Source organism: Cupressus sempervirens, chromosome 9 (assembly GCF_028749045.1).
Source record: "Cupressus sempervirens isolate cs-2001-9-10 chromosome 9, ASM2874904v1, whole genome shotgun sequence".
Lineage (NCBI taxonomy): Eukaryota > Viridiplantae > Streptophyta > Pinopsida > Cupressales > Cupressaceae > Cupressus > Cupressus sempervirens.
Window position 1 is genome coordinate 303,177,915 of NC_143126.1, and position 288,358 is coordinate 303,466,272.

Consider the following 288,358-nt stretch of genomic DNA (forward strand, 5'->3'; position numbering starts at 1 on the left):
TGACACTCCTTAACAAACAATCTGTCTATAGATTCCAGTGGCCAAGGATACAACCCTTGCACTATGAGCTTACACCCACGTACCTGTTCATCAAACAATGAAACAACAACATAAGTCTTGTATCATAAATGATTATTTTACATCAATCAACTATCAATTATCTGACTAGTCAACTACTGGTTCTATCTTGGACCTATTATTTGTCCTACTCTATCTCTAGAGATGGACATGTTAGTTACCCTACTCTGTATCCTGAGGGGGGCACTATTTTTCACCCATCTGACATCAACTGATTGATCCTACACATCACCCTATGAACAAAGGATCCCTATTATTTGACCTATTAGGCACACTCACGATCAGACAGGCTCATGAATAGGCTTTCTGCGCTCAATCAATACTACCTAGTTTATTTGCATTATTTGTATCTTCATAAATGCTATTATAGAGCTCAAATGTGTTGTAAACTTTGTTTAAGTTATTTTATGTATCATATGTGTTATTTCCTTACATATATGTGCTACAACACACGTATGCATTGCAAAAATCACCAAAATCACTATGGGAGACCGCAGATGCACCACAAAACTCAAAACACCATTTCATTATTCATTCACGTTATTTGATTGTGCAAAAGTGCTCTCTAATGCATATGCACTATAATACAAGTCATATGTGCTATTATATGCTATTTTCACACACCAATTTCCTAAGAAAACCCTACAAAATTGAGTGCACTATTTTACACTTGTATGCATTGTAGGATACATTAAAAGTGCTAAAACATTCGAAAGCACTAGAAAAATCTATGGATCCACTATTTTATCAAGGGATGTGCTACTCAATTACTAACCTAAGGTTCCAAATGTACCATTTTGGCTTGCAGATGCACTACATGATCATTTGAATGTGCTAAAAGAAAGTAAAAGCACTATATAACACAACATATGCACTAGAACAATTAAAATGCAATATTCACCAAGAAATTCTGCATAAAACTTGTAAAAATGCATGTAAAAATCTAAAAACCTTAAAAATAGAGGATCTCAACGACTTATCGGAGGTCCATAGTCAGCTGGCTATTTGTATCGACGAGCTTTCTTGAACCTATGCTCATCCAACAATACAACCATCTTCGCAGGGTCAGAGCTCCAAGTCACGAATAGCAAAAGGGGAATGTGAGAATGAAAGGTGAAAATGGTCTTTTGACCTATTTATCACCCTATAGGGCATTTTAATAATATTTTTACCCCTTATGAGCCCTTCATATGATCTTTTGACCCAAAATCTTCTCGAACACAATTTTAATCAAACATACCCTATGTGACATTCCTATCCATTATTTCAGAAATACAATTATACCCTCAATATTTTTAACATCAAATTTTCCAATTTCATTTTTGAGGGGAAAACATATCCATATCAAACTAGCGAATCCAAATATTTGAAATATAAAAAATGTCCTACCCTAACCAAAATTTCAAACATCAAATCAAACAAAACCAAGGCATCCAAGCAAACACTGCAATATCAAACTCTAAATTAGTAAAATCAACGATGATCAGACATCAAGTATCGACAATCAGACATCATACCAACCTTGAAACATCAAACCATCATTGATCATCAGAATTTGACCTAAAATTAGAGAATCAAGATAGTTTTTGAACTAATATGCTTTGCATATTAGCGCAAAGAGGGGCATTTGTAGACACCCAAAAATTGGCAAAGACATAAACAATATAATTTTGATCAAAGGATGTGAATTAAGGATTAAATCTAAGGGAAATCAACAAACTTTCAAATTAATCATTACATCAGGTCATTAATCAATCAAATCATCCATCAAATAAAAAAGGACCTAAATCAACTTTTAAAAGAGGAAAAACAATTCACAAAATCATAAAAGGGAAAAGAAAAGACAAAAGTTAAAAATAAATGGAGCATTTATTAAATCAATAAATCCATTTATCCTCGCAAAAGTGAAAATCCTCCTTTTTTACATTTAAAAGAATTGAAAAATCCTCTTTTATCCTCACAAACTAAGTCTGTTGGATTTTTCCTCTTGGTGTCTTATGAGATATTTACAGTTTCACCATTACCCTCCAGTCAAAAGTGAAATCCTAATATTTACCCCAACCCTTTTTTGAAATCCTATAAATAGGAGGGAAATTCTAGAGGTAAAGGACCCAAGTTTCAGGCATCTGCACTATAGGAACATTTAGAGTTATTATTCTAGCATTGTCATTATAGCAATTTCATGTCATTTTGATAGCATTTTAGCATTCTTTCCATGTTATTTAGTATCATTTAGCATATATTTAGTATATTTCATGCTCATATCATATCATTTGATGATTATCATACCCATATAATCAGCACTACCACATAGATCTTGCATACATCTTTGTAGATCTGCATTCATGGCATACTCCCATTCTAGAACTGTCACTAAGTTGTTGCCCTAAGAGAAATCTTAGCGGTTGTAGTTAGGGAAACATGGGATGTTCATAGAGTCTCTATTTCGAAATGATTTCTTGGGTTTAGATTAGTTTGTTATCATTCTATTTGCACTCTGTTCTAAAGTCTCACGAATATGCAAATCCATAGTGTAGACTAGTGTTTGACCTTTCAAATTCAAGGTCTTTTGGATTCAAGTGTGTTTGTGACCTCAGTAGCATTGTCATTTTTGGTTTTAGTGTCGCTTGGAGATTTGTTGGTTGCCTGGATTGGTTGGTTGAGTCTTTCATTGTGATCTTATGATCGATTGCATGTTGATGTTGTGTACACTCCATGCTTAAAACAAAAATTATGGCTTTTATTATCCTTGTTCCAAGGATCTCTAGGCGAGGCATTACATCTGGTATCAGAGCCCATGTTAAAACATTGGGATCTCCGTGTTATGCTCCCATTATGATATTTTTTTTTTGTATACATTGTTATCTTATTTTAGCTTATGCTTGTGATTATTATGATCGTTATATATGATCCTCTGACCCTTATCTTGTTGCTTCCTTAGTGATGCCTCCTGCATGTAGACTTGGTGGTTGGGGAAATAATCGACAAAATATCAACGAAGAAGAAAACCATGAGGAGGAACATAAGGATGGGGTAGAGTAGGGTAACAACAATCATGGTGGCATTGGCACATTAATGCCTTTGCTACAAGAAATTATTGCTTGGTTGGGACCTCATGTAGAGGAAAATCAACATGATTGTGGTCAGGAGGAGGGATCTCACCACAGAGATTCCTATATGTCAGATCATAGAGAGGAAGAGGAACATAAGTATGAATGTTCACGTACTCCACCTGGTGGCAGAGGGCACCATCAAAGGGGTCAAGATCATGATGGTAGGATTCCATCTGCATGGACATGATGGAATCCCTTCATTAGTCTAAACCACCATACTATGATGGTAAGAGAGGTGGCCTTAGGGCTAAGACTTGGTTACTTGATATAGAATGTTGCTTTTCCATGGATCTATATGCAACCAACTTAGAGCTCATTGTGTTATCATGCAGTTGAGAGACAATACATCTATTTAGTGAAAGATTGAGGGGGAAAAGCTCTAGATTAATATAGTAGATCTCACCTGGGAGATCTTTGAGGAGAGATTCAGAGAGAGGTTCCTATCCCCTCAGTTTAGGGAGGTTTGATTTGATGAGCTCCATGAGATTAAACAAGAGAACATGTCAATGGATCATTACAAGATTAGATTCTTTGAGCTTAGGTAGTACTCATGCTATAGCCATGATGAGATACTCCTTACTCAACATTTTGTCCAAGGTCTAAAAGACTCCATCATTAGAGGGGTTCAGATGCATCAATATAGGACACTTATCCTTGTTGTAGAAAAGGTAAGGATTGTGGAGAGCAATGTGGCTAAGGGGTTCAATGGAAAATAAGGTTCTCAAAGCCATAGTGCATGAACTATAGGGTAGGATGCACAATTCCCTCAGTCACAGTCCTTAGGAAAGGGCCAAACCCAATCAGTACCCTCGCAAGACGATCATGGTAGCCAGAAGCAACAGAACCATCAATAGTGATATAAGGGTGGACAAAATCTAGGTGCCTTAGGAAAGAAAGGGGATTACCGAATCCAAGGCCAACAATCTCAACAAAATCACCCATCTCAAAGTAGTTTCTGTGAACAGGGCTTTGGTATGAGAGGAGCATGTTTCTCATGCGATCAGCTTGGCCATAGAGCAATGGAATGTCCTTCAAATACTTCTTCAAGACCTACTAGAGATGTAGCCAAGTCAGAGCCTACCACGGGATATGCAAGTAGAACATATTGTGTTTTTGTGGTAGTTGATAATTGTCAAGCTGAGCACCAGGGTACCATAGTCAAGGCTACAAGTATGTTGCATGGTATTTCATATTTAGTATTATCTGCCTCAGGTGTTTTAGATTCTTTAATTTCACCATCTCTTGTTCAACGATATGGATAGTGGTAGCACGTCAGGTTGATAGGTGGCAAGTTGAGTTAGCCACGAGATGCAAAGTGGTTGTGGAATCCTTGGTTGGTAGATGTGAATTGGACTTGGGTACCATCACCACCACAGTGGACCTTTTTATCCTACCTCTAGGATCATATGATATTGTGTTGGGCATGGATTGGTTAGCTGCCCAATAGGCAAATATAGATTATTGGTGTAAGTCAGTACAATGTGTTAATGACACAGGTGGGCAAGTAAAGCTTTTAGGGGTCTAGAGACCAATCTCACTTTAGATGATCTCAGGTAACCAACTAAAGTAGAGTGTGTAGAAGAGATGTCAGATATTTGTAGTCTTTATCTAGTGACCTTGGGAAGGCCAAGAGCTATACGTTGATACTTGATGATCACTTACTCCTTTATGAGTATGCAAATGTGTTTCTTGATGAGATACTAGGTATGCCAGCACAACATGACATTGATTTTTGGATCAATCTCATTCCACGAGCGGAATTGATATCACAAGCTCCTTACCACATGAATACTCAAGAGATGAGTGAGCTCAAATTATTGTTGAAGGAATTTTCGGACAAGGGCCATATTCATCCTAGTGTATTCCTGTGGGGTGCACCAATCATCTTTGTGAAGAAGAAAGATGAATCATTGTGTTTATGCATTGACTACCGATAATTGAATAAGGTGACGATGAAGAACTGACATCCTTTGCCAAAGATAGATGACTTGTTTCATCGGATGAAAGGAGCGTAAGTGTTCTTGAAGATTAATCTTAAGTTGGGATACCATCAGCTTCATATTCATGAGGCCCACATTCATTGGACAACTTTTCGTACACATTATGGGCATTATGAGTTCACAGTTGTACCCTTTGGGTTAACCAATGCGCTATCGATGTTCATGAGTTTGATAAATGGAATATTTTGCATGTATCTTGATCTGTGTGTCATTGTATTCTTGGAAGACATATTGATCTATTCTAAGACTGTAGAGGAACATGAGATCCATTTACGCCAAGTGTTGTAGTGCTTGCGAGATCATCAGTTCTATGGAAACTTGGGTAAATGTGGATTCTTCTAGTCAAAGGTGAAGTATTTGGGGCATATCATCATTGGTGATGGTAGTACAGTGGAATAAGAGAAAATCTGAGCTATCATGGATTGGCTGGTACCCACTAATGTTTTCAAGGTTCATAGTTTCATGGGATTGGCGGGTTACTATCGTTAATTCATGAAGGATTTTTCATGTGTGGCTTATCCCATCACTTCTCTTCAGCTGAAAGGGAAGAAGTATGTTTGCTTAGACTAGTGTGAGGCATCATTTGATTCTCTTAAGGAGCATTTAAATAGTGCACTAGTCCTTGGAGTGCCTAATCCTATAGGTGATTTTTAGGTTTGCACAGATGCTTCATTGGAAGGTGTGGGTGTAATGTTGATGCAAGATGGTCATGTGATTGCATATGAGTCTAGGAAACTAATGCAATTATCATTATAAAATCCACTAATAAATAGCATCCATGTTGATCCCTTCAACATCCACTCAATAAATTTATGATTTAGAGTCATCTCATGAAGTAAAACAAAATATGCTTCAACAAGTTTATCAATATATCTCCATTCACACAGTCTGATTTCTATATCAGACTATTTTATTCAAATTGACTCAAATTAATTTAATACATCATGAATGAAAAAAATCAAATTAAATTTATCATATTATTAAATTTTTCCTCTTGGTATTCTTGTCTTCTTAGATGCTCTTGCACCATACTCCCGAGTTTGAAAAATTTCCATGTCCCATGGAAATGCTCTAGTGAGAATCTGTAAACAAATATGTTACCTCTTTGTCCTCATCACTGGATTGATGCCTTCGCTACTTCCTCTTTATCCTTTCAACTATGACTCCTATCTATCAATTTTATGTTGGCTACTTCTAAGGTGCATCTCTCATCTGAAGTTCACTCCTCCATGCTGCTACAAACACCAACTTTTGTCCCTCTCCTAGGAGTCCTCTCTTGCCTCTCTCCCCAACCTCTTGGAAATACACAATAGACCATATCATATGGCCCTAGAACATCTCCTATGGTCCTTTTGGTAGACCTTCATGTCCACCTATCTGCAACGAGTGAACCTGCACCTACAACCAAGTAACTTCACAACAAGAATCAAAATACCCAACACTACTTGGTGTAGATTGTCTTCTATCTACATGCTTAGAATCTTCTAAGATCTTATACCAATTTGATGCAAGTATCATTATAAAACCCACTAATAAATAAAATCCATTTTGATCCCTTCAATATCCATTAAATAAATTTATGATTTAGAGGCATCTCATAAAGTAAAACAAAATATGCTTCAACAAATTTATCAATATATCTCCATTCACACAGTCTGATTTCTATATCAGACTATTTTATTCATAACACTTGTTCTCAACATCTTCCTAAAAAATCCTTTAGAGGAGTTATTAAAAATTAGTCCTTATAAAACATATCCAAATCTGAGCCCAATACAACTATTCATTTACATGTTATAGTCTCTTTATCGAGACCCATTTTTACTATCATAAATTAGAAAGGATACATGTAACCTTGCATAACAAATCCAATATCTTACACAAACCAAAACCAAATGATCTCAAACAATTTCATATTAATCCTTCGTGAGTCTAATTTCCAAATATGTAAGCCATTCATTATTCTAATCCATAAATCATTACATTCATTCAAATTTGTGCCCACAACTCCATTGAAGATATTAAAAAAATAGTTTCTACTAAAAGATTCATAAATTTCACAAATCTACATAAAAATGATCCAAACCAAAAAGAAAAGAAATATAATTCATATATATATATATATATGGAGGTCATAACTAATTCATATGTTTCTGTACCAAACACTACAACATGATTGTTGTCAGAGAATCTTAAATCTGCAAACAAACACTTTCACTGAAATATGCATAACTTCCTCAAAAAGGAATGAAATTAATCCAAACAAAAAGGAGAAAAAAAGAAGTCATCCTAATATCCAAATATATAACTTCTATAGGGTTTTTGTGCCATAACTATCTATATAAGTCATGGAAACAACATAAAAATAGTGAACACCAATCAAAATAGCTAGGAATGAGTGCACACACTAATACCAAAACGTTCAATTTCTTCTCATTCTCATTTGAAATGACCAATACAAGTTATTTATAATATTTTAAGAATTTAGAAACCATTCAACTTCCCTTATGACCTTCCATCTTCCTTTTGCATCATATTTTTCATATTGTCACATTTTATGAAAATATTTACTTACATATTTGACAACTTTCACAATTTTGTCTTTCAACCTTACATTATTATTCAAATTGACTCAAATTAATTTAATACATCATAAATGAACAAAATCAAAATAAATTTATCATATTATTAACTTCGACCTCCTAGTATTCTTGTCTTCTTAGGTGTTTCTGTACCATAAACTCAAGGACCAGGAGCTTAACTACCTCACCCATGATTTGGAACTTACAGTCGTGGTGCATGCTCTTATGCATTGGAGGCATTTCCTTTTAGGAAACAAGTTTGAGCTATATAGCGATCATCATAGCTTGCAGTATATCTTTACTCAACCAAATTTTAATGTACAACAACGCCATTGGATGGAGTTGCTGTGTGAGTATGACTTTGATGTTCGCTACATTAAGGGAAAAGAAAATGTCATCATGGATGCCTTGAGTAGGAGGTGACATGTAATATTAGTTTTGTGACTGGGACCAGATTTGTGAGGCACGTATCTTGGGGGCTTTTCCTAGTGACATATGGTATTGGGAGGTGAGGGCGGAGATTGAGTATGGATGTACCCTTGAGGGGAGGTTTTCAAGTTATTTGCTAGAGTCTGATGGACTACTGCGACACTTGGGGTGTATTTATGTACCAGTGTCTGGTGATCTTTGTACCTTGATTTTGTCAAAAGCACATCATACACCATATTCCACACATCCTAATGTCAAGAAGATGCATGTCAATCTTAGATAGTTGTACTTTTGGGTAGGGATGAGGCACAATATTGTTGATTTTATTGCTCAATGTCTCGAGTGCTAGAGAGTGAAAGAAAAGCATCAACATTTGGCAGGTCTTTTACAACCACATACCATTATAGAGTGGAAATGGGATACTATATCTATTGATTTCATCATAGGGTTGCCTATATCATCACAATGACATGATTATATCATGGTCACAATGGACAAGTTGTCCAAGGTAGCACATTTTTCACCCATGAGAACATCCTACACAACTTCTTCTATAGCGCATGTTTTCTTGGAAGACATTGTTTGATTGCTTGGGATCCCTTGTTGGATTATATCAAATAGAGATCCAGTGTTTACTTCAGAACTATGGACATCTCTCTAGCATGCTTTGGGAATGCAACTCAATTTTCATTTAGCTGACCACCCAAAGACCAATGATCAAATAAAGAGAGTGAATTAGGTTTTGGAAGACATGCTTCACATGTATGTGATGGATAGGAAGGTGAAGTGGGAGAATTATTGTTGAGTTTGCATATAACAATGGGTATCATAGTTCTCTTGGCATGTCACCTTTTCAGGCCTTGTACAATAGATCGTGTTGTACCCCTTTGAGTTGGGATCATTTGGAGGACCGAGTACTTCTAGGTCCATAGATGCTTTAGGATATGGAGTAGTAGGTTTTTTTTATTAAAGAGCAGTTGGTTACTGCTCAGGAAAGGCAAAAGAAGTATGCAAATGCCCATATATTGGATCATCACTTTTCTGTTGGTGATATGGTGTTTTTGAGAGTGTGTTCGAGGAAGAGCCCCATCTGTTATGGGAAAGGCTCCAAGTTGGTGCCATGTTTTTTTGAACTATTTGAGATCCTTAAGAGGATCAGTCTCATTGCTTATCGACTAGCGTTACCACCTAGTCTATTGCGCATCCACAATGTTTTTCATGTTTATGTTTTGAGGTAGTATATTCTTGATGTGACCCATGTTCTTGATTGGGATGCTTTGCAAGTGGAGGATGAGAAAATTTCTTTGGAGCTCATTCGTATCCTTCAGCATCAGAGGCTGACTTTGAGAGGTCAGGACATAGAGTAGGTAAGGGTCTAGTGGGACTTGAGCGATGAGCCTTCTGCTACTTGGTAGGATGCTACATGATCGAGAGATTTGTACTCCTATCTTTTTGTAGGCTTTTAGGAGTAAGCATGTGCCTAGTGGGGGAGGATGTAGTGGCTCTCATGTTTGCAGTATGTACCTTGTTATATTTTGATCCAAGATATACTTATTACTCGTGTTATTTTTACACATGAGATGACATGATGGTCAAGTGTTATACTTTGATTTATAGTATCATAGATGTTAGGTTCTATGTTGTTTAGTTGATCATATCTGCATGATGATGCCTTTTTGAGATGACAATATGTTTTATGATGATATCTAGTTATCCGACATTTGGACATATCCTCTGATTATGTTTATATATGGATTTGATGTTATGCTTATTTACTTCATTCTTACTTTGTGATGCTTTATCCAAAAGTGAGTGATGTAAATGGATTATTTTAGTATAGTTAAATAAATGGTTTAATTAGGTCATTTAATGCATTTATTGCTTCAGCTATGTTACTATATGCAATTGCACTTGATTGTGTGCTTTAGTGTGCATGATTTATGTCCCTGGCAGTGGCACATGGAGTTAGTGATTCAATTGTTCATATTTAACCAATGTCATCCTTGTATGGTCGTTGTATCCTATTTAATTGTTTAAATTAAACCCTCAGGTGATTTAATAAATTTGGACTCATTTGCATTATGTGATTAGAACCATGAGCATGTCTGTGCATTTAGAGGTTCGCATTTGTCACGAAAGTTATTAAGGAATTCCATGACTTTGGTTTAAGGGAAATTTTGGGCTTTATCTTATTTAATTTAATTCCCAATAACTTTGTGGTAGATGAATTCCAATTACTTGGAATAGCCTATTTTCATTTGGGTTGATTTAGGGTTTAACTAGGTGACCTGATTATTTACTCTGATCCTTTATTCACTTAAAAAGTGAATAAGTATCCAAAAATGAATTTTATTCCTCACTTCTCACTTTTGGAAAAAAAAATTTGAGAGCAAATTTCCAAATCCTCTTTTGTAGGATTGTGTTTCTGTTCATTGTAGGAGCTACGAGCATGGGATTGTTGCGAGATTGGTCTCGTTAGATCTAGCTTGGGGAGATCTTGGATTGCCATGATTTTCAACAGCTTTTGCAGGACTTTAATTTTTTGTTCAGATTCTCAGTTTTGCCCTTTTGGCTATTAGGTAGGGTTCTCCTATTTTCTTGTTTCAGCTCCATTTCTACTTCCATTTTTGGTATCTATTTATTAGGAGGTTGAGAACTAGTGTTCCCCTCCATTTTTGATTGCTAGCTCTACTCGGTTGGTTGAGTATGAGCATTTCCTTGATTTTTGGGATGGGGGTTGGGGGTTTCACACCATTATGCTAGCCATTTTTGCGTACTGTGTTTGAACCTAATTTTTATTAAATTTATGTGGCTCATTCACCCATGGGTTAAATGGGCTTTATTTTCATTGATTTTCATCAATGTTGGTTTTTTGGGGTTTTCGCCTCAATTTGTGTGTCACCTAGTTTTCTTAGGTTTTCTTGACATGATGTTGGTCATAGATTTGGATTATCCTTAGGATATCAATCCAACCATTGTTGCACTTTTATGTTGCATTGGGATGCGTGTCACATCCATACTCCTTAGCTTGTATTTGGTTGAGTATTATTTTTCTTGTGTTCTCATCTAACCCTTATTTTTATGATCTTTGTGTCATTGGTGCACCCACACACGAGAATGCGTGCGTGCATTTTTTGGGTGCTTATGAGGCTTGATCTCCCAATTGTTATCAATGGAGTTATGTTCATTGGGGTTGGGTTGGGAATATGCATTGTCTATAGGAACTCATCCTATGATGAGGATGGGTATGTAGGGTAGGACCATGGGGGCTTCTCTCGCAACCTTGGTGACTATTTCCCAGAGGGTTGGCATGATGAAGTTCTAATCAAGTGATAACTAAAAAAATTACTCAGTAATAAATCTAAGATAATAAAAATGTGAGCACCTGGAGTTGATCTGAGGACACTTAAAATGTGAGTACCCATAGTTGACACGAGGACATGGTGTGATGCACTTTCTGGGGGAGTTTGATTCCATACCATATTTAGCTTGGGCTACATGATGATAGGCAACTTACCCTCCATCAAGTCCCTACATAGTTGACCCACATAGTGTCTGACCATGACCTATTGTACTTGCATTGTCTCATGATATTGGTTTCAGTCCTCTTTATTATCTAGCATGAGTGTTAGCCATGGGCGGTTGTCTTGTGTGTATTTGTGGTTGGATCACTATCTCCATTAGCATGACAGGAGTGGGCCTACAGGTTCTACGCGGTTGGGAGACGTAGCTACCTATACCACTGCTAGGGACCGATGTATAGAGACACTCCATTTCCAACTGAGACCGATGCTTGATGTTTCACTTGGTATATTCAGATTTCTAGAGTATGTTTCCTTGTGATTTATGCTTTAATTGGAATGCTTGTATATCATGTTTAGATGATGTTAGTTTTATGATACATTCCTTTATTATGATGTTAGCATATGGTTAGACAATGTGATTCACTATTAGGAGTATCTGTGATTTGTTGGTTTAGCATGTTAGATCTTCATGCTTTTATGTTGTTATTACATTGTAGTAGTAACGCCCTCATAAGACAACTCCGACCATGTAGTTGGTATTTTGGGATGTTATGCTCAGGGGATGGCTAGGGGCTTTGAGGTCTCATGATGCTATTACGGTTGGGAGAAACTGAGTATAAGTTTAGTTGTTTATGTTTTCTTCATATGATGTTGGTTTATGAACCATGTGTGTACATTGTGATGTTATTCTTTGCATGTCCCTTCATATGCTGTTATGAATCAAATAGTTAGATGGTTTCTACTTCCTGTTGTTTAGTGTTGTGTTATTCTTGCATTCGAGTGTCTAAGCCTCAGTTTTGTGGATCTGGTACTCCTTGGTGTGGAGGTTCTAACTCTTTTATTTACCTTTGAATGTTCATTGGAATGTTTCCTTGCATTCCTGGGTGATAGTGTTTCAACATTGGGCAAAATTGATAAAGTATCACACGCCTTAGGGAGTTATGTCGTATGATGCTGGAAAGTATCGCATGACAGTTATAAGTTCCATCATACAATATTGGAAGAGTATCGCACGAGTATAGAAAACTCTATCATGCGGTCTATGAAAGTATCACACGATAGTTATGAGAAATGTCATACGATACTGGACAAGTATCACCTAATTGTATTAAAGTATAAGCTGGCTATAGTGAGAAATATTACCTGGCTATAGTAAAAAGTGTCACATGGGTTTGTGAGAAAACCTGCTCGAGTGACCAACAAGCACTTTTTGACTTGACTGAATCTTTTTGAGAGGTTACTTGGCTACCCTTTACAAATTTCTTGAACTCTAGGGTTTGACCTTTCAAATATGAGGTTTTTCAGATTCAAATGAGTTTGTGAGCTTGGTAGCATTGTCATTTTTGGTTTTAGTGTCGCTTGGAGATTTGTTGGTTGCTTGGATTCGTTGGTTAAGTCTTCCATTGCAATCTTATGATCAATTGTATATTGATGTTGTATAAACTCCATGCCTAAAGAAAAAATATTTAAGGCTTTTTATTTATCCTTGTTCCAAGGATCTCCAAGTGGGGCATTATAGAAAAACCCAGATTCAAAAGCTCATTTGGGAGAGAATCCAAAAAAATCCCTAAATCATTGCCAAAATAAAATTAGTACATTAAATTTATCTGCATGAGCATTCCCACATGGATGTGAATTAAAAGTTTCCCTCTACTCTGAGATCTAATAAGAATTCACCTTCTCAAACACCATGTTTGGTAAACTGTAATCTCAACAAAACCAACATATATTTCAATTAAAAGTGTTGGGTGTTTTGTAATACCCATCAATGATCTAAGGAAACCCCATAGATATTATCTCCTAGAACCTGAGTAATAGAGCCCCTATGTTCAACTTCCATCAAGACATTGTTAAAAGCTAGCAAAATGAACATTCTCCTTGCACCCTGGGCAAGTACAATTGAGTCAGCATCTACAAAAACTTTGTAATAAATAACATGATAATGAACTGTGTTGTGATCTTTGGACAATAGGTCGATATGAATGACATTTAAAGAGGACTCAAAATGGAAGGAGAAGTGATTTATTTTCCTCTCTTTGTCTATACAAACTCCACAACATGAGATTCCTCCATTGCATATGTCACACATTTATTAATACCATTATGAAATTTTCCAGCAACAAGGCAAATTGTTCCTACAAAAATTAGAGTTCAAACCAAAAAGATCTCAATATTGCGTGAATTCCTGATTCAAGGATGTATAAAGACATGTAAGGAATTCGTTCCTTAACACCTATCCTTATTCAAAAAGCCCAGGAAAGAGTCTTTTGCCTCAAAAGACATAATGGGCCAGAAGGTTTCCTCAAACTTTCTATCAACTTTCAAATTAGAGCGAAAACTACCAGATTCAATTCGAGCCAAGATAGGTCAGCCTTATGGAAGGAAATATGTGATAGCATCACTACTCAAACCTTTTCTTCTATTCTAAAAAAACCATGAAGACCTTTTCGTGCAACATAGAATGCTCTACCAATAAAAACATTAAAATTCCATAGCCCTCATGGAAAAATCTATAGAGTCTGGTGAATAGTAATTAGTTTGGGTTTAGATCCCAATGTATCACACTTTGGATATGGCAAAATGCTACAACATTCGAAAGAAAAACATCAGTATTTGCATCATCTTTAGAGCACTTTCCGCCTCTTGAAAGAATACTATTTAGGAGTTCCCCACCTGCACACAATCTTATATATCAACAAAATTCCACAACAAGTTCTCTTACCCATTAATATATTTATACAATTAATCTGTTAGTGTAGAAAAATATTTTAGATCATTCTTCCAACCATTAGCTACATTTATAAATGTAGGTCATTATTCCCATATAGTAGATCATACAAAAATTATGGTTTACAAATGATCATGAAATGTTTAAATCTAGTTTTCTTGGTTTCCTAAATTACAATTAAAGCTACATTATTTATTTAAATTATTTATTTAATTGTGAACCTGATCTGCAGTATTAGGGTTTGATGCTATTTGCACAAATGTAAAGAATATTATTCGAGTTTGCTAGAGTAGACAAGAAATCATTTAGGGTTTGTTTTATTACAATAAAATATTAATGTCTATGCTATAATATTGATTCATGAGTTCTAAATATCAATTTAATTTACAGGGTTTCTACACTTTCTAGTTATATATTCAAGCCAAAAACTGAAGTAGACAAAATATTTATCTTAAAAATTAGCTTGAGACATTACACTATCATTAAGACATGTCACTCAAAGTACATATCTATAATGGGGTTCAAGTAATATTTATGCCAAAAAAAAACTTATAGAGGACATTGCAGTACAAATTAGACTCACTGATTCTACACTGCACAAAAACTTATGGGTTCTTGATTGATAAGATTTTGCTTTCTAATCATTGACTATATAATTAAGCTATCCAAAGAGTAAGAAATTTATGAAATTAAGAAAAATGGAAGTTGTGGCCATATCATCTTTAAACTAAAATAGGTTTTAGTTCTAGTTAGAGATTGCATTAATAAAATATGCAATCAAATTTACTCAATTTGAAATTTGAATGTTACAAGTAACTTGATCTCAAATATTTCAATCAAGTATAAAGACTTACCTCAGAAAGGAGATTCTTGAAAAGAATCATGTAATGCCTCTCGTAGTGACAGAAAGCTTCCTATAATGCATAAAAGGAATCATTTCACAATTTCTGCATTTCTACAATCTACAATTTGATATTATTCTTTGAAAGATAAATGACTATTGTTATATGACATACAAAAAATGTTCTCGCTAAATCCCTTTTACTGAAGCACACTCCATACCTTATTGTGTGAATCATTTTGATAGATAAGTAGAGCCAATAGGAGAGCTAAGCCTGAGAATAATTGTATGAAATATCAAAGGAAGGAAAGAGGAATGACAGTAGAGTTTTTGTCACAACACAATGCTTTAATGTGAATAATTGAAAATATCTTTCTAGTTTAAAAAGCATTGGCACATGAATTAATGCGCAAAACTCTTCAATCTACTTCCACATAGATGCATGCAAATAAACCCTAATAAACCAATTGTCCCCATGCCATGCATTCCTGCCACGTTCTTTTGGTAAAAAATGCGTGTTGCAACTCTTCAGTTTTTTTGTAAAATTATCATATAAAAAGGAAAAGACTATCGGGAAAATAACCTTAGCCAATAAGAAAAAAAACAATTTCAATTAATGCCATCAGTAAAATCCCAAATTCTTGTAGAACCATAGATTTAAGCGAATATTTTTTCATATTACACGTCTTCCAAAAGCCAAGTATTGTTGAAAAAGCCATAAAACACTATAGGACTAACAAACAATACTAACATAAGGTACTATTTGTTAGTCAATCTTCATCGAGCATAGGAATGGAGAATAGGAAGATGTCACTGTTGTCTTGAAATCTTTGAGTATTAAGTCTAACTTGGTGTTCTTGTAGGTGCCAATGATGCACAACTCAATCTATCTCGCCTATCTAATGGCAATTCCCTTGCCATTGAATCCTCTGCAATTCTAAGACGAAATGAACCAAATGCTTTGTCTGTATTAGATGATGATCCAAGCAGATGGCGAAAAACATAGGAATCTATAAAAGTATTTAACGTGTTTATCAACCACAAAGGGTCATATGTAAAGAAACTCTGGCTCATCAGCTTTACGAGTCTCTTGAGAAGTTAGGAATACCTGTGTTTCTTGATTATAAAGAGAAAGAACTTGGAAATTCTTTTCCCTCTATCATTAAGAATGCTATCTCATTTGCTAGAGTTCACATAACGGAGTTGGTTCTCATGATGCGCACTGAAGCCAACATTATCTTTGTGTTTTATGAAGTCAAGCCATGGGAGTTACGCTACACAGAAAAGGGCATTCAAGCAACACAGATCAAGATAGTGGGAGAAGCTTGAGGAGTGGAAGAATGCTCTCCCCAAAATTTCATACATTGCCAGCCATGAAATAATAAAATCAAAGTAAGATTTGTATGCTTAACAATTCAGTATTTGTGATATGAATATCAGGATTTAACTGTGTGATTTTGAGTCAAACTCGATGACCCATATTTCATGAGTAGTGATTCAACATGAATCCATCTCTCATGAGAATAAATGGAACACTTAGCACTCATTGGATCTAGGTGATGCTCACAGGGGTGAAGCACCGGGACTTCCCGGGAGGTCACCCATCCCAGTACTACTCCAGCCTGAGCGCGCTTAACTACAGAGTTTCCTCCATAGTTAAACCCAAAGCTTGCAACCCCATTTGCAAAACCTTCACCAAGTGTTGCGCCTTATGAACCATTCATTAGAAAGCCCCTTAAGCTCATCAATTGATAAGTAGGAGATGGACCTCCCGGGAAGTCCCGATGCTTCACCCCTGTGAGCATCACCTAGATCCAATGAGTGCTAAGTGTTCCATTTATTCTCATGAGAGATGGATTCATGTTGAATCACTACTCATGAAATATGGGTCATCGAGTTTGACTCAAAATCACACAGTTAAATCCTGATATTCATATCACAATTTGACTAGCTGTGGAAATTATCTCCTACTTATCAATTCAGTATTTGGTTTTATACATAAACATTGCTATATTTTACTGAGCAAAATGAATTTCTTTAACTGTGCAATATAAATACAAAAGGTAAAAGGAAAACTATATGTCATCTAGAATTTTTTAAAGTGAACCAAATAGAAATGAGATATACCATTTTCCATTCACATTCCCTATTCTTATTTTCCATTCTAATTTCCTATTCTTATTTTCCATTCTAATTTCCTATTCCTATTCTGATAACCAAACGGTTACTTTTGCATGCTCTAGAAACAAAAATAGAATATAATGCATCCCCTGTTTTGCATTATGAAGTATAGACCTTCGGGAATGAAGTCTAATGCCGAATTCTGCCGTTCTCCACGCAATCTCGGTTGACACCAGCAAAACCGTGAATTTGTTGCCGCCAGTGAAATTATATGAAATCGCCGTCGGTTTCTAGTATTCGTGGGCGCCGCCCGTTCTTTTTGCGTTTTTTCCTGCAACGAAACGAACAGAACATTATTAAAAGAATTTCTCATGTTTTTCAATCTTCACCGAGCATAAGTCGCTCTGTTAAGCATTCAACTCAATTCAGTGTAAACAGATATTTAATCCACGTCTGGTGAAATTTCTTCATCTCAGGATAATAGTTGTATTTCTTTCGATAGGTACTGCGATACGTGAAATGATTTGAGGGCGTGGGAAAATCAAATATTTTATCTGTGGTCGGAGGTTAGTGACGCAATACGAATTGGCTTTTATTCAATTTGGGGATTAACGATCAGAGGGATGGGCAAAATAGAATTGGAAAAACACAGGAAGAGGGAGGTGGGATGGGGATGGACCAAATGGATACTGGTAGCATTGATTGGCATAATTGCTGCATCTGCATTACGCATAGGCCCTACATTTTCCTTATTTACCTTCTCTAACAAGGTTTGCACTTGTCAGGTAGGTTGGATTACTGTTCTACTATTTTTCCTTTGATAATTGAATTTGTTCAACTGTTTTAATGAGTATCTACAGTAGGCTCCAGCGACTTCATGCCCTAGGTAGTAGTTTGGGTTGCTTTTTGTAGTCAAATTTGTGAATTTTATCATGTTAAATGATATACGTTTGCTTCTTACAATGCAAACAGTGTTTAGGATGGGCGGTCATGACTTCAGTTCTTGTCTCTAGTGCAGAATCAAAATAAGCTAAGCGGTATGGTGGAAGATTGTTGTTGCGACTATGAAACTGTGGACACCCTTAACAAGGAGGTGTTGCATCCCGTACTACAAGAACTTACGAAAACTCCTTTCTTTCGTTATTTCAAGGTGTGTACATCATTTTTTATTCACCTCAACTTCATTTCTGGTTGCTATCACATTTTCAATTTTTTAATTTTGTGATCAAGGGATTGTGCTGTATTGTCAATTGATAATTGAGACTTTCACAAGATTGTGACCCAATAATAAATTTCCGCGTAAGGCAGATTATGATCCAAGTGGGTGCAGGATGGAAATATGGTGCAGGGATTAAGGGTTATACTTAAGAATGACTCAGGTCTGTAAATCTGAATAATATGTTTTAAGAATACTTTACACTAAGACTTTGGCCAACGATCTTGGGGTATATTTGAGTTTGATGTGTTAATGGGCCTTTTGAGACACTTAGCACACACTAAGTGTTTCCACCTGACTTCTCCTGAAAGAGGAAAGGACAAGGGATTTTGGACCTCTTAAGGCCTTTATGGTTGGGTCACGCAGTGTTGGAATGGCAAAGTGGACATTAGGCTGTTTTACTAATGGGTATGCTTGTTACAAGCTGAGAACCTATATTTTCGTAACTCTTAAGACTTCTTGAAGCAAAACGGCTAAAGATAGTTCAGGTTGACAAAAAAAATGAATGATCATACTAATCTACTTCACATCATCAACTGAATTTGAGAAAGCATTAAGAATATTTATCCATTAATACAACACATTATCAATCAAAATGCGTTTTTCCACACTTCCCATTTTAATCCTCAAACACCATTGAAACTTACATTACATAGAATGATTCATAAACAAAAATGCTTTGGAACTGATATTGATCAATGTCAGATAAAGGAAGATGTGAATAAGAAAAATACCGTTCAAGCATAAGAGCAAATCCATGAGACAATGAACTGGAAAGTTGTTCTTGCTTTAATCCTTCAACATATACTAGCAAATCACTAGTATGTAGTTCACAATCTTCACAAAACTGACCTAAAACTAAGAATGCTTGAGAATCAGAAATTAAATAACTATATGTACCTGGGATCTCAAATCATCAGTTCACAGACCATAAAAATGGCCTCAAAGTTTACATTTATAGGAGCGAACTCCACAAAACAAGGAACTAGTTCCCATCTAAAATCTTCTATATTCTAGGTGGCTCAGTTAACATACAAGTTACTGGCCGAAAAGATTAGTGTTAACTACCCTAAAAGAAGGAAAGTAGCTTGCCACTGGGAAAGCATGCTGTGTTATGTGCTGTTACTGGTAGTTAATGCTGTACCTCGTTGGAAGAAACTCCACTGAACTGAAGTTGACACTTATAACGCAGGAAGAACAAAACTAAACTTGTGTTGTATTGAGGAAACTTCTCTTTATAATTGCAGCTAGCTGGGGAAATGGTGGTATCCCTAGGGAAGCGGATGTGTAGTGCCATATTATAACTGGGAGTTAACTAGCTATCTCCCCTTTTCCCTCATTTCGAGATGAAAGAATGAATTGAATGAGAATGCAAAAATAAAGATCTTACTGGGGTGGTGGTTGCGCAGAGTTTTTGTACTCGTTGAAGTTATCCAGACATGTGTCCAGAACTCCTCCATCTGGTCCACCCACCGATTCTATATTGCACTGTCTTTAGTTCACTCCTCAACTTATCAAGCGATTTTTTAAGGCCTCCATTACTTTGGTAGTTTTGTTGGCTACAAAAATCAAATCCATGCAGTCATTAAGCAACTGTAGATCAAATTTCTGGCTTGGGCTAGATTTATCTTCACCAATATATCCTACTGCGAGAGCTCGACGTCAATGCTTTCCAATCTGCCTACTTGGGAAAGAGAAACACCTATACTGGAGAGTGTGAAATGTTCATAGGCTTGGAGTCCCTTCAATATTGGGTAGTGATACTTTATTACCTCAGCCCTGTACTATTCTATAATGGTCACTTTGAAATCCAATTTCTCCAAGCTTGCAGTTATGAAGTCATACCTTTCATCTCCCATTATGTCAGCATTTGTGACTTCTCTCCTTAACGCTTCTATTTCTTTAAACAAACCAATTCCCTTTTGAAACTTCTTAGATGCTCTATTCCATTGGTTTGTGTCAAGAAACATTACCCCTGTCATTATTGCATCTTTATGCACCTTGAAAGGATTTCTCAAAAATAATCTGAAATTACCCATTTGTTGGGTGATTTAAGAATCGGTAATTGTTGCCTTATCTTTTATAGTATTCCTGTTAATCTGATTTTGGGAAATTATTGCAAGTGCTGATATACCTATGTCCCGACAAGCGAGAGGAATAGCTAGCTCTTTGATGAATTGCCCATATTGGGTCAGATGTGATTTGAGCTTTTGCTTGGAGTTGTGCTCCTCTTGAATCCTTTGCTTTATTGTATTGGTAACTTCATCCAATGTGGACATCTCTCTCCATTTGTTTGTTTGTTTCCCCAGCTTTACTTGGGGCACCTGATAACTAGCAGGGGTCATATCTGCCTCATCTCTATCTGCTACTGGAACAGCAATGTCTGCAAACACCTCTCCTTCTTCATTTCTTGAGGTAGAGTATAGAGTCCTGGCCCTTTTTGATTTCTTGGGGGCCTCTTCCTTTGCTATCTTTTCTCCAGGATTGATTTTCTTCAACATAGTCTTCTTCCGCTCAAAAATGGTTTGGAGCCATTCTGAAGCAGCAGGTGTATTATCACCTTCTGTAAAGGGGACCCCTGTTGTTATTGCAGGTATCCCAGTTCCTGATTGGTTTATGTTCTCTACCCCAATCCTTGGGGGTGTACTCCTCAGAGGTGGTCTGAACCTGCCATCTTCTTTTTCAGCTTCTTTTTCGACTTCCCCTAAGGCTTGTCCAACTCTTCTTTCCTTATCTTCTCTTCTTCCTGCTGTCTCTCCGTCTTATCCCTTTCCTTTCTTTCTGCAATTTATTTGACTCTTCAACTGTGCTTTCCAGCTCTTCAAGTTGCAATTAGTCTACTTCCTCCTTTTTCCTCTTCTACTACTCCAATTCCTTGATAAGTTAGCTTGATCCTTCGGGGTTAAATTCATGTTGGGATTTATATATCCATATCTGCTCTTCTTAAGTTAAAAATTTGTTCTTCTCGAGGGAGAATAGAAACTTGGGTATCCCTTCTTCCAGAGCTGAGGCAGCAGGAACATCTTGGGTCTATACTTGTTCCTCCATCATGGGAGCCTCGGACAGGGAGGACCTTGTTGTACTACAGGACCCAAATCTAATGATTTTGATAGCTTGAGCCCAAAAGTCCTCTTCAATAATCATTGGCTGAGGTGTCTCTGGTGGTGACTGAGAAAATGAGGCTGTTGTTGCTGCAGAAGGGGCTCCTGGTTCTTGCTCTTGTGCTCCTAACCTAGGAGCCAAACCTATTGCAACCCTTTGTAGTGCCACTGTAGATCATTTTATGGTGACCCCTTGTTCAACTATTGTCTTGATAATCTTACATTCCACCATCTTTTTGTCTAACATTTTCATAAAGATAGCTGTTTCCACTGGTTACTTAGGACCCCTTCTTGCACTTGTTTCTCCTTTCTTACCACCCTCTATTGGCATGATGATGATGATGTGCGACAATAGTAGATATGAGTTTTGGCTGAATCATCATTCCTATGTTGTCATTGGTGACAACTAGATGATCTACAAGTGACAGATTAGTTAGACTGCTGATAGGATTGACCATAGAGCTGAAATGATTAAGTGTTGGATGAACTGGGGAAAGACATATAGCTAGAGTAAATTGGATGCGCGATGATTATTCTGGTGAAATATGATGAATGGCTTGCAGGATATATCTATCAGAGGTATTTGAAGTTGATTGTGAAATAATATCTATGGGGTATTTATAGGAAGAAAAGATGTCATAAGGTTTAGAGGTAACAAAATGAAGAATGATAAACTGGCAGACTTTACTTGTAAAGATTTGGTGAACTGGTACAGTTGTGATGGCAACCAGTAAAGTAAGAGGTTATATGTGAAGAGGCCTACATGAAGGCACAAAGTTCAAGGAATTAATTCTCTCTCATAAGATTTGAATTAGTTTTGAGGCCAAATTATGGGAACATGTTTAGGGTTTCTCCACAGCCTTAAGAACAGTATAAAGGCGATGTTAAGACAGTGTGCGATGAGATTTGATGATATGAAATTTGAAGGATACTCACAGTATAGTGTGATTATATTGGTCTAGAGCAGAGAATTGATCAGGAGCATAAATGATCTGTTATGCAATAAGTACAACTTTTAGATCAAGCCATACTTGTTGATTCTAACAGGTTGACAAGGAAGATCCTATAACAAGGTCAGTGTGTGTAGGATTCTAACAGGTTTGAAGAAGAAATCCTTTAACCAGGTGACACTTAGGAGGAGTTCTAAATCCCTTAATAGGGTAGATCCTAACTGATCTTATTTGTAAAGCTTCTAACAAGGCTTAACACACTTAACCGGGTAAAATCCTAATCAGGTGGATGTAAAGGCTTCTAACAAGGCAAATGTATTACTTCAGTAATGAAGATTTGTGGATGACAATTTCCACTGTGGGTTTTCCTTATAACCAAGGGTGTCCACATGAAAAATACTTGTTTCAAATGTTTCATGTGTGAATGGTTGAATTACTTTGCTATTACTTGGTTATTTCATTTGCATGTTTCATATTAAGCAAGTTGGTGGTGAAAATTGTTAGATTTGTAACAACACTGATTCACCCTCCTCTCAGTATTTCGTAGTATTAGCACCCTCATTCTTCTTTGATACTCCTTGGTGGCTTTGGGTTGGGGGTTATAGGGGCCATTCTTCTTATTTCCTCAACACCCCATGGATTTTGTCATTCTTAGATTCATTCATTGATGACTTCTGTGGATCACCTTGATTGTGACTGTCAATCTCAGTCTCTTCCTTTTCAAACCATACTATTCGTGAGAGAGGCCTTTGAGAAACCTTATGCCCTTCATATAACAGGTCCAAAACTTCCCCATCATTAGAAAAACTGGGTGGTATATCATCCATGAGTTTAAAGGCCCTTATCTGAAAAGATGTTAACAAGTGATATCTGCTCTCCTTGGCTTAAAAATATCTTGCATTCCTGCCAAAAATCTCCCAAGATCGGCTTATGATTGGGATAAGAATTAGGCATTATGGCTTTGATTTTACCTTTTGGATTATATGCTTGCCTTTTAGATTAATATTGTTTGATGTTGTGGGACCCTAAATCATAAGTGGTCTTGTTGGCTGCATGCAGGTTCATGCATTTGTAGTATCCAGTGTGAAGGGAAAACCAACCTCATGTCTTGTGCTTTTGGTTTATAAGAGCCTACAACTCTATAATTTGCTCTGAGAACTTCAACATGATGAGTTATCACTGTAATGTCTAAGGAGGAGCAAGGGTTATTGTGGACATCATTGTGTTTGATGTATGTTGACTTGGGATTTTGGATAAACCAAGTTGTCCATCTGTCAATCAATTGTAGTGCATCCTTAGAGATATGGAAACCTACATTACTTGTTAATCTGATGATTACTGCTTATTTGAATGCATCATGTCCTCTTCTCAAATGAATGTTCGCATGCTTGATATGTAATTGAGCGAAGCATTCCCAAGATCTTGCCATTTCAAGGGTTCCCCCATTCTTCCTTTTATATTGAGTCTTCCTTTTATAGTGAGGGTTATCACTTTTACAGTGATAACCAACTATATGACATACATAGTCATGAAGAACTTCTTGGAAGCCCTTATTTGGCTATCTTCTCATGAAGTTTGTTGGAGATTCGTTGCGCCTTGTCAAAATAATGTCCTCCTTTGATAGTAGTACATCCATGGGATGTAGTATTTGGGTTCATCTTTCCCAAAGGCACTACTTAACATGATGATGATAATATCAACCACAACATCTTGGGACTCACTCCTTTGTATTCTATTTGTTATCTTATTACGAAAGTGTTAGTCCAAGTTTTTGAGTCGCCCTTTAATTCTCTGTTCACCGCCTTAAACCCAGTTTGCCCCTTTGAGCATTTCCTTCTCACTTGCCATAGTCCGCTTTCCAGAAAATAAGTTGATCTCCCCAAGGTTTTGCATTGTCTTAGATGTATAGAGTTGAACCCTGTTGTGAAGTGCTTATGGTCAAGTCTTTTGAACCATTTTGAACCTCTTTGAACCAAGGTTCAAAGTAGTTCAAACCGGTTTCAGCAAAGTTTTTGGATTAATTTTTGTTTTGCAGGCAAGACATACCAAATATGTTGCCAGATTACCTCCAAACCACTTCGAACCACTTTGTACTAAGGTTCAAAGAGGTTCACAGAAGTTCTAACACTGAAAATTGGTGCCGAAAAGTAAAATCATATTTGATAGGACAACTGTCTCAAAGGCGTGAAGCATGACATCCTAATGATGATGTAAAGACCTCCTCCGAATTAGTACTGTCGAGTACGGATGATGTGCTAGCGGCATAAGTGGGAAAGCTAACTCTTTTATCGAAGGCTAAATCTAGATTGTCAGAAGTATATTAAAGATGATTAAGACACTTTTCTCAAATGAGCTTTTAATAAAAGGACATCATGACCTCTTGAAGTGTGTGTACTAGCCCACAATAATCTTGTTATTAAAGCCTAATTATTCAATGGTACTTTCCCCTAGTATGCAAGTCTTTCTTAAACCCAGTTTGAGCTTATTTTCATTCTATGCTATGAAAAATCGAGAGCAAAGCAATAGTCGAAGAAAGAGAAGTATTTTGGGTTTCAGATGGTTACAGGTGAGGGTTGCAAAATTTTCCTTTCTACTTCTTTAATACCATTTTTCTTCAAAAGGGAAAGATTTTATAAGCTCGTATATTTGTTGAGAAAATGAAGTCTGTTATGCGCATTTTTGGAAATACCTCTAGTCTTGAATGCTGACGGCCTATAATTTTTGATATGAATTTAATGGGAGTCGAGGTTGAAAAGTTACAGGAGAGGTTTTTAGAACAAGTGGAGGTTAAAGGATGTCTTGAGGTTTTAATGAGCGGGTTCCTTGAAGCAATTGCCTTCCCCCCTGCATTGCAGAGTTCAGAATTACTCCAATACTGTCTTGATCATTATGATGTCAAAATTAAGAGCATACTGAATAAAAATGGTGAACCCTTGCTATCTATTACCAAGGAGACCATTTCATCTGTTCTGAAGTTACTAGAGTCTTCCTTCGCTAGTTTTAGCCCCACTCAGTCCTTCGTCCAATTCCAAGAAGACCCTTCAAAATATCATAATTAGATGGCTAGGAAGTGGACAAAGACCATTTACAGGGGAGTTTCAAGACTACCTAAAGTGCTCACCAAGGATTACATGAAGTCTTATATACATGACTTGATAGTTTTTTTGCATAGGGCTAGAGGGTCAACTGATGTTCTTGTTTTCGAAGAATGGATGTTTCACTATATAGACATTGTTTTGACTGGTAAACAATTCCTTGATTGGGCCGAGTTGATAGCCAACTCATTAAGGAACCAACTCAAGTATTCACAGGCCTCCATGCAAGAATTTTACATGTCTTCCTATTTAACTTACTGTCTTGCATGTGTGCGTAATTTCACTACAATTCCTCATGAACCTTGGAGTGAAGACATAACGGTATATCAATACTACCCTTTGTTGAGAAAAGACATAGTATTGGAGGATTTCAGGAAAGTGCATGATGTCTTTCTGGGAAATTTGCATCTCAACCTCACAAAAACCCCAATGTAGAGAATGTCCCTAGAAGCCCAAGTGTTAGTTCAAAGTCTACATTCAATTTCCTAGGTTCACCTACTTGAGAGCAGGAGGTTTTGAGGAAGAGCCAATCAAATTACCAAGGGATGCTCTATATTGTTTTGTTCTTGCCGAAATATGTAGGCAAATGTTTTCTGTGGTTAAAGACAACCTTCTTGAGAAAAAATGGGAATTTGTATTCCCCATTAAGCTTGGTTCCTTGGCTTGCAATACAATGATCAATGCTTCAACAATTGGGAGCAATTTATTGAACTTCAATTTAGGATTCTATCATGAAAGAAGGGATTTTGATAATAAGAACTTTGCAAGACTAGTGCTCGACCTAGGAGACCAGATTCAATCAGTGCTTCACCTTGAAGACTTGTGGGAGGATTCTAGCAACGAACAAGAGGTCACCAAAAGAGATCACTCGAGGTTGACAGTTTCTCAAATCACCTTGTTGAAGTTGAAAACAGAAGGGCTTGTTGAGGATGGTTCAGAAGTCATGGAACCAAGTTGCAAAGAAGTGATTGAACAAGTCCTTCCTGAGATCCATTGGGATAGAGATGAAGAAGATGAAATAAGCCTCAGCTCTAGGTCCATACTGGAATGCACAGACAATTGGTTGCAGGAGAAAAGAACCAAATCACCCAGTGTGATGCAAATTGAAAAAGCTACAAAGGGTGCTTCTTTCTCTAAATCTTTGCCTTCTGACATTCCCCTTTCATCCGATGATGCAAATTGTGTTTCCACAGTTAAGAAGAAGAAAGGAGTGGAACATCAAATCGTTCGACAACTCCCAGAATGAGGTCTAAAACTAGGTCTACAGTGCCAATCCAGAGAATAGTTCAAGAGCCCGATCTTATGGATTTAGAGATGGATAAGGAAGACGACCTTACACTATCAAACAATCAAGAGACGGACATAGAATCGGTGGGCACTACAAAGGTGATTCAACTAGGCTTCATGACTCCCACTAAACCAAATGAAGGGGTGACAATTGCAAGCACTATACCTTCCTTGTTATCCAATTCAGTGAACAAGAGACGCAACCTCAAGCTTGTTTCCATGCCGGTTAAAGACATAGTCACTAGATACGCCACTCGCACTTCTAAGAACAAGAAGGTGAAAAACAATGCTCGCCTAACTAAAGATCCTATCACAGGGAAAGTAACTGCAGAGATAGCTACCTATATACAAAAAGAAGGCATGCATGAAGTGGTAGCCAAAGATTTCGAGGTCACAACTATGGAGTTGGGGATCCTCAGTAGGGATACTGGTAATCATCTTTTTAAATTCTCAGTTGACCACATGCTGAATTAGTCAGAAAAGGATAGCCAGGAGATGAGGGAACTAAAGTGGCTGGTTGTTGTTATGGCCAAATACATCGACTCCTTGATGAACGTTGGTGCACTCCCCTTAATTCAGGTTCCCCAATTGTTTGACCCCAATTCTTTTGACAACCAACAATAGGTCAAACAAATGCAGAAAGGAAAGCTCTTTTTAGAAGCAATGAACAACTGAATCGGGTCTGTTGTAGAGGAAGGAGGTAAATATATTCTGGATTTTATTGCTAGAAATGCCGAAGGGGAAGTATTACTTGGAGAAATCCAAACCCTTATGCCTGTGTGGGAAGCAGATGAAGGTTGATGCCAGGCAGTAGTCTTTCAAGTTCAAGAGGTTGAGAAGTATAGAGTAATGAAATTCCTCTCTAAAAACCCCATGAAAACTGTGGACCCTTGAATGCTTTTCATATTGATAAGCACCATGAATTGGAAGGTTTACTTGTATAAATTTGCCTCAGAAGAAGTAATTGAGAACGAAGTTAAGGGAATGCATAAGGAGGTCTTGAAAGACATGCAAATAATCAATCCTATTGGTATTCTACAGTTCGAGGACGAAAATGCGGATTCAGAAACTTTAATAAAAAGTTTCTGAGATGCCATGTTTAAGATTAGAGTCAATGATGCCCCTACTCCTCAAGGTTTTACTATGGTGGCAATGTGGAATCTATGTTGTACTTGAACAGAGAACTTTTGCCTAGGAAGAGCAAAAGGATTAAAGAACTTAAGTGGCAAAAAGATGCCTGCAGATCAAAATTACTAAGCCTGAAGAATCCGCCTTCTCATGCCACCCAGGAGTTCGCAAGCACCTTTCGGAGCTGGAAGTTGGTTAAACAGGCCACGTTGGTGGACGATAAGCTTGATAAGGAGAATTAGTTGCATGGCAGTTAGCTGTTTGAAGCTTTCTTTTCGAAAACTATTTTAACTAGTTAAGTTTGATAACTGTTTTGTAACCGAGACGGTTGGGTTTTGACGGAGGCCTCTCGGAATTTTAAACTATATATGCTAGAGCATAAAACTGATTAAGGGTTAGCTTTTAGATAGAAAAAGATAGTCTTAATAGAAGTGTGGAATTTTATCTTTTTGATGGTAATCAGTGAAAAGTAAGAGGGATAATTTGAATGTTCGTTTTGAGACTTTGAGCTTGAAGACTTCCATTTATAGATCTTTCAATACATATTACAGTTCAAGACTTTGTGTTTGAACTTGGATATGATGGTTACTTTGTGGATCGTTGTGTCAATTGTTCAATGATATTGATTATTGTCTTAAATTATCATTCTTTTGCTATCATGTTATTTGACATAAGTTTTCATTTGTTAAAAGATGCAGTAGCTGATCTAGCTGCTGCTCAGAGATAGGCAATTCAATTGGAAGATGCTTTAATTACAACAGGTAAGTGGAAAAGAGAAGTGCAGACATCTGGACCTTCTTCTACCTCTGCTCCTACAGATCCTTTAATGCAGAGGTTAATGAATGACATGGCCATCCTTAAGAGACAACAAAACAAAGCCAACACACTATATCAGTCACCATACCAAGACATTAATCGGAGATAGCACAACCCGACTCATGGAAAGACTCCTTTTTTGACTGTACCTCAACAAAGGCTACAAATTGAAAAAGTTCCTAAAGAAACTATGTGTTCTTTTCATCTAACCACGGATCATGATGATTGGACATGTCTTGATTGGTTGAGATGCATTCAACTTAATGCAATGAGGGATGCCATCACCGAAGAACACCCAGTGGAAAATAAGGAACAGAAGTTGAAGGCTCTGGATCTAATTTATTGGAGTCTGAATCCGACTTGGACAAAGGAGACATTTTAGTAACATTACAAGACCCTACATGTGCCATTCTCATGCGAAATCAGAGAGGTCATAAATTTAACACGTCATAAATTTAACACGTGTACTAACGTTGCTGGGGTAAATTCTAAAGGGAAAGATTAGATACACAATGATTTTAGGATTTTGTCTAGAACAAAATCAACCACCAATCCTTCTACCTTTGGCATTGTTGAATTCTGCAAATCCTCCACCATTTCTATTTCCTCGGTTGATATCTAAGGATGAATCCCAAAGAACTGGACAAATTGGTTCAATATGTGAAAAAGGAATCCAGTTCAAATGCCCAATTCAATGAATCCAATACAGCTGAAGTTCCAACAGCCCTTGAAAATCCTACTTTTGTATCAGAAGACGCATCACAAAAATCTAATAATGGATCTTGTACCCATGCAGTGGAAAGTGAAGTAGAAGAAAAGAAACCTAATCTTTTTTACATCTCTTTGTTATTAAATGGTCAGAAACTTAGCAACTGTATTATAGACTCAGGAGCCTCTCATAACATCATGCCTTCCCCTGTTGCTAAAGCTCTTGGTCTCCCCCTTACCAAAACCTTTGGACGATGCTATTCCATGGACAAGAAACAAGTGCCACCCATGGGACAAGTTAAAGATGTGCAAGCTGTTTTTGCTGCATGTCCAGACAAAAGGCTAAAATTGACAATATTGGTGGCTGATATTCCTGCAAGCTATGGCATGCTGCATAGCAGGACTTTTTTCAAAGATATGGGAGGAGAAATTAAAATGGATTGGTTGGAAGCACTGATCCCAGTGGGCAAGAGGAAGATAAAATGGGATCATAAGGGTGCCCCAACAACTTACATTATGGTTTAAAATAATGTTCTTTAAAACATAAGTGCTGAGAAAGTATAAATCTCTGATTCCAAATGGACAACCACAATTGTACAAGCTTCCTAATAACTTGTTTATCATATTCTCTGACTAGTAATCCATTTGTCCACAGTCCAATCTCTTGTACAACATACAAAAACATATGTATTAGGAAAGAATAGTATTTGAAGTATAAATGATTTGGATAAGTTTCCATTTTATCTAACCCGTGGTTAAGTTGCTCAGCCAGATAAGTGGCATAATCAAACTAGCATGCATCTTGAGATTGAATGTCTAGAGCCATAACCATTGCAGGGATGTTTATCAGGGGAGAAGCCTTAGTTTCGAGCACTTGCCCTATGGAGTAATATGTATATTTATATAATGATGAAACAAATTTACATCAAATGTGGGTTTGCCATTATCTTCAAATACAAAGAGCTTTCTCATTTTCTGGCCTAGGGTCATACCCCTCAACAATTGACTGCATCAATTCTATGTTCACACAAACTTTTAGAGCAACTAACTTCCCCAAATTTAACTTCCAAGGATTATTGATAGGCTCAGGCTCACACCTTTTATAGTAAAACATGAATAAATTATATTACATGGTCTTTGTCCAAATGTCACCCAACTCTTTGTACTTCCTCTAACCCATCTTCCTTGGGTTTGATTTTTTTCGACCCTTGCCCAAAAATAGGAAATTGATTTAGTAGGTCCTGGTTTAATGGTCTACCCTCTTGTTTGTGTCTTTTAGGTTTAACTTCTTCACTATTGCCGACCTATGGTGAGTGCCTTTGTGCCCTGTGTTTCTTAGAAGAAAATGCCTTGATAGTGTCTAGTATAAAAACAAACTAGGTAAGTGTTGTGATCTAATCACACATTGCCATTGAAGATGGGACCCCTAGTCTTTTCCCTTGCTTGGCCCTTTTTGGTGGCTCTAGTGGTGGTGTCCTTAGTTCCTTTTATTTTAATGAGAAGTGGCGGTCTTGATTTGGTTTAGATTGAAGATTGGTTTCCCTACCTCACTCATGGAGAGTATCTGGAAAGGAGGCAAGAAAATTTGAGAATCCATCAAAACATATGAGTATTGATCTAAAGAACTTGAAAGCATTGAAATGACAGCATCCTAAAAGTAGTAGAAGCCAAATTTTCTCTATTTCCACCATGAACTGGTTAATTGTGATTTACAACAAACTATAAAATAACAAAAACATGTTCCGCTGATCAAATCCTTGCTTATGCTTGATTGATGTCCATGTAAAGGATTATGAATATGGATAAATATTGCGATGGAAAGCATTCAAAGGAAAATCTCTCTCTACTATATGCGACCAAGGATGAGAAACCCCAAATTCCCAAGTCAGAGTCCTGAAATGTGCTCAATAATGTCATATCATGGAAGCTAAGTATTTTAGAAAATTGAATGTTCTCTTGTATGCTCCAAGCATGAATCCACATGCACTAAGGAATCCCACTCGTAACTATTGCAACTTATGAATGCTAGATTCACAGAGCCAAACAATCTGTTCAAAATGGATGTGACTAGCGGACACCAAAAGATGGTCTTAATACACGTGCTCTCTACAAAGCCTAAGGTGTGATCATAGCAAGGAATGGAAATATGTTTCAAGAAATAGCCCGTGGGGAAATAAGAGTGTGATCTAGTGCACACTGTAGTTGGTCATGAAGCATTTCGAAAAAAAAACAAGTCTAATGGAACATGCATAAGAAACACCCAGCGTGAAGTGGACTCAGTCACAAGATGTTTTGAAAGAGGCCTCCTCGACAAAATTCCATGCATGTCTAACACAATCTATTTGCATATAAGGGAATCTCATTCAATAATAAGATTCACGACAAAGACAAATACATGCCATCTAATCCTGTCCAAGCATATTCATTCACAATGGAAGCTAAATGCTAGAGAGTGAATTTTTTTAAAGCATAAGAATCACAAGTAAAAAGAACATTGTTCACCACATGACCCTCTTAATGCTCGTCCAACACTGTTATTGAGCCCAACATTATTATATCCCAATGGTCCTTAGACACGAGTGCAACTTAGACAAGAAATGTTGAAAAGGAAACAATCTGCAACGAAGGAATTGTCTTGAGTATTAGCTTCTTGCAAACACTAGAATCCATGGTTAGAGAACTTATTGCACCAAGGAGATAGAATAGGATCAAAGTCCCATTTTGATAGCATCACATCCTTGATCAAGTCAAAGCGTAGAAAATGAGAGGACATGTTCATCCCATGGCAGAATATGTGCAACACCAAATAACAAATTCATCAATTCCCTAGCTCCATAGCGACACTCGAACTTCAAATGCAATAGATGGATGTCAAGGGAAAAAAAAGAAAGCACTCACGACACGTTTTAATAATGATGAAAGAATAGTAAGTGGAAGAGGAATTTCGTAGAAGACTCATGCGCCATGGACATTGAAATGGGAAATATGACAGTCCAAAATGTTCTGAAATGACTTGCCGTCATTCAAACCCAACACAGTTTTAACGTGGAAAAAGAGAAATCCCCAATTTAGAAAATCTGTGTATACCCCAAAAATAGCAGAGCACATTTCAACACCAGTGGATGAAATGTCAAAACCAAAAAAAAGTCCATTTGATGCTCATAAATGCGCTTAGGTGCAAAAGGCATAAGGTCATGGAAAGTTCCAAAATTAAAAATCCTTCACTGGTCCAAGCATGTGCTTGAGCACATTTTTTACGAAGTCACACAACTTCCAAAACTAAAAAAAACGTGGACCCCTCCAAAATGTGCTCAAGCACAGAGTTCCCATGTCAAGGAATTGTGCAAATAAGTGAAGTCTGACACTTGGGTGGATGTGCACTCAACAATAATAGGAAGGTGAAGTTGTTTTGTTATTTTTCCAAACTCAGCGAGGTATTGAAATTTGGGGAGTGTACTTGGGATAGTTTCACCAGACATGTGATCATAGCAGCAAGAAACATTGGAATAGATTGGAATCAATTAATTAAATATTGAATGCTAAATTTAATAATTAACTTTTTTTAAAACCAAGAAAAGCAACGAGTACAAATAAATCAACTTTTTGGATTTAAATGAATGATCAATTGGATATTAAATTATATATTAAATATTTGATTATCAAATTTTGAGAAAATTGATGAACTTTGAAAAATTGCAAATTTGAAAAAAATCAATCAGTTTAGAACTTAAGAATCAACTAAATATTGAATTTTAATTAATTCAAAATAAACAATTTTCTTGGATTTAAAATAAGATTAATTAAATATTAATTTTATTAATACTTATTTAATATTTTTTGGGGAAAATCGACAAAATACAAAACAATGACCGAAATTGAGAATCACTTTTTTGAAAAATGAAAAACTGATTTTTGGGCTATAAAATTAAAAAGAGTTAAATATTAATTTTTTGATATTTAATTAATTAATTTCCAAAGAAAATTTCTTTTGGAAAAAACCCAAAAGTCTATTTCAAAGTGGATTCTTCACCAAACAAAAGAGCTCAAATGGGAAATTTCGAAAAAGTGCTAGAAAATGGCAAGTGGCAAATTGATGTGGTACTTTGTTGAATAGGTAGTTGAGGAGCACAACCATATAGATTGGGCTGGACTGACTAGTGATTGCTTGGACGAGCAGTTGATGAATTTGGAGCAATCAAAGAAGTTTTATATGAGCTCCAATGACATCTACATGTTGGCATGACACACAAGATATGATGGATTGAGGTGTAAAGGGACAATCAAGAGTGACAATTCACATCTGAGAATACATGAATGCTATCCTCCATTGCACTTGTAGGCCATGGATGATTATGTCAGAGTCAGCGATGCATTTTCCATGTGCATTGTTAGGAGTTTGCAAAAGAGGATTCACATGAGACTATTCGTTGCAAGAATGAAGCTAGTAGAGTAATATGAAGCATGGCTTATTTAGTTTCCTACCTTCTCCTAAATTCCAACCATACAAAGTCCCAAGATATCCAACAGATAAAATGATCATGTTAGAACTCACTCGATATCCGACATTTTATGACAAAATTCAAAATGGAAAGAAGTTGGGGTTGGATTTATTGATTTCCATAGGAGAAGACAATGCTGAAATGTGCTTGTGTTTAAAAGGGGCCAATAAATTGTTTGATTAGATGAATTTCTTCTATTTGTCACTTCATCAACAAAGGACCAGTTCTGATCCTAAAACAAAAATGAAGCGGTGGTAGGAGCAAGATATTAACATAGAATGTACCTTGAAGATTTGTGGGCTAATGACACAAATAAGAGCGAGATTAGAAAGAGGATGCATTCTAGGTTGCCGCTAAACATGATTAGAATATTCAAGATTTTTTAAGTAGCTGATCAAATGGAGGAAGATCTAAACATAGTCTCGAGGATACAATCAAAAAAAAGAGAAGGTTATTCATTCCTATGATTGGCAAAAAGAGGACATTACAAACATTGATACATTGTCAAAACCAGTCTTGAATTTCACAAAGTGGTGGATTGAATGACAAATGGACAAGATGACCATACCAAAACAAGGATTGACATACAAGTTGATGGGTCATCAACCATTGTGGGATGAGAGGCCAAAGCAATCGAGATAACCACAGTGGGATGAGAGGCCAAAATAATCATTTGGAGGAAGGATAGAAGGGGAAATCCCATCAAGAAGTGTAGAGCAAAGAAAAGAGAAATGTGACGCTCAATAAACCATCCCAAAGAGGAGATCTGACTCTCTTATTGAAGACCCACAATAGAAGTGGCAAAGGTTCGAAAATATTCCATCCTCACCTAGTCAAATTCCTAGTGTGCAAGAGATAGACACCTTTGCTAGGAAAGAAGCAAAAACAATTAGCAAAAAGAATTGGGCAAGAGGAGCACCTGATAGGCCAATGTAGGACAAATTGGGCATTAATGCTTATTAGAGGCTTGCACAGGGAAGAAGTAGGGAACATGATGTGACTACTAAAGAAAGTATGATATTGCTATCAGGATTTAACTGTGTGATTTTTGAGTCAAACTCATTGACCCATATTTCATGAGTAGTGATTCAACATGAATCCATCTCCCATGAGAATAAATGAAACACTTAGCACTCATTGGATCTAGGTGATGCTCACAGGGGTGAAGCATTGAGACTTCCTGGGAGGTCACCCATCCTAGTACTACTCTAGCCTGAGCGCGCTTAACTACAGAGTTTCCTCCATAGTTAAACCCAAAGCTTGCAACCCCATTTGCAAAACCTTCACCAAGTGTTGTACCTTATGAACCATTCATAGCACGCTTAACTACAAAGTTTCCTCCATAGTTAAACCCAAAGCTTGCAACCCCATTTGTAAAACCTTCACCAAGTGTTGTACCTTATGAACCATTCATTAGAAAGCCCCTTAAGTTGGAGTAGTACTGGGATGGGTAACCTCCCGGGAAGTCCCGGTGCTTCACCCCTGTAAGCATCACCTAGATCCAATGAGTGCTAAGTGTTCCATTTATTCTCATGAGAGATGGATTCATGTTGAATCACTACTCATAAAATATGGGTCAATGAGTTTGACTCAAAAATCACATAGTTAAATCCTGATAGCAATATCATAATTTTACTTGCTGTGGAAATTATCTCCTACTTATCAATTGATGAGCTTAAGGGGCTTTCTAATGAATGGTTGATAAGGTACAACACTTGCTGAAGGTTTTGCAAGCTTTGGGTTTAACTATGGAGGAAACTCTGTAGTTAAGCGCGCTCAGGCTGGAGTAGTATTGGGATGGGTGACCTCCCGAGAAGTCCCGGTGCTTCACCCCTATGAGCATCACCTAGATCCAATGAGTGCTAAGTGTTCCATTTATTCTCATGAGAGATGAATTCATGTTGAATCACTAATCATGAAATATGGGTCAATGAGTTTGACTCAAAAATCACACAATTAAATCCTGATAGCAATATCATAATTTGACTTGCTATGGAAATTATCTCCTACTTATCTACTAAAGAAAGTTTTGGTGCCTTGCTAGAAAAGGAGATGATGGAAGAGGAAGATCTGAAGGAAGAAACATGAATTTGTGTAGTCTAGGCAGAGATTCCTACTGAAGAGGCGGCAACTCCTGAGGCAATAGTAGAGAGTCTCGGAGCTAAGGGAAAAAATGATACAAGAGAAATGCAGGGACAAGAGCAATTGACAATACAGAGGGATCAAAGTGCTGGTGTTCCTGAATGGGTAAGGAAAATGATGCAAAGTAGTCAAGAGAAGGAAGTTGACCCTGCAATTGAACTGCAAGAAATCTTGGACCTACTCAATCGATCAGAGGAAAAGAGAAAAGCTAAGTAGTTTACAAAGGTCATAAGGAGAGAATCTGAATCCTGAATTCTACCTTTTGCAACACCAATAGTTGATAAAACAAAGGATCAACTTACTCTAGAAGAGCATAATATCATAGAAACTAATCTAGGATGTGCTTGTAGAGCAGAAGTCATGGAAGAGTTTGACGATTCAACACGAGTTGTGAAGGATAAGATGAAGAAGCTTGAAGAGAAATATTAGAGGACGAATGGTGATATCAAGACTTTGTGCGAGTTCATAAACAACCTACGTTGTCTTGTGAGAGAAGAAGGTCCATTCTTTGTTCCTTCGTTTATTCTAGTCGAATTAGTAGAGGGTATAGACAAGTTCAGAAGAGTTTCTCAGAGTCCAAAAGTTTGGATTGAAGGCATCTAGAATGAGGGGTATAAGCATGTTGAGGACTTTGTACAAGTTCATGACAGGGCATTGACCATCCTTTCTAGGGTTTGTTGCATGAAGGGATAATGGGAAGATGAGCACATTTATCAAGATGAGGTGATCTCAAGTGTAATAAACGGATTTTCATAACAAAATATGGGCAAACTTAGAAAGAGTTTTCCTCAACTAATTATTGAGCAAATATATTGAATTCCTTTTCATGAGACAATAATTGCTTTTAACTACCAATGATTAACTGAAATAACAAAGCTTAACTGAAAATAACTTTAACAATGATCAACTGAAATAACTGTAACAATGATCAACTGTAATAACTATAATAATGATTAACTGAAATAATCATAATAATGTTCATATGAAATAACTATAACAGTGATCAACTATAATAACTGAAATAATGATTTACGTATCTTTCCATACATGTAAGTAAAGTAAATGCATAACAGAAAAAGAAAGAACATACAAGAAATATCCGGTGAGTTTTTAATTGGTTGTGCAAGTCTGGGCTTTCGGTAAGAGGAGAAGCATTGACTTAGGCTTAACCTCCCAACGTTGGACCATATTTATCCTCACACAATTTATTGAATAAAAAGGCACTTCCTACCCCGGGATCAGGCTTGTGATACTTTTAGTCTAGCCACCTGAGCATTCCGGTGTTTAGAATGTCCGCACAGTTACGGATGGGCATGTCTGAATAACTGGCTCTACTAACATCAAGTGATCATAGATGGAAAACATGCCTTATAACAACCTTGGCCAAGGTTTTTTGATGGGTTCAATGACTCGTTCACCACTGTTCAACTTGACAACAGGGGAACAATAGTATGAATGAGCATGAGCTATTAAATGAAATTAATTTAGATTTCTTGTGTCATGTCTGAGACTTTTAATTCCATGTCATTGCAGATTCCATCTCACCTCTTCACCTTTTCCATGGCCATACATCTGGTGAGTCCTAGGTGCTTGAATCTCAGAGCAATCAGCTCTGTCCGTTGATCCTCAACTGATACATGGATATTATATGTTTCCAGCTTATCACAATTTGTGATTTGAAAAATGTGTTCTTAAAGACTTGCAAAAAAATATCATTTGATTCTGACTTTCAGTGCCATAAATAAACTATGATATCATGTCATGGATACTTGGCTTTTATTTGTCATAAACGACTCTTTTCTAGAGAGGGTCTAACTGATGATACTTAGGCAAGATGATTTGCATCTTAATATAAAACTGTAGCATACTGCTGTAGAAATCAGAATTCAATAATAACTGATAATGAAACATATTGTAATGCTTGGAATATGGATAGCCACATAACCTGGTATAATTTAGAAAAAGAATGGAATCTTGCTAGATGCTAATAATTCAGCTCTTCCGTGGAATAAATCTCCAGGTGCAAACTCAGTGTGATTGATAATCACCTCTTCAGCAAAATATTCATAAAAAGGCAGAATGTGGAAGAGAATTGCAATGTTTATCAAATGGTATAATGCAGAGATATCGTGTGATATCTGCAGGGTATCGAGTGATAAGAAAAACAGAGATCGGGTGATAAGAAAATAGAGGGAACAAGGAAGTTGGGTGATGAGTTAATGCCTTCCATCTCTCTTGACTTCATAATATAAGAAGGTTCTAAGTCTCTTTGGCTTCCAAGAAGCCGTAACTCTTAAAAAAAAAGAATTGGCTCTTGGTCGCCAAATGAATATGCCAAATGTTCATTCGATTTTTAGCAAGAAAAATGAATAAATATGAAAAAAGATTTGAAGGTTATAAATCGAGGATAATTATAATTTATATCCATCTATTTGGACATAAATATACTTATGAGGTGGCAACATATTATTTATAAAAAATAATATTATGGTGTCACTTTATTCCAAGGTTGCATGGGTACTCGTACCCACACCCCTGGTACTCGTACCCACGTACCCAAGTACCGGGTACACGTATCCCACGTACCGGGTACTCGGTGGAGAGCATCATAGCTAAGGACCTTGATTAAGATTCTGATTTTTTTTTTTGGTTTTTTGTTTTTGTATTAGCTTGTTGTTTATCAAACTTAATTCAAAACAAAATCAGTTTGAAACTTTGATACTCACTAACAATAAACTTTATCACTGTTCAAGTTAAAAGTTTATCATTTGCAATATGTCATTGTCATATGGTTTAGGATCTTCTTGTTCATGTTTAAAGTCTGCCTTCTTTGTTATGCATCTAAGCATTTATCATGTATTATTATTTCAAACATATAGCAAATCTGAAACTGAAAACAGTACATTACATTTGCAAACTTTATCACTGTTCTTGTTTTGAAAAACCATTGTCATGACTCATAAAATCAGATTTTTTATAAATATAAAAGTGTAATTTTTAAGTAAGTTTGACATACCCAAGTACCTCCGTCCCCAAGTATGAAAAATACTTTAAACATTCAGCAATAGCATATATATATATATATATTTGACTTATGGCTTATATTTTCAAATTTCTTGTTTTGAATGCTCAATGTCATGACTCATGACAGATATTTTGATTTTTATATTTTCTATAAAATATTAATTATATAGAAAAAATTAGGCTTACACACGTACCCCCGTCCCCTATTTTGAAAAATATGCGTACCCGTACCCGCTCCCGTACCCGTTCCCGTTCCCGTACCCACGTACCCATGCAACCTTGCTTTATTCCTATATCTATGTGCACGTACATAGGTATACATTATAATGATGAGTTGGAAAATCAATCAAAAACCATTTGAGGTATGTATTATTTTTGATTAAATAAATTTATCTTTTAAATGTTTATTTAATGGCTCATGCGGGTCTATCGATTATGTCTTGATGTTCAAGTCGTTAGGTCCTTACCAAGGCAATTAAAGGTCATACCTGTCAACCTGATAATGGGACTAAGTAGTATCCCATTCGTTGATCCTGTTTAGCAATGCTTCCACCCTTCATCTTCTCCTGCAATCACCCGTGCAATATTTCTACGATAATAACAAGTTCCATAATAATTTCATAATAACATTTAATATAGATAAAGAATTTAATTATTAACCTTAATTCCAAGACCAAGCAACTGCAAATCATCACATGACAAATAATGGATAACGACCATTTTCATTAAACAGTTAACTTAATGAATACAATAGATATATTTAACTACCTTCTTCACATGATTATGAAAGGAAATCCGTTCAATCTAATGACTATAAATAAATTTAAAATTAGGTCAAATTTGGGATGTAACATACCCTCCCCCTTAAGTTTTTCATCGTCCTCGATGAATATCACAACAAAACTCAAAACAATATCTACTCAGATCATTTTAAGAAACTAAAAGTTCAGGCTCTAGCCCTGGAGAAAAGATGAGGGTATTTTTGAAAAATTTCGTGATAATCTTCTTAGGTAGCATTATCCTCTACATACTGATCCCATTGGACCTTGCATTGAGTCACCTCTTGATTTCGTAAGCATAGCTTATGTACCTCGAGTATTCTGAGTGGTTCTATTTCCACCACCCCTGGTTCTCGCAACTGTAACAGGTTCCAATCAATTATATGATCATGATGAGTGATGTATTTCTTAAGGTATGACACATGGAAGACGTCATGCATCCTTACAAGAGCTGGTGGTAAGGCAATTCTGTAGGCTATTGGGTTCATAATTTCCAATATTTCAAAGGTTCTCACATACCTTGGGGCTAACTTGGCATTTTTACCAAACTTGATGGTACTCTTCTAAGGTTTTACTCTTAATAGCACCTTTTCTCCCACTGAGAATTCTGTAGGTGTTCTTTTTGCATCTACATAACTTTTCTTTCTATCATTGACTTCTTTCAATCTTTGACAAATTTGGATTATCTATTCTTCCATTTCCTTAAGCATTTCGGGTCCAACAATAATTCTATCCTCCAAGTGATTCCAGCTCATAGGAGTTCTACATTTGTAGCCATATAGAGCCTCAAAGGGGGCCATTGTAATGGTGGATTGATAGGAATTGTTATAAGTAAATTCTACCAAGGGTAAATACGTTTCCCATTGATATTGTCTATCCATACAGTAAACTCTTAAAAGATCTTCTAATACTTGGTTTACTCTTTCTGTTTGGCCATCAATCTCGAGATGATAAGCTAAACTGATGTTTAGTTTTGTCCCTAATGCTGAAAATAATGTTTGCCAAAATCTGGAAGTTATCCCAGCATCCCTATTTGAGATAATTTTCTCTAGAACTCCATGTAATCTAAAAATCTCCTTTATAAATTTATGAGCAATTTCTGGTGCACAATCGGTTAGATTTCCTGGTATAAAGTGAGCAACTTTTGTCAATCTATTTACTACTACTAGAATGGTGTTGTGTCTATTCCGTATCATAGGTAACCCTTGTACAAAATCCATGGAGATTATTTGCCATTTCGATTCTGGTACCTCATTTGGGTGCAAAAGGCCAGCTGGGTAATGATGTTCTGCTTTTACTCTTTGGCATTCTAGGCATCCTGCCACAAATTCTGTTATTTCCCTTTTCATTCCTCTGCAAAAATATATAGGTTCTATATTTGACAACATTTTAGTTACTCCAGAGTGTCCTGAATATGGAGCAGAATGAGATTCCTCCATAATGATTCTTCGAAGTTTAGTTTTGTTGGGTATATAAATCTTGTCATGATATTTTAACAATCCATCCTTTTCTATCCTAAATTTTGAATACCTGTGATCTTATGGGTCTCTGAGGAGAGCTTGGCTGATCTTTGCATAAAATTCTTCATGCTCTAGATGTTGTAGAATCTGATCTTTCAATTTGAAATTTATAATAGCCATTGCGGAAATGTGTCTCCTGCTTAAGGCATCTGCCACTTTGTTTTCCTTGTCGTTGATGTAATTTATGTCAAACTCATAATCTGCTAGAAATTTTAGCCATCTCCTTTGCCTGGCATTAATATTGGGTTGGGTAAAAATGTATTTTAGGCCGTGGTGGTCGGATCGAAGATCAAAAGGTTTTCCAATCAAGTAATGTCTCCACATTTGAAGAGCATGTACAATAACTGCTAATTCTAGATAATGAGGAGCATAATTCTACTCGTAATTCTTTAATTTCCTAAACTCGTATGCAATTACCTACTCATCCTACATTAGCGCACTTCGTACTCCTCTTGATACATCAGTTATGACGACGAATTTCTTTTGTGGGTCATGTACTCTTAGTATGGGTGTTGTAGTTTTCTTTCAAACATTCAAAAGCTGATTGACATTTTTTAGTCCATACAAACTTCCTTCCCTTTCTTTGAAGTGAAGTGATTGGATAAGCTATCTTGGAATTTTTTTTGACAAACTTCCTATAGAACCGTGCCAATCCCATGAAACTTCTAACTTCTGTTACATTTTTAGGTATAGGCCATTCCTTAATTGCTTTGATTTTTGACGAATCTACAGCTATTCCTTGAGCTGATATAATGTGTCCTAAATACTGAATTTCCTTTTGATAGAAGGTGCACTTAGACAATTTTCCGTATAATTTATGTTCTCTCAGCCTTTGTAAGACTTTTTCCAGATGTTCTTGATGTTCTTTCTCACTCTTTGAATAGATTAGGACATCATCTATAAAGACTAGTACAAACTTATCTAGACAATCTTGGAATATGCTATTCATTAAGTTCATAAAAGCTGCTGGAGCATTTTTTAACCCAAAAGGTAACACTGAATTCATAATGCCCATACCTAGTTGTGAATGCAGTTTTGTGAATATCTTCATCCTTAATATGAAGCTGGTGATATCCTGACCTCAAATCAATCTTTGAAAATATTGTAGCACCTTTCATTTGATAAAAAAGGTCATCAATTCTAGGAAGTGGGTACCGGTTCTTGATAGTAACCTTATTGAGCATTTTGTAATCTATGCATAATCTCATAGTTCCGTCCTTCTTCCTAACAAACAATACTAGGGCTCCCCATGGTGAAACACTGGGCTGAATCAGTTTCTTATTTAACATATCCTACAATTGTATTTGTAACTCCATTAATTCTTTGGTGGTCATTCTATAAGGTGCTCGAGAGATGGGTTTTGCTCCCGGTAACAAATCTATGGTAAAATCAAAGATTCAAGATGGAGGTAAATCGGGGAGTTCTTCGGGAAACACATCCTGATAATTCTTTAGATAGGGATACTTTTCTTTGAAGGATTCCTTTAATTTTTCTTTGATTTCTCCATCTTCAAAAATATTGTCATCTCCATATGTGGTGTTTATAGGATCTCTCATATCTTCAACTCTTACTGCAAAAATCTCGTAGCCTTTTCTTCCACATTTCTTAGTTTGCATGGCAGATATTTGTTTTGATTTAATTTCATGTTTAATCCCTTTAATGCTTGCAGGTTTGCCTTGGTCATCCAAACAGTCCATAGTTTTAGCAAGACAATCAACCTTGGCCTTATGCTCATTGAGCCAATTAATGCTTATAATAATATCGTAAGACCCAAGAGGTGCTACATACAGATTCAATTTAGTGGAGAAATTTGGAAAATCAACCCGAGCCTCAAACAGACATTGCTCTACCTTAGCTCTTGACTGGTTTACATACTCAACGGTCCATGGTTTTGCCATAAAACTAGATCTCTTTGGAAATGTACTTAATAGTTTAGGTGATATAAAACATTCAGAAGCTCCAGTATCAATTAAAATAGAAACGGGGTTCCCATAGATCTTACCCGGAGTTTTGATCGGGCATATCTATTGTTCTGCTTGTCTATTGTCAAGGGCTGCGTGGATCCTTTGCTGATAAACATGCTGCTGTTGTGGAAGGGGTGGTCGGTGCGGCTGATTAGTGTTGGTCTTGACAGGGCATTTATTAGCATAATGATCTCCTCCACAATTGAAACATCACGAAGGTGGCCCCTTCTTTTCACTGCACTTATTATTCTTTCTTGTACTGAAATTGCTTTTAAAATCCTTGATTCCATTCCCTTTTGATTCTAGTTTGCTAAATTTATAATCCTTAAATTGTTTCTTTTGAGATCCAATATCTGTACCTTCTGTAATCCAGTTCGTTTTTCTTTTATTATCTCGGATGGAGTCATCTCTCTTGATTTTATATTCTTGTCGGACAACCTTCTTTAGAGCTTCCTCCATGGTTCGAGGAGTGGGAACATCAATTGCTCCTTCTATTCTATTATTCAGAGCCATGATGAATTTCCTCACTTTCAGATTCCTATCTTGTTGGTATGGTGGTACATACTTTAGTAATCGGGTAAATTTCTCCCAGTACTTGTGTACAGTCATATCTCCTTGCTTAAGGTTTTGAAAACCCAACAACTTCTAGTCATAAAAAGTTTGAGGTAACCAACAATTCCTAAAAATAGTTACAAATTTTTCCTAGGTAATCTCAGTGGTTTTAATGTTTAGCTCAGCCTTGGTGTTTCCCCACCATATAATAGCTTCTCTAGTAAAGTGGTATATTCTCCAAACTGCTTTTGAGGTTTCTGAAAAGTTTCTAATTTCAAAGTATTGTTCTATTTCGGTTATCCAGGCCTCTGCATTCTTTGCGGATTCAGAACAAACAAATTTAGCTTGTTTGATCTTCTTAATATCTGCAGAGAGATCACTCACTATTTCTTGTTTCTTTTCGGTTTGAGTGGGTGAAGCTTGTGAGATTTTCTTGTTGTGTTGAGAGACTTCTATCTCTGTCCTGGGAGGAGGCGACGATTGCATTTCCTCTTGGTTCTGCCCCATTTGGGCTGCCATCTCATTCATTCTTTTTTCCATATTATCCAACTTCAGTTGCATTTCTTTGCAAAATCTGAAGTAATAAATCAGTGGATGATTGTGCGTTATTTTCATGGACCATGTCATAACCTGCAACATTCTCATTGCTGCTCATTTTGTTTGTTTACTGTTTTAACGTGGAAGTTACAAATTTTTTGTGTCAATTTCTTGTATATGTATAATTTTAAAAAAAAAAGTATGTCTATAACAAATTAAAAGAGTTTGCGAGTGGATATAACACATGAATAAACCAATTTATTTAATCAACTTTTAATACTTTTGTTGCTGCATTTATAGCATCCTTTATTTACAAAAAATTTCTCTTTTGAGGATGTGGAATCTGAATTTTTCTTCTCAGCATTTAGTTCTGATTCAGATTTGTACATATCCCATACCATCCAAGATCTATGGAAGTGCATAAGAGAATTGCCCTGATGAGCGTTCCAGTTTTGAATTAGTTTGTTTCTATATGCAACTTTACTAGCAGGAGTCCACCTGATTTTTTCCTTCTTCATTTGTTGCAAAGCTTGTTTTAGAGTTTCATTGTCTTGAGGCATGGAACAACAAGTGTAATTGAAGTTTGGCATGTTCTTAATTAAGTACAAGAAGATAGGATGTCGTGCCTTTTTACGAGTTGTTTTACGTACTTGCATCCTGTACAATTATTTTAGGAATTTTCAGGTTTACTAGAAGTAGTGTGCCCTAGGTTCAGTGTCGAACCCAGTGCTCTGATACCATATGTAACAAACGGATTTTCATAACAAAATAAGGGCGAACTTAGAAAGAGTTTTCCTCAACTAATTATTGAACAAATATATTGAATTCCTTTTCATAAGACAATAACTGCTTTTAACTACCAACGATTAACTGAAATAACAAAGCTCAACTGAAAATAACTTTAACAATGATCAAGTGAAATAACTGTAACAATGATCAACTGTAATAACTATAATAACGGTTAACTGAAATAATCATGATAACGTTCATTTGAAATAACCATAACAATGCTCAACTATAATAACTGAAATAACGATTTACTATCTTTCCATACATATAAGTAAAGTAAATGCATAACATGAAAAAGAAAGAAGAACATACAAGAAATATCCGGTGAGTCTTTAATTGGTTGTGCAAGCCTTGGCTTTCGGATAGAGGATAAGCATTGGCTTAGGCTTAACCTCCCAACCTCAGACCATATTTATAATCAGGCTTGGGATACTTTTAGTCCAGCCACCTGAGCATTTCGGTGTTTAGAATGTCCGCATAGTTATGGACGGACATGTCTAAATAATTGACTCTACTGACATCAAGTGATTATAGATGACAAACATGCCTTATAATGACGTTGGCCAAGGTTTTCTGATGGGTTCAGTGACCCAATCACCACCGCTCGACTTGACAGCAGGGGAACAATAGTATGAACAAACATAAGCTATTAAATGAAATTAATTTAGATTTATTGTGTCATGTCTGACTTTTATTTCCATGTCATTGCAGATTCCATCTCACCTCTTCACCATACAGCCAGTGAGTCCTAGGTGCTCGAATTTCAGAGCAATCGACTCGGTCCGTTGATCGTCAACTGATACATGAATATTATATGTTTCCAGCTTATCACAATTTGTGATTTGAAAAATGTGTTCTTAAAGACTTGCAGAAAAATATCATTTGATTTTGACTTTCAGTGGCATAAATAAATTATGATATCATGTCATGGATACTTGGCTTTTATTTGTCATAAACAACTATTTTCTAGCGAGGGTCTAATAGATGATACTTAGGCAAGATGATTTGCAGCTTAATATAAAACTGAAGCTTATTGCTATAGAAATCGGAATGCAGTAATAATTGATAATGAAACATATTGTAATGCTTGGAATATGGATAGCCACATAACCTAGCATAATTTGGAAAAGAATGGAATCTTGCTAGACGCTAATGGTTTAGCTCTTCCATAGAATAGATCTCCAGGCACAAACTTAGTGTGATTGATAATCACATCTTTAGCAAAATATTAATAAAAAGGCAGAACGTGGAAGAGAGTTGCAATGTTTATCAAATGGTATAATGCAGAGATATCGTGTGATATCTATAGGGTATCGAGTGATAAGAAAAATAGAGGTCGGGTGATAAGAAAACAGAGGTTGGGGGATGAACAAGGAAGTAGGGTGATGAGCAAGGAACTCGGGTGATGAGTTAATGTCTTCCGTCTTTCTCAACTCCATAATATAAGAAGGTTCTAAGTCTCTTTGGCTTCCAAGAAGCCATAACTCTTAAAAAAAAGAATTGGCTCTTGGTCGCTAGATAAATATGCCAAATGTTCATTCGGTTTTTAGCAAGAAAAATGAATAAATATGGAAAAAGATTTGAAGGTTATAAATTGAGGATAATTGTAATTTATATCCATCTATTTGCACGTAAATATACTTATGAGGTCGCATCATATTATTTATAAAAATAATATTATGGTGTCACTTTATTCCTATATCTATGTGCACATACATAGGTATACATTATAATGACGAGTTGGAAAATCAATCAAAAACTATTTGAGGTATGTATTATTTTTAATTAAATTAATTTATATTTTAAATGTTTATTTAATAGCTCATGCGGGTCTATCGATTGTATCCTGATGTTCAAGTCGCTAGATCCTTACCAAGGCAATCAAAGATCATACCTGTCAACCTGATAATTGGACTAAGCTAGTATCCTGTTTCGTTGATCCCGTTTAATGACTTGCAAAGTTAGCCTGAACCCGAGATCTGTGTATGCTTAACTTTTTCATTCACGTGCATTGTTCATTCTAATGGTGTTGATAGTAGTATGTAAATCATTTGCATAAACCCTTGAAGATTGTGAAGCTGAGCTTAGTTATTGAGGAATTTGACCACCAAAAAACAATCTATTGCTGTCATCACCCTTAGGACTAGATTAAAATTTCTGAACCCTTATCTCCATTTATTTTTGCGTATAATGTAAAAGTAAAAAAATAAGTCCTCTATTGTCACATCTTTCAATAGCTTCCATCGGGTATGATTTGAAATCAATCTGAGTGAAGTAAACGTAAGGCCCTTATGATATTCAAAAAATTACATCAACCATTGAGCTTAACCACGGCCAAGACTTGATACGAAAGGAACCTTGAAGTTTGTTGTGTGATCTTTCGCAATCTTAGCACACAAAAGATTTTGATAAAGAGCTTTTGTTCTACTGTTTGGTGAGTCATAAAACACACACCGATAGTAAGTTCATAAACCTACTTGACTTTTTGTTGATTTGAGATATGGCTTTCTTGTTAACTCTTTTACGATAATAGATAAGCTTCTATTATTAGTTAGTGGTTATCTATTTGTAAGCTATTGTAAATATTTGAATATTTCTAATATTAGTTAGTTTGTAATTATCTGCTAGCTTTCTTTAGCTTTCTTTTAGCTGGAATATAATGTGTTTGTTCTTTATGATTGTTTCCTAAGGAAACATCGTTTTATTCTTTTGTATATATTGACCTCTCATTGTCTATTAATATTAAGCAAATATTTACCAATTACTTCGTAATATGGTATCAGAGCCAATTCTTTGAATTTTTTTGATTTTTTTCTTTATTTGTTGTTTGAAATTATTAGAGCAATATTTTTCAAAATTATTTTCTGTGATATCTACTTCTTAGGACCATTTTTCTACACATTTCTGCCATTTTTTGTGGTTTTTGAAAAAAGAAGGGTCCTTTTTTTCAAAACCATAAATCTTTTTTTTGGGTACCGGATCAAATTTTATTTTGAAGAATTTTGGTGGGGTTTTCGAGATCTCAATTGGGTTGTCGTTAGTTTTGTTCGGGTGCCTCGATTTTTGTGCCTCAATTTTTGAGCTAGCAGATCTAGAAACATGCAACATATTCTTTTTTGGGTTTTTGACCTCTCTTTTGGGTACCACTTCAAATTTTTTGGGTTTTCCATTTTTTGCTTCGAAGTACGTGCCCTCATAGATTTTCACGCTTTTTCATTGAAAAACATGCTATGGCATCTTTGACTAATTTTATGCTCGAGAGCAATTCAAAATTCAATGGTCGGAATTATGGCACTTGTAAACAGTAGATAATAGAATTTTTTGAATATCAGAATACTAATTAGATTGTTTTGGGTGTTACACAACATCTGATTCCCCTTTGCACTGATTAGGATACATGGGATTTGAATAATCGGGAGGCAGTGATGCTTCTCAAATTATCTGTAGCTGATGATCAACTCTCTCAGATTCCATCTGACAAGATAGCTATCGAGATATGAGCACATCTCAAGAATCTTCATGAGACTTCTGACAAAATCAAAGATTTTTTTTAAAGAACACTCTGTTTTCTATTATCATGGATGAGCTAAACATTGCTCTAGGCTCACTTGAATAGGATTTAGGAAATTCGTGATTTGTTGCTTTCCATTGGTCGCACGATGGAGGAAGAGGACATTGTGGTTATCACTCTTCAAAGTTGACCCAAATCCTATGAGCATTTTATCGAGACTCCCAACATCACGTCTTTTGGTGTTGATCTGAAGTTCACAGATCTTTGCACACTTTTGCTTCAGCAAGATCAGTGGGAACAACAATTTGGTAGTAGCTCCAGCTCCAACTCCACAGAGAAAGCCTTTGCTGCTAAATCCTTTCAAAAGGATAAAGGCAAGTCTCAGCAGAAGTCCTCTGCTCTAGCTTTAGAAGGCTCTCAGAAGAAGAACATTCAATGCAACTATTGACACAAGTTTGGTCACATGAAAGTTGGATGTTGGAAATGCTTAGGTGCCCAATCTAAGCAATCAGGTTCACAACCCAAAGCGAACAATGTAGAGTACACTAAGCAGACAGAATCTGCCTTTTACGCCTTCATGGCTAAAAGACCTGCAGATTATGTGAAGTCGTCTGCTTGCTACATTGATTCAGGTGCTTCTTGTCATTTCACCCACCGCAGAGACTGGTTCACTGACTACCAAACTCAATTAGATTCTGTTATTTTTGGTGGTGGAGAAGAGTACACCGTTGTTGGCAAAGACAACATTCAGATTCAGTATGCTGGTAGGAATCTCATTTTCCTCAATGTGTACTGTGTTCCTGGGATCGAACTAAATCTACTCTTAGTTAGTCAATTATTGCCACATTTTCCATACTTGGATGTCACCTACAATTCACATCAGTATACCATTACTGATAGGGCAACTCAATCTATTGTTGCAGTGGGTCTTGAGGATGATGGTCTTTTCCAACCTACTGATTCTGGTGATTCTTTGGCTGCTCGAGGGTCTTCTGTTAGCACACTTTGACATTAGCAGTATGGGCACTTAAATGTGCATCATCTCTCTTAGCTTGCTTGGGAAGAGCTTGTCCTCGGTTTGCTAGAGTTTTAGACTCAGCAGCTTGGAGTTTGTGATGCATGCCAGGCTAGGAATCAACATCGCACACCTTTCACTAGTGGTAATTAATGACGAGCTTCTCAGGTACTTCAACTTGTTCATGGCGACATCTACAGCCCTATGGCCACTTCTTTTGTTCTTGGGTCTAGGTATTTTTTGTTGTTCGTTGATGATTTAAGTAGAAAAGTGTGGGTGTATTTTCTTAAAAAGAAATTAGATGCATTCCTTGTCTTTTAGAAGTTTAAACCTTTAGTTGAAAAAGAGTTTGAGAAATCTATTATTACTCTTAGGTCAAACAATGGAGAAAATTTTGTTCTAATGAATTCTCTATCTTCTTGGATGCTCATAGCGTCAAACACCAGTTAATCACACTCTACACACCACAAAAGAAGAGAGTAGTTGAACATCAAAACAAAACAATCACTGAGATGACTCGCTCCATGCTCAAACACAGACATGTTGCGAAGAAGTTTTGGGTAGAAGCAGTTAACATTGTAGTTTATCTTTTGAATAGGTCAAATATAGTGGCAACCAAAGGTAAGATTTAAGAAGAGGCCTGGTCAAGTCGCAAGCCCAGAATCAGTCCCCTGAAAGGTTTGGCTCCCTTGCTTTTGTTTGGATCCCTAACGCGTCATGCACCAAGTTGGATGCCAAGAGTCAGAAACTCATGCTTGCCAAATACAATAGTCTTCACAAAACCTATTGCTTGATCGACTTTGAGACATCGTGTCTCTTGTACAATCGTGATGTAGTCTTTGATGAGCAACGAGAACCATTCATGCCCGTTTCTCCTGTTCTTGATCCAGCAAACCAGCCTATGAAATCTCATGATAGGAGGGTTCCAATAGCTTCTACGGGTCCAGTTATACCAATGATCCTTGTACAAGCACCTCTAGCTTCTCCTGCAGGATCACTCAGATTTGTAGATGCTTCACTTGAGTTTGATCTGGATTCCTATGACGAGGAACCTAATCATAGCGCATCTCCTGATACTCATGTTGTTCATTCTCCTCTCTGGCCTAAGTGGTGGGCTAAGACACTTGCTGCTCTTCGTGATGATGATCTCATTGATGGGAGAACTATTCGGAAAAAGAGCAAACCTATAGAGTCTGTTAACTTTTCTCTCATGGCCAACATTCACAGTGTGTTTGAACCTCAAACATATTCTGAGGCTAAAGGAATTCCAGAGTGAGAACATGTCATGACATCTGAACACTAGAGCCTGTTGAAGAATAACACCTTTGTCCTTTTTGATCTTCCACCAGAGAAGAAACCCATTGACTACAAATGGGTTTACGAAATCATTCATAGTATGTTTGAACTTCAAACATATTTTGAGGCTAAAGGAATTCTAGAGTGGGAACATTCCATGACATTTGAACACGAGCCGGCTGAAGAATAACACTTGTGTTCTTTTCAATCTTCCACCAGAGAAGAAACCTATTGGCTACAAATGGGTTTACAAAATCAAATACAAATTTGATAGTACTTTGGATAAGTACAAAGATTGTTTAGATGCAAAGGGCTTTTCTCAATGTCAGGGCATTGATTATGAGGAGACCTTTGCTTCTACTGCAAAGATGAGCACAATTAGATTAGTTCTAGCCATGGCAGTACAGTTTGGTTGGAAGGTCCATCAGATGGACATCAAGAGTGCTTTCTTGAATGGTGACCTACAAGAAGAGGTCTACATGATGCAACCTCTTGGTTTCAAGGTTGTCGGTAAAGAACATTAGGTTCTCAAATTAGTGAAAGCTCTGTATGGCTAAGTAGGCCCCTAAGGCATGGTACATGAAAATTGATAAGTACCTCAGTGATCAAGGTTTCCAGAGGAGTTCTTCAAACTCAAATTTGTACATCAAGACTATTGATAGTGACATCATCCTTCTGGTTATTTATGTGGATGATTTGATTATCATTGATAGTTCGACATCTTTGATTCAGGGAATCAAACATAATTTATGCCATTCTTTTGATATGTCTATGATCAAGGCTTTTAGAGGAGTTCTTCAGACTCAAATTTGTACATCAAGACTACTAATAGTAACATCATCCTTTTGGTTATTTATGTAGATGATTTGATCATCACTGGCAGTTTGGCATCTTCGATTTAGGGAATCAACCATAATTTATGCCAGTCTTTTGATATGTCTGACCTTGGGCTCATGCACTATTGCCTAGGTGTTGAGGTTTGGTAATAGTCTTCTGGTATATTCATCTCTTATTCCAAATATGCTAGGGCTCTGTTAGTCAAATTCCGTATGCAAGATTGCAAGCCTGCATCTACAACCATGGAGAAAGGTCTCAAGTTATCAGCCAAGTCTGATGCTTCTCCCGTTGATGATACTACATACATGCAACTACTAGGCAACCTCATCTACCTATTTGCTACTAGGCTTGATATCATCTTTGTAGTCGACTACATCTCATGTTTTATGATAGCTTCTACGGCTGATCATTGGATGGCAACAAAGCGTGTGCTTTGTTATGTGAAGGGCACTTTAGATTATGGACTTCTTTACTCTCGAGTTCTAATCCTAGACTCAGTGGGTTCACAGATTCACATTGGGTAGGCTTTGTTGATGATAAAAAGTCAACTTTAGGATGTGTTCAGTTTGGGATCCGGTGCCGTCACATGAACCGGTAAGAAGTAGCAGGCAGTTTCTCTCTCCTTTATAGACCCTGAATACAAAGGTACAATCAAGGTAGGTTGTGAAGCTGTTTGGGTTTGTTGGATGCTTGGGGACATGCATATGTCACCAGTAGGACCGACCACTTTGTTGATAAGGAGGGCATTATCAAGTTAGCATGAAATCTAGTCTTCCATGAACGAACCAGACATGTGGATGTTTACTATCACTACATACGACAACTGGTTGAAAACGGGATAATAGACTTGCAGTATGTTCTTACCATGGATGAGACTGCAGACATTCTCACCAAGCCTCTTGGTACTGATAAGTTTGTTAAATTCAAAGGACAACTTGGTGTTGTGGATAGATTAACCATTGAGGGAGGGTATTACGATAATAGATAAGCTTCTATTATTAGTTAATGGTTATCTTTTTGTAATCTATTATAAATATTATAATGTTTCTAATATTAGTTAGTCTGTAGTTATCTGTTAGCTTTCTTTTAGCTAGAATAGAATGATTCTATTCTTTATGATTGTTTCCTAAGGAAATGTCGTTTTATTCTTTTGTATATATTGACCTCTCAGTCTATGTTAATATTAAGCAAATATTTACCAATTAATTCATAATAAACTCTTCTTGAATCCACGCTTGACCCCTTAGAATTTTGCTCTTGGATGTTCAATGCAAGGTAATTTATCTTATTACCTTGAAATTTTGCTCTGAGATGTTCAAAGCAAGACAATTTATCTTATTATACAATTCGATATGCAGAGGTTGCATTTGTGTAATCTTGCAATGGTCATTAAATGTTCGCTTTGAAATCTCCATGTCATTGTGACACTCATCGATGTACATTGTCCTGTGTGCCATGTCTCGTTTATTGTTCTTAACCAACATTGATGAGTTTCTTATTTGTCCCTTTAATACACTATTTCTTGTTTCCAATAGCTAATCCAAGAACCAATTCAAACTTATACAAATATTATTCTTACTTTTTAATAAATAATATTATTGAGCAAACATTCAACAATTCCTTTGATGACTTCTTTTTAATCTAATATCCAACTTTGTGTTATCTCTTTTTACTTTCCTAGATCCTTCGTGTTTCATCAATAATCGTTTTCAATGAAGCAACACCAACTTGTACCGATATTGTCATTTTGATATAACCTTTCTTTTTCTTGATCCTTGGACTGATCTATCGAAGCTTACATCTACTCGATAAATCCTTTTCTATGGATTAATATATAAACTTACTTTGTACTTTTCAATATAAAATCTCATGTCAAACAACCTTTCCAATGTTAGTAGATGTAAATATTTCATTGATATCTTTTTCTATTGATGGAACTTTCGTAGATATTACATAGAAATATGACTTCGATGTATCACTTTGATTGTTGTTAGATATCTTCACTCCTATTGTAATGCTCTGACCGGAGATCCTTGGAAACAAGGATAAACAAAAACGAATATATATATATATTTTAAAGCATAAACACATGCAACTAAAACATATAAGAGATCAAAACGGAAGAAAACTAACCAAACCACCAAAGATCCCCAAGCGTCCATCGCTTACAAAATCAGCCATATCCATCTACAAGAATTAATTAAACAAGGTTTATCTCAAGATATAATCTAACATTATGATCAAGATTCATTTTAAAGTTCAAATCCAAAGTTCCTAAGTGATTAATCCATACAAGTCAATTTACCATTAACAACATTAAGAGGATATCCAAAACTGACATCTGAATCCTACGCTTTCCATAGGTGAATTGTCAAGGTCTAGGGAGTAAGAACTCCCAAAAGGGTATCCAAATCACCTACCAACATTCACCAAACAACTAGGGAACAACCTTTGTTTGGACTTCTAGGTTTCACAAGAAATTCCAGGCGACATTTCTTAGTACCTTTAGGATACACTTCTCAACCAAGCGATATTTCATAATATTGCTAGGCGATATTTCTCAGTACTTCGAGGCAATATTTCGCAGTGCTGTGGGGCGATACTTTACTAGTATCGTCCATTTTTTCTATCTTAAGTTTGCTCAGGCTAAAAACCAGAATTGGAAAGCTAACTAGGAGATGAAAATGGTTAGAACCTCCAGATGGGGGAGTACTGGAACCGCCAAAGTCGAGGAATGAACACTCAAGAGCATTGATAGGCATAAAGAGGATCAACACACCTCACATAACATCATACTACTCTAATCCTTGATAATCAACATCCTCATAAAAAACATGTACATAAGCAACATCGCAATGAAGGGAAAGCACAAGATGCAACTGAACCAAATCAACCTTGCTCGTTTCCTTCCAACCGTAATGACATCATGAGACCTCAAGGATCCTTAACCATACCCCTGAGCATGAATCTCAATTCACCAACAAGATCACTAGTGTCACCATATGAGTTCTACCTTACCAATAACCATCATACATGCCATCAATGAAACATGAAACATCCAACATGCTAATCTATCAATCATATCGCTAATCCACAGCAGTGGTTAGTAATATTAATTTAGCAATAATATCTAACATTATGAAAAAGGAATGCAAGAAGTAAATCTACTAAGCATCATCTAAAACATGATATCAATGCATTCAAGGTAAAACATAAATCACAAGAAAACATACTCTAGATACACCAAAGCACCAAGTAAACATCAGCTCTGGCCTCAAGACTAGAAGCATATTGTTTTCATACATCAATCCCCGGTAGTGGTATAGGTAGCTACGCCTCCCAACTACGTGGTATCCGTAGGCACACTCTCGTTGTGCTGATGGAAATAATGACCTGACCAACAAAATATGATACCAACATCTATATGATCATGAAGACAATGCAGTACATTAGGTCATTGGCCAGACCCAATATAAGATAACTATGTAGCAACTCTAGTGAAGCGTAATTCACTTGGCATCAGTAAGCCCAAGCTATATGTGGTACAAAATCAACTACCTCGGGAGGCCCTTCATACCGCACCCTCACATCGGCTCTCTCAGGATATTGGTATTCACTTATCTTATTAAGTTTTAGTACCCATTAGTTAATTTGGTTATTACTTATTAGAACCTCTTCACGTTACCTTGTCGACCACATATAGACCAGAGTACACGCTACCTTGTCGGCCACAACTAGACCGAGGTATATGAGAGAAACCACTCCACACATCTACCCTAGATATTTATGCTCATCACACGATGAGTGCCTATAGGCAATGCAAATTCCCAATGCAACCCCCAAACGAACAATCCTTCTATCAACCTATATCCGAGAGTTTGGGTCTCGCAAGATCCTGTCATACACACACACATGCTCATGTGTGGGCACAACCAACTTCACAAATATAATCACATACTACTAATGGAAGTGTTGGATATGAGAAATGCAAGAAAAGAAACAAGTATAACAATCTCACTCAACTGGCCTAAAATCGGGAGTATGGATTCGACACGAATCTGAATAAGGCAACATATCACCAAGAATCACAAACTTACTCAACTGGCCTAAATCCAGCAGCACGGATTCGACATGAATCCCAATGTCCATGAAATAGAAGCATAACATGAAAGTGAACATGAAATACAATCCATTTCCACAATCCAAGAAGACACAACAAAAAACAACTAAATATGGGTGGCACGTCAAACAAAGCAAGAATAAAAAGCTCAAAATACAAACTTATCAAATAACAATGAAATTGAAACCCTGATTCTAGGATATGGTCACAAGACCAAGGTTCTAATACAATTCACAAAACAGGCTCAGATTCACAACCCGACAAATCCAACAAAAGACACTTTACAAAAATTAATATGAAGACATGACTTCGGCTTGAGAAAGAAAATACCTTGGAATGTCCTATAAACATTCTGATTTCACAATCCTAATCGTTGAGGACAGGGCTACAAGATCCAACCCCTAATTAAGCCAAACAAAAAAGAGGGCAAAAGCCAGATGGCACGCAAAATGACACAATGCCAAAACACCAAAATCAAACGTCAAATAAATCAACGTAATTAAAACCCATTGGACTAAATCCACCTGACATCACACTTTTTTAAGAAAAATCTTGGGTCTCGATACTTCTGTTAGCTAAATTTTTTGGTTTGCCTTGGTCATCCAGACAGTCTATAGTCTTAGCAAGACAATCAACCTTGGCCTTATGCGTCCAATTAATGCCTATAATAATATCATAAGACCCAAGAGGTGCTACATACAAGTTCAATTTAGTGGAGAAATTTGGAAAATCAACCTGAGCCTCAAACAGACACTGCTCTACCTTAGCCCTTGACTGGTTTGCATACTCGACTAGCCATGGTTTGCCATAAAACTAGATCTCTTTGGAAATCTACTTAATAATTTAGGTGATATAAAGTATTTGGAAGCTTCAATATCAATTAATATAGAAACAAGGTTCCCGTAGATCTTACTTGGAGTTTTGATCGTGCCTATCTATTGTTCTGCTTGCTGATTGTCAAGTGTCACGTGAATCCTTTGTTGATAAACATGCTGTTGTGGTGGTCGGGGTGGCTGATTGGTGTTGGTCTTAACAGAGCATTTATTAGCATAATGATCTCCTCTGCAAGTGTAGCATCCTGAAGATGGCCCCTTCTTTTCATTGCCCTTGCTATTCTTATTTGTATTGGGATTACTTTTAAAATCCTTGATACCATCCTCATTATAATCTCATTAATTCTTAATATTCTTAATTAGAACAATATAATATATACATAAGGAAATAAACACTGTCATAATATATTTACACATACTTACCTTGTGACATGGCTCTAATGTCATTGTTGGCTATTCGATGAAAAACATATATCAAGAATGATCACCACATTGCAATCTTTATAATCTCATGATTCATCAAATGCCTATGAACTGACGCAACATTCTATAGGTTATAGAACCATGACAGAAGCCTTCCCTCAAACATAGCAAGATTGGAAATCCTAATTCCATTGTAGACCAAACACATGCCGAAGATCCCAAATGTTGCTGCTCAAGTTGGAGCACAATTTTTTGACCACATAGGCTTGGAGTTTTAAGGAAATCATGCAACACTTCACCGGATTCCATCAATCTTCCTCTCACTACACTTTGACAACGATTTTGTCAAGTTCACGATCTGTGACATCCACCTATCTGACTTGGAGAATCAGTTGCAGCAATTTGTTTCCACATGCAGAGCCTCCGCAAGACATCACCTGGGAACTCTCACAAATGAGGAACATTATTAAGGAAAATAAGTTGAAGTAAACCTATGGTATCCAGTCATTGTGTCGATCCAATCAGAGTTATCCTAATATTTCTCATGCCCAGATGTACGATGTCAATAACAACTTTAATCATATGAAGTTTCCTATGTCTTGTCTAATGTGCTTGAAGGTTTTTCCAGGCTCTCTATCAAGCACAAGCTCAAGTCTTTAGCATTTCTAGCTTCCGTATTACACAGTTTCTGCATAGGTCTATGAGGAGGAGCTCACAAGATGTCTTAATTTAGGAGCACTTGACATGATGCATATTGAGGATTTGCGTGCATCCCCAGTCATTTGTGTAGGCTTTGGAAAGCTTGAGCAACATGTTTGATTTATCTCTGGTCTGCATAGAACATCCCATCTGCATTATCAACATCAACTTGTCAAATGCACCCACTTGCAATTCCTTCAGCACAGCCTCCCCATCACACAAATATTGGCATACATTCCACCATACAAACATTGCTAATGTGGTCTGAATTTGACCCTTTCTATTGTAGTATATCTGCATTTTTATTTTCTTTTGATGCCCACAAAGTTTTAACTGGCCATCCACCAGTGGACTTGCTCAAGACCCTTGCGTCGTTTCGGGCACATACAAACCGTGCATTTGTATTTCAATCATTCCCAGTAAAAGACCTACTCTGATACCATGTTGAATTTCTCAAATCGCTGCAAATGTATTTGCACTTCCTTATTAGGTATGCATTTTCCAGTTGTAGCCTCTCCTTATCTTTACAAGAGAGTGGGAGAATAGATACGTCCTTTCACGAAACATGTCTATTCATTATCCTAATTAAACTCTTATAATGATATGTTATGTCTCCTTGTATGTATTTATATATTTGATGTGATTTATCCGAGTAAAGCTAAAAAAAATCAACAACAGATCTAGACATATGCATAATGAATCTGGTTTTACCAATTATCGGAGGGTTAAAATAACAATATAAATATACATCGCCCATACAGGGACGATATTGGCTCAACATGAAGGGCCAGATCACTAACTCTATGTGCCACTCCCGAGGATAAAGTCTTGCACAGTAAACAAACACAATTAGGTGTAGATGCACACTATTTAATAGCCAAAGCAACAATTATGCAAAATTACATAATAAAGCATCTAATTAATCTGATTTAAATAATCATTTAACTAACCTATTTAGATAAGTCTACTGAAAGGAACAAAATAGAAAGTCATAGCACAACAATCCATGAATCCAATATGGATAAATCATTTCCAATTATTCTAAGCATTTAATAATGGGAATAATAACTTAATACTTAGTAGTATAAAAGGAACGACATACATGAATCTCAAATAGTCATCCCGAAGCAACATCATAAAAACACCATGATATAGAAATGACCAAAATATCATAAGTCAACACGGTCAAATACATGAGTAAACGCTATTGCAGAAGCCAAGTCAACTGCAACAGACCAAATAATACACAATGTAGCCATTGTTCACATCTCAAAGGGTACTTAGATAACAACATTGTGATACCATATAAATCCTGGTCTCCACTGGCACAAACCTCAATGAAACCATCTAATACATCAAAATCTTATAAACTAGACACAAGCATAATTAACCCTACTAATACAATAACATAAACAAATCACCCCAAGGGTGTAGACCGCTCAAGGGTCCTAACAAGATCACTCACAAAGCATGAGCATCACAGTTGCATCCTTCCAGATGACTTACAAAAGTCAAATGGGAGAGGCACTACACTCATCGATAAACTTTTCTATTGATAAAGTTTATGCATTATTTATTTTGAAAATTGACCTTACAACAACCCTAGCTTGGCTTTGTTCGAAATATTGGGTTTTGGATAAGACTTATATCTAACTTTATTTTTGATGCAACTTTCCACTTCGACAAAATATATTAGGCTTTGTTAGATCCTCCAACTTCATTGATGATCCTGATTTCAATGGATCTTATATAAGTCATAATGAAAAAGTTTCTTTTCAATGTAATCACTTTTCGATATAACTTTCATTGTGCTCCATCAAAATTTTGAGTTTCAATATAATATATTATTTCAATGTAGTATCTTCTGGCATAGTAGATACCAAGCTTTCATTGAACTTAATTTTTCCACCTACCTTGATATCCCCTTTTTCTTCGATGAAGCTGCATGTGTTTTCTTGATGTTGCCACTTTTGATATACTGCTTTTGTGTTTCATTGACCGTCAAAGTTCCATTGATTCACATTATTTCGATAAAATGTAAACTCTGCCTTGTTGAAATACTGACAACTTCAGTATTTCCTTTGTCACTTTATTGATTTCGATGGGGATATAGAGGTGACTAGAAGAAATGTTTCTTGAATTGAAAACCTTGCCACCAAGTATGAGCCTATCATGTTTTACAAAACAAAATGTCTTGAGGGATATATTGAGATTGAGAAGGCAAATTATATTTATATATACAATAATTGTGGAGGGTGAAATGCTATTATCATGGGTGCCAACACTAGTATCTTGAAGTAGACTTCATTTGTAACATTACCTAAAGTTCAAGGTTTGAGTCCATTGGCAATTTCATGCTTGCAAAGGATCGGTTGGACTGATTCCCCAAAGTTTGAAGCTTCAAAATTATCTTATTTGATAATAGTTTACTTTGGAATTTGGGGTTAGAGATCATGACAAACTAATGTCCTTTTGGCATAGGCTAGTCAAGGTCTGAAAGATCCCTGATGGATGCCCTTGCTGATCTACTGTAGTTTTTAAATTAATAAACTATATTTTCCTGTGATTTCTTTGATGGTCTTTGAGAATAGACAGAAGTTGCAGAAGGTTTTGTTTTTGTTTTGTGTTTTTTGATAGTTTTCACGATAGTAATGAATAATGAACAATAAACATGAAATGAGACTGAAAATAAATAAGAGCATAGAGCCAAATCAGAATTGCTATAAATCGTACCAGGCAGATTTTTGATTTATAAAGCCAAATAATAAATCCAATGCAGTTCCAAGGAGCTTACATCCAACAATTGCCAAACTGGATGGTGAATAATGAACATGAATCAAGGATACATCTGAGGTTGAATACAAACATTTCCTATATTCCACGTGGGATGTACCTGCTGCAAATGGCGGCCCTAAGACTGCAAGGATCACATCCCAGCTGAAAGAATCAATCTGCAACGCTGAAACCATAAATTTGCAACCTGAATCCACGATAAAGAATGGTGTACTCTATCCCTAATAGCAACGCACATTGTCTGAAGAATCTAATACCAATAACTGCTGAGGGCTACGTCCCAACCAATCCAGAACCTGGGGTTTGCGTCCCAAATGAAGAATTGCTCTCTCAGAGCCAATTCACAAAAACAAGTTTTTCAATATGCAAAAGATAATAAGAAATTAGGTCTCCATCTCCTTATATCCCCTTCCAACTATAAATCGAACCCTAAAGGGAAATTACACTTTGCCCTTTAAATAAAATATAATAAAATAACATTTTCCCAATTAAAGTCGTCCATGCTATAGGAAAAACATTACTTTATTAATATTCCATAGCTGAAGGCACCAAAAAGTCTAGAGATAGTAAAAATCATGTATAATAATTCGAGACCTTTCCAACGAGCTATAACACATAGGTGTACCTGATCAACTGAAGCCAAAATCCCCTTATTACTCCAAAATGGTTATATTATTAACCTTATTTTAATTTATTTAATCACCAACTTAAGAAATATTTAAATATATTAAAATATTTCTCAAATGGTCCCAAAAGGCCCAAAATGATCAATCAAACATGAATCTGACCTTGTCACCTATATATGACTGATGCCAAACAAGATGGGTCAACTGGCAATCCATTCCTAAAATCTAGGGATGCTCCTAAAAAGTAGGAGACAGCCCCAATCAACCAAAATTGAGTTCCAATGACTCTCCCCTACTATGTGCACCTCTGAGAGAACTGTCACTAAACTGGGAGTTCCTCATAAAAAATAGGAATGCCTCCTAAAAAATAGGAGATGCACTCTAAGTCTCCAAAATGTTCGCCGAGGTCTCCAAATGCCTCCTAGACCACTCCTAGTCAATCCCTACAAATTAGGAATCCCTCATAAATTGTAGGAAGCTGTTGTCTATTGCTCCAAACTACTTGGGAAGCTCATGCATGACTCTCAAAGCCCCTGGGTTGGTTCCCTCTACGCTCTGCTGGCCTATGGGAACCAGATAATAGACCAACCCTACTAGAAATGTTGTCACTAAGGAAGGGCAGAAATTGGGGACATGGCAGTCCTCCCTTCCCAAAGATTGCTTGTCCTCAAGCAATGTCAATTCAACTCCACAAACATTAGGCAAGTCCATAGCATAACCAAGAATGATCCCAGGGTCCCAAGCCATCCTGGAAGGTTTGTAGTTCCATCTTCTAGAAACACTATCCTGCACTGCACCCAAACAAGTAACCTCCTAAAAACCCCCTGAAGGAAGAGCAATCAAATACTGTGCCAACTCTGTCAACTCCTCAATGAACTGCTCTTTGAAAGAACCAAACTGGAACACTAAAGGCGAAAACTCTAGTAAGCCTACATTGGCTTCCACATCCTCAACTATTGAACTGCAAATCCAAGTGATTCCAGGATTCCAAATCCGCCTCAAAAGGGAACCACCATGCTGACGCTTCCTCACTCTGATATAAATATTAGTGAACCACAAGTTGTGAAGCAATTCATTAGGACCCTGAAGCACCAATGTATCAATGAGACCAGGGCTCGGATCCCAAACCAAAATACCAAATGTGCTGAATGAGATGAAGAAGTATCTCAACCGCACTCCATGAAACATACATACAATGAAGCAGACCAGCAAGGTGTGAAAGTGAACTCCCATAAACCAGTATTCCAACCCACATGACCACCTAACAATGCTGCTATAATTCTAACCAGCAACTCGAATGATATCATAGACGTCATCATACCAATGCCAAACAACAAATGTCCCAAAGAAACACTCCTCAATGCCCTCATACTGAATCATGGATGTAGTCAATGCCAAGTCAAGTAGTAAATGATTCCAGCTTGGACAGTCACTAGTCCATAAGGAATCGAAGACTATGGAGTCACCAATCAACAAGGATACCACTGCCATATCAATGGATGTAGATGACAAACTCGAAGATGAAGTATGTATGTCATCATGAGAAAAACCAAAGCATGTGTCATTTGTACCCAACATTGTAGGATTATCAATTCCTGAATCCCATATTGATCTGAGAAATGTTGCTCTGCCCAACCACTACGCTACTCTGATGTAAACATCTGTATACCAAAAGTGAAGCAACTCAACATGAATCCACTGAATACCAAGATCCCAAATCTTTGCACTAACACATCCCTCCGGCATGTTGATACTCATTATGTTGCTGTTGTGAAATGGTACCTCATCTAACCAACTAAGAACTTCACTCCAAATGAAGCCACAATTACTACCAACAACCAATGTTGTTAGGAATTCACAAATGAGCCAATCATCGGCAAGGAAAGTTTGTTGAATACTTTTCCAAGTCCTCCAAACAGCTGCTGCAACTTTACCTATATTTCCACAAATTAGTGTGCCTTCATTAAAGGTTGTTAAGTAAATGTTTTGTTTAACCATGTAACCATCGAAGTCCCTTATATTTTGATCTTGAAAGCCCAATGTAATATTTAAAAAGTCCAAATCTTCAATCAAAAGGTACATCGCTGCCCTATCATATGGAAGAGGTGATAAACCCATTGATGAATGAGAGATGTTTCTAATTCTCAACAAAGACAGGCTCTTTGTGGCTGGTCCACTAGGTATGCAACTTAATATATCATCAACTCTTGGTAGGGAAGGATCAATTTCACACTTGAACACCCCAACTTGAATGTAACCAACCCAAGGTTCAAAGTTTGACTCATGAGATGAAAGAGAATTGCTGTTCAAAGTCAGAAAATCAGAAGTATGTTCATACCTTTCCACAATGTTTTTGCGGTCTTCTCTTGCCTCTCCTTCCAAGGTAGGTGACTCCTCTAAAGGTGCTGGTCCATGGGTGTGTTCAAACGAATATAACATGTCCCATTAACTGCCTTAGCTGCCCAAAATCTGATCCATACCTCTATCTCCATAATTGATATGTTTTCCATTACTAACAAACTCCAAGGTGTAGTATGCCAAACAAACCAAACATTATCAAAATGCAATATCTTCTTAGTAAGCAGCCTCTTAGTCTCCCTAATCATCTCTTTAAGACAAGATGCTTCATATGATCTTAACAATTGTCCTTCCATTGTAAATGATGCATGACTAACCAAATTAGAATCAATAATGTTCCATTTCACACAAATGAAAATAACACTTGTGGCTGGTCCATCAAGTGTGAAACTAATATCATCATTGTTTGGAGCCTTTAAGGGGCTCTTTAAAAGAGGAACCTCATAAACTTCATGATGCAAACTAGACCAAATTGAGTTTTCTAAATCATAACTCTTTTCCTCTTCACACATCTCAACATGCTCTTCTTGTGGACTTACCTCAAGAAGCTCTTCCCTTGTATGCTCAACATCCTCACTTTCTTCCCTTGGAAGAAATAAGGATCTAATGTATGACTCTCTTTGTCTTCTTGCATTATCAAGCTGATTGCATCTTTCCTTGACCTCTTGTAAGTGTTGTCTTGCTTGGGCAGCAAGCATCTTGGCCTTCTTAGCTCTATGTGACCATCCATTGCACGTCTCTTGACCCTTTTTCACATCTTCCAAGGTGGGGTAAACACAATCAGAACCTTTGTGGTTTGAATCCAAAATATAAATCTCATGTGCAACACACTTAACCTGAGTACCATCATAGGAAGACTCAACAACCTCATTACCTTCATGTGAAATGGATGATACCACATGACTAGAGCTACTGTTGCAAAAATTAGAATAGGTATCAGACCTTGGAGACATGCTTTCAGCATCCCTAATGGACTGATCCATGATTGTAATCTCTTTCATTTTGTGATCAACTTGATGAATCAATGGTGTGCTATGTGTCTCCTCCTGATCTAGAGTTATTTTTTCTTTAGGAATCCCACATGATGACTGATTTTTGTTTTTCATAGGCTACAACTCAAATGATAACACATCTTCATGCCTTTCTTCTGCATACCCTGCAAGTGACTGATCCATTATGGTGTTTTTATCATGAACATGGATAGGTTGACACAAATCTTCTTTCTCACATGAAAACATATCATCAACTATGACATGGTATTCTTTTTTTGCAAGCTTAACCTTATAACAAATTTTTGGATGCATGTCAATCTAATCTTTGAAATGAAAGTTCTCCCTAACATATTGAGGAAGAGTATTATACTTCTCAAGTATGCTAATTACTTCCGTTTTCCTGTTTAGTGGCAATGGATCCTTTCTAGAAGAAGATAATGATCCACTAGCATGTCCAAATTTCCTTGACATAGAATCATTGAACTGCTGCAATTGAAGGTTGAATTTTTGTTGTGATTGTTCCCATTCTTTTCACAGGGTTATATCTCTTAACAATTTTTCCATAATGAACTACCACGCTGACCAACTGAAACTAACATGCCAGAGCAAAAATCGACCCTGTATTGCTAAAAACTAACATGCAAAGCAAAATCCCAACAGGCTGGCAGAATCAAGGCTCTGATACCACTGAAAGATCCCTGATGGATGCCCTTGCTGATCTACTGTAGTTTTTAAATTAATAAACTATATTTTCCTGTGATTTCTTTGATGGTCTTTGAGAATAGACAGAAGTTGCAGAAGGTTTTGTTTTTGTTTTGTGTTTTTTGATAGTTTTCACAATAGTAATGAATAATGAACAATAAACATGAAAGGAGACTGAAAATAAATAAGAGCATAGAGCCAAATCAGAATTGCTATAAATCGTACCAGGCAGATTTTTGATTTATAAAGCCAAATAATAAATCCAATGCAGTTCCAAGGAGCTTACATCCAACAATTGCCAAACTGGATGGTGAATAATGAACATGAATCAAGGATACATCTGAGGTTGAATACAAGCATTCCCTATATTCCACGTGGGGTGTACCTGTTGCAAATGGTGGCCCTAAGACTGCAAGGATCACATCCCAGCTGAAAGAATCAATCTGCAACGCTGAAACCATAAATCTGCAACCTGAATCCACAATAAAGAATGCCGTACTCTATCCCTAATAGCAACGCACACTATCTGAAGAATCTAATGCCAATAATTGCTGAGGGCTACGTCCCAACCAATCCAGAACCTGGGGTTTGCATCCCAGATGAAGAATTGCTCTCTCAGAGCCAATTCACAAAAACAAGTTTTCCAATATGCAAAAGATAATAAGAAATTAGGTCTCCATCTCCTTATATCCCCTTCCAACTATAAATCGAACCCTAAAGGGAAATTACACTTTGCCCTTTAAATAAAATATAATAAAATAACATTTTCCCAATTAAAGTCATCCATGCTATAGGAAAAACATTACTTTATTAAAATTTCATAGCTGAAGGCACCAAAAAGTCTATAGATAGTAAAAATCATGTATAATAATTCGAAACCTTTCCGACGAGCTTTAACACATAGGTGTACCTGATCAACTGAAGCTAGAATCCCCTTATTACTCCAAAATGGTTATATTATTAACCTTATTTTAATTTATTTAATCAGCAACTTAGGAAATATTTAAATATATTAAAATATTTCTCAAATGGTCCCAAAAGGCCCAAAAGGCCCAAAATGACCAATCAAACATGAATCTGACCTTGTCACCTATCTATGATTGATGCCGGACAAGATGGGTCAACTGGCAGTCCATCCCTAAAATCTAGGGATGCTCCTAAAAAGTAGGAGACAACCCCAATCAACCAAAATTGAGTCCCAATGACTCTCCCCTACTATGTGCACCTTTGAGAGAACTGTCACTAAACTGGGAGTTCCTCCTAAAAAATAGGAGATGCACTCTAAGTCTCCAAAACGTTCGCCGAGGTCTCCAAATGCCTCCTAGACCACTCCTAGTCAATCCCTACAAATTAGGAATCCCTCCTAAATTGTAGGAAGCTGTTGTCTACTGCTCCAAACTACTTGGGAAGCTCATGCATGACTCTCAAAGCCCCTGGGTTGGTTCCCTCTACGCTCTGCTGGCCTATGGGAACCAGATAATAGACCAACCCTGCTAGAAATGTTGTCACTAAGGAAGGGCAGAAATTGGGGACATGACAAGGTCTCCGAAGTCGAAACTTTTGAAAACTCTTTACACTTTGCATTAAGGCATTAGACCTTAGGGTTTGGAGCTACAAGTAATCACTAGTCACTTTTGTAGAGGGTACATACAAACCTTGAAGTTCAAAATCATGAGATGATTGTCTATTTGTGTTACAATTGTGGATTCCGTGGTTCAGGTCTATAGTATATTGTTTGTTTAAACACATTTTTGTTTAAGGACTGGATGAAAACACTGGGGTCCGGAATTTTGAAAGACATCTTCCTTTTTTTTGCATTGATTGACTCTGCATGTTGGGGTTCGTGGGTACAATCCATCCAAGGTGTATTTTGCAAAGGATCGATTGAAACATTGAAACTTAATAGAAATTTAGCCTTTGATAGGTTTTAACAAGGAAATCTTGGGAACCTAAGAGACTGGAGGTTTTTTCTTGTTGTTAGATGGAATTGAACCTCAATGCTAGAGACTCCAAAGTGAATTTGGGATTTAAACAATTTTAAAGATTTGGCAAGGTTTAACATAGGGTTTTTGGTTTTTTAGAATTCGAGACTCTAGAATAGTGGACTTTGGGGCTTAAACACTATTGTTGTATGGACTAAGGCACATAGACGAAGCATGGAAAAACCTTGAGACATCATTAAAAGCTAGACTTTGGTGGCATAGGATTGTAGAATTAGTAAACTTGGGTTATGGGATTTGTTCGAGGTACTACTACTATCAAACCTCACGGGTAGTGTCAATTTGTTGTTATTCTAGAAAAGTGGGAAACCTAAACTACAAAAGAAAGAACCAAAGCAAAAACTAAAAACAAAGAAAAACATGAAGGAAGAAGAAACCCTACCTCTAACGTGCAATACAAGGAAAGAGCATGCACAAGTGTGGAAATGTACAAACAACAAAGTCATATAGCACAAGCAACTGCTTCGCAAAGGGGACATGAAAACTCGGCTGCTTGGCCTCGTGAAATGGCTCTTTGAATGCAAGGTAGGCACAAAACAATCTCTTTTAAGCTTTTATAAATCACATAGGGACATAATATTTCTTGACCTCTCAAGATCTTGAAGTACGAAAAGAAATACAAGAACAAAGAAAACCCTAGAGTCTATGATTCTGAAAGAAACAAGTTAACCAATGATTACTTCAAAGTCCATGATTTTGAGGGGAAAACCAAACAAAAGAAATAAGGGAAAAAGCAAGGAAATAAGGGGATACTGAAAAGAGGGGACCCAAATTTCATCAAACAAAACATAGGGATGAGTATCCAGGGAATAACATGACCCAATTGAAGAATATTCACTGAGGTTGCAATGTAAAAATTGCTGGATACATGTCTAAGTTTACTCCTCCGAAGTATGTATTCTGTAAAGTTAGTCTGTAATCTTACTTCAGATTTACTTAGTGCAAATGTGCTTTAATAAACAAAATGCCAACTTTAATATACGAGGTAAATTTTAGTATGACCTAGTCTTAAGAATACTCACTGTGACTGCATTGGAACAAAGTGACAATTATGGAATACATTAAATCGTTGCCCAATTTTACACACTCTAGAGCATAATTCATCTATTGGGATTCAAAGAGTACTTGATAAGCCCCAAATTTTTGACTTGGCAAAAATGTAACAACTACTTGGGAAAGGAAGCGTTGGCAGATTTTAAAAATTTGGAACCATAAGGAAGGACTTGCAGATTTTGAAGAACCTTGATGATGCGGGATGGAAGGATGGGTCGGAATGTGGGTTGCAAGCATGCGAAGTATGGTTTTATAGCATAACAAAAAGTGTAGAAAAAACAAGTCAACCAATATTTTACCCGCATTGCCATTCTTCTTCTATTTTTCCCACACTTGTAAAAGCTAGTTGGCAACTTGGCAAGTTTTCACAAAATTTGCAAACTATGCCTCGAAGTATGTGTTTTATGATCACCTTACATTGCATGAAATGCAGCCTATAATGTTTTGAGGATATAATAATAAAAGGTTATATTCTTCTATGTTTGATAGACAAGTATTCTAATCGTTTTACATATTTATTGAGAGAGGATTAAAGAATTTTCTTAGTTACCTTTAAATCATTCATGGTCTCCTTTTTTTGGAATTGAATACAAAGATGGGTGGAGACTTGAATAGGAGACATGGCCCTCATACTCATGGCAATTTATGCCACTACAGAAAAAGTCCGAAGACTTGAAAGACAATGATTAAGTCATCCATTTATTTGATAATTTTATCATAGAATTTTTCCTCTAGAGACTATATGTTAAGTATCATCCATAATTCATTTAAGTCCATACATTGTTACCAAAGTGCACATTTTTGAAGGATAGGCTTGTTTTTCAAACTTGTTGCTATAGAAAGAGTTCCAATAGAGTTTGGGATTCACTTGGTCTTAATGTTCCCGCCATTGTCCTTGCCACTCTCGTGTCATATTAGTGTTTGGAACTTTGGAGCAAGAGATTTCCACATTTTTTTGCAGATTTCTTAGTTTCATCACCTTTGGGAGGTTTTTAATTTTTCCTTTTCTTTAAATGGTCATTAGCCATATTTACCTCGCATTTGATGTTGAGATGTTGGCTTAGCGCTTAATAAAATGGCTCCCAGATGCCCAAACATGTTAACAAGGTAATTTTGCTTGTTTTTCATCATTTTGAGAATGTTTGAAAATGGCTTGAAAACTATACACTTGTTGGTTATTTTGTTTTAAGAGTTTTCTTTGAAAACATTCTATGAAGTTCGGCTAACTCTATTTGAGTCCTACATGGGCTCTACATAGAAGCCATGCAAAATATTAGTAGGTTTTTTTGTTTCCTTTTTCATCTCGCTGATGTGAATTTTGTGATGGTCATCTTTTAGGATGGTCCTCGGTGCATTTATCCCTCTGTTCTTTCTTCCCCATGGTGTTGAGAATATGTTGTCATTGAGAAGCACTATATTTGAGCCCCCTTTTGGGCTGAACTCCCTAGTTTTCCTTTGCCACTTTGGCCCTTCTCAGATTGCATTAGGATATCTCTCAGGCAAGTGGTTAATGTGGAGCATGAATGTTTTTTTTTCTGCTCATTTAAAATTTTTTATGCATCTAAGTTGACTTACCCAAGGACCTTAACCAATCCATTGAAGTACAAGTTGGCACTCCCACCTTTATTCAACAAGTCATGTATCTCAATTTACCAAATCCTTGTTATCATTATGAGCCATTGGACCACAAGATTCAAGATTGTCCTTTAGTTGTTCAATGACCCAAGCCTTCATTTTAGAAAATGAGGATGAATGTACCAAAGTGCAAAGCTGAATAAGGTGATTAAGGCTGGTGTTTTTTTAACTTTGAATGGGACTTGTCACATGTGGTCAACATGCCTTGCTTTAATAGAACATTATTTGCAGCTCGGGCTATTTCTTTCCAACTAGATACTTGACCACCGTTGCCATCTACTTCTCATTGATCTTGTAGTCTAGTTCTTGAGATAGAGGAGGGTGAGTTTGTGTTTAAGGCAAAGTAACAAGAATCGGAATCGGATCGAAATCGGCAAGGCCAAATCAAATCGTGAATCGGCCATGAATCGGAATCGAATCGGCCATGAATCGGAAAATTTAAAAAACCCTTGAAATTTAGTAACTTATTTCATAAACCCTTTATCGCTGATTCGATTCACCGATTCACAAAAAATCGTTTGGCTTGAATCGAATCGCCGAATCACGTGAATCGCATGAATCGCCGTGATTCTTGGAACTATGGTTTAAGGAGAAAAGGGTTTTTGGGGGTTTCAACCTCCTAGTTTGGCTCTACTTTCATAGGAAGAGTTTTTGAAGAATCATATCGAGCTCTTGAAGAGATTGTCTATGAGGACATATGACCATTGATTCTCATTTTCCATGGATTGTATATCATGGTATGCAAGGGCAGGTTTCACGTTAATACATTGTGCAGGATGTTCTTTAAAAATTTGCCAACCTTAATATTTTTGTTTATAGTAGTTGAAAATTGCAAGTTTCACGCTTTCTGTAATTTCTCACTTGACACTTTCACTTTGCTTAGGGTTGTCACATATGGTGGATCACGAATGTAACTTCACTAGCTATAATTAATGGGTCTTTTTAAATATTAATAACCACTCCTTGGAGTTAATATTTTTGCTTTTAATAGTGTTTTTGAAATCTTTGGTTGTAGATATTAGATTCCTTATTGGTAACCTCTTGGATTCTTAATATGGTTAAGTTGGGATTTGAGAAATACGATCACTTGGCTATGCATTGGATGGTTGGCAAGCAAAACATTTGGTATTATGTGGGCAATAAATTGGCTCTTTTTATCCTCATAACAGCAGGTTTGTGGCACATGGGATAAAATTTGTTGGAGAGAATTTTGCAATTCCCTAACAACTTATCTTTTCCTTTGATAGCTATTATCAATTATTAGTGGAGCCTATCTTGGATGTTGTCCCTGGCATTTTTTGATCATATTTCCCTTTAAAATGGTAAATGGTTAGGCCAAGGCACCAAAGACATTGTTCTACTTGAATATGTCTTTGTTGAGTCATCAGTCCACGTTGGCTCACATTCTTTGCATTTGGAATATTGAGTCTCAGACAATTTTTGGGTTTGGTTGGATTCTATGGTGGAATGATGCCTTTAAGCATATGGACTGCCTTTTGTAGTTCTATGGCCACCAATTGGTATTTTATGCTGCTATTTGGCTATGGAGGTAGCCACCCAAGATCTAGAGGCCTAATGGAAAGCAAAATAACATGAGATGATCAATACGACAAAAGTAAACTGTAATCCTATGAAGAAAACAATATAATGAATTGAGATTAAGTGTGCAACAGCAAATGCCGAAAAATAAGCTACTTCTCTTGAAAGTATTTCTTGCCAGTTTGATCTAAGTAAATAGGATGCACACATTTTGCAAAGTAAGCGACTATAAGGATTATCACAGTCATCCATCAGAATCTATACAAATAGAATTTATGAATGTGGTGCCTCCTAGAATTCTCCTTCTAGTTGACATGCATGCATTAATTTTTTCATTCACAAGTAATAGTGCAATTAAAATTTTAGCAAGAAGATTAACATTCCTAATTTGTCTTAAAGCATGAAGCATTCATAAAATGAGCTAGTTTCTTCAACGTGTTTGCTGCCTAAAATTCTGCAAAAACATTAATGGCCAATTTCTTAAAACAAGATCCAATGGAATATTAGAAGAGTTTTAAAAAAAGAAATTTGTAACCAAGAGAAGAAAATTTATTTGTAAGCAAGTTTATCTATTACACTACATCTACTGTGAATTCTTGACTTTGTTAAAGGTCACCTGCCACCATAATTTGGCGCTGTCCCATATTCTAATATAAAAGTTTACTAAAGAAGACATGGGTTAACCATTGAAACAGTTGTACTGAGAACAAAGTGGATTACTTTATATGCCTATAGCCCATATGCAGAGAGTTAATTAACTGGAGATTTAATCATTCAAAGACAGGAACTAGATCCTTTCTTGGAGTTCTAGTCTTGTATAATTTTGTATGTACATTTAAAAATTTTCTTCAACTTTTTGTTCATTAAAATATTTTTTGATTGCCTGCTTCATATAGGTAAGGCTTTGGTGTGATTGCCCTTTCTGGCCTGATGATGGGATGTGCCACCTTCGAGATTGCAGTGTATGTGAGTGTCCAGACCATGAGTTTCCTGAAGCATTTAAAAGACCAAGTGGTTATCTCTCCAGTGATGATTTAATGTGTCAAGAAGGCAAGCCACAGGCTACTGTTGATCGGACTTTTGATAGTAAAGCATTTGTGGGCTGGACAGAAACAGACAACCCCTGGACTTATGATGATGAGACAGACAATGGTAAGATTAATTATCCTTGACATATTCTTTTAAAGTGAGTATATTCGTCTATCAAATGGTTGTTATAAATTACAAATAGTGATCGGCAACTTTTATGGAAAGTTCTCTGCATCTGGTAAAATCTGGCAAAGTTGCATATCTTGTTATGCAATATTCAAATTTTCAGTAGAGTTAAATTGTGAACTCTTTTGCAGCTGAAATGACCTATGTAAATCTTCAGTTAAATCCTGAACGTTACACTGGATACACTGGCCCTTCTGCTCGAAGAATATGGGACTCAATATACAAAGAAAATTGTCTTGAAGGTAATTACTTAGATGATTATCATCTTATATTTCATTTTAGTCTCTACTTTATCATCGTCACGATGGGTTGCCAAATGTGTTTTATACATAACATCTTATTTAACACCTAGTGTTTTTAGTTTATAACTACTACTATTAAGAAGCACCAGCAGTTTCACCCACCTATAGGTGGCAATGAGAAAGGAGAAATCTTTACAAAAAACATAGATCTTTCTAATGTAAGACATCACTTATTTTCCTGTGATTATCTGAATTTGTCATTCTCCTTGAGTAAGTCGTGTTCCTGGTAGAAACCCCTGAAATCTGTTCAATATCTGTCATCCTGTACACATCACTCAGTAACCAGGCATTATTTTATGACTTGTCGGTCTGGCAATTTCTTGGAGGTTTCTATGCTACTCGTCATATTGGATCCTATTCAAAATTATGAGTTTTTTGAGATTAGTCTGATAGAAACGGATATATACAGGGTCCACACATGACACTGTGGCTTATTTTAAAATACAGGATATGCAGTAGATTTGTCATTCTTGCTGATCTGTTCATAATACACCACCCTGTAACGGGCCTATGTTATTATAACAAGGAATGAGAAATAAAATGGAAACTGTAACGAGGTGGAAAACAGTGGTGAACGAGATCATGTATAAGAAATGAATTAGAAACAGCTTTGTATATACATTCGTATGTCTTTCATATATTCAACCATTACATCAAAGAGATACACCAACATCTTCATGACAGGCATCATAGAATGTCTTAGATTAACTATTCTCAATGTAACAACATTTCATAATGTCTGATAACTGAGTGACATACCTATCGAGAATGAATAAATCACCTTTCATTTGAATTTGATAGTCTTAAAGAAGTTAAAATCTTCCTTGTCACACTTTTAAATGGTATCACATTTGTAATCCTGCCAATTTTTGGCAACTGGTGATTGCTCAGGCCACATTGGTTTTTTCTAATATATCTTTATAAAAATAAATGCATTTATTTTTATGTAGTTGTGGAAGGGTCTTATCCAATGTGCATTTGGAAGAACTTTCAAACCCTTGCAAGTGGAGCTAAGTTAAACTACATTCTAAAATATTATCATCAATAAGTTAATTTATTGAATTTCTAGCAGTGTTAGTTTTTGTTGCAGGCCTTCAAAATGCAAAATGGTGTTAATTTATTGTATTTCTAGCAACACGTACACACAAATCACTTTATATGAATGTCTCAGTTTTTGAGCTCATCAGTCTAGTTCTTTTATCAAGGTTTTTTGTTCTGCTGACAATAATTTTATCATGTTCAAAAGTATGAGTTTTTGAGGTTACGCTGATAAAAAAAAAAAAAAAAAAAAACAAATACACAGTCAAATACATGGCAGGGCATGCTAAGAGCAATGTGAAACTATGAATCGGAGATAGCATCACAACCCAAAGGACTCCTACATTAATATCTTTGGTCAATGTTAATAACATATATTTATATTGTGAAAGGCATTTTATTTATGCAAGAGACATATGAAGGTATATATGCAGTAAAACACATCCCTGAACATCTTTAATAACGATTCCCTTATATTAAACAAGGGTATATAACATTCGACTCTTCCTTAAAAAGCTTCACATTGAAATTATCAATGAAATCTTTTAAATTGATCACAAATATCCTTTGAATTTTCCAGGCGAATTTCATTGTCATACTTATTTTAAAGTTTTGACATTGATTTAGTAGCAAGATCTGTTTTGTAATTCACATCATAGTTAAAAAATGTGGACTCAGAAAAAAAATCAGCAAGCCTTAATTTTGACTTGGAAATGGGGCATGAAAAATAATTAGACTCAAGACAAAATTTGACAAGCCTCAATCATAACCCAGACTTGGGAGAAAATATTCTGCAAAATATTTAATAAACTTTAAAAACATTCCAAAAACTAAATTTAGAGATTTGATGACTAGTTTTTCGTCATCTACATACCCAAAAAAGAGGTACAATGCTCATATAACATCCCAGCCATGGATATTCTACCCAATATTTTCTCACAATAATTTTCAGAATATAAACAGATAATTATTCAGTGAAGACTAGCAATATTAACCAGAAAATGTTCATATAAATTACCCAGAAAATAGCTATTGCATTATAAAGCAGCAATACAATAACTGCATTAATTTTCCAATCTTAGTTACAAAATGTTACAGCCAGATTTGGTAATGAGAAAGACCTGTATGTGCAGTGCGAACTCCGTTTCAAATCCATCACAAAGCTGAACTGGGATTGCATCCGATTCACAAGAGGCCCGAAGGTTTCTGTCCTCAGGATCCCCAATAGAAGCTGAAGCTTCCTTAGTTGCTCCAAGAGAAATTTCAAACCAAATCAATATTCGAGCATGAAGAGAATGAGCCTCTAAAGGTCCTTTTGTAGCCATCTTTGTGTCTCTTCTTCTTTCTTCTGCTTGACTCTTCATATTTCTTTCTGTGTCTTTTACTAATTCACTTTAAATATATATATTGAATTTGATAAGTGGCATAACATTAGATTAATAAATTGTCAGGCATTAAAATAAATGACCAAACGAACTTGGAAGACCATGTGTAATAGCTTTCCAGAAAGCTCTCGGCGACACGCTCCAAGCCCAATACTGAAACTGGCCATAACATTAGATTAATAAATCGTCAAGCATCAAAATAAATGATCAAACGAACTTCGAAGACCATGGGTAATAGCTTGCTGGAAAGCTCTTGGCGACATGCTCCAACCCCAATACTAAAAATGACCAAAAAACTGAACCCTGTTGACTTACTATAAATAGTAAGTATGGAGGAAATCCTGTGAAAACTACTATTGGCTTGCAACTGAAAGTGCCTAATCCAAAGCTCGTACAGATCATCTGTAAAGACTAGGTGAGCCCGCAAAACCATGGTGGAAAGGGCTAATGATGGATCAAAGAATAAACACCTAGAAAAGGGGACATTATAGTCCTCCCTTCAATCAACATCTGCATGCTATGACCAGAATATCTGGATCCCATATCAACCTCGAGAAAACTATTCCATCAATCAGCTATGCTACTCTGATATAAACAATTTATCCAGAATTATGAAGCCACTCATCAATACGTCGCTGAAGTAAAGCATCAATCATACAAATACCAAGATCCCACACTATTATATTGTATGAACTGTCAGCTATGAGAAGATATAAATGTCTTAATCATCTATTAATACTGGAAAACTCCCCATTTGTGAATGATCTACGTAATTGCATGCGGCGTATTTTGACTGTCCATCCCAAACTGGTGATGAAAAACCCAAATTGTTCAATAGCTGAAATCAATACCAAAGGTGTAGAGAGGTCATTACTACTGTCATCAATTTGAAGTACACTTGGGTACATAGGTGTCATGAGTAAAGAAATGACTGAGAATCCATCCGCTATGATTAAATAATAACTCCCATCAGTCCTTGACCAAGATCTATTCAGCTGCTGAACCAAGATCTATTCAGCTGCTGACGCAAATAGTTTATCCAACTCATGTGTAAGTCAGAAACTGAAACCACGTGTAAGCTGATCGGGGATTGAGCAATAGTGTTAACTCTGAAAATTGGGTCACCACACCAATCTGTTGAACCAAACTCACCACTAGGAATTGCAACTGGGTCTCACATCCCACAATCAAGATTATCCTAATCGTGGAAATCAGAAAGATCTTCTCTATTCAACTCAAAAAGTGGATTATCAAATGTCCAATCAGCATCCACCTCAAACAAAGAATTGTCTTCTAGCTGAATGTGATTGAAAATTCCGTTACTTTATCTCTTGAGGCAACTATCCAAGTCATAAGTATGCTGAATGCCATAAAGCTCCTTAAGCACTTCTTGGAAAAACTCATGACTTCCTGACTTCTTGACTTCCTTTATCTTCCGGTTTCCTAGATTGATTAGTGACAACAATCTGATTTTCTGCTTCATGTAGAGCAGCTCATTTATTATTTAATGCCTCATGAGCATCCTTAAACTACTTGTTGAGCTTATTAACTTCATCATCTTTTTCCCTTAATTTACCAACATACAATGGAACAACCTTTGAAGTGCAATCTCTGTCTTAAAGCAAATACAAATAATCTGATTTTGTAGATTCTAAGACTACTTTGAGTACCTGCAAATCATCAATAAGAGAATCAACTTCCTTTCCTTCTTTCTCCTTTTCCATTTGAGCCTTCTTGTATAGATCCTCAATAACCCCATGAGTGTCATCACATTGTATTAGAGCTGCAACAACGATCTCTTCTGTATCTCTCAGCTGATTCTTCAAAGCATGCTTCTCATCATTGTCATATTGATATGCATTTTGCGATTGGTCATCCAAATCCCCATCGCCTTGGAATGTCATATTTGTTTGGTCCTCTAAATCACTTCCATGCCTTAAAGAGTTGCTGCTATAAAGAACGCATGATTCATTGCTCCTCACAAGAGTGTCATTAACATCATTGTAGGCCTCAAACTCCTTGTTTGATTGATTTGTATGGAAGGACAAGGTTGCTGTCATGTCATCATTTTCAAGCATATTCTCATCATGTGAAGACTCCAACATGCTCTCTCATTGAGAAAGATCACCCTCTTCAAGATGCTTGATTATAACCACCTCTAAGTCACCAATGTAGAGAGTTGTATAACCAATACCTGTGTAGTTTTGTAGGGTTAAAGCTGTAAGATTTTTATCTTCTTCATTGCTGGTCTAAATTTCTTCTTTTGCCCTAATTTCATTATAATCATAACAAACATGAGTAGATGTCCATGTTTTCTGGCATGTAAAAGAAAAATATGCTCTCTTCTCATCTGGTTCTTTCTTTTCTTGGGTGTTTCTACAACCTGTAAGCGCATTGAGATTAATTTATTTTCGGATGTGCTCCTTAAACTTTTGAATTTTGTGCTTGTTATCATTTTTTGCGCCTAGCTCAAATTGATGAGCTAGGTAGCTGAGCTAAGCTAAGATATATCAGTACAATTCCAAACTTTTAAGATTCAGGTATTTTGGTAAGTTCATTTAAAAAAAAAACCAAGAAAGATAGATAACATATGCAGAAATGAAAAAATAAGATTCCATTCCATCCATGAAAGAATTTAGTACATTGGTATACAAAGTGCTTTAGTAGAGTATCTACAAATACACTTTCAATACAAATCTTTCAGTTTTTTATACAAATGATAACGATGCAGAATGGAGCCCACTCAAGCTGAGGGAAAGCTCTGAATGATGCTAACAAAGTACAAGAATGGAGGTCAATTTTTAGAATTGTATTGATAACATATTAAATGGTACATTAAACTGTAATCATAAATGTGTTCTTCTTGGGTGAAAACATATTGCTCTTATTTCAGACCAAAATACCCGAATCTTAAAAGTTTGGAATTGTACCGATATATCTTGGCTTAGCTCAGCTACCTAGCTCATCAACTTGAGCTAGGTACAAAAAATGATAACATTTCTGGCAACTCTCAGGGCTGTTTTCCTGCTAAACAAATTTAGACCAACTGCCTATGATATACATTGGGCATGGAGTCTTTCAACCTTAGAAAACTGAACCTTCTCAAACTGAAATGAAACTGAAACACAATTTGCTAAAAGGAAACATGCCACACCAAATTGAAATTGAAAACTTGAAAACTTGTAACTGAAACAACTGAAATCTGCAATCCGTGGTAGTAAACACACCACACCAAATTGAAACTGGAAACTTGTAAACTTGTAACTGAAACAACTGAAATCTGCAATCCGTGCTGTGTGAATTCCATCTCGAATCCACCACAAAGCTGAATCAAGTTTGTGTCTGATTCACAAGAAGAGCCCCGAAGGTTTCTGTCCTCAGGATCCCCAATAGAAGCCGAAGCTTCCTTAGTTTCTCCAAGAGAAATCTCAAGCCAAATCAATATCCAAGAATGAAAAGAATGAGCCTCTAAAGGTCCTTTTGTAGCCATCTTTGTGTCTTTTCATTTTTCGTCTGCTTGACTTTTATATTTCTCTCTGTGTCTTTTACTAATCTACTTTAAATTATATATCAAATTTGATAATAAAGTGGCTTAATATTAAATTAATAAATCTTCAGGCATTAAAATAAATGATCAAACAAACTCGGAAGACCATGTGTAATAGCTTGCCAGAAAGCTCTCGGCAATGCTCTAGGCCCAATACTGAAAATGGCCAAAAGACTAACCTTGTTGACTTACCATAAATAGTACCAGGAAAACCCTGTGAAAACTAACCTGATTGGCCTGTAACTGAAAGTGCCTAAGCCAAAGCTCATATAAATCATCTGTAAAGACAAGGTTAGCCCGCAAAACCATGGTGGAAAGGGCTAACGATGGATCAAAGAATAAAGGCCTGGAAAAGGGGACATTATAGTGTCATATGATAATGTTGGTAAACAGATTTGTAGCTGCATATTTAGTTTTTAAATTGACCATATTGTCCAAAGAGTAGTGTTAACCATGCCAACATTTGGAGAGATTGTAGTAAACCACAATTGTCCTTTGTGTTTGACAAGGGTAGTTCCATCGTATCGCAATGTTATTTGTATTTCTTGTGCACGATTCACTTGAAAATACCAAAAGGAGGCAAATGGAACTAAAGAAAGTGTATAACTGAAACCCCAATAGTAGACATATCAATACTATTTGAGATTTATAACAGTCAAAAATTACAAAGGGGGTTTAAGAAAATGATGCAATGACGATGAAAGAAGGATAACAAACCTTGGCATACGACAAGACATTCTATGCCAAGACATTCAAATCAAGGTACCAAGAAATGAGTGCACTTCACATCAATTATGTAGATTAGAAACCACCAATACATAAAGATATTATCAACCTAACATATGAAAAATTAGTATAATAACTCATAAATACTTTTAAGACATGTGACTCAATGCATTCTTCATTATCTCTTAGAAATTATATAAGTTCAAAGACCCTTTTCTATAAAGTGCAAAGCCGAATTTTTCTTTGAAATTTTTTCAGTGGTTTCCCCTCTGTGAGAGTCTCCCTTTTTACAATTTGCCTTGAATTTTAAGGCTTCTTTGGATAAGCATCTCCTAACTACTGAATAATTACTTTTTAATAACTTTTCTGAAATACATTTTTTTTTGTATTATAACTTTCTGAAATACATTCTTTTTGAAAGAATAAACCTTATTTGGTTAGGATTTTTATACCTCGCCAACCTCTAGTTGCAATAAGTGACGTTAGTCACTTTTTCAAAAAGGATAACTAGATTTCAGAAGTCATCAATTTAGTCGAAATGAGCAACATTTCTTCTTGTCATAACAAACAACTTGATCTTCAAGGAAATCCACTCCAACTCCCTTGAAATGTTGTTTGTGCAATCAAATCCATCTTTTGTACCTAAACACATATCACCTCAAGAATACTGAAATATGTAATGAAATACATTAAAATTCCTCACACTGTTAAAGTTAATATTTTAGAAGGATCAATAAAGGTTGCATTTTTAATAGGAACCAATGGGAACAATAATAACTTCCGGGATTGACCAATTGCCAAACCCCAAGTAACATATATATTATTTACTCTTGAGAGCGTCTTTGTGCCTATTGATTTTGCAACTTTGGACTTATTTTTTCATTACTTAATAAAATGCACCACAAAATGCAAGATGAGATTCCAATTCATCACAGTTTGCATAATGATATGATTCACCTTCTTTTCAGTTATGAAATGCAGACTGTATATATCATGTACCAATTCATTATTATACCATTCTTTTTTTTAACATCCTTTGAAATAAAGAGATCTATCAAATTGCATAAACCATGCAACTTTCAGGCCCCTTGGAAAACATTTTATGTTCCAATGTGAACATGATTAATGGACATCTATGTGCTTGCAATCAAGGCATCATTTGTGACCATTGCAATCCATGAGATGACACCTTTTTGAGGTTTTCCTTGGGATGGCATCTCTTTGAGGTAGGCTTGACACATAACTCAAGCATGTAGTCTATGATTCCACACTTTGCATGCGGGCATTTTGACAGTTTCTATAGCCTTTTCAATAAATCCATTTTGTGCATATATCTCATAGTGCATTCTAAGAAGTCTTATTTATTAAGGCATTCTTGTCTAGCTGTTCATGTGACTTGTATATGCTTCTATAGTGGTTCATGTATGTCTATATAGGTTTCTAACCACAACATCTGTATATCTATACAGGTTTCTAACCTCAACATTTGGCAAAATTTCCTATTTCTCATCAATCTTCTACTGTTAGAACATCATTGTGCCTATACAAAATATAAGTTACAGTGTTTTTAAGATTGAACATTCAACTTATATTCATATACGATAAAGTTGTTAGGAATACCAAGGTGACTCACACGACTGGGGGGAGGGGGAATTAGTTGTGCAATAAAACTTTATCCATAAAACCCTTCATCACCATAACATCTTAGATCTGAAACATCAGCATTAAAGAAAAGAAAGCAACACCACCATAACACATAACACTAATTTTTCCATAGGGAAACCCCATAAGGGGATAAATCGCGGTGGCGATCAAACCCACTAGACAATGTACTTGCATATAAACCATGTTAAAGGTACAATGAGAATACAAATGCATCCGAATTCATTGTTTAGAGCTCACTGCTCAAAGAAACACAAGACGGCAACAAGCTTGAGAGAACAACAAGGACAATAATGCTGAGATGGAAAACAATCCACTAAATTATGAATTGACTAATAGCATCTCTAATAGACCAATATAACTTAAATTAAGTACATGAATATTTCGTCTCATCCGATTCCACTCACACCTCTTCTCTTAACGACAGATACAACAAACTCGCTTATCTTTGCGTTTCATATGCTCATCGCATCTTGCATCGCTTCCAAATACAAAATGTCTTCATCCTTTTATACAATACATCGACATAAAATTGAGTCGGTCAAGATTAAGGCCATAATTACAATAATATGTCACATTAATCAATGCTATACAAGATATGTTGATTAGGACTTATTGAGGACCCAAATAAATACTCTTCAATATGCTACAATCCTTAGATTATGCTTGCAATCCAAATCAACACGTTGACCAACCAAGTCGGCCAAGAGTACATCAACACTCTTCACGCTATTTTCCAAATCCAATCACATAAGCCAATGCAATCCTGCAACAAGAATAGGACACCATCAAGAAACAATAACAAACATCATTGAATACCACAACAACAACATCCTTGTCTTTGACTACACAAACAACTCTACATTGTTTATGACGAACATCACTAGGCAATTTATGTCATTAAAAAAAGAGATTGTATGCCTCAAAATCATGAACTACTCTAGCTGAGGACACATATCCAAGTCTTGAGCGTACCACTAGGTTAGGAACATGAAATATTGCATAAATGACCCATACTGATCAAACTACGGTAATTCTGTCATAACAAGAATAAGCAGGATAGGCTATTCACCAAAAGTCTGATCAAATTATTGATACTCACACAAATCATAACATCAACATCTATGACCCAAAAATGATCATATATAAACATCCATAAATCTATCTACAACTCCGCACCATCATTAATAAAATAGAAATCATACCGATCCAATCTCTCCACATGATAAATTGTTAGCACTATTAGAAAAATAAATATTTGACATTAATGACAAAACATAGATGCCAAAACATATAATGCAATCTCCTTAGGAATAGTCCCAATTTCCAACATCATCTAACAATCTTCGCCTTTAACGTTGATATCAACATAAGATGTGAAAAATCAAATCAATGTACAAAGATCAAATTCATCATCAATGAAGAATATATAATTCACATCCCTCCTAAAACATATCTATCCTTATGTAGCGTCATGCTTTTCACATAGATATCTCTCCCTCTTTAACATCAATGGAAAAGGCATATGAATGCACTAAATCAAAGACATCAGATCATCTAAAAAACATACTCTTAGAATCAACTTCTTTCATAACCACCTACTCCCCTTAAGGAGTAGCTCCCAAAAATATCAACTCAGATGCATTATATGTTTGTTAGGTCTATTGGACTGATGCAATCCATGCATCATCTAACTTTGAATAGGAGGGCCCATCACCCCAAGCATACCTTTGAGATATTCAAAAGCATCTTTCGGGAAAGGCTTCGTGAAAATGTCTGCAATCTGCTCTTTAGCAGCCATATACATCAGTCTAACTTTTTTCTCATTAACATTGTCTCTCAAGAAATGATACTTGATAGGTATATGCTTTGTTTTTGAATGTAACACAAGATTCTTTGAAATGTTAATGGCACTTGAGTTATCACAATGAATAACAATAGGTTCATTAGTATATACTCTGATATCTTTCACCATTTTCTTCATCCAGACAACTTGTGTACAATAAATATTAGTAGCAATACATTCAACTTAATCAGTAGTTTGAGATATACAATCTTGCTTCTTACTCAACCATTAAACAATTTTTGTCAAAAAGAATGCACCACCACTAGTACCTTTTCAGTCACCCACATTACTTGCCCAATTAGCATCATATAAGCTTTCAAAGTAAAATTGACCATACCATAATTCATAGTCAATTGTAACCTTCAAATATCTGAAAATTCTCTTAAGAACGTGTGTTTCCTTAGGTACAACTTGAAAACTAGCAACAATTCCAACAACATTAGATATATCAGGTCTAGCATGTGTGAAATATTGCGATCCTTTGATCATAGATCTGTATCTAATTTGATTAGCATTAGGTGAGTCATCGTCCTTTGTTAATTTGTAACCAGTCACAATAAGAGCTCCAATAGGCCTTATTATCAATGCCATTCTTGAAGTATAAATTACTATCTGCAGTTCCTTTACTAAAACCAAGCTGTAGCAAATACTTATCTAACCTTGCATACTAGGCTCTTGGGGCTTGTTTCAATCCATACAAGGCTTTCTTCAATCAGCAAACTATATCATATTCAATATAAATCTCCTGTTCCAAATCTCCATTCAGGACTTGACAATCATCTAATATACTCGAAACTCTATAAAAGTAGTGTGTGGAAGAAACATTCTAACTGCTTCAATTCGAGTAACTAGAGCAAATGTCATCTCAAAATCTATACCTTCCATTTTGTGAACATCCTTTGCAGACCAATCTGGCTTTCTTGCTTATAACCATACCATACCATCTTCATTCAATTTGTTCTGAGAAACCCATTTAGTTTCAATTACATTATTGTATTTAGGTCTAGGACCTATAATCCATGTCTTGTTCTTTTCAATTTGTTCTAATTTTTCCTTCATAGCTTTGATTTACCTTTCATCTTTGCATTCTTCACTAACATTAATATGTTCAACTTGAGAATTTTAGCACATTTCATTCCTAGCAATTCTTCGTCTAGTCATAACTATGATTCTTATCATCAATACTTTGACTTTTTGTATGATTTAGCTTTACATACTTTGGGGTCTTCTGAATTGTAGATTCTTGTGTAGCAATCTCACTGTTACAACTTTCTTCAACGTGCTCAACTGATCCACTCTGATTATGATTTTGATATGTGGAATCACAATATGATTCTCTTCCTCATCATATGACTCATAACTGCAAGATCTTCCTTGTATTTGATAGCTTTTTTCCACTTTTACATTTGCACTTTTGACAAGTTTCTTTAACCGATTGTTATAACATCTGTATGCTTTTCTTTTAATTGAATAACCAAGAAATACTCCTTCATCACTTCTAGGATCAAATTTTCCGATATCATCATCTCTTTTAATGTAACATTTTTTTCCAAAGATTCTAAAATATTTAACAATATGGACATGACCATGCCATAGCTCATAAGGTGTATTACCGGTTCCATGCTTAATTTGAACTCTTCTTAATGTGTTGGCTGCAGTACTAATTGCTTCTCATAAGGTGTATTACCATATGGACATGACCATGCCATAGCTCTTAAGGTGTATTACCGGTTCCATGCTTAATCTGAACTGTGCTTAATGTGTTGGCTGCAGTACTAGTTGCTTCTCTCCATTATATCTGCAGTATTTTTCCTTCCAATATCATAAACCTTGTCATGTCAAGGATAGTTATGTTCCTTTTTCCCATTCTACTGAGCGGTTTGAGGGGCTAGTTGCTGCAGGCATGGACTTTCTATGTACTAGAGGCACTGGAAGTAGGTGTTGGTCGGGAGGCTGTCTTGGTGGATGCATAGAGAGCTCGGGAGGAGTTAATCACCCAGTTGGAGGCAGTGCAACGACACTTAGCTCAGTGGACCCAGTGTTGGAAGCAGAGAAAGCAGCACAGGTGGTTATCAAGGTCAGCTTGAGGAGACAGTATTGTGTTAGCAGAGGCTATAGGCACGGGACGAAGTGAAGTGATGTGACAGAAGCAGATTTTTCTTGTTGTAGTCACTCTGATGATATATTTTGTTTGTTAATTTGTCTCAGATATTTTGTAATTGTCGTCCGGAGACGACTTTTCTTTTTGGGGGGGATGGTGTCAGCCGACTGGATGGTTCCGGCGGTGTTTTTGTAGTCGACGGAATGATGGTCATCGGTGTTCTGTATTCTGTAGCCGACGGGGTGATGTCCGGCGGTGTTTCTGTATTCTGTAGCCGGCGTCTTCGGTAAATAGTTTGTAGCGGATAGAATATTTGTGGCCGACAGACTCCTTCGGGAAGGTTCGGCGGTAGTATTTATATCCCGTCTGGGATCATTGTAATGCATCATGTGATATGATATGCTTTGTATGTAATGTTTGGCATATGCAAATATTATTCTGCTATTATTGTCTGTATGCGTTCATTTACTTTACCTGTGAACGCATACAGACAATAATAGCAGAATAATATTCGCATATGCCAGACATTACATACAGAGCATATCATATCACATCATGCATTACAATGATCCTAGACGGGATATAAATACTACCGCCGAACCTTCCCGAAGGAGTCCGTTGGCCACAAATATTCTATCCGCTACAAACAGGTAAAGTAAATGAACGCATACAGACAATAATAGCAGAATAATATTCGCATATGCTAGACATTACATACAGAGCATATCATATCACATGATGCATTACAATGATCCCAGACGAGATATAAATACTACCGCCGAACCTGCTCGAAGGAGTCCGTTGGCCACAAATATTCTATCCGCTACAAACTATTTACCGACGACGTCGGCTACAGAATACAGAAACACCGCCGAACATCACCCCGTCGGCTACAGAATACAGAATACCGACGACCATCATTCCGTTGACTACAAAAACACCGCTGGAACCATCCAGTCGGCTAACAGGGCTGACATCTGTCTCTTTATCCCGTGCTTTTCATAGTAAGCAGTAAACTCGCTAGAAGTGAATTTTCCACCTCTATTTTATTTTTAGGCACTTCTCTCTACTATAGTTGAAAATATTTTGAAATTGTCAAAAGCTTATGATTTCTCTTTCAAAAATGTAACCCACACCATTCTAGAATAATCATCAATAAAAATAATGAAATACTTATCTCTGCATTAGCTCTAAGTTCTTGTAGGATCACTTAAATATGTTTGCACCAAATCAAATTTTCCATTTGAAAAATGTGTCTTGCTCTTAGATGTAGATCTTGTTAGCTTTCCCAATTGATATTCTTTACATTTTGCATTATTAAACTTAAACAATCTAGGCATGTCTCTCACAACATCTATATAACTTATCTTCACAATGTTATCAAAGTTTACATGACAAAATCTCTTGTGGCATAACCAGCTTCCATCAATCTTAGGAATCAAACATCTATTCTTTGCACTATTCAAATGGAAAACATTACCTTTGGCCTTTGTTCTTGATGCAATCTATTATCAGTAATAAACCATATTCCATACTTGAATTGTAAATTGTAACTTTTGTCAACAAGCTGTACCAACACCAAAAGATTATGCTTCAATCCTTCAACAGATAGAACATCATCAATGCTATTCTTACCATCAAGAGTAATAAAACCTCTTCCTTTGATCAAACAAGGAGTGTTATCACCAAATTTGATAAAAACACCTAGCTGTCCAACTTTACAAATTTATTCTTATGCCCTGTCATGTGATGTGAACATTTGTTCTTAATCACCCATTCATCCTTCTTTTTAATGTGTGTAATCAAAGATTTCTCTTCATTCACAAAAGTAGGGCTCTCATCTCTAATAGAATCAAATACAATGTTTGTTAGAGGTTTGGTTGAGCATGTTAGAGATTGTTGAGGAGTGCTGACATTAGTGTTTTGTCATTGATATTAAAATACTCTTTGCTATTGCTGATAGTGTATTGATAGTGTTTAGTTTGGTGATTTGAATGGTTTAGTTAATTTATTGAAGATCTATTGTTGTGATTTATACTTGATGTTCTGAAATTTTTGTAGTTGATGCTTGCCAATCTATATAGGTTTGCATGATGGTTTGAGTGAGTTTTGGTGAAGTTGCTGGTTACTGGTATTACAGTGTTACAATGTACATAGGTTGAGTATTTGGTTTGGTATGAGTTGGATTTGATGATTCAAAGTTTGCAAAGCTGTTATTATCATTGTGCCTTATCATTGGGTCCATAGTTGCTATTGTTTATTGTTACATCCCAATTTTTGGCTCCATTTGAAATGTTCATATAATCGTTGAGGTATCATATGTAATGTCCCCATTTTAGCAATTGACCAAGTGTGTGTGCGTTAGCCTTGTTCTACATGGTCCCGAGGGCTAACGAAGGGTTTAATGGGATCTTGGAGTGTTTGGCCTAGTCATTTCCAGTTTGGGCCAAAACGAAGTTGATTTACTCAGTTTCAGGCATACTTACTATTTTTAGTAAGTCGACAGGACACAGTGCAGGTCAATTTTGGTGATTCGATTTGATACTCCTCGGTGAGAGCTTTCCGATGAGCTATCACTCGCATTATTCGGAGTCCGATTGCTAATACATTTTAATGCCTGAAGTTTTATTAAAGTAACGTCTAATTTAGTTGTAAAATATTAAAGTTTTACTTTAATATTTATTTTATGGGGATGTGTACCCAAGGGAGACATAAGGGGTATTTTAATATATGTTTTATATACTACACATCTTTTATCCCACATTGCCCATATGAGTTGAGTGGACCCTTGGAAATAGAATAAAAGGAAGCATTTGTGGCTTCATTAAGCAGGTTGAATATGAGAAGAAATTGGTGTGTGAGTTGCAGCTCCGTTCTTGGCATTTGAGGACATCTATCCTCTCTTGTAACATTCTAGACGTCATTCCCTTGGGGTTTGGCCTTTGGAATTCTTTGTTATTGGCTTCATTATCAGACAATTTAGTTGCATTTCCGGCTACAGGCAGATTTGTTATTTTGCTCATATCTTCTTCACTACTTTTCTGACGCTTATGCCGCTTTGAGGGAATGATATTACGAAGGTAGTGGACTGATTGAAGGACAAAGCATTGTAGCAACAAGTTTGAAAGCATGGGCTGGAGTATTATGTCAATACTGCTGAAGTAATTAGTGAGTTGATAAATTTGCCATGTATTTGGTTTTATGAATTCTAAAAATAACATTTTATTAGCAGCAGTTCATTTCCACTTTGCATATTATTGTAGTTTCTTTCTTGTTTATGTTGTATGATACCAATTCCATGCACAAAACACAACAAACAAATAAATGTTTGATTTCCGGAGTTATAAGGGGTTTAAAACATTAAACGGAGAAATAAGAGGTTGAATGCAAATTGTTTGACAAAATTCCTTTCAGCAAATTGGTTTAGTTTTTTGGGACATCCAGGGGTGCCCATTACATCATATGAAGTTTATTGATAGGTAAAATTAGTTACAATCATGTGAAATGGTAAGTTGGTTAATTGTTATAATCTCATATGAAGTTGGCATGCTAGGTAACCGTTATGATGATATTTTAATGCTATTTTGGAAAGTTGGTCATTTATCATAAATTCATGGGAATTGAAAGGGCGGTTAGCCGTTATGATTGTTTATGATTAATAACTTGTTATGGTAGTATGATTTAATTGTGGAGAATTTCCTTGTAGGGAGCATGTCAAAGGGGTGGAAACATTGTCAAAAAAGAATTGGGCACAGAGGCACCACCATCATTGGGCAAATGTGTTTGAATATTGAATCACCATGGCTTAGGGTAAACGACTAGGCAAGCAAAAGTGTATGTTGGGCAATACCATGAGTTACTCGGAAACATATAAAACACTTATATATATATTTTTCATAATCAAAATTCATGTTCAGAACCATTACCTTTGTTGTTCTATGATGACATCTCCATTTTTCTTCTTTATATATATATCTATATATATGTATGATGCTACCATGATATTAATTCACTAGTTCATCTCTATTAACATATGTATAAATATATACATGCATATATATCGAGAGGATATTAGGTTAGAATAAATCATAATCCTCTGAATTACACACGTATACAGATATATGTATTTTAATAGATACAACCTTGGACATAATAATAACATGATGGCATCATTTTGTAAATTATATATATATATGAATACATACATATATAAAGATATTTTGTTTTTAATAAACTTCTCAAAGGAGCTCTTAAAATATTTCAAACTTATAACTCTCTATGTGAGGGTTCGAGTACACTTGGCACCCCTTTTCATCTTTTGTAATCGGTGAACCAAGAAATCGATGATCTTGGTTTTTTTGAAACCGCCACCTTGGGCCGTGGCTTAAGTTCAAGACTTCTCTCATTGCCAAGGACGACATTCGGCTCCTTTTATTTATTGGGCTCCTTTTTCATTCAGCTCCCATTTTTGTATGTGAAACCAAGCATCATTGTCACATGGATTCTATGTATCAGATTTTAGCTTTGGCCTTCTATAGTTCAAACCATTGTGAGCCAATCGGTCGGGACTTCCCGAGTCACATTATTATCATTTAGGTTATGTTGATACCTTTGCGTCTTATCTTTATATGGGAAAATCGATGCAAGTATATATGATAGTGGATTTAAATATGCCATTGTTCTTTCATCAAACGTGTATCCACGTTACAAATTAAATTATAAATGTTCGGCTCATGTTTGCCAATTTTTATTGTTTTCTTCAATATCTACGTCAAACTGTCATGCATTAGATTTAAATCGAAAGATACAATGTGTGTCTCTTATAATGAACAATTTTCCTTTACTTTTATGATGCAAAATTCCTGATTAAACAAGTGCAAACTTTTGATTCACAAAGAATGGCTTAACATGAGGATTGATTTATCATCTTTGCATCAGGTGAGTGTCAGCGATGAATTGTTAATGGAAGAATTTTATTAATGATTGAATACCAAGGACTCACCCTGGCTGGATGGCTAATGAAAGATGGTGAAGAGGTAAAGGAGATTCCTGTAAAAAGGAAGAACAAAAAATCATAACTATCATACATGATAAATTTTACAATTAAACTCTAAGAACTTTCAAGAAAGCTCATGTTTCACTAATACATTTGGCATCGATTTGCGACGGCTAAGTGTCGCAATTGCGACGGCAATGTGTTGCCACTGCGACGGTAGTAGACGTCGTTGTTTTTTAGTCGCAAATTGTGATGTCTATCCTTAGACGTCGCAATTTCATCACTCTAACCCGGCACGGCTCTCGTCGCAATACAAGCGGATCTCGTCGCAATTCCGACGTCTTCCCCACGCATTGCGACGGGGTGGTGTCGACATTTGCCCACGGGTTCGTTGAGGCGAGAGCCTTTCCAGTTCTTCCCTGGGCGTCGCACTTGCGTCGGCCTTGGAAAATTAAGACGGGGACGCGACGGTGCTAGCGGCGCGGTAGCGCTGGTGTCGACGCCGCTGGCCGTCGCAATGTTTCCAAATGTGTCGCAATTGCGACGCAAAGTCAGGAATTGCGATGGCATCGCTAAACATGCGACGCACAATTCATCGCAATGCATGGGTGGACGTCGCAATTGCGACGTCCGCGCTTAGCAATATGGTAGGGCCACTGTGGCAGCGACGCCAATTGCCGTCGCCGCCATAGCGGCCCCGCCACAAGCATGATGCATCATGGGGCATATGAATTCATATGCCCCCCAAGTGACAGAAAACATGCATTCTTTCCAAACGACAACAATCTCTTTTAGTGTTGCAGGTGTAAACAAGATATCCCAACAAGTAGAAAATTTGTCAAATGTCAATTTCATTTCAGAAAGTCTGGAAAAGAACACAAGTTCTGGCCAGTCATGCAGTAAATCCAGATCATCAGTAGATCATGGTGCATCATGCTTGCGACGAGGCCGCTCGCGTTGCCGCCACAGCGGCCCCGCCGCAAGCATGATGCATCATGATCTGCTGATGATCTGGATTTACTGCATGACTGGCCAGAACTTGTGTTCTTTTCTAGACTTTTTGAAATGAAATTGACATTTGACAAATTTTCTACCTGTTGGGATATCTTGTTTACACTTGCAACACTAAAAGAGATTGCTGTCGTTTGGAAAGAATGCATGTTTTCTGTCACCTAGGGGGCATATGAATCTTGTAAGTGGTTTTCCTTTGGATGTCCAATGTTCAACACCCTCTTCTTTAGTTTAGAGCCATTATACTGAGATTCAGAGCCACCTGCTGTTTGAATGTTAGTTTTTTTATCTCGTATATAGAATAGCATGCAAGCTTTCTAGGAAAGCACACTTTTCTCATTGACTGAATAGACCTAAAGTACAAAATGTCATAAGAATAACTTCAATCAGTCTAAGCAACTTCAGTATAATTAGTGTTGCCATATAAAGAAAAGGTTCTACATAAAATTGTAGTTCTTTTGTGTATCCTGTTATACACAAATTATAATGAACTTGCTCCACAAAATTAAACATGTCTTCACAACTGTAGCAAATGTATACCCGATTATCATCTAAAGCATGCCAGATGCCTGTGGATGAACGAATAAAGCAGAAATAATGACCAGAATGTGTGCTCCAGCCATCATGAACAAGAACACCATAAAGAGTGTTCTTAAAATTGCCCTCCTGTGATTGATCAATAGATAGAGAAACTAGAATATCATTCAAATGTGCAATATTTATTAAAAAACCAGTAGATATTACAAAAACTATATTATTAGATTCCACAGAAAATGTGATCCACTGGCAAATAATATTGTAAGGGCTACTTACATGTGAACTGCTAACAAATGGTTTGAGATCCAACGTACAACCAAAGTCTACTTTTTTGTCAATTTTTCCTCTAGATCCAACTACACTGAAGCGCTTGAGATGAATTGCAAGAACATTTGGTGCTTTATCAATTTTGAGTTGTTCTAGAGCCTTCACTTTTACTTTGCATCGTTCACATTGATCTCTTTTCACACCCCCATCTAACTGCTCCACTGCCGTGTAATGGGATAATGCTTTCAACAAGGAATCTGCTCGAATGATCTCTAGGCTCAAATCTAAGAAAGGATCAAATTTATTTGAGCAATAAGAACATTGTGTGCACTTCACCTACAAGTCAGATTAAAGCAATTGTTAATGAATAAAATACTTTTCTAAGACTATAACCTAGAGTTCCCAGCATAAAAATAATTTTGAAAGGTTTAAGTGACTCAAAAAAGTAGAAATAATGACCAGAATGTGTGCTCCTGCCATCATGAACAAGAACACCATAATCAATCATTTTCTAACATCTTTTTACCCATTGTGTACCCATTGCACATCAATGTAGTATTGCTAGTTTTTTATTCATGTTATGCATGGCAAAAGCATACAGTAAGGGTCACATCACAGTTTTCATTGGTAAGGAGAAACCCAACAAATTACCCACCATATTACATGGGCCTAAGGAAAGCTTTATGCTTGACCAAAGGCAAGGCACCTGCAGCTAAAAGTCAGGATGATCCAACTGGAGTGAACAATGACTTTACAGAAAACACTTTGAAAACTTGTTAAGAAAATCTATCAACCTGCAATAAGATTGTATTAAAACTAGAATTATATAGATCCATATTATTAAAACTTAAAATACTTGTCAGTATTAGGTGTTCAAAAAAGCACACGCCGGATACCTCTTGGAATGTTTAGGGCCTCCATAACCTTTGCTACAATAAGAAAGAAATCCAAATAATATTAAATCTTTGCTGAAACTCCAGTTCACAAGGATGTATAGTTATGTTCTAATAATCAAATACTAACAGTAAAAAACACAAAGCTGAAATGGATATGTCGCTAGTTTTTCTCCATTCATTCATAAAACAAGCTTGATACTAAAATGTAAGTGTTTTCTCTTTAAATTATATCATGCTGATCACAAATACTAATCACAGATTAGTTATCCAAAAGGGTGCAATAATGACAGAGGAGCCAAATACTAAAAGATGCAATGAAGAGTTGCAATTCTTCAAATGATATTAAAAAGGCATCAATAACCAGTCCAAGGACATTATTCAGACAAAAGATTACTTTATATTCTATACAGACATAAGTGGTAGTAATCCACTAGACATCAGAAAGCTAGATCCCATGAGTACAATGATTAAGATCAGGAATAGTGACATATATATCACATAAGTAACAAGAGTTACATCAGAAATTGCAACAATACAGATCACCCATCATTGGGTCATCACCATTACAAAGATATTATATCAGACAGAGATCAAATAAATATCCAACGTCTTTACAAACCAAACAGAATCAATCATATCGCATTTCAATAAGGCAGATATCAGATACAGTGAATAACTTCAGACCAGTATGGTACATATCACTTTTACATTATGATAAATCTGTAACAGTGATTACTTGGTCTTGCAAATTGCTCTACAGAAATTCTAATGATACTTATTGCAGATTAGTAATCAACATTATAATCGTCAGGATCTATGACATTAGGTCATTTAGTTGACTATCACTATACTTCCAACTTCAATATATATAATCCTTGTTTAGTCTTTGATATTGATTGGATTGGGAATTTTCACAAAGCCATTTCCATCATTATTGGAAGTGTTTTTGGTTATCAAAGTTTGGTTGAAGATATCAGAACTACTTAAAAAGACATTTGCATATTGTTCGTCTATATTCTTTACCAAAGATCAGTTGCATCTCTCTAGCAGTGAATTAAAGAATATATCAGAAGCATGGGTGATATTACTTGTACATAACATCAAGATACATGCACAATCGCATTGATATATCTACCCCGAAAAAATATTGTTATTAATACCTAACATTTATTTGTGGCAAAATAAAGAATTGAGTATAAGTAATAATAGAAAGAAGTTTATTGTGATTTAAAATATAAGGATTTAGTCACAGACCCTTAGGAGTCATATAAGGGAACATCAAACATTAGCTCTAACCTCAAATAAGGGATTATTAACAAGCTGAAAGTTATCCTTGTTTCTGAAGTCAAATCTCTCTTCTTCCAAACTTTCCTTGTCTGATTTCTCTGGACAACGTTTCAGGTCATAGGTCTCAGCTAGGTTGTCCACTTTATCATTTCTTCCTTTGTCTTTTGGTTCCTTGAAGTGTTTTGTTCCTACACCTTGATTTTCTGTTTTTTATGTTTTCATGAACATCTGTCAACTTATCATTTTTTCGCTATATCAATCCAAGGTCCTACGATATATAGCTGTTGATCTATTCTTTCTTACTGTCTTGTTACCTCATCCTTAAAGGACTTCAATGCTATATGTTGAGATTTTTGACAAGGTAAATGTGAGTGAAGTTCTTGAAGAAATATTTGAATTACAATACTTAGTCTGAACAATCTCTCCTATTTAATTTTCTGCAACTTCTTTCTTGTGAAGCTATCGTCTTGGCATGCCTAGATATCATAGAGCTCTTTCAACATCTTCAGCACAATCCCTTAATTTCCCTAGTTCTTCGCTTGCCATAGTTTCATCAAAACATTTTCTCACCTACTTATTCCTATCCTTCACTATCACATCTCTTTGTCTATCTTCCTCGAGGTGATTAGATTTGAGTCATTTGACACACAATGTATTTTTTGATTGACTGACATTAGAAATATTACTCTTCTCATGCACAAACACTGACATGCTAGTCAATGTCATGTACTTTTTAAAAGGTGAAGGATAATTTTGATCAACATCCTTATCTCCAAGCAGCTTCACATAATCTGAATGATGACCCCTAGATTCAATCCCTACTATGTCATCCTCAATGTATGACGTTGAGATGCAGTAAGAACAATCTCATAATCATCATCAATCCATGTACTCATTTCATTTGTGACAGAAGGAGGACTCAAAAAATTAACTGCTTCTATTCCTTCCAAGTGTCAAAAACTATTTTCTCTCCTTGTATCTTGTTACCACTATTTTTGGTGGTCTATTAAGGTTAGATTCTGAAAATCTTCCTCCCATTCACTTCCTAACTTGGTTTTTTCTCGTTCTTCCTTTTTCAAGTGAGGCTTCAGTTTTTCCTCTTTCTCGGTTTAAATGTTGTGGTTGTTGTATGGAGACAAGTAGCTTTAGGATTTAAATTCTCCACCTCTAGCTCATGGAAACCCTTTGCTTCTACATATGCACGAATCGGTCTTTTGTACATAGCACTATGCATTGGAGTGGCAGTTAGATTTGTACTTTTTACACCACTTACCAATATTTGGCATGAGTAAATTGAAAAATAGAAATAAACATAATTTGAAAGTTAACATCATGGATGGCCCCAACACATGAATATAGAGGATGGTCCCTCACAATGACCTTAAGGACAAAATTTTGAAGAAGTTTACAAGGACACAGACATAAGGCTGTTATCTTCACCTTTATACATTAGAAAAGTAACAACTTAGTACAAATAAATAAATAAATCAATCATTTACTAAAAATTTCAATTTATTTTCCAACTTTTCAATCTCTAAATTTTGTCTTTGTAGATTTGTAGTGAGAAGATTGTGGTGCAGAATCTTCGAAGTTTGCCAGCCCTGTAGCAGTTCTAGTTGTGAGTGGAATTTGAGCACATTTGAAGCCCTCCACACCAAGAAGTGCAAAATACTGACTCAATAGTACTTAAATAACCTTGTTCTTGTGCAATACATTTAGCATCTACCTCTCATTGACCTTCATGACATACTTTCATATTTGAATTCAACTGTCAATGATATGGACGAGCCTAAGAGACACTCTTTTTTAAGGAAGGTAAAACTAAAATTAATAAAGAAGTAGCAGAATGGGCAGAAGGTATAACCGCATAAGAAGGCAGAAGGTATGTGAATGGATGCAGCTGCCTACAATATGCCTATTAAAGAGATAATTTTTCTCAAGTTGAATCAATATCATCAACTTCAAGAGCACCCACACAGCCACTAAGAAGTTCTACTCATAGAAGAAATTTGTAAAATATTAATTGTAATTGCAATTTTTTATCATATAACACCGTGATTGTATTGAGCTTCTTTATTGTTTGTGAATGAATGACAAACCACTTATTTGCTCTCTGATATCAGTTTTATAAATGTTGTTAAATGTGCTTTTTTTATGTTTGGAAATTTTGTTGAGTTGAGTCCAAGTCAAATTTGGGTTTGTCAAGTTTTATAAAGTTACAAGTTTCTTAATTAGTAACTAAGGAATAAATAATGAATTCATTAGTGATGTCACAGTCACCTTACTGCTCATGAAAAGTAACTCTTCTCCATTTTCACTCTTCCATGAGGTCACTTGTCCACCATACAGCAATACCTACACAAATATAACATTAATAATTTATACATATGACCTAAAAGAGAATTGATAAATTGAAAATGACATCAGAACCACAACACAGATTAATCCATTAATTTCTGTTGACACAATGTTAAAATCAAGGGATAGAGAAAATAAAAAGGAAATAGGAAGTAGATCTAATGAGCCATATCAAATATAAGATCAAGGTTACATTAAACCATCCTATGCTCTTAAACTAGTATCAGCAACCAGCAACAAATGACACAAGACCTGCTTGGACTTGTTACAATCCTAAAAACTAGAACCAATTATTTTTTCCTTTACTCACAAGGTTATAAAAACTACCATAACCAAAGTCCAAAAAATCCAAAATCCAAAAAGGCATGAATTGGAGAGAAAACTCAAAAGCTTGATAGAAAGAACTTAAAACAATAGATCATTTCAAATCTCAGTACAACCTCAACGATGAACACAATTCAAGAACAAAACTTATTTATTGACCAAAAGAATACCTTAGAGCTTCTCTTAGATTGAGATTCCTATGTAGATTTACTATTATTTGAACTAGACATTTATGTCCAGGCATGGTTCAGCATAACTTGAGTTTCTAAGCCTAACTTTCTAACCTCTGAAAATGGAAGTTCAAATGTCGATCCCAAAAAATTAGTTGAATAATTGACCTGCAATAAAAGAAAGTGAGCAAAATTCATATACATATTCTATTAAACGTTTGAAGACATGAGATTTCTACATTCCATCAGGTGAAAATTGAAAGAGCTTCTAGCAGTAACTGTGTAGACATTTTTCAATCTAACTAAATCAAATTAAAACAAAAATTATGTTAAAACACCATACAATTAGAAGTTACAGACTGCACAACATTTTTGTAGTAATAGAATCTCAACAAAAACGTAAACCATATCTAATACAATGCAATTACATACTTGGGTCTTCCCAAACAACTAAGTGGTTGGTCATGACTAAAAATCTGAAGTACAGGATCAAACATTGTTGGATAGAAAGGCTTCCCAGCTTCAAGCCATCCAATCTCATGTTCCAATCTGTGAAATTTTAAAAGGTTATTGTTTCAAGTGGTTCATTTACAAATCTTGTTTCATTTGAGATGGTTAACAAATTGAATCTACCAAGAATAGCACATGTTAGGCCTTATAAAGCACAAGGATTGGATGTTGGATGTTGTGTTGATGTCAAGGAGCAAGCTTATGTTCCCTTCACCATTGGATTGTATAATGATGTTGTGCTGTGTGACATTGTACCTTTGAGTGGTTGTCATATAATTTTAGGAAGGGCTTGGCAGGTTGAGAAGAGATCCCTACATGATGTCAGAAAGAACACCTACACTTTCACAAATAATGGAGAGAAGATGGTATTAACACCATTGGAGGAGCACAAGACAACTTCGAAGGTGTCAGCGAGCATTGGCATCTTTGAGAGGGAAAGGTTCCTAAAAAAAGAGGAACATGGTGAAGCAATGGAAGATGTTTTGATCAAAAAGGATGATGCTTTGAAGCAAACAGCTAATGAGAATGAGGTTGAGGAAAAGAACCTAGAAAAGGATGATATGAAGACAAGTTGTCCATTTGAAGGACAAATAACAAATGAGCTGCAATCAAGTGTTGAAGAGCAAGGAGAACCTAACACCAAAAAGGTTCAAAAGGTTGTAGCAGAGGTAAAGAGAAAGGATGCTAATGAAGACAGAAAAAGATCAGGTCTTGAAGGGCTTGAGGGAAAGGAGATGATTGGAACAAAGATGAAAAGTACAAATGCTGATGTAAATAGCAAAGAAACAAGGCTTGGAGAAGCAGATACGATATTGATTGGTTCTATATGGTGTCCATTGAAAGTTGGACAAAGAAAATTCACAAAGACAATGATGACTGAATTGGATAGAACAGCCACCAACCAGGAGTTGGTATACCAAGGCAAATGGAAATGGTGTGAAGACATGTTGCAGACAGCAGTAGAGGTCTCAAGGTGCAAAGAGAAGGATGAGAGGACAATGGAGATGAAGAGCCAAGGGAAGGCTAAACAAGGTGATTATATTCCAAGCATGGAGAAGTATGAAAATATGAGTTATTTTTGGTTAGTTATTCTAATTTTGTTGCAGGCATATGAGAATATGATGGAGATTCCTAGTGTGGGGAAGATAGCAATAATTGGTAAGAGTTATGTTCTAGAAGGAGCTTGTTATTGCTTCTTGTTTCTACCTATTGTTAGTATCTTATTGAGCTTCACTTTGTTTCGAGAATAGTTTAATATTCTCTACTAAACAAGGCCAACCACGTGAAGGTGGAAGCTCATTTGGCCCCACCCCCCTCCCCCTAACATCACTCTACATTCCCCGTTAACATCTAACATTCATTCATTCTTTCAACCATTAATAAAATGTAACATTCGATCAATATCACATGATAACATTCAATCAATATCACATGATAACATTCATTAACACATTAGATTCGTTAACATGCAACATTCATCAATATTCTGCATTAACACATAATTTATGAACATTCATTAGCACATAATTAAATTCATTGAGACATAAAATTCATTCATTATCAATTAAGGTATGTAGATGACAATCATTTCTTTTTTTTCTTTCTATTTCTTTTTTCTATGTAAGCTCTAAGAGGAGCATCAGTGTCATCATCAATTCCCCCCTCATCAGTTGTTCTGTTCTTTGTTCTTGATGATCTCAAATTCCTATGCTGTTGCAAAGGGGGGTCCTCTGCAATAACAAATAAAAGAGTTAAATTAAAAATAATTTATTATAATTGTTACAAGTATTTAATTATTTTAAATAACATAACTGTGGCGCTCTTTACCTGATTTGACCACATCATTTTGTCTGGACTAACGTCAACACGGTCATGAACATCGACCCCTCGATCCTCTACAGCTGCTATACAAAATGTTACTTTAATCCAAACACCAATTGCAATTACATATAAAAAATTTAATAGCAAATGTATACCTCCACCATTGGGATGCACATCATATCATGCGAACCTTCGGCATCCACAGATTGTGTAGAAGGATTGTCAGGCTGCATTCCAACATCCTACGCATTGTTATCATTGCTTGCTTAAAACAGATATACTCACTTTATATTGGAACTTAACATCAAATAGACTAATTGGTAGAGTATTCAATTTGAAATAAATTTCATTTAGCTTATTTACCTGTGGCTCAGATGCATCATTATTAGAACCTTCCACATTGATTTCAGCTCGTAGCCGTTCAGCCACGGCTCTATAGCCTTGTTGGAAGCCAATTCTCTTATCCTCTTCTGTGAGGCATCTCTTGAACTCTGAGCCCTGCATTTTTGCGTGGTATGGTGAATTTTACTTGCATTGTTTCATCAACCAATGGAGGGTAGTTAAAATATCAACAGAAAATCATCTATATCCATCACAATATAATAGGAGAAAAATTGAGCAGTTTTGATGGAGCAATCTACTATATAAATGTTGCGTGTTTGTATGCTTTGCTTGTACCAACATATTTTCTCCAAATTCTTAAGTTGGGTAAGAGTTAGTTCAGCTCTTTGGAAATAAAAATGGCTGCAAGTGCTGCTGCATTCCCTCATTCTTTCAATCACTGCCTTTATTCTCAACTATTGGAGGAAAATTCAGTCTCAACCATGGCCTCCATTTGTGAGATTTCTTCATATGAGGATTTTGTGAACGAAGAGAAAAGTAAAATATTAGTGATTGGAGCCATTGGTTATATTGGTCGCTTTGTTGCTCTTGCAGCTGTAAATGCAGGCCATTCTACCTATGCTCTCATTAGACCCATCAATGCCCATGATTCTGCCAAAGAAAAGTGCCTCCATGAATTGAAAGATTCTGGTGTTAACATTGTCTATGTATGTCACTAGCTCTGTTCATAACTAAGATTTTGTGGTAGATATGTATGACACAGTTGTAAAGTGTGTGTACTTGTTTAAAATATTGATTTTATAGACTGTAGATTGTTTTGATTGGTCGTATAGGTTTAGAATATATGATTAAGCTTTGCTTGTTTGTTCATGGTAACTACTATTGCAGCTGTTTGCTAAATTGTTAGATAGCAGTCATCTCACAAATAATCATGTTTGACTGTCTTGTTGTGAAGTTGGGTGTTTAGAAATTATGTTAAGAAGGGGTGTTTGGTCAGTGATCTCCTTATCAATGAGTCTAATTTGGTTGGGATCATGAGCTATATTATAGTTGTAAAAATTTGTGTTGTAATGGGTTTTATTAATGTCTACATGTTCTATAATGGGTCTTATTAATGTGCATGCATATTATAATGGGTGTTCTGCAGGGAGATTTAAGTGATCATAATTCAATGGTAAAGGCCATGCAAGGTATTGATATTGTTATTTCAATTGTGGGCGGTGGTCAACTTATAGATCAGCTTAAGATTGTAGACGCCATTAAAGAAATTGGCACTATTAAGGTCAGAACATAGGACCCTAACATTATTACCATGAATGCTTGTTAACTGTAATAGACTTAAGAATTGTTGAACTTTGATGCAGAGGTTTCTTCCTTCGGAATTTGGGCATGATATAGACAGAGCCAATCCAGTAGAACCAGGGCTAAGCTTTTTTACAAAGAAAAGAGAGTTGTTAGGAGGGCAATTGAGGCATCCAACATTCCATACACTTACATCTGCTGCAATTCTATTGCTGGGTGGCCTTACTTTTATCATACCCATCCCTCTGAGCTTGCTCCTCCCCAAGATCAGTTTGAAATCTATGGAGATGGAAACATCAAGGGTGAGATTTTAAATAATGTCATATTATAAATGAAGGAATCTTCACTAATCTAGATTGCAGACTCTGACTTCAATTGTTGAATTGTTTATATTGAATATGAAAATCCACTACTGTTATTATATTCTATTGACCTATTTATAATTGATGAGCTAAATAAGGGAGTCCTAGCATTTCCCATCACATTATATAAAAAATTTGATACAATTTTTCATTTACTAATACTTACAACTCTTGCTTGAAGTTTCGAAAAACCACCAGAGCCGAGCTTGTGTGTCCCGTGCTTTTCTAGTCTTGCCTTTGTTGCCTTTGATGTGTTAGGCAATCTATGAAAAGTTTGAAATATGTTAGATAGTATAAATATAGAGGTTAATTAGTACATAATTAGATTCTCAACAGTATCACATACCTTGCTGTACTCTCCACTGGTGTAATATTATTTTTCTTGTCAGCTTTATACTTTCCATCCAAAATCAGAGCCTACCACTCAGCCTCAGGAACATAGGGCGGACGCTCGTACCTGGGGTTATCCCGTAAATTTTTTCTGTACTGGTCCCTAATATACTTCAAACATAAACCAGCTTTTTCAAGGAGCTTGTTTCTCTCGAATGCACGAGGTCCAAAGAGTTGGGTCATGCTCTCTATAAGATCATCCTTCAACGGTTTGCGTTGGTTATTCCACCTTTTAAGTAAAAAAAAACATGTTAGACTCATAAATGAAGTGAAGCTACCTTTAATATAGTTCAAGAAATGGATGAAAAGGAAAACTATTATAGCAATGATATGAAATCAAAATAGTGGTTTGGGGTTTTAGTTAGGATATGATGTTCCACCAGGTACGCATGGTGGGCCCGAATATTCGCAAACACTCATCACCAAGTTTTCTCCAAAAAAGATCATTCCCTACAAAACAATCATGGGATCATTAGTCGATGAAGAGTGATCAAAAACTAAATTACTATTAAATCACTATAGAATAATAATAACTTTAAAGTACCTGGAACTTTGGCTACTTTTAATGGAATGCCTTCATCGTCGCTGACGATCAATGTGACATCCTTCACCGTTCCCGTACTAAGAACATAGGAACATCCAGGAAATGATGCTGCAGCTCCTATTGCAAAAAGTTTCATAAGTTTCATAAGTCTTTGTCACGAAGTATAAAAGAACAAATGATAATTGATGTTAAAAAGTTGTAAAAAAAAAAACTGTTTGTTGTTGTCATAAGAGAGAAAAAGAGGGATTTGTGTACCAACAGATGGTGCAACAGTCGATGCCTGTAAGTTGCGTGTTGCTGACTCAGCAGTCGGAAAGAGATTTGTGGTTGTCCTGGATGGAGGCGGCGTCATCATAGGATTCAATTGATGTGAAGCTGAAGAATAAAATTGTTAGAGCATGCATAAATATAGAACACGTGGACTAGCATGGACAAGATTGTTAGAGCATTAAAAAAAGGATTGTTCGAGCATGTATTGTCAATGATTATGATCATTCCTATATATATTCAGTGGAAAACAGAAGTGGGGAATGGAACATGCGATCTACCTGAACCACCTGCAGCACCCTCATACTGGGAATGGGGCTCGAAATCACGCAAAAAACTCTGTAAAGACAACACATCCATATTTTAATTAATGCCATAAAAGAGCATAACATAAAAACCATTATTGAACTCTTGTTATAATTAAAAATTTCATTAATACTTACATTTAAGTTTTCAGAGGTGTGCATCAATTCAGCTCCCCTTTCTCTTATTTCCTGAGTAGTAGGCTTTATGGTTGCCAAACGTAAAAGTTCTCTGCCAATTTTCTTTAGCAACTTTTTAGTCGAGCCGATCGGGTCATCGGTGTCTGCTAAATCAATATAAAAAGGGTCCTCCTTAGGGGGGGGGCTGCTGATCAGGGATTGCAGGTTCCTTTCCCTCCCTCCGACCACTGGCCCTCTGTGACAACAATAGTATTAGTATTATCAAAATTACTCCAAAACAATGAAGAAAACAACATTAAAAAAATAACATTTTGCTTCTATCTAGTTTGCACAATTACAATGAGTTTTACCTGCTCATGTGTAGATGAGTCGGGAACATCACCAGCATCCCCTCCGGGTGGTTGCTCCATATTGTGCCCCTGTGTCAAAGATCAAGTATAAAAATGTTAGCGAAAAATTTATTGACTAAATGGTATGTTGGAGTCATTGATTAGAAGTTGGTTTAATAGTATGTACCACCCCCATGATAGTAGCCTCGTTTGTATCTATGCGGTTCAAATTGTAATCAATAAGAAGCTCTTCCCCTGCACGTATTGATTTTATCGCACAGATGAATACACGATTTCCCTCGCGCGCCTCAAATATGCAATTGTGTTGCTTTATAGTTGACCCAGGTCGTGTACTATTTATAAAACCCGCAATATTCCCTGTTGCTCTTGACCTTCCATCAATGTATATAGCCACACTTTTACTTTGATTATTGTCTTGCTGTTGTATATAATTTGCCAAGAGGGCATACCTACGCATACTTTTTTTATATTTAACAATATGCATCCAACTTTTGTAATCGTAACATGGTCCAACATACTCCATCAATTCAGAAACTTTGTTGTAAGACACCTTTATGCCGTCCATAGAAAATAGGCCCAAACCATGTAGTGATGATGGTGCTATGCGATATATCCTCTCGTTAACACAAAAATCAGTGTTTATTGGAGGAAGTTCCTTGGGTACCCAATGTTTCTGTAGATGTTGGTACCTCAAGGGCACCTCGATGTCGCCTTCCGTCTCATCATCATAAGAACATGACCCCCCTTGAGCAAGGAAAAATTTCATGCGTTTATTGAATTTCCTTCTAGTCCTTTGACCTCTAGTTAATCTCCCTGTTCTAGATAAACTGCATGTCTCACTTTCCTCTTCTATTCCTATATTTCCCTCACTCGAGGAAGACACTTCTGACAAATACCTATTCGCTGGTACCTGCAAATGGGAGAGATCTTAGAAGACATCAATCTTACTATTGATAAGTGTATTAAATAGATTGTCTATAAGGAGTATTGACTTATACCTGTCGATCCATGAGACTGTGCGGGATGCTCCTGAAAGGGGTTCAGTTTCCTGCAAATGTAATTCAATTATCGTGAGCATAATCACATCATAATCATAATCACATCCATCATTAGCATCACATAAAAATTAAAAACATTAAAAGGTACACAATAAAACACTTAAATCAGGCTCACATTATAAGCGTACTAGGGAAGTAGGCCTAGTGAAGGGCTAAAACTGGGTTTTTGTATCAGCTAATGAGTTGAGGGCTTAGTCACCTCGGGGACATGCTATTTGAAGTTGTTTGATGTGTGTGGAGGTGGAGGAAACACCTAGTTAAGGTGAAGTCAAGTTTGGCGCCTATCGAGGCATTGTGAGCATTTGATAGTTTGTTGATTAGATTGCTTGGATGAATCTATTCGATGGATTGAGGGACATTCATGGGATTATTCCAAAGATGTAGAACTTAAGGTGGCATAAGGATTTGGTGTGCACTCTGATAGGTTATGGAGTTGGCTTGGATCAAGGAGAGGGATCTTATGAAGATGCTTGGTTGGTGTTGTGAGAACACTATGGAAGTCCCTCTTGTTATGAATGACTGCAAGACCACCTAGGGTCTCTGCATCACCTACGGAGGCAGAATTATTAACCAACAAATTGGGTAAGCACTTATATTACGTTTTCCCTATGATATTCTAGGTACAACTCCCTTTTATAGATATTTAATGAATTCCCTTTTCTAAACTAAACACTTACAAATGCTTTTGACCTGAAAGAAAATAAGACTCAATACATTCACGCATCAATATGTGTTTTAAATAGTTTTATTTAATTAATTTAGATTAATAGTTAATTTAGATTAGCAGTATTCTATTTGTAGTTGAAACTTGTAGCTTTTAAATAGATAATGAATAAACTATGTAACCATATATATAAGACAAATATATTTCTATCAAGAAATGAATATTAAATAGATTAAGGATTGATGGCATACCTCTAAATTCCATCATCATCATCCTCGTCGTCGTCATCATCATCATCATCATCATCATCATCATCATCATCATCGTCGTCCTCGTCATCATCATCGTCGTCATCATCATCATCCTCGCCATCATCGTCGTCGTCGTCGTTGTCATCATCAACATCATCATCAACATCATCATCAGTAGCAGCATCATCGTCATCATCATCTTCTTCTTCTTCATGAAAATTTGTGTCAGGAACATCATCCAATAACTGTCGATCGTGATCACCATCTACATCATCTTCTACTTCTTCGGTATCTTCTTCTTCCATCGCATTATACTTTATTGGCCTTCCTCTCGGTTCATGTCTAACAACAAATGACTAACACAGTTTATGTGGAACCTTTGAGTAAAATACCTGCTCACATTGGCTTGGAAGAACATAAGGCTCATCCCCAACTGGCTCAAACGACCTTGTATTAACCATTGTAAATCCATTATCATGTTCAATAACAGTTCTATCAGGATCATTTGGATTAAGTCGTAGCCTGTACCATTTGACAACGAAGAGTACTAATTTGAAAGAACTAAAGTCACACTCAAGTATCTCATCCAAAATGCCATAGTATCGATTTTCAGACTCTTGAGGATGTAAGTCATTTCTAGATGAAATATTAGTCACTTGAAAGACTGCAGTTATTCCTGAATCACAAGTTTTCTTCGTGTCATCCAACACTTTGACGCGAAATTTCTGACCATTACAGAACATAGCCTTGTGGTGTTTAACCTGCAATAATATGTGAAACATATCAAGATTATTGTATCGTGAGTTGATAAACATACGGGTGATTAATAAATTTGTACGTACTTGGAAATCTCTTGAACCACGTGCTAAATCTATTTCCCTTTGCGTAACATTGGAATCTCCATTACGATGAGCTTCTTTAACCAATGAAGATACACCTTCCCATGTTAATGTGCGACCAGAATGTTGACATCGTTCAATCCATACCGTCATCCAATCAAGATTGTTTGCAATATACAAATGTAGTGCATCCCACTCTCGAGCACTTGTACAAAAAAAAAATAGACAACTTACAACTGATTTATTTTGAAGATTAAGAAATAATTTATTACAATAACATCTTATAATTTATTACCTCTGACTTTCCTCAATGTACCTTTCCCCATCAAGTACTCCCCTTCTAATTTTTTAAAAGGCTCGAGATTCCAAATGCGATCTACATGGATATTTGATGCAAACTTAGGAAGATATTCAGTAATGTACACCATAGTCTGGTATACCATATATCCCTCTATCATAGAACCCTCAGGATGTGCTCTTTGTCGAACCAAAGCCTTCAAAGTTTTCAGATGCCTCTCAACCATCCACATTGACCTAGTGTGTACAGGTCCACACAATTCAATCTCCTCAACTAGGTGTATGAGGTAGTGTTCCTGTGCATTGAAAAAAGTTGGAGGTAGATACTTTTGCATTTCACACAGTAAATGAGGAATTCTTCTCTTCCAATAGTTTATATCTTCTTTATGGATTTCTTTAGATGACAACCACCTACATTAAGAGATTCAAGTCACAAAAAATATATAGATATGAGACTTTACAAAATAATATACAATAGATTACATAGCAAGAAAAACAAATCGCGAATATAATAAATATATACAACAAATTGAACAGATATTATTGCTTACCTCATATATTTTCCAAGATCGTATATCACTTGTTTGATGTTATTGTTGAAGTGCTCTGGGAGAGATAGAGGAAGCACGTACTGCAGTAATTATAAACTAATCATTTCATTGTTTTCTAACATAACATAACGAACAGTACACGTAGTTTATGAATATATTGTAAATACAGAAGAACATAAGTTACCTTGACGAAAGTATGCCAATCATGCGTTTTGAGCCCTGGCCCAAATTCACTTTTTTTTGATATGAGATTGTTTATGTTCGCAGCAAATCCTGTGGGAAATCGAATTTTTCGTATGACTTCTTTTATGGCATCACTTTGCTACTCCATTAATAACCATGGAAGGGCACTTATATTAATCTGATCTCTGTTGCTATTTGAGTGAATGAAATTTTTCAATGCATGATTGGATTCATGTATGTCATTACAAATTTTGACCATTTTTTCTTTGTCACGCTTTCCATCCAATATTTTCCACAATGTCTCTTTTATAGTCTTTCCAATATGCATAGTATCAAACAAATGCACAATTTGTAAGTGCTCGTAGTAGGGCAACCTACTAAATTGTCTGGGATAGCTTTTTAGTCCCTTTGGAAGGTTGTCAGTATTGCCTTGACGACCTTCACGATCATCAATTATACAATTAGTCAACAAAAATCACAATAGAAATATATAAATTACAAACATAAACCATTAGGTGGAACGGCATTACCTCGACGATTAATTCTATTATATTCCAACTTCCATAGGCGAGGTGTCATTCTTTGTGGCTTTGATGTAGTCTCTTCTTTCCCATTGAAAAGAGGTTTTTCCGTACTTCGATACTTATGATTCCTATGGAGGAAGTGTCTACACTCATCAAACACCTGCTTTCCTAAACTTTTTGAATGACGAGATTTCATCTTTGGACCACAAACTGGACATGCAAATTTTCCCTTTGTTTGAAGACCTACAAGATAATGATGTAATTGGATTATTAAATATGTTGATTTTTATAATTAGAATTATTGTGCGCAACTTGAATTCACTATAACATACCACAAAAATGTGTTAGCCCTGGGGCATCATGTATTGTCCATGCAAGTATTGCATGGAATTGAAATTGTCTTTGTCCTATTGGTCTAGACATGTCATACATAGTGACACCGTTCCATAACTCCACCAACTCGTCGATAAGAGGCTCAATATATACATTCATATCTTTTACTTGATATTTACCTACTTGAATGAACAGTAACATTACATAATTATTGTGACCATTTTACTGCAAGATTTGTAAGTACATGTAAATTAATAACTATCAAATGATAAGATACCTGGAACAATCATTGCCAACATAATGTGCTCCCTCTTTATTGACATCCACGGAAGAATGTTATTGTTGATAACAAAAACAAGCCACACCGAGTAAACAGATCTCATCTCTCCAAATGGATTGACACCGTCCGCTGCCAATGGAAGCCTGAGATTACGAGGTTCTTCTTTGAAGTGTTGCCACTTTTCCTCTATGTGCATAAATGCCGAACCATCCGCAGGGATTCGAATAATGTCATCTCGACTTCTATTGTGTGCATGATAATCCATAAATTGAGCCAAGCTACTACATCTGAATAATTGTCGCATCCATGAAATAATGGGGATGTAATGAAGAACCTTTTGAGGCACCTTTTTTGTTAGTCGATCTGTTCGATATCTACTCGTATGACATACAGGGCATTGTGTTGCAAATTCATGTTCTTCATAATATATAATATGATCATTGGGACAAGCATGTATTGCTTCATACTCCATTCCAATATCTTTCATAACAACAGTTAATTCTCGATATGAGCGAGGTAGAATATTTGATGATGGTAACAGAAACTCGGCTATCAATCTACAGCAAAAAAATAAGTTGTTAATATAAACAATATTAGTGGTACATTATTCACCCTTTGTTAACTATAAAGACATATATGACATACCTTAACATACGTGACATTGTTATGTTGGATAAACCATTCATAACCTTCAAGTTCAACAACAACAATATAGCAGAGAGAAGAGTTGTTTGGGAGTCTTTGTATAGGGGCTTGTATGCCTTCTGAAGTAGAGGTACATTGAGGCTATCATCATCATCATGATCAGATACGCTTGGACTAGATGTGTCATGGATCAATGTATTTATACCATCCTCTTCAATTGTGTTTTCTGGCGCATGATCGTCATCTTCCATGGGATCATTATCTTCACCTTGGATATTTGCACCTCCATGTTCCTCCACTTCGAAAACCATATTCTTCGGATTGTTGTGGTTCATATCATGTACTTCCCTGGGAAGATCAACCTATATAAAATTGATTAACATAAATAAACCATGATCATCAACTCATCATCAAGTGATTTCATATGTATATAAATTGTTAAAATGATATAATGAACGACTTACCAGTGGATGATAGTCATGCCCCCCTTCAATGTGACCATTCTCCCTACAATGTCTCTTAACTGTTTTGATTAGCAGCCTTCTACGGTTTAAGCCCTTACAAATATTGCAAGGACAATAACATTTTCCGTCACCTTTTCTTTTCAAGTTAGACCACAATCTAGCGATTGTCTCCCTGTTTTGTTCTTCACTTATATTATCTGACATGATCGTTCTTTGCAGGAAGCAAAAATCGAGCTATGAAAACTTCGGTCTACAACTTTCCAAACTAAGCAAAACTGTCGAAAGTACACAAATCTTCTTAGACCTAGCTAAATACTTTAATATTTTAAAAATACTTTCTTTGACTTTATTCCTAAGATTATTTGTAAAACATTGACCAACCGCCTGAAGGTCTTATTTCAAGAGACCTTACAACATTAAGCCACTAAAAGCAATTTCAAAACATATAAGCTAAAAGTCTAGTTAAAATATACATTAGAATAAAAAAAAAACAATTTTCATACCTGAGCGCGCGGCTATAACTCGTGCAACGGCCTTCTTGCTTAGCTGTAGAAGCTCTCCAGCAATCAAATTATACAAACTACAAGGCCTAACAAAAATTTCAAAACATATAAGCTACAAGTCTAGTTAAAATATACATTAGATTAGATTCAACAATAGAAAGCAATGCTATTTAGAATTAGATTCAACAAACCTTAGCAGTGTAAATAGCCATCTCCTCTAAACTGGACTCCAGACACGAGGGGGCATTCACATACTCTTCCCCTAAAGGTATCCTGAAGGACAAAAGCCACTATTCTTGAGTTTGTGAATTGCACCTTGAGATGAATGAAGCTTAAAAGGAATGAAAATTGTTTTCATACATTTAAATCAGGATGTAATATTTATTCATAAGTATATACCTTGCAAGCACTTAAAATTGTTGTTATATGTGTTGCGGGAAAAGAAGAAGTTTATACTTATGTGTATAGACGCACGTCCTGTATGCGATCCAAAGTTCGAATGTTATCAAGTGTGTCCAATGATGGGGAGAGACCTCTGTGCAAGTAGAAGATCTGCAATGAAACAAAAGAAAAGAAAAATTTCTTATAGTAAGAACAAGTTTGTTGTGCTGCACAGGGTACCAACAAAATAGTGTATAATATCTTTTTCTTTACCTAGCTTTCAATCCAGCATGAGAGCCTTTAATAGAAAAGTCAAATTGATAACATATTTAACAAGAGTTGCAGGGCAGCATAGTTCTTGCGTAAGTCCAAGAAAATGTGTGAGGATTGACATAGATTTGCATAAGTCCAAGAAGATGTGTGAGCATTGACATAGATTTTGTGAACATTTTCTATGTAATGAAGATTTTACTGCAAATGGAATGAACCTAGGGGTCGATTGGTAAACTGATTATTTGTATCAACTGGTGTAAAATTGAAACTAAAACCATTTCAACTGGCCACGCCACTCATGGACTGTTCCTCCATATGTTATAATACTTTCATCATATATCACAAATATGAAATAGAATATGTAGCACACTGAAATAAAGCATTAAAAGATAGTGTCTAAATGTAATTAAATATATGAAACTGGTTATAAGAATTTGTACAAATCAATCAGAATGGGTCGAAATCAGTGCATCTTACTTCAGCATTTCATGTAACACAGCCAAATCCAAAAGAAATCTCGCAGACAAACTACCTGAGATTTATAACCTTTATCTTCCAATATCCAATGGCTCCTTATAGGCATTAATACAAAGAAGCCAACTGTCAAAAACTGTGGCAGTGATAAACATTTTGAAAAATAAAATTGTATTAGGTATAAATAAAAAACAATGAAGAATGGTGTAGACTTGTAGCCAGAAGATAACACAGTGAAAATTGATGAGCTCTTTGTTATCACCCACCTCAAAGAAACGTGCATATCAACTCCAAGTGTCAAATGTCAGCTGTAAGTGCAACAATGCAAGTGCAACAATACGTGTGTTGAAAATATGATTTTTTCTTGATTGATTCATGATAGTTCGATAATTTCTGAATCTTTTGGTTTGCCTTTTTTTTACTAAGAAGATTTTTACTACTATAGTAGATAGTAGGAAACCACTGCAAACTTTCGTTTATATAAAATATAATGCCATGATCAATAATGTTACAGGCTCTTTTAAAAAGAGAGAATTACAATTAACTCTTGAAATGAGCTGGCCTATTACAATTAACTTTATCAATGTGCTGGACTATTAAAATTTTGATTGGAATTACACGATATAACAATGCACTTGCAGTCTGGTCTATTGCAAATTGACCACTGTTTCCAAAAGAATATGTTGCATTTTATTCCATTACACAGAATATGATACTGCGAGCCTGCATTCCCTTCCAAAAACCGCACTGTATTATGGTTATGGCACACAACTCAGGAATTTGACTTCAATTCTTTTGGCATCTTTGCTGCTCTTGTAGAAAAAAATGATATTGCAAATATATAACCATGCAGCTCAAGACAAAATTGTAAACCTGCTATATTATAAAACCCGTTGCAAGTGACTAGGTTACCCCCAAATTTTCTCAACAATTGGGTTGCTGCCATCAAGCAAACCCATAGTTAAAGAAAGCGGTCAGACGAACCATCGACCGGAAAGACTTGAAGGAGCTCAAACATTTGGACACTGAAATGAATGGGCATGCTTTTGATCCTGAAAAACATGGAGAACAAAGGAGTAATGGGTTTATTTGTCTTACACCTTGCCGATGCGCATCTCTGCTCGACCCTCTGAATGCCTCGAGTTCGCCTCAATGCCCCTCTCAATGCTGCTGAAGTGATCTCCCGCGCGCGCGCCTTTCCTTTCAGAAGAACCCTGTGTCGCGCGATTTCATTCAAATGAGGGTTTTTGGCTTTTTTTTCCTCTTATATCCCGCTGGCGTCGCAATTGCGACGCCTGCTGTCGCAATTGCGACGTCATCGGGCTAAAATTGAAAAAAAAAAGCCAAAACCACATTACCTTTTCTTGCCGTCGCAAATTGACCCCTAATGTATTAGTGTTTGTCCAATATGTACTCTGTTGTCGAGTTGAGTGGTGAAATTAAGTACCAGGATGCTCATTGGCTAGACAAGGTGTTCCATGTCTATTCTGGGTAGGGAGGGCCTTTCTCAAATAAGATTATGTGGGGATATTTTAAGGGTCCGTGGTTGGGAGGTTAAGCTCTTGACAATGTTTCCCCTCTCCACAAGATGTTAGGACATGCACCAGACAAAGATAAGTTATGCATTCAAATATTTGTTGGTAATAGGTATTTTACTTTTATGATTTTTATATGAGTAGAAGATATGATGGATTGATTTATATCATTGATTCAATTATTCCTTTAATGAAAGCAACTTTTCTCGTCAATGTAATTGGTAACTAGTTAGATCGATTGATCTTTCAACTAAACATGAAATATATCTGTATGCAAGAGATAGGTTTATCTGACGGATTGTTATTTCTGTCTTTCATTTATGTTAATAATGAATATGAGCGTACATTCTAATTGTATGTTATTGCCATTGTAACAAACGAATCTTCTAGTCTAGAAAAGAACTATATTTTGAAATAAAGCAGATATAAAAGCAATACTTGGAACCAAAGTACCAAAGTGAACATCTTTATTCCATTTCATGTGAATTTAACTGAAATAACAACCAACTAAATAACTAATTTCTATAGTAATTACAAAAGAACTTAAATCATTGCCTTCAATTCTATGCTACTTAATAATTACAAGAAAAGTAAATGCAAAGTAAAGAATTGAAGAGGAACATACATAATCTAACTGAGGGATCTCATAATGTTGTGCAAGCCTTGGCTTTCAGATAAGAGGAGAAGCATTAGCTTAGGCTTAACCTCCCAACCACGAACATTATCAATCCTCACACAATCTTTTAACAAGAAAGGCCCTCCCTACCTTGAGGCTAGGCTTGGGGCACTATTAGTCCAGCCATCCGAGCAATACTAGTGTTTAAAATGTCTGTTTAGTAATAGATGGGCATGCTTGATTAACTGGCGCCACCGACATCATGTGATCTATAGAAGGCAAGCATGCCTTTAACAACCCTGGCCAAGGTTTTAAATGGGTTTATGATACCCGATCACCATTGCTCGACTTGACAACAGAGTAGGTAAATTGGACATACATGAGCTTACTGGAAAGCTCTTTAAGTTTATGTAAATAAGTTATCATGATAAATCTGATTTTTGTTCCTTGTTTTTGCAGGTTTTCTTTTTACCTCTTCACCCTTTTTCATTGGCCATCCAGCTAGGGTGAGTTCTTGGTATTTGATCATTAATGAAATCCTTCTATTAACAGTTCATCGCTGACACTCAATTGATGCAAAGATGATAATTTGTTTTTGGCATTAAGCCATCTTTGTGACTCAAAGACCTCTCTCTTGTAAAGTCACTGGTTTGCATTATCAAAAGTAAGGACAAGCTACTCAAAAATAAGAATACACACATTGCATATCCGATCTGTTTCTGATTCGAAATAGTTCAATATAAATGATAAAGCTTGGTCGCATTGAACTGAACATTATTCATCTTTTTGTATCATAGACATGCCTTGAGGAATAACATTGGTATACTTAAACCAAACTTGCATCGAGTTTTCGGATATATAAATATATCTGATAAGAAATAGAGATATCTACGTAACCTGATCAATGATCGTATGAGTTCGGGTAGTCTTGACTAACCAACTCTCAATTATTCTGAATAGACAAGGTGGATGTCTGATACGGAGTTCTCGTTTTAACAAGGCTCGGTTTCACATCCAATATTAGAAGCTGAATGAAAAGAAAAACACGAAAAGAAAGAGGGAGCCATATGGAAGATAAAACTAAAAAGAAGAATGCAGTCGAATATATGTCTAGGCAAGAGAGAAAGCTTAAATTGAAGTCGCGGCTCAAGATGATAGTTAAAAACAAGATGATCGGCTTCTTGGTTCACCAATTCAAAATAAGAAAAAGAATAGCGCCAAGTATACTCATTGTCTCTCATAGAGACTTATAAGTAAAAAAACACAAAATCGAAGGGCTCCTAAAAAAGAAGAAATCCTATATGTATATATATATGTATATGTATATATATATGTGTATATGTATATATATATATGTGTGTGTGTGTGTTTGTATATATATATATATATATATAATTTTAAAACTGATGTCATCATACTATTATTATGTCCTAGGTCATACCTATTAGGATACGCACATCTATATACGTGCATAATTCGGAAAATTTATTTTAACTTCATATCCTTTTGATGTATATATATGCATGTATATATTTATACTTATGTTAATAGAGATGAGCTTGGATGTTTTAATATCATGGTGGCATCATACCTTTATACATATGTGCATATATATATATATATATATATATATATATATATATATATATATGTATAATACAAATGATTTGATTATGTTTAAATATATAAATGTTTTATATGTTGTCCAAGTAGCTCATGCGTGTCCAATGTATGTACCCTATTATGCAGTCGCTAGGTCCTTACTAAGGTAGTTAGACGCCATATCTGTTGATCGGATCAATAGACTAAAGTAGTGCCCCATTCTATAGATCTCGTTTAGCAATGCTTTCTCTCCTTCGTTTGCTCCTACAACCACCCGTGCAACATTTCCACAATAATAAGTTCTCTCATAATAAATCAATATCAACATATAACATAGTTAGTTGTAAAAATAGCTAACTACCATCATCCAGTAAACAAGCAATGACTAACTACCATCATCAAACATATGACAAGTAACAACTAACAACCATCATCAAACATATGACAAGTAACGGCTAACTTCCATCATCATTAAACAATTATACATAATAATTTTTAACAACCAAGTTCATATGAAGTAACGGTTAATTATAACTACCCTTTTCACATGATCAAGGAAAACAATAGTTTTAACTAATCATCTCAATGGCTACAATTTATTTTTAATTAGGTCAAATTTTGGGATGTAACAACCATAGTTAGCAATAGAAAGAAAAGTGATGATACAATAGTAATTGATGCCCTAAATGAACAATGGTATTTGATGCCCTAAATGATACAGTGGTATTTGATGCCCTAAATGATACAATTGTATTTGATACCCTAGATGATATAGTGGTATTTGTCATTACGATAAAGTTGTATAGCTATTTGTTCCCTAAGCAATATGTATGGATTAACTTGGGTTTTGTAGATGTTGCTCTTGGTGGATTCTAGTTTCAGAATTTAGGGTATGTAAAGCTCAAAATCTTCATTTAGATTTATTGATGATGCTATCAATTGCTAGTTATGAAATTTTCGATTAACTGATTGTAACCGTTAATCTCATTCACATGAACATAACTGTTATAACTGCCTTCCCATGAAATTGAAGTAGTAACTGTATTTCTATGATATGCTAGTTGTTAGTTAAGACCTGGAAAAAGTGGTTACATTTATAAATATGAGTACAATAAGCTATCTTTTGATATGATAAAGTTTGGTAGTACAATATTCTTGATGATCAGTGCTGAAGATGAGTTTGGATTGATGCGAAGGTTTTGGATGGTGTTCAATTTTCTTGTTGGTGTTCTTGGATTGTACAATGATCATGCTGTTGGCCCGCATTGATTGAGGAGATAAGAATTGGTGTTTTCATAGAGTATGGGCATTTCTTTAGTATGGTCCTAATTAACTTGGTGGAGTAACATGTTGGGATTCTTGGTGTTGCATTGGTGATGGTGTAACATGTTCATGGTTGAAGATTTGGGACCTATCTAAGTCTTAGCCGACTTGATTTTGGATTACATTGATGCTTGAGTATATTGTTGTACTAGGTGGGCTCTTGTACTTAGTAGATTTATATTCCTTGTAATTAGTATAAACGAGAGATCATTTTGTAATAATGAGAAATGAGTGTGTAAAGAATGTGAGAGGATAATGTAGGCGAGGTGATGCAAACTGTAATTCATTGGAATTGTATAGGCATAGGAGATGTTATTTGTTAGTTCGGTTGTAATGGATTGTTTGTTCGTCTAGTTGTAATTGAGATGAGATCAGTGAACTTGACCGAGGGCCAAATCTGAGATTGTATTGTGAGCAATGTGCTTGCAGTTTGGTCTGTAAGCCTATGGGTGTAAGTACATGTTTTGTTCTCCATTTTATGCTCTTAACTAAGTAGTATTTTTAGCAAAGTGCATCATCTTGTGGCTTAGACTCCCCCTAGGGTTTTCCCTAATGAGTTTCCGTGAGAAAAAATCTTGTGTTAAAGTGTTATGTGTTGTGGATTTGTATTTATCATGTATCTTTGAGATTTGCATTATGTATTGAGCTAATATTGGCATAACTGATTTACCCCCCACCCCAATTAAGCTTTCCTTCTTTGGGCCTAATAATCTCATCTTTACTCTTCTTAGATTCATCATCAGTAACATTTTCACTTGCATAGTAACAATTCTTATGAAATTTAGGCTGAAACCTTCTAGGCTTGTTCTTCATTGTTCTTTTCTGACATCTAGAGGCAAAATGACCACTCTTATTACATGAAAAGCATTTTATAGGCGATTTCCCTTCATACTTACCTGCACCCTTAGATTCTCTTTTTGCAATCAAGGCTTCCAACTCTTCCATCTTCCTTTCTTCTTCCTCAATCTCTTCTAAGTCCTTAGCATATCTTGATCCAAACTAGAAAGAAGAACAACTTGTAGAACTCTCACCAGTTTCATACTTTGTCTTATCCTTAGAAATAGTAGCTTTAAATGCATAATTTATTTAAGGGAAATTGTCACAAGATCTAGTCATCTCAAAAGAAGATAACTTACCACCCAATGAGTCCCTTTTCACCTTGGATATTGTTCTGATGCAAGGATCTTAGCATCTTTGAATTGATTTCATCTTCATCCATGGTTCCACTAGCATATCTAATTCCACAGACAAGCCCTGTCACTTTTTGTAAATAAGAACTAATATTCTCATCTTCGCTCATCCTCAAAGATTTAAGTTTTCCTTTTAGACTTGGCATCTTTGCTTGCTTCATATATGGGTCTCCTTCATCCAATGATTCCAACTTCATCAATATGTCATGAGTAGTTTGCAATTGCATGACATTTGTATTGTCCAGATCTGATAAGGCATTGTATAATTCTTCAATGGCTCTCATGATATTTGCAAATTCCTTTTTCTCATCAACACTGTTAGTAGCTAGATTAGTAGGAGGCTTGTAATCCTTCTTTGTAACTTCTCAATATTCCATTCCCATGCAAACTAAATGAGTAGTCATTCTTCCTTTCCATAAAGCATAACTGGTTTCATCAAACTTCAGAATGTCCTTAAAGGCTTCCACTTCAAATCTCCTCAAACGATCAAGCCCTCAAAAGAAGACCAAGCTTTGATACTAATTGTTAGGAATACCAAGGCAACTCACACAACTTAGAGGTGGTGGGGGTGGGGTGAATCAATTGTGCAAATAACTTGACCCATAAACCCATTCATCTCTATAGCATCTTAGATCTGAAACATAAGCATTAAAGAAAAGAAAGCAACACCACCATAACACAAAACACCATTTTTTTGTGTGGAAGCCCTATTAAGGGAAAAACTATGGTGGCGGTCAAACCTAGTAGATAATGTACTAGGACATAAACCTTGTTAAAGGTACAATGATAATGCATATGCATTCAAACTTACTGTATAGAGCTCACTCCTCAAAACAACACAAGAGGGCAACAACCTTGAGAATATTTTAAGGGCAACAATCCTGAGATGGACAACAATCCACTCATACCTCTGCTCTCAATCACAGATACAACAGGCTCACTTACCTTCGTATCTATACTCATAGCATCTTGCATTGCTTCCAAACACAAAATATTATCCTTTTATATAATACATCAACATAAAATTGAGTTGGCCAAGATTAAGGCCATAACTACAATAGTAAATATGTTGCAATAAACAATCCAAGATATGTCAATAAGGACATATCTAGGACCCAAATAACTAATTTTCAACATGCTATATTATGTAAATCACGCTTGCAATCCAAATCAACATGCTAACCAACCGAGTCAGCTAGGAATACATCAACACTCTTTATGAAATCTTCCAAATCCTATCACATAAGGGATTGTGTTCCAACAACAAGAATAGGACACCATCAAGAAATAATAACAAGCGTCATTGAATACCACAACAACATCAACATCTGTCTTCAAATCCACAAAGAACTCTGCAATATTCATCATGAATATCTCCGAGCAATCTTTGTTATTAAAGAAAAACAACTCGTACATTTTAAAGTCATGAACTACTCCAGTTAAAGACACATATCCAAGTCTTGAGCAAACCACAAGGTTAGCAGCATAAAATATATGCATAACCAATCCGTACCCATCCAAATACTGTAGCTCTCTCATAATCACAAAAGGATATTCACAAGAACCCTATCAACGTGTTGTAACTCACACAAATCATGACATCAACATTTGTGGTCAAAGAATGAAGAAAGGCTGAAACTACCAGCCAAATTGGATTCATATGTTATTAATGAATCTGCATTCATGCAACTACTTGAAAGCCTTATCTATCTTTCAATTGTTAGAATGTGAAGTTGTCATAGATAACCTTTAGTTGCGTTGAATAATCATAGATGCTCATGTAGTAAGTGGTTTGTAATCAGGACTCTGCAACTCGGTTGTTATATGCAACTCGAAGTCATGATTGTTCATAAGCTTTGAACATTTTTGTAACAATGAAAATCCCTGAGGAATAATTTTGAGAGATATTTGCCTGTACCTTTTAACTGGTATAATTTTACCTAGTTTTTCCATGTAAATTCTTTGTTATGCTTGTTTTCGCTCCTCTGCAATTTTCTGCACTTTTAATTTCATTACAATTGGTATGACTGAGGTTATTTGTGTAGAATATCTCTGTGTAGAGTGGTGAGCAATAGCAAAAGGTTTAATTAGTAGATTTGAGGTGTAAATGTTTGATGGCTCAAATTTTTCCTTTTGGAAGTTGAAGATTCAAGCTTTTCTACTGAAGGATGGATGTGATATAGCTCTTGAGGGTCTATGGAACAAAGTGTTTGGAAAATAAAATTTGTTACAAAGACAACTGTATAATTTGATGATCTGTGCCAGTACATCGGTCACAAATCACCTGAATGATTTTAATACACTGACAAACAAGTTGGCTTCAGTGGTAGTTAAGATTGATGAAGAAGATAAGATACCAATTTTACCTTGATCCTTGCTTGATAGTTGGGATTAGTTGGTTATGGCTCTCAGTAATTCTGCAGCAAGTGAGAAGCTGGTCTTTGAAGATGTGGTATCTTCTTTAATCTCTAAGGATTCAAGGCAAAAGACATGTCAAGCTTCTTCTTCTAATGAAGCCTTAGTTGATAGAGACAAAACTCAGGAGAGAATGAATACTAATTGTGGACAAAATAGGTCCAAATCCAAGGGGTGGAAAAAGGTGAAGTGCTGGAACTGTGGCAAAAATGGACATGTCAAAAAGGATTGCAGGTTGCCTAAAGCCATAGATGGAAAACTCGCAGATTACTCGGCGAGTTTTAAACACTCGCCGAGTATTTAAGCTGGGCGAGTAAATCCCAGAAAAACTTGCAGGAATAAAAACTCAGCTGTTGGGAAAAAACTCGCCGATTACTCGGCGATTTTTTTTTAAAAACTCGGCTGCATTGTTTGATGCCAAGAACTATTACTATTTTGCTTCCTGCCATGAGCATTCCGCATGAGAATGCAATTTTGTACGCACTGTGCATTTATATATATCTAAATTCTGCTTGTTTCTTTTGTATTATCTTTAATTAACTTATTAGATGCATCTTCTCATTAAATTTTGCAAAATAAATGTATTTTTAATTAAATTTCAGCGGTTTTTTTAAGTTCCCGAGTTTTCCCGAGTTTTTTTTAAAAATCGCCGAGTTTTTCCCGATTAAACTTTTGGGGGGCTCGGCGAGTTTTTGCTTTTGGCGAGTTTTCCAACTATGCCTAAAGCAATCAAGGAGAATCCTGCTACAACTGCATTTGAAGCAAATAGCGTAGAAGTCCAGACACCATTGGAAGATGGAGAGATATCAACTGCTAATCTAAGAAGCTCTTTACTTCATGTTTGCATTCTTGATTCTGTTGCTTATTTTCATATGACTCCTCATAGAGACTTGTTTTCATCTTACTGGGCTTGTGATGGAGGTTGATTTATATGGGAAATGAAAACCCATGTGAAGTCTTTAGTGGAGAGGTTAGAATTAAGATGTTCGATGGAGTAGTTAGAACTTAGAACTATTCAACATATTAGGCATGTGCCTGGTTTAAAGAAAAATCTTTCACTTGGAGTGTTTGATGAACAAGGTTTTTGGTTTAGTGGTGAAAATTGTTGTCTAAGGGTAACAAAGGGACTCTTTGTACTAAAGGGAGAAAAAGATGACAATGTCTATAGGTTAGTTGGTAAGACTGACAATGGAGAGGCTACTGTGGTAACTGATGCAAAGATGGACTCATTAACAACATGGCATGAAATGCTAGTTCATATGAGACTTGAGTGAACAAGGTCCTAAGGTATTGTTAGATAGAAATCTTCTCCTAGGTGCTAAATTTAAAGATTTGAACTTTTGTGAACATTGCTTGTTTGGGAAGCAAAATAGACCAAGTTTTTCTAGAAGTACTACCAGAAGCAAAAATGTTATTGATTTAATTCATTCAGATACTTGGGAAGCTCCTGTAACATCTTTTGGAGGTTCAACATATTTTGTTTCATTTAGGGCCCGTTTGGTTGTTGGCATAGGAATTGAAACTTAGAATTGAAAATGGAAATGGGAATTGAAAATGACAAATTCCAGTCCCATTTGGTTCACCTGGAATTTGATTGGGAATATGTTAATCCCTTGTTTGGTTATACTGGAATAAGGTTAAGTTTATGGAGATCAATAAAAACAAAAATGAAATGAGATTTGTATTTGCAGTTTTGATCCCTCTTATAGTAACAGACAGAGAATGTGAGAGCACAGATAAAGCACTCGAATTGTTTGACAAATACCTCAATAGAAAGTGTTTTCATGGGCTGCAATCATAGCTGGATGTGCACAAAATAGATTTGCTGAAAAACAGTTTAGACTTCTGAGTGAATTCTATTATAAATCCTCAAATCAAACTCAACAAATTTTGTTGTCATTCTCTTCACATGTGTAAGTTTTGGACCAGTGTATAGAGATAGATTGCAAATTTATTTAGAAGAATTATTCATTAGATCCTGTAACTGTTACTACCTGATAGATGTTTATGCAATCTGGAAGCATATAGAATAGATTCATTTTTTTGACAAAATACTTCAACAAAATGTGGTATCAGGACTGCATTTGTTGCTGGATATGTAAAAGATCGGCTTGTTGAAAACCAGACACAATATTTGGCAGCATTGTTCTGACCTTTGTAACACTTAGAACTTTGGAACCACTGCATATCTTTCGAGCATTGCTTAAAGTGAATGAGAACGGGAATGAGTCATAACAAATTTATAGGGAAAGACATATCTGTTTAGAAGAGGAATGACAGAAAAGTCTAGGTGTAATAGTAATGTGGAATTGAGTGATATGACGTTTTAGGTATTGAAAAGCAAAAATTAAATCACAAATCTCAAGTTCATAGCATAGGGATTCTGTCAAACATTTGTATTAGCAAAGCATTCTGAGGTAATCAGTTATCTCAGAGTCATAACATCAAACATCTTGCTTACTGAATTACCAAAGAACAAAAACTTCATTAAATAGTATCATGCAAGAGTCATCCAGATAATTCTCCCAAAAAGTTTTCTAACAACCTCTGTATATAAGAAAATCTGTTCTTATTCTGTATATTATAGCCCACTACATAATCTAGAACATGAGGTGAAGATAATTGCAATACTTATTTTATTTACATTCAGAGAGCCTAGCTCAGAGTGCTTTAGGTTTGCAAGCATATAAAACCAGAGAACTGAAACTATACAGAGTCATTTAAACTTTTCAGTTTACTAAAACAAGGATACAAATACAATACAAATATTGTCATATTTCAGTGATATCTTCCTAAAATAAGAACATTGACTATAGCATGCTTTCATTAAAGTCCACACCTTAGAAAGTATGATGTGGTATATACTTCTAGGAATCATAACTGATCATGTGGCACCTGGAACTCATATCTACCTACAACTTAGAGTTGAATTGCTTAATATTGTTCTGCAATATTTTCATGCTTACTACTGGGAAGCTCATGCCCAGCTACAGAAGTACAGGCCATTGTGCAGAGGCAAGAAAAGAGAAGACCTCTGGTTCGTTAGATCATGATAAAAACAGCATACAAAGAAAATAGCATCAACAGGCATGTGAACAGGAGAATTTCTAGAAGCATTCTCATATTGCTTTGCCCATAACACAGTCTTCTCAAAGTGCACAGACCACTGGCAGAGAAAAGACTCCCTGTGTAACTTGTTCAATGGAGTTAGATGTGACAGATAATTTGTTGAAAATGATAACACAGACATTTAATAGAACAAATTTCTGAAAACACTGCCCTAAAATGCTGAACAATATGAGTGGGAGTTATTCTTCCAACTCAAAACATACCCGTGGGTAACCACAGACCCAACAAAATTATTAATTTTGGAAAAGTCATATTGAGAATAGGAATAGCCTTTTCTGATAACAGGTATTTTTAGGAATGGATAAATGATAATTTTGGGGTTAAAATGGGAATACGTATTCCTATTCCCCATTCCAATTCCATGCACCAAATGAAGAATAAAAATCATATTCTAATTTTCAATGACTATTCCAATTGTATTCCAGTAACCAAATGGGCCCTTACAGATGACTATTCTCATAAGGTGTGGATTTATCTTCTCAAGAAGAAACCTGAAGTGTTATCTTGTTTCAAGAAGTTTAGGGTTTCGGTAGAGAATACGAAAGGTAAGACAATTAAATGTCTAAGAACAGATAATGAGGTGAGTTTTGTTTAACAAAATTTAACCAGTTTTGTAGGGAACATGGAATTGTAAGACAATTGACGTTTGCCTGGATACCACAACAAAATCGTGTTTTTGAACACATGAACCGTACAATTATGGACTGAGCTACATGTATGCTAAGCACTTCTGCTTTGGAGCAGAAATTTTGGGGTGATGCTGTTAATACAGCTTGTATCTTGATCAATAGATTTCCCACTACTGCTCTTGATAATAAAATTTCCGAAGAAATATGGAAAGGTAAGCCAATTGACTACTCATTTCTTCATATTTTTGGCTTTGATGTTATGCACACATTCGTAAAGTGAGCAGAAATAAGTTGGACAAGAAGTCCAGAAAATGTATTTTTTCTGGTTATGTAGAAAGGTGTATAGGTTGTGGGAGACTTCTACCCACAAGATTATAGTTAGCTGAGATGTGTGTGTTAGCTGAGATGTGTTCTTTAATGAAAAGGCACCAAAAGTAGGTGAAGAACAACAAGGTGCTGAAGTTATTCCAATTGAGGTGGAAAAACATATGGTTGATCGAGATGCTCTAGATTAAGAACAATTAGAAAAAGCTCATCTTGTTGAACAATCACTAGATGAGCCATAGGGTGAAATATCATCCCTTGTAAGAAGATCTAATAGAGGGGAAATGTCTAATGTGCTCAATTTTCAACTGGGCTAGAGAGAGATGAATATGGCCCATTTGGTTTGACTATGTTCTCCCATTCAATGTTCACAATGACAATTTTTTTAATAAAGAAAATGCACTCCCAGCGCTAAAGAGACAGCAGGTGAAAATAAACTCAATACACTCCAGGCACATTCAAACATTTATAGGGTGTGGTAATTGATTGACAAAAATCCTTAAAACAACAGAAACAAAATAGACTAGGTTCAGAGCACTTAACATTGTGTAATTGACATAATGTTTACCAAAGCGTCTAGAAACCATCATGGACATGGACCTATCTCCAACACACTTTCAAATGTGTAAGGGAATGCGATGTGAAGGAAAGTTTAAAAAAGCACTTCCTAAATGATGATTCTGGCTACGAGCTTCAAAATGCAAAATGAACATAGTATTGGAAGAGAAATGGCAAACAAGTGGATTCAAAGATCTAACATCTTTTGAACATAACAACCACGAAAGTTTGTCAACACAGAGGTATGGTCGATGAAAAAAGTTTAGAAAGGCTTTTGGAAGTCGAGATCCATCATAAAGCCTTTTGCATGTGCCTAGTGCAATGCTAGAATATCTATTAGCATGCCCTTCATAGTTCGATCAAGCAAAGTCCAAAATCTAATATAGATGATAAATCTCTACGTGAGCTTCAAAATGAAAAATGAACAAAATATTGCAAGAGAAATAGCAAACAAGTGGATTCAAAGATTCAACATCATTTGAACATAATAGCCATGAAAGTTAGTCAACACAGAGGTATGGTTGACAAGAAAAGTTTAGAAAGGCTTTTAGAAGTCAAGATCCATCATAAAGCCTTTTGCATGTGCCTAGTGCATTGCTAGGATGTCTATCAACATGCCCTTCATAATTTAATCAAGCAAAGTTCAAAATCCAAGATAGATGATAAATCTCTATGTGAGCTTCAACAAGTATGGTCTATATGCAAATTATTTGACATTGTGCTTGGTGCTCAAATTTCACTAAACCCCCACTACAAAGAATATAGGAGATCATCGAGTGTATAAGTCCATGGAGCATGCTGAAGAAACACCCCACAAAGTGGATGCAAGAGACTAGTAAGTACAAAAAACATTCGAGTATCCATATGTCTACGAGTGCTCCCACACGTTGCAAGGATTTGACTAGAGAGAGAGAGAGAGAGAGAGAGAGAGAGAGAGAGAGAGAGATTCCTCGTTGGTTTCCCTAGAAGAGGTCTTAGACACATGCACATTGTTTAAGTCGTTCTTGTGAATGTTGATATCATATGTGAGCAACACGAGAACTCCCAACATATTAGTCATCCACAACAATGTATTACTTGGTAGGAAATGAATTGTGTGAAGTGTTGAATGCGAAAGACAGTAAAATTTTTAAGTTGATGTTTGCAGGGAAGTTATATTGTGCCAATCAGCAGTTCACTATGGTTTGGTAAACAAATTCTGTGTAACAAAGAAATCTCACACATCACAAATATTTGCAAAGGAACATTGCCCGTGAGCTCAATTCCATGAGGAGTAAAGGAAAAACTGTGGTTTACAGAAGAAACAATATCCTCCAACGATTAGAAATCATGACCAACAAGCTGAACAGGGGATAGGATTTATTCATAACCTATTGCAAATAGTGAAAGAAATAAAGATGCCAAGTTAGAGCATCCACCGTAGAGCCCGAAATAGTTGGAGTGGGTTTCAATGCTAGTGAAGGAAAAATCAACAAGAAAAAAATTCCTTCACCAAACTGAATTCTTGCCTCATCGTTCTTTCGGATGCATTTTGCACCCAGTCACAATTATTGTCCAAAATGATTCTGTGACTCACTTAAAATCTCGCTCCAGCTTCCTTCATAAGCACAATTTTTGGTTGGGTGATGGATTTGCTAAAAAAAAGTGCTGCATGTTGCCTATAGTCATAGAGAGTGCTAAAGGAGAAAGTCTGTGAGATGGGTTAAAATGTGCTCAAGCTCACTCTAAGTCATGGAAACTTCAGAAAAAAAAATCCATCTTATTACCCAAAGTGCGCCCAAGTGTGAAGAGACTAAAAGTTATGTATAAATTCCAGAAATAATACTTTAGAAGTGAAAAATTGAAATTTTGGGAAAACTAGAAACCTCGAGAATTAAAAAATTTCAATGGTCGAAAATTCCAAAAATTGAAAATATGGTAAAAATTGGAAAACCTAGGCTTGATTTTAGACCCATAGCCTTATGTAATACAATCTACAAAATACTTTCAAGAACACTAGCTAATAAACTTAAAAAATTACTACCATAGATCATTTCAAAGGAATAGATAGGTTTTGTTCCTACTAGGTCATTTTTCGACAGTATTATCATAATCCAAGAATTAACTCATTTTGTTCAAATTAATAAGGAATCTTGTATGCTAATGAAGCTAGATATCCAAAAAGCCTATGATACAGTGGATTGGAGATTCTTATGTAAAACACTTGAAGCTTTTGTATTCTTTCGGCAATGGGTCAATTTAATATGTAACTGCATTTCGACACCAAAAATTTCCCTTCTCATAAATGGTACCCCTGAAGGCTTTTTTAGCATTTCTAGAGGTATTAGACAAGGTGATCCTATATCACCTTTTCTCTTTATTATTATGGCAGAAACTTTTGTTAGAGCTATAATAAATGCTCAAACTGAAAGGAAAATTAGAGGAAACACAATAATTGAAGGAAGTACCTAAAATAACACATCAACAATTTGCAGATTAGACAATTCTACTAGGAGAAAGCACTTTGGAAGAAGCTCAAAATTTTAAGCAAGTAATGAATAATTACATGAAAGCATCTAGTCAAAAAGTAAATATTAACAAATCAGAATTTTTCTTTATTAATGCCAAAGAGGAGGTGGAGAGAGAAATTTGTAGAATATTGGAATTCAGAAAATGAACCTTTTCATTCAAATACTTTGGTATTCAACTTGAAAAAGACATTAGAGAAAGAAAAACTTGGGATACGATTTTAGAAAAAATGGGAAGTTGGAAAGGGAAATGGTTAACTAATGGTTAGAATGACTATGATTAAAATAGTACTGTAGGCCATCCCCACATATCAAATGTCATGTCTTCCCCTACCCAAAGGTGTGAAATGAAATTAGATTCTTACATTAAAAAGTTCTTTTGGCAAGGAACTGAATATAAGAAAAACAAGCTTTGATAAAATGGGATAATATTTGTAGACCTAAAGATTTTGGAGGCCGAGGCATAAAAAATTTGAGTTGGCAAAATGAGGCGCTACGGGAAAAACTTATTTGGAGAATGTTTAAAGAACATAATAGTAAATGGGCCAACATTTTGTATCATAAATATTTAAACAATAATAATCCTTTGTCTTTGTTCAAAACTATAAATCCTCGAAAAGGTTCAAGAATTTGGAAATTTATGTTGAATTGTTGTCCAATAATAGCTAATAACTTAACTTGGGATATCGGTTTAGGGCGTGATGCTTTATTTTCGGAAGATTCTTGGGATAGGCTCCCATCTCTAGATAGTGCAAATCTACCTATAAAATTAAATATAACGATAATCAGTATGGAGGATGACAATGGAAAACCTTAGATGAAACTCCACTTTCATCATAGGAAAAGTACATTTTTAATCAATTTTTAAAAAGTAGGCAGGCAAATCATAAAGAAAGGAAAGATAAATTAATTTGGGGAGCCTCAAAAGACAATTTATAAAGTTAGACTAGGGTATGAAAAGATAATTAATTCTCAACAATGGGATAAGATTGACATCCCTCTAAATCTATGTCGGGATCTGGTGTGTCTTCTGAAAGCAGGTATCTTCCTTTGGGTTGCTCTTTAGAAGAGAATTCTAACAACAAATAGGTTCACCAAGATAGGTTTTGAAGGACCATCTGGATGTCCACTTTGTGAAAAAGAATCTGAAACATCTGAACACTTGCTTTATGATTATCCCTTTGATAAAAATTGTTGGTATCGGTGATGTAAGAAATGAAATTGGCAAACAACTTTCCCTGATAACCTATTAAACTTTTTGAGCAAGTTGGCCAAAATGTCGTTGTTTCAAGGTTTATAGTAATTTATGAAAAATATCCCCTTCCATACTTCTATGGGAATTATGGAAAGAAAGGAATGGAAGAATTATTTGTAATAAAAAGATGGATCTAAAATGTTCTTTTAATATTCTAATATCCCTTGCAATTCTGATTTTAATTTTCTGATCTCTAAACTTAAGAATTTCGTCAAACACTTTGCACGCAAGGAATATATTGCTGACCTAAATTTTGTTTTTTGTCTAAATGCCAAACTTGAACTGATACACTTGCAAAACTCCAAATAACCAACAATAAAGATGCAAGTTTTTTTTTTTTTTTTTTGGAAATATTTAGGCATTGACTACAAATGAAAAAATATTCATCTATAGCAATAAGACATTAGGGCAACACCTTCTATGATTTTCAATGATATCCTGATCCCTTATATCAAATTCTTATATAAAACTCTAATATAAATCAGATTACAATATCTCAGAATTGATTTCTAAATTCTTACACATGCCCTAAGATATTCAAATCTATCATCCATGCAATGCAAAATGAAATGGATAGGAACTTGGAAACCACTCAAGAAATCTGGATTTTACTATAGCGAGTTATTGTAGCAACGACAACACTGGAGCAGCGATACTGTAGCAATGTTACTATAGGAGCATTACTGTAGCAAGTTACTATAGCAATATCTGACTTATTCCTTCAATCTTACTCCACAAATTTGGCCCTAGGCCACAAATTCAACACAATGAAAAGACTGATTTATCTTCTCCAATAGTTGCAACCCTTCGGAGGATCTTTCATCACCTCAGTTATGCAAATCAATGGAAGTGTTCGTTCCCAATGACCAATGTAGCAACTGTTGAAACCCTTGGCTCCACTAGTTATTAGGTAAAGCAGACAACAACACATTCGATATTCAACAATGAGGCTTCCCTTTATATTTTTTCTTTTCCTCCTAGAGGTGGACCTCCTTCTAGAAGAAATAAAATAATATTTAATTCCTCCTTTTAGAAGACTCTTTTAATTTATTTATTTAGCTTTAGTCACCTTTAATTAAATTAATTTAATATAAAGTCAGCTTTTAATTTTAATTCATTTAATGACTTTATAAGAAATTAATTTAATTTATTTCTCCTTATTTCTCCACTTACCCTTCAGAGAATGTAAAGGCTAAGAACTCCACTGAGAGGCTAAAAAGATGGGGACATTACAAATAAAGTGGAGGCTTGTATTATTGTGGTAGCTAACAATAATCTCAATAACTCATATAAGGAGGAAGGTTCATTTTTAGACCAGGATGTAGATATGCATAAAAATTGGTTTAAACTAATTAACCCTAATGAGATACACAAAATCTAACAATATAGCTAGAAAAGAATGTAAATAGGATCTTCCTCCTATAGGACGATCAAAGTTAAATTTTGATGGGGCCTCTAGAGGTAATTCAGGTCCAACAGGCTTAGGATGTATTATTTGTTCAGATAATGGATCTTGCCTAATTAAATGTGCCAAACCTTTAGGATTAATGTCCAATAACTTAGCCAAATTAGAGGCCCTGATATAAGGATTGACTCTAAGTAGAGAGTTAGGTATTAACAAATTAGTTATTGAAGGAGACTCACGAATTATCCTAAATGCATTGAGATAAAGAAAGACACCAAACTAGATCCTTAATTCGAAACTTGAGTTTTCTTTAGCCATCATTGATCAACGCAAAGAAACAAAAATAAAACATATCTATAGAGAAGGTAATAGAGAAGCTGATAATCTCACTAACAAAGGAGCAGACGGAGAAGAAATTCTAATAAGACAAGCTAATATGATAAGTATAAGTTAGACACTTGTTCTTGAAGTGAAATTGGTTTAGAACTCTTATAGTCAAAATAAACATGTTAATTTTTTTTGATAGGCTCTATATGTCTTTGCATTAGCTTTATGATTTATCAATTTAGTTGATATCATGAAAGTTTAATAAGTGATCTATTTTTGGTAATTCTAAATTTTTCCTTATATATTATTTGATTTTAAAATTAATTTAAGAAGAGATAAGTTCTATTTTTTCGTTCTAACAACTTGATCGTAGCCAAGTTTAGTTTTCAAATTATATTCGCAAGGAATTATCAAGAGTAAAGCTATAAAGTTGGAAATAAAAAACGGGTGCTAATTGGTTAAATTTATCTAAGATATTTATGTCAAGGATACACCAAGGATACTTACCCATCTCTAATCTTTGGTACCCAATTGAGATGGTTTTCTTAATCCAAACATGATCTGGGGCTTCATGGCCTTTTACCCAAAAAAAAATACAAAAACAAAAAGAATAAAAATTTGGAAAGCCCAAAATTTCAAAATTTCAAAACTTTGGAAAAGTCAAAGAAATTTGAAAAAGAGGTAAATCCCCAAATTTTGGAAAAAATGATTTTTTTTGGAAAGGCTGAATATTCCAAAAGTTTGGGAATGCTGAACAATCCAAAATTTCAAAATTTTGGAAAAGGTTTTAGAGATTCCAAAACCCCCAAAAAGTGAAATTAAAATTTGAAATTGAAGCCTTAAGAGATTGGAAATATCTAAAAAAAATGGGAATTTTGAGAAAAAGATGAAAAAAGGAATTTTGGAAAGTCTATAAAAAAACTCAAATTCAGACCTAAGTTTAGCCTGCAGTCATTATGGCAACTTTTCATGGGCAGACTCTATATAAGTAACACTTTCTTATTTTATTTTTCACAAGAGAAATCAAGAAGCAAGCTAAGTGGAAGGGTTGAGATTCTGAGGAATTTGTGAGTCTTTTGAAGAGATGAAGTAATATTTTTTTATGGAAAGTGTATATTTTCTCAAGAAATGGAGTAATTTTCTTGTAGAGTGTGAAAATTGTTTTCAGTTGGAAGAGGCTACATAATTCAAATAATTTTTTTTTTAGTAAGTTGGAGAAATTTGTGAAAAGCATAGATTTTTGGGGATTAAGACAAAACACTTTTTGGAGAGGAGAAATTATGATAAATTTCCAAATTTTCTCCCTTTTCGAGAAATTGTTTGATTTTTTTTTTCTTTTTCTTTTCGTAGGAAGGAGAAATGGCATAACCCAAGGTAAGAAGTGAAATCAGAGGGTAACTGATAAACAATGAGAAAAGAGGCATCTACCTTGAATCCAAAGTAATTTCAAAGTGGGAGAAATTGGAGATACTAACCTCGGTGGCCTTGATATGAGCGAGTTCAACTGAAAAATGTTTGGGTACTAAGACCATCAATGAATGCATTTGGCTGCTCAAATTGTGAACAATGGGATCGTTGCTGTAGCCGGCCTCCCTACAACCTTTTAACATCCTAAATTGATTGTAGAATGTGCAAAGCGTGATAGCTCCAGAGATAGGACAATTAAAGACTTAGATGGAAGCAATCTTGTAGATTTCTCTCCATTAGCCATATTGGAAGCATTTAGAATACCCTTGCCCTTGAGAATGGTGAGAACAAGAACTTAGGGTCTATATTTCTATGACTTAGTTCTATGAAGAGATCATTAACAATAAGTGATTAAAGAGGAACAAATCTTGCCATTCCAAGTCGCCCAGGGAGTTGGGATGGCTCGATTTGCAGCAAGAGTATAGTGACTTGGTCATGATGCTCAATAGGATTTTCAGGATACCTTAGAAATATCGGTTTGAAGCATGGATGTGGTACTTCATCGAGAAAGTGATTGGAGAACTTAACAAGGAAGATTGGGATGGGCTTATCAATGACAACCTAAATAAATAGTTTAGAAATCTAGAGCAATCAAGAAAAATATATATGAGCTCCTATGTCATCTACATGTTAGCTCGAATGATGAAATATGATGGGCTAAGATGCAAAGGACCAATTGGGGGTGGAACTTAGTAGTTGAAATTTAATGAATGCTACCCACAATTGCATTTGCATGCCAATGACAATTATTTTAGAGTTAATAATGTGTTTGCAATGCACATTGTCAGGACCTCGCATAAGAGATTGCACATGAGATTGTCAGTTGGGGCAATGAAGTTGGTGGAGGTGTATGGAGCTTGGTTCATTCAGTTCCCTAATTTTTCAACATATGAGTTCAAGGATTTCCTTTGCAACCATACAAGTTTCCAAGGTATCCAACAGATAAGATAGTCGTATTGGAACTCACTCTACAAGGTACTGTTTATGAAAAAATGCAGGAAGGAAAGAAATTGGGATTGGATTTCCCAATTTCCATAGGAGAGGACAAAGCTATGGTGTGCTTGTGTTTGAAGGCAACAAAGACATAATCATGAACTGCACTTCTTCCATTTACAACTTTACCTAGTAAGCCCGATTTTGATCCCTACAACAAAATCAAAACCGTGGTAGGTGAAAAATATCAAACATAGAATGCATATAATTGATTATTGTCATTATATCATATATGAGATCATTATATAATTGCAATAGATGCTGGTTTGGGTATCTATTGCAAGTTTTAAATTCCTTGTATAATTTTGGTTTCATTTTCCAATGGTTTTTCTTTCTAGCTTCCAATTGGTCATTATCATTATATCATATAATTGCATATCTTTGTAATGATCTTGGAACTATTAAAATAATAGTATGATAATAGTTATAATGGCCAATTTTTTAAAGTTGTTTAGTTAGTTTATTTAGCAACTTTCCTTTTTGTCTAAGATATTGGTTTGGGTTTGGGTACGAGAATCTAGTTCATGTGCTCGAGGAATTTTTTTTTCATTATGGTTCCTGGGGGTTTGTGTGTGTGTATATATATTTGCATTATATATACAAAAAAAAGAGTGAAATATACAAAAATGTAAAACTAGATCATTTCATAGTATGATGCTTGATCATTGATCAATGCCAAATGCCTAAGATAAATATTACAACACAATTATATCATTCTAATGAAAATATTTGGATTGAGTTATTGAATTAAAATATAGTTCATGAAAGTTTGAAAGTTCAAACATGATTCAAATTTTAATGTTCATCAATAATCAAAGTTTTGATCAATCATCAAATGGATTATCTAAAAAGCTATTGTCTATAGGATTCTATTTTCCGTAGATGCTAGTAGATCCTCATTATCACCCAAACCGGTTCCACTAGCACTAGATCCACCAAGTTCTATGTCCTCATCATCATCCATATCAAGCAAAGTGGCTCTTGCAAGATCTTGAATGGTCATATCCAAGTCAGTGGACTCGGGTGCTATGTCCCACAATTTTTCTGCCCCCTTCTTATATTTTGGATCCTTACATGCCATGAGACACAAATTGGTGTGAGCAAACACAAAGTCCTCATCTTTGTTGGCAGTCAACTGGTTATGCTTGACTTAGTGGATAAAGGAGTAAGTACTCCAATTCTAATCAGCGGCGGAAGAGCTAGTAAGATGGAGAAAAAATAAACAAAATAAAAAAGAAAAAATCCATGACAAATTCAAGAACGTAAAGTGTTAAATTCTATAATGCAAGTGACCAAAAAAGAAAAAAAGAAAAAAATTAAACAATTAAAAAATATCTTGCAAGAGAATCTTAATGGCAAGAGGTTGTAGGTACACATAATCCTGACCATGAAGGTACTCTATTAGGAATAGTGAGTACCTCTACACTATAATATTTGGGGGAGAGAGCATAAGAGAGGGGGTGAATAGGTGTGGTCATTTTGTTCTAGTGATGGAGAAAAAGTGTCCTTAGGATCATTCTCTTCATTGTATCACCTGGGCTATCAAATGATGTTCATGTAAGTTTTCTTTATGTAAGTTATGTCAATTAAAAATATAGACATGTCCGAGTAAACAATGGTAGAGGAATGTATTAAAAATTAAAAATTATAACTTACCACTTTTATCCTCTCCAACATGGTGTCCATGTCATCATAGACATCTCCGGGGCATGGTTCATCAGTGTCAACATAGTGAAGCATGGACACAATTGGCTTGGTAAATTCCAATGAATACCTCTTTTACGTTCACAAGTTTTCTCAAGATGATTGCGAGAGGCAAAACGAGTTTCAACCACCTAAGAACATATTAGTAGTACTAGTAACACATTTAAAATATATAACAAAACACAAAAACTGTTTTATTCAGTTATGCGAAACTTGACATAAAATGATAATTGAAACTAATTAAAGTAAATTTTTGAACTTTACCTTCAATAGTTCCAATTTAGAGAAAGTTCTGAGAATTGCTTTGACATATGGTGACTTGTCACAAACATTTGAATCTCCTCACCTTCCTCATTAATTTGTTTGACTTAGTGTACCTGGGTGTCAATTGCTTAAGTGAATGTATGATGCATGGTGTTCAAAAGATGTGATCATATCTAGCCTCTACCAAACCACCTGCAACCCTACAAACTTTTGCATTATCCATAATTACTTGGACAACATTGTCACTACCCAACATCTCTATGGAATCAACGAGAATCTGGGAAATAAACTCTGCATCTGTTACTTCTCCCACATAGTCAACTGCCTTAAAAACATTCTCTCCTTGGGAAACACAAAAATAACATTGATCAAAGGATGGTTTGTGCAATCTTTTCATCCATTAGAGGCAATAGATACACCTATTTGAACCCAAGAATCTCGATTTGGGTTTAATTTGGCCTCTACATTTTTCCTCTCTTTTTGCAATAAGGTAGTGCACACCTTTACAAATCCATGGCCTTGGTAATCAAAAGGTGCATAATTTATTGTTGTCATCGTCTCCCTCCAATAAGGTGACCTCACTAAGTTGAATGGAAGAGCATTCGCATAGAGGCTACATGTAATTTCTTCATCAACAATATCTTTTGCATCATTTTGAAATATTTGATCTAGTGGGCCTGTCTTATGGGTGTTGACTTGTGGTTCATCTACATCTTCATCCTCCCTAGAAGGCATAGGCAAGAAGGACGTCTAGAGGCTAATAGAGAGGGTGGAAGTGGTGTTGGTTTTTTTTTCCAGAACTATAACCACTTTGTTTTCCTTTTCCAACTAATTTATCTACATCTTCTTGTTCTTTAATGGATGCTGCTATTTATCTAGTTGGGAACTCCTTATCCCCCCCCGGTGGATCCTTACACATATTAATCCCTTTAACCTCAGGTTCCATCAAATAATGATTTTCTCAGTAGTAGGAGTTTCCCTATTTTGAGTTGCAAAAATTACATTTCTGTACAAACACCCCACCTCCAAGATGTAATTTCCCTAAAATAAATAAATATAATATTAAATCATAATTGATAATTCTAGAATATATGTATAAAAACTAATAATTAAATAAATATCTATATAAATGTACACTAATAACAGAAATGATTATTAGTATGCATTATACTTTACAAATCAACATAGATGAATTAATGCTCTTAGTAAACATTAATTAAATATTTAAATAAGTAATATCAATTAAGAATGATCAAATAAATAAATATAAACTAATTACTTTTAACCAAACTTTGTCTAATTTCTATGACACCCTAATGATAAATAATCCCAATATCTAATATAAATAATAAGAAATATAGATCAATCCCATAAAAGTTATTACGTAACAAACAAATTCCCATTCTCATGAGGCGGGCGAGTCCCACATGAAATAACACGTTGATTCCACTTTTGACTTTTCAACACATATTTATATCCTAAAACTCATTAACAGTAAGGAAGGGAGAGATATAGGAGTAAAAAGGTGACTGAAAGGAGAAAATCAAATTGAAGAGCAAATAGTACATACAACCCTCAAGGAAATTGCCACGTGGAGGGGTAATTTGAAAGAAAGATTATAACAAATAAAGGTGCCAATTAACATTTCTTTGACCAAGCCAATAAAAGCATGAAAAAAGAATGTGATAAGGGAAGTGAAACCACCACACTAGATTATTTAAATATGATCTTGAAAAAGCCGAAAATGTAGGGAGGGTGCCAAAGACAAGGGTTTTAAGAGTATAAGATTTTAGTTTTCAATAAAATAAAAGGAAGACATAGATAATTAAAATTATATTGATCATTTATTTATATATAAATGTTTAACTATCTATGGTCATAATAAAGTTTGGTATGAAGTAGTAATTGAAATTCTAATTAGAGATTTTTTTAGGAAAATAAACAAGATCTCTTAAATGGACATTACACAAGACATTGAGAAATTCTTGCAGTGTATTACCACAGAGAAGACACACTAAGCTTTAACCAGTTATAAAGACAAGACACATGCTCATAACCAGTTATAATGAAGGGATCATAGAAAATTGCAAATTGTCGCTGGAAAAATACAACTGCAAAAAGAAAGAGTAAAAACAAAGTTTTATATAGCCTCTTATTGCATGATCATACTGAAATTCAAAGATCCCAGCCCCTCTATACAACAGAGTATGCTTTAAAAAAGAGAAAAGAAAAGAAATAAACCTTGCTTATCTTCCCCCTTTTTACAGAACTGAAAACTAAATCCCTCCTCCGAACTGATTCTCACTCTTGCACCAAAGTGAAATGGGGATTTAAAGACACATGCTGATAACCAGTTATAATGGAGTGATCATAGAAAATTGCAAGTTCTTGCTGGAAAAACACAACTGCAAAAAGAAAGAATTAAAACAAAGTTTAATATAGCCTCTTATTGCATGATCATACTGAAATTCAAAGATCCCAGCCCCTCTATACAACAGAGTATGCTTTAAAAAAGAGAAAAGAAAAGAAATAAACCTACTTATCTTCCCCCTCTTTACAGAACTGAAAACTAAATTCTTCCTCCGAACTGATTCTCACTCTTGCACCAAAGTGAAATGAGGATTTAAAGACGCATGCTCATAACCAGTTATAATGGAGTGATCATAGAAAATTGCAAGTTCTTGCTGGAAAAATAGAACTGCAAAAAGAAAGAATAAAAACAAAGTTTAATATAGCCTCTTATTGCATGATCATATTGAAATTCAAAGATCCCAGCCCCTCTATACAACAGGGTATGCTAATAAAAAGAAAAAATAAAAAAAAACCTGCTCATCTTTCCCCTTTTTACAGAACTGAAAACCAAATCCTTCCTCCTAACTGATTCTCACTCTTGCACCAAAGTGAAATGAGGATTTAAAGACGCATGCTCATAACCAGTTATAATGGAGTGATCATAGAAAATTGCAAGTTCTAGCTGGAAAAATAGAACTGCAAAAAGAAAGAATAAAAAAAAAGTTTAATATAGCCTCTTATTGCATGATCATATTGAAATTCAAAGATCCCAGCCTCTCTATACAACAGAGTATGCTAAAAAAATGAAAAAAGAAAAAACAAACCTGCTTATCTTCCCCCTTTTTACAGAACTGAAAACCAAATCCTTCCTCCCAACTGATTCTCACTCTTGCACCAAAGTGAAATGGGGTTTTTGGAAAAATCTCTTTTCTTACAAACTCTGGTTGTATGTTTGTATGATTCCCCAGTGGACCTTTCAGTTTTTCCAACTGAATCTTAATCTTGTTACAAAAAGAACATATGGAAAAGTTTCCTCTTCCCATGAATTCAATGCTTAATTTGTAAGGACCGATAAAATTGATGATAGTCCATCATTTTAGAATATCATAAGTATAACATTGAATTCTACATTCTTTCTCATCTGTGGTTGAATTGGTGATATCATTGAAAACTGTGCCCTCTGGTTTGAATCTTTGCACCTTGACTTTTTAAACTAGAATTGCTAGGCCACCTTTTTTACTAGTACCTTGGGAGGCTCAATTTTCCCAGTTACTCTATTTGGAAAAATAACCCATTGTTCATCTTTATCAGTTACTCCAATAGTACCAATGATCTAAAGCATTTTTATTTCAACTTCTCAAATGGCCTGAATCCATAGTCTTCAAAATCGAAGATGTCACAGATAACATCTTTAGGACCTATTTCCTTAACCTTTGGTTTTCTAATTTAGGGGTAAAGAACTTGATGAGAGTTTTGTTCTAATGCCTTTTTCATAGTGAGCCCACTCAAAAATGCTATCGCATGTGTAATTGAAGAAATGGAGGATCTTGTACTAATTTGCTAAAGAAATGTAAATGACTTAGTCCTCCTTTCATTTGAAATAGATGAAGAGTTCCATTCAACCATTTAAAAATATAATTAAAATTGAATCTTAAAGCTCCCTAATCGTAGTAGATATCCCAATAGACATTTTTTTAGATGCCCTTTTATGATATGGTAAATCGATGTTGTTATCTTGTGTTAATCGCAGAATCTCCTTATATAGATTTACAAAGACAATGTTTCTAAAAAAAATGATTGTCAACTAAAGACGAAAATAGAAACTACCTAATAAACTAAAGTCTAAGTAAGATGACCATTAAAGAAACAATACAATATTCTAATACCCTTCCTTAATGGTCATTGTCTATCTATCTTATAGAAGATTGCACATGTCTTGTGGTCATAAAATCTGCAGAACAACATGTTGCTGCTAAGACCCTCCATGGATTTGTAGAGTGTCAATGATCAAGTGTAGCCAAAATATTCAGAATGCTCTACAACTGCAATAGGAGACAAGAGCTTACACTGAGATGGGCCAATTTGCAAAACTTCTGACGATAAATCATCAGAAAAGATCCAACCTGATGTCGGATAACAAAACTGCCCTTCCCTGTAGATAGAGACACATTGAGAACAATTGCCACAATTTCAAGGAAAAATCAGAATACCCTCCAAACTGTTGCAATGTTGTAGATGAGTAGGATGCCCCAAAACAGAATGCAAGTAAATGACACCCTAAAAAATCAGAGGCTTTTGTTCAACAGGAAATCACACGATTAAAAGCCTCGACCAATCTTGCGATTTTGAGCAAAAATCTTCGAAGAGGAACCACAAAATTTTTGAAAAAAAAAATCTGGATGAAAAGAAGGTCAAAATTTTCTTAAAAAAATTGCCAAATTTTATGAAATCCCATTAATCCGCTTTGATACCATGTTATGATAAATCAATATTATCTTGTTGTATTAAATTGAGAAAATGAATGCCCCTTGTATAGATTTACAAAGATGACGTTTCTAAAAGAAACTATCGTGAGCTAAAGACAAAAATATAAACTATTTAATAAACTAAAGACTAACTAAAATGACCACTAAGGAAACATTACAATATTCTAATATTCTCCTTCTTGAATATCGAATTCGCAATTCCACTTCCTTCTCATTGGAAATCCCTCACAGTATGCCAATACTCATCCTTATTGACTTCCATCCATTTTAGGCTCTACAAACCCTAATCTTACGTTTACCTAGTCACACACCTCATACATCTCTTCCTTCCCTAGATTAGGTGGATGAACTCACCTAGGCACAAAAGACCTGAAAATGTTACCCACGCTTCCCATCAGCATGCACACCAATTATTACACCATGAAAGTTGGCATAAGCACCTCTCCATCCCCATCTAGGCTTAGTTGATATTGGCCTGAAACGAAAATGCTCACCAATCTTAAGGTTAAGAACTTTTTTGAACCCGAGGTAATGAACTCTAGGTAACCTGTATCAGATAGACTGTAGTAACCTGTATCAGATAGACTGTAGATCACTGCAAAACTGTTTTTACCAATTCCATCCCAATGATGGGTTTGCCTGATTCCAAGAGTTAGTTTAACCCTGACCTAATCACAATCTTCAAATCTTGATAGTCTCCTCCATGTTTGATGGATATGCTTGCCATGAAATCGGAAGACCAAGAATATAAACGAGAATGCCATCATAGCTGATTTCACTTATTCTCCCTACACCGTGGCATGCCTTCCCACCCTATGCATACCTTGGTACAGCTACAAACCTCTTGACACAAACCCTATCTCCTACCTTAAATGGCTCAACAGGTTCCACGTCCTCACATTCACAATGTCATGCTGGAATTGTAATGCCTCATTGTCACATTTACAGTCATGAACAAAATTTTGTAACATAAATGAATACAGCCATATCGGGCCATGTTGATATCCTCATGATAAGACCAATTATTGATTTATTTAGAGGTGATGGTTAAAGAAATTGAAGTTATGAAGCCTTGGTGATAATATATTGGGACGAGTGCTAAATCATTTTCTAATTCTCCCATTGTCACAAGAATTATATCATATATGAATGTTTTGGAAATCTGTTACCTATTCGAACTTAGAACATTTATAACAAGTTGCTTCAATTTTCTGACAATAGGAGAGTTTCTTCTTTTAAAAATGTTTCAGGTCCTTTTTTACTAAGCACAACGACCAAATAATGCTTGCTAGTGGGATCCATAAGGCCTTCAAAGATCAAGCTCGTGATTTTATCTTGGAGAATGGGGAGTTTTGAAATTTCAACCATTGTCTAAAATCAATTCTAAAACTCTGATCTATGACTAATATCCTTTTTGTTCTGGTTGGACGGTTGGGCTCCGATGCTTCTTCTAGATCTAATAGGCTTCCCTCGAATCCATTTATTTCAAGGTTACATATAGCCTTTCAGATCTCGATATCTCCATTGGAACCAACAAAGTATGGTGGTGTCCTTCAATGTGATCATATCAGCTCTAAGAGGGGGTTCCAGAATTTCCATTGGGTTTCAATGGGGTTCCAAGAACTTTGTCGGGTTCCAACAGGATATAGGAACTTTATAAATTTCAGATAATAGTCATGCTTACTTTCTGCTGATGCGAGCTCATACATTTTGCATCATTCTATCATCCTCATTGGAGTTTTGTGTGCTTCCTAGAATACTTTGCAGGGCACCGTGAGTTTGGGAGCTAACACTTGACCCTTGAAGACGTCTTTTAAAATACATTCATTTTATTGTAATATGTGAGAGTGATCAATCTCTTAATGCTGATAAGATCTGTGGAGTTTGTATTTGAATGTTCTTGCAATACATTTGACAGAAACATCGATTCTCCCAATCATTGTAATGAGCCTCTTTGAAAGTCACACCTTCAACATGCTATGATTCTAGGAAAACCATGAACCAAAATCCTGGTAATAAAATCCCAACTAAGTATTATAATGGTTTTACAAGTCTTCAAGGATATTTTTCCAAGCTTTTCTTCTCGCAATCTTGGCCTACAACACATTATAAACCCATTGTGGTTTTTTATTTCAATAATTGTCTATGTGCCAATGACCTTCCATACCTCATAATTAGATTCAAAATTTCTATGGATTGAATCGATTGATTGATTTTACTGTGACTCTGATCCCTCTTCCACCTATTGCACTTTCCTAGAAATCCCAAATTTTGAGCACGGACAAAATTTTGGGTAGCAATCACAAGATGGAAGAAGAGGTTATAGTGGTTATCATGTTGAAAAGATTATCATCAACCTATGAGCACTACTGGAACTCTCAACTATACTTCCCCTAATGTTTACTTGAAGTTTGATGATTTGTGCAATAAGCTCCTGCAACAATCCATGTGGAAACAACAATTTGGTAGCAGCAGTGAGATTGCCAGTGTGGAAAAGGCATTTGCTGCCAAGCACAAAGACAAGTCTATTAGCTGAAAGGACATAAGAGAGATTCTTCAAAGATTCTATAACCTATTGCACATTGTTATAGTGGTAAATTAGGTCATGCATAATTCTGTAGAAAGCATTTTCTGATCATAAGTCTAACTAGGGAGGATCTCAGTTGCAAAGCTTATGTTATAGAGTATTTAAAAGAGGAGTCTGCCTTGTATGCTTTCTTGGCCAAATGACCAGCAGATTATGTCAAATCTTCAATAGGGAGTTAGTAGAACGATCATTAAGGGAGGATATCATAGTAATATTCTAATGTTTAGCTTATAGTGGTCATTTAAGTCATTTAGTCTAGTTAGCAACTTTATATTTTGTAAGCTAGTTAGTTAATTTATTAATTTTCTATTTTGTCTTTAGTTCTCAGTCATTTCCATTACGGAAATATCTTCTTGCAATTAAATTTGAATAACTATAGACAAAATATTTTCTACCTTTTTAAAAATCTTTTATTGTTCAAATGTTCAGGAGTTTGTCTTCATAGAGGGCATGAATATAAGAGCATTGTGATGTTGAATCATTTCTATTTTTAAATGATTCATCCTTAAAGTTGACACAAGATAGTATAGGAAAAACATGTCCTATAAACAATGAAAAAGCTTGACTTTTGATTTCTTGACAATTTTTTCCTCAAGCTAGCTGTACCTATAAAGTTGTATTAACACAATATATACCTGAGGGACAGGAGCTGTTATAAAGAAGCGTACTAGAAATTAAAATGTACAGATGAATTTCTTATGGAATTAGTTAATTGATTATCATTGATATGAAGCTATGGTCATTTGAACATAAGATTGGTATTTGTTTGTCAATATAATTCTCATTTTGATTTCTTTTCTTTGACATATCATGGATTGTTGCTTTATGACAAATGTTTGCAGATGTGCTGGAAGATTCCTCTCCAGAGAGGCGAGTTTTCTACAAGCTTATTTCAGGGCTGCATTCATCTATTTCAGCTCATATTGCATCAAATTATCTACTTGACGAAGCAAAGAATCTGGTGGGTTCTCTTAAGTCTAAACTACCTCTAGACATTGCTTGATGGGTTACCTTCAATGCTGTCCGAGACTGCATGCTTACCTTCATGAGGCTAAGTTTGTTATAACATGCTTTAAACCTATAGACTAGAGAAACTACAAATATTTTCGTGCAGAATCTAACATTTTAGTTTTATCACTCTTTGTTTCTTTCAGTGGGGACCGAATCCATCTTTACTATATAACCGTGTTCTGAAATATCCAGAGCGTGTGCGAAATTTGTATTTCACATTTCTCTTTGTGCTTCGAGCAGTAACAAAGGTATGACAAGTAAGCATATCCACTAATGTGAGGCATATACCTGCTAATTGGTTATCACATTTAGCCTCAATGCTTAATAATAATTTGCGGATATTGTTGTGTTCTTAGTAATTCTCCCTTTGGATATATTAAATAAGATTCGTGTATTGAATTTATCACTAGACAATGACTGGGGTAAATAAATGTTTTCATGGGACATTTAACTATTCAATATGTTCCTAGATTAAAGACATTGAATTTCTCAGAAGGAGAAAATCCATTTCTGTTGTATCTTTGCACCTTGTTATGGTAGAAGACATGTAATGTGCATAACATGGTAGGGAGTGCAATGTTTTTTTGGTAAAAGCATGTTGCATATGTAAGAGAAGCATAACAAAATAATTAACTAAAAAGTGAATTTTTTTGAACTTTCTTGTTTTCTCTTACATTATTACATTATACTTGTCAAATTTAGAATGCCATTATCTAGTGATTAAATTGTCAATTGAGAATATCCATGTGAGTAAATTTTAGGACTTTCAAGGAAAATTGATTTGTTGGAAAAGTCATTAGAGGCTTTTAAGTGACTAGAATCGGCAAAAGAAAGCTTCAAAATTAAATACAACAAAATTAAGAATTAGTCTAATTAAAACTAATCTAAAGGGCAAAAAAAAAAGCTAACAACCAAAGTAATGAGACTCGGACCTGGCTCTGACTCGGCAAGGGCAATTCGACTCGTGACCCCGACTCGGACTTGGTGAGCCAGGGTATATTAATAGTGTAAAGTTTCTGCAAATTCTGTTCTAAAAAACTCTGACTTTTATAATACCTTCTTTGTTGCTGAAGATGATCTTAATGTTCTGAAAGTAGGAGGAGTTGTCACCTTTAACTCTGATCTGAATTTGTTTTATATCTGCAATAAATTTGTATAGGTAGTATTGCTTAAGGGAGAAGACTTATGTTTATTGTCTGTCCTCAAACTACAATAACACCTACCCTCTATATCAAGACCAAAGGGCATGTCCCTTAAAGGGACATGACCCTCTCTAGGTTGGCCCAAACACCACTTGTAGAAATCAGTGCCTTAAGGAAATAATAAAATGTTTAACTACCATAAAAATTTGTTATAGTTAGTACAAGATAGAATTTCTGCCAAGGATCACTGTCCATCCTATTGCCAAGTCTAGTGTATATATATGCTTTCGTATGATATAAAGAGAGAAGATTAAGGTGCGGTCTACACTTCTCAGACCAGTATGAATATCATGGTTAATATTTAACACTCCCTCTTAACTTGATAATTATACTGAGAGATAACATATCGAGCATCATCAATTACGATGAATAAACATAGAGTGATACTCTATATCTATCTGAATCTTCTGAGAAAATGGTATCATGTAACATATGATACTGAGTCATATAACCATCTTGTGATATGACTTATACTTTATACTAGTGATGTCAGTATTGCATGTAATGCAATGCACAGGATAAAATTTGAAGAACGATTAAGTTCTTCATTTATCTAGGTTGTGATTCATAGGAACTAACAATCCTATATCACAACTTGATCTTGACTTAAGATCTACCAGAACATAAGATAAAGTCTGAAGAATAAATTCTTCCTTTATCAAAGTTGTAATTCATTGACATGGAAATGCTTATGTCACAAATGATCTTGAATTCACTTAGATCTAACAATAGTTCTATATTGTTCAATACATTATCTGAGGGATTGTTATCTCTCATTATGTCTTTTATACAAGTATTCATTACCTCAGAGATTGTCACCTCTTAAATAATGAATACAGATGGTGGAGCCCATAACAGTCAATAGGTTGACAAATAAAATTATTTTATTAATAATTTAAAGAATACAAATGAATTACAATTCAACCATACCAAGTCTTTTCCTGAAGTGACCTACCTTCACTCTAGAGAGAGGTTTGGTGAGAATGTTTGCTGTCTGATCTACAGTGCAAATGTATTCTAATTTTACATGTCTACCATATCTCTTACATAATAGTAAGGAATTTCGATATGTTTGGACGTGTCATGAAAAGATGGATTCACTGAAAGCTTGATGAAACTCTGATTATCACAATGAATAATTGTAGGATTCTTGGCTTGTCCAAATAATCCCACAAGTAACTTCTTCAGCCAAACTTCTTCTCAAGAGGCTATTGCTGCTGCAATGTATTTGGCTTTTATGGAGCTTTGTGCTACTGAAGACTGTTTTTTGCATGTCCAAGATATCATTGCTGATGCTAAATTGAAACAACATCCTGAAGTACTTTTTTTGTCTTTAACACTTCCACCCCAATCTGAGTTAGTGAATCCATATAAATCTAAGTCAACTTTCTCATTTTTGAGCCCAAGATTAAGAGTGCCTTGTAAGTATCTCATAATGTGTTTTACTACAACTAGGTGAATCTCTTTTGGCTCACACATAAACTAACTTAAGGCATTAATAGCATAGCAAATATCAAGTCTTGTATTTACCAAGTACATAAGGGACCCAATCATCTGTTTGTAGAGAGTAGAATCTATGGAAGGTGATTCTGTTGTTGCTTCTTTAAGTTTATGTAGATTAGTCTCCATTGGAGAAGACGTAGACTTGCAATTCCACATTCCAAATCTCTTCAAAATATCTAATGTATACTCCCTTGATTAAGTATAATGCTGTCAGAATTCTACCGTACTTCCAGTCCTAGGAAGTAAGGAAGGAGTCCCAAGTCTTTCATCTCGAATTCTCTAATTAGATCTTTCTTGCATTGATCTATAAGATGATCATCACCTGTTATTAGTAAATCAACAACATATAGTATCAGAATTAGTATATCATCTTTATCCCCTTTATAATATAAATTTGGATCGGCTTCATTTTTGGAGAATCCTAAGCCGGTGAGATACTTATCAATTCTTTCATACCAAGCCCTTGGAGCCTACTTAAGCCCATACAGAGCTTTCTTGAGCCTGCAAACAAAAATGTTAGGATCATGAGTTTCAAATCCTTTAGGTTACTCCAAATATACTTCTTCTGTAATCTTTCCATTTAGGAATGTTGTTTTTTACATCCATCTGATGTGCTTTCCATCCCTTCGATGTTGCAATGGCTAGGACTACTCTTACAGAGGTGTATCTGGCAACAGGAGCAAAAGTTTCTTCATAATCAATCCCTTCTTTCTGAGAGAATCCTTTGGCTACAAATCTGGCTTTATATTTTTCAATGCTACCATTAGCAACACACTTTATTTTAAATATCCAATTGGAAGAAACAACAGATTTTCCTTTAGGTCTTGGAACAATTTCCCAAACATCATTTTTCATAAAAGATTGGTATTCTTCTATCATAGTTTCTTTCCAAGCTATATGTTTAATAGCATCTGAAGTATTGGTTGGTTCTGATTTAGGCAAATCATTCATGTTTGTTGTATGAAAATCTTTTGGGTCTTTTGCTTTCTCTAATTGTTCCAGAAGGTGCAGCAAAGTTTTGTGCTTCCTCGACTGTTTTAATGGCCCAAAGTGGTCTTTTCTTTGAATTTTGAGTTTCTCCAAGATTAAGATTTTGAATTTCATCTTCAATTTCTTCCATGTTCTCCCTCTGAGACTCAGACTTAGTATTTCTTTCAGAACTAGGTAAAGGAGAGGGTTCTTCAAAATTTAGGGCTCTTTTGAATGCTAGATCTTCAAAAATTACATCTCTACTAAGTTCAATATTTTTCTGTCCAGGTATGAAAATCCTATATGCTTTAGATGTTTCACTATACCTTACAAAAATACCTTTCTTTCCAGAGGGTTCTAACTTAGTTCTCTTTTCTTTTGGAACAGGGATATATACAGGGCACCCAAAAATCCTAAGATGACTTATATTGGGTTTAACCTTAGTAAAGACTTCTTTAGGAGTTTTATTTCTAAGGTAGGAGTTAGGGCTTCTGTTTTGAATATAGACAACAATGCAAGAGGCTTTTGCCCAAATATAATATTCTAGATTTTGATCAAATATCATAGCTCTAGCAGCTTCTATAATTGTTCTATTATTAATTTATTTCTTTCTGCTACCCTATTTTTTTCTGGGTTATAAGGAACGATATACTCCCTCTTAATTCCTATTTCTTTACAAAACTTTTAAAACAAATCTGAGGTGTATTCCCCTCCATTATTAGTTCTAAGAGTTTTAATTTTATGTCTTGATAAGTCTTCAGTTAATGTGTTAAATTCTTTAAATCTCTTTAGGATTTCTTCTGATTCTTTGCATTTTAAGAAGCAAATCCAAGTTTTCCTAGAGAAGTCATCTATGAATAGAATAGAGTACCAAAATCCGTTAAGAGAAGGAATAGACATAGGTCCACATAAATTTGAATGGATTAATTTCAAAACGTTGTTGGTTTTTCTGTGCTATCATGAAATGGACTTTTGGTGTTCTTACCTAGAGCGGACCCTTTGCATATGCTTGAGTGGTCCTTATTTAGTTTAGGTAAACCAATTCCATCTTTTCCTTAGTTGATAAGGTTTTGAAATTTAGATGCCCTAACCTTCTATGCCATATTTCATTTATGTCCGCAACTTCATAAATTAAGGCTTGAATAGGTCAACATACAAATACCCTTTTCTCTGACCAATCAATTTTGTTTTCTTAATTGAGGAGTTCTTAGTCCAGGTTATTACTTTACCATCCATGAATGCAACATTATGTCCATCATCTTCAAGTGCTATAACCGAGATTAGATTTTTTTAAATTTTTGGTACATAGAGTACTCCTTTGAGAAGAAGATAATTTCTTGATTTTAGTTTCAAGGTGCAATTTCCAATTCCTTTGACGGAATGTGTTGAATTATTACCGATGGTGACTTCGCCATTAACTTTTTCTGATATAGAGTCTATTGCTTCTTTGTATCCTGTAATATGTCTAGATGATCCACTATCAATCACCCATGCTTTACTTGAGACACTTCATTTGATAGTGACGAATACAATATGCGATTCTCAGGATCGTAGTTATCTTCTTCCCTAGTAACATTTGTACAGTTCACTTGTTGTTTAGAATTTTCAAGGCAATTAGATTTGTAGGTGTCCAAACTTTTCACATCTGAAGCACTATATTTTGGATAGATCTTTCTTAGATTTTTCATTCTTTTGATTTCCCCTTTTCTTCTTGAAATGTTGCTTCTTGCCTTTATAGGAGTTTGTATTAAAAACATAAAGTTCTTCATCTTCCATTTTCAATTTCCTTCCTTTCTTTAGTTTTCTGAATTCTTCCTGAAGACAATCTCCCTTAAGTCTATTGAAGTCAAGAAGTTTATCTTTGGCACTTACTCCTTGTGCGAAAGTTTCCCATGAATTTGGTAATCCATCTATAGTCATCAGTGTTAGTTCCATGTCACTAACTTGCAAGTTCATCTCTTAGGCTGACAACCTTAGGAAGTAAGAATTCATCAATTCTCCCTTCTTTATTTGTATATGATTTAGTTGCCTTTTTAGTGTGAGAACTCTAGTTGCATTGTTAACCTCATGCATTTAGTAGTGTATTCATCATGGTAAATGTTGTTTGATATTTTTTAAGCATAGTTACGATATCATTTTTCACTCCATCTAGTATGATCTGAACAACTTTCCTATTTCCTTTAATCTAGAAGGATTTATGAGGTTCAACTGTAGGTTGTTTGGATGCTAATTCAACAAATTGTTTTACATCATTTTCTTCAAGAATCATCATGATTTTGAATTTCTAGGCATCAAAGTGTTCTTTCCAATCAACCTTGTCCTCGGATTTGATTGTGTATGTCATTGAAGATAGGAGAATGATGCTAGATATATATAAAGTCTGATTACTTAATTTGCAGAGCCTAGGTTTGACTACCAGAGCTCTGATACCATGTAAAGTTTTTGCAAATTCCATTTAAAAAAACTCTTTTATAATATGTTCTTTATTACTGAAGATGATCTTCTTAATGTTCTGAAAGTAGGAGTTATCACCTTTAACTCTGATCTGAATTTGTTTTAGATCTACAATAAATTCGTATAGGTAGTATTGATTGAGGGAGCAGACTTATGTTTATTGTGTGTCCTCAAACTACAATAACACCTACCCTTTATATCAAGACCAAAGGGCATGTCCCTTAAAGGGACATGACCCTCTCTAGGTTGACCCAAACACCACTTGTAGAAATCAGCGACTTAAGGAAATAATAAAATGTTTAACTAACATAACAATTTGTTATAGTTAGTACAAGATACAATTTCTGCCAAGGATCGCTGCACATCCTATTGCCAAGTCTAGTGTATATATATGCTTTCGTATGATATAAAGAGAGAAGATTAAGGTGCGGTCTGCACTTCTCACACTAGTATGAATATCATGGTTAATATTTAACAAATAGAAATACCTTATAGAAATATAAAATATTTGATGACTTGGCAGGTCAGTTTCATGGGTCATTTTGACACGGCAAGGGTAACTAGATTCGCCGACCTTGGTGACTCGTGACCCGGGTGACTTGTGACGAGTCTCATTATTTTAACAACTAACACAAATTAAACCCAATCTAATTAATAAAATATCTCGTTTGTCATGTCCCTTTTTTAGCTCTGTCTAGCAGTGACATGAGAGTTAACCTATTATGGAGTCTCATAGGCTGGTAGTGGTGATTAGGGACTCAGTTAGGGTTTTCAACATCCGGATTTGGTATTATAGGCAGTAGTAGATCAGTTGAGAGCAGTTCCTTGATTTTAGGAGGCAGTGCCTTGATTTTGGGAGGAGATTTCTACCTTTTAGGAGGTAATGACATTTCCAGAGTTGAGGTTCTATGAGATCACCCCCTGGTCTCAATTTCATAAGATTTGGTTGTGTTCCCTATATTTTAGGAGTATCCCTAGATTTGAGTGTGTGATTACCAGTTGGCCTAGGTTGTCTGGCATCAGTCACAGGCAAGTGACAAACTCAATTTCATGTTTTAGAGGTGTTTGGGTTGTTCCTTGGCTACTTGGGAAATATTTTAATATATTTAAATATTCTTCTAAGTTAGCATTCTAATAATTTAAATAAGGCTAAGTGTTTAGCCATTTTGGAGTAATAAGGAGTTTTCTGGCTCCATTTGGATCCATTTGCTTATGTGTGATAGCTCATTGGAAAGAGCTCAGTCTCTAGTATTTGATTAGCACTTTCCAAGACTTATTCGATGCTTGGAGCTATTTGTCATTAATAAAGCAATGATTTCCTTCTATTTGGATGCCTTTATTAAGAAAATAATGTTATATTATAAAAGTTCAAATGCAATCCACTTTAGGGTTCTTTTACGGTTCAAATTGCCTTGGAGAGGGGATATAAGGAGAAGGCAATCTAAAGAGGAGTATCTTTTATCATTTTAACATCCTATTTTGGATGCCATTGCTCTGGAAGAGCATTCCTCACTTGGGACGCAAACCCTAGTGCTGAGAGCAGATTTGTTGGGACATAGCCCTCAACAAGATCAGATTTGAAGCTTCCTATGCATACAGTTTGATCAAGGCAGTGGATCGGTTTCTAGTATTGTAGTTACACTTTGCAGGCAGTGGATTTTTAGAGAAGACAACCACTTTGGTTCAGCCTGGCGTTTATTACAGTAGCTCACCTGGATCCCATTTTCAGCTGGCATCCCTCTTGTTTGAAGCATATCTGTATTGGTACTATTCTAGAATAAATCAGACTCTGTTGGTATGGTTTTAGAATCATTTCCGGATTAGTATGTATTGCTGCATATTATTTCTATCACTTCTATTTATTAGTTGTTATTTATTCATTGTAATACCTATATTTTGAAAAATACAAAAGAAACAACATTCTTCTGCAACTTTTGTCTAGCTCTATAAGATCAAAGAAAAATCTACAAGAAAATGTAATTTATATAATTAAGTATTAGAGCAGCAGTAGAGAAAATATTCATTTGAGACATTTTAGTGGTATTAGAGCTTAATCTTGTCAGCTTGTGAATTTGATTACAAATCTATGCATCCAAGAGCTGAGATACACATATTTTATATGCGCAGGAGAGCTCAACTTGAGCAAGGTTTTGGAATTGAACAGGGAGTTCCTGCCAGCCTGTTCGGTTAGTTGCAGGTCAATACCATGGCTAGAGTGAGAAATGGGTGCTCTAAGGTTTCATCTCTGTCAACAGGTACAAGTAAGAGGCCTCCTGCTAAGGCTTTCAATGATGCAATAATGAGTAGCTACCATCAGTATTGTTCCCTTCCTAAGGAGATACAAGACATGCTTCATTCACACAATTTATGTGTATACCAAATGCCGAGGATGATTTGGTATCCAAAAGTTCATATCAGCAGCAAGGAAGGAAAAAAGAATCAAAGGATAGAAAAGAAAGTATTGGGAGAAAAGATAAGTTAACAAAGGAAACATGGACCAACAATAACCAGCAAGAGGAATTACCAGATAAAGATCTTGAGGGGGTATCAAAAGAGGATATTGAAGAGAGCCCTACTCTTCAACGGTGGTCCACATCTTTTGCTTATGAAATTTACACATGCCCATAAGCTTATTTTGGAGAGCCAATTGAAGGTTGGTGAAGAAAAGGTCATTGCAGCCTTGTCACATTTTGACAGTTCCCACAAGTTAATAGAGAGCTACATTTGGAAGGTCCAACTTGAGGGAAGACATAAATGTAAAGAAGAGGCTTCATCAATCTTTGATTTGCATGTGCTTAAGACAGCCATGGAGGCAATGAAGAATAATTACTTAAACCTCCTTTCAAATAGAGATCATCTTCTTGACCTTGGTGTTATTTACTTTATTGCTTTGAGGGAGAAAGAAGAGGAGATTGATCAATTTATTTCAGAACTTTTAAAGGTTAGAGAAATTTTGGAAAATTCTCAAGTAGCTCTCCTCATGGCAGAAAATTAGATTGAAGAATTGAGTAGAGAGTTGAGTTTAATCCATTCTTTACCTACAAAATCAAAAAATCAGTAGGAGGAACATTGTGTGGAGCCGAGTCTACTACATTCTACTTTAGCTCAATTAGAAAAGTTGCCTTTTGCAATGACCCGTTCAGATACACAACATATTCATGAGGTGAATGAGGAAGAGGAACCACTTGATACATTATCCACTGACACCAGTAGTTCCATTAATACTGAGGATATACAAGATGATTCCAAAGAAGGTATAGATGAGGATTCCAAAATTCTAAGTTTGGATAGCAGCAATTTTACTTCCCATTCTCATGAGTTTGCTGCCTATAGTCTTGAAGAAGTTGATGACATACATTCAGTCATTGTTGATAACCCCTTTTCCGAGATGAGTATTGATTTGATTTTAGATAACCCACTCTTTGAATTGGATGATGAGAAAGCTCTTGATCTTGATGACACAAATGATATGAAGAGCTCAATCTTGGAGTATGATTGTGAAGTTGAGCATACACTTGGTGGGCTGGCCAATCAAGAGTTGTCCCTTACGGGCATGGATGATGCATATACTTTTGTTAAGAGGTGGCCTCATGGTTTCCTTGACTGGGCAGAAATAACCTTGTTGATTGGTGACTTTGTAGTCTTCAATCCATTGAGGATTAGTGACTATCCTAGCGGGGATCTTATAACTCATTCGAGTTTTTCACTGTCTACATTAGGTTTTCAATAGTATGGGAGTGTTGGGAGGTGCCCCTATAGGTTAGTGATGGAGTGGGGAGTGTTTTTTGTTGATTGGAATTGGTTTGATAGTATGTTTCTTATCACTTGTGCTGCTGGTCAGAGTTATGATAGTGAGATAGAGTGGCCATTATTGATAGCTTTTGAGCATGCAAGATATTACTCACCCATAGTTATGGTGTCTTGCATAAACAAAAGGTTACTTGATAGTGATGGTGATAATATGAAATTCTTCTACATCACACACAGTACGACATGTGTTTTGTTATGGGACCCAAGTATTGATTTGCGAGATACATCACTTTACACAAACTTCCATATATTGCTTCATGGTTTGGAGTGTTTGGGCATTTTTGTCAGAATGAAATAGCTAGTTGTATGTTTGAGAGATATGGTCACATGCTATGGTTGAGCATGTTATTTTGTTAGTTTACTCGGATTGCATCAGGTTCAAGGATTGTTAGTAGGGACCTCATGGAGAGGCATTGGCAATATGGGTTTGCACATCTATTCAGATAGGTGCAATATGAATATGTTGCATTTTTTTTGAATTTGGTTTGGAATCTAGGAATCGACATGTATAATATATTCCTCCAGTGGATTCATGGTGAGATGCTACACTTTGAAGATCTTGATGTTTATATCAGAGTAGCACAACAGAGGACATGGGTGCGTTGGTTGCACTTGGGCAAGTATTGTTATAATACTGTGTATCATATGTCGATTGCTATGAGTCCATTTAGAGCCCTCTATGGTTCCTTTGGCACAAGATTGGGTACAGGAGAACCAAGACATCATGAGATTTTTTAGAGAGAATCTTCAGCAGGCACATAATCAGCAGAAGATCTATGCTGATCGACACAAGATTGAGAGGATATTTGAGGTGGGGGATATGGTGTACCTATGACTGCAGCCTTACCGACAGAGCACCTTAAAAAGGGGTGGAGCTAAGAAGCTTAAACCTTGTTTTTATGGACCATACAGGATTATCAGGCATGTTAGAGAGGTTGCGTATGAGATTGAGTTACCAGCTGGCAGCAGGATTCATAATGTGTTCCATGTGTCATGTCTAAAAAAGGCACTGGGACAACATATTATACCATCTCCAGATCTTGGAAGAGAGGGAATGCCAACTGAGAAGCATTCCCTCTCTAATTTGCTGGAGAGGTCTCCCTATAGAGGACACCACTTGGGAGGGCAAGACTATTTTACAGCATCCAGCTTTGCAGTTGCTTGTGAGCAAGCATCTCCAAGAGGGGAGGATTTGTCATGTCTCCTTTTTAGCTCTGTCTAGCAGTGACATGAGAGTTAGCCTATTATAGAGTCTCGTAGGTTGGTAGTGGTGATCAGGGACTCAATCAAGGTTTTCAGCTTCCGGATTTGGTATTACAGGAAGTAGTAGATTAGTTGAGAGTAGTTCCTTGATTTTAGGAGGAGATTCCTACCTTTTAAGAGGTGGTGATGTTTCCAGAGTTGAGGTTCTATGAGATCACCTCCTGGTCTCAATTTGAGGAGATTTGGTTGTGTTTCCCATATTTTAGGAGTATTCCTAGATTTGAGGGTGTGACTGCCAATTGGCCCGGGTTGTCTGGCGTTAGTCATAGGCAAGTGACAAACTCAATTTCATGTTTTAGAGGTGTTTGGGTTGTTCCTTGGCTACTTGGAAAATATTTTAATATATTTAAATATTCTCCTAAGTTAGCATTTTAATAATTTAAATAAGGCTCAAGTGTTTAGCCATTTTGGAGTAATAAGGAGTTTTCTAGCTCCATTTGGATCCATTTGCCTATGTGTGATAGCTTGTTGGAAAGAGCTGTCTCTAGTATTTGATTATCACTTGCTAGGACTTATTTGATGCTTGGAGCTGTTTGTCATTAATAAAGCAATGATTTCCTTCTATTTGGATGCCTTTATTAGGAAAGTAATGTTATATTATAAAGTTCAAATGCAATCCACTTTAAGGTTCTTTTACGGTTCGAATTGCCTTGGAGAGGGGATATAAGGAGAAGGCAACCTAAAGAGCATTATCTTTTATCATTTTATTATCCTATTTTGGAGGCCATTGCTTTGAAAGAACATTCCTCACCTGGGATGCAAACCCTAGTTCTGAGAGTAGATTTGTTGGGATGTAGCCCTCAACAAGATTAGATTCAAAGGTTCCTATGCATACAGTTTGATCAAGGCAGTGGATTGGTTTCTACTATTGGAGTTACACATTGCAGGCAGTGGATTTTTAGGGAAGGCGACCACTTTGGTTCAGCCTAGCGTTTATTACAGCAGCTCACCTAGATCTCATTTTCAGTTGGCATCTCTCTTGTTTGAAACACATCTGTATTGGTACTATTCTGGAATAAATCAGACTCTGCTGGTATGGTTTTAGAATCATTTCCAGATTAGTATGTACTATGTATTGTTGCATATTATTTCTATCACTTCTATTTATCAGTTGTTATTTATTCATTGTAATACTTGTATTCTGGAAAATGCAAAAAAAACAACATTCTTCTGCAACTTCTGTCTAGTTCTATAAGATCAAAGAAAAATCTACAAGAAAATATAATTTATATAATTAAATATTATAGCAGCAGCAGCAGAGCAAATATCCATTTGAAATATTTCATCGTTACCATGTTAACAACTAAGACACATTAAACCCAATCTAATTAACAAAATATAAATTTAATTTAAAAAATCTAAAAAACTAAAATATAAATCTAATTTTTTTTTGAAAATGTAAACTAATTTAAATTAATAATTAAAATAAAATCTAATTACTAATTTAAAACTACAAATCTATTTAAAACTAAAACTTAAGCTAATCTTTAACAAAAATTGAAATTACTAAACTACCCTAATGAAACTAAAAGTTACGTACAAAAACTAACATTTAAAAAAGAACCTTGCCCATTGATTCTTGCAAAACAAATAATTTACAAATATTTGCATCCATTTTACTGATGAAACATAACTTCTATTTCACATCCTTTTACTTCTGCCTTTGCTAAACTGTCATAGGGTTACGATTTGCGCAGCTGTCAAATGGCGGTCATCCCCAAACCAAGGGAAAATTGGTAATCCACATAGCGATCGGTCGTTTAACTGTGTCTGCGTTGCCGACGGTTATCCTTTTTTACCCAAGGGATGTTGCCGGTTGCGTGAGGCGAATCCGGTATGCAGTGCCCACGCAAGGAAAGCCGTAACGGAAACTAATCTTTGTTTTCGACTGTCTACATCATAATACATTGCCATATTTTGATTATGTAGTTGGTTTATTAATGGTTTTGAGTAGCCTCTATTTATCAAGTTTCCTCAGTTGTACATTAAGAATTGACACTATATATAGATTCAGACTGATCTCGTACTTGTAACAAGCTAAAATGTGTTTATATGATGCCAATGAGAACTTGCAAGTAGACTTAAGCCATGGGGTCACTTTCAATTTAATTGGTTTTCTGAATTAGTGCTGTGAACTTTAGTTTTTTATTGCCATGCAGACAAATTGCATTATTGAAATCATGATGTGGTTCATCTAAGTTCTGTAATTTTTTAAATTTATTTTTTCATCTTTTTCTATGCTATTATAAACTCCAATTAATATAATGATATTAGATATGCTTCAATATTGCACTGAACATAATGTAGATTTAGATAGACAATGTAGCATTTATTTTGATTCATGAATGTTGCTGTGAATGTAATAAGTGTTTAGATATTCTCCTAAAATACACAAAGGTAATATAGGGTCTCTCTCTATATTAAATTAGGATCATCGTTTATATAATCACAACAATAATCGTTCATTAACAATAATTATCAATAACAATCTCTAAATAACATATCATAAGAGGTCATCGACTAACACTGATCATTTGAAAGTAATAGCACTAATGATCGTAACCTCACCTAAACTAGTACACTAAGCATCCTCCATCATAAATGGCATCATGAAATCTCATAAAGAATCATTAATTAACATTAGCATCATTATCAAATGATATCATAAATCTTTAAAAATCATTAACTAATATCAACATCATTTAATTAACATCAATGAGAAAATGATAGATCCTCATAATAGGTTACTAGCAATACGTGATCAACCATAACATGTCATTGGCACCAAATCAATACTCAGTTTGAAATGAACAACAATGCCATAAGACCATCACACCATCTATGCAACTAAATATAATTAGACATTGTTGCAAATTTATTTCACATACAAGGCCATTGCTGGGATCACAAATGCAATTTACAATCTACCTCAATATTATCATCCTAAGAACAAAATAATATAACAATAGTTGAATGCACCACTAGCATGCCAATATCAGGGAAATTATAAATGAATAATCATATAGTAACCAGCCACAAGGTTTGTCTTGAATCATAACAAGCAACATGTCAATACCACCAAATAATCCAATCATCAAAACTGCACCACAACATCATGGTCCAACATAGGCAAACATCATATACCCATTCAGTGGATCACAATGTAGAAATCAAATAGGAGGGGCACTACATGATCTTTGTATTGGCAGGTCTTTTGTCAATTTGTGCAACAGTTCTATCAAATAAAGGTCAGAAGATTATCAATCTTTCAATCAGCAATCCGTTCTATTTTGTTAGTTCATGTCAATGTAAAGTTTGCATTTTATGGTAAAAGATTAGCTATCTCTGTCATGTCTTTTCATCCATTGGATGCAAACAATATTTGAGGGTGATCACCACATGCTACTCCTGTCAGGTTCTGTCATTGTCCTCGAGCCACCTGCTGGATTATAGTAGCACTCCACCCGTTCTTTGACAACCTTAAATGCATGGTGGGCACGTAGGGAAATGTGCGGGTACGAAGACCTTTATCTCTATGTCTTCATTATTGCATACGAATCAGTACATTTGACATTTTACTTTTGTGACGATTGACGTTCGGCTCCAAAAAGGCTACAACACGCTTGACCATTAAAGAATTAAAGAATAAAGAATATAGCTTTGGGCCTGGAGTTTTTGATGCCAGTTACCGCGAAACAAAGAATTTAAAAATGGGCCAAGGGGAATAGAATCTTGTCACCCAGAACTATCTCTCTTTTCTAATGCTTCAAGGATCTTGGAGATCACATCCTTGTTGAGGTCCTTGATGCAATTCAGCCAGATCTCCACAGCTGGAAGTCTGCATCATCCATTGCCTTTTCCAATAACTCATGTTCTTTTTCTGCTTCATGAGATTCAGGCACCAGCTGGGTAAAACTGTCCATGCTGGCCTCGCAAGAAGCAGGTTCAAGCATGAGGAATGGAGTAAATGGTTAGTATTTTGACATAAGACTTACTGGGGCAGAGTATGAGAGGATGGAATTCTACCCTCCATGGGCCTTTGGAGCCCAAGCAAAGTTGGAACTCCAACCTTGGTTGGGCTCCATACGCAGCTGCCTCTCTAACTTTACACAGCACTTGCACAAGCCAGAAGGTTTGAAATCAATTGAAAGCATTTGAAATGTTATTGGTGAATGAGGAGACAAGAAATCAGTTTTGCAAAATAATTTGTCAAAACCGTGCGTTGATGAGGATTTATACTTAGTTTGTTTTTGGGGACGCTTCACTTAGAAAGATTCCAAGGGAGGATGGAATTCTGCTCTCATTGGGGCTCTTGAGCCCAAGGGAAGGTGGAATTTCACTCTTCTTTGGGCTCCCTGCCTATGTTCTTCCCATCAAGTGTCACCACAATATGCATTTTAATCAAAATCAAAGGTATGGAGGATTGAAATTTGCAGCCCATTTGATTTGCATAAGGAGATTTTAAGTTCGAAATTTGAGTAAAGTTGGCTTGAATCTGATTGTTCTCTTGAAATAAAAAGAAGTGTTTCAAGTCAAAATCTAGAAAATTAATGCTAAAGACATGATAATTTGTGGAAAATGACAGAATATTTAGTGTGTGAAGGAACTCATCTTAGGCAAGAGCCCAAGGGAGGGTGGGATTTCGCCCTCTTGGGCTTTATTATTGGTGAAGTATCCCGACTGGATATACAGTTGAAAATGGAGGATTTGTTTTCAAATCTGTATCTTTGGCCACCGTGATGTCAGGCTTGAATTTTTTTTTGCATATTCTGATTTTTTTGGATTTCTGCTGTTTAAAAAAAATTAAAAAATCCTCCAATTCTAATGCAAACGATCACGAGACCTACTATGCTACTGAACAGTGTTGAACAAATACTTAATTAAATAATAAAATGCTCTTTTATGAAATTAACACTAATGTGACAAGACAGTAGATTTATTATATTTCCTTTGCTCTGGATTAAACAGAAACAGTAATGACGATCGTACCAGGCCTAAACATGTGGTATAGGTACCGAGGGATGTAAATATCATTACAACTGAGTTGGAAGGGTGGGAACACTGAATTTCTGGACAAGAAATCAGGCCTGATCTGCTTTATTTGACCACTCTGATTGATGCCTGCAAGTATTGAAATAGAGGATGAGTGCTGATGGGATAAAGCTGTTGGAAATGGACTCTTGGATTGATAGTGCAGAATTTTGGGAAACTTTTAATGAATCGCCTTCGTAGAAAGAATTGGGTGCGAGTGCTGATGGGATAAAGCCACTGGAAATGGACCCTTGGATTGATAGTGCAGAATTTTAGGAAACTTTTAATGACTGGCCTTGCTAGAAAGAATGTGGTGGCCTTCAAATTTTCACTTCTTAGTAGCAGAATTCAAATTTCTAATAATATTTCAAGTCTAAATGCCTGACCAAGTAATGTGTTTGGCGGAGCAAAACATGGCAGAAGTCATTGGTGATGAAGGCTCAAAGAGGAAAGAAAAATGAGTTAAGGATGGAGCAGGTACCAGTGTTGGGGCTGAGGCCAAGGATGGGCTGAATTCAAGACAAAGGAGGCAGGAAAGGATCAAATATGACATCCAGAGCTTGACTCCTTCAATCAGTTTCACATCCTATTTGAGGAGAGTGATGCTGCCAACCTTGGTCTGTACATCATGGCTTTAGTAAGAAGTTGGATGTTTTCAAGCAATCCTTTGACATGCTCTAAGAAGATATTGCAATGAACCTAGTTAGTGGTTGAAAGTGCCAAGAGGTGCAATTCAAAAACAAGGGAAGTGGTTAATTTGAAAGGAAGCATTGCAATAGCAATAATGGCTAAGGATGTATGGGCAGTGTTCAGTATCCCTCATTACAAAGATAACATTTGCAAGACGAATGAACAAGCCATGGAAGAATTCGAGAACCGCTCTAGAACATATCATTCTAGTCAATATTGAATGGCTAGTGGGACCAAAGAAACATCATTATAAGCTCCCAAAATTGGCAAATTCTGATTTCAAGGAAGGCATCAAAGACCTCATCCTTATGCTAAATAGAGCTATGGGGAGGTAACATGTGATGCCTTTCGAACCATGGCTGTGTTACTTTATTGAGTAAATCACCACTACAAATGACATGTTTGATTGGGTGACTACAAGGTTACCCAAGGGCGTGTCCCCGGCCTAAAAACTGCTGTCCCCATACCTGAAATGTTTCGGGGACTTGGGGAAGGCCCCACCTCCCTTTTCTAAAAATTCCGAAGTAACATTCTAGAAACTTGGGGACTCCGGGAATTTTTTTGGGGGACATCCATACGTCCCGGAGATGGTTGGGGACACCTTGGAAATCCCCGAGACAAATGGGCATCCCCAATTTTATAGGCAACATCACCACTTATAAAAAAATTCCTTTTATTAAATTTTTAATTTTTTTTAAGGTGGTCCCCTTCTTCCAAGTTCACCTTAACATGCATTGTTTGGTAGTTAATTCCTGCTATTTGGGGCCCTTTGATTAGTATTTGACAACATCGCATTAAGAATCATGGTGTTAATATTGCTACTTCAGTCATGCTACATACGCAGAATTATATAGCAGACTATTTGCAAGGTGCACCTATATCATGATCATAACTATATAGAGGACCTTTCTGTATTAATATCATTCCACTTACAATGAATTGGAAGTGTTAAGAATTAAATGATAGTAGTGTGTTTCAATTTGGAAGGTCGGTTGTTATTATTAAAAATGAATTCTAAATTATGTTCTTGGTTATATTTCAATTTTTATTTTATTGTTTTAATATTAACTGCACATTAACAATAATTCCAAATTATGAACTCATTATAGCATATTGAGCATTGATTTTAATTATTGAAATGTTGTATGTTAAGTTTCTATGATGTTTAAATGGCATGGTTTATCCATTTCTTCATATGAATGTAATGTATATATGCAAATTTCCCTAAATATTTTATTTATTTCCCTATATTTATATCGCCGTCCTCGTTTGCTACCCCCCCCATCAATCAGCAATTGTTTTTGCCGTCTTAGAACCTGTCTTGCCGTCCCCTGTCGATCCTGTCCCAAAAACTCGGGGGAACATAGGTGATTATGATCAACAACTTGGATCAACAATTGAAGATGGTGCAAAAGTCAAAGACTTTCTACATGAGATCTTACATGGTGTACATGATGGTGTGGCTTTGTGAGTTTAGAGGATTGAAGGCTTTGGGTGAACTAGGGACAAAATACGAACAATACATGGTGTATGACTGTTACACACAATTTCGACTTCACTGCAATGGTGGATTCAAAATTGCAAATGATGCCCTTTCCATGCACATGGTAAGGGTATTACAAGGGGCTCCTCATAAAAGGTTGTCAAAGTAGGTGGAGGATCTTGGCAAGAAGCATGGCTTTTGGTACACCTAGTTGCCTAAGTTCACTTATATTAGAGTATTAGTAACATATGCCCAATGAAGCTTCCTAGATTCCCATCGAACAAGCTGGTAATAGTGGAAGTAGCAACAAAGTTGTTTGCATATGAAGAAATCCAAAAGCACAAGAACAGGCTTGTGGTGAACTTCCCTTTTCATATTGGAAGTTCAAGTCAGATTCGCCCATCGGTCCTAGCAGCAAAGGTAGCTGAAAAGGAGTTTGAATTTTATTTGTTGGGCCTATATAATGTTCACCCCAACTTTGACCCACGTGATCAAATTCAAAGGGTATATGGAGTCAGGTTTAAACATATAGTGCATGTAAAAAATCATTGGGCGAATGCAACTAATGACTATGAGATAGAGAAGAGCCATTGGATTTGATTAGGGAAAACAAGTAGGTTCACATTCCATATCAGATATAAGAGGATGAAAGATACATTCAAGATGATAATGAGACAATAGGGTTACCATCCCTGTCATTAATTGGTTAGACAATGATGAAAGAAGTTTTGATGCAATAATGGTTTTAGTAACAACATTCACTTGTGTGTGGATAAATAAATGGAAGCCCAAGGAATTCCACTCACATAAAAACTATTAAACGATGTGGGGAGCCTTGGAAGAGTCATCTGGTGAGCCACCTAAGGGTTCTGGTAAACAAAAAAAGCCAACAAAACAAGGTCAAAGGGAGTGATAGGGCATCACAAACGGAAGGAGTAAAAAAGAAAGGGCATGAAGACCAAAGGCCACCCCAAAAGAAGTAGAATCAGAGAGTGAGGTAACACTACAAGATGAGGCTGAATAAGAAACAATAGAAAGTTAGAGCTTTGGTTATTCACCCTTATCTCCAAGCAAACAAGACGAGGATTCTCCTTAGAAGGATGAAGAACACTTGATGGAGCAACATGTTGTGGTAGACATTGAAACTGTTTGAATTGATAGTTTAGTGGTGCTTGAAGGGAGATGTGGTAATGAAGCTAGTGGTGACACCCAAAATCGGGATCAAGGGTCGGAAAACAAAGAGGATGAACTAGGGAAAAACAATGCATCACTGTGGTTGTTAGATTAGGTGAAGAAAGAACATAATAGTCACACAACCAATAAATAGTGAAATAAATTGTGAAGGCGAGTGATAATGACAATGAAAATATGTTTGCCACTAGCTTTTTCAAAATTGCAAAGGATGACTTGGGTGATGCAAGGTACAAATTGCTATCCCAAGGGTAAACAAGACAAGAGGAGAGATACAAGACTATGAAATTGAAGAGAGTGACTTGGGGTCAACCAATAAGAGACAAGAATTTTAAAGGCCTATGGAGCTCTTCAAGACCTTGATGATAGGTTGAACAAGAAGGATGCAAAGATGAAACTACACAAGAACTCAAACAATCGAAAGAATGTATTAAGCATATGATGGATCCAATACAACAAAGGGATCAAACATCTATACCGCCTATCACTCTTGAAAAAGATAGTTGATAACTTGTGAAGATATTGATTCAGAAAGTGAGAGCATGGCTATGAAGGAGGTGGATGCTTTCCTTCTAGAATTCATTGAGAAGTATAAAATGGGTGTTTTTATTCAAAGTACACATGATTTGTACACAATTTGTGAAGAGTTTCAATTCATTAAAGAAAAAACCATCCTATGCTTGCAGGCAATGAAGGATTCTTCAAGGGCCATGTTGGAGAAAGCCCAAGTGGTCAAGAGAGATGAAGCAATAGACTTCCATAAGTGGTATCTTGCGTTAGTTTTGAACAACACCATAGAAAGGGTGAAGTGTGGTTGCCAATGTTTGAAGGAATTGATCATGGTTGTCTCAGATGAAAATTTTGAGACTTTGAGAACAACATTCCAGTTTCATAAGAACATGGAGGACGACATGAGAGAAAGGATGAAAGTAGATTACTTTAGGGCACCGATATTATAAAGAGAAAACAATTGAGAGGACTAGCATCACTCAAGGCCTTCTTGACAACTTGTCTAGCCAGTATGGATAAGTGGGAGACAACTTTTGCCCCTTGCATGGAAGATTTATATGTTGTTGTGTGTAAAATCCAGAAGGTGCCTAGTGTCCCCATGGAGTAGCAAAATGGAATCATGTCCAAGTCCATTGAATTTACAAAAAAGGAAAGAAATGAAGGGAATATTTGTTGTAAGCCTATATGACATGAATTTTCTCATTGGTTCTTATTTTGGTGCTGCATTTTGATTGGCCCATTGTTTGGTGCCTTTTGATTGGTAGTTTATACCTAACCTCTTCTCTTATTGGTCCACATGAGCATTTTAATTTTTCTATTGGACCACATGATGTTGCTTTAATGTAATTGTGCAATGGTTGTAGAAACCCTTATTAGGGATGTAGTGGATTAACTTGGGCCATTGATTCTGATTTAATCATGGTCATTCATTGTTCTGGAGCTCCTTATATAAGGCTTGCTTTCTGCATTTGTATGGAGATTGTTGCAAAATTGTTGCAAATATAATGTCAAACTTGATCTATATCATTGTTGTTTTGTGCATGGTGAAAACGTTTAGTCTTTTGTAGTATTGAATGGTGATCTACATTCCTCACATGGAATATATTTGATTTCAAGTACTTAGTTTGGAAATTGCTTTGAGTAATTTAGTTGGGTAAGAGTAATTGTGAATGCATCTTTGTTTGACTCAATCCTAGACCAAACCAGTAGCTTCTTATTGAATTTAAGTCTTGCATTTGCATGGTCAAATGACATTATAATGAATTTAACTTCAATTGGTACTTATTGATTTGCATCTATAGATGAGATTGATGACATGGTAGTAATTTGAACATCTTTTGAACACACCTTAGAAGATTGCACTAGGCAGGTGGAGTTGATGACAAGACTGCACCTATTACAGTTACAAACTTACAGGCATATTCTCAAGATTTTTTGCATCCAAGCACTGTAGTAGTAGCCTAGATTCATAAGTTTAGGTTCATAGCAAGCTAGAAGTCATTATATTTTCATTGCACTTTGTGAAGCCATATCATTTGCATGTCAAGTTAATGCATCTTAGTGAACTAGTGCAAGTCCCCTTGTGATACTGTAAGATGCTACTGCTTTTTACCACTAAATTGTTTTTTTGCCTTGAGGAATTTTGTCATACAGTTGCAGTTTTCCGTGAGATATTTATGTTTCAGTTTTGCATGAATTGGGACTTATACCAATCTGAGTCCAGTGAGTAATATTTTCAAGATTTATGCAAACATAGAGTTCAATTCAGACTGAGCTTTCACTGTTATAATTGAGATAAACAAAATACCAGACCTCAGGAAGATTGCAGCTTGAGAACATCAAATGAATGTATTGAATTTTATAAAAATAAACAAGAATTCAGTTGTTGTAGGGAAATTTTGAATCTTTTCACCTTCTTGCTGATGCAACAATGAAACTTGAATACTTAACTGGAACCCAACCCTGGTCTTCACACAGTACTAGAATCCAAAGCAGCTTGCCCCATTTCTCATGCCAAGAAATAATATTGCTAGTGCAGCCTACCAGAACCCTCTTCAGCCATTCGCCAGTGTCTTCAATCATGAGCTAACATAGATGAAATTGTAGTACAGAAGCCGCACCAGTTCCAATCATATTATTCTTCCATGGGTCCCTGACTCTATTTCACTGCAATATAGAAAACCCACAAGTTTTTGAAGTGACATTGTACATATATTGAGCGGCCTTGGCTCACAATAAATGTGTTGTAAGGAGTGTTAAGTTTGTAGCTTCAGTCGGATTGATTCACAAGATACATCGTTGATGGTAAATTATCATTTAGACAAATACTCATATATATATATATATATATATATATATATGGTTATTTATATTATTGTTAATATATTATTATTATCTAATGATGATTAACCATAGAGACATGTCTCCTCTCATATTTAGAAGTCTTCAAATTTGCATTTGGAATGCACCAATAACATTGGCAGTGTTATTATATTTGAAAAAAACGATCTAGAAATCTCAACATGGTATCTGAGCCAGACTGCAAATGTATGTATTAAAGGACATTGATCACCAAAGGATTCAAGATGATAGTAATTTAAATATCTCACAGGAGGAATATAGCACTGCAAGCCCTCTCTAATAATTATTCGATTATAAGTATTTGTTTAAATGATGAAATTCTATAATGTCCCCTTTTTGGGACATTGGAAATTTTAAAGGCATATTATGTATAATATTAATATGACTTGGAGAGCGTGGACACGAAATATAAAAGGTCAATTTAATATTATAAACGGGGCAAAAAGGACAATGAGAGATAAGAGGAAAAGTCAGGAGGGAAGTCGAAGAGTCACAACTATGAGGATAACAGGAGAAGAGACTCTTTCATTTGGGCATGCTTGGTTTATTATTCAGATTTCAGTTTCTCTCTTGGGAGAGTAATTAGAAAGCTTCAACTTTCAGCTAGTATGAGGATGTAGCCCCTCATGCCGGCAGACTGTGGACGCAAACCCATTGTCTTTAGACATAACATTAGGTGTTTCGCATGTGCTTAGAGGTTCTTTTCTTAAGTTTTCCAATCTGACTATTAGATTGTGTTTAAGATTGGATTTTTTAGTGTTGGTTATTGTATTGCTATTGTATAATGCAATAACGTGTTTTAAGGAGTTGTATAAGAGTTTACTGGTTTTTATATTAGTGGTTTGCAATGCATTTTCATATGCTCAAGTCCTGAATATTATTTTGGAAAGAATGAATTATTATCTTGTGGAGAATCTTTTGGTTTTATCGTTGTATCATATTACATTTGCCTATGTTTGAGTTTTGAATTATTATATTGAAGAAGCTAGATTAATATTTGGTGGAGTTTCTACTCGATTTGTTCTATAAGACATTTGCAATGTTTAGTTCTGAATATATTGTTGAAAAGGAAATCGAGTAAATATCCGGTTTGGGATATTTCAAATTCATTGATAAATAAGGAATGAAATAAGATATTTGCTTGGAGAAAATTAACAGCAGAATAATTTTTGCTGATAATTCGATTTGTTAAGAAAATTGGGTACTTAGCTGAGAATTGTAAGACATGCAGATAATAAAAGATAATGAACACAAATTTTATAATTGGTCCGGGATGGGAAGTAATTCTTGTCAAATTCTAACAATCTACATGAAAATGAAAGTGATTGAATTTCAGAATCTAGCTTGATCAACTTCGAAATCTGACCAAAGTTGATTCGAAAAGGCATCAATGACTGTAGAATGTGCAGAAGTTAAAGCGGGAAAAATGGTGAGGCAAACGATTCAAATCAGCGTAAAGTGCATCGACAATTTTTAATTAGTTTGATTTAGGTAAAAGATGCAATATAATGAGACAATCATCAGCAATAACAAAAGGTTGCATGTGCCTGATGACTTACCGAAGAGACTTCACCACCCAATCGCCATGCATGATAGGGAAAGGAAGAATTCAAAACCGAAGCAAACATTTATGTATACGTACCACAGGGCAATAAGCTGAAAAGACAAATTAGTCTTAGTGGTAAAAAATAAAAACGAGAAGAATAAGACAGTGATAGTAATATACATACTAACACATATTTGAATCAGCCAAGAAGTGCCCGCAATGAGTATGATGGAGAAGGAATTCGGACAGAGGGAAGTTTTCAATGATATTCAGAATTGCACAAACGATAATAACCAAATATAGTGATGAAACCTGATAAATGCAACATGCAGCCAGCGGAGAATAAAATACACGGCAATGCCATTATTCCAAGAACATATTTTCAAAGATGGCAACCCAAATTACTAAGAATGTTAATATCTAGAGGATAGTCAACGCTTGAACATGAATTATCAAATAGCTATATGAAGATTGCCACCTCATATAGATCCAGCAGAATGTTAAGAGATCAGCAGGAAGGAGAATACCATTCGATGACTAATTAATCATTATTAATTATTCGAAGTGAGTATTAAAATTAACAAGCCAAACCATCCCTTTATACAGATCCATGAGCAAGTTTACCATTGCTCGAACTTATCTAATTTGCCAAAAGAAGACAATCACGTATATTATATATACTTCAGATTTATGAGAATTTTATATATAGGTCGAAGACCTGTGGATGACTTTGTAGTGGACACATGGCAAAAAGGACGATCCTCTATGAAGAGAAGTGATCAAAGAGGAAAGACTTAATATTCATTATATCCTTCTGGTGCAAATGGTTCAGTACATGCGGGACATAGTTCACAAATATGAGAACAAGTCAAGAGATTTTGATAGGAATTTTGTCAATCTATTCCACTTCAAATCACTAAACATCTAGCATAATGTCCAAGTTTGAGTGCAACGGGATCTCATGCAGCCATTTATGATTTTACCACTAACCATGGAATATAACAAGCTCCTTTGCACATCATCCATGTCGATCTTACTCTACCGTTCATGGGCAACATTAGAATGAGACAACATAGAGAAGAGATAGTGTGAATCCCTACAATAAAACTGTGAGGTATTTAACTCAAGTAATCATAGTGATTTTGAGATGCCTAGTGCCCTAGAACATTAGTGCGTTGCATTGAATACAGAGAAAAAACAACAGTTAAAAAGTTGAGTGATTAGAGATTAGTTATAATTGGAACTTCTCAACCATATTTATTTGTTTAATCTACAAAAAGGCTCATACGTCTGAGATTGATAATATGTGAGAATAAGAGTGGTGAATATTTATAAAAGCAACTTGATAATTGTATGTATGTAAGGTTGTTGAGATGTTCGAAATATACCAAAACAAAGGATGCTAACATGGGATGAAAAGTGTCAATGTGGTTATGTGAGAACACAATAGTTGCCTTGGAGCAAAGCATTAGACTGGAACGCGACAACCAGAGGAAATTCATCAAAATGAATTATAAAGTCGTGGATGGATAATTTTAAAGAGAGACAATAACCTCACATTTTACTTGGAATAATAATGAGAAGTTGGAACAATAATTTCTTAGATGTTTTGACTTCTTTAAGAAAGACAACACTTTCACATTTCTTGGATTAATTTGGACAACGACAATAGAGGCATTGCTGAAGATAATATGTAGTGATCACAACAAAAGAAGGGATACAAATTATTTAAAAAAGTAAAAAAAGAAGACAAAATCGATGATTCATATACCTCTAGACATTGGGAAGAGTGTGACACACAAGCATTGGATTGGACTTCTGCAATAGAGTTTTGGCCACCCACAAGAAAGATGGGAACCATTGATAGTTCTTTAGAAGAAATTAGTTTACCATAATTGATTGATATAAGAGTGGGAATTTCACATTGTGGGGGGAATAATGATCAATGTAATATTCAATATTCCATTCCCACTTGAACCATCTTTAGAAGAGAGATGTTCCATTCTCAAAAAAACAATTTCCCATTTAATGTCTATGGACCTTCATATGCAGATAAGTATTTCTTATCCTTGAGTGTTACATTTATCAACCCATTGTAGTCTCTCTCTTATTGTATTTCTATATGTAACATAAAGAGCTATTTGCCTTGATCTTTTCCTTTATATCTAAGGATGTTCTTGCAGGAATATTGTGCAGACTCAATCTTATGGCAGCAACTCTAAAGAAGTTGTGATCTAGAATTCATTAGTCATCTGATGATCAGGCTACATAAAGTGAGGCCCTTGAAGCAAATATCCGTGATGATTGAGCTTATGAGTATCCTTCTATATTAAGAGGGAGCTTGACACTTCTTCAAAAGGCAACATAGGAACTCGAAAGATAGATACTCAGAGGGAGTCAAAATTTTGATGGGCCTAACCTTGTGTACATCATGAGAAAATAACAACTTATAACTAGAAAGTCAGAAGATTGATATCAGATTCGGAGGGAGTTCAACAGACATTCTTTGGCAAATAGAGCTCTAAGGGAGTAACTAGAGGACTTGACTTCCCATGATCGTTGTTCAAAGGGAAATTTTTGAAGTGTGATCTCTTCTCTATAAGGGAGAAGTTCCTAGTGAAATTCCTCATAATGAATTCTTCTCGGTGAGAGAGAAGTTGACGTGAAAGCCCTTGTTCCACCCATTGACTTGGCTCATGGTGGTTACTATTTTGCATATGTGGATTATGTCATGAAGGGTGATGATCTTTCATTGATATATATATATATATATATATATATATATATATATATGTGGAGGGTTGATATTGTAAGGTGATGATCTTATCAATAGATTGACCTGTTATCATGACATACTACATTAAGTTGCTGTCCCAGAGTGCCGGTAGTCACAATAACGAACGTATCGTGATCAGATTACATTAACTTGCTGTCCCAGAGTGCCAAAGATCATGATACTTGTCATGATAGAGTTCATGACATGTTTATTACTAGTTATTTTATTGACTTCATTAAGTTGTTGTCTCGGAGTGCCGGAAATCAGATAAGTCATATCCTACTAGGATATAACATATTCTTTTGGTAGGCATCAATGATTTGATGCCAGTGAACATACCAAAAGAATATAAGCATGAGGAATATCATACTGAGATGAAACTCTTCATATACTTAGAGCATAATGTGTTCTAAACTCCTATAACAATCCTCCCTAGCTAAGAGGGAGTGTTAAGTTTGTAGCTTAAGTCAGATTGATTCATGAGATACATTGTTGATGATAAATCATCATTTAGACAAATATTTTTCTATATATATAATATATTATATATCTATATAATATATATGGTTATTTATATTATTGTTAATATATTATTATTATCTAATGATGATTAACCATAGAGACATCTCTCTTCATGAGACATGTCTCCTCTCATATTTATAAGTCTTCAAATCTGCATTTGGAACACACCAATAACATGGTGGTGTTATTACATTTGTAGAAAACGATCTAGAGATCTCAACAAGGAGGCAAATACATCATGTGTTCTCAGGAGTCTTCAAAGGGTCGATTCCAAATATACAATTGTGGGCCTTTGTAGGCTAAATATTCTTCCAATGTAATAAACTATGCCAGCACTAGGCAATATATTAATCTTCAGATAATATTAATGGTAATGTACTTCAAAGGAAATATTAATCTCTTCCACCATATATTATAAAGCATCCATGGTAACATATAAGTATTGGAAAATATATTAAGACTTCCAACGGTTGACCAGCAGTCATTAATTCTCCCACCAATGATTAGGAGACCCAAATATCAAAAATAGCACTTAGAAAATATTAATTTTCACACAGAAATGCGAGTCTCACAAATCTTTGTTGCATAATGCTCAGAATTGAGTATTTAGAGATAATATGAAACTGGGATAGGGCTCAAATCCAAATGAGAAAACATCCAGGATTCAATAGTCATATTTCTCTTTTTAATATTCTGAATATAATATTCACAGTATAATATACTTCAGACAATTAACAACACAAGCATAGATCCTTACAGATTTTGTCTACTGATAAAGATTTCACAAGTTTAAAACAACTTGTAACTGTAATGTGAGATACGTGGATGATATCTCCAACCTGAATTAGGTTTTCATCCAATTTGAGAGTAGTCTCAAGGGTTTCCGTCGTTAGGAAACAAAAACTGAAAACAAGAAGCTCTTGGAGATCTTTCAAAGAAATTAATAAACTAGCATACTGAATGAATCTCTCCTCCTTGTTTAATAGCCTACTGTAGTCACTCTTCACTTCCCTTCTGCCTACTTTGTATTCCTTTCCATTGTCTTTTTAAGTTCTCCCCTTTTTAAAATATCAATTGAAATGAGGGAATAAATGACTATTATTTTTTACTAAGTTCATTAAAGTAATTTTAGTACTTCATCAAATAATCAAATTAAGTTGTCATTATCCTTTGACAACTTAGAATTTTTAATTGTTTAATTAATTTCTAATGTCCTGAAAAGGGGATATTATAGATACCAACATATCACATCATTACAATTGAGTTAGGTTCACCATTTGAAGGAACCTTGGAGTCATCTCAATTCTCTTTCCTCGCAATCTTTAGCATATGTGGTGTCTTTGTTCAAGAGAGTTGGACATTTGATATTCTGCTTTGGAATCGAGTCTTCGATTCTGCTTATTGTAGTGGCATAAAAATCAGATGAACATTGACCTGGTCTTCTCTACTATTAGTCATGAATCGTTGAATGGCTTGGTTAGTAGGATGTGGACTTCCATCCCGGTTGCGTACTTGGGTTGTCTTGGAACTTTGGCAAGTGTGTTAAGACTTCCACTTGTGCACGATCGTCATGTTAATGCTTTTGATGGTTGTTATGAGAGATTATGTTATGTATGTATTATGTTATTGACTAAAAAAAATGTGGATGTTTTACCCTTAGCTGCAAGGGTTCCTCGGTAGGGCATTACAGATCAGCTCTCAACAAGAAGGAATAACACCCAACCAATATATTCATCATTGATAAAAGAAGTAAGATTCAACAGTCTACTCAAGTCCCATGACCCTTGTAGAATTGGAAGCAAGAGTTTCTTGTGGCTAGCAAGATATTCTTCAAACTTTAGCAACAATGAGTAATCCCCTTTGAGTATAGAGCGAAGCCATGCCTAGTTAGGGAATCTAGGCGGCCAAGCTATCTTCATTTACACATAAGAGTAAACTCAGAAATATCACAACCAGCAGGAAAATGCTTGTATGTTGAGTATGAAGGTGATTTACTCTTCCTTACACCTTCATTAAGAAGTATATGCACAAATTTAGCTTTGCCCAGACTGAGATACACTTATTTAACTTATATAAAAGAGTCCCATGACTTTATGAGGGTAACAGCTAGGTCTGATTTGCATATCGACCAGATATTTGGGCACTTCGAAACCCACAATATTTTTATAATAACTCCAACCTTGTGTCTTGTTTCATTAATTCATTTTGTTGAAGCAAAAATGAAGGTTTGCAATATTATTCCAAAAAAATAATATCTCTTTTAAGAATTGACATCTAATACCATATACCCTTTCGCAGCTAGAATAAGAATATTTTATTCCTCATGAAACATCCTCCACAAGGCCTCCAAGTTGAAGAGGAGTAAACTAAGAAAAATCTCCAATAAACTCTGCGAATTAGCTCTAAAAGAGATCTCATAATCTGTTCTAATTCCAATGGTAAAAGCACTACGAAATTCCTGAAAGATATCTCCTACAAAATGGCTAGGATAGAATTGTTGCACCCGAGAGTCCAACTCCAAAATCTGAGTGACTCCACCAAATTGCCAACTAAAGTGGAATCTTCCTACCCCCCAAAATTGATCTTTCCAAGAGGGATTTCATCCTCTAGAGACTGAGATGGAACAAGTCCAAACTCTAGAACCACAAAGGTATCAATCAAAGAAACAGAATAATCTTCAGCATACCAAATGAGCTCTCAATTTCCCGTTTTACAAGCTTTCTATGGAACTTTTCATTAACTCCTTTTAACATCATTTTATGATTACTTTATAAGGCCTTTCAACTCCAAAAAATGATTTATTTTACTTCTAAAATATTTTCAACACTTAAGGTCACATTTAAGCATCTCATCATAAACCTTCTATTCTCTTTCCACAGAGCTATAATATTGAGGTACTAAAATGACAATGGTCAAAAAGCATTGGACTAGAAAACTAACTGCGTAAGAGTGATCACGATGATAAGATGATAAACGGACCTGATTGGGTAACCTAATAAAAATGGATGCTCCTTCCAAGAATCTTGGAGACTGAATGAGAAGCTGGAAATAAAATTTGAAAGTGTCATTCAACTGTACTAAACCATTCAATGCTCACTGGAAACATTAGAATACCCTTGATTAAATGGGCAACAACATTGCAAGTGAACCCGAAAATGGGACATTACACTATGCTATTGAAATGCTAAGTTTAAAAAAACACTTTTGTGTCCTTTCTTTGCATTTTTAAAATTCCAACTTTATCCTGATTAAATTCAACTTTATATATAAATATAAGATTTTTGGTTATATAACATCCTCTATTTAGTTTATATGGCAAATTGAAAAAAATCATTTCTTTGATTGATTTTTCTATTTGTAGATGGCTAACAGAATTTTGCTGAAATTGAAGAAAGACACTGTTGATTTTCCTTTTGCATTTTGCTGTAAATTTGAATTTGTGCACACAAGTGTCAATATCTGGCTTTTTGAAAATGATAGTATGCTATTGTTGAACGGTTTTTTCTGTGTTGTATATACTGTATACTGTGTATATAGTATTTAAAATGCTAGCTATGAAAAGATTTATAAGACTATCAAGAAGTAAAATAAACAAATTGTGCATACCAAGTAGTAAATTCTTTGTTAGGGATTAATCTTTGCTTGGGTTATTTTTCTCTTTTTGTCTCTTGTAGAATTATTCTTTTTTACTCTTGTAGAATTATTCTAAGGAATCCACACAATACATTTGTCCTTTTATGAGTTCTGACAACTCATTTTCTTTATTCCAAATATATTTGGAATATTAGATTTCCTCCTTATGAGGTGACACATTGCATCCACAAAGGATGTTAGATGGCATGCTTAGACTTGGTATTACTTTGTAACTCCTCTCTCTCTCTCTCTCTCTCTCTCTCTCTCTCTCTCACCTCTATATATTAAGGTGCTTCTCTCTTTTCTACTATGGAAGCATTTCAATACTAAGCTCATTCTTGCATTGTAATTTCTTTAGGCTTTATGCCATCTACATAATTATGGGTTTTTTCTTTGTTTTTTTCCCCCTTGCAATCTTGTATCTCCTCCTTGGATCATGGTGTGGATGCTCTTGGCTTTGGCTTTTCATCTTTATGGTAATATTCCACCTTCAAACAATTTTTTTTGATTAGTTCTTTTCTGGTACTTAATGTTATTTTTCTTGTTATTTTTCTTTCATACTTGAACATTGAACAATGAACATTGAAGTTTTAAATATTAATTATTGATTAGAAATTAGAATGCTCAATACAAAATACAATTTTAAATTGTCGAATTGGCAAACATAGGATTTCTATCATATCAAGAATTGTAAAGATGATTACAGGTAGTAGCATTGTAACAAAACAAGTACAAAATTTCAAAATGCAGCAAGGGAGGCTTCTAATCATCCCTCAAGGAAAACTCCTCATCATTGGGTCTCAGTAAAGTGGGTTAAAAAACATAAACCCGATTCAATGCAATTTCCCCATCAATTTCTTCATTTTCTTCAAAAAACATTTGGAAGTGGGGGTCAAGGGGCAATGCCCATTGTGGGGTCCTGTGGCCTTTGGATTCTTCATTTTTATCCCAAAATTGACATGTTTGAATGCTCTTCGAAATGCAATATTTTGAATGTTTTTGTGTGCAAATCAAATGGAACCCAAAATTAAATTATAAAACATGTAATTTTTTAAAACCATTTAAAAATTCGTCGGCTGCCAGGGAACAACCAAATGTCCCCAAAATGGTTGAGGGATATCTGCGTGTGCCCCTGGTCATTCTAGGAACACCAGGGTGTCCTTGCGTTCCAACAGCAAATGGGAAGCGATGGGGAAACTCAGAAATGTTGTCCCCACGTCCTAGGAACATTCTTGTCTTGAGAATTGGGGGATTTAGGATCAGGGACATTTCATTGGGTTCCATTGTTGTATTTAGTTACATGGAAAGAAATCGTCATTTGTGTTTGCATAAGTTGCCACACTTCCAACTTGCAAATAGGCAATTTTGTGTTAAAAGGTTTATTAAAATAAAAATCATTATATATGGCACAACAATACCAATATGTTAGTGCACAAAGTTGTAGCTTCCCACATCCCTTTTAAAGGTGTGTTATTTTCTAAGCACCAACTTAGAGCAACTGACCTCAAATTTGTGTTTAGGTAGGGTAAAATTGTACCGATTTACTAAGTGGGTAATCCCTTCACTTCAAGCTCAACTAGACCAAGGGGGCTTCCTTACAAGTATTCTTAACAAGATTGATAAAAACTAAGGTGTGTAAATAGATAAACATGTAGTAGTGCCCAATTTGAACTTGGTCCAAAGGCTATCCCTTGGCCAAAGAGTAACCTACTAATCAGACCTCTATTAAGTTCATAAGCACATCACTGCATAACTGTAGGATGTTGGTATGCAAGACATGCTTCTCTAAAATAAAATCGTCAAAGCTTGCTATGGTTATCTTCTTCAACTGATGAATGAGTCATGAGATCCATAATAAGCCCTCACCTTCTGATCTGTTGGTGAAAGATGTTTTCAGTCTGAGTGCATATTGTTCATTACTTCCAGGTTCAGTGTCTATTCTAAGTTTATATTGGAAAAGATGTTGTATGCCTTGCACATAGGAATTTTAAAGACTTTTTAAAGTCCTGGTCCATCTCGAGTGGGGCACTGCACTTTGCAGGTGCAATATTTTTCCAAAGTAGTGATGTAATATTGGAATGCACTTAACATTAAAGGTATGTGTCAGAAATGCACTTGATATTAAGGTCATGTTTTAGTGAGCACATGGCTTAATGATTTAATGTGGAAGACATCTTGGGCAAATCCAATTAATGTGGGGGTCATATTGAAGAAATGAATTGATTTATTAGATATTAGATACATTTAAAGCAGGATCGATCGAATGGACAAGTCATTTTGAACACTTGATAGAAGGGAGAATTTGGGTTGTCTCAAAGGTTGTAATGATTCTTGATGAGATAAACTTGGGAACCCACCTCAGAGATGTATTTGGGTGCTTAAATTAAAAGTAACTAGATAACTTGGTTTCTTGCTCCTTTTTCTTTTTAATCTGTTGACTGAAGGCATGGAACAGAAGGTAGGCATCATTTTTTGGTTGATCATCTTGGACACGCTCATTGTGAGTGAAGCTGGTGTATGCATTTGAAGGATTGAACTGCTTGCTGAGGAGATTCTGGGGCATGGATATATGCGGCTTGCAGTTGTTCTTGGATTGATCTTATAAGGAATGCATCGTGCTGCTGCTGAAGAAGGCAATGCGGGCTGGACCAACCTTCTGTCTAGTAGTCAGGAGCAGTATCCCCGTTGCGTCTTTGGTTCCTGCTGCATTGGTCTCAACGCTGAGGGGCTGAACTGGTACAGCATTGCATGGTTTCTCCTTGATTGAGTGTTGATTGCCTTTGAAGGCTCCGAGTTTGATATTGTATTGAGACTGTTTCGTTGCCGAGAATAAATTGGTTTTGCCGCTTTGTAGGCTGAGTTTTTTTTTTGGTAGGGTTTTCCCAGGGCATATAAGTGTTTTCTCTCTTCTCTCTTGTGACGCTGTTATTTTCTTTCTTTAATTTTATTATATGTTGTTATGTCAGAATGCTGGTACAATTTTGATCATAGTTACCACTATAATATCTTTCCTCTTGAGGTTAATGGTGGAAATTGTTATGCACAAGATTTGGTATCAGAGCTTAGTTTTGCGATTTGGTACTAGTGATTCATATATGTATATTTTATTTCAAGATATTCTGACTTTCCTGAATTTTCAGTGTGTTACGGCTATTAGATCTATATTTGTACAGTTCTCCAGTATAAATAAAATTTCTAGTTTTTGTTAATGTTGAAGTTGCAGATTTTCAAAATTACATTCAGTAGAGATTGATAGTTCTGTTGATCTTGTGTATGTATACCTTATTTTCACAGGCATCTGACTATCTTTCCCAAGCCGAATACAGCACAGGAAATCCATTGGAAGATAAAAATACTCTGTTATTGGTGAAGCAACTTGTTTATAATGATTGTCTGCAAGCAGCTTGTCCAATTCCATTTGACGAAGCTAGATTGTGGAAGGGTCAAAATGGACATGAATTGAAAAGTCAAATTCAAAAGCAGTTCAGAAATATCAGGTTTGTTTGAGGTGTCCTGCATTTCAGACCAAAAGTGTCTATATGATATTTAAACGAAATGATTCACTGTAGCCTGGCATTTAGGTCAAGATGGATTTGACATAATGCAACTGGACCTTTTTCACTTACAATGGAATTTTTGTTTATCGTACAGTGCATTGATGGATTGTGTGGGATGTGAAAAATGTCGGCTTTGGGGAAAGCTACAAATTCTTGGTCTTGGCACAGCATTTAAGATACTCTTTTCGGTGAATGGCCACAAATCTGAACAGGTAGGTCTTGCTTTAACTGTTTCCAGTGCTTTTACTAATATTCATTTTCTACAGGATGAAGAAGTCAAATGTTTTTGATGACATACCCTTTTGTGTTGAGCTAATGGTGTACAGTTACAGTTGCAACGGAATGAAGTGATTGCACTGATTAATCTTCTGAATAGATTATCCGAGTCAGTTGAAACTGTTCGTGCACTGGCTCCCATTGTTGAAGTGGCTGAAAAGGAAGGCTACAATTCAGTACCCATCTTTCAGACTTTATGAAGATTTCTAGCAATCATTTTACTTTCAAGATGAGAGCAGCTACATGGACTAGCAAGAATTTTTTTTAGCAGTGACCTAAAAGTTATAGTACAACAGCTAGTTTGGCAAATTCAGAAAAAGTCATGGGCATGCTCTGAAAGTGCCATTGCTATGATTGTCCAGGGATAAAAAGTACCTACATACTATAGTTATAGGAAGTACTCCACTTCAAGAGAATTTTGATCCACATAATGATAATATTTAATGTACATAATAGTATTCATATAATTATGAATTTTCTTCTTTTCTTGCTTTGGCAAGCTGCACATTATGTTTTTGTTTCAAGTTCATATTTAGTTGGTCAGTACCCCATTTTCATGGAGGTGATTTATGTCCATGCTGTTCTGTTTTAGTTAAATTCACACAGGCATAACAAATTGTTTCAGGTACGGGTTAAACTCTTCGCTTGAAATTCTATGAACTGAACAATTAATGTTAGTGCAGTGGTGTACAAAGATCATAAGATTTTCTTATATAGTTTACTTCAAGCTCATAAGCTTTGGGGAAATATTCTTAGTTTTTGAATTTCTACAAAAACAGACATGTTTGATGAGAACGTTAATCGATAGGGCAATGTCTTTTGAAACAGGAAAAGCCAAATGGATGAAATACAAGCCACAATGGGATCGGCATCAACTGTACATGCGGCATTGTGAACTGAGAAATTTGTGTGGGTATACAGGGTTGTGAAAGGCAAATTGAAATCTATATTTTTATTGTTTGCTACTTAATCAAATTAACTGGTATTGTGAAGTGAAATGAGTAATGTAAAATCTTGAGGTCTGCAATGGACGCTTGAAATGAAATGAAATGATTGTACTAATGTCCACGAGACCAAAGGTCTATGGGACCAAAAGGGGGAACCACTAAATATCCACTAAATATCCTTGTCGTATTTTTCTAGGCTGTCCCTTCTTTTGTGGAGCTGCAAGTCTTGGTCCCTCAAAAAGCTCTTTTATGTTGTTCACTTGTATTGTGTCCATAAATTGGACCTGGATGTCGTCGTATGTTGTACACTCTTGATATAATGTCATTCCGTCTCCACAGTGCCCTCGTTACAAAACCTACAAATTCTCTCCTTTCACCTACCTTTAGGGATCTTCCATCTTCCGGTTTCACACCTCAAGTGATGTGAACCGGACCTCAGTTGAGCTATCGGGATTCTTGCCTTTCTTTTGATGTTAGCTCCTAGGTATTCTTTGTCATCGTGCTCGCAAGTGTGGTTAAATTCATTGACATAGTAAGCCTTTTTTCTACCTATTTGATTTGTCCACATGACAGTTCAAATTTTTTCTAATACCCACTTTTTTATCTCTGTGTTTGTTTTCGGACACTCTTGATCATCAATGTTCCATTTGTTGAGCCATTTATTATTTTGTTTCCTCCATGTTTTCTTTCGATGGTCTAGTTTCTCTGCAACCACTAACTTAGGCCGGTGGTATGCATCCATCTTTTCTACTTTTTTTAGATAGCTGAGCAAGCGAATAACTGGATAGGCTTCTACCGAGAACATGCTTGCTTTAGCTAGAAGAATATCATAGGGTAGCGTTGGTTTGACTTTGAGATTGGCGGTGATGAAATGTTTTTGAATTCTTTCTATATGTCACCATTTATGGTTTGATGTGTTGCTCCCCCATATTTTGCTATCATAAAGGACAACTAGAATCACCAAAAGCCCAAATAGGATTTTTTGAGTCTTCCAGTCCCACAACTCTACTTTCCTGCACCAGTTCTGAAGGAGGAAGACACCTTCCATCCCCCTTGTGTCCTTTTTGATCTGCAAGATTCCCAACCTAGTTGATAATGGAAGTCAACCCCTAAATACTTGTATTCTTTCACGATTTCTAATATGTTACCCTTAAATATGAATGCATGTTGTTTTTGTCTATTCTTCAAGGAGAAGATCACAATTTTGGTCTTAGATGTGTTGACTTTGTGAAAGGTCTTTAGTTTACTCAAATGCTCTCTCAAACCTCTAGCAGTCTTAGCGATGAGGATGAGGTCATCCGCATAAAGAAGCAGTCTAATCACATAACCATCAAGTTGGATACCTTCCCTCTTGGCCTTGTTTATCCATTCCTCCAACTTGTTTATATAAAGTCCAAACAGGGTAGGGGAGAGTAGGCATCCCTGTTTGACCCCAATGTTACTCCTGAAGCACTCTGACATGCCCTCTTTAGTTTTGATTTTCGCTTTAACCTGTTCATGCAAGTTGTAAATAACAACCCTCTATTCATTTGACACTTCCAGTTCTTCCATTCTACTCCATTGTTTATCTCTAGGGACAATATCGAAGGCTTTCTTAAAGTCGACAAAGCAACAAAAAGCTTTGTCACCTTGTTTCTCCCATACCTTCTTTATGAGGTATCTCAAGGTAACGTAGTGATCTATGGTGGAGTGTTTTGGTTTGAATTTCGCCTGCCCCTTCGCTTTTTTTCCCTCTTTTTCTGCCCAACTGCTGATTCTACGCTCTAGCATACTCCCAAAGAGTTTACCTAAAAGACAACTCACCATGATGGTGCGGTAATTGGAGGGATTGTTGACGTTCCCGCTCTTGTGAAGTGGAATAACTATGTTGGTAATCCAATCTATGGGAAAGCAGCCTTGGGAGACTTTGTTGAAAATGTTTTGGATGCATGGTGCCAATAAATCTACCCCCCATTTTAAGAATTTTGCTTGCAGCCCATCAATATCTTGGGCTTTGCCACTTGCCAACCTCTTTATCCCTATGTTGACGTTTTTTATTGGGAATAAGTCAATTGAGCTGTTGATTATGGGGGGGGGGGGGGGTGTCTCTCCTTCAAGTCTCTCATACAACAATTTTGTGTATTCCAACCATTGAGAATCTGTAATTTTGTTTTCAACGTGTTTTCTCTCCGGAATCCTTTAGGATTAAGTTTCCCTAACTTAATTAGCTCCTTTCTTCGGTTTGTCACATACTCATCTTTTTTTTATTTGATCGGTTGTTTTTACTCCCTTACTGTTGCTTTGTTTTCCTTTCTCCCTTTAAGACCTCTTTTTGCAGCCTTACATTATTCATCATACCAAGATTAGATGAGAACATGTTTGAGATGTTTTTCCTTGCAAACTTGATTGTGCTTAGACCGCTGATGCATTCAAACTATCCACTTTCGGATCAAACATATTTGTTCAAGATTAAAACACAAGTGCTTCACATTCACATATGTTTATAGACTGTCTTAAGATAGATCCATAGAACTTGACAGGTCATACCAAAAGCATCTTTTAATTATAAATTTAATTGACATCCTTCATGAGAGGAAATTGTGTTTTAAATGTAAGCAATATGAATAGCTATGGATCAAACTAAAGAAGTTTGCAGACTTAGCTTTGATGTAGAAATCTTATAAATTTACTAACATTGACGATGTTGGGAGTGTAACAAGGATTTGGGTATGGATGATGTAGATTCCTAGAAAGAAGCTTTAGATGAGGAGATAAAAAATCTTTTTAAAAATAGTAAAAGCATTTTAGTACTCTTGCCTAATGGGTGTAAATCTATTGGATGTAAATGAAAAGGGTTATTCCAAGTTGGGGGAATTAATCACAATAAATCTATTTGTTTTCTTGATTGCTTACAATAGTGTATAATCTTGAATTTGGATAGATGGATGTGAAGGTAGATTTAATATCATCAATGGATGATTACAATAAAAAGAAATGATTTGCAAGTTCTAATTATATGGTCTAGAACAATAGCCTAAAACATGGCTCAATTTTATCATTGCATTCTCATTATTGCACAACATATTTTATTTAGCTAGTAGAGAAAGGGACCTATTCCAAAAATTTCTCAACATTGACATCAAAGCAAAACTAGACTAAAAGAAGAGGGGTAGGCCTACCTTAATGTTTGGTAGCTTTAGTTGGATAAACTCATGAGAAAAAATTGAAGTTGTGTTTGTGTTTTAAATAATTAATTGTTATATTAATTAAATAAAATGAATACATATGTTCCTTGAAGGGGCATGTTTCTCCATGTATCATCCACAATATATATATATATATATATATATATATATATATATATATATATAGAGAGAGAGAGAGAGAGAGAGAGAGAGAGAGAGAGAGATCACGACCATTGGAACATACATATGAACTTCTAAAAATTAACATGGTATTAGAGCCAAAGTTGAAAATGTAAGAAGCATTTAGCATCTCATAGTCTCTTTCATCACCATGCTTTGTCCAAAGGCTTTCTTTATTATTTTTCAAGCCTTACAAGCTTGAATGTAATTCTTGAAATTAATGAAGTTTTCCGAGTTGTATATGTCAACAATGAGAGTTTCAATGAGCATCCATTGACCATACACTTGACAATATTGAGTAATCTTCAACAACCTCTTTAATACAAAGTGGATAATTCATGCCAAGGAAAGAATGAACAAGACTTGAGAAAGGTGATTATAATAAAATGCATATGTATTTGGTGGGAGAACCAACCAAAGACAATACCGAGGAAAATCGACAAGGTGACATATAAGGATAGCAGATGTGGACTCCAACGTGGAAGGGGAGTTAAATTAAAAGCATTGAATGAGAATAAGTGGTTATCGCTATGTAGGTAACAAAGAGTTGGAGATTGTTTCATCCACACATATGGAAGAATGATGCAGGAGCATCTTTGGTGTAAGGGATCTTGCATAAAACAAAAATATTTTTGCTTTGTCATTTTCAATAAGGGTTATTTCAGTACAAAGTTATCATTTATGAAAACTTACTATTTTTAGTAAGTGGGTCGTACGATCTCAGAACGTTCTAATTTTATAGGTGGAAATTCATCTTAGCCATATCATCCTACTAGTAGAGTTGCATTGTGATACCATATGTATTGCAGAAGTTATTGAGGTTTTTGGATACAAGGTCTAGAACAAGGTCATGCTTAGGCCGACTAGCGCTTGCGCAAGCCAGGCACTGTAGTTCAGGAATCAACAATTTCAAAAAATACTATGGTTGAAAATTATACATATGGTTTGAATGTTATAGCCTCCGAAAGTTAGAGTACCTAAAAAACATAATTAGGGTCGACCTTATGTAACAAATTAGGAAATTATTGTTAATTGGACTTTGTCGGCCTCAAGGGCTAGGCTTCAATGTTTAGAACCTTCTTGGGCAGTAAAAAATTGTCTATATAAGGAAAAATCGTAGTGATGTTTAGGCAGTTATGGGTAGTAGTTTGTGGTTATGCATTTAAGAATATTGTAAAGAAATTGCCCAAGTGAGTTTGCATATTGTATTTCAAAACTCTATAATTTCGCATTTAGGATGATAATAAGAAAAGACCATATTTTTTCTCGCAAATTGTTGTTTTGATTAAGTAAAAATAGGGTTTGAAAGGACCCAAAATCTTTTACAAAGAACCAATCAAGTGTTATAACACAAGATAAACAATAAAATCCTAGGAGAAGTTGTGCATCAACACCAAAAAACAAAACATGCCAGATCAGAAGGCCATAAAACAACATGTAGAATAAAAAGACAACAGAGAGACATCAATAGGATGACTATAAAGTCTTCAACAAGTCAGCTTCTTGATCAACTAAATATTCATGTTCACAATAGAGTTTCCTAGCTCATCGATCTCTTTATCATCAATAACCTCTATTTTCTTCGAGAAAACCCTTGTGCGTTTGCTTGGACCTTGATCATCTTTCATCTCCTTTGTACCCTAATTTCTCCCCTACTCCATCTTATCCAGTAAATTCTTGATATTCACCGCAACAACTTTCAATATGGAACAACTCCGATTAGCAAGATTTTCCAAAACATTCTCTATGCCCTCAACTTTGTTCTCCAAAATGTCCATCTTCTTCTGCATGTCCTTCACCACTTGATCAATAGCTCTATTTTTAGCTTCAAGGGGTGGGACTCTCTTCATCAAATTCTCAACTTCTTTAGCATTCCTAATCACCTTTGAGAGCCTATCCTAATGTTGGCCTAAAGTCATCTCACCCCTATTTGTTTTGTTGAGATGCTCAAACTCCCTTCTTATATCCTGCCTTTGCTCCTTCATAAAATTAATGTCTTTGGGGTTTCCTAAGACTCTCTTCATATACCCTTGGTCATCCTGGCCATTGCTCTGATTCATATTTTCCTCATCCAGATCCACATTATCTTTCCCTACATCAACATCCTTAGTATTTTTATCCTCAACCTTCCCTTGAAGCATAATCTTCTTACCTTTTAGATATTTCTCAATTTTATGGATCAAGGGTTCATCATTCGAGGGGATGTTCATGCATCTTTCATTTTTCTTCAGATTATTTTTAGTTTTAATTTTGCTACTAGTTTTACCATTATTCTTCTTCAGTCTCCTCACTAGTCCCAATCTCTGTCTTGTAATCCCCTTCATTTCTTTTCCTTCTCTTAGATGTCGAGCCCCCAAGGGTAGGATTCTTTCTCTTGTTTGCCGCTAGCTCTGCTTCTTCCTCTTCTATTTCCTCTTCATAGACCTCATTTGAATCACTCCCCTTAGTTTCACATTCCATTTTCGTTTTTCTTATATGGGGTCTGTCCACTTTTTTCTAACTTAAGAAAATTCATAATCAACACCATCAAACCCTCATGACAAGCGTGATGCCCATCTGAGTCATTCTGAAGGATTAAAATGGTATTATCTAGAGATTGGCAAAGGTAAAAGGGGAAGTTAATCCTAACCCTATGTCTAAAGTGATTAGCCAACATGAAGTGGTGACCATAAATCTTAGTAAAACGACCATCTAGGGTAGTATACTCAATCATAACACACATAATAAACCTCCAATGTCTAGAAATAGAATGAGGGCTAAAGTAAGAATTACCAATTTTGACCAACCTATTTCTCTCCTTGGTCGACTTCGCAAACTCATCAACAACTCTGTTAAACATCTTCCTATCTTTGTAGAAGTTAATCCCTTCCATGTCCAGGCTAGTGGCTTCGATAATGATATCCTCTGTGACTTCCATTCTCTGATTTCCAACTAAAATGTTGTTGTTCTTCCAAGTTTTGATAAACTGCTTGGTAATAAACATGTTACTTTCCTTAGTTTCTCCACAAATCCCGTAAACTTGCCCTGCTCCAAAATGTCCCATATCTTCAGTTTTTGCTTCCATTCCTTGCAATTCCTTGGTTCACACCTATTTCTCCTACCTCCCATTTTACTAGTTCTCTAGAAATTGCTATTCCTACTAGCGAGCTCGAGCAAGTTAAAATTCTCTACTTCGAAGTCACAATGGGTTTTTCTCTTTTGCAAGAACACCCACAATTTGTGTGGTAATAAATGGGTAGTCGTGTCATACACAATCATGATCCGCAAACCCCCTCTCCAACACATCTTATAATTACTCCTAATTACCGTTGCCATCATTATTAAAACATTTTTGTTTGCTTCCAATTCTGTCATACTCCATCATAGATAACCTGTCAATTGGGATGTCATTGCCATTATTCCAAGTCATCTTCATGTGACTTTTACAAACCACGCTTGTTGCCCAGTCAACCACTTGATAGTTTCTTTGAAATTATGAGTAATAACACATTTCGCAAAGGAATTGATTAAATTTATGGCTTTGCATATAATGTTATGAATAGTCCATGAGGGGGTAGTAACCTTGTTAAGACAATTAATGATATTTAGAGAATATCCTTCTAGCCAAATTTTCTCCATATTCATACTCTTAGTATATAAAAGTCCATAAAGAGCTGCACTAGCTTTTGCTATGTGATTGGTCTACTTTCCAATAGGGACTTCCATTGCTCCAATACTATACCCATTTTCATTTTTGATAATAATACCACACCTTGCAATCCCTAGGTCGCCCTTTGAGGCCCTATCAAAATTAACCTTATACCATCCCTTGGGTGGGCAATCCCATGTAGCCAAGCTTCTAAGACTTTTCTCACTTTGAGGGTAACTAGCCCCTTCCACTTTCCAATTCTTAATTACTTTGGCTTCCCACTCATCATGAGGCTCTTGGACTTTCCCACTTAGCCTAATATTCTCTGTCACCATACTCTTGATCTTATGAAAGATTTGATTAGCATTTGACTCCTTACCCTAGAAAATCCTATCATTCCTTTCGTTCCAAACACCCCAACATAAATAAGGTAGAATGTAATTCCATAAGTTTTTGACCAATGCATTCCATGAGGGAGACTTCCAAGCTAATAACAAATCTTGGATACTGTAAGGGAGAATCCAGTCCATATCCAGAAGTCTAAAAATCCTTTCCCATAAGATTCCAATGTAGGAACAATGAATGGTCAAGTGATTAACCGACTCTTCCTCTCCCTTGTAAAGATAACATCTACTAACAAGACAAAGACCTATCTTCTTTAAATTGCCAGTAGTGAGAATTTTGTCTTGCAATAAAATCCAAGAGAAGATTTTAACTTTAGGTGTCAGACCTTTGAATTGGGCTTTAGCCCAACAAGGTTCATGAAAATCTTCAAAGGTATTACCATATAGAGAAGAGACGAAAAACATTCCATTATGGTTAAACTTCTAAATTAGAGAGTCCTCATTAACTCATCCACTCTAGTAAGATCCACCCATTTATCTCCTTCCCAATAGTCAACAATAGATGTCCCAAAAGTAGTCTTGCATTGCATAATATAATCATTCCACTGTTGACCAGAACCCAGAGCATGACCAAGAATCCATATAGCATCCCAAAATTGAATCATCCTACCATTGCCAACCTTCCATCTCACCCCTTTATTAATAGTCTACTTATTTTTCTGAACCTGCTTCCAAATAGTTGAACCCCCTTTTTTAATGGGCTTACAAACCTCGTCCCAAGCAATCAATGCCATTGTTTTCATCTTTTCCATACCAGTCCATAAGAAGTTTCTCTAAATTCTTTCAATAGCCAAATCATATTTTCTGGGTATCTTAAAAACACTCAAAGCATACAAGGGGATGCTTTGAATAATATATTTTAGCACAATTATCCTACCAGCCTAGCTAAGGAGGGATCATTTCCATCCAACTAACTTTTTATGTATCTTATCAATCAGAGAACTCCAAAAAGACTCAGGAGGGTCTAGGTAAAGAGGTAAACCACGATACGACCCCAGAAAGCTTCCCACCTCGCATCACATAATTCTTTGGATTTTGACTTGTCTTTTCACATTAACATTTATGAAATAAATAGAGCTTTTATTCCAATTTATAATTTGTCATGTGGCCTAGCCATAATTGAAGCTTCGCCCATCACAATCGAGTCATTGCAAATTGTTGGTGTGAACACATTTATTCCTTTGATGAAGGTCTTAACCCGACAAACTCCCCCTTTTGAACCATTTTCTCCACAAATCTTCCCAAACATTCAACCATTAAAACAAACAAGATAGGAGATAAAGGGTCCCCTTGTCTTAAACCCCAGGATGCATGAAAAAAAAGAGTCAGAGTCCCATTAACCAAAATAGAAAAAGTGGTAGAGGAGACCAACATATGAACCATATCCAAGAATCTATTCTTGAATCCAAAGGCTTCCAATCCACACCTCAAAAAATCCCAATCTACCCTGTCATAAGCCTTAGACAAATCCAGCTTCAATAAGAACCCTTCTTTGTTTGATTTGGTAAGGGAGTGACTATTTGCATGAACTGATATAATAGAATCTAGAATTTGCTTACCTAGAAAAAGCCCATTCTGTTGTCTTGAAATCAGAGAAGGTAATAAAGTCAAAATCCTAAGAGTGAGGAATTTGGAAATGATATTATAAAAAGAATTACATAAACTGATGGGTCTAAATTAATCCATAATATCTGCCCCCGACTCTTTGGGTATTGGGGCTAGAAAAGTACCGTTCAGTTTTTTAAGAAGTTTTCTATATCCAAAGAACTCTTTAGCCCCTTTGATAACGTTCTCTTGTATGATGTGCCAATAATTTTGAAAAAATAGAAAGGGGAAACCATGTGGGCCAAGTGCCTTGTCTCCATCAAAGGAGAAAACAACCTTTGTTATTTCCTCTTTAGAAGGAATAGCAATGAGGTATTTGTTTTGATCTTTTGTAATGTTCTTAGGAATACAATACATGAACTCCTATTTTTCTTTATCAAGATGAGGTTCTCTCCACAAAAGACCATTGAAAAATCTCATAGCTTCTCTTTTAATAGCCTCATCATCCTTAGTGATAGCATCATTCACTTTTAATCTAGAAATTTTGTTAACCATTTTGTGCTCCAAAGTGATCATATAGAAATACTTTGTGTTCTTGTCCCCTTTTTTAATAAAGCCTTTCCTTCTCGCAAATTGTTGTTATTTCTTGTTTTTGTTACATATTTATGGTATTAAGGGGAGCATCCTTCATCAAAGAAATTGGGTAAGAACGAAGTTATTGGCTCATTTAAGGGAGAAACACACACCAAAAAAGTGTATATGGATATTATGAATAACAGTTGCCCATTGATTGATAAAAGATAGTCATTATTAATGGTTCAAGAACATTGTAATAGTAATATAGGTTATAATGCAAATATCCCTATAGAAATAAGAAATGGGTGTTAAAAGGCTAGAATTTATTTGGATAGTGTAACAAGGCAATATTAAAGAGAAATGATGAAAAACACTCATGAGCTTTGACCTATTGATTAAAATTGTTTGGGGTCTCGACACTAAAACTCGTGTGGAGTTGTAAGCATCAAAAGAAGAGAAAATATATAAAGAGTTGAATTAAAATAAGGAATAGTTCAATTTCTTAAGTTCTCAACATACATTGACAAATATTTTTATCATGATGGTAAAAAGGGAGCCTATGATATTATGATATTTATATAAAGAAGTTGAAATAAAGTGTGAGTAATCCAAGTGTCTCATGAAGAGGAGTCATTTCTAGAGATACTACCTCCTAAAGAATGTTAAGTGAGATAAGTATTATAATTTTATGATTATTCTCTTATTTTTTATTTTCTGTATGTACTATAAGAGCTACATGCCTTGATATTTTCCTTTGAGAATGTTCTTGTAGGAAAAGAAGGATTGATATCAAATTTAGAGGGAGTTTGACACTTCTTCAAAGGTAAAGGAGTTCAGAAGATTGATGTTCAAAAGGAGTCTGACACATCCATCTAAATGAGTGGATAGAGGATATGTTTTAGTTGATCTTCGAAGATCTTGATCATACAAGAATTGGAGGGAGCTTTGAGTTCATTTAAAGTTTTGGTATCATCATGATTTAATGGGCCTACACCCTATGTACTTCATGAGGAAGTAACGACTTCCAAATGATTATCACTTGTATTTGCAAAATTTATTGGAAGGTGATGATTTTACAATAACTTGTGTTCACTAGAGTAGGTTTTGAACTTCATTTGTAAATTCCCTATGTACTAGCCCAATTTTGATTCTCTGTGCAAGAATGGCTCCCCCATGACTTCCCACTGTGAGTTCTTCATGGATTTAGGGGAAATAGGAGTAGAGTTGGTGTACATAATGTACATAGTTTTTGGGACCTAGGAGAAATGGTTAAGCTATTCAAATGTGATGCCCTAGGCAAGTTTGTGATACTTGGTTAGGTGATTATAGCATTGGCAGAGAGTTTTTGGGGTTTGAAAGTGAAGAATAATTCAAACCAAGAGTTGAAGGAGGAGGGGTGATTAATTTCATCATATTCCAAAGGGGAAGGTTTCATAACAAGTTTCATTGAGGGAAAGATAAGGCCCTAGTTAGACATGTCATCCTTATTGTGAAACCCTTAATTATAGGCATAAAAATTACTTTTAGGTGTATAGATGGATTGGAGACCCGATATCCACAAAATCATTGAGGTTTTCCAAAAGGGTACTTGGATCTAAAGTTTTTTTCCATCTTGTTTAGAGAAAATAAGAGTTAAAGCCTTAAAACCTAAGTAGGAGGGTTAATTCAATTAGGCCTAATTGGTACATCTTGGGTAGTTTTTCAAGAATCAGTAGAAAACCCTAATGGTTTTGAGTTAAAAATATTTGATGATGTACAATACCTCTTAAGGGAACCCCTCACTCCTTATAGGGGTAGGAATGGTGAAGAAAGATAAAAAATGGCAAATTTGGAGAGTGGCTAGAATAGGCTTTGTTGAGTCCAAGAATCATTCCCATTAGTGTATCTAGGTAGGAAGTAGTTAGGGGATATAGAAGAGATCCTCTAGGGATTAGGGTATCAAAGGGAACTCTAATAGGCTAAGAGAAAGCCTAATAAAGTCCTTGAAACTAAGGATCTAAGGACAAAGCAAGCTAGCTACCTTGTCTTACATTAGAGTGGTATCAGAGCCCAATTGACTTGGGTTGGTGGGCAGATGTTTTATCCTATAGAGTTAATTGGGGAATCAAATATGGTGACCAATGTAGAATTGGCCAGAGAGATGGGTGAGGAAAAAGAGAGGAATAGAATCCAGATTGAAGAAGCTCTAGAAGTAATGAAGACCAAATTGGAAGAAGTTGTTGAGGCAACAAAGAAGAAAGACCAAGAAGTGGAAATTAGAAATAAGGGTAAAGAAAATATGGATAAGGAAGACCTTTTTCCTAAACTAGACCCTCCCATAAGCGAAGAGCCCTTCCTAAAAGCTATCAAGAAATTAGGTGGAAAATCCCTAGAAGAAGCCCCTTTGTTTAGTGGGAAGATGGACCCTAAATTAGTAATGGAGTGGATTGAAGGGATGGAGAACCACTTTGAGTGTGAAGGTGTGAGTGAAGCACAAAGAGTCAAGGTAGCCAAATTTGGGCTAAGGGGATCATTCCTAACATGGTGGAAGTACCTCCAAGAAGAGAGGGAAAAGATGAGAAAAAAGCCCATTGCAAATTGGAAAGCCATGGTAACGAAAGTGAATGATAAATAGTTACCAAAATACTATGGGGTTCAACTACACAAGAAGAGGCAAATTTTGAAACAAAAGGATATGGATGTGGCAACTTACACTGAAGAGTTTCATAAATTGTGTTTAAGTTCAAGAGTACAAGAAGATGAGCCTATCAAAGTGACTAGGTATCTAGGAGGATTGAAATGGACCATATAAGAAGAGATCAATCTATGGACTCCCACAATAGTCCATAAATGCTTCCAACTTTCTTTGAAAGTGGAAGAGAAGAATAAGAAGAAGGAAGACTCAAAATTCAAAGGTAGAGGGAAGGGCAGAGATGGAAGAGGTCAAAGAAGATATGATGGAAGAGGATTAGATTCTAGGTCAGAAGGAGACAATAAGATTACTAACCAACAAGAAGCGAGTTCAAGAAGAGGAGAATTCAATAGGGGTAGAGGTTCTAACAATAGTTGGAGAGGAAGAAGCAGTAACCAAGGAAGAGGGTCCTACTTTTCCACCATGAAGTGCTACCATTGCAATCAACTAGGACACCCTGCTTATAGGTCCTTTAAGAAAGGCTCAACTTCCCAAGGAAGCGCAAAATGAGTCAACTATGTGCAAGAGGAATCTAGTAGCAACAAAAAAAACTCTGAGGTACCCCTAGAATTAGAGGAATGGGAGAACCTAATGATAAGGAGAACATTGATCAAAGATCTTATTAAAGAATAACCAAGTTAGAGAAGAGCATTCTTTAGTATCGTATGAAATATCATGGGAAAGGTGTCTAGAGTCATCATTGACTTAGGCTCAACTGACAACATAATTAGTGAAGAGGCAATCAAGAAGATGAAGTTAAAAATAATCTTGCATGACAACCTATGTAAGGTCATATGGCTCCATAAAGGAAAACATATTCTTGTTGGAGAACAAGCATGGGTAGAGTTCACAATAGGGAGATACAAGGACAGGGTGTTATGTGATATTCTCCCCATGGATGCATGCCACCTTCTACTTGGAAGATAATGGAAATTTGATAATTAAGCCATACATGATGGGACCAAAATTGCCTACTCATTCAAGAAGGATGGGTTGAGTTCTTGAAGACCCTAGAGGATGGAGGTGGAGTTGGGTTTGCATTGGTTTTGAAACCTAAAGATGAAGTTGCTTCCAAGAAAACAAAGATACCAAGTGAAGTGCAAGACTTGCTTAAGGAGTACAAAGCTATTAATAGTGACGGACAACCTACCACCCTGCCTCCTATGAGGCTTGTTAGTCACCAAATAGACTTTATCACAAGAGCTACCTTATGTAATAAAGTTTACTATAAGATGACCCCTCAAAAAAAAAAAGGAAATTTCCAAACAAATCCAAGAGCTCCTAGACCAAGGCCTAATTATGAAAAACATTAGCCCATGTATAGTCCTTACTATTTTAGCATTCAAGAAAGAAGAAACTTTGAGACTTTGTACTGACTCTAGAGCCATAAATAGGATCACCATTAGGTATAGGTTCCCAATACCTAGAGTTGAAGACCTAATGGATTTCTTAGGAGAAGAAAAATATTTCACCAAGATAGACCTAAAACGTGGCTACCATAAAATCAAAATAAATGAAGGTGGTGAATGGAAAACAACCTTCAAAACTACTTAAGGTTTGTATCAATATGGATTGTTATGCCATCTAGTCTATCCAATGCTCCATCTACTTTTATGAGGATGATGAATGAGTTATTGGAAGATTACATTGGTAAGTTTGGTGTTGTCTATTTAGGTGACATCTTAATTTTTAGAAAAACTAAAGAGGAGCATATCAAGAATTTGCAAATTATTTTCAAGAAACTACATGATGAAAAGCTAATGATAAACTTGGAGAAGTGTAATTTCATGAAATAGGAGCTAGTTTATTTTGGCTTTGTTTTGTCTTAAGGTAACCTCAAAATGGATCAAGAGAAGGTATATGCCATTTTAAGTTGGCCTACTCCTAAGACTGCATCAGATGTGAGAAGCTTCCATGATTTGGCACCATATTATAGGAAGTTTATTAGACATTTCAGGGGCATATGTGCTCTTATGTTTGATACAATCAAGGGGGTCATGAAGGAAAAATTTCATTGGACTCCACAAGCTGATCATGGGTTTGAGACACTCAAAAGGAAGATAGCATAACTACCCACACTAGTACTTCCTATCTTTGAAAAAACTTTTCCAAGTGGAATGTGATGCTAGTAATGTAGCTATTGGGGTTGTTCTAAGCCAAGAAGGAAGGTCAGTGGCTTTTCATAGTGAGAAGTTCAATGATGCAAAGAAGAAGTAATCCTCTTATGACTTGGAGTTGTATGGTCTAGTCCAAGCTCTAAGAAAATGGAGAGACTACTTGCTTCCAAAGGAATATGTTGTGTATTCAGACAACCAAGCTCTCAGTTTCCTTAATTATCAAGAAAAACTCAACAACAAACATATGAAGTGGGTAGAGTATGTAAAAGCCTACACATTTACCATGAGATATAAGAAGGGGGTGTAGAATAAGGTAGGTGATGCATTAAGTAGGAGATTCATCACACTCCAAGAGATCCAACTACAAAGCATAGGCATTGAAATCTTCGAAGACTTATATGTTGATGATGAAGATTTTGCTCAAATCTACAAGATATGCAAGGAGTTCAAAAGCAAATTTCATGGTGTTTATTCAAATTATAAATTGCAAAATAATCTATTATTTAAGGGAAGTCAACTTTGTGTCACTAGAGGGTCAATGGGGGAAAATTTTATCCAAGAGAAACATAATGGGGCACTTAGTGGTCATTTTGGAGTCAATAAGACTCAAGACTTTGTCACTAGGTTCTATTTTTGGCCTAGGATGACTAGAGGTATTATACAATATGTTGAGGGTTGCATAGTATTCCAAAAAGACAAGGGAATATCCTCAAATTTTGGTTTTTACCAACCACTTCCAATCCCTAGTAGGCCATGGAAGTGTGTACGTATGGATTTTTTAATTGGTCTACCAAGGACAAGGCATGGATACGATAGCATTTATGTGATTGTGGACATGTTTAGTAAAATGGCACATTTTTTACCTTGCAAGACCATACATGATGCTTGTCAAATTTATCACTTTTTTTTCAAATAGGTGGTTTGGATCCATGGACTACCTATGAGCATAGTTTCAGACAGGGACACCAAATTCATGAATCAATTTTGGAAGACATTGTGGAGAAGGTTTGGGACTAACTTGTCATTTGGAACTTCCTATCACCCATAGACTAATGGACAAATAGAGGTGACTAATAGGAGTCTTAGAAACCTAATGATGTGTCTCACAAAGGAGTATGGGAAGACTTAGGATCAACTCATTAGACAGATTGAATATGCCTACAATGATACAATAAATAGATCAATAGGTAAGAGTCATTTTGAAATAGTGTATGGATTGCATCCTAGAGAGATTTTTTTTAGTTGAGAGAGTTGAAGGATGGAGTTCCACGTAGTGGCTGTGTTGAAGAATTTTCCTACTCCATGAGGGAATTCCATGAAAGTGTAAGGAAGACACTAAATGAAAATATTGATAAATTGAAGCAAAAGGTTGATGCCTCAAAGAGGGAGTTACCATTTCAGATAGGGGATCTTGTGATGGTGCACCTGAATGAACACATATTGCTCAAATTTATACCACAAAATCTTGAAATGAGAAGTTTGGTTCCTTGCAAAATACTTTCCAGATATGGCCACAATACTTACAAGGTGGCACTTCCTAAAGACATTGGACTATCCCCCATTTTTAATGTTGCAAATTTGGTTTCCTACAAAGACCCTATCCATGATGTTAGTTTGAGTCTTCAAGAGGTCACACAAGTTGTAGTAGACCTCCACCTCTACAAGGAGATAGGATACTAGATTCAAGAGCCTTCAAAAGGACTAGGAAGAAGAATTACATGGAACACTTAATAAAATGGATTGGTCAAAATGATGCTGATGCTACTTGGGTCAAAGACATAGATTTTAAAAGGTCAGGAATTGACTCAACTTGTTCAATCAGGGGATGGATTAACTTTTTTTTTTTTTGGCAAAGTATGGTGCAGGAGCACCTTAATCAAGCTCTCTAGGATTAGTTCTTGGTTTTTGGTTTTGACATGTACTAACTCTAGCCAACTCAAAAGTGTGAGTTTGGACCTTTTCAAGGTCATCTCTTTGTTTGAGTTTGTTCCTAGGGGAAGTTCCCATTCTAGGAGATGTTGGTGTGCTTTTTTAGTATTGTTTGTGTCAAGGGTTGTGGGTCTAGGACCATGGAAGCATAAGGAAGGTATGGTTTTTAACCCATCTTGTTCTCCATGATGTTTTTATATCCTCTTTTATGGATTGGATCTCCTAACATGTCATTTGGATCAAGGAAGAGAGAAGATGTCAAAAAGATGTCAATTGTGCAAAAGTTGTCAAAAAGACAAGGATTGCACAAATCATGAAAATTGATGTCCTAGACTAGTCAAAGGGCCCTAGGTCCTTAATAAGGTGTCAAACACCAAGGAGGAGAAGGTCAATAAGTGTCCAAGATGACACAAGATAGTTAGGCATTATTATCATGCATGTAGGCAAGTTGATTTCATGTTATAATAAGTTTAGAAGAAAAGTCAAAGGGTGGTCAATGATTGGTCAAACATTGGGAGTTGACCAAAAATCATCATTTTCAAATTTCATGAATATTTTACATGTTTTGATTTGTTTTGGTAGGCATTGCGAAGCTTTTGTGTTAAGATTATGTAAAAATTGTAAAATTGCAAAAATTGCAATAGAAGTTGTCCTGCAAATTTTTTGCAACTTTTCTTGCAAAAATTTGGAAGTCCAACACTCAGAGCTCTATTTGGATGAAAAATGAATAGGTGAATTTTTAAGGTCAAAGGGGGGGATATATAATTTTTTTACCTTCCACCTAGAAGAGATTGATATGATATGTATAGATTTGGAGTGAATAATATACATCTTTTTTGGAGGGAATTTATACACAGTCAGCTAATATCTTTATATATTCAAGTGAAGGATGATAGTAAGTGACTAGTGCCATTATTATAACTTTATATATTTTCTCATTAATGAAGGAAATTATTGGTTTTATTCGAATATGAGAAGACAATAGTTAGATTTTTTCTTTATCTATTGTTTACCCTAGATTGTGATAAGGCTTTGGATGTAAATATTGTATTTCTCTTCATGTACACAGTGAAACTTCCTGGTGTTTGGTGAAAAGGGAGATTTTTATTTTTAGAAGACATGAATGGTGAGTTTCTTGGTGTTCTTTACCTAACTGAGGCACAATAGCCATATTTTGGGACTGTTATTCATGTTGTTAATGTGGTGATGGACAAAGAACATAGCACAAAGATCATTTTATGAATCTTAGAGGTTAGAGCTTCAGTAGGAAATAATAAAGAATTATTCAAATAGAAATGGAAGGAGAAAACCCATAATGGGTTTTGATATTGTGAGCCTATAAGGTTAAACAACAATTTCAAGCCATAAAGCCTAGAAACTAGGGCTCGAGAGAAAAGGGCTTTAAAGTTGAGACCCAGAACCCATCTTTGGGATTCAAATATGGTTTTTCATTTAATAATAGATTCTACAATTTTTTTGGAAGGTTTTTTGTAGTTTTTTGGAGTTTGGAGTTATCTTGGGGAAAATAGGGGTACTAGGATTGAGCCCCTTTTAGGCCTCCTAGTGTGATTTTTGGTTTTGGTGTAGTGAGAATCCCTAGACCTATCAATTGGCCAAGAATCTTGGTGGAATAGTGGAGGATGATGTATTAGGATGTATGGAAGCTCAAGATCCTAAAGGATGTAGGTGAAGTGAGGTGTGTGTGTGGATTTTTACTTTGTGGAAGGTTTTAGACTACTTCAAAGATAGGGTGAGTTTGAGAGGGTGAATTTGGTGGGTGTGTGTGTGGGTGTGGGTGTGTGTGAAAGACCATTTCACCTCTACCCTAGTCTTGAATTGGTTCTAAAAAGGAATGGAAAGATATCCTTTGAGTGAATACCTCTTACTTGCATCATAAGTGGCATTATAGCTCAACTTGGAGCTTGCAGTTTGAATGTTTGCATCGATCAATATTCTACATTAGGGATAGACAAAATGGAATTGGCCAAGGAACTTCAAGAGTAGAAAGATGAGAATTAGAAGTTGAAGGATAGATTATTGTAGTTGGAAAGCAAGATAGTAGTAGTGGAGAGAGCTACTGAGAAGATTGAGGAAGACCTCAATAAAGGTGAAGAAGAGATAGATGATGAAGAAGAAAAATATGTTGATGGTGTGTATAACAACATGCCTATAGACTAGACAAAATTTGTAAAGGTTCTAGAGACCTTTGGGAGTAAATCAATTGATACTCCTATTTTTGGAGGGAATATGGATGCTAAAGCTATCATGGAATGGGTGGAGGCTCTTGAGAGTCACTTTACATGTCATTGAATATCAGAAGGGAAGAAGGTGAGGCTAGCTCAATCAAGGATGAAATGGGCAACACTTACCTGGTGGAATTTTATTCAGGAGGAGAGAGTCAAAGAAAGAAAGAAAAAAATTACCTCTTGGAACATAATGTCTAACATGATCAGAGATACCTATATTCTAGAGGACTATGAAGTATGATTATACATACAAAGGAAAAATCTAAGGCAAAGGGAGCTAACTGTAAGTGCATACAGAAAAGAGTTTCATAGGCTTTGCATCAAATCGAGAATGGTGGATCTAGATAGTGTGAAGGTGGCCAGATATTTGACTCGTTTGAGGTATAACATACAAGAGGAAGCTGTCATCGTATCCCCCAACACAATAGAAAAGTATTTTTAGTTAGCAACAAAGGTGAAAGAGAAGATAAAGAGGAGACAAGAAAGTTCTAGCAGGGCTAGAGGAGGAAGAACTAATCAACAAAGGGAAAGAAGAAATTTCTAAAGGAAACTAGAAGACAATCAACAAAATGGTGAAAGTAGTAGTAGGGGTGAAAGTTCACAAAGAGGGAATCAAGGATTTAGAGGATAGAGGAAGTCATTTAATAGAGGCAAAGGTTATCAAGGTGGAAAAGGTAGGGGTCATGGAACCAACAAGTGTTACTCATGAGGGAAGCCAAGGCACACAATGGCTCAATGTCCACTCAAGAACACAAAATCCTCTAATAAAAAAAAAGATAGAAGAAATCAACTAGTAAGGGCTGATAAATCTTGCTACAATAATAATTCCACACAAGTTGGGAGCGCAACACTAGTATTTGATGGGGAAAATATCATGTTAAGGAGGACTATGCTGAAAATACCTCTGAAAATAGAGCCACCACAAAGAAAATATTTGTTTAGAACCCAAGGTAAGGCATATGGAAAGTTATGCAAAATAATTGTTGACTTTAGATCAACAAAGAATGTTGTATTCTTAGATATGGCTGAAAAATGTAAACTTTTAAGGTTACCTCACATGGCTCCTCATAAGATTTCATTGCTGAACAAGAACCAAAGTTTTATAGTTGAAGTACAAGCATGGGCTTAGTTTGAACTTGGAGAGTATAAGGATAAGGTGCTATTTGAGATAATTCCTATAGATGCTTGTTATTTGATCCTAGGAAGACCATGTCAGTTTTATGTAAAGAGACAATACAATGGTGAAAAAAATACATTGCTAATAGAGAAGAATGGAAGACAATCCAAGATGGAACCTTTTCCTGATCACATGGTGAAAGACCAAGATGACAGTGTAGTCAAGCTAATCAAAGGTAAGGAGTTCTTGCAATTGACTAGAGAAGATGATTTTCAAGGATATGCTTTGTTTGCTAATCCAAAAGAGGAAGTTAGAAGTAAAGAACCAATACCTGTAGAAGTGATAGAATTACTAAAACAATATCCTTCCATAGTTGCAAAGGAAAAACCAAAACCTTTACCACCTATTAGAAGCATAAGTCATTAGATTGACTTAGTGCTTGGTGGAACCTTGCCCAACAAGCCTACCTACAAGTTCACACCACAACAAAATGTAGAGGTAAGTAGACAAGTTGTAGATTTGTTGAATAAAGGGTTGGTTAGGAAAATTTTGAGTCCATGTGCATGCCCATTAGTTCTAGCACCCAAGAAGGATGGAAAATGGAGGCTTTGTGTTGATTCAAGGGCAATTAATAAGATCGCAATCAGGTATAGGTTTCCCATGCCTAGAATTGAAGATCTAATGGATTAACTAGGAGAATCATGTGTTTATTCTGAATTGGATTTGAAATTAGGATATCACCAAATTAGGATCAAACAAGGGGATGAGTGCAAAACAACTTTTAAGACTAATTAGGGACTATATGAGTAGCTAGTGATGCCATTTGGATTGAGCAATGCACCTAGCACATTCAAGAGATTAATGAATGAAGTCTTGGTACAATTCATTAGAAAATTTGTAATAATATATATAGATGATATTCTGATATTTAGCAGGAATAGAGAAGAGAACTTGAAGAATCTTGAAATGGTGATGAAAAAGTTGCATGAGGAGAAGCTACATATCAATTTGAAAAAATGTGAGTTCTTTAAAATTGAGTTAGTTTATCTTGGCTTTGCAATTTCTAAAGGATGCCTAAAAATGGATCCTAGTAGGGTAGAAGCTATTATGAATTGGCCAAGCCCTAAGGTAGTAGGGAATGTTAGAAGCTTTCATGGCCTAGCTACCATTTTTTGGAAATTAATTAGAAATTTTAGTGGGATAGTTGTTCCTATACTTGATACCATAAAAGGAGGGATTAAATGTTATTTTAGGTGGACTGAAATAGTAGAGAAGAGTTTTTTGTTTTTGAAGAAGAAAGTGGCAGAATTACCCACCTTAATGCTACCTAGTTTTGACAAAGTGTTTACTATAGAGTGTGATGCTAGCAAGTATTCCATAGGAGCAGTTCTTAGCCAAGAGAATCATCCCATTGGATGTTTTTAGAAAAATTGAATGAAGAAAAGAAAAAATATTCTACCTATGATCTTGAACTATACTCCATGGTTCAAGCATTAAAGAAATGGAAACACTACCTCATTCCCAAGGAATTCATAGTGTATACTGATAACCATGCCCTTAGTTTCCTAAATAGGCAAGATAAACTCAACCATAGACATGTTAAGTGGGTGGAGAAAATTCAAGCATTTACATTTTCAATCAAACATAAAAAGAGAACAACCAACAAAGTGGTAGATGCTTTGAGCAGGAGGGTACTAGCAATCCAAGAAGTCAAACTAAAAAGTGTAGGATTGGAGAAGATCAAGGATTTGTATAAAGAAGATTTTGATTTTAGAGAGGTCTATAAGATTTGTTTGGAGTATGCTAACACTTTCCATGGTGAATTTTTTGATTATGTTTTGCAGGATGGTTTATTGTTTAAGGGTAGTAGGTTATGTATACCTAAGTCATCAATGAGGAAAAATATCATCAATGAAAAACAAAATGGGGCTCTTGGAGGACATTTTGGAGTAGACAAGACACTAGAACAAGTTGCAAGGTTCTACTATTAGCCTAGGTTGTAAAATGAAGTTAGGAGGTTTGTGGAAAGTTGTCTAATTTTCCAAAGAGTTAAAGGTACATCATCTAATGTAGGCTTATATCAGCCTTTGCCAATACCTACAAAACCTTAGGACAACATAAGCATGGAATTTTGCCTTGAATTACCTAAAAATGCTAGAGGAGTAGACATGGTATTTGTAGTAGTTGATAGGTTCACAAAAATGGCTCATTGTATACCTTGTGGGAGAAACCATGATGCATCTCAGAGTGCAAACCTTTTTTTTAGAGAAGTAGTCAGAATTCATGGTCTTCCCATGACAGTAGTGACTAACAGAGACACAAAATTCATTGGGAATTTTTGGACAACCTTGTGGAAGAAACATGGCACACATTTGGCTCATTCATCAACTTATCACCCTCAAATTGATGGCCAAAATGAGGTAGTGAATAGGTCCTTGGGAAATATACTTAGGTGTCTCACAAAATAACATGGTTTGGTATGAGATCAGATAATTAGTCAAGATGAATATGCATATAATGATTTGGTTAATAGATCAATTGGTAGAACACCTTTTGAAGTAGTATATGGTTTCCATCCAAGAGGACCCTTGGAACTAAGAGATTTGCAAGACATGAAGTCTAGAAGTGCCAGAGGGGAGACACTTTCTGAATTGATGAAGACAATACATGATCAAGTCAAGGATCATTTGGAGGAATAAATAACTAAATATAAGGACAAGGTAGATCTAAAGAAGGAGATTCATTTTAAGGTTGGTGACCCAGTGATGGCTTTCCTAAAAAAGGATAGGTTACCCAAAGGACCAGGCAACAAACTGCAAATGAAAAAGATAGATCCCTACAAAATTTTACATTAATATGGGAACAATGCTTATGAATTAAAACTACAACAAGGGATTGACATATCACCCATTTTTAATGTTGCATACTTGAAATTATACAAAGGGGACAACAAAAACATGGATTCTTGTAACAACATCAAGGCAAATGGTAAGGTACAATGGATAAAGAATCTCCCACCTAACAAACTATTAAAGTTGGAATGCATTTTAGATACCAAGACAATAAAAAAGACTAGGAACAAGACATACAAGGAATATTTGGTGAAATGGGAGGGCCTACCTAAGGTGGAAGCAACATGGATGATCGAGGAAGACATTATCAAGCATGACATGACTCTTTAGCATTTGGAAACTCAAGGGACGAGCCCTAGGTCCTAAATAAGGTGTCAAACACCAAGGAGGAGAAGGTCAATAAGTGTCCAAGATGACACAAGATAGTTAGGCATTATTATCATGAATGTAGGCAAGTTGATTTCTATATAATAAGGTTAGAAGCAAAGTCAAAGGGTGGTCAATGATTGTTCAAACATTGGGAGTTGAGTAAAAATCATCATTTCCAAGTTTCATAAATATTTTACATGTTTTGATTTTTTTGGGTAGGCATTGTGAAGTTTTTGGGTTAAGATTATGTAAAAATTATAACATTGTAAAAATTGCAATAAAAGTTGTCATGCAACTTTTCTTGCAAAAATTTGGAAGTCCAATAGTTAGAGCTCTGTTTGGATGAAACATGAATAGGTGAAGTTGTAACGTCAAAGGGGAGGATATATAAATTTTTTACCTTCTACCTAGAAGAGATTTATATGAAATGTATGGATTTGGAGTGAATAATATACATTTTTTTAGAGGGAATTTATACACAATCAGTTAATATCTTTCTATATTTGAATCCAGGATTACAGTAAGTGACTAGTGCCATTCTTACAAAGTTATATCTTTTCTCATTAATGAAGGAAATGATTGGTTTTTTTCAAATATGAGAACACAATAGTTAGATTTAGTTTTGTTTTTTATCTGTCATTTATGCTAGATTATGATAAGGGTTTGGATGTAAATATTGTATTTCTCTCAATATACAAGGTGAAACCTCCTAGTATTTGGAGAAAAGGGAGATTTTGATTTGTAGAAGACATGCATGGTGAGTTTCTTGGTGTTCTTCATTTGATAGAGGCACAACAGCCATATTTTGGGATTGTTATTCCTATTGTTAATGTGCTCATGGATTAAGAACATAACATAGAGATCATTTTATAAATATTGGAGGTTAGAGCTTCAGTGGGAAACAAGAAAGAATGATGCCAATGGAAAATGTAAGGGGAAAACCCATCATGGTTTTGAGATTGTGAGCCTATAAGGTTAAACAACAATTTCAAGCCATAAAGCCTAGAAAATAGGGCTTGAGAGAAAAGGGCTTTAGAGTTGAGACCCATAACCCATCTTTTGGATTTAAATATAGTTTTTTGTGTAATAATCAATTTTGTAATTTTTTTGGAAGGTTTTTTGTAAGTTTTTTGGAGTTTAGAGTTATCTTGGGTAAAATAGGGCTACTAGGATTACACCCCTTCTAGGCCTCCTAGTGTAATTTGTAGTTTTGGTGTAGTGAGAAGCCCTAGATCTATTAGTTGGCCAAGAATATTGGTGGAATAGTGGAGGATCTATTAGGATGTATGGAAGCTCAAGATCGTAGAGGATGAGGGTGAAGTGAGGTGTGTGTGTGGATTTGTGCTTTGTGGAAGGTTTTAGACTACTTGGAAGATAGGGTGAGTTTTAGAGGGTGGAGTTGGTTTGTGTATGTGAAAGACCATTTCACCTCTAACCTAGTCTTGAATTAGTTCTAGAAAGGGATAGAAGGATATCCTTGGAGTGTGTACCTCTTAATTACATCATGGAGGCTAGATCATGCCTAGACATCATTAATGGGTCAAAATAGATAGGTTTTGAAGTTCCCAAGTAATGGAAAGAAAAGTTGCTCAAAGATGCAAAAAGTTGTCAAAGTTGTGCAATTTTTGGAAAAGTTGCTAAACAAAAGAAAGAGGTTGATGGTTATTCCAAATTCCTGAAAAATCTTTGGGAGATTAAAAAACCATGAAATAAACACATCCAAAGGGTTGGGAGTTGTAAACAATAATTTTGTGCAAGTGAATCCATGAATTACATTGTAGTTTTTAACAGTTTTAGATTTTATGGGTTTCCTGTATGGAATAATGGATTGAAAAAATCATTCTTGTGTTGGATCCTTTTTTTGTGTGTTTTTATAATACTTTTCCATTTAGGTTGAAATTTTGTAGGTGTTTAATAGAGTAGGTTTTGAAATTCATCTGTAAATTCCCTATGTGTTGGCCCAGTTTTGATTCACTGTACAAGAATGGCTCCCCCACGAGTTCCCACCATGAGTTCTTCATTTATTTACGAGACATGGGAGTAGAGATAGTGTACATAATGTACATATTTTATGGGGCCCTGGAGAGTTGGCTAAGCTATTCAAATGTGATGCCTTAGGAAAGTTTGTGATACTTGGTTAGGCGATCATAGTATTGGTAGAGAGTTTTTTTGGTTTGGGATACTTAAAACCAAGTGTTGAAGGAGGAGGGGTGAGTAATTTCATTAGATGCTAAAGGGGAAGGTTTTATGAAAAGTTTTGTTGAGGGAAAGATCAGGCCCTAGTCAAACTTGTCATCCTTATTGTGAAACCCTTAATTATAGGCATACAAATTGCTTTCAAGTGTATGGATGGCTTGGAGACCTCAGCCCCACAAAATCCTTGAGGTTTTCCAAAAGGGTACTTGGATCTAAAGTTTTTTTCCATCTTGTTCAGAGAAAATAACAGTTAAAGCCTCAAAACCCAAGTAGGAGGGATAATTCAATTAGGCTTAATTGGTACAACTTGGGTAGTTTGGAAAGAATCAATAGAAAACCCTAATGGTTTTGAGTCCAAAAGATTAGATGATGTCTAATAACTCATAAGGAAACCCCTCATTCCTTATAGGGACAAGAATGGTGAAGAAATATTAAAAATGGCAATTGGGAGAGTGACTAGAATAGGCATTATTGAGTCCAAGAATCATTCCCATTAGTGTATCTAGCTAGGAAGTAGTTAGGGGATAGAGAAGAGATCCTCTATGGATTAGGGTATCAAAGGGAACCTTAATAGGCTATGAGAAAGCCTAAGAAATTCCTTGAAGCTAAGGATATAAGGACAAAGAAAGCTACCTACCTTGTCTTACATCATTATAGTAGTGCATGATCTTGAATATGAATAGATCAATGGGAAGATAGCTTTCCTTGATTGGTGAAACTACAATAGTGGGTTACACTTTTTTTGATGAAGTAATTCCTCTAGAAAAGTGCAATCTAATTTTTTTAGTCAAGGGATTTTGGTAGAAACCTCCCCTAGATTTTTGATCTAATGTCTTGTAATTTCAATCGAAAGTCGTTACAGTGTCTGTGTCAATTGAAAGCAATAAATTAATTACTTTTAATCTTAATTACGTAGTTACTTTCGATCAAAAGTAACTAGGTACTTTTGATTGAAAGTACCCAGGTTAGTTTTGAGGTTAGAAAAAAGACCAAAACTTATGGCATTTTCATTGTGTCATTTTTATTATGATGGGTTCTGATCAGAAGTACAAGTAGTTGGGAATCATATGATTGAAAGTAATAAAATAATTACTTTTTATCAAAAGTACTTAGTTACTTTCGATTGAAAGTAACTAGGTACTTTTGATTGAAAGTACCTAGGTTAGTTTTGAGGTTAGAAAAAAGACCAAAACTTATGCCATTTTCATTGTGTCATTTTCATTATGATGGGTTTTGATCGGAAGTACAAGTAGTTGGGCATCAGATGAATTTAAAATAGGCTAGTGTTTTCTATGTATTTTAGTTTTTAAATATTTTTTTGTTTTTTTTATATGTTTGTTAAGTCTTTTTAATGTATATATGTGCATACACATATAATGTGCATATGTGACGAGGGAACAACCCAAGACAAAATGAACACAATAGGAAAAGGAAAATATTATTATTAGAAGAGATCTTCTATAACATTCAGTACAACAAAATAGACTCCACGACATGCCATATGGGCTTACAATGTTATTAGATTATGAAGAAAACCCTTCTCACAGTACCTTCTCTCAAACTCTACCAAAAATTGCCTTTACAATTCCAGAGATGTCCTTAAGTAAACCAAATTAGGTTTAGGGTTAGGAATACATTTTAGAATATGCCATTTGGCATGCACTGCCAAAACAAAAGATTGTAGGAAACATGTCAGAAGTCAATGTAAAATTAGAAAAATCTAGAAATGGTAGTCCAACTTCTAGGATGCATAACTTTTGATTCGGGACTCTGATTGATGAACTGTTTATATTTTTGAAAACCTCTCCAAGCGCTCTATAGCCCTATGGAGGAGCTTTTCTTGTCCCCCATTTTTTGGGCCTATACGAGGCCATTTAGTGCCTCAAATCTGACTTTGAAGTGCTCTTAGGAGGTTTTTAGGCAACTTAAAATTGTAATAACTTTCAAACTGTAAAGCCTTTTGACTTGCTTTTTTTTTTTGGAGTGCTCTAAATTGCAAGTGTAATCATCCCTCCAACTTACACCCTCTAACTCAATATAATTACAGCTCAATTATAAAATAACCTATTTTCTATATTGGCATGTATCCTAAGGTGCTTAAAAACTCTAACCCAAAAAACTAATAGTGGAACTATGAAAGTTGGAATCTTTATTTGACCTAAATGGGTATCCAGAAATGAAAACACTTTAAACAAAAACTAACACTAAGCATATTTTTGGGTGATACAGGATTGCCCTTACACCACTGGATGCTCCTGCATCAGACACCTAGAGTAGATTGAAAAGTGACCCTATCACTTTATAGCTGGTAGAGGAAAATCCAAATGGGCAACCTCCATTGTGGATATCCAATTTGAATCTTCTATTGGTCATCCTTTCCACTTCATTAGGTATTCTTCATACTACCTATTTTTGGTACTCTGGTCCACATGACTATCAAGAGTTTCTTCAATCTCTTCCTTCATAGAAGTAGGAATCGAACATGGCTCCAACATCAACTCCTCATCCGCACCATCATCATGATATTCTGTTAATTCTGCAATATCAAAAATAAGAGAAATGTGAATCCCATTTGGCAACTCTACCTCATATGCATTCTCTAAATCATGTTTCTTCAAAATTTTACTAAGGCCAAATTTCTTCATCTTCAACTTGTTGTAGGTACCCATTGGAAATTGTTCCTTTCTCAAATATACCATAACCTAATCTCCAACTTGGAATTCCTTATGTATCCTCTTTTGATCTTCCCTAGCCTTATATTGTAGGTTCATCTTGTTAATATGTGCTCGCACCTCCTCATGTAGGTTCTTGACATGTTCAACAAAGTCTTCTACCTCAACACTTGTGTTAGGATAAACCATAGACAAAAATAAAAACTACATGCAAATATAACCAATAACTGAAAAAATAATAAGATCACATAGAAATGAACACAAGGCACCAATATTTAACGTGGTTCACCCAATCCCTGGGCTACGCCCACCAAACAGCAAGTCTGATCTTATTACAATCCAGTGATTACAACCTGAGTACAATCTATAATCCCTTACAGCTCAATACCGCCGCAAGAACCAATTTCACATCACAACATAATGAAAAATACCCAACCCTAAGTCCTTTTATACAAGTATTAAACCGTTTTAAAGTTATAACATGTTAGCCATATGTCGGCCATAATATGTCGTCTACCATGTCGGCCATGGCCCAAATTTTTTTTTTTCCTGATCAGTCACCACAATCTAACAATCTCCCACTTGGGGACTGATCGGGCTCCACACTAAACAACAATCTCCCACTTGGAGACTAATCCTGTAGCAATACCACTACCACATGGGGCTCCCATTGGAGAAAACCACCCTGGACTCTACTGTTCTTTTATTCATGTTCAGTCTAAAAGACCAACCGAAGCTAAAGAGGAGTTCAGCTTCTCCCTTGTTACAACCTTTGTCAACATATCTGCTGGATTGTCATTGGTATGTATCTTCTCCAGCTTTAACTGTCCATCCTCCAAAACTAAACGAATGAAATGGTACCACAACTGTATGTGTTTGGTCTTAGAATGTAGAGCTGAATTCTTAGCAAGATGAATGGCACTTTGACTATCTGTGAACAAATAATTATCCTTTTGAGGATGTCCCAATTCTTCCAAGAAGAACTAAAGCCATATCATCTCCTTGGATGCCTCCGTAGCAGCAACATACTCTGCCTCTATAGTGGATAGAGCATTAATCTTCTGTAACCGAGAAACCCAGCTCACGGCTGCCCCACCAACAGTAAAGACATAACCTGTAGTACTCTGCCTGGTATCAATATCCCCAGCCAAATCTGAGTCAACATAGCCTTGTAAATCAGTAGTAGAGCCCCAACGTGTAAACACTTATTGGATGTTCCTCTCAAATATCTGAGAATCCACTTGACAGCATTCCAATGCTCAAATCCTGGATGACTCATATACCTGCTAACGACTCCCACTGCATGTGCAATATCTGGCCTAGTGCATACCATAGCATACATCAAGCTTCCTATAGATGAAGCATAGGGTACCTTGGACATCTTATCCTGCTCATGCTGTGTCTTGGGACACATTTCCTTAGTCAATTTCAAATGACTGGGTAAAGGTGTGCTGACAGCTTTAGCATTCTCCATAGAGAAACGTTGCAACACCTTCTCAACATAATTAGCTTGAGATAGCATCAATGTTCTGTTCTTCCTATCTCTGCAAATCTTCATACCAAGGATTTGTTTTGCTGCCCCCAAATCCTTCATAGCAAATGCATGTGCTAATTGGTGTTTCAGCCCCTTAATATGATCCATGTTAGACCCAGCTACAAGCATATCATCAACATATAAACATAAAATAATGTAGCTATCATCATCCAACCTCTTAAAATAAACACAATAATCTAAATGACACCTGTTATATCCATGCTCATGCATAAAACTGTCAAATTTCAGATACCATTTCCGAGGTGCTTGCTTCAAGCCATATAAACTTTTTTTCAATTTGCACACTAAGTTCTCCTTACCTTTGACCTCAAAACCCTGTGGCTGAGCCATACATATTTCTTCATCCAAATCACCATGAAGAAAGGCTATTTTAACATCCATCTACTCTAAATGCAAATCTTCAGTAGCCACAAGACTTAAAACAGTACGAATAGAAGTCATTTTAACAACAGGAGAAAATATCTCATCAAAATCAATTCCCTTTTTCTGTGCAAATCTTTTTACAACTAACCTGGCCTTAAATCTTTTCTTACCTCCTTCCTCTTCTTTCAACCTATAAACCCACTTATTCTGTAAAGCCTTTTTACCTGTAGGCAACTTGCACAAATCCCATGTCTTATTTTTCAGCAAAGAGTCCATTTCATCTTTCATTGCAGACTCTCACTGAATCTTAGTATCCACCTACATAGCTTCATCATAACTTTCAGGTTCAGCAGCATCAGTAAGTAAAATAGAATACAAAGAGAGAGAAAACCTTTGTGGAGGTCTAATTTGCCTTGTTGACCATCTAACATTCATTGGTGTGTGTGGTATTTGTTGTTGCAGTTGTTGCACATCATGAGGAATGGCTATAACATTAGCTTTTGGAGTATCATCTAGCACTACATAATCATCTTCTTTCTTCTCATGTTGTTGCAACAGATCTTTGTACAACACTTTCTCACTGAATATGACATCTCAACTTCTAACAATTTTAAGATTTTCAAAATCCCAAAGCCTATAACCAAATTCATTAATGCCATATCCAACAAAGACACATTTTTTTGATTTAGCTTCTAGCTTGGTTCTATTTTTAGAGTCTATATGAGCAAAAGCTTCACAACCAAAGGTTTTGGGTTTGTTGTTATGATGGGATGTTAAAAGATTTGGGCATGTGAAATTGTTGGACAAAAGATTTTTTTTTGGATGTTTCATTTAAAATGAGGGTTTTGGGGGGTAGCATGCAGAAATGACCTCCTGGGTAAAAAAAAGACCTCATCATTTTATCCGAGTTGACATTTCTATAAATTTTGATATATAATATGCCCTAGTGTGGCCACGTTCAGAGAAAAATAAATGTTCACGAACAATTGCTGCAGTTGAGCAGGGAGAACAAATAGCTGTTGTAGATTCTGATACATCGTTGTGGTACAATAGACTTGGGCACATGAGTGAGAAAGGTATGAAAATACTTCATTCAAAGAAAGTTTTACCAGGTCTAAAATGTGTGAATATGGATTTTTGTGAAAGTTGTGTGTATGGAAAACAAAAGAGAGTGAGTTTTGTAAAGACTGGGAAGGAAAACAAAAAGGAGAAATTAGAGCTTGTGCATACAGATGTATGGGGACCAGCTCAAGTATCTTCCCTTGGTGGCTCTCATTATTATGTTACATTTATTGATGACGCAACTAGAAAAGTATGGGTTTATTTCCTTAGACAGAAATCTGATGTATTTCAAACTTTTAAGAAATGGGTTCAAATCTCCCCGGTGCCTTCCCAACCCACGTAAGCACCTGGTATGCACGTTGAGGGGGAGATTTTTGGGTGATGCGACATGCTCCCCTGCCCACAGGTGGTTAATTATGTGGTGTTCCATGTTCACTAATAGTCATGGCTTTTGGTGCAATGACAAATGGGCCCTACAATTGGTATCAGAGCCTGGTTTTGGCCTGGTCATGGGTTCAAATCTCCCCGGTGCCTTCCTGGCCCATGTAAGCACCTAGTATGCGCATCGAGGGGGAGATTGTTGGGTGATGCGATGTGCTCCCCTGCCCATAGGTGGTTAATTATGTGGTGTTCCATGTTCACTAACAGTCATGACTTTTGGTGCAATGGAAAATGGGCCTAACATTTAGTCAATATGAAGTCTAACAGTTCAACCCGAGAATTCTAGTGGTTACCAAGATTTATAGTTTCTACTGAGCTAGAAGTTCATGTAAAGTGAAGCCAGTGTTAATTTTGTTGTATGGAGATTAGTGTTTACCAAGTGCAATCATGGTAAACAAGTAATTCGATTTATATTGAGTTACACAGTATCTATCGAGTCACCAGTGCAAACTAAGTTCAAGACTACATTGAAGTGATTAGTACGAACCAAGCTTCTACCTCTATCGAGTGCATGATGATGCCAAGTAATGACACTGGATTTTGAGCATCATAAATTCACCAAGTCAGTCTTTAGAATTTGAGTATCTACATATGGGCCAACTTTGTAATATTGGTGTTAACTTGTATGATAGCCGACTTTGTAATTATGTAAGTTGGATTGATATATATGTAATGTATTGTATCATATCCAAGTGTGACAATAATGTGAAAAAGAAGTATGTGAATGTGAATCAGCAACAAACAAAGCATATTGTAAGGCCATATCAGAAAAGGAGCAGCAAAAGAAAAATCCATCACATAAAGGTGATCGGTACTTCAAGGAATCTCTATTAGCAATTTAGTTGTAAGTCAAAGATCCACTACTTTATCCTAATAGGTGAACCTATTCAAATCATTTAATAAGGTAGACTTAATAGTCTTTTTTCAAATCTCTTTACCAAGTGCATACTTCATTTTGTGTTTGTAAAACCTCTAACAAGGTGGACCTAGCAGTCCTAATTTCTTCTAACAGGGCAAATCATTAGAAGTGATCAATGTAAGCCTTAACCAACCAACTTTATGCTACAGTATTGAAGTTTTGTGGGTATGATCCCCACCCCAATTTTACTTTCTATTTTGAAGGTTTTAGTGTCACCAAATCATTGTGTTCAAGTGTTATGAATGTTTTATATTTCTCATGCATGTAAGTAGATCAGATTTGATGAACTAAATGGTAATTGGATTATTACAATTAAGATCTAAATCTGATAAAGTTTTTGAGGTTACTGATTCACCCCTCCCCTCTCAATAACCTAGCTAGTCTTGAATATTTCCAACATTATCTTTGATCTTGGCTTTGTGAAGAAATTATAAGGTAGATGAGGTGGTCTTAGGCTATAGTTTCACCACCTTAGACTTATCCAACAATGTAGCTTTCAAGTTACCAAGTAGGATTTTATCAAGGTTAGAATGACCCCTAGTAGAATCTCTCACCATTGAGTAGTTCACAAAATTAATAATAAGGACTTTATCCTAACTAGACAAGTCAGGCTTCTTTTTTCTATTTTCACCACATTTTCTAGGGTTCTTTTTCATAGTTGAGAATGGAGTGAGGCTCCCACTTTTCTCAACTTCCTTCAAGGAAATAGATACATCCCTAGCCATTGAGCCCTTGTCATTTCCATACCTTTAGAATTATCCTTCCATAAGTTCTCATGTTCCTCACTAGTTAACATATCCATTGAACCCTTTTCAAAATTTTCCCCCAACTCCATCCCAGTGTTAATATCATCCGGAAGAATCTTTCCTTTACTAATTTTGGACCCACAGGGAGTTTTATTCTTCACCTCACTTGACATTTCACCACCCTCCTCATTTTTTTTAGTGGTGGGCTTCAAATTATGAATTTACAGTACTAGGCAAAAAAGGAAAATAAGCCCTTCATGTAGAACTTACTTCCTTTTTTTTTATGCTTAATAATACTATTATTCAAAGATTTCAAAATGTAAAAATTTAAAGAAACCCTTTATCCATAAAAAAAATGATTCAAAAAGACAAAATTATAACTATGAACTCTAGGGTACTTGTCATCTATGGTAAAATAGGCCTTGATGCATAAACACACATTCCTCCAAATAGGTTTGAAATGAATGCTAGTGTAATAATCACCCACTTTGGTCAAGGCATCCCTCTCTTCATAATTTTTTGGGGATTTTTTTGATAAATTCATCTTCTTATAAAATTGCATGCCCTCACAAGGAAGACTAGAGATTTTTGAGATGAAACCAGGAGGAAATTGAAAATAAATACCATAGATTGTGGTCATATCAACTTTCTAACTCCTGAAAAATTCCAAAGCATATTTTGACTTGTAGCCATGGAGATATTTATGTTCGAATATTGAACATTTATGATTTCTTCAATCTTTCATTAAATTTTAATTTATCATAAATTACTCTTCAATTTAAATGATAAAGATTCTTTTTCTTCCCTTAAGGATATTACAATAAGTTAATTGTTGTGTTTTCATGTTGATTCATCGTATGATATCTTGTCTAGCATTCATTATCATCAAGTGTTTCATTTTATAATACATATATATGAATCAAAACATTAACTATATTGTGTTTGAGATTGTGTACACATGAATTTACTTTTATGAATGTGTTAATGTAATATTACATCACTATACATCAATGCATGATTATATTATTTATCATGTAATGAGATGTTATTCTATTTTAATCCCCACTTATATCATCACATATGGTCAAGAGTAATGAATTGAATTTCTTAGGAGACATCCATATTTCTTTATGATATTATGATATTAATCTCTCTCTCTCTCTCTCTCTCTCTCTCTCTCTCTCTCTCTCTCTCTCTCTCCCCCACCCCCCCTACAAGGTGTTTACCTTTGAGAATTATTTTGATATTTTATCATGATTTTATTAATATTTATATGATGTCATAAATCCAAGTCAAAAAATAATTTCTGGTATAGCCTCTCTAAAGAAGAGTAAATCTAGGTTTTGGAGTATATTTCTATCTCTTATATTGATTCTTTGATCCCATATAATAATTCTCATGGTGCTAGTATGGAAGGAATGAGGTCTAGTAATTTTTTTGATGAATATGATCATTAAATAATATATTTATACTTAGACCTAAATTCTAAAGCCTCTAAGGATAATTCAATTGTAAAGAGAAGAGATTTATGGATATTGATACTATTACAGAGGTGACTTCTTCCCAACACATCGTTATTGAATGGTTTTATTTGTAAATTTATAGAATTAAATTTAGGCTATATGTCATATAGAAAAAAATGGAGGATTAATATTAGCCTTTAGAAAATCATGATGGGAATAATTTTACAAGGATGTTAGCTTGCTTGTATGTTGGATAGGATCATAAAAGACCTATCAAATGGAGAAAAAAATTAGAGAAAATGAAATGTGATGTAGATGAGAGTTTACTTTTATGGAAGATGTGTTGGTAGTCATAAAATAAATCTTGAGTGCATATTTTGAAGATTAAAAAAATGCATAGTACAAATCAACATGCATAAAATATTAGAATTTTTATTGAAAACCATAATGAGATCCATGAGAGGAGCAACATCTTAAAGAACAGTGGTAATCTATGAGCCTCTCATGAGGTAGGAATTGTATTTGAGTCTGCTTAATATTAACCACTAATAATTAATCTTGACTATAAATTTTTTAAAAAAAGGAGCTCCATGAGACTTGTTTTTAGGAGATTGACAAGTCTACCCTAGAAGAAAAAAGTGTTGGAAGGAAATCATATCCCCTTAGGTTTCATGACATGGTTTAACATCCTCCTATGAGACTATTAACTAGGATAGAAGTGATTTCTTAAATAGGTTTGTTGTTTAGAAAAATGACTAGCTCAACTCTAAATTATTGGAATAAGAGTGGGTTTGCAAGCTCTATTAATCTTAGGTATTGTTAAGAACTTGATATTTTTGGAACATTTCTAACATATCCCCTTGAGGTTCATGACATAGTTTAAGAGCCTCATCTAAGATCCTTTTTTGGGATGGTAATATATACTTGAACAAGAGTTCCTTCTAAATGAAATAGCTAGCTCAACTCTTAATAAAAATTGGATAACTCCTAATAAAATAATAGAAAAATATATTGGATCAAACTATTTAATGTTTTAATTATAATTTCAAATCACTATTAACAAAATATCATCATTATGGGGACTAAAATAAGAGATAAATTGAAAACTTGGATCAATAAGTAGGTTGTAGTGGTAGGTAAGTGGAAGAAAGGATTAAAGAAAAGGTTCATGAAAAAAGGGAATTGGGAAAAAATTGTAACTAAATGTATTCTTCTATCATTTTTCCTTGATCTAAATAATAATTAATTGTAGAATATTATGTCTTTCTTTACTTGGTATTGCAACCTATTCATAACTCCAAATTTGTAATTACCCAACTCTTATTTCATCCTCATCTAAGAATTGATGGATTTAATTGAGTGTGATTTTAAGTATCTTGATGCAAAAAAGGTGGTTATTTGAATCAGGGCCCCTCATAAACTTATCTCTATTACAAGTGATTTATAAATATATTATGTTGACTCAAATGCTAACCAATTGTAACACCTGAATCACCACCAAGAGTATATTCACTTTTATATACACCTCATATTGATCACAACGAGGATAAGGGTTTTGCCAATATCACACTTTCACATGCTAAGGAATATAAAAATTATTGATAAATAATATATTAATCCTTAAGGTTGTATATTAATGCTACTATTTATAGTTTTGCAGCTACTTTTTTTACTCAGATATTCCCATATAGGTATGTGCAAGATCATGAGGGGCCAAAAAGAGGCGATATGGAAAAAGCCAACTTTTGAATCATCTAAACGTGCTAAAATATTTGTGTTGATGTTTTTCCCATTGATCCTAATACCAAACCAAAAAATAAATAGAAAGACATATTGGATAGCCAATATGTATTGGGTATTCTATATTATTGGGTACCTAATATGTATCAAATACCCAATACCAATGTGCTTTTAAAAAAAATTGAACACATTTTCTCCCCATTACTTCTAAGAAAAATGCTTTTCACTCTTGTGCTCTTAGGTATATGATCATTTCCAAATACCAGATCAAGGTTTTCATCAAATTCAACAATTTCCTCTATGGTAAGTTGGATTTTTTAAATATTTGTTCTTGATTTATTAAATTTTTATTCAATTTTAGGTTCTTTTATTAAAATATAGTTGTTTTTTTATTTTTGTTATAATTTATCAAAGCAATTTATAATTTATAATTTATTTGGAATCTAATTAAGCATGGTTGGCACCAACGAACCTTAGAACCCTACCCCACAAAATAATGATCCTAAAAATAATCCACAACCACCTAAAAATGGTCAAAAACCATCTCAATGTATATAGAAGATTTTGTACAAGATAATCTAGATGAATTGTGGAGCTTCCAAAAAAATACCAAAATATCCCTACATTGACTCACATGCTATCTACCCCAAACTCCATCATGTAAAATATTGAGACACTTTCTTGGTAGCATAATGTTACTCTTCATTAGCACAAGGAGATGTATGCCCAATTTATTGATGGGTTGGATTATGATGGGGTTGTAGCTCTTAATGTAATTAGAGAAGACATAACTAGCCTATTTGTGAATCCCAAAATTATCAATAAAGTGGTGCATGAATTAGGCAATGTGTGCAAACTATTGGGATCACTAGTGGATGATTTTTGGCAAACAAAAACACACAAATATGGATGTCCCTTTTATTTCTTAAAGAAATTTTATGCTAAGTATGTGAAAGGGGACAAAGTTAACTATTGGAGGATGAGTCCCAACATGGGCATAGGAGAAGGGTCTCCCTATGATAGATTATTTGCAAAGTAGAAGAAATTTTTCACCAACCCCCCTCCCCCCCCCCCACTAATGTATGTCTCCCTCCTCCAATATAGCATCATAATGTCATTACAGAAGGTTAACTCATAGACTATAAGAGCCATACACACATTGAGTGGTCTACTAGTCACCTAGACTAGGTATTGGTTGTCCACTAGTATTAATAAGTTGGCACTAGTACATTGGCCAAGAGTTCACATGTCTATGTTCCCTATACTTGCATTATGTAAAATAATCTATGCCTAGGTCTCCTAATTTTTTTTTGATACATATCAATATGTATTTGGGGATGAGGATACAATAGGCATGACTATAGAGATTGTAGCATCTCATGGTGAGATATATCATGTGAGAGATGAGGAGAGGAAGGAAGAGTTATGGACTCCTAATATGGTAAGTTTATACATTTTACTTGTTACAACATAGTTAATTTTAAAAGAACATTTATATTAGAAAAATTAAACAACTCCACACTTATGTACATGTATGTGATTCCTTTATGTTTAGCTAATGACTAAGGATGAGATGATATAGGTGGATGATATCACACTCTCAGCTATTTCATTTGGCCTCAAGATCTCCATGATGTACTAATCAATTTCCTATTTTATGTTGAATTATAAATGGTTTCTCTCTTTTTTTATCTTACAAGTTTCACCTGTCAAGAGGGGGTAATGTAAGGGGTTTTAGCTTCTATGCATTAACAAGAGAAAGGTAATTAGGTATTTTAAAGTGATTAAATGTGAATGTATAAATGTCACTTGTTTGTACTAATGAAGTTCTATTATATTTTTTATTTTACAAATGATGGCCTGTGATGATGATGTGACAAATATTTGATAGCCCATACCCTCATTTCATAGCCACAGCCTTATTGTATGTATATTCATCATATATTTGTTATTTTCACTTTTTATTGAAATTATACAAGATTTATTCTCATGATTGTAACAACTATATTTTTTACTCTTGTAGGAAACACCCACTATAATTGAGGGAGAATGAATTTTTTTTGTATCTTTCTTGACCTAGCTAACACTTCTAGAGGAAAGATCATCACATGTAGGTTTTTATTATAATTCTTGATTATATTATGAATTTATTATTCTATCAATAATATAATTATAGGATAAGTCATAAATTAATCAACTATACAAACATATATATGTTAGAGATAGTGAGGACATATGTGAGGACTCCCAACCACCCTAGGAAGATGTGGAGAGAGTTACATGAGATTTTTAAAAAGAAAATTTTCATTAAATTATTGATCAATTTGAATTTTAGTAAATTTAAGTTTGATATGCACAAACTATATAAAATAAGTTTTCTAACTTGGGGTTTTCCTTTTTTGTTCATAAAGGATCCATTTCACCCAAAGAGTAGGTCAAAGAGGCCGCATTTTGGTCATCCACCAACAAAATAGGATATTATAGTTATTTTGAGATGACTTATGGAACATTTTAAGATGGTATATATGCCAAATTATATCTAGAAACTTTGATTTTGTAGATAATGACATGTACCATTTTTTGTCAAATTTTATTCGAGATGGTGTTTGCCCTATATTTGTTTATGGATATAATTTCTATAAATAATTACATATATATGTAGAACATATCCATCTTGGCATATTATATTATTGTCAGGTAAAAGCACAAACCTGTGTCACCCTTTTATAAAGAAAAATGCTAACAAAAGAATAATTGTTCATCCTCAATGACATTAAACCGGTAGTATTATTTAGAATTTGAAAATAAAGTAAACTAATGAAATGTGTACAAATGGTTGAAGTTTAGGATTATAATTTTCAATAATTATTTGAAATAAGAAATGATATATTTTCCTAATTTTATAGACAATTTTTTAGTTGTAGAAAAATGTTGCAAATTAGGGGTTTAGTTCCCACCACAAAACTATATGGAAATAAACATATTTTCATTTCAACTTAGAGTATGTTATAGATAACACATATAGCTAGAACAATCAAAAATAAAAATTGACTTTAGACCTATATTTTCTCTTTTATAGTGATTCAAATTTCAACTCACCTAAAATCAATAGTTTACATCTCCCACAATATTTTTCAAAACAAATCTATTCTAACAAGAAGAAAAATTATACTTTATGAAAGAGGACTCTCTCCTCTAGAATTTCATAAATTTTTTTAAAAAATTGATATGATTTAATATATTTTTTATTTCTCAAAATTGACATCTTTTTGAGTGTTAGAATACATGCTTGTAGAAGTTTTTAATTACAATATATACTATATCTAATTAAAAAACTCTAAACTCTATATGAAAATATTCTTGACTTTGAGATCCTTAAAAAGCTATTTATATTTTACTAAAAATATATCATTAAAAATAGTAAGATTTATTGAAACGCCAATTTTTTGAAATAATTTTATTTCTTAAGTAATTGGAGACAAACTAGTATAAAACATGCATTTAATAGGCATTTCTAATTGGAAAAGTGTGAGACCATATATAATTTAGCTAGAATTAATTTATCTAGATCATATGTTTGAGAAAAAATGATTTTTGGATAGAAATACTCAAATTCAGTCATTCTAATAAGTCAGCCTAAAAGGTGACACAACTTTGTACTTTTGCCCACATCATTTTTTATGCATGTTTATTATTCATGTTTATGGAATCTTGTCAATTTTTATCATGTTTAATATTTTCAATTCTTAATTTGTTCATATTGAACTTGGATATAAGGCTACTAATGCCTTAAATATAAATAAATCATCCCACTAGGCTTATTTTCGAAGAATGGTCAAATAGGTCAAAGCAAGTTAAATAGGTATTCTTAGAGATTATTCTTACCCTATTTAACATGTATTCAATGCTTTGGACTCAAGTTGTAAAATTATTCCAACTATCTCCATCCTTGTGCACAATAGCCTCCTTAGTGCATCTTGGTGACGCTTGGTTGCTTAGTGGTTGCAAATGTTATAGCAACTATGTGGCCAAAATATGGTTGTTTCTAGAATTAACCCTCCCATCTATATCTACCATCATAGATGAATTTATGCCATGATGAATAGTTGGAAAGATACATGCAATGATGCACCACTGAACTCATTTCACTATAAGTTTTCGTATCAAGCGAGATTGTTGTACAAAATTCAAATGAATTCAAATCTCCCAAAATTGAGAGAGGTTATTATATATTTTGACAACATAGTCTTGTAGAATCTTTCATTTTTTTGATACTCGTCAAAATCTCTTAATGATGACCCTCTGAAGATCACAACTCAATAGTGCTCAATGCACCTTGGGGACACTTTGGTACATAGTGGTTGTGAATATTCTAGAAACTTCATGGCTGAAACTAGGTTGTCACTATGGTTCACCCACCCATCCACATCTAATAACATGGAAGAATTCATTTCACATTGAATGGATGGAGATATATGCAATGGTGCATGAATGAACTAAGATTGACTACAAATTCTAGCATCGAGCAGGAATATTGTGCTAAATTCAAATGAGTTTGAACCTCCCATAAGTAAGAGATGTTATTTAATACTTTAACAACATGTTCATGTAACATCTAAAAGTTTTATTATGTCCTTTACAAGCTCAAAGTTATGGCCCTCTAAATATCACAACTCAATAGTGCTTAGTGCACCTTGGGGACACTTTTGTGCATGTTGGTTATTAACATTCTAGTGACTCTGTGGCTAAAATAGAGCTATCACAAGGGTCCACCCACCCATTTGCATCTAACAAAGAAGATAAATCGATGTCATGATGAATGATTAGAAAGATATATAGTGGTGCAACAATGAACTCAATTTTACTACAAGTTTTGGTATTAAGTGAGATTGTTGAGCCAAATTTAAATGAATTTCAATCTCCTAGAACCAAGAGAGGTTATTTTAGATATCAATAACACCATCTTGTATCATTTGATAGTTCATTGGTACCTCATATGATCTCCTATTTATGACCCCACTAAAGATTGCAAACAAATATTGCTTAGGGCACCTCTAGGGGGGTTTTGTGCTTAGTTTGAGTCCAAGCCTAATTACATTAAAGTAAATATACAATTACAATCAATTTTTTAAAATGATAAAAACAATTAAATAAACCATACTTTTTATCAAAAAACTATCATTTTCATTTTTAAAATATCACAAAACACAAAAAAATTAAAAATTCAACATACCTATTAAAATTTGCTAAAAAATTATGTTTAAAATATCCAATGTTCGATTGCATATTAGATATATAAAGCACTTTCCATTTTTGTGAACAAAAATGGCAAGTTTTGGTCACTACTCATGTTTTTAAACCCACATGTATTGGATATCCAATCCAAAATCAAATATATGATAATATCAAATATTTGATTATGGGTTAGATACCCAATTAGTCTTGTGTCTTGGCTTTTGGTTTCACCATGTGTACAAATGCCCAAACCTACTTAAAAGTTAGCATGCTTTTCTATGCATTTTTGGATGAGTGAAAAGAGGGATTTTTTTACATTGCCTTTTTTTGGCACACCATGATCATGCACATACCCAATAATAATTTTCAATTAAATTAAATCAATTATAAATAGTTTCTTCAAATAATAGATATTGCATCATGTTCAAAAGATAATTTTGACCATCTTGTCCAAGACAATAGTTAACAATAATAAGAGACTTTGACCAATTTGTCCAATACATTAATATACATCAAGTAAGAAACAAAAAAAAATAGTATAAGAGTCACCAAGTAGGATAATATAAGCATACATATTTATAATAATAGATCACTAGATCAAAATGTATAGAATCATAATGGGAGAATGAGAGAGTATTACATCGGAAGTTCAACATACATAAAAAATAGAATAAAAAATCTCTTCTATTTTAATCATCATGGTTGCACCTCAATAGTGTTTATCTTGAGGGATAGACTTGCATGAATTCATCTCATTTACAAGAGCACATTCCAACATACAAAATATACCTAAGAAGTAAGATTATGTAAGAGTAAATAGGAGCTATGGAGGAGAAAATTATACACCAACCCCAAAAGTAGGACTAGAAATCCATGAGATGTACAATTCTCTTCTAACCATATCCTGTTGATCTTAGATTGGTTTTGACAATTGATTATCAACACACTTAAGAAATTTTCCAAGTTCATGGTAACATATGCCAAGAATAATATAGAAGTTGAGTTGTAATGAGTGTCGAGTCACTCATGTGCCAAGAAAATCAAGTGTTGAGCAAATAGACTAAGCCAAGAAATTCAAGTGCCAAGTGAATAATAGATTCCAAGCAAGTTCAAGTTTTGAGCCAGATAGAATTATAGTATGTGTCAAGCATCAATATTAAACAACTGCAGAGTAACACAGAAATGACCTAGTTGTTTGTGATGGCACAAACAACTATGTAAACCATTTTAAAGCTAACATATGGATAGATCTCAAAGCTTTGAAGATAAGATTGAATCTCCTTGGATTCCCTATGTGATCAACATGAAACCAATCAAAAAAATAGAAGAAATTGAGTGGGAAAGTTGGATGAATCTCAATCATAGATTCATACCTAGCCCTAAGCCACCAAAGTCTTTTTAAAGAGAGACGAAGCCCCATAATTAAGAGTGTATGAGAGAGCATTAGAGAATGCATGTGAGAAGGTGATGATAGTAGTGAAAGGGGTGAACTGATCAGCATACATTCAAGGTGACTTAGAGGAAGCATAGAATTGCAGAATCAGTTAGCGGAATAGAGGATCAAGGTTACAACAACTTCATATTAGATTAGAAAGGATTGAGATGAACTAAATTGGGATCTAAAATTAGCAATATCAATTTGTAAGTGCATGACTTCAAACATTCTACTATACTTTATAACAATTGTATCAACAGGATGAAATCCTTGTATCAAGGTTGATTTAATAGTCATAGTGAAATCCTTAAATAGGGTGACATTCCAAGTGAGTGTTCTAAAGTCCTTTAGCTAGGAACACTTTTAACAGGGTGTTAAAATCCTTTAATAGGGTAAGATCTAATCATCCTTTATAAGCCTTTAATAGGGTAGGCCTTTCATAGGGTAGATCATGAGAATGGTCCAAATATGTAACCTTAATAGGTGAACTTTATTGCTGTAGTGGTGAAGAATTGTGGGTGTCATCCCCAACCCAGTTTTACCTTCTCATTGGAGGGTTTCTAGGTAATTATATCTAATGTCAAGTGTTTATGTGGATGCATTTTCTTTATATGTTATTTTTATATATTTGTGCATGCATTATTTTAAAGTTGAAAGTTTTATTGGTTAGAGTTTAGTACTTCTAATTCACACCCCCTCCCCCTCCCCACCTACCCCCTCTCTTAGAAGTATATATTCCCCATTTGTAATCGAAACAATTGGTATCAAAGCTAAGTTCTCATCAGGAGAAGCCTTATAGCTTGGAGAAAAGATCTTGAGATGGAGGTTTACAAGTTGGGAAAAACCATTGAGAATTAGGAGATTGAGGTACATCTCTTACTACAACAACTGTATGAAGCCAAAGATTCCTTGAGAAATTTGCTAAAGAGAAGGAAAGAGGTTACCATAGTGCATAAATGATACTCAATACAAGGAGATTGGCAACACAAAGTTATTTGTAGATGGTAACTCTTGTGAATTTGATGCAACAATTGCAAATCTCATGGACAAGAATAGAGCACAAGCTGAGGAGATTAGAAATCTCAAGTTGGAGCAAGAATCACAAGCTATACTACTATGTGAGGTGACTGAGAAAAAGAAGAAAGATATAGAAGACAAGGCCATGATTGAACAAGACACAAGAATCTTGGCAAATAGACTTGAAGAAAAATTAGTAGAGTTGTCTAGGATCTCAAACATGCAGTTAGACACCCTAAGCCAAATTATGAATGCCCATCATGAGTTGAATGTCAATGACATTGAGATAACTACATTTAAGTTATAGAATGAACTACTATAGAATGACCTAAAAAGAGAGAAGGAGTTTGTAGAAAGTTTCAACAAACCAAATGAAGCTATCAAGTACTTTGAGAAATTATTGAAATCCCCTAGATCCAATAAAGATACATCAGGATTGGGCTACACAAGCTTTGGAGAAGGAGAATCATCCAAAGTTGTTGAGGAAAGAAGCAATAAAGGTAAGAACTCTAGACCTACTCATCATCATTGTGGAAAGAAAGGATGCACAACTAATGTTTTCAAGAGCAAGAATGCTAGTTAATATGCCAAGCCAAGGAACATGATCCATTGTTACTGATGTAGGAGCATCCAGAGGTATAAGGGCAATCCTATGTCACCCAAAAAAAATGTACTTAGAATTAGTTTCTATTTCATGTTTTTTCATTTTTGGACACCCATTTGGGTCAAATAAAGGTTCCAACTCTCATAGTTCAACTATCAGTGGGCTAGAAAATCTCAAAAAAATAGGAGCATGCAATTTAGCCATCATTTTGGTGACCTAGAAGGTGTGAATTGGCCAAATGAATGTAATTGTGATTTAGAGCATTCTAGAAAAAGAATCAGGTCAAAAGGCCCCACGGTTTGAAAGTTATTGTAGTTTTTCAGATTTTGGAGACCTCCTAAGAATGCTTCAAAGTCAGGTTAAGGGCATTAAATGACCTCAAAAAGGGCCAAAAAATGGGGGACGAGCAAAGCTTGTCTATAGAGAACTTCGAGAGCTTTCCAAAAATGTAAACGGTTCGTCAATCGGAGCTACGGTTCAAAAGTTATGCCTCCCGAAAGTTCGGTTACCATTTTTGGATTCTTCTAGATTTGCACCGACTTCTAACGCAGCTTTTGGAACCTTCTATTTGGTCGGTGGATGCCTACTAGCACTTTCTAGAATGTACTCCTAGTCCTTAACCCTCCAGGGTCTATTTAAGGAGATTTCTGGCATTGTAAAAGGTAGTTCGGAGTGGAGTTTGAGAGGAGGTATTGTAAGGAGAAATTATCTCCAGATTTATGCTATTGTAAGCCCTTAGGGCATGTCTTGAAGTTTATTTTCTCTATACTGTTTGTACTAGCTTATTTTCTCAGTTAATATAATTTTCCCTTTTTGTTGTGTCCATTTTGTTCTTGGGTTGTGTCCCCATCAGTTACAGGTGCAACAAACAAGGTCATCAAGCACATGAATGCAGAGCAAGGACCATGCATGCACCAAAATTTGAAGGATGCTACTACAATTGTTAGAATTTTGGACACAAAGCCTTTGAATGCAGATCCAAGCCCACATGGTCATCAAACAAGTGAAGAAACCATGAAAATTCCTACAATTGGGACTACAACACACGGCATAGTTGTCGTTATTGTTAAGAGTATGGACACATCCCTAAAAATTGCATAAGAACACATTTCAGTGGAAGCTATAGCAAATGGTTGAGTCAAACTATATGCTTTAGTTGTTTGAAGACTAGTCATATTAGCAAGCACTGCCCAACAAGGACAAAGGTACCCAACTCAAAGTCAAATAAGGGGAAAAGCAAGATAGATGTTGAGCACACTAGAGGAGAGATGAATAAGACATGGAAGAAGAAAGATGGATGCAACACATTAAATGAGGGATCACTTCACCTGAAAGGTCAAGTGATCACACCACATTAAAATAAACAAAAAGAGGTATGTGGGACTAATATTTAGATGCCTTATCATACATCAATTCCAAGGAAATTTAGTACTAAAAATAAAAAACTAGCATGAATAAAGATGTAAGGAAAAACCAAGGTCACAACTTCTAAGTTTTCCATCTTGCAGCCAAGTGTGAAAAGTTCTCTTCAATTGTTGGGTAAATTTTAGTGTGAGTTGAGTAATCAACCAAAGCTAGTTGAAGCTAAGTTAGTAGTATCTACCAAGTAAAAAGAAACTCCTATTGAAGCCAAGTAAGGGTAACTCTAGTAGATGTCAAGTGATGGAAAATCAATGGAAGCCGAGTAAATCAAAAAATGCATAGAAGTTGAGTTTACAACTGTACATGCACCATGCATTAAATGTGATATTTTGAAAGGGCATAAGGAAAAATTTCACTCATTATTTGTCATTACGAACATAGAGAAAGAGTGAGAAAAGCATAGAAGTGATTGGCAACTAGATATTGAAGCTTTTACATGAGTTCTAGCAAAGATCAAGCATCATTTCATTGATTTTAAAGGTATTCCTCATGAGCTGAGTTATGCAGTTATGTAGTTTAATATCTTTTGAAACCCTAGCTTGCAAAAATGGACTCTAGTTCTAGAAATCCCAAGGATAAGGAACCTTTTGAAGTTTAGTTGGTTAGTAATGAGGTCAAGCAACCAAATTTTAGGCCTATTCCTAAAGTTGCATATAAGAATGACTCGGTAGGGGCATTGTCAATCATACCACCCGAGGTTGTAATGGCTCAAGATGTAAGAAAATGTTATAACTGCAAGCTTGGAGGGGTAGAAGATATAGAAATTTTCTAGACATATGAAAAACTATGTGAAAACAGAGTGTTGAAGGAAGAATTTCAGATGATTGAGAGAAAGGGCTTAACCTATGCCCTAGATTTCCCTACTATCTTTAAGAATGAATGGATAAGAATTGTGTTAAGTAGAATCCATGATGGATGTTTATGATTGGAAGGAGGGCCTATCAAGTTGTCAAAAAGGATTGTGCATAGGGTTATAGGGTTAGGGTTTCCAACCCTAGAATGACCCAAAACCCTTAGAAGTGACTCAAAAGAAGCCATTAAGAAGAATACAAGGGCATAGTGGAATAAGAGGGGCATGAACATTGATACCATCAAAGATTCAATTCTAGAATTTTTAGCGAGAGTCATATCTCACAAGTTCTATCAGTCAAGCTAACTAAACAGTGTGCCATGCATTGCAATTGATGTAGGATACAAGATTGTAAAGAAAGATCACACTTATGATCTAGCAGAGCTATAGTTGCACCAAATCATGGAGAATTTAGGAGCAATAAGAAGATCAAAAGGTGCTCAATGTAAATTTGGTTCAATTTTGATATGTATATTTTTCTATGTACAAAATGAGTTTCCTTCTTTTGGTAAGGTAGGTTGGAAGACTAATAGGTCTATGGTAGTACAAATTAATGAGTATATAGAGAAAATGGGAGACAATTTTGAGTCTATAATGACTAGTTATTTTGAGGATTTCAAGAAAACCATGAAACAAAGATTGAGAATCCCAATTTCCTTGGTGGAAAAGTACTACAATGACATTTTCTTCCTAGTAAATATTGATTATACATTTATCTAGGCTACAGTACCCAGAGTAAGATAGCTAAGGCCATTGGGGTATGAGATTAATATAGATGAAGCATCAGCAGCTATCAATGCATTACTTCCTAAGGACATTGACAAATCAACAAAGATTTTTGGAAACTATGATGTTGTGAAATCCAAGGTAGAAATGGAGTTGAAAAATGACTCAACTCTAAAGAAGAAGGATAAATTGGTCAAAAAGCTAAAAGAAAAATTTGGTGAAGGAGCAAAAAGTGATAATGAAGATGATAATGAAGAAGAAGACACTAGTACATTTGAGGCCATTTTTTAACCAAAATTGGTTGAAATTTTGACCCAAATTTTGACCAAAGTTTGACCAAATTTGACCAACCCATTAATCAAAATTTTTCTCATTGAAATTTCAACCAACCTACTAGTTGGTCAAAATTTTGACTAATACGTTGGTCAAAAACTGTCAAACATGTTGGCCCAAGTTTTGCCAAGCATTGGTCAAAATTTTGACCAATGCTTGGTAGTTCTCGACCAAACATTGGTCAAAATTTTGACCAATGCTTGGCAGTTCTCGACCAAACATTGGTCAAAATTTTGACCAAAACTTGGTAGTTCTCGACCAAACATTGGTCAAAATTTTGACCAATACTTGGTAGTTCTCGACCAAACATTGGTCGAGAACTATCAAACATGTTGGCCCAAATTTTGCCAAGCATTGGTCAAAATTTTGACCAATGCTTAGATGTTCTCAATCAAACATTGGTCAAAAGTTTGATCAATACTTGGTCAAAACTCCAAGTATTGGTCAAAATTTCAACCAATGTTTGGTCGAGAAAATCCAAGCATTGGTCAAAATTTTGACCAACGCTTGGTCAAAATTTTTTTTAGGTTCACACTTGTTGAGGTCCACTTTAGCAATGGCCCTTCCTATGAAATTTTTGTCTAAAACCTTTCTAATGAGATAATGTGTTATGAGCTCTTCATTAGTGGGATGGAACATGAATCTAGGAGGCAGTTGTTCATCACCCATATCATGACTGTAACTAAAATTAAGAGCCTCTATTATTGAATTCTCTTCCCTATCACCCATATTCATTTCCTTTTCTATGGAAAATAAGGAAGAGAATTCAATAATAGAGGCTCTTAACTTTAGTTATAGTCATGATATGGGTGATGCACAACTACCTCCTAGATTCACGTTCCATCCCATTAATGAAGAGCTCATAACACATTATCTCATTAGAAAGGTTTTAGACAACAATTTCATAGGAAGGGTCATTGCTGAAGTGGACCTCCACAAGTGTGAGCCTCAGGGAGGGTTTAATTCCCTCCTTTATTATTCAATGTGAGTATAATCCTGCACACCCATTTGATCTTGAATGATGATGTACTGAATGCTAAGTGTCTATGCTGAGTGCTCCAAAACCATCTATTTTGTTGGTGTTTGAAACTATTAAGCAAAAAAATGCTCAATATCATAGTGAAATTACTCAAACAATCTAAGGATTAGCCAATTCCTAGTAGCAATTACATGAATAAACCACTTTGACCCAACTTCAACAAAACAAAAAATGGTTTTCTACTCTTTAGGCTCTGCTAAACCAAGGCAGGTATACCTAGGGATGATTCTAATGCAAACTGTGGTATGAAATTATCATAGTTTCATTTTGATTCTCATCTTTTACCCTCAGGCACATATAGAGTTTATCAATTTTCTCTAAAAGCTTCTCAAATCTATATGCATCCCCTATAAGAAGATCTGGTTATAAATCTCCTATTAGTTTACAAGTATTCTTGGAATTAATGGCTATCTAAGACTCAAAAAACTATATGCAAATGAGTGGTAACCAACATTTGTAACTTTAAACAAAATGGAATGAAATAATTTTGATTTTTTAAAAATGATTTGATATGTAGCAGCAGAATTCACCCTTGCCCATTTCTCACTCATGTGACCAGTGCCTTATCCATTGGGCAGAAAATTGACTATTGGCGGGAGATCTAATTCAAATAACTTGCAAATGAATAAATCAATTGTAATCACCCATTTCCCTTCTTATGAAATATCCCTTTTATAAGCTCACAAACCCTACTGATTCACTAAAGCATTTCCATAATTCCTTGAATTATAAGCAACAATAAAACCAGCATACAACCCATCCAAATTGCATTAATCTAATTAAACCTTATTTAGGTGACTTCAAAGTAAACAAACTCATAAAATGGAGACAGAAATTGGTGACACAAATATAGTGTTAATACCCCTTTGTATTATCCTTTTAAATGACTAATACAATAACCAATAGAATTCAAAGAAAGGCCCAGAACATCTTGCTAATTCTATCATTTCAATATCACCAGAGAGTACAAGTGGAAGCAAACTCAAAACAACTACATACTATTGGACTGACTATCTGTACTTTTCTTGAGAAACACAAAAATTATACAAGTTTTTGGACCATCACATTGCCTTGAAAACTCATTTATATAGACATAACTAGCAACAAGAAAAGGGAAATTGTGATTGGAAAGTGTCCTTCCAAACAAGAAACAAAACATCATAACAAGAGACAAAAATGAGCATAATAGAATGCCAAGCACATCAAAAAATCTTTGGGTAGGCCTGTTTCTGTGACTGCTACAAATCATCAACTTTTGATTTGTCCCCTACTATTCCAGATATTTAGAATACATGGCTACCAAACTAGCCAATGAAGGGTTATCCTGTGGTGCCTCCAAATCAATTTTTTCTTGTGGATTTTTACTTCTTTCACCTTGAATAGGCAATATTACTTTTTCACCTTCTTCTTCTGTTAGATCTGGTGTTAATGTGTCAATGATCTGCACCTCACCTTTTAGTTCTTCATCATCATTTGTACTACCTTCTTTTAACTGCTCATCAAGAGCAATATCTACCATCTAGGTGTTAAATTGTGCATCATCAGACCAACTAAATTGCAGGATATCATCTTGCTTCTTTAATATATAGTTAGCCTCATTTTCAAAACCAAAAAACTCTTGTCTCAAAGAATTAAAAAAAATTGAACTTTAACAAATTCCTATGTCATGATGGCCCACCAAGCATGCCCCTTTTTGTTTAAAACTTTATTTATCCTTATATAGAATAGGTCATCTAATTTTTTTCTCCATTCATCCTTATTTTTCAATTTATTCTTTCTATCCAAGGCACAAGGAAATAAATCAAATTTTTGATTCTTATAATTTCTTAAATAAGAAATAGTTGCAAAGCAATTCTCCTATTATCAAAATCTGACAAGTCATTAGCAACACCATACACTTTTTCAATATGGTCATGGGAAGACCTTATAACTAAATAACATAAAAGGGTGATTTCTTTCTCCCTTTTTTCCCACTTATTAACAATAGGCTTGAGGGTTTCATCATGGGTTTTCAGTTCCTCCCATACACTTGTCACTCTTGCCAACTGATCATAAAACAAGGGCCATTCAATTTTATCTACTAAATAAATTAGAACCTTTCTAAGATTATCCTCATATTGCATATTTATCTCTATATGTAAGGCCCATAGCTTGCTTTTATCTTCTTCAAAATCCTCAGTTGTGTAATATTCTATCCTTTGAGATGTGTCTGGTATTTCTACAAAGGGGGTGGATTTAAAAGGTTCCACTGGAGGATGGGGGTATGTTATTCTTGGCTTGGTGGACTTCCCCATTAGCTTGTCTTCAAGCTCAATTCTCCTTTTTACCTCTTTATTATAGGCCTCAAGAATTGCCTCATATTTATTCTACAACTCAAACATAGCTTGTTCTTCCTTCCTAGTAGTAGCCAAAAGAAATTTGGATGAATCCACATTCCAGTGTGCTGCTTGCACATGTGAGGTATCAACAACCCTTCTTACAATTATGTTTCCCATAAATTCGGACTCATCTAACTTTGATGGTGTGGCTCTAGATCCTCTTGTTAATGACCAATTGAGCAATGCAACTTGATCCTCAACAAATGCAGTGCCCCTGAAATCCTTTTTATTGTGGTCTTGCAAATTCAATTTATTTGAAATAGAACTGAAAACTAAAGCATCAGCAATATCCCAATTTGGTAACAATAAAATGTTAGAGGCCTTTACCATTTTCCTCCCCTCCTTAGGGATTATATTCTAAAATTCTTTCATCATTTCCTCTTTTATTTGCTTCTAGATGGAAGCTTCATCCATTTCTAGATGCTCTATTTTCAGGCTTTTGCATCTCTCTTCAAAAATATCCATGTTTTCCCTCCATGCAAATTGCTAGAAAACCCTAGATCTCACAAAGCTGTCATCAGCCAAAAATTGATGACTTTCCTATTCTAACACAGGGTCCAACTCCCTACCTCTATAGTCTACTATTGTTAGATTCAAACTTGGTAGGGGAGGTTCTGGAGGGTTGCTCTCATCTAATTCTGCTTGAGTAATAAACATACCTCCCTGTGATCCCATCTGTTCAATCTACTCGCCAGTGAGTTGTTCTTCTCCAATCCTCAAAGGGGATTGAGTGGGTGAATATTCCTCAACTTGAGGCCTCTCTTCTTTCATTACCTTCTACCTCTTGGGACTAGGTTCATTAGGTCTCTCCTCTTGGGGTGTACTAGTGGATCCCATTATTTGCTTACCCTTATCTATAGGAGCCCTTTTATTTTGAATGATAGTATAACCAGGCTTCTTTTGTACAATTATTTGACCAGCTCCTAAATTAGGAGTAAAAGCCAACCTCCTCATGACCTCTTTGGCCTTATCAGGATAAGAATCAATAAAAAAATGTTTCTTCTCATTCATAGCTTTCATTATTTTAGGGAAGTTATTCATGAGCTTATTTATTCTATCAGCCTCTGTATTAACATTATCTAAAGGACTATATTTCTGATCAAAACAATGAATGAATTCTAGGACCCGGGAATAAACTCTCCATTTTTCATTTTTAGTTTCTTGTTCCTGCAATGAGAATTCATTCCTTATAATGTCCTCTGGATAATATGAATCATGTTTAACCTATCCCAGCTTAATTCTATGCCTCAAAGTTTGATTAAAAAATCCCTCAGAATCACAAAAAAGGGGATGGGAGAAAGCCATCATATATTGATCCAAAATCTTATGCAAAAAGAGCCAACCCCCTTTGGTAATCACAAATTGATGGGCCACTATACAAGTAGGGAAAATTGACCATAGTTGCCTTTTTAACAAAAAAATTTCTTCTACTCCTCCTAATTGCTACAAAACTTCAGCCATTCCTACCTTGAAAGGTACTTGGTAAGGCAAGACATGATGACTCCCTTTAAAACCATAGATTCTAAAAATTGTAGAAATAGGGTAAGAAATGATATCTCCCCAATTATGTGAAACTTTCAAGTTATGGGGTTTTTCCATAGGTCTGAGGAGGTCCATTAATACCTTAGGGATTTTGGGATTGTCTCTTAATATGAGGCATCTCAATTTAGAAGCAAAATACCTATCAAATCTGACAAAACTAGCATTATTTGCATCCTAGGTCATATCTACACTCCACAACTGGACTGGTAGTGCTTCCCCATTATCTTCTCTATTCAATTCCATTTCATTACCAAAACATGTCACCCCCTTGAACATGAACATATGCATCAATAGAGAATAGTGGCCAAAAGTTTTCTCCACTTTTCCCTTCACAATTCCAACTAAACTAGTATGAATTTCCTCAGCCAAAAAGGAGGAAAAATCAAAGATAACATCTACACTAAAAGAAGCAATTTGAACCATCATATACGTAAGGCCAATGGGCATGAAATCCTACTCATCCTCACCAAAAACATAGCACAGGGTTCTGTATATTTCTACAGCCTAGGAAGTGAAAAGATTCTTTTTAAAAGGTTCCCTAGAGGTTGTGGTAATTACTGATAGAGTTCCTATTATACCAATGTGTACCCTCAGTGCACCTCCCCTAATCACATCCTTCTTTTCTTTGTATTCATTTTCTAGTTTTGGAAGATTTATTAGCACATGGTAATCTGACAATGGTTCTAGGTGAAAAACCTCTCTAATTTCTTCAGGACTAATCGAGATCAGAGGTACACCATCATTTCTTCTTACCACCCTAATAGCTTGGTCATAATTCTTGCCAATGGCTTCAAGGAAATCATAATCCATGAAAACACTTGGGACTACTAGCCTTTTCAAATCAAAATTCTAGACGTTAGCATGTGGGGCAAACAAATTTCTCTCTAAAAACCACTTTTTAAACAAGACAAGACTAGTTTGCATAGTTGTTGCGTCCCTAACCCAATTCCCCTTGTCATATAGGACATCAAAAATCTTAAGCCTAGGGTTTAAGGAAATTAACCTTTTGACTTGTGCAGGCTCGGTGGTGGATTCTGGGAGTAATTCTAGTAAATCATCATGGACATTTCTATCTATATAATTAATTTTCCCAAAAAATGCTTTCTTAGGAGGCATCTTGATCATAATAATAGGAACTAGAATGCTATAGAGGTTGTATGTGAATACTTACTTGACTTTCCATACTTGTTCTTCTTTGAACCTCTACAATTGCTCTCGAACAAATGACGAATCACTTCACATCTTTACCAGGCTTAACACAATACAATCAACAGGTTCTTATGCTCAAAAAATGAAAAATCTTTGTTTGAGTGAGACTAGAAGTGATGAAATCTCTTGTATTATACTCTATTTTTCTCACACGTGAAGCTTTCATTCATCATAAATGCACAAAATAGAGAAACGAAGTGGCACCATACTTCCTTTTAAATTTGTACCGTTGATCTTGAAAAACTCCTACAATCACAGAATGAAAATTGGGCTGACTCACATTTCCTCTTAACATGCTGGCGGTCAACCCAATAAAATAACTCCATTTGTACCTTTCCTCTAATGCTAGCATTTCAAACTGGGCCCACGAATGACTAAGGATACATGTCATCAACTCACTACTTTGCTATACATAACTTTTGCACATCTTTCCATAGCAAGTTAGTGAGTATCGTTGATTTATGCTTGATCTGACGATTTAGAATCATTTACATGTTCTATGCATGAGGAGTAAGTCCAAGATACTACTGTCGCTAAGATGGCTTAACATGCTGGCACACATATATTATTTAATTTCTAATGACATCATTTTTCCTTGACTCTACCATGTTTGTCATTTTTAGGCATGTTGCTACCTCGCTACCAGTGAAAAACAAAAACTTCTCGGTAGTGACATAGCGAGCTCCGGTGGAGTCAAAACTTTTAGCCTATAAATGCTAAGTAGGATGCCATCATGTCATTTAATCTGCACAATTCATTTATGATGAATCACTTGTTTGGGGCCCATCTCTTTTAAAATTTCCACTACATCACAACCCTCTGACTAGTCACCACCTCACTACTAGTGAAAACACCAACTTCCCGGCTAGCAAGATAGTGACTTCCAGCAGAGTCAAAACTCTAGTGATGGAGAACAAAAGCACATTGATTGAAAATTTGTCAATTAATACTAGTGTTAGAGAAGGTGGTCATGCATATTTATGAACTTGCATGGGAATTTCCGCGATCACATTAGTTTCAAAAAAAATTGCCGCTTCCTTTAAGATCTGGGCACTCGTTATGTCGCTACTAGTAGGTCGCATAGATTTTTTGATAGTGACTTAGTGAGTCATCAGAGAAACCTCAATTTCGGTGACACCATTTGTGAATTCTTCCTCATGCATCCTTTCTGACACTGACAATCTTGGGAGATAGCATGTGACCATAATGCCTTCATATTAATACAATTTTATTGACGTTGAACTTCACTTTCAACACTAGGACATAGTTCTCTGATGGTCGCTACATCGTTATAGGAAACAACCTCACAACTTTTTATAGCGAGTACATGACATCTGTTGATTCTAACAAGATCCAACGGTGGGATAAGATTTTTCAAAAGGACTCAACAATGACCTTGATGTAGGTGAGAAAGGATATTCAGCTACTGTTAAGACTTTTGTGCCAAAATAAGATTTAAAAGGTAAGACCTAGGGTTTTACACAGATTTTAAAAGATATCAAAATATAAGACCAAAACCTAAAACCCTAGGACCTAACAAAAGAACTCACATATAATTTTTTCACCATGATTCTAAGAAAAATTAATATGTAAAAAATCAGACCAACACATTTCATGCCTTCATCTATACACAATGTCTTTCTAGTTTCTTTCTACTCACATGCCCATTTCATTTCATATGATCATCTAAAAATTGTGTCACTCTAAGCTCTCAATTGTTTCCTCTTGATTGATCATCTCATAATTGTTGAATGAGAGCTTTGGGATAAGCTATAGGCATCCATCAAAGCATAAAGAATTTTGTCAGACGGTGTAGATGAAGTAGTAGCATTTTCCCTTGGAGACATGCTTGCAAAATGGAAGCATAGATAAGTCATGTGAACTGTTTGACAGGATGCCTAAATGTAATGTGGTCATCAAAATCCATGGTTGTTGGATATGCACAAAATAGATATATTGAGAGAATATATTTGTTTAAGTTGCAACTTCCTTGGTAGACATGCATGCAAAATGTGGAATCCTAGATGAATAGTTCAATTGAATCCTCCTCCTGGAGGAAGGCTACAACAAATACATAGTTCAATCGAATGGTCTATAGATACCATTAGGATAAAACACAACTATGGATAAATCATCATTTAGAACTATTTTCACTCGTATTGAAAGAAGTTGAAGAGCAGTCAATACACATCAAAATCATGAGAAGAAGTGATTTGGTTAATGAACTTATTACTAAATCAATATGGAGTGATACAAAATAGAAAATGAGGAATCTGTAATGGGTATTCTGGATCCCAAGTGCTGATAAGTATGATAGCTACTATGAAGACCAAAAACTAAGTGATAATTGATCAATGATCATATGTATATCCAATGATGGTCCATGATTACTATGTAACAGGATGATACACAAATTAGGAGAAGTTGTATCAATAAACATAAATAATCAAGAGGACATCAATCAACATATGATTGAGTAATAATACGCATACAACACTCATAACTGATACCGCTATGGAGGAACAACAATATGTTATGATAATGATTAAGTGAAAAAATGACAAACTTTGAGATTTATTGAACCAATGAACCATATTATTATACTAGCTCATGCACACTAACTAGTGAGATTATTACCATTGGCATCCAATAAGGAGAATATTATAATCAATAACTAAAGGCTGTTTAATTATTGAATGAAATGATGCAAATCTAACAAGGAAAAGGTGCATCTAGAAATGATCATGAAGGGATACAATCTTCATTATTAAAAAATGTTATACTAACTGATCTTATTGTTAGAAGACTTGTAATAGAAAGGTGGGATTAGCAAAGGAAATGAAGGGACACGAGACATGTCCCATACAATGGCACTCCTCACTCAAGGATGTAGATATAAGAAAGCTTTTCCATTGATCATTCAGAAATACAATACAAATTATTCAAAATACAAAAGAATTTAACACAAATGTCTTATAATCATTTAAAGAGATTCTTCAAAATCTATTTCTTCTTTCAATCATTTTATCTTTATTATTCCTAGGTAAAAGAAATGAATATTTCTAAGTTTTGAATCTACATGAACGGTGCACAACTTTTATTCAGTAGAGGTATGAAGAATACTCATGATAGATAGTCATTATTAGTATGCTCTAGAATACTATCAGCTGGCTTGTTCTCATATGTTTTGATTGTCTCCAAGTAACGAGCACACTCTTCCACACTGCAATCTCCAAACAACAATCCTAATTAAAGACAAAAAAATTCTCCCATTTAAAAGAAAATAAAATAGTTTTTCATGCATGTTTGACCCTATGTTCTGAGTGTTCCTTGGTGGGGTAATATAAAGGATCCATGGTGTCTTCCTAGGCAAGTCTGCAAGAGGTTGGAACACAGTAAATTAGAAGAAAATCCCAGTAACAAATGTATAATGTATAGTAATATTAAAACTTGGAAGGATTGCTACCAAAGAGGCAAAACTGGTGCTAAAGATAACAATCTAATTTTGGAAGGTGAAGTAAAAGTGATTGCAATAGATGATCTAGTACTCAATTATGAACTATTTTCCAAGACGTCAAAAATTGTGGCAAAACATTCATGTGAGCCACTATTTTAAGAAAGTAGCTCCATTTTATACATTTGTGAAGTTGTATATTAAAAGTGTTACTTGGCATTTTGACTTTTACTAGCTTTGAGGATGAGTCTCTTTAAGGAAAAGGGCATGTTGTGTGCCTAGACACAAAATAACATTATACTTTTTTTCTAGCCTATAGCCCTAGTTCCCAAAAATACATCTCTTCTTTTCAAAATGCAATAGATAGAACCACCATTGTTTGAGTACTCTTTCTTTATAGTTAGGAATTTGTAGCTGCAATTTATCTTAGGAGAGCATGTACTTCCCATATTTCCAAATATGGTGTTGTTTGATATTTTTCTGCAATTCATTCTATGAAATTTTAAGGAACTCCTCAGAATCTACACTATGAAGGAAAGAAAACAATATTCAAAACTAAAATGAAAACCATTTATTTCATTAGTAAACAGTAGGGAACATAGTCCTCTAATGGTAGAAATGTTAGCTCAAGGTGAAAAAGGCTTCTAAGGAGATGCAAGCAAGATGATTAAAGAAATTTTTCATTCTTGATAGATAGAATCATACCTCAAAAATCCATCCACAGGTTCAATAAGAGGTTCCCAAAAGTCATGCTTTTCATTGTATGACCTTGTCACTAATGACAGATTTACTGTTGAATGTAAGTAATTGAGTCTTCCATGTAAATTAGACATGATGCCAGTGAAACAAATGTTCAATAATGGAACCATCTACATGGACAAATGAAAAGTGAAAACCAATGTCAAACCACTGATGGATTCCATGATTTAAACATCATCATATAGATCAAAACTATTGAGATATAAGATTTACATAGCCATTTTCATCACTACATTGTGAGAGTACATGCAAGAAAAGTGTCACATCACAACATTCTTTCCCATAAAATGCTTACCAGACCCCCAAAATCATCAAAAAGTGTTATTAAAATCCTTTTTACTTGGGCATCAATCGCTAAGTCATCTAGTTCATGGGAATTGGTCTGATCAGCCAGTCTCAGGGAAAACCTTCTTGGTGGCCTTTTTATTCTAATTCTTACAAGCAATGTACCAACCTATAAATTGCCTCACATGGTTAGATTCTAGAAAAATAAAAAAAGAATCTCAATTATCCTTCTGCAAAAGTGATCAATAGATTATACCTCACTATCTAGCATCCATATGCTAAAGTATTCTCTTGATTGTTTAATTTCAGTTTCATCCTAAATACTGTTATCAAGGAATTGAGCTCTAGTTACTAGATCATTGCGAATACAATGCAATGAATTGAATTCACCTAGTTTTGGGGGAGATTTTCTTGCAATGCATCCTAGACAAACATATCTAGGAGGAGCCTAAGGCAACCAGAAGGAGATACTTTCCATGCTTCTATGTTTATATATTTGTCCCATTTTTATGAAGTCTAATGGTGGCTTTAAAAGAACCCCATCATTTAGGTCATGAAGAATCAAACTTTCATTTGGAGGCTCAAATTTGCATTCTAGAGCATTTCAAAAATAGGAGAAATGTTAATAACAGCAGTCACTTGAAGTACAAAATAAAGAAAAGCATTATAGTAATTGACCTGTACAGTGAAGAATTGAACATGTAAGGAAGATAGTTAAGAACCAAGATTGATGTACAATAATTAAAAAATATAGATAAAGTGTGCTTTTCTTATTAAGGTATAAGTGGCATCTATTATTGTTGCTACTGTTGTTGAATGGGTGCAGCTCCAAACCACTTAACATTAGATCATTGTCCTTGTTGTGGCTGAACCAGAGAAAGATAGAAATTTGGAATAGGTGCATTTCCTAGCCTAATACCAGGGACAAGCTACTGCTGATAACCAAATCCACCAGCTTGCTAAAAAATTGGCATCAAATCATAAACTACCAATGAAAACAATACTGAATGAAGAACTTAGAAAAATTTGGAATGGTTTTCCAAGCATGACATGCTAAAAAGGGAAATTTGTTCTTATATAAGAACATAACAAATAAAAGTTGATGAATGTTGAGCTTTTCATTTTAGATCAGTCACCAAACAAAAGTTGACACATCCTTTTCTTCAAGATGAGCATAGAGCCATTTACAAGGTACCAAAATTAGCTTTGAATTGATTAGCACAGATTAACAGCATCAGTAGCAAATATATCAAAAAATATGAATATATATCGTATTTACTTGAGATGGCATGAGTGTGGGTGGCCCCTATCCATAGAACATTGGTTGGCTTAGACCTAGACCTCCAGGAGGGTACATAGGAAGATGAGTTAGCATAGCTTGTGCCACACCAACCAAATTTTGCATTTGTGAGAATTGCACCTCCATAAAACAATCAAGATATGCCAAATTAGTATGGCATTTCCACTGACAGAATACTAATAATTTCAGCCAACCAAATAGACATTGTGAATCAATAATTCCCAGAGTCATACTAGTTATAGAAATATTTTGAGTAAGCAAATACATTCCAGTAATAAACACACATTTAGGAACCTAACAATTCCTAAATTTCTACCCAGACTTAACCATCTAACCTACTGATTATATTATTAATACCCTTCCACCCCCTATAACCTCATGACCATTCTTTCATACTCTTATCAAAAATAGTTCCATCAAGATAGCTCAAGTCCATACTAAATATCTTAATGATTGAGTTTCTATATATAGTTATCTTATTTAGACTACCTGACTTTGACTTTCAGTAAATTTGCTAAATCTTAGAGATAAATTGTAAGATAAGCACATGAATTGAATATGGATCCATCTTGCTGAATTGGTTTCAAAATAAACAACATTGAATCAAGTTTGTAAATCTCCTCTTCAAAATAAGAATGAAAAGAAGTACCTGTAACCTTGCTCTTCTCTCTTCTTTGCGCTAAGCCAACGCAACATAGAGTGGCTTGCTGACTACTATTTTCCCATTCATTTTTACAAGCTACATACAAAAACTTACAATATTAAGACAAGAGATATTAGAAGACAAGTTTCAGGAGTTCAAAATATTTAATAAACATTTACATCTGCTCAAACACAAGCCATACTTATAGCTTGAGATGTTTCATCAGGAGTTGAGAAGGCCACAAAATCGGAGCCCCAACTATAACATTCAATGAATACAATCACATAACATTCATTAATATGATATTAAATTCATTAATATGAAATAATCAGCATTGGCTTCCATTCATTAATGATGTGGAGGGAGGGTGGTGGTCTTCAAGACACAATGAGAATTTAGAAATTTTAGAGGTTTAGGCACTCTAGCCTATCAACTACTTCAAATGCTTAAGAGATCAAACTTGTCAAAGCCTTATACTACACTCCTAAATGATAATTTTGGTGTTATAGACTATTAATGACTTTGATTCAATGGATTCTAAGGTTGTATATCAATCCCATACTCCACATTTGGTAAAATGCTCACAATCTATCATAGAGACCTACTTCAGCAACCAAGTGGCCCTACAACAGAGCAAAAAATGGAAATAACTTTTTTTTACTCAAAACACCTGGCAAGAGATTTGCATTTATAACTACCCTTTTGGGAGTACTACAAAATATCAAAAAATTCTTGTTGACTATTTTGGACCAGTACACCTATTCTTAACAGTTACCCTATTTCAATGCATGAAAATTGTCCAAATTAACAAAGGAAGTATGTGGTAGATTACACCTGGCACTTCCAACTCCTGAATAGTGACTTATTCTATCTCCAATTTTCAAAATCCAAAGGTAATTTTTCTCATGGGCCTTGCAACACCTATATCCCCAATTAGTGTCTTCCAACCCTATCAACTAGGGCTTCCTCAATCCACTATCTCCACATGACCCTAAAATGAATTGGTGATAGGTTCACCGTCATATGAACATTGTATAATGTTCCTAAACATAAAATATACTTGTTGTTTAGCTAGGTTAGCCACTGCAATACTCGGTACCCAATTTTAGCACTTGTTTTCACTGTTCAACTTGTGATCACAGTGTATCAGAACTACTCTTCCTTTAGGTGAGGCTTGATTTTTCTTGAGACAATATACTCCTATTTTCCTTATATGGAATATGTGTTATCTGAAGCCATTCAAGCATGGGAGATTTTCCCTAGTTGAATCTAGTGTAACTTTTCTAACCCTTCTAAGCTGTATATAATCTGCCCTTTCTCATTTTATACAGTTTGTTTTCTAGTTGGCTGCCATTCATTAATGATGTGGAGGGAGGGTGGTGGTCTTCAAGACACAATGAGAATTTAGAAATTTTAGAGGTTTAGGCACTCTAGCCTATCAACTACTTCAAATGCTTAAGAGATCAAACTTGTCAAAGCCTTATACTACACTCCTAAATGATAATTTTGGTGTTATGGGCTATTAATGACTTTGATTCAATGGATTCTAAGGTTGTATATCAATCCCATACTCCACATTTGGTAAAATTCTCACAATCTATCACAGAGACCTACTTCAGCAACCAAGTGGCCCTACAAAAGAGCAAAAAATGGAAATAACTCTTTTTTACTCAAAACACCTGGCAAGCCATTTGCATTTATAACTACCCTTTTGGGAGTACTACAACATGTCAAAAACTTCTTGTTGACTATTTTGGACCAGTACACCTATTCTTAACAGTTACCCTATTTCAATGCATGAAAATTGTCCAAATTAACAAAGGAAGTATGTGGTAGATTACACCTGGCACTTCCAACTCCTGAATAGTGACTTATTCTATCTCCAATTTTCAAAATCCAAAGGTAATTTTTCTCATGGGCCTTGCAACACCTATATCCCCAATTAGTGTCTTCCAATCCTATCAACTAGGGCTTCCTCAATCCACTATCTCCACACGACCCTGCAATGAATTGTTGATAGGTTCACCATCAAATGAACATTGTATAATGTTCCCAAACATAAAATATACTTATTGTTTAGCTAGGTTAGCCACTGCAATACTCGGTACCCAATTTTAGCACTTGTTTTCACTGTTCAACTTGTGATCATAGTGTATCAGAACTACTCTTCCTTTAGGCGAGGCTTGATTTTTCTTGAGACAATATACTCCTATTTTCCTTATATGGAATATGTGTTATCTGAAGCCATTCAAGCATGGGAGATTTTTCCTAGTTGAATCTAGTGTAACTTTTCTAACCCTTCTAAGCCATATATATTCTGCCCTTTCTCATTTTATACAGTTTGTTTTCTAGTTAGGACACTAATATTTAAGAAATCATACTTGACAAGTTGCAAAAGTTTTTTACTATGCTCAAAAGATAGTTCTTCATCCCATAGCACCATTATTTGACCAAGAAAATCAATCACTAAAATCTGGTTGTTTAAGGGCATTGAAGAGAGTGTTCATCATGTGTGATAATGACAAAGATGACAGTCTTAGTGATGTCAAGCTTAATGAATTTCAAGTATGGCACGGTTTCAGAATATTTTTAAAATATCAAATGCTTTAGTTTTCTCTTTGGGGACGCATCAATTTTTAAAAGATATTTTTTGCACTGTAACATGAAATCTATCCATCTTGTTCATTGGACAAGATGTTAATCTTCAAATCTATTTTGTTAAAAAATTTCTTTGTATATACAAACTATTGGATATTGTGTATCATCTAAGAAATTTCCATTAGAATGGAGGCTCATGATAGCTTATTCTTCTATTTATTGAGCAGGTTAGATGCTTTAATGCTCCTTTACAACCCTCTGAGATTGTTGATGTGAAAAGGGTTGTTTTAGAGAGACTTCCACAAGCTATCAATAAAAATGGCTTGAAACTAATAGGATTTCTTTTTCTCCATGCTCTTTTTATTGAGAAAGGATGATTGGAAACTACTTGGATAGTTTTGTGAAGTTTTGGTTATGATAATGAGATTAAGCTAAGATATGAACTCCTTCCAACTGCATAGTTCAAGCAAGCACCTAACCAGGTTTTTATTAATATTATATAATTTTTGAGGGACCTCATTCATGTTTGACTATTACCTCATATAAATCAATAATCCACTTGGATATAGAAACTGAGTGACTATTACCTACCAAATAAGGGTTTGACAATAATAGCAACTGAGAGTTGTGCAACATAAACAAGTTATGGCTAGAAGTCAACGTTCATGTAGTCGCCATGTGAATAAAGCTATAGGGTCCAAAGTCAAGGAACACGCCATAAAAATAGAGCAGGACCGAGGAAGCCAATATCCCACATTGGCTGGGAAATGAAATGTTGAGGTCTTTAAATACAAATCATTGCAAATGCAATGTGTCTCAAAGAAAGAAGCTTTTTGTAAGGGCAAAGCCATGCGTAGGTGGGGCATGCCCATCTAGGTAGTTAGAAGTAAGGGATAAAATTTTGACTAGGAAAATGCACAAAGAATGATGACATCAACAGATTTAAGCTATCAAAAAAGTCAAAAATTTGGCTAGTCACTACCTCGCTAGTCAGAAAATCCCAAGTTTTTTAGCTAGCGACATAGGGAATCACTAGAAAACTTCAAAATCTGGCAAGATAGTATGGGTCCTATGTGGGAGTGATGTGGCAGCATCAACAAGCATTTGAATGAAAAGTGGAAACTAGACAGTGAATATAGTAACAATGTATGATGATGTCAACAATTCACAAGAGATTGAAAAAGTTAGAAATTCGGTGAGTCACTACTTCGCTAGCCAAAAAATCCAAGGTTTTCTAGCTAGTGACCTAACAAATCATTGAAAAACCTAGAATCTAGAAGGACAGTTGTGGGCCTAAGTGGTAGTGATGTGGCACCATCAGTGAGTCAAAAATTGACAAGTGGCAACCGAGTTATGTGGTGGTGACATGTCATGATGAGATGGACAAATCTAAAGGAGTACATGGCTATAGAGGAGCCACGTGGAATTGAAGGATGAGAGCGTGAAGCAAAGTGGAAATACCTTATGCTTTTATGCATAGCGTGAGCCCATAAAGCCAATCACAAAGGTTTACATTCCTATGCGAATGGAAGACCTCGTGGACCCGAGAAGGAAATTTTAGAACTCTTTGGTGATATGCATAAAGTAAGTTTAAAACAAGAAGGTCCTGATGCTACGGGAAAAGACTCGTGAAAGTGTAAAGGGAATTAAAGCCCATGTGCACGTAAAGAAAATTTAAAAGGCTTTTGGTTGTTCAAGAATTGATGGCCCCATATGAGCATAAAGGTAAGATAGAAGGGTCATGATGCTACAAGAAATAGATTAATCAATATGTTAATTAATTAATTCAAATGTGGTGACCACATGGCATCACAAGATTGGAAAGTATAAAGGGAGAGAATAAAGTGAATATAAAATGAAATTCAGAGGTAATTTGAACGTGTATTTCTTCAAATGCAGAATTTGAACAAATTTAAATGATTTATATAGTTATACTATATAAATTTTTGAATTTTTAAATTTTAATGCAAAGACACAAGCTAGGTCTAAAATTTTCAAACTACTACCAGGGGGACATTTTTTGTCCAAAATAGGCCTTATAATATATCATTGGAACTAGGAGAAGCTGAATTTTCTAGATATGAAGTCAGATTGTGCACAGGTATTCACTAGTTCATGTTGTAAGTCAATTTGTGATTCTTGGGGCATTGGCAGCAAAACAAGCAAATTTGATCATGGAGCATCAAAATTGGTTAGAGGGCAATTTTAAAAGCTTGTTGGGATCTGGATGTGAAGAAAATTAACTTTAAATAGTTGTCTTGCATTATGGAGGTTACATTGAATTGATTTTTACTTTTACCTTGAATTCACTTTGACACTAAAAATTAGTTACTTTCTTTCATGATCAAATTTCTGAGATATTTTGTGCTTTTGGAGGCAAAACTGATTGAAGATTTGATATGCAAGTTGAAAGAAAAGATTTGAAGGATGTTTTTAACCTATTGAGAAGGTTTTCCAAGTGGACAAATGTCATGTTTAGATCAGATTGAGGAGTGAACTCTTCTCCTATATCTTTTGTTCTTTCATCTTTTGTAAGGGTTCTAGTTTTGTCACTAAGAAACCAATTGGTTCCAATCTTTGGAGAAAATTTGCTCATTACTAAGATACCAAGGTTTTGGATCTAGTTCTTGATGGATTCCAATACTAAGACACCATTTATTTTAGCATATTCTCTCTTGTATGAACAACATTACTAAGGATAATATAGATAGTTCAGATCTGTTAAGTGTTTTCATGTTTTCATTTCATGCATTTGGTTGTATTGTTTCAAGAAAATGAATACAAATGAACAAGAATCTCATTAATTTCAATCTGATTCTCGTCTCCTATCTTAATGAATTTCCAATGTTTTATGGTCTTTGAACAACGAGCCTAGGTCATAGTTGTAGTCCCTTAAGGCTGTATGTTGTTTCATTGTTGCTTATAACCCAAGGGGTTATCTAAATGCTTCAAAGAATTCAACAAGGTTGCAATTTTACTAAGGGGGATATCATGTAAGAATGAGGTTCAAATTTAGCACAGATCTTTATTTACAAGGTAAATAGATAGATCATATATCTAAATATATAAATAAGTATCAGATATCCATATGTATGCATTTGATTCATGGATTTGCCCAATGGTTGAGGCACTAATTAGTTATAGGATCATTAAGTCTTATTGTTTCATATGAGGGGTTTGTTAAATTCAACATTATTAATCAAACGTTTCCCCTTTCATGTTGAAATTTATTCAAAGTTTAACCCTCACTTAGCTTACTAGTTTCATGAGTTAGGTCATTAGTTGTTTCATGCTTATGAAGTATTGGTTAAGTATAGAAGATTTAGGGGTTTTCATTTTTTATTCTAGATTTTGATTATGCTCATTGCACTGGTCACATAATTGGATCCTAAGAGGTTCACCCGCTTAGGTCTTGCAGAGCCTGAAGTAGAAGAAGGGTCTAGTCTTATAGTTGGCCCAGTGTCTGAAATGGCATGTTGAAAATGGGAGTTAGCTGCCCCTAGATATGTCATATTCTCATTGGGATAATTGAAAACCCTCCAGCATTTTCAAACACCAACATTATCCATATTAAAAGCTTTGATCATTTGGAGGACAAGAAGCAGAGCTTCAACACCTATTTGTCTGGGATGAAGTACCAATGGTGGTCAAGTCTTAATTTCACAATTAAGAGAATGTTGAACAAAAAGAAACACACACACACACACACACACACATAAAGTTATATAATAATAAGCTAATACAACTATTCTGAAAAGACTAGATAAAATTTTGTATTAAGAGAAATTACAAAAAGTTTACCCATAGACTAGTTTGCATAAAATGTCGCATGGCCTAGTTTCCTTGATCTCTTGTGGGCTTCATTTTAAGAGGAATCTGATTTTCCTTTGTCTATTGCAGCTACACTCCTGTCTCGTGAACTAGTCAAGGATCTTTCAGAAGTTGATTTAAATGCTGGCACAACCATCACTGGTTTGAGCACATGCCAACCTAATTGAAAAGAAACAACACATATAATATCAGCTTACATGTAAAATTTGGTAATTCCCTGAAAAGGCACTAGAGGATGTAAAAGGCACTAAAAGTGAAATATTGCAAGTTTCTTCTAATAGATGTATTTGAAGTTCTCTGCTGTCACAGGAAATGTGACAACTTGTCACTGTTTTGAAGAAATTTAAGGAAGTATGCCTCTCCCACTTTTTGTGATTAAAATATAACTTGTGGGAGAGGTACTTAAGCCTATAAATATGATGTTTTTACTATGATTTGGATGTAGGTGATAGTGAATAGAGAAAGGAACAGTGGGTGATTGATGAACAAATGGTGAGGGTGCACTTAGAAAGCACCACATGGTGAATATAGTGATCTGAAGGTTGGAGTGGATAAATGAGTGTTGGAAAAAATGGATGGAGTGTATTGTAAGGTGTCTAAATGATTAGAAAGGTTTTGTGAAACTATTAAGGGTCTTTTCTAGAGAGCCCTAGGCTAGAAACCCTTAAAAAAGGGTTTGATGAAAGAATGCTTAGATGTGAGTGGAAGTTCAAAAAAATTTAGGAATCCTTCTATTTAATAGATTCCTTAAGACTATGTCAAGGTTTGGAATGTTGGAAGTAAGAGAAAAAAGGAGTTGCTTTGTAAATAGAGGGCTAATTAGGCCTAGTTACATGTAGGAGCAGTCATAGAAAGGTTCATCAATCACATGATGAAAGGACTAAGATTCATAGAATTTGAAGAAATCAATAAAGGGTATTTGAAAAGGTGAAGAGGTTACTAGGTTGTTTGAGAAGTTTGGAAGTAAAGTGCAGATTACTTGCAGGACAAGGCTAATAGGACATGCCTATTGAAGGCAGTTTTAAGTTTGAGACAAAATTAATGTTTGGTAGGAGTTGGAACTCCTTAGTTATGTTATTTGAAGGGTATTGAAGCATTGTAAGGATTAGGGGAGTCTTTGAGTATAGAGATCAAGAGTTGGTATTGAAGCATTATGATCCTTAAGATTTCTAAAATTACAAGAAAAGGTGTTAAACAGGGCTTTTTGGAATATGGAAACATTTTTTTTTAGGGCATTGTATTGAAAGCTTGAGCCAACTCCTTGTGATGTCAGTCATCATAAGTATGATGCTCAAATGGCTTTAGGTATTGAGTGTTCTAGCATTGGTCATTAACCTCATTTTCTTTGAAATTGTTTGGTGAAGATTTGCACATGAAATTGAATTTAACCCTAGCTTACCTAGATGCTAGGGTTCTAATTTTTGCAAACCTGGCATAAGTTTTATTCTTCCAATTGGACATAGGGTTATTCAGCATAAATTAATTCAATTGGGAAATACCTTTTTTTCTTTGTAAAAAGAATGACCATCAAAGAAAAAAATTTCCTATTTCAAAGTAAAAATTTAATGGCCTAATCCTAGAATTCTTATACATTCTAAAGTCTTAGTTTTTTGTCAAGAACAGGATAAAATGCAGGCAAGGTAAGCAGATACTTTAGAGAACTGTAGCTTCTATTGAGTAGCTTGAACAAAATCATATTATATTAATGGGGAGTCTAAAAGGCAAACACCTACCTTAGGAAAACATACTTTTAAGAGGAATCCACGAATAAAACAAGCTGGATGAAATATGATGATAATGAAGACAATTAGAAGAACAATAAACTCATAGAGATAAAAGAGGAAACCCTTTAAATCTAACATCATAATTCAGAATCCGGTCAAATAGTTAGAGGGAAAAATAGCAAGTTACTTTGAAACAATACATATGGATGCCAAATCCTCTCCTCTTCTACCCCATAAATGAAGATAAATTCTATTTGTTGAAATGTCGAAGGCCTTGGTCGATTGTTACTCATTTAAACATTTTGCAACTCAATAGACAATTTGGGTTTAATATGCTTTAGCAAGTAAAACTTGCTAGCTTTTCTTTGGAGTGTACTCTAGAATTTATTTTGAAAAATATCATATTTTTAAAATATATATTATACAAAGAAAAGGGGGTTTTCTATTTTTTTGTTTTGGTTTGTTGACATTGGCTGCTCCCCATGTAACAGAGCCATGTGGGTCATTATTGAGTGTCAAGGTTATAAATTTGGAATCTGTTCTTTATATTTTTCCATTTTGGTAATGGCTATTATATATAATGGATAGAGGAGAGGAGTCAATTAGCCTCTAGCCTTCCTAAAGTTCATTGGACTCTTGATGGGGCAGAGACATGGAATTTGTTAACCTATAAAGTTCCTAAAGTTCCTTGGATTCTTGATGGGCCAGAGACATGGAATTTGTTAACGTATAAACTTCCTAAAATTCCTTGGATTCTAGTGAGGACATCAATATGATAGGAAAATAAAGATACATCTTGTGGTAACAGAATACACTTACTTTTTAGACTAAAATGAAAAGGGTCCTTAGTTTGAGCTTCACTTGGTTTCAAGAATACTATAATATTTTCTACTTAACAAGGCCAACCATGTGAAGGTGGAAGCTCATCTGGCCTTACCCCCCTCCCCCTAACATCAATCTAAAGTACCCATTATCATCTAATTACATACTTCATTCATTCATTCATCCATTTATGAACTATAACATTCAATCAATACAATCACATAACATTCATTAATATGACATAAATTCATTAATACACAATACTAATCAAGACTTGATTAACACATAACAATATTCATTAACATAAAATAAAAATCTGTATTAATACACATCATTCATACATAATTACTTAAAACAAAGTTCTTTCATTATCCAACAAGGTTTATCAAAGAAGATTTTTAAAACATCATTTCTTTTTCTTATTTTTCTGAGCTCTCTTAAGAAAAGTACTCATAGGAGCATCCATATCTACACCATTATCCTCCTATTTTGGCATGTGCAATGTCAAATTACGATGGCTCCTTCTCTTTGGACGAGCAGGAGGCCACTGCACTAAAGGGAGCTCTATTGCAAGAACAAGTGAATGGGATAAATTGGTATACTCTTTTTCTTTTTCTAACTGTTACAAGTTTGTAATTAAGTATGAATACAACATAACATGCCTTTTTCTTAACTGAAAATGCCACGTCATGTACATTAACATTTTGATCCGCCACCGCATCAACATGTTGAACACTTGGAACATGGTCCACTCCTTCAACATGATGTTCAACATGCTCTGAAATATTCAAAAAAAGGATACATGTCAAATTGCAATTGAAGATGTTAAATTGTATTCATAATTGCATAATTAATTTTCAATAGAAAATTAATACCTCCACCACTATAATGCACATCATGGCCTTCGTCATGAGCAGGTTCTGTGGTAGGATATGAAGGTTACAGTAAAATGTTATGCACATTGTTATGTAGTCAATTTACGTTTAAAACTAATACCAAAAAAGAATCTTCTCAACTATTCAATTTCATTTACTTTTCATCTAACCAATTTACTTGTGAGATATCATTTGGTGCACTAGATTCTTGGGCAAGGCTTACAGATTCTTTGCATAAGCATGCAGCCACAACTTTATAGCCTTCCTTCAAGGCAATTTTTCTATCTTCATCTATGACTTATACATTGAATTCTATGCCCTATATTTTTTGCTTGATAGCGTCAGTTTTCCATGTATGGTTTCATTAAACAAAATTGTTTGCAACATTATATTTAAAAAAAATGAAATTTCATTGCTCTACTTACAAGTCGAGACTAGAGATTCATATAGCGACCAGAGCAAAGTTTGTATTGGCCAACCTTTTCTACTCTCACTTTTGTAGCCATAGATGTGTCCTACAATCTATGAACAATTTAAAAAATATTAAATTATATATTTACAAATATCAATAATTAGTGCATGATTACAATGTACTCAATACTATAATGACATACCTCTTTTTTCCCTGTGCTACTTCATTATCTCTATCTTCACATAGGTTTTTCTCCTTTGCATCTTCTATTATTTCATTCCACTCCATCGATGGAATCATAGGAGGATGGTTGTACTTTGGGTTATCCTTAAGAGCCCTTCTATATTGATCCCTCACAATCTTTATATGATTTTTTGCGCTTTTCAGAAGTAGGCCGGTGTCAAAAATATTTTTTCCAAATTTCTCCTCAGAAGATGCAATCAGCTAATTTTTTAATTCCATAGCTTGTAAATTCCACCTTTTTAAAAACAAATAGATTGTTACATCAATAACTTTAATATATTACAATAAATGGAAGAAAAGAAAAATTATGTAGCAATGATATGAAACTACGTACCTTTTATGTATGGTGGATCCAAATAGTCTCAATGTCATATGAAAAAGATGTTCAAAGAAAGCATTATTACCAATGAAAACATAAAGGATTTATCAGTCCAAAATGAGTAATGTAAAAGTAAACTAAATTTACACTTTAAATAATAACAATTTTAAAGCACCTAGAAGCTTTTGTTCTTTTAACAGAAACATAGTTTTCTTATTCATAGTTTTCTCTATGTGTGGGTATATATGTATGTATGTATGTATGTATGTATGTATGCATGGTGTGTGTATGCATGTGTTTGTGTGTATTCAGGCTTTTGTAGACATCATTTAAGCACTAATATGCTACTTTGTTGTTCATCAACTTGTAGAAATACATTACAAATACCACATTACAAAATATAGAAAAACAAGGTTTTACCAGTTCTAGTGGGCATAGACGAGGATGTTTGCATGGTCCTTGTTGCTGACAATGCACAAGGCAATACTGGACTGCCAATCGAAGGAGGAGTCCACACTTCATCATGAGCTAAAGAATAGAATATTATTAGCAAAGACATTTGCAATGGATAAAGATCAAATGAGATATTAGTGAGAAATGTCCACAAAAAAAAGATAAGTTTTATAGTGTTGATCAAAACAAACAAAGTGTTACTTACATGAAGGTTGTGTGCAACAACCCTCACCATGTTCACCATGTGATGTCACAACTGGCACATATGTCTATACAAGAACACATAAAATTAGAGATCATGATCCATAAGATACTATAAAATATTAATATCTATTGAACTTCTATTACTATTTTAGTCAAATTACTACTTGCTTTCAAAGATTGGATTCTACGGTCCAATTCTATTCGCAGTGCCTCTTTCTCCTCACTTTTGTCACCCTCGATGATAATGTTAACAAGTTCATCAGTGTATCTTTACTTAATTTTTTGGGTGATGAATATAGGGTCAGTACTAAGGGAAATGTCATGTAGATATGACACTTGTATTTTAGATTGCATTTGATTAGCGATCATTCTAGCTTTTCCCTATCATTTGTGACATCAAATATCGGTATAATTTTATCAAAATAAATCCAAAGCCATAAAGAAAAGAACATAATAATATGAAATTTGTTTCTATATTAACATTAAAATTTACAATAATTAATGTTTACCTCTATTGCAGGTTTCTGAGATGGTGCATCCATATCGCCCTATGAAAAAAATTAGTAAGTCTTAGATATCAGTAGCAAAATTAAAGTAATAGACTTACCAAAAAAAATATTAATAATAAAGTAGATTGTATATGTAAATCATTTGTCTTAAGTTAAAAATTTAGTATAACTAATGTTTATATCTAAAAAAATATTTGACATGTTCTACTTAATGTTTATATGTGCACATATGGTTTGGAAAGAAAAATTTGGTCATACAAGACCCCATCATAGTTGACATTGATCCTACCTGGACATTTCATTGATCATCATGATCTTCATCCATGTCATCATCATCATCATCATCATCACCATCATCATACTTGTCACTTTGATCATCGTCATCACCACCACCATCTTCATCACCGTCATCATCATCTTGATCACTATCATCATCATGACCATCATCGCCATGATCATCACCATCTTCATCACCATGATCTTGATCATCATGAACACCATCATCATCACTATCACCATTATCATTAGCATGACCAAAATCATCACCATCTTCTTCTTCTTTGTCACTGGGTAACTATCATTCCTGATAATCATTTACTTCCTCTTGTGCTTCTTCAATATCTTCTTCTTTGATCACATTATACTTTATTGGCCTTCCTCTTGGGTCATGTCTAACAACAAATGACCAACCTGGTTTGTGTGGAACACCAAAGTAAAACACTTTCTCACATTGGCTTGAAAGAACATAGGGCTCATCTCCGATTGGCTCAAATGACCTTGTATTAATCATAGTAAATCCACTATCATGTTCAATAATAGTCCTATCAAGATCATTTTGATTTAGCCATAAACTAAACCATTTGATGACAAATATAACTATTTTGAATGAATTAAAGTTGCACTCAAGTATATCATCCAAAATGCCATAGTATCAATTTTCAGAGTGTTGAGGATGTATATCAGTTCTAGATGAAATATTGGTGATCACAAAGACAACACTTATCCCAGAATCACACATTTTCTTCATTTCATCTAACCTTTTTGTGCATAATTTATAGCCATGGTAGTACATAGCTTTGTGGTGTTTGACCTTCAATTATTCAAACATGTCAAGAATTTTCTCATTGATTTGTGAGTTGATATTAAACTTATGTCTCATGATTAGTAATCTTATGCATACCTTTGTATCTCTTAAGCCATATATTAGATCAAGTACTATTGGCATAACATTGGGATCTCCATTATGATGAGCTTCTTTAAACAACAATGCAACACCATTCCATGTTAACGAGGGACCATTTTCTTGAGAATGTTCAATCCATACTGTCATCGAATCAAGATTGTTTGCAATATACAAGTGTAGTGCATCCCACTCATGACCAACTATAAAGAAGATAATTACACCAGTTAGAAACAACTTATATATATTGATGATGGATAAGAATTATTAAATTATTAAATTTTTTTTTATAATTACCTCTCACCCTCCTCAATGTACCTTTCCCCATCAGGTACTCCCCTTTGAATTTTTCATTATAGTTGGGATCCCAAACACGATGTACATGGATATCTATTGCAAAGTTGAGAAGATATTCACTAATATACACCATGGTCTAGTATATCATATATCCCTCTATCATAGAACCCTCAGGACATGCTCTTTGTTGAACCAATCCCTTCATAAATTTTAAGTACCTCTCAACCATCCACATTGATCTAGCTTGTATACGTCCACACAATTCAATCTCCTCAACTTGATGTATGAGGTAGTGTTCTTGAGCATTGAAAAATGTTGGAGGTAATAACTTTTTCATTTCACACATAAGCTGTGAAATTTTTATCTTCCAATATTTAATATCTTTTTTATCAATTTCTTTAGATGATAACCACCTAAAAGAGATTCAACATGCAAAAACACATAACGGAGATTTCAAATAAAATTATACAATAGATTTCAGATAAAAAGCTACAAATCTAAGAAAAAACACTTCTAACCTCATGTATTTTTCAAGATCATATATAACTTGTTTAATATTATTGTCAAACTTTTGTGGAAGGGATAGAGGTAGGATGAACTACATTCATTAAAAAATGATCATTTCAATATATTATTAAATAATGCAATTGTTACTACATTCAATCTTACAAATATATTATAAATAGAGAACATGACTTACCTTGAGGAATGTATGCCAATCATGTGTTTTCAACCCTAGCCCAAAATCACCTTTCTTTGATAGAAGAGTTCTTATATTTGCAGAAAATCTTGTTGAATTTTTTTCTTTTTTTATGACTTATTTTAATGCATCACTTTGTTGCTTCGTTAATAATGAAGGAAGGGAACTTGTATTTATGCGGTCTCCATTGCTATTTGATTCAATAAAAAATTTTAGTGCATGATTGGATTCATGAATGTTAGTAAAATTTTTGGCAATTTATTCTCTATCACGCCTTCCATCTGACATTTTCCTTAGTGTCTCTGTTACATTCTTTCCAATATGAATAGCATCTAACAAATGCACGATTGGGAGATCCTTGTAGTATGGTAACCTACTAAATTGAGTAGGATAACTTTTCATTCCTCTAGGAAGTTGGTCAGTAATACCTTGACAACCTTCATGAGCATCAATTATAGAATTAGTAAATATAAGACAATATCAAAATACAAATTTTAAACTTCAGATGACAAATTGGACATTACTTCGATGATTTAGTCGATCATATTCTAACTTCCATAAATGAGGTGTCATTCTTCATGGCCTTGATGATGTCTCTTCTTTCCCATTGAAAATATATTTTTTGGCAATTCGATACATGTGATTATTGTGGAGAAAGTGTCCAAACTCATCAAACACCTGCTTTCCTAAACTTCTCGAATGATGACATTTCATCTTCAGACCACAAACTGGACATGCAAATTTTTCCTTTGTTTGAAGACCTAAAAGATCATGTATAATTGGATCATGTACAATTATCATGCTAACTTAAGCATTCAATAGTAATGTGTGACCAAAAATATGTGATCTTAACAATATAACATATTGCAAAAATGAGTTAGCCCAGGGGCATCATGTATTGTCCATACAAGCATTGCATGGAGTTGAAATTGTTGATGTCCTATCAGTCTAGAGATGTCATGCATAGTGATGTCATTCCATAACTTCAACAACTCATCAATTAGAGGCTCAATATACATGTTCATATCTTTAACTTGGTATTTACCTAGCAATTGAATGAACATAAACATTACGTAATTATTATAACCATTTTCATGAACTATTTATAAATTAATTTAGATAATTATAAAATTAAAAAAATACCTAGCACAATCATTGACAACATTATGTGATACCTCTTTATGGACATCCAAGGAGGAATGTTATTGTTAATAAAAAAGAAAGGCCACACTAAGTAAATAGATCTCATATCTCCATATGGATTGACACCGTCTGCTGCCAATGAAAGCTTCAAATTACGAGGTTCTTCTTTAAAGTGTGACCATGTTTCTTTTATCTCTTTAAATGCAGAACCATTGGTAGAAATTCACATAATGTCATCCTAACTTCTATTGCGTGCATGGTAATCCATAAATTGTGCCAAGCTAGTGCACCTGAATAACTGTTGAAGATGTAGAATAATGGGAATGTACCAAAGAACCTTGTGAGGCACTTTTTCTATTATTTGATCTGACCCAATATCTACTAACATGAAAATCAAGGCATTCTGTTGCAAATTCATATTGTTTATGATATAGAATGTGATCATTGGGACATGCATGTATTGTCTGATACTTCATTCCAATCTAATCCATAATGTTAGATAATTCTCGGTACGAACTAAAAAAAATGTTTGATGGTGGTAACAAAAACTCACTGATCAACCTACAACAAAAAAATATACATTGTTAATATAATGAATAGTAATTGTATGTTAACACTGAAGATGACAAAATGACATACCTTAGCATACGTGACATTGCTACATTGGATATACCATTCATGACCTTTGAGTTCACCAACAACACTATAGCCAAGAGTAGAGTTGTTTGGGAGCCTTCATATAAGGGCTTGTGTGCCTTCTCAAGTAAAGGTATATCAAGACCATCTTCATCATCATTATCAAATTTTCTAGTACCATCATTGTCAACCTCTTCATCACTTGCCCCAATACCATCTTCTTTAATCATTTCCTTTGGCACATTATCATCTTCTTCCATGGGAGTGTTATCCTCAGCTTGGATATTCACACCTCCATTTTCCTCTTGTAGGAAATCCAAATTTAGCAATGGACAAAAATCGTGGTCCCCTTCAACATGACCATATTGCCTACAATGACTCTAGGCTATTGTGATTAGAATTATTCCATTCCTTAAGCCCTTACACTTTTTTTAAGGACAATAACATTTATTAGGTTTTGTTCAAAACTGAGCCCACAATGCAACCATTGTCTCATTATTTTGTTCTGGGTTCATATTGTTAGGTATTGTCTTTCTTCATAGGAAAATATACCTGCAAATAAATTGGAGATGTTGTAATTAATGTTTATATCTACACATATGAAAATTGTTGATTAATGTTTTCAAATTTAACTAAAATGATCCTATAATTTCTAGAAGGCCTAGATGTTTGCAAAATGTGGATTTATAGACAATGTATCTTAGTTATTTGCAAAATACCTCAAAGAGATGTCATAAGGTGAAAGTTACTTAGGTGCTAACAACAACATGCCATGACTAATCCTGATAGCAATGACTAATGTGATTAATGCATCAACTAATGAAGATGAATAAAAGATTGAAACATATTAATGCAATCTTCAATCAAGAGCATGTGAGCTCAAAAGATGGGTAAATCTCAAAAACTTGTGAGACTAAGATCATTACAATTTTAGCCATGAAATAATTGCAATTGAAATTTGTCAAAAAATAGGCCTAAGTGGGTTGGCCTAAGGATCAAAATAAGAATTCAGATTTCACTTAATTACAAATCAATTAGCTTATGCAAGTTTGGCCTCATGGTGGTTGTACAATTAAAAAAAACTTAATCCTTAGACCATTTGGGCCTAACATCAAGGGGCATGATTTAAGGACTCAAATGTATAGAAAAGTTGGATGTTGAAATTCTTTGAAACATCCAAAACAATTCCATAAGCATATAAGAAGAGCAGATTGGCGAGTTCCACCTTGGAGGATGATTTTGAAAAAGAAATTAGAGATCAAGATATCCAAACTCAAATCGATTTAGTGTTTAACTTAGAGTTTATAAAGGAATATTATATTTGGAGGGTTCAAATGCTTGTAGATCTGATTTTAGAAATGCATCATTTTGTTACAAGCAACAAGCTAAGTGTTGATAAATATTTTGTGGGAATCATAGGTCTGGAGATGTTACTAGGTGTTGGGACAGTCATAGGTCTGGAGGTTCCATCTGAAGGAGGATTATATTTTATGACAAGGAAGGTCATGTTAGGGCTATATGAAGGTGTTGGATCCATTGGAAGGATTAGGAAATGTTTGGAAAGGTGAGTTTGGTAAAACCCTTGGTTTAGGCACCTAGGAAGGAGGGTTTGTTGGTTGGGTGTGTAAAACTTGATGGAATCTCCTATGAATTTGAAAATACTTTATTTTGGATGACAAGAAAAATCCATTTGAGGTTAGATGGTTTGTGAGATGAGATATGTTAGTGGTTGCTTTGGAACAGAAGGGCTAAAAGAGGGTTAATTGTGGGGCATCAGTGTTGGTTTGGGCATTTGGTCCAAGGGAGTAGCATGAGAATTTGAAGTATGTTGTGTAGAATCCAAAATAGTATCTAGATATGGTCTTAGTTTTCTAAGAGTTTTGGGAAAAGTGAGAGAAAAGTGTGAAAAACTGATTAGGCAAGGCTAATTGGGAAATAGGCCTAATGAAGGGCTTGTAGTGGGGTTTTGGTATCATATAATAAGATGAGAATTTGGTAACCTTAGAAAAAAGTTAGTTGAAGTTTTTTGAGATGTGTGAAGGTTACATAAACACCTAGTTGAAGTGAAGTCAAGATTGGAGCCTATTGAGGCATTGTGGGCATTTGATGGTTGTTGAACAGGATTGCTTGGTGAATCCATTTGAGGGACATGGGATGATTTATAAGACGTAGAGCCTATGGTGGCACAAGAGAATGGTATGTGCACTTTGATAAGGTTTGGAGTTGATTGGATCAAGGAGAGTGAGCCTATGAAGAAGCTTGATTGTGTTATGAGAACACTAGGAAAGTCCCTCTTATTGTGAATAACTGAAAGTCCACCCAGGTCTCTACATCAATGTCAAGAGCTAAAGGTGGAATGATTTCAAGGCAAGAAAGCAAGCTCCAATAATTCCTTTTTAGAATTATAGCCAGAATCCTAAGTATTCCAATCCAAATGATTGTGTATCAATAAGATTTAGCACAAAATAGTCCTAAGAACATTAAGTAAGTTAAGCTGAAACATATAAGAAAATGAATGAGAGAAATTTTGTTACCTGTTACCTAAAAATAAAACTAGTTGAGTAGGCAAGGTGATGTAGGGGCAGAATATGCTCATCATAGGTACCTTGAGGGTCCAAGTCATCACAGAGGACATGGAGAATCTCATGGTATCAATTGGTCCATTTTGCAAACAATCATGGCCTTTCAAAGCATAAAGAGTCATAATATTGTATAATGTCTTGAAAGACTTTCATATTGAAAAGTTTTAATTGGGCACAAAATAGGATCTAGAGGTTGTCTAAGGTAGAGGAGTCATGTGATAGGGTCTAGTATGATTTCATAATAATCTCAAGTCCTTAAATAAGTTAAAACATTCAATAAGTCCCTTAAAAACATAGTTTATTGCTTTAGAAAATTCAAATCTTGAATGTAACAGCTAGATGGGCATTTTGGAGGGAAACTCCATAGTTTAAATTTTATGAAGTAATAAGAAGTGAAAGGAGTTGGAGTTAGTTAAAGGGGTTGTTAACTATCTCCTGAAACTATAAATATATGATTGTACAGACTGTATTAGAAAAAAATTTATAAAAGTGCTTGGTTTTAACAACAAGTTGAAGGATTTTTGAGTTTCATGCACATATTTTGAATTGGAATGCATTGTGTTATATTATCAGACATTTCTTGATGTCTTAAACCAAGATTTGAATCCAAATTTTTAAGTCATTTGTTCAAATTCATAGATTTTTGGCTATAGCAGGCAGTTTGTTAACAATTTTGAAGTTTTTTTCAAACAATCAAGGTCATTCCATGAAATTTTGTTTGGTTCTTCATGGAATGGCAGGTTTCAAACTTGTATGAATGCTTCTAACTCTGTAACGAACCACTAACTTAAGTATTTGGTGGCCACCATACATAAAAAGGGTGAAAATAAGGGTTATTTGGAGGGGACAGTCATATGGAGAGAGATTTTCCTTAAGGAGGCTAGGGTTTGAGAGTTGATTCATGTTAATGGTGATAAAACATAGATGTTTGTAGTTTGAATTAGTCCAAGAAACCTTGGTTCATGGGAGATTGGTGATACCCTAAAAATAAGGGTTTTGAATAGATGAATTGGGGATTTTGGGGTTAGGAAACCCATAGAGTGGAATTGAGTGTCGATTTGTCTAATTAAAGACATTTTAGATACATGTACAATTTTTGAAGTCCATATATTGAGTACTTCTATAAGTTTCTTTGTAAATGCACTATTGCTTCATTGTTGAAACAGGGTCATTGTGAAGAATCTTTGATACTTGCCAAAGGAAGCCCATCCAAGCTTTACATATGTTTTGAATGAAGATAAAGGGTGTTTGAAACTATGTAATTTTTGAAAACCAAAAGATATCCACCATTTTGTCTTGCTGCTATTACAGAAGTTACAATTTTGCATTGACAACATTTAGGTGAGTTATGCATTTTGGCTTGCAGGGTATGGAAACTGAAAGGTGTTGATGGGAACATGTTAGATAGACTATAAAAACCCTATTGAGACCCTAAAACATCCTAGAGTTGACTGGTTGTGGAACTTGCCTATCAGGACCTAGAAGGGTCACTAGGAACACTCCTACAATCTTGCTCATTTTGGGTTTTTACTTGGGTCCATCACCCTATCCTCTACATCACAAGGGTGCATGAGTTGTCAAAACTTCATGTGGTTTTCAATCAGTTTCTATGGATAACAGGAAAAGTCTTCACATACCCTCATACATTTTAATATTGAAACACAATCAGAATTTTGTTGATAGGGAATGTTTAGTAAAATGAAGCAGAGAAAAAGAAACACAGTTGCAGTAGAAAAATAAGGTTGAATGTAGTAGTGATCATTGCAAAAATGCCAACAAGATCACCATGAACCATTTGCGAATCAAAAAGATCAAACATTGAGGCAGCCCAGTGTGCCATCATGCTCTTACAATCTTATCCTAATTTTCTTCCTATATCTAGATAACCACATTTTCTCACCATGATGCTGACATTCTAATCTGATACAAGCCACAAGAAATTGAAATTTTTTTAGTGTTTTCATTTGGGAATATTGTTAAGGAAAATATATGATACAGGTGATGATGAAGCTAGAATGATGAGAATTCTATTAGTTTCCTAATTTCCTTTCTTATTCATGTGCACTATGTTGTAATGTTATTATATTATCTAATCTACTATCCCCCAGTTCTTTATTGTATTCATCTCCAGCTGGTCAAATCTCTTGGACTGTTATATCCATTACATATTTCCCTCTTTAAATTTTAATAAACCTTCATCCTATATAAATGCAACTATATTTTCTAGGTTTTTTTCATAAAACATCTAGCTACTCTGAGGTGATTTCCTAGTTTACGAAAATTGGTTTTTCCAATATGGCAAAACAATCCCAAAATCAGTCTGGTTGGGTTCGCTGTACAATATAATATATAATTTGATATTCCTATATATATTTATATATAACAATTTATATGTAAATACAATTATGAATAAACTAATAGAAAGATATATATTTCACATCCCTCCTATATATCTTTATAAGATTACAAGAATATTATATTAATTAATAAATTTACTAATTTATATATAAATTTGCTATATAACATGATTTTGGGTTGCACATATTACACACATGTCATTGGCTATCCAATGGGGAGTGTAGATTATCCAAAACATCCAATGCTATTGCTATCAACTCCATGAAATATTCCTCTGCTTCAGATTTGTCCTACCAAACTCTAGCCCACTTGAAGCATTCAAACATGGTTGTTAAGCCTTGGAGAACCTTCCATAAAATTTTAAACAATGGGCACCTAAATTTTTTTTATTCATGGCATTTTGAGCTCCTAGACCTACAACATTTTCTCATTCACACTCTCCATGCTTTCTTTTCTGTAGATGCGAACAAATTTGTACTAGTTTTGTAACAACACCAAATAAATCACAAATGCTTCAAATGTATGAGGATCACATGGATGCAATGAGTGCTAGGTGTACTATTTGTAATCACAAGAGATGAGCTCTTGTAAACCACTAGTCTTGCAATTATTTCAAGATTGGTACTAATTAAACATCACATAATTTGACATGACGAAAAATAATACCTAGTTGTTAATGAAGGAATTGAGCAGATCTATGATCAATGGTTCATAGGGAACATAACTTGTTGAAGGTTTTGTAAATGGAATGGCAAGCTAAGAAGGCTTAATCTGTGTCAAATGTCAATGCCATTTTTATGCCCAAAATATGGCTTTCTATAGTCTATAATTATTATCAAAAAACAATATATATTTTTTCCATATTTCATGATGATGTATGTAGCCATGTGATCAAGAAATGTACAAATCTAATATGAAGGCTTTAAAAGGATTAAAATAGTTTTAAGATAGCAAAACTAGAAAAATAGATGTTTCCTTCTTTTTTGTTTGCAATGTAGGTAAGGAGTAAATTATGTCCACAAAAGATGTTCTACAAAACTACAAAAAATTAGAATTGATGCTTCTAGGAATGAAGTCTAGACCTGATACATAAAAGAGATTAATTTTAACTTTTGACATTAGGAAACTAGCATAGTAGAGAACATTGTTCCAAGTCATGCAAAGTCCATTAAGGATTGTTCTGAGGGATGCATATTCTCAAGCATGAAATATCATAGAATTCATTAAGGAGATGACATCATCAGCCAAGAAATACAATACAAGGAAAGTGAAGAATGGGTCCCTTGCACTTGCTACCAAGTTCAAAAGATAAGAAAGAACAAGGGAAAAAAATTCCCATCAAAGAAATAACAAGGAAAAAATTCCTATCAAACCAATGGAAGAGAATTGGACGTAATGATTCCTTGGATTGAAAAGAAGAAACCATGTACAAGTTATACAATTGCATTGAATACAATCATGGAACAAATGATAATGAAGAGATGAAGGAATAGAAAATTTCTTTTGGCAAATGTAAAGGAAATGAATCTAAAGAGAAAACAATTGAAACTCTACTTTATGCATTCAGCCTTGCTATTTCCAAATCTAAACTTCCAAAAGACCGATCATCTCCTTTTCAAAATATCAAGTTTCCAACTCCAACTGTGAGCAAGCTAGGGTAGAACTAGGGCATCCAATTTTTTGTCTGGTGATGGCACATCAAGTATCCAACTCCAATGAAACATCCCATGTGCATGAAAAACAACAAACACAAAAACATCCCATTCACACGAAATTTTTTTTTTACATCTAAGCCCCATTTCGACCAACATGTGTTGGTCAAAATATTGACCAACATAGGGCTTATTTTTTTTTAAAAAAAAATTTCCTTCTACATTCTGACCAAACTAAAAAAATTTAGTTGATGGTCAAAATTTTTGGTAGAAAAATGATGTCAAATGTATAGTGAAAAGAAGAACAAGAACAGGGTCAAGAACCTCTTGCCCTCAAACAAGGAATGGGTGAAGATGAAGAAGAAGGTGTTGAGTAGGAACAAGCCAAGCAAGCACCAGTAGTAAAAGAGCCAAAGAAGAGAAAGGTCCAGAAATAGCTTGTAGCTTAGCCCAAGGGTAAGAAGATTGTTAAACCAAGCCCTACTAAGCCTACTGCTCCAACCACAAGAGCAACTACAAGGGCTACCACCCAAAAGGAAAAAGAGAAAAAAAAAGAGAAGAAGAAGGCTACTAAGAAACCAAGTCCAATGTAGAAGAAGATAAGGAGGATATATGTTGCACAACTAGAATTTGATGAAGAAAGGATCGAATCAGATGACAATAGCTAGTTCAGAGTGGTAAGTCATGCACCCAAGTCCAATATTGATAACATTTGTGAAAATATTAGGGATAATGCAAACTTGACTGGCTTGAAAATTTTTGAATTCAATAAATTAAGTAGAGAAGAAAAAAATAAGATTGAGGAGTCAGTGTATCCCATGATGGAAAAATTAAAGAATACTCCACTTGAATTTGACACTACTATGCCTAAGGATTTATATTCCATAGTTGAAAATAAATGGCATTATTGCCTAAAAATGGAGAAGGAAATAAGGGAGTCCACATTGGCACAAGTGATGCTATACTTGTCAAATGGACAAATAAAAAAATAAAACAAGAAAAATGGCAGCAAGTTTGCACCAAAGTATAGAGCATTTAGCATACTTCAAAATAAGATTGAAGATGTTGTCAAGAAGTCCACTCAAATGTGGAAGCTAATAAATGGCCTAACCACTGTTAAGGAAGGAGAAGAAGATCCCTTTGAGGGAATAAATAATGAAGACAAGAAAGAGAATGAAAAAGAAGGAGAAGTTGAGAAAGAAAAGGAAGGAAACACAGTGGAGGAGGGAACAAAGAAAGAAGATGATACAACAACTGTTGAGGAGCAGCAAATAGATCAGAGTGTGCAAGACACACAATTGCCACCACCAAGCCCTCTACATGACAACAACACACCTATAGAGATAATTAAAGTAAAGGATGTTCCTAATAGCTTAGTTCAAAACATCAACCCACTCACTATAGAGGATCTAAAGAAGATCCTTGACCAATCAACTTTAAGAGAAAAGTTATATGACAATCTAGTATCGGTCAGTGTAGATGAGTTGCAAAAAGAAATAGATGACCTAACTAGGGACAAGGTGGCTACACAAGAAACATCCTTTGCCATCCCTACAGCTACCAGTGGACAACCTCAAGAGAAAACACTAGCAAATACATCAGCTAAGGTTGACACCATAGTTAAAGTTGCTATAACTATCGAGGAGCCTACGAAGGAACAAACAAGATAGGTAGAAGTATCTATTCCTACTGTACAAAATCAAGGTACACCAAAAATAATAGTGATTGATCAAGGAGGATAACAAGAAGAGAAGGATATTCCTAAGGAAAAGGAGCAGGGAGCAATTCAAATGTTGGTTAATATACCAACTACTAGAACTCCTACCAAATTTCTTTAGAAGTCGAGCACTGAAGCAATGCCACTCTAAATTTCAGCACTAGAATCAAGCTCCACAAAGGTTTCAAGGGTACTTCACTATGGAGACCCTACATTGGATGAAGGATTTTTCATACCTAAGTATGATTATGCAACCATGAACATTGAATAGATAAATGAGATGTAAGAGGCATTAGAAAGGAAAAAGAACCAAAAGATACTTAGAAAGGAGTATAAACAAAGGTGACAAGTGAAGACCAAGAGACCAATGTAAAACTCATGGAATGGTCGAAGAAGAAATTTCAGGGAAAAGTAAATGAGAAAATATCCCATGGAATAGCACTATCATAGGTAGAATTGGCTGCAAAGATGGAAAAGGTGAAGTAGGTACTTGAGAATATATTATCATTCTACACTAAATTGTGTGACCCCACACTCTTCACAGAAGAAACAAGCCAAAGAATTTTGAGTCTTTTTAGAGAAACTTGAAAGTATTTGGTATGCAATTACCAATGAACCTAGCTCAAAGTGAGAAGCATCTCCATTCCACACTTCACACATAGAAGGAACTAGCTATACTCTGTTAAAATGTCTTAATAGGAAGAGATCTTCTGAGAGGGTGGGGGTGGGGGTGGGGGGTGAATCAGAAGTACTAGCCTTTTATCCACTTTTTATACCCTTAATAACATATAACTAAAATTCACATGCATGCATATAAACATTAAACAATTGTGTGAAACAATCATGCATCACCACATAACACTTAAGATTTTGTTGACCTAGAAACCCTCCAGGAATAAGAAGGTAAAACTAGGGTGGGGATGATACCCATGAAATTACTGGAGCAACTAATTTCAACCACTTCTGATGGTTTTCCCTATTAAAGGCCTACCCTATTAAAGGCTTTACACTGTGTAAATAGTGACCTGGTTAAAGGATTTACAAACACTTTACATGAAGTGTTACCCTATTAAAGAATTTAATCACCTTTTTAAAGGATCTACAAGATAGTTGTTAAGCTAACCTATCAACATAGGTTTTCCTTTCTAATACAATGGCTAAGAGTATTAGGTATAATAAACCTGATAGCTTACAATCCTTGATTGCTAAATATAGGCACTTGATCTGCTTTCCCTAATATTGATCTCCTAAGATCTGATATTCATTCGTATCACTTGCTTTGTTCTAATCAACTGAATGTTTAATTGTTGTCCTTTCCACTTAATATTTAACACCAAAGCTCTACAACAACCTTAATAAAAGGCTCTGCTATTCCTTCTTCACTCCAACTCTTTTTTTGAATGGCGTTAGGACTCCCTTATAAAGATTACTGGATTGTTATGCATCCTTGGATAAAATGTTCCCGCTCAAACCCTAGAAATTCACTCATTGGCTACATGCAATTCTAATTTTCTGATTGGCTGCATGAGGATCACATAGGTAAATGAAATGATTTGATCTTATCTCCTTATCTTGTCACGAGTCATGCATAATCATTTTACATCTTGGTTTGTATTGGCACAAACTCTTATGCTAATCCTGCATTGCTCAGCTCATAAAGTAATACTGATGCTTAGCACCATCTATTCTGGATTGCTTGGCATCCACTATGTTTCCTATGTTACTTGGTTCTTATAGAATTCCTACATTACTCAGCTCCTACTAATTCTTGAATCAATCGGCTCCTATTAACTTCACAATGCTTAGCACACACTATATTTTGATCTACGTAACACATGTTGAATTCTATATAGCTCAACATATATTGAAATGTGTTCTTCTTGGCATCAACTATAGTTTTCTTGGCACTATCTATGACTCGACACATAAAGAAATTTTGGCTTGGCTCCCATTGTGTACTTGACATGTATGGTGAAAATGGTTAAGTGTGTTGACACTCATTCGTCAATCTTATTTATTGGATCAACATACTCATGGTAGAAGAGGCTAATATTAGAGCGAAGTTAGTTTAGATTCAAGCCTCCCTGACCCCACACATGGAAATTCTATAGAAAGAACTAGCCTATGCTGAGATAGTACTCAAGAAAGATTCTAATCTTTCCACACTTGATGGCTTAGTTCATCTTGCAACTAAGACAACCATCCAAATCAAGTCCCTAGATGTTGCAATAGACAATTGGGATGCTGCTCTCAAGATTGTAATTAAAGTTAACAAGAACTTCTTAGAAAAATACACACATAGTGTATAGACCCTTTGACACCAGTGTCAAAAAGGGGGAGAAATATTAAAGATGAAATATCTATGCAAGGGGGAGACATGTGAAAGGGGGAGTTACACAATAAATAGAGAGAAGAAAGGGGGAGCAAACGATAAGAAAGTAGGAATTAAGGCATTATATTCGAGCACATTAGATAAAGAGTATCAACAGAGGCAAATCAATCTACTTAGAGAGATTTTGGATATAGAAAATACACATTAACTCAAGCATTAACTTAGGGGGGAGTTATAAATTTTTTGAGGTATATAGCTCTTCACAAACTTTTGAACAAATTTTGAAGCTTTGTATATGGGTAAGTGCACCAAGTTGTGGTGCCGAAAGGGGGTATAAGTGGACACCTTTTTCTTGAAATCTGCAAATTTTGAACTTCAACAAGAATTTGAAGATAGTTATGCTCAAAATTTTAAAATATGACAAAAACAAAAGTCGTAGTCCTTTGAATCTAGTTTCTAAACTACTAATTTTTTTTCAAAATGGTTTAGCTTTAGGTCCTCAAAAAAGGGGGGCACAAAAAGTGGTACTATTTTTTTCCAAAAAAATATAACACAGTACAAAGTGTGGCCCCCCTAAAATTTTAACTTTTTTTTTGAAATTCTTTAATTGCTCTTGTCAAAAGTTACTTAACACTATGTAGTTTATCCTAGATTTTTCAGGTAATTTAATAATGTGTATTTCTTTAAAATGAAAATTTTAAGTAGACACATCCCAAAAATGTGAAATATCTGTGTGCTCCCCCTAGAAATAACTGAAAACTAATCTAAAATCAAAACTTTCTTTTTTTCAAAGTGTGTAGAATGGAGTCTAGTTTTTAAAAAACTAAGTTGCAAAATTTGATGAATGAGCTAAAATCTATAGCCCAATTAGTACATGGTGGTTTTTGACAAAAAATGAACATACATTCAAAATAAATTATAGATGAAAGGTTTGAAATAGTTCAAATTAAAAATAAATTTTATGGTTAGATAGCTAACACAGAGACCTATAATGCTATGTAACTTGATCTTATCGATACCCAACCACGAGGAATCTTGAAGTGGAGCACACAAGAAAAAGCAATCATTTTTGGTATGTTTGCTAGAAAACACGTCTCAGACCTATTTATAAACTACAAACCTTTGGGTTAGATCTCCAAGGAAAAACCAAGCCTTAGGCTTGGGTTTAATGCAAAGCTTTCAATAGCGCGCGTGCTCTATAATGTGCACATGCTATAGTACGTACGCACTATTGAACTTTGCATTCCCAATAGCATGTGTGCTCTATAGTGCGCACACACTATTAATACCTAAATTGCAAAAGAGAACTAGGTGGGGGGGCAAGGGAATGGCTATGTGTGTGTGAGAGAGATAGGGAAAAAGTAGGGGATGGGAGAGGGGAGAGAGTATAGGATGGGAGGGAGAAAGTGAGAAAGAGTAGAGGTGGTAAAGAGAGTATAGGATGGGAGAGAGAAGAAGTGTGAGAGAGTAGGGGTGGTAGAGAGAGTACAGGATGTGAGAGAGTAGGGGTGGCAAAGAGAGAGTGTGGGATGGGGGAGAGAGATTGATAGTAGGGGATGGGAGAGAGAGGAAGTGTGAGAGAGTATAGGTTGGAAGAGAGAGATTGAGAGTAGGAGATGGGGGAGAGAGAGAGTAGGCAGTGGGAGATAGAGTGGGAGAGGAAGAGCAAGAGAGAGGAGGATGGGAGTGCATGTGTGTGAAAGAGAGAGAGTATGGAATGGGAGAGGGGGAAGATAAAGTAGCTCAAGAGAGAGAGTAGGGGATGGAACAGAGAGTAGGTGATGGGAGAGGGAGTGGGAGAGGGAGAGAGAGGGGGGATAGAACTGTGTATATGAGAGAAAGAGAGAGAGAGTAGGGGATAGGAGAGAGTGTGAAAATGTAAGAGAGAGTAGGGGGTATCAAAGAGAGAGAGAGAGTAGAGAGGGGGAGAGAGAGAGAAAGAGAGAGAGAGAGTGAGAGAGAGAGAGTGGGTAGGCAGTGGGAGAGGGTGTGGGAGAGGGAGAGTGAGTGAGAGAAAAAGTAGGGGATGGGAGAGGAGAGAGGGGCGATGGGTGTGTGTGTGTGTGAAAGAGAGAGAGTAGGGAATGAGAGAGGGGAGAGAGAGATAGAGAGTAGGCAATGGCAGAGGGATGGGAGGGGGGGGGAGAGAGAGAGAGAGAGAGAGAGAGAGAGAGAGAGAGAGAGAGAGAGAGTAGGTAGTGGGAGAGGGAGTGGGAGGGAGAGAGAGGTGGAATGGAAGTGTGTAAGAGAGATAGAGTAGGGGATGGGAGAGAGTAGGTAGTGGGAGAGGGACTATGAGAGAGAGAGGGGGGGATGGGAATGTGTATTTATTTATAAGAGAGATAGAGTAGTGGATGGGAGAGAGTGTGAGAGTTTGAGAGAGAGTAGGAGGTGGCAGAGAGAGCTCGTACGGGATGGGGGTGAGAGAGAGATAGTAGGTAGTGCAAGAGGGAGTGGGAGAGGGAGAGAGAGGGGGGATGGGAGAGAGAGAGAGAGATTACAAGATGGGAGAGCATGAGAGAGAGTAGGGGACGGGAGAGAGAGAGTGAGAGTAAGGGATGGGAGAGAGAGAGAGAGTAGATAGGAAGAGAGAGAACTTGAGAGAGAGAGAGATAGTAGGTGGTAGGAGAGGGAGTGGGAGAGGGAGAGGGAGAGGGAGAGAGATGGGGGGATGGGAGTGTGTGTGATATATGTAGAGAGTAAGGGATGGGGGAGAAGAAGAGTGGGGGGAAATAATGTGTGTTTCTATGAAAGAGAGAGAGTAGGTGATGAGAGAGAGTGTGAGAGTAGGGGGTGGAAGAGAGAGTACAATGATTGGGGAGAGAAAGTAGGTGGTGGGAGAGGGAAAGAGAGAGGTGGGATGGGAGTGTGTGTGTAAGAGAGACAAAGTAGGGGATGGGAGAGAGTGTGAGAGTGTGAGAGAGTAGGGTATGGGAGAGGAGAGAGAGAGTAGGGGATGGGGGAGAGAAAGTAGGTGGTGGGAGAGGGAGTGGGAGAGGGAGAGAGAGAGGGGTGATGGGAGTGTGTGTGTGTGTGTGTAAGAGAGATAGAGTAGGGGATGGGAGAGAGTGTGAGAGTGAGTAGGTGGTGGCAGAGAGAGCTCATACAGGATGGGAGAGAGAGTAGAGAGGGAGAGAGAGAACTTGAGAGAGAGAGATAGTAGGGAGTGAGAGAGGGAGAGGGAGAGAGATAGGTGGGATGGGAGTGTCTATGATAGATGTAGAGAGTAGGGGATGGGAGAGAGTGTGAGAGAGAGTAGGGGGTGGAAGAGAGAGAGAGAGTACAATGATGGGGGAGAGAAAGTAGGTAGTGGGAGAGGGAGCGGGAGAGGGAGAGAGAGAGGGGAAATGGGAATGTGTGTAAGAGAGACAAAGTAGGGGATGGGAGAGGAGAGAGAGTAGTGAATGGGGGAGAGAAAGTAGGTGGTGGGAGAGGGAGTGGGATAGGGAGAGAGAGAGGGGGGATGGGAGTGTGTGTGTAAGAGAGATAGAGTAGGGGATGGGAGAGAGTGTGAGAGTGAGTAGGTGGTGGCAGAGAGAGCTTGTATGGGATGGGAGAGAGAGTTAGATTAGGGTATGGGAGAGCATGAGAGAGAGTAGGGGATTGGAGAGAGAGAGAATGAGAGTAAGGGATGAGAGAGAGAGAGATAGTAGGCAATAGGAGAGAGTGTGAGAGTAGGGGGTGGCAGAGACAGAGTACAATGATGGGGGAGAGAAAGTAGGTGGTGGGAGAGGGAAAGAGAGAGGGGGGATGGGAGTGTGTGTGTGTGTAAGAGAGATAGAGTAGGGGATGGGAGAGAGTGTGAGAGTATGAGATAGTAGGGGATGGGAGAGGAGAGAGAAAGTAGGGGATGGGCGAGAGAAAGTAGGTAGTGGGAGAGGGAGAGAGAGGGGGGGATGGGAGTGTGTGTGTGCAAGAGAGACAGAGTAGGGGATGGGAGAGAGTGAGTACATGGTGGTAGAGAGAGCTCATATAGGATGGGAGAGAGAGAGAGTAGAGAGGGAGAGAGAGAACTTGAGAGAGAGAGATAGTAGGCAGTAGGAGAGGGAGAGGGAAAGAGATAGGGGGATGGGAGGGTGTGGGATAGATGTAGAGAGTAGGGGATGGGAGAGAAGAGAGTGGGGGGATAAGAGTGTGTGAGAGATCTAAAGAGTAGGGGATGTGAGAGGAGAGAGGCTGAGAGAGGTAGAGAGAGTAGGTGGTGGGAGAGGGAGATCGAGAGAGAGAGTAAAGGATGGGAGAGGGGAGAGAGAATGTGTAATGGATGGGAGAGGGGAGAGAGAGTAGGCAGAGAGAGATTGTAGGGGATGGAAGAGAGTAGGGAGGAGAGAGAGTAGGGAGGATGGAGAGTGATGTGTTTTCACATAGTGCATACACACTATGTGAAATCACCTAAAAATGGGCAAAAAGAAACTTTGGGGCCCATTTCATCCATTTTCTACTTTTGTTCTGTTATGCACTCTATTATTTCGATAGAAATCATGAGTTCCAACATAAAAAACACTATTTCAACACTTTTGGAAGCTAGCAAACACCAAATTCAATCATTGGATATGTAATTTGAAGACTTTTTGAATATTCCTTGTATAGAAAAGGTTAGTGCAATCTATTTTAAATATTATTTGTTGATATGTAGATAAAAATTTGATTATAATTTGACATGTTTAATATATAGTGAATTCATTAAAATTTGTATGTTTGAATGAAATGTTATTTCAAAATGGTTAGAAATTTGACAAGTCGTTTGATATATATTGTGTATTCATTCAAATAATTATAATTTTTATATGTATTTGAATAATTTGTAATTTACACATTTTAAGTAATTCATATGTTTGAATAATTTGACATGTAGAAATCATCATCATGCCAAAGAAGAAACCAAAAACTCAAACAAATGAAGATAGGGAGAGAGATTTGGTAATTAAACGAGATAAAATGAAATTACTAAGTGAGGAAAGAAAATTGTAAAGCAATAATGAAGAATTGACTTTCGAAGAGGATCAATAACCATTGGTACAAAGAAACAAAGAGGAAGAATTGGAAAGACAAAGAGAAAAAAATGATACTGTTACACTCAAGAAGACAATTGAATCGTGAAGCTACACCATCTTCCAATGTTGGAGTCATATCGCCCGCTACACCATCTTTCAATGTTGAAGTCATATCATCCTCTCATGTTGAAGAGACTAATTTGTAGATCCGATGATATATACACTCCATCATGTCATGTTGAAGGCACAACATCAACACATCAAGTAGGTGATATTCCATCTTTTGCATCTTATTATCAAGGCACATCATCTTCAGTTCAAGGTACGCAATACACTTGACCTTATGTTGATGTTCAAAATATTGAGGGAATGAAAAATATTATAACACCTTCTAGAATTCATTTTAGAAGACCAAAATAAGTGATTGATATTGATACTAACATTTTGAAATTAATGCCTGACAAGATTAGCAAGGGTACTTGTCAAAGAAAAGTTAATCGTATGTGGAGATTATTTTTTGAAGAATTAAATATTATAGGTCAATGCCAATTATTTTATGAAATGATGAGAAATTTGAAATTTAGGCCTATCATGAAGATTCTTGGGCTAAGAACGATGGATGATTCAAATGAAAAAAATATTGTAAAGAATCTAATGAGTGCTTATGAAAAAGTGGATTCTAAATCATGCACCAAAGTAATATCACAAGATGAGTACTTACATAGACAATAGAAAGTGGCTAAATGAAGAAAGCTCAAATCATGAGAAAGATAAGCAAAACATAAAAAATTGGTAGAGGTACTCTAAGGAGAGCCATGCTAAGGCGTGAGAGATTGGAAGATCCAACAAAAAATGAGTTATGAAAATTTAGTGGTAGACTTCCGTGAAAGGATAAAGAAATTAGTGAAGCCTTGCAATCATTGATCAAAGATATTTGGAAAAATAACACACGTGTTTCCCCTAATCAAAGAGATATTGTAAGGAGGATTGGTGCCCAAAATTGCGACCCACATGAAAAACATTTTTTGGACTCAACTCAGACACAATTTTTTGCAAAATTTATTGGTATGTATCCTCAAATTCGAATAAGTCAAATTTTTTTTGAGATGGGTAAACCTTTTTATGTGAAGATAAATCACACATGCACAACTTGTTGTTGTAGGATACATATTGAATTTTCTAACCATTTTGATGTTTTTAGGCATATATGCGTAGTTTTACATTCTCAGTTTGTTTTGCAAGATTGTGACATAAATGACCCACCAAGATCTTCAAGGGAATTCATATCCAACATTTTATGTGAAATAGGGGATGGCCAAAAATTTTACAAGACATCATGCTTGGATGGTATGTGCTTATTTTGTGGTTCTTTGCAACTTTTATCAATTTGTCAACATATAGATAGTACACATGCAATTGGAAATGAAATAGTAGATTACAAAAAATTTAAGACAGTGACATATGCTCTAAAAGATGGGAAATATGGTAAAAGATGTGATTTAGTCATTGAAAAGATTCTAGTGTATGAGTTCATGAACATTTTTTGTGAAAAGATTATTTATGAGTATGTAAGGCATACCCATAGAGCTCGATGGCTAGATTTGCAATTCAAGTTGTGCAAGGATACCTTTCCACTAGATACCATTGTTTTGATTGTAGATTTTGTAGAGAACTACACACTACAACCACAAAATGAGGTACAAGAAAAGTATTATACTTCTCAATAGGTTTCCATATTTTTTCACATAACATTTATTCATTCACCTTCAAGTACGGAGGATGACAGGAAGATTTTGAGGGAGTGCCATTTTTACATCAGCGATGATCGATCACATTCTATGGGGTTTGTACATGGTTGTTTTCAACTATTTTATGTAGATTTGGCTAACAAGGGCATAACATATCGTCAGCACATTATTTGGTCAGACAATTGTGCATCTCAATTCAAGAATGCACGGATGTTCTATTGGTTGAGTAGGATGCACAGGTTGTGTAGAATTCAGTATATGTGAAATTTCATAGAGGTTGGTCATGGTAAGGGAGAGCACAATGGTATAGGCACATGCATTAAAAGAGCATTGGCTCATGAAGAACTAAAGTAAAAAGATGGAGCAATATTGATAGATGCAAAATCCATCGTCAAATGGTGTAACACTACAATGGGTCCAGGTAAGGAAAGTGAGTCTATGGTTCGTAGATTTTTTTGGTTGATAGATAATAATAACATTGCACCATATCAGGATTGTTGCACACTAATAGGATCTAGTGAGTTACACTCTTTTAGAAGCTCTGACGCAGGTTCATGGAGTATCCACACATGAAAAATGGCATGCTATTGTCCATTGTGCAGAGGAAAATTGGGATGACTATGAGTCAACTGAATGGGTGGACAACTGGGATATATTAGTTTTGGACCCAATTGACACCTATCATCCCCCACAAGCACTGGAAATGGTAGAGATGGATTCATTTATTGACTTTGACCACTTGTTAGATCTAGTGCAACCTGATAATATATATATTTATATATCTTTATAATTTCAATATGTAACTTTATAACTTTTAGCCAAGTATTTTTTGAATTAATGACCACATTTTTTACATTTGTCACTGCAGGCCATGGTTTTTCTATGATTGCACCTAAAGACAATGAAGAAGGGATAGATTATTATTTGTATGGTTGTGTTGAAGCCAAACAAAAATCAGATCACTCAGTTATAGATGGTGAAGGTTTAGAGTACCATTTCAGTGCAATGGTTGTAACAGGCACATGACTTAGACGATATTCTATGAACCCTAACTTGTGGTTATTCTAGGATTGGCAAACAGAGAGGAAGATTCTTTATTATTCAAACTTTGTTGTCGCATCAAATGTCCACTTGATAAAATATGGTGGAAAACCACATAATGAGATATTTTGGAAACTTCGTGAGTCAGACCATGAGGTAATACTTGAGACATTAAAATGTTGAGCAGATCCAATTGGCTCATTAGATTGAATAGAGAGAGAGGGAGAGAGAGGAAGAATGATTAGTTGCATCCAAATACAATGTTACAACCTCTTCCCCAAGACTATCCACATGACTAAGGTGGACCGTATTGTTATGATGTGTAAGTGATGATATTTAGTTTTGATTTGTTTAGAATCTAGATACATTATTTGAATTTATATTAGATTCTTTAATAAGACCTATTTTTAGATTAGTCATTTGAATAAGTTAAAGTTTAGAATTTGTTGTTTAGATCAAAATGTAATGAAAGAACATGAATATTGTTAAAATATGAATTCTTTGTGATGTAAAGTCATGATTGTGTGCATGTAACTAGAAACTTCAAACTGGCAAAAGCAAGGATACAATGGGAGAATTTTTCAATATTCATCAAACAAGTGTTATCATATAACTCAAAAAGAAAGGATTTCTACAAATGGATAATTCTTAATGAAAAGCCAAATTCAATTTTTGTCATTCTCTAATTTTAGTGGATTAATCTTATCTTTTGTAGGTCACCAAAGAAGAGGGCTAATAAAGTTGATGCACAAGTGATAAAGGGTGAGATTCCAAAATCATCTTTGAAATGGTATTATCAATTCATATCCTCAATATTTATTAGTGTTCTTTGTTCAAGTACCATTGTATGTTAATCATCTTATGCCTGGAATTGTAGAGGATCACAATCATCAAAGAGTAAGAAGGAAAATAGGTCTTGATATGACGATAATGGGGCAGTGACAGATATAGTTCTCTCTAAGGATAATGTTGATCAATCGATGTATAGGTTGAGAGAACCAAAAAGACTATTTAGGTCTACTTAAAAGAAATCAAACTTTTGATATTTTAGGATACAAAATGTATATTGATGGATTTGACAAGAATTAAAAGTATACAGACAATCAATTTAGTCTTCCATAAAATGGTTCTTATATTAACAACTTTTACTATATTTATTGATTTTGTTCCAGCATTTAATGTGATTCAAGTGATGTGGGTATATATTGGGTAGGTTTAGCGTATGCTTTGAATGATTTATCCATGATCATCATGAGATGACCATCTCAAAAGTATTTATTGAGCTCATTTTCCTAGCTACAAGACTAATTTACTCTTAATTTTCTTCCAAATCATGGTTGCTTGTAATAGATACCCAAGAATACTTGCAATCATTGCATTCCAATTTGTTGGACTTTGACTCATTATTATCATAAAGTTGGAATGTTGGAAAGGGTTAATACTTGATTATGTATATTCATCCCATGTGTGTTCCATGAGGTTAATACTATTGTAACATTTTAAGATTTAATTTTGTGAATTTTTTCCTCATTTTGTACATGATCAGTTTGCTCAAGTGATATATGATGAGGTTGTCTGTACAACATAATGATTGAGTTGAAGTGATTTATGAAGTAAAGGGCTATTTAATGTAGCTATTTAAATCATGCATGTTTGATGGCCATTTACCTCTATACTATAGTCCTTTTTCACAACACTATTTCTAACATGGTGTTGTTCAAGTTCATGAATGATCACAATATCCGTGACTATAAAACAAGTGTGTGTGTTTGATGCAAAGCCCTCCTATATTCCCCTAGGAACCACAACTCAACTCTGGGATTCTCTTGTATTCTTGGAATCTACCCAAGGAATTAGACTCTACTAGGGCTCAAGACAAGGTCTCTGACTTGGTAACATCTTCCTACAACCATGTCTAAGAGGTTATAACCTAAATCTTTAGTTTGTCTTCTAAACACTCACATTGTTCTCCATGCACCTAGTGTACCCTAGTGCCTCCAACATACCAAAACTTGTCCTTGGCTTCATACCATGACCACAACACCTTAAATAATCTCAAAATATCCCATATACCATGTTCCAACTCCTTGCACACTCTTAGTAACTCATCTCTTACACTTTCTCAATTTTGCCTCTTCTAGGCTTGTTCCAACTAGCCCTTGCCAGTCACTAATTTGTTGTTTTCTCCAAAATTTCCCATAGAATTTCCTAAAATATTGGGTGATTAAAATACCATTTTCCTCACTCTAAAATATAATCCAAAATCAACTACACTTTTTTTGTAAAATATCACTCAAAACTGGCTATTTTAGTCTGCCAACTAGGCCTAGTTTAAGGTCATTTACAAAGAAACTCAAAATCCCTTGACTTTTGGAACTCCCATGACCCAAAAAAGTCTTAAGAGACAACTAAAATGCAAGGATTCTTCTATTTTTTTGGTCTCATGATCAACTTTACAATGGTTTTTACAAAACCCTCCTTTCTAGCCCCTTTACCTTAGGGCTTTCTAGAAATCTTACTTTGCAACATCTCTAGAACCCCAAAATGGTTCAAACACCTTCACTTTGGTTATATTAGATGACTTCAAACATAAAATGCAACTATTGTTTGGAGAAAATACTAAATCCACCTTTGGAGCAATCACATACTCCTTTTTATGCACTCAAATTGTAGGGAAAACTATACATTCATTGCTCAAACTTCAAAACTTTTACATTATCAATCAATTTGACCATCCAAACTTGTCTCCCACATGTGGGAATGAGGTTTTAAACACATTTAGACTCTCAAAACCAAATGAAACCTCCCTTTGGACCCCTTACATGTCTTGATTAAGCCCATTTTGGCTTATATTGCCAATGTTTGCAATTTTACAAAATATTGCACTTTTAGTGCCGTTTACATCTTTTAGAGGCTGTGATAGCCTTATTACATTATTCAATACCTTTATAGGTCTTTTCTATCCACCCCTAACCTAGGATCAATCCAAATCCATTCCTAGTGACCCCTAGGTACCTTGTAGGCTCAATAATGCCATTAAGGCTTACATTAATGCTTTGATTATAATATGATCAATCTATGATCAAAACAATATCACATGTCCATGATTAAAATCATTACAAGTTTTAATGACCTTAGAAGGCCATTTGTCTTCCAATCCACCTAAGGTTTGCTCATCTTGCCTCCTGCTTGTGACCTTGGTGCTCCTGCACTAGTGTTGGCCAACATTTGGAAAATTTGTGTTATCGATTGAGCTACTAGATCTTGTCATTTTTATTTTTTGCCTTGAGCAAATTTTTACACTTAGCATAGCTACTATCTTTCAAAAGTTCTTCCTTATCCTTATAAATATTGGATTTGAGTGTAGTTTCAATATTTGGTAGCTTTTTACCAAGAGTAGTCATCTAATAGAAAAAAAGTCTTCTAGCCTAATGTAGAGGATAGGGTGATGGACCCAAGTAACAACCCAAAATGAGCAAATTTGTAACAATGTGCCAAGTGACCCTTCTAGGTCCTAATGGGAAAATCCCACAAACAGTAAACTCTAGGATGTTTTTAGGCTTTAATAGGTTTTTTCTAGCCTATCTAGCATGTTCTCATCAAAACCTTTCAGTTTCCATACCGTGCAAGCCAAAATGCATAATTCACCCAAATGTTGTCAATGCATTTTCACAAGTCTGTGACAGCAACAAGACAAAATGATGGATAAATTTTGATTTTTTCAAATGAATCCTTGAATAAATGACCTTTCTAGATACCCTTTATCCTTTTCTAAAATATATGTAAGACTTAGATGCAACTCCTTTAGAAAATATTTGAAATTCTACACACTGCCCCTATTTTCATCAATAAAGCAATAGTGCATTTACAAAGCAACATATAGAAATACTCAATTTATGGAGTTCAAACTTCGCATAGGCTCCTAAAATGAATTCAATTAGACAAATCCACTCTCAATTTCAGTCTATGGGTTCCCTAACCCCAAAAGCCCCAATTCACCTTCTCAAAACCCTTGTTCCTAGGGCATCCCCAATCTCACACGTGCCAAGCCTTCTTGGACTAATTAAAAATTTAGACATCTATTTTTTATCAGCATAAACATGAATCAACTCACAAACACTACCCTCCTTAAGGAAAATCTCTTCCTAATTGATAGCCCCCTCCAAATAACCCTTGTTTTCACAACTGTATTTGATTTGGTGGCCACCAATCTCAAGTTAGATCTTCATTTGATGGTTATAAATATTTGTAGAAGTTATATAAATGGAATTACATGAAGAAATAGTGATCATTTCATGGAACAACCATGATTAGATGCAAAAAAATTGTTAAAATGCTTAGAAATAAGACTGCTACAGCCAACAGTATAGAAATTTGATGAACAAAACTTCAAGTTTGAATGCTAAACTAAATGAAGAATCTCAAAACATGTCTGCTACGATGTTACCAATCATTCCAACATGTGGAAGCACTCACAAAGCAAAGAGATCTTCAAATTACTCTTGAAACCAAGCACTTTCCTTCTATTTTTCTAAGACAGTCCATACAATCTGTGTTTACAGTCCATACAATCTGTGTTTATAGTCCATACAAAACAAATATTTATAGACTTGGGAGATAGTAACTAACCCCCTTAACCAAATCCAACTGGTTTCACTTCCTATTCCTTCATAAAATTTAAACTATGGAGTTTCCCTCCAAAATTCCCATGTAGCCGTTACATTCAAGATTTAAAATTTTTAACTATTAAACTATGTTTTTAATGACCTTTTTGAATCTTTTAACTTATCAAATGACATGCTAAGGTTATGATAACCTATAGGACCCTATCAAAGGACTCTCCTACCCTATGAAATCCTTAGATCCTATTCAATGGCTCAATTACAACTTTTCCAACATTGAAATCCATCAAGACATCGTACAACATTATGACTTTTTTATGCTTTCAAATGCCATGATTGGTTGAAGGATTGCCCAATTGACTCTAGGAGATTCTCCATGACCTCTGTGATGACTTGGACCTCCAATGTGCCTTTGATAAACATATGATGCTCCTACATCATAGCCTAAGCTTCTCTTGAAACTTTTTTTATAGTTCTTAATTTCAAAATAGATACGACTTTTTCATTGTAACATGTAGGCACAAATCTCATAATTTTACTCATGTTCATCATCATCACTTAATGGTGTAGGGGCACCAAGGTCATTCTATGATGATACATTCATTGAAGATACCAAGGACTAAGGATCCAATGGACTTCTAATACAGGGAAACTCTACCCTACAAGTGGACTCCGCTTCACAAGCCCAACCCTCAAACTTAGGGTACTTAAATAACTTGGATCAACACTTAGGATCCTATTGAAAAAATAGTAAAAAAGGCACAAAATCTAAGTTTTTTATTGACCAATGCTATCCACCATCTATGTAATGACCTTTTCCACATGTGCGGATCTTAAGTACATGCCTTCAAGTAGTTATAACTTCCATTTGGATGGTTGGAACACCATACAACCTCATGTTCAGTTTGACAACTATTATTTGCAAAAAATGCTCTTAGAAACTTTTGTAATTTTTTGCACTTTTGTAAGTTGGTTTAGTAGTTTTGAGTCTATAATAATCATTTTGAATGATTAGAATTCATTTAGGTTGGTGGTTAGTTGAAATTCCAAAAAGTGCAAAAATTGCAAAGTTGCATTAGCAACTTTTGCAACAATTTAGAAACTTTTAGGAAATAACCATAAAACTATCTATATTCCTATATTCCTTTGAGGTTTTACTATTTCCAAAACTTTTCTAAGTCGTAGAATTGGAATCAAGTGAAAAATGTAAAAATTGCACTTTTTGTGCAAAGTTGCATTGTTGAAAGTTGTAAAAGTTGCTCAAATTTACAACTTAGTGGAAAAAGGGTTGTGGGATTGAATTGTTTGCTCTATTAGCTTTAGGTGGCTGGGTAAACCCTATCCCTAACCTCATCCTATCCCCTTCAATTCTCAAATGTTCTCAAGCGCGCCGAATTGGAATGTTTCTAAGGGTCACTAAATACCATAGGGCTGCAATCTTTGACGGGGCATATCTCAGAGCTCGTGTGAGGTATGGATGCAATTCTAGTTCCTATAGGACCATGTTGTGGAGACCTAAAATAACCTCTCTCACTTTTTGGAAATCACACTCTATTTTTATTTTACAATGTCATCTCGGGTGATGCTAAAACTTGCAGTATTGGCCAGTACAAAGTTGCCAACTGCCAAATCTCTCTCACCTTTCGTCGTGGGATCAATTTGTGTACTTTGTTAGCTTTGAGTGGCTAGGTAAACCCTATTCCTAACCTTTTTTTGTCCCCTTCAGTGCTAGAACATTCTCGAGCATGTCAAACCTAAATGTCCCTAAGGGTCACTAAATGCCATAGGGTTGCGATCTTTGACGGGGCATATCTCAGAGCTCATGTGAGGTATGGATGCAATTCTAGTTCCTATAGGACCATGTTGTGGAGACCTGCAATAAATTCTCTCACTTTTTGGAGATCACACTCCATTTTTATTTTACAATGCCATCTCGGGTGATGCTAAAACTTGCAGTATTGGCCATTATAAAGTTGCCAGTTGCCAAATCTCTCTCACCTTTCATCATGGGATTGAACTATCTACTCTGTTAGCTCCAGGTGGCCAGGTAAACCCTCTTCTTAACCTCATTCTATCTCCTTTAGTGCTGAAACATTCTCTAGCTCACCAAACCAGAATATCGCTAAGGGTCACTAAATGCCATAGGGCTACAATCTTTGATGGGGCATGTCTCGGAGCTTGTGTGAGGTATGGATGCAATTCTAGTTCCTATAGGATAGTGTTGTAGAGACCTACAATAACCTCTCTCACTTCTTGGAGATCACACTCTGTTTTCATTTTACAATGCCATCTTGGGTGATGCTGAAACTTGCAGTATTGGCCAGTATAAAGTTGCCAACTGCCAAATCTCTCTCACCTTTCATCGTGGGATTGAACTATCTACTCCATTATCTCTATGTGGTTGAGTCAACCCTATCCTCAACCTTGTCTTATTCCCTTTAGTGCTTGAACATTCACAGGCACGCCAAATCGAAATGTCCCTAAGGGTCACTAAATGCCATAGGGCTGCGATCTTTGATGAGGCATATCTCAGAGCTCATGTGAGGTATTGATGTGATTCTATTTCCTATAGGACAATGTTTCAAAGACCTACAATAACCTCTCTCACTTTTTGGAGATCACACTCCATTTTTATTTTACAATGCCATCTCGGGTGATGCTAAAACTTGCAGTATTGGCCATTGCAAAGTTGCCAACTACCAAATCTCTCTCACCTTTTGTCATGGGATCAAAATATCTAATCTATTAGCTCTGAGTGGCTAGGTAAACCCTATCCTTAACCTTGTTCTATCCCCTTTAGTGCTGGAACATTCTTGGGCATGTTGAACCGGAATGTCCCTAAGGGTCACTAAATGCTATATGGCTGCAATATTTGATGGGGCATGTCTCAAAGCTTGTGTGAGGTATGGATTCAATTCTAGTTTCTATAAGATAGTGTTGTAGAGACCTAAAATAACCTCTCTCACTTCTTAGAGATCACACTCTATTTTCATTTTACAATGCCATCTCGGGTGATGCCGAAACTTACAGTATTGGCCAGTATAAAGTTGCCAACTGCCAAATCTCTCTCACCTTTCATCATGGGATTGAACTATCTACTCCATTAGCTCTAGGTGGTTGGGTCAACCCTATCCTCAACCTTGTCCTATCCCCTTCAGTGCTCAAACATTCACAGGCACGCCAAACTAGAATGTCCCTAAGGGTCACTACATGACATAGGGATGTGATCTTTGACGAGGCATATCTCAGAGCTTATGTGAGGTATGAATGTGATTCTAGTTTCTATAGGACCATGTTGTAGAGACCTACAATAACCTCTCTTACTTTTTGGAGATCACACTCTATTTTCATTTTACGATGCCATCTCGGGTGATGCTAAAACTTACAGTATTGGCCAGTACAAAGTTGCCAACTGCCAAATCTCTCTCACCTTTCATTGTGTGATCAAAATATCTACTCCATTAGCTTTGGGTGGTTGGGTAAACCCTATCCTCAACCTTGTCCCATCCTTTTCAGAACTCAAACATTCTTGAGCACGCCGAACTGGAATGTCCCTAAGGGTAACTAAATGCCATAGGGCTGCAATCTTTGACAGGACATATCTCAGAGCTCATGCAAGGTATGGATGTGATTCTAGTTTTGATAGGACCATGTTGTAGAGACCTAAAATAACCTCTCTCACTTTTTGGAGATCACACTCCATTTTTATTTTACAATGCCATCTTGGATGATGCTAAAACTTGCAGTATTGGCCAGTACAAAGTTGGCAACTACCAAATCTCTCTCACCTTTGATCGTGGGATCAAAATGTCTACTCCATTAGCTTCGAGTGGCTAGGTAAACCCTATCCCCAACTTGTCTAATCCCCTTCAGTGTTCAAACATTCTCAAGCACGCCGAACCAAAATGTCCCTAAGGGTCACTAAATGCCATAGGGTTGCGATCTTTGACGGGGCATATCTCAGAGTTCATGTGAGCTATGGATGTAATTCTAGTTCCTACAAGACCATATTTTGGAGACCTACAATAACCTCTCTCACTATTTGGAGATCACACTCTATTTTCATTTTACGACACCATCTCGGGTGATGCTGAAACTTGTAGTATTGGCTAGTACAAAGTTGCCAACTGCCAAATCTCTCTCACCTTTCATCATGGGATTGAACTGTTTTCTCCATTAGCTCTAGGTGTCTAGGTAAACCCTATCCTTAACCTCATCCTATCCCCTTTAGCACTCGAACAATCTCAGGCACACCGAACCGGAATGTCCCTAAGGGTCACTAAATTCCATAGGGATGTGATCTTTGATAGGGCATATCTCAGAGCTCGTGTGAGGTATGGATGAAATTTTAGTTCCTATAGGACTATGTTATAGAGATCTCCAATAACCTCTCTCACTTTTTGAAGATCACACTCCATTTTTATTTTACAATGCCATCTCGGGTGGTGTTAAAACTTGCAGTATTGGCCAGTACAAAGTTGCCAACTACCAAATCTCTCTCACCTTTCATCATGGGATCGAAATGTCTACTCCATTAGCTCTAGGTGGTTGGGTAAACCCTATCCCTAACCTTGTCCTATCCCCTTCAGCACTCGAACATTCTTGGGCATGCCAAACTAGAATGTCCCTAAGGGTCACTGAATGCCATAGGGCTGCAAACTTTGATGAGGCATATCTCAGAGCTTGTGTGAGGTATGGATGCAATTCTAGTTCCTATAGAACATTATTGTGGAGACCTACAATAACCTCTCTCACTTTTTAGAGATCACACTTTGTTTTCATTTTATGATGCCATCTTGGGTGATGCCGAAACTTGCAGTATTCGCCAGTACAAAGTTGCCAACTGCCAAATCTCTCTCACCTTTTGTCATGGGATCAAACTGTCTACTCCATTAGCTCTAGGTGGTCAGGTAAACCCTATCCCCAACCTTGTCCTATCCATTTTAGTGCTAAAACATTCTCAAGCATTCTCAAACATTCTCCACTACACTAATTACAAACTCTTTCGAGTTGTTTAGGAGTCTTTAAGACCTTCAAAATTGACTTGTAACTTTTTATGCCAACTTCAAAAACAAGAAATTTTATTACATTAAATCTAGGCATCGTCTTTCAAAAAATTTTTATTAGCGTTCTTATTTAGCCCCATCCAAAGTTTCGAGAAAGGTCTAGGAATAATTTGTGCTGAAATGTAAACTTAATTTAAATAGTAACCTTACGCAAATTCAAGGTTGACATTGTCCATGAACAAATCATTGCTCAATCAACCTTGTCCTCTCCAATTTGGAATTCTCCCTTGTCTACCAAATTAGTCTACAAAAAAACTCAAAAAAGCCTAATCATTCTCAAATTGATTATGTTTAAGAAGGGTACATTGCACTCACCTTCAAGGTGTGAATCTCTTTGTAATGATAACATTGCTCCCACAAAAGCCATAGTATTGAAACCCAATAAATGCATGAAAATACCACATTGTAGGTGATGTGTCTAATGGATTCTTGTTTACTCATTTTTTTTATATTCATTACACATCCAAATTGTCACCAACTCTATAACTCTCTATCCTCCACTAAAAATATCAAATTGCTAGAGGCAACTCATTGTTCTGTGTTGTTTGTCATGACTAGGGATGATAAGAGTATGAGTAGATATAAAATATTTTCTACAAAATATAAATATATTCCTATGTGACAATGGATAATCAATATTGACTAACTTTAAAGATGTTAAGAAAAAGGGGAAATTTAGTTAAAAACATTAGAAATTTAGTTTAAACATTGATAAATTGTTAATGAAGATAAAATATTGAATGGACTTATATCAAAGGTAGTGATGTAAAAATAGAAGATATGAGTCAAAGGGGGAGAAATTAACTATTGGAAAATGCTACTCAAGGAGAGAAGTGTTATAGTTAAGATATGAGTCAAGCAGAGACATGAAGTAGATAAGTGTTGCAAGGATGAGATGAAGGGTTTATTAGCTCTATGAGTATTTTCATAAGGGGGAATATATAATAGAAAAAAGTGGAAACATTATTGTGTTTCATCATAATTTGAAGATGATAAATATTGGTGAGTAGAGAAGGTTTGAGGCCATGCACCAATTATCTAGTAATTACTTTGAAAACCAAACCTAGTGTGACCTTATTAGGTCTATGTACTTTACATGGGTTATGTGCTACAGGAATGGAATTGGGAATCTAGGCTTTGGAGTCTTAAATAAATTTCAAAAGGGTGTCTAAATCTACCCATAGAATAGTTAGATTTCAACCTAAGAGGAATTTAAGTCCAAAAAATCAAAGTAGGAGACCTACAAGGAATTCTATGATAGTCAACATTTTGTACTGTATGAAAATTGGAGGGTTAAACCAAGAGTTGATTCTTAATCAATTCAACATAAGGAAGGTGTCCCAATAGAAACTTGGGGTTGGTGAAGAGTTCAGTTATTGGCTTGGAATAGGGCTAGTATCCCTAAAACAAAAAGGTGCAAGATCTTGATTGGAGAAGTACTCACCTTGGAGGAGAATTACTCACCTTGGAGGAGTTCACAAATGACCCTATCACTTTGGATAGGCCAAAAAAATGATATCCTAAAGGAGTAAGATATTAGGAAGGCCACAAGTTTAGTTTGGTAGATTAGGAAGAAGAAAGTGTTTAAACCTCACTTCTTGCTCCACATCTCTACATTAGTGAGGGGGAGATGAAGAGGATAGATGGCTACATAGATATGGAAAAAATAAAAATATAAAAAGGGGGGGGAATAAGAGAGAGTGAGATACAAGATAGAGTGAGATACAAGGATAACATGAGCCAAAACTACCAAATTACAGTGCTTGAATCCTTCATTAGAGAATCAACACCCAAATTTGAATACGAGTCTACAAAACAACATGTTCCTTCCACTTTTCATACTCTTTTATTTCCTTTTAAAGATGCTCTATGATTTTCCATAACATGCATTGTAAATTTGTTAACAAGTATAGCTCCCTCTTACAAGTATCTTATGTGTCATCTTAGATTCACCCCCCTCTCATGTGAGATATCTCTCTTTCTTATACATCGCAACTATTTATTAAACTTTTATTTTTACCTTAATCTAGTTACAATAGAATAATAACAACACATTCCAATCAATTAGTGATTATGTTACAATCATTAATGTATGAAAACACATAAAACTATCAGTAATTATGTTACATTTATGATTTTTAAAATGACTTTTTTTTGCAAATAATCCATCTTTTCTCTACTATCTCTGACATTTTTCAATTGATGATAAAGAATGGTGGTTATGTATTGAAGCTCAACAAGCTAATTGTGTTTTTTCTTCTTGTCTGTATTCTTTTTGTAACAATGATTTTTTCTTCTACACAAACTTTGTGACCACTTGTGATCAAATTTTTATCTTATTTTTAACATAAATGTTTAGAGAACTTTTGGTCTAATTTTGTTGAATAGAGTAATTTCAAACTACTGATTTCTTTAATGGAGTTCCTAATAAATCTCAAGGTTCTCATTTAGGTGACCAATTGCTAGGAGGTCCACGAATATTGCCTGATAAAGTTGATTGCCAGGAGGTCCTAATTGATCTTGATTGATAAAGTTTATTGGCAATCAATATTGTATCAAAAATTCAAACTAATTAAGTATTGAATTAAACTTGATAAACAAATGATAGAGAAGGAAAACTTTAAACATGAACAAGATCATAAATCATATGATGATGACATATTGCAAATGATTAACTTATGCTTAAAAAATGATAAAGTTTATTGTTTTCAATATTCTATCAAAGGTTTGAATAGATTAGGTATTGACTTTAATGTCATACATAAACATATCTAATTTAATGTCATACATGCATATATCTAATTTAATGTCATACACGAACATATCTAATTTAATGTCATCCACACCATCTCTAGCATGAGTGCCAAGTGTGCATAGGGATCCGCATGAAGTGCACATGTGACCAGGATGCACAGAATGCTCCGCCTCAACTAATGAGCTTGTGGAATGAATGAGGGTCTGCGTTAAAGCATTAATGGTCCCTAGAGTGTTGGCCTCTACATGTTCCTTCACAACTAAAGGAATGGTCACATGCTCGCATTGTGGCTTGACCACAAGTGTCTTAACTACATTAGGGTCACGATGTACTCCTGACCTCTCAAATGATGACCCCCCACCTCTACCGTGGGAGTCTAATATACCAAAATAATTGGGGATCTCCCCAAGGACAAACTCACAATATAATTTCTTAAAGAAATACATGGGGACCTCATGATTGTTGCAAGGAGGGGCATCAAAAACCATCCACCATCTATCCCAAAAATTATTTCTAATAGCATCATGTATGCACCAATGGATGGGGAATCATTTAGTACCCTCTTTAACATTATTTTGCTCACCAGGTTTTCTAAATAATGCACATATACTACCTTTTAGGATTTCTTTCTTTTTTAACATCTTCATATGACAATTTATTTGCATAAAATATTTTTTGTTCATCCCTCTTAACGCACCAAATATATAACTAACCACTAACTGAGGCTGTTTGGGTGTTAATGGATTCAAGGGATGATGCCAATTGAGCCCTTGTTGGATTGGTTTGTCCAGATTCTTTCAACTGAGCAATGAGTCTTTCTAATTCAGTTTTGCCTCTCTCTATTTCATTTATTATATTTTCTTGTGTGCCTGGAAGAAGTCTTACAATTGGTTTAGGTTGTGGAATTTTTTGTTCTTCTTGAGGAGGGTTTTGGTTTTGAGGTTCTTGTGGATTTTTTGGTTGATTATGGACATTTCCTGATAAAATAAATTGAAATCCAAATAAATAAAAAAATCTAAATGAAATTTGTAAAAACCCTACAAAATATTATAAAAAACCTACAAAACAATATGAAAAACATATCAAACAATAAAAAGTTAAGTTTATATCACTTACGACATCATCATGGGTGCGCTTGTGGTCTTGGATTTCATCGACGAGGAGACATTTTGGCAAAGGATGGTGAAAATGTTGGATTTTTAACTCGTGTATGTGCTACTCTCTATAAGAATAGCAAAAAATCCTAATGAAAATGATGGGTTGTGGGTGTGCAGCCCATCATATATACTTTTTTTATTTTGCTAATATCATGTACGTGCTATTGAAAATGAAAAAAAAAAAAAAAAACTTGTCACCTTTTTGGCACCACAACTCAATGCATATGCCCATATATGTTGAATTGGATATACATTATACTTGAGGATATTAAATTCATTATATATAAATAAGTGTTTTTGCCACTCATGTCAAAGGGGAAGATTGTTGATCTCATATTGGTTTTGACAATTGAGTTTCAACACACTTAAGAAATTTTCCAAGTTCATGGTAACATATGTCGAGTATAATATAGATGTCGAGTTACAATGAGTGCCAAGTAAATCAACTGTTGAGCAAATAGAGTGAGACGAGTAGTTCAAGAGCTAAGTGAACAATAGATGTCAAGCAAGTTCAAGTGCTGAGCTAGATAGAATTATAGTATGTGTTGAGCATTAGTATTAAACAAGTGCCAAGTAACATATAAATGACCTAGTTGTTTGTGATGGCACACAAAACTATGTAAATCATTTTTAAGTTAACATGTGGATAGATCTCGAAGCTTTGAAGATAAGATCAAATCTACTTGAATTTTCTATGTGATCAACATGCAACCAATCAAAAAAATGGAAGGAATTGAGTGGGAAAGTTGGATAAATCTCAATCGTAGATTCATACTGAACACTAAGCCACCAAAGTCTTTTTAAAGGGAGACAGCCCCATAATTAAGAGTGTATGAGAGAGCATTAGAGAATGCATGTGAGAAGGTGATGATAGCAATGAAAGGGGTGAATTGATTAGCATACATTCAAGGTGACTTAGAAGAAGGAAAAAATTAGCTAGTAGAACAAAGGATCAACATTACAACAATTTCATATCAGATTAGAAAGGATCGAGATAAACTGAATTAGGATCTAAAATTAGCAATACGAGATTGTAAGTGTATCAGATCAAACATTCTACTGTACTTTCTAACAACTATATCAATAGGATGAAATCCTTGTATCAAGGTTGATTTAATAGTCATAGTGAAATCCTTTAACAAGGTGACATTCCAAGTGAGTGTTCTAAAGTCCTTTAGCCAGACA

General features: G+C 35.4%; 2 protein-coding genes and 1 pseudogene across 4 annotated transcripts; 2 read left to right on the forward strand and 1 right to left on the reverse strand.

Moving 5' to 3' along the window:
* Nucleotides 1-17,567: 17,567 nt before the first annotated feature.
* LOC149538606 (endoplasmic reticulum oxidoreductin-2-like) lies at nucleotides 17,568-178,562 on the forward strand. 2 transcript variants are annotated; one of them, XM_089799922.1, is made up of 9 exons: nucleotides 17,568-18,201; nucleotides 18,435-18,566; nucleotides 72,852-73,107; nucleotides 73,302-73,412; nucleotides 143,125-143,243; nucleotides 143,437-143,541; nucleotides 177,532-177,734; nucleotides 177,889-178,006; nucleotides 178,121-178,562. In XM_089799922.1, the coding sequence occupies exons 1-9, from the start codon at nucleotides 18,040-18,042 to the stop codon at nucleotides 178,268-178,270; spliced, it is 1,356 nt and encodes a 451-aa protein (XP_089656048.1). In that variant the 5' UTR covers nucleotides 17,568-18,039; the 3' UTR covers nucleotides 178,271-178,562. The 2 variants fall into 2 exon arrangements, with proteins under 2 accessions (XP_089656048.1, XP_089656049.1); XM_089799923.1 differs by lacking the exon at nucleotides 73,302-73,412 and having other exon boundaries at nucleotides 17,583-18,201.
* LOC149538607 (ubiquitin carboxyl-terminal hydrolase 23 pseudogene) lies at nucleotides 92,121-96,527 on the reverse strand (annotated as a pseudogene). Its single transcript, XR_016356120.1, has 3 exons — nucleotides 96,522-96,527; nucleotides 92,598-92,924; nucleotides 92,121-92,450 (listed from the first exon to the last, which is right to left on the reverse strand). The product of XR_016356120.1 is annotated as a ubiquitin carboxyl-terminal hydrolase 23 pseudogene (transcript).
* LOC149538608 (isoflavone reductase homolog P3-like) lies at nucleotides 96,618-101,912 on the forward strand. Its single transcript, XM_089800211.1, has 3 exons — nucleotides 96,618-96,653; nucleotides 101,444-101,578; nucleotides 101,661-101,912. Exons 1-3 carry the CDS (start codon nucleotides 96,618-96,620, stop codon nucleotides 101,910-101,912), a joined length of 423 nt encoding a protein of 140 aa, XP_089656337.1.
* Nucleotides 178,563-288,358: the final 109,796 nt, after the last annotated feature.

What these genes read in the sequence shown, in the direction of transcription:
- LOC149538608 (XM_089800211.1), top strand. Translation starts at nt 96,618, where the DNA reads ATGGGCAGAAGGTATAACCGCATAAGAAGGCAGAAG. An exon ending in ACCGCATAAGAAGGCAGAAG is followed by an intron (nt 96,654 to 101,443) that starts GTATGTGAATGG and finishes GGTGTTCTGCAG; the next exon opens with GGAGATTTAAGTGATCATAA. An exon ending in AAGAAATTGGCACTATTAAG is followed by an intron (nt 101,579 to 101,660) that starts GTCAGAACATAG and finishes ACTTTGATGCAG; the next exon opens with AGGTTTCTTCCTTCGGAATT.
- LOC149538606 (XM_089799922.1), top strand. Translation starts at nt 18,040, where the DNA reads ATGGGCAAAATAGAATTGGAAAAACACAGGAAGAGGGAGGTGGGATGG. An exon ending in ACAAGGTTTGCACTTGTCAG is followed by an intron (nt 18,202 to 18,434) that starts GTAGGTTGGATT and finishes TCTCTAGTGCAG; the next exon opens with AATCAAAATAAGCTAAGCGG. An exon ending in ATGGCCACAAATCTGAACAG is followed by an intron (nt 178,007 to 178,120) that starts GTAGGTCTTGCT and finishes AATGGTGTACAG; the next exon opens with TTACAGTTGCAACGGAATGA.